General features: G+C 45.1%; 4 protein-coding genes across 7 annotated transcripts; 2 read left to right on the plus strand and 2 right to left on the minus strand.

The window, feature by feature from the left end:
• Positions 1-10,745: 10,745 nt before the first annotated feature.
• On the minus strand, positions 10,746-46,691 carry LOC119441848 (integrin beta-PS). Of its 4 annotated transcripts, none has more exons than XM_037706484.2 (21): positions 46,488-46,691; positions 45,400-45,532; positions 42,588-42,682; positions 42,244-42,348; positions 42,056-42,140; positions 41,240-41,468; positions 40,144-40,315; positions 39,318-39,401; positions 36,767-37,027; positions 36,494-36,573; positions 34,814-34,865; positions 33,851-34,006; positions 32,829-32,971; positions 29,567-29,639; positions 26,557-26,638; positions 25,856-25,965; positions 23,099-23,197; positions 21,585-21,714; positions 18,964-19,080; positions 16,061-16,227; positions 10,746-13,136 (listed from the first exon to the last, which is right to left on the minus strand). In XM_037706484.2, the coding sequence occupies exons 2-21, from the start codon at positions 45,497-45,499 to the stop codon at positions 13,068-13,070; spliced, it is 2,409 nt and encodes an 802-aa protein (XP_037562412.1). In that variant the 5' UTR covers positions 45,500-45,532; positions 46,488-46,691; the 3' UTR covers positions 10,746-13,067. The 4 variants fall into 4 exon arrangements, with proteins under 4 accessions (XP_037562412.1, XP_037562410.1, XP_049517619.1 ...); XM_037706482.2 differs by lacking the exon at positions 46,488-46,691 and adding an exon at positions 46,108-46,287; XM_049661662.1 differs by lacking the exon at positions 46,488-46,691 and adding an exon at positions 46,104-46,287.
• A 569-nt stretch (positions 46,692-47,260) lies between these two features.
• Positions 47,261-66,084, plus strand: LOC119440428 (zinc finger protein 480). The gene is made up of 8 exons (XM_037705337.2): positions 47,261-47,910; positions 48,066-48,582; positions 48,968-49,182; positions 52,063-52,407; positions 53,959-54,159; positions 55,869-56,192; positions 61,406-61,733; positions 62,322-66,084. Exons 1-8 carry the CDS (start codon positions 47,857-47,859, stop codon positions 62,507-62,509), a joined length of 2,172 nt encoding a protein of 723 aa, XP_037561265.1. The 5' UTR covers positions 47,261-47,856; the 3' UTR covers positions 62,510-66,084.
• A 360-nt stretch (positions 66,085-66,444) lies between these two features.
• On the minus strand, positions 66,445-137,540 carry LOC119441849 (ATP-dependent RNA helicase DHX8-like). Its single transcript, XM_037706485.2, is given in 26 exon segments — positions 66,445-67,154; positions 71,948-72,127; positions 75,424-75,620; positions 81,745-81,873; positions 81,965-82,045; positions 87,248-87,460; positions 88,076-88,216; positions 89,068-89,157; positions 89,159-89,250; positions 89,898-90,021; positions 93,055-93,141; positions 93,411-93,596; positions 98,629-98,823; positions 102,228-102,409; positions 103,376-103,523; positions 105,314-105,414; positions 105,510-105,594; positions 107,764-107,955; positions 109,800-109,910; positions 110,096-110,194; positions 117,934-118,156; positions 123,593-123,658; positions 126,002-126,075; positions 126,157-126,318; positions 137,025-137,110; positions 137,248-137,540. Coding segments are annotated over 26 exon segments (3,561 nt in total). The 5' UTR covers positions 137,342-137,540; the 3' UTR covers positions 66,445-66,931.
• Positions 137,541-137,635: 95 nt separating this feature from the next.
• LOC119441851 (transmembrane protein 19) lies at positions 137,636-153,057 on the plus strand. Its single transcript, XM_037706486.2, has 6 exons — positions 137,636-137,948; positions 138,093-138,203; positions 138,305-138,442; positions 138,981-139,235; positions 144,241-144,456; positions 147,638-153,057. The coding sequence occupies exons 1-6, from the start codon at positions 137,861-137,863 to the stop codon at positions 147,802-147,804; spliced, it is 975 nt and encodes a 324-aa protein (XP_037562414.1). The 5' UTR covers positions 137,636-137,860; the 3' UTR covers positions 147,805-153,057.
• Positions 153,058-207,645: the final 54,588 nt, after the last annotated feature.

A 207,645-nucleotide genomic window follows, 5' to 3' on the forward strand; every position in this document is an offset into this window, starting at 1 on the left:
ATTCTTTTTTGAATGACTGGAAATTATTGCGCAGGCCTGATCTGCCCCATGAGTTCGCTTAGGAACTGGTGCCCCAGCGCAACAACCGCAGCTATCCTGCTGCAGACTCATTCGGAACAGCCCTCACATCCATCGCTGTCTCCCTCGAGACTCCAATAAGTGTTTCTATTCCCTTATATATTTGAATGAAACTAATATCCGACAACTTCGAATAGTAAACTCTTGAATGCAATAGGAATCGAATAGCGCGGAAAGAAAGAAAGAAAGAAAGAAAGAAAGAAAGAAAGAAAGAAAGAAAGAAAGAAAGAAAGAAAGAAAGAAAGAAAGAAAGAAAGAAAGAAAGAAAGAAAGAAAGAAAGAAAATTCAGAGCCCTTCTCCTGTCGAGAAAATGGGGGTAAACAAACCTTTGCGCCGACTTGTGGCAAGACGAGGCTGTCTCAGGCGTTCCGCTTCGTTTGCCCTAAACTCAGGGTCGGCGGCTCTTCGCTGACGTTTAGCCTGAACATGGCGCTTTGGCAACTCGGGGCCCGCGGCTTTTCGCTGACGTTTCGCCTGGGCTTCGGAAGCCCTCACGCTAGAATCGGACGACAAGCTTCGCTTACCCCCATTTTCTCGACAGGGGAAGGGCTGGTGATTTTGTGTCTTTGGGTCCCACGTGTGACAAGGGTAGTTCAAGGGCACGTTACAGGTCCCCGAGCTCACTGGGGTATGTGCCATTGAGCCTGGACCCTGTGCAGGATCGGCCCACTCTTTGCGTGACACCACCACCACCACCACCACCACCACCGCCGAAACTTGTGAGCCTATAAAGCTTCGCTTAAAAGCTGCAGCTTCATCTCGAAAAAAACGCTTAGCAGAAATAGCCCTGATATCTTGTAGTTTTTGCTTGTATTCATTGCTTTGTACCACTCGAACCTCAAGGCACCATGGCAAGTGGCACACGTTATCGAGCACGCGATGCTATAATCAAGTGCTCCGGCCAAGTCCCAACGCTGCTAAAGTTGCCGTCGTTGTTTCCGCAACAAAGCGATACGCCTGAACTTCGTAAGTCGTTTCCTTTCTACATATGCACGGAAAAGACGCATTCGCTGTAACGAACCGATTGCGAAGGCTGCACTAATTAAGCGCAGCTTCTCATGTATATACCATCGGTATTTCAAAGCAATAAATTGTGAATCATTTAGATCCGCGCTCGCCATAAACATGCAATTATAGCTAAGGTGCAAAGGCCTGCCTTACAAAATGTCTTGCATTTCACCTGACGCAAGGAGAACTCTTTTTTGTGTGTGTGTTTGCGAGGCAAGAAGCCTCGTATGTCGATTCGAGGTGCAATGCTTTGAGTTTTCTTTCCCGGCGTTACGAACGCAATCTTCGCAATGCGTTTCGCTCACTAAAAGACGGGTCATGAGCCGAGGGTAGCGTGCGTCCGTCACCTCTTACTCACGTGAGCCCAAGAAAATAGGTTTGCCTGCAGCAAAATGTCGAATGCCGTGACTGATAAGAACAGTGTGGCAACAAACAATGAGATACCGAGCTTCCAGTCCGCGATAGGTGTCTTTCCTTTATTTGTTCCTTGGACAAAGTCCACGAAATCAATAAAAGGCGTTTACTTAAGGAGATTTATGTGTAGACCGCACGCCTTCGGCAGCAGTTCGTCGAAATCTGGCACTCGCACCATGTTTAAGCCCCAGACGTGTAAAGCAGTATACTAAAGCTTGGAACGGTTGTGCTGCAAAGCGTAGACCTCAACAGTAGATGGCTTGCGTTTACGACCTTGTTATAGCGCTTGTTGTTACTGCAGCTGTAGGAAATAGCGCGAAAATACAGCCGGCATGGAGAAACATATTGAAAGACCCCGCGTTTAGCCGATTCATTGGCCAGCTCACGTACAACGCTGCGTCGGTGGACATAGGCATGTCCCTTTCGTGCGCCATCGAGCACGACGGAATACTCCGGGACATCGGAGATTTCGCGAAGCGTCTTAATTTTACATCTCGCTTCTTCACCATTAGGAACGGCTTCTGCAAAACCGGAAGGTACTGCTTCGAGCCCTACGTAGTTACTGACAAGGCGGTGGTCATTTTTTGCGGCCAGCGTTGGATGGATGTGGCCAACACCTTCGTGCGCCGCTACAGCCATCACGTGGTAATCTTCTCGGACGAATTCTACGCGAGTGCGTACCGTCACCAGACCACGATATCCACGGGTTTCGAAGAAGGCGCCTACTACAACGTTAGCTTCAGCAATGACAACCACACTCTTCTCACCATGGGACAGGAGACAGAGTGCCTTTCGTGTGAAACCAGCGCCGTGCGCGCTGGCAAACCGCTCAGGATCACCACACAAGTTCCACTCCGAGGGCGCGAACTTAGGGTCTACTGCCTGCGCCCGTACATCTGCGAACATCCGACGTTCGGGCTTCTGCTTGACGCGCTCGGCCACAAGGAAGCGAACATAACCACTGTCCCGATAGATGCGGCGAGCGAGAACAAGCGCCACTTGGCCGAGGCCTTCTTCATGCACAGCGTTAGCGCACTGGTTCACAACCCAGTACCCGAGGTAAGGGATGCGGTACGCGCGCCGGAAGTAGTGGTGCCCGTCTACTACGACTCGTTCGCCTACTCAGTATTCGTTAGACGACGCCATCCGCTGCCGAAGCACGTCGTGCTTTTCCAGCCGTTCACGTGGCGGGTCTGGGCGTACCTGACAACCGTCATGGCGCTCTGCGCCGTTACTCTGAAGCTCATCTCGTGGGCGTATCTAAGGCGGCGTGGACGGCCCAACGTTAATAACGGCGGAGACGTGGCCTTCATCTTCGTACCCTTGCTGCTGCAACAGGCCTGCCGGCTTCCGGATGTCGTGAGCAAGCTCACGACCGCTAGGCTGGTTTTGGGCCTCTGGGCGCTGCTCGCGGTGGTGTTGAGCACGGCTTTCCGGGCGACCCTCACGTCTCTGCTGCGAGACGTCCCGCTGGAAGGCCGGCCGATGGAGTTCACCAACGAGCGAGACGTGCACCGCCAAGGCTACCGCTGCTGCCGGCTGACGTACGCCGGGGACAACATCGCGTTTAGCCTCGGCAACTTCACCCCCGTAAAACGCAAGCGCAGCAATTGCATATCGCCGGACGACCAAGTCCAGCACATGAACTCCACGCACGTCGTGTACCTGCTGCACTCGCCCAGCATCAAGAGCCACGAGGGGTACGTAATGCAGCTCTACCAGAACGACTACGCGCCGCTGCCGCAGACCATGTCGCCTTATTTGACTGGGCCGTCGCTCAGGTCAAATTCGCGCTACAGGGATGCTATAATGGCGACCATAGTCCAAGCATTCGAGTCCGGACTGTTTGAAAGAGAGCTGGCACTTGACCGGTACATGAAGAGCTATCAGGCCGCCCAGAATGAGCAGTCTGGAGGAACGACGGACCATACGTTGAAGTTTGGTGACCTGAATGGATGTCTGTTGATCGGTGCTTACGGATTGACATCAGCTACATTGTATTTAGTTGCAGAGGCGGCGTTGAAAATGATGGGAATATCTTAGCACATTGAGATTAACCAAAGTTAGTCGAATGTCCACGCATATCGAGGACCCAGCACACTTCGAATAAACCTCGTCAGGGACGCTTGCATATGTGGTTGTTGTTGTTGACAATAATGATGATGATAATGAATACAGCATGCGTCGCCACGCCTCGCTGGATACAACTGCAGTGAAGATTCGAACACACCAGAATCAATTTCAAGCAAGGGACGCTAGGTAGAAAATTTCTCACATATTTCTCGTGACCGAATGAGGGCAGGGGGATATAGAGTCAGTACTTGTCTGAAGTGAGAGGCATACATGCGCGTCTCCATGTACCTCAAGGCAATATATATATATATATATATATATATATATATATATATATATATATATATAAAACCAGGTGGAAGTAAAAGTGGAAGAGGAGAACGACGTTAGCCAAGCTGTCTCGGGACCGCTCTCGAAACGCGCTCATAAACCAGATTAATCTGGTTCTGCATTAAACACCTCGAGTGTAACAATATATATTGGCTTCGTAAATTGTAGCAAGCTTTCGCTTACTAATAAGTTAAAAAGCATGGTGCCACGCTCATTCACATGTATGAATATGTTTTTTGTAAAATTGTGCTTTAATTTATGCTATGGCAAGTATGCTATTCATGTTTTTGTGATTTTTCTTAGCTGTGGCCATTTTTAGAACGTCTATTAGGTTGTTTTGGGAGAAATGCTGCTTGCTACACCTGCTGTTGACTCTAAAAGAGGGCACGACCCTCGTCAAGCTGTTTTAGCTTTTATTGCGATAGCAACTATATGGACACTTCAACCGGATTTCTGCCGTCAGCGTCACCGTGAGGTTCCGTATAAAGTCCAAGGGCGATAAAATCGTCGCCGCGCGCCGTATGCGCGAGCGAAAGCGCGCGGGGGACGCGCGCTATCACGGAGAGCGAACGCACGGCGGAAAGCAAACGCGACCGGCGCGCGAATGGGAGGGAGGGAGGCGGGGCGACGCTGTGCTCCGGCACCAAAGGCGTATCTTGCAACCGGGCGCAAGGGGAACTTGCCACTCAATCTCCCACGCGAAAGCAAGAAAGCGGGAAGGCAGCGCGGGAGGGAGGGGGGGGGGGCGCAGCTTCTACTCTGCCAACAACTGCGCTCGTACTTTGCCCGGCTGTGGCGTTCGCCCGCGCCGTATCTTATCTCCACACGGCTCTGACCTTTGTATGCGCTATGCATTCGCCGCTCAGTTTCCGTTGAAGCGATAGACCGCACGAACCTTCGCGGCTGCGCTTGCTGCCAGCGTTTTGACAGTCGTTGTCTGCGGTCATTCAGTGTGATCTATTCTTGTTTGATTGTGCGCGCTGACACCACGCTTGTCAACTCAGTTAGAAAGCGAATGTGTCCAAGTTTATGCAGCCGATAAAACCACTATCCCTACTCCGAATAGCTCTCTACTAATTTGCTATCACAATTGATGCTTCGCCTTTCGGGCGAAACTGCAACATTTTTTTGTCCTATCTCTTCTCTTCACATTGAAAAGTAAATAAGCATGATTTGTTTATTAATTTATTTATTGGCAAACATGAACGTATATCACTCGATCACCACGAACACTCACTGTCACAACGCTGGCGTGGTGAAGGGCGCAAATACACGGGGGCGAATGCTTCGTGCTGCCTCTCGCTTCAGAGCGTCTGTGGAACTTGAGATCACGCGACCTCCAGCACTAGCCCGCAGAAAGAGAGCACCCATGAATCCACCAGTCATTTCGTCTCGCCCATTATTTGCACCCGCCAGAGATTAACTCCCAGATAGGGCGCGAGGGCTGTGTATGCGCTCAGCCACGCGCAGGCAAGACCGGACTAAAGAAGGAGACGCACGGTCTCCTGCCCCCCCCCCCCCCCCCCTTAGCGCGCGCTTGATCGCATCACCCCCTACGTTGGGCACGCGCGAAGACAGTGGGCATCAAGCCGTTATCTTTCTCGGCTCACCCTTGCGCGCTTACCCTCGCACCCACAGCATACGGCACGTGGGGAACCATAGGATCTTATCGTACTTGAACTTTATGCGGAACATCACGGCGACGGCGAAAATTTGCCTAGGGTGTCCCTAACGTTGCTATCGCAATAAGACTATAGTAAGCGACAGGTCAAGAACGCAGCGACACGTGTCCCTCAAAAGGAACGAACATGTATGCATGAGCCAACGAATTGCCCCGTCTGTCCAGTACCCTCTCCTTTTTATCCTTCGATCGTATCCATGTTCCCACCTTCGCTTCCTGGTACGCTTCCTCGCTACGAAATCCCTCGCACTGCTGGAGGAGCCTTCTGTGCGCCACATGTGTGCGTGTGATAGGTCTGGGAAACAAGCGGTTCATTCAGCCTTTCTGGTACATGTGCGGATAAAAGTAATCGGAACCATTAAATGAGTTGTGGCCGTACTGCGTCCCAGGGCCCTCTAGCAGCATCGGGGAGAATTCACATACCGTATCCTGCATGCGCTCAGGCTGGCGCTCATAGCCATTTCACACCTCTCGATCTGTTTTGTCACCCGTGGATCAGTGCGTCGTTCGCAGCTTTTGCGGCTGAACACTTGCTAGCGTGATGGCGCTGACAGCATAGTTGTTTCAGAGTCCGCACGCGCTAGACACACCTTCACGGCACAGGCTGGTGTAGATCTATGTGCTATCCGCGACATCACGCTAGCGAGTATTCAGCGGCAGAAACTTGCGAATGACGCTTCGATCCACGGGTAAAGAGACAGATCGAGAGGTGTGAACTGGCTACGAGCGCTGGCCTGCGCGCATGCGTGCTGTTTTCTAGCTTCCCCCGATGCTGCTAGAGGGCACTCGGGTGCACTTCGGCCACAGCTCCCGTGTTCTAATTACGTTTGTCCGCATCTGTACATACAAAAAATGGTGCGCGTACACACATTATCGTGTGTGGTAAGAAGGTAGACGCGGCGTTAGCGAGGAGGTAATTTGTGCACAATTAAAGGGCCCCTAAACCACCCAGAAGTCGAAATTTAGTTGTGGTGTTGCAGTTGTGCACGAGTCTACAACGAACACGTAGCCGCGAGAATTTTTCGAAATGGTGCCGTAATAGCGGAGTTACACGCGTTTGATGATCGAAAAACGGCCCTCGCTCGTTTCGCTCTTTCCTTCGCTTCTCTCCTCGTCGGCTGGTCTCTCCTCCTCGCCGAGTGCTGCTCGAAATGTCACGTGACATACGTCATCGCCAACGCGCTTCTCAAAACACTGCCTACTTCCGATTAAGGCACGTCCATGCCACGGTTACACTGTACCACGGTGGTCCACGCTAGCCATGCTAGCGGACGACGAACCGGCCTCCTGTCTGCCGCGCGAGAGGTGTCCAAAAGTAGATGGCAGTTCGGCCGGCGCCCCGCCCGCTGCACCATCAACGGGCCAATCGACGACCGCGAAGCTGCGCGCCTCCGCCACCGGCAACGAAAACATCGGCTGCTGCTGAGTGCACGGCTACCGACGGGAGACGACCGGCTCGGCTGTGCTCGCATCGCAGCCGACGGCGCCGCTAATATCAGCGTATTTTTATTGCGATAGCAATTATATGGACACTTCCACCGGATTTCTGCCGTCGGCGTCGCCATCGCCGTCGCCGTCGCCGTGAGGTTCCGTATAGATAAAATCTTAGCCGCGCGCCGTATGCCCGAGCGGAAGCGTGCGGGGACGCACGCTGTCACGGAGAGCGAACGCACTCAATCTTCCACGCGCAAGCTAGGAAGCGGGAAGCGAGCGCCGGAGGGAGCGGAGGGGGGGGGGGGGGGGGGGGCGCATTTCTACTCTGCCAACAACCGCGCTCGTCGCTCGCTCGCACCGTCTCTTATCTCCACACGGCTCTGACCTTTACGCGCCGTGCATTCGCCACTCAGTTACCGTTGCAGCGATAGACCGCACGTACCTTCGCCGCTGAGGCGTATGCTTGCTGCCAGCGTTTTGACAGTCGTCTGCAGTCATTCAGTGTGATCTATTCATGTTTGTTTGTGCGCGCTCACACCACAGTTAGTAATAGTCGGGCCACATTTTCCAACGCACGCTACACATGTAATACTGCCCGGATCGGCAGTGCAGCGCTACAGGTGTGTCCCTTCGCACGCGCTGCCCACGGGCAGCGCTTGTCATCAACACCACCGTTTCACACGCGCCTTCTCGTGGTCATCGAGTTTCTCTTCATGTCGGTCTACTTACGCTGCAGCACACCTGCTTACTTAATCAGCTCATGTTTACTACAATTCATATTGCTACCAAAGCCGCTCACCTTACTTCGTATGACATTGCTGTGTTGCTATCGCATTCATTGCTTCGCCCTTACGGCGAAACTGTGACATTTTTTCTTCTTTGTGTACAATTATTGCGAAGAGCGATAACAACGATAAGAAAATATTGCGGCTTGTGAGCGTCGGCAATTCATTTCGAAGCGCCGTCCACTTTAGCTTTGAAGGGAACCGGAAAAGGCCTAGTGACGATATCGGCGCCATCGAGCGATCAGCGGCGGTGAGGCTGCCGCACAAATGAGTCCCAGTCTCATCCTCTCTATGTACGGCAAGGAAATCTCGCCGCTCGCGAGCAAAACCGCTGTCGAACGGCGGCCCGCGAATGGCAAACGGCGTGCGGCGAGTTAGCGTGCAGGTAACGTGGACGTGGACTCGGCGCTTCTCGGCTACCCGATGTTGCTGCGCTGCTGGCGCGTGTTATGCGAAGCGTGCTGCTATAGACCCAGTGTTGCGCGCACGTCTGGGAAGGCCAACACTGTTTTTTTTTTTTTTTGGTTTTGTGCACGTTTTGTGGCGCGCCCGCGGCGCGTAGCGCTGCAGCGTTTGGCATCGTTGATCGTGATTGCATTCTGAACTCGATGCGCGTGTTTACTTGAAATGTTCAAGAAATATCTGAGGTGGTTTAGGGGCCCTTTAAGGTCAGTGAAAGCTTTCTCCTAATCCTAAACGACCCTCGGGACCACTCCACCTAGAAGAGAGCACCTCCTCTCTGCCGCAAGGTTTCACCCATTAAATGCAGAAATAAAGACGTTAAAAAAACGACCCGTTTGCGACCGCAGCGGTGGTGAAATGGTAGAGCGTCCGCCTCGTATGCGAGAGGTACTGGATTCGAATCCCGGTGCCGCCGGAAAGCCACCGATCTTTTTCTGATGGGGTAGAGATGTACCACGACCTGGCGCTCGGTTGTTCATAAGGGTTCTCATCTCGAAAGGGGGCCCTTTAAAGATCTGCGAGGGTCTCTGAGCGCCTCTTATCCTTACCATATCTCTGGCGAAATAGTCGAGCATCCTCCGCTGCAGTTGGAGGCAGACGAGTGCTGCCGCCGGGTACCTACCGGTAAAATAGGTACAAACGCGGCTCCCGTTACTACCCCGCTACTGGGCGTAGCAACCATCGCCAGTGTTCGCGACGCTTCTGGACGTTTTAGCGCGTGCAGGCATCCAATCGACAAACGGCCCCGATGATGGGATCTGCTTTATTATGTATGCATAACGATACTTAAGCACTGCAACGGTAATGTACTCAATCACAAATATACACAATAAATGTTTTTGATATAGTCCTGGCTCTCACCTGCGAGATGAAGATTACAGAAGCGAGTTTCTCCCCACAGACACTCGTTGTGCGAAGGAGCAAGCTGTGACGAAGCGCTTTAAAAAAAAAGAAACAACCCTAATCCTTGACTCAGGTGTCTGCTAGTGGCACTCGCACCTCGGCGTTGGTGTACCCTGGTGTATTGTTTGGGTTAACTGTGTGTTTTCCTTATGTTAATAAAGTAAAGTATGACACAGAGAATGTTGGTGAATTCTTGATGTAAACTACACTACACTAGGCCCAGCGTCCTCGGAACCGAAAACGTATCATCCAAAGGAAGCCCCAAAACCTAAGAAAACAGGCTTACTTAGTAACAAACTCGCAAAGTTTCCTGTGGCGTCGAGTGATACTGCTCCTCATAACACGCGCATTATGCGGAGCAGCGTCACTCGACATCACACGAACCGCTGCCAACACACTTTTATTGAGCAACTTTAAAATAGCTCGTCAGTTTTCGCTGTTTTTTTTTTTTTTTGTAAGTCCGTAAACAAGTTCTTTTGAAAGTTAAAAAAACGAAACGCTTGCCGATGACGGCGTCCAGTGTTGAAACCGGCAAACCAAGTTCCCTTGCCAGATGATATCCACACGCTTCTTCTGTGGGTTTTCTTCGAACTTGCAGACGATATCGATTTTTTCTTTCAAAGTCAGCACCTTGCGTTTCCTTGACATAGCCACGGAGGTCACGGCACCACGAGGCCGAGAATTCCGAAACAAAGGAACACCGTAGTGCAGCATGACAAAACGAGCGATACGACTGGCGGACGAGGGCAGGGCACTTCATTCAGCCACCGTGGCCGCATGAATATCTCGCCTGAAAAGCCAACCAAAAGCGCGAGCGAAAGCTGACGCGAGCAGACGATACTACAAGTGGTAAAATAGCGGTCGAACGAACCGCATGACGCCAGTTTCCCGCGCGTACGTCACTGAAGGGGCAGCTCTCCTTGGTCTGCTTCGCTCGTGGCTCGTTCGCCGCCGGGGCGCGCGGCAATTTAAATCGGTCCACGACCGATCGCTGCCACGGCACGAAAAACCTGCTTCGCGGCCGCTTTTGCGGCGCGCGTTTTGCCGACGCCGGCGCGCAGTGCGCGTTTTTCCGCTAGTGTCACCGGCCCTTAACATGTTGTTCGTGGCTCATTGGAATGTAATTTAATCTAGTATACTTGAATATAAAGCAACGAGCTTCAGAAATACCAGTTTGCAGTCGTATCATGCAATTTTAGGTGAAAATGCGATCGTATCAACCGTATGAAAATACAGTGGGGGTTAACCGGGAAAAGAAAGAAAAAAAAAGTATCACCCCGAAAAATGTATTACGCAGAATCGTATCAACGAGGTTCCACTGTATTATGCGCAACACTCCTTATGGTTACTGCAAGCATTCAAGAATCTCTTTCAATCAACCCTACCGGCCACAGTTGCACTTTGTTGTCAGGAGATGCACTGCCAACATCTCTTGTCCACTGAATCTAGCCCCTCTTGTTACTTGATTCTCTTTAGCCCCTTCCTTTAGCACTATTGCTTAGTGCACCCACACTCGCCCATGGCTGTGTATGTCAGTGCTGGGGCAGTTCCAGGGAACAAAGACAAGGAACACTGGTTTCACTAAAATCAATCTTTACTATGAGAAAAACAAAGTTGGTTTGCATGTGTATATAGATGAACACGTTATTCACCGAAAGCCAGAAGTACTTGCTTGCCTCTGTATCATTACGGCACGGTGCTAAAAGGCGCTTCATCAGCAAGTGTGCAATCTTACACACGGCACTGCACACAACTAAGCCCTTCTCTTTAATGGTATATTGCACATTCGCTTGGCAAAGTGCCTGCAACATCACTTGTGTGTAGATGTAGTAGTACACTAGTCACAGCTCGCACGTACAGGATAGTCCATTATGAAAGGGAACACCGAACAGTACTCGAGCAACAATATCAGCAGATGGGCAAATATGAATACTATTTGCTGACACGCTTGTCAAGTAGTTGCTATTTCAAGGAATATGTCCCAACAAACCTTCTTACTATCGGGCCACATAAGCTGTGACAACAGATGGTCTCGAATGCATATAGGATGTTCCTCTTCACATTGGTCCCCCCTGCACAGACACAAGCTCCTGCGCCGCATGTGGGAGAACATTAGCTTTTCAATAAAATCAAACAGCACTACTATGTACAACTTTGGGCTTGTTGTTCCTCAGTCGCAATGCTTGCGCATCTTGCAAGTGGCAGTAAGTGTACACAGGTAATAGTATACTCTGCGTCGGGAAATGCAGGTTTCCTCCTCCCAGAATGAACTCCTAAAATTATCTATGCTATTATTAAGCTCAGAGGACGTACTGACCATAATCAGGAAAAAAACAGTTGCAAACTGAACATTACAAGAAATTTCAAAATGCATACACTGTACTCATAAATAAAGACAAACAACTAAATTGTTTATGACAAGAAAAAAGGAAAGGGGCGGGGGTGCGTGGAGAACCAGAAACTTCTAAGAACATTAGCCTTCATTTGAAAAAATGTGACTATACATTAAACTTGTTCACACACAAACCATAAGTATCTTGCAACAAAAGTGTTACAGAGCGAACTAGAGCTTTCTTTAGGTCACTCAGAAGACATGAAAGATTAACACAAACGAGTTTGACAGAAAGACTAAAAGCAGTTTTAAACTTGTGCATAACATCAGTTTGTACTCGCAAGCAGCATCGGCAGCAAAAGTGTAAAGGGCATACTCATTTAAGGCCACTCAGTGATTAAAGCACTACTATAGCTGAACATGACACATTGAGAAATGAGCATTTCCGCAATCGTTGTAAGACAAAACTTTTGATAAGCGAGCACCTGAAGCAACGTCTGCTGGCCAAAGAAAAAAAAAATTTAAACTTGTAAGTTACGGGTCCATGTTTTTTATTGATTAGATTGTTTTTCAATTGCATTGTTTTGTTTCCCGACTTATAGAGTGGCACATGCCAGCAATGTGCCACTCCCGTCATATGACACAAAATGGCACATGACGGCATGTGTATGCCATACAGTGACATCCAAATGGACGGAAAAAAGAAAAATGAGAAGCCAGGCTTCTTTTTCCTTCAGGCAAAAGCTCTTTAGCAGCACGTCTTGCCTAGACAAACTCAACGACTTCTACAGACGTCGCTGATTAATATGGCAACGGGCTGTGCCAGAAAAAGAAGTATAATTATATTATGAGCACACATAGGCAGAGTTGACTTTAAATGTCCTATGGCACCAGCAAAACAAGCAACAAGATGCCACATGCCAACAGTCTTTCTTGCCTCTACAGTGCCAACCATACTTTGTCCGGCTTTGCATCAGAAAGGCAACGGTCATTCGCACTCTTGTGCAACTCTTTCAACTTTAGTTCTCCCAAGCAGGCAGCACCAACTGTACAAAAAAAGAAAATGCCTTTAACAGCGTAGAGTTGACAAATACATTGTGCCAACCTCCAAGGTGAGATAGCATAAACTTCACATCAATTAATTATACTTCTTTGAGGTGCAAAGCTGTCACTACGCATGAATACGACGACGACAAAGAACAAATTGTACGATTCAACGTCATATACACAAGTCTGGCTTGCAAAGCACTACCTATAAGCAGCAACTCGGGTTCGCGGCATAATGATGGCGAAGCAATAGTATCGTCCACTGATTCTCTCCCACGGTAAAATAAGGTTTCAACCTAATGTCCTAGTACATATTTCATGAACATAAATTAGAGGGGGGATTGACACAATCAACACAACATGACGAGGACAAAATGACAAGAATGACGATGATCTCCTTAACCGCAAGATAGATCGTTCAGGAAAGGAAAATAGGTGTCCGCTAGTTGTGATTTTTTGCCTGGAGATGCAGGCAATGAAGTGAGGTTGCATCACGCCTTTCCGGTGTCTGCTCGCCTCTTACTGCTTCCCACCGTACGTGGGGTTCTTGAACGTTGAAACGGCACCCTTGTAGATTGGGTTTTCACCCTGGAAAAAAGAGAATTTCATATAAATATCACTTGGATATTGCCTTACAATTTTAGTTCGCTTTAAGTTCATTCTGCACACATGAAGACAGAGAAATACAAACAGAAATTAAAATACTAAGGAATGTTCAGCTGCACTCCACACTATACTGACTTCGAAAATTCTCAATATTGGAACAGGTCTTGCAAGTTAACCTTAAGAAAAACTAACCTTAAGTAATCACTCTATATTCATCAATTCATGTAAAGGCAACACTCCTTTTCCGCAATCTTGGCACTAAAAAAATACAGCATACAAAAAGGCTAAGTTCTACGAATATTTGCGTGATCCTGTATTTCATCCTTGAAGACTTCAAAAATGGCATATAAATGTAACTGCAACAAATGAAACCCCCATCCTACACCTTTTAGCTGCGGCAAAATGAAACAGAACATCTATAATGTACGAAAGCAATGGCTAGAGGGGCCACGGTTCCCGACAGTTTAGCTCATTAATAATCACAGGAAAAAGCAGAGCTAGAAAGAAGACAATACATGAAGGACCACGCAAGCAGTATACTGCTATGCTGAAAACCTGCATGCATGCAACTTTTCACTTTCTACGTATTTACCTATATGGAACTGCATGCATGTATGCAAAAGAAGCCTTACATTCATACTACTGTGAATAGCCCTCAGCTGCTGCACATATTACGAAGTACAGTGGAATCTCGATGATACGAATCTCACGGGGTCACGAAAAATATTCGTATTAGCCGAAATTCGTATCATCGAAACACAATTAAAACTAGATAAATTAAAGAATCAGAGGTGAACTCACTCAGGCACACACACGTAAAAAGCATTTACAGTATAGACCACTTATAACGTAACTGTTTATAGTGCAGAACTGGCTACAACGCGGCCTTTTCCGACTCCCGTTTACCCTCCCATAGAACTCCATGTATACGCATACCGTTTACAGTGCAGCCGCGTGAGACGAAATACCGGTTACAATGCGGCTTCCGCGGGAAAATCTCGCCGACAAGGGTGGTAGCGAGCACGCTTCTCAACGTGGTGCGCCCACCGGCGGGAGAGGGAGATCAACGAGGGCGATGCGGAGGAGGAGCATGAGACGTGGAGCACGAGTCCAAGGGTGATAAAATCGTCGCCGCGCGCCGTATGTCTGAGTGAAAGCGCGCGCCTTCACCGAGAGCGAACGCACAGCGGAGAGCAAACGCGACTTCCGTCCTGCGAAAGGCCATGGGGGTATAGGAGGAAGGGAGGGGGGGGGGGGGGGGCGACGCTATTGCTGCACCAAATGCGTATCTTGCAACCGGGCGCGAGTGCAACTGGCGACGTTCGCCGGCGACGCAATCTCCCACGCGAAAGGCACAAAGCGGGAAGGCGCGCGGGAGGGAGGGGGGGGGGGGGGGGGCGGCTTCTACTTTGCCGACAAATGTGTACTTGTAATGTGTGCCTGTGCCGGCTGTCGATTTCTGTCGGTGTTGTCGCACGCACTGTACCTTGAAAGCGATCTCCACATGGCCCTGAACTTTGTATGCGCTGTGCTTACACCGCTCAATTTCCGTAGAAGCGATAGATCGCACGAACCTTCGCTCGCTGCGGCGACCGCGCTTCCCTACGCCTGCGTGGGGAAAAGCACTAAAGGAAAAGCACAAAAGCAACAAAAGCGTCACCGCTTCAAACTCTTGGCGCCCAGTCGCGATCTCCGCGCTGTCCGGCGCTGCGTCCGTGCCTCGCACCAAAAGAAAAAGGGAGAAAGCGCGTGACTGCGCGCTGTTCTCTTTCGCGGCCGTTGGTGGGGCGGCATTAATTCATATCAACCGACGCGGGTCGAAAATCGATTCGTAACAACCGTTCTCTAGCACGTTGCAAAGCAATGGGGCTCGGCCGGGACCACAAAAAAATTCGTATTAGCCGTGATCGTATCATCGAGATTCCACTGTACTAGTTGTTTAGGCTACATACATGAAATCGTGTGATAAGTGAGTGAGTGTCCAAAATAACTGCAGCCATCATTCCAGGTCTAGCAGAATTTTGCTACAGTTGAACCTCCTTTACAACAAAATCACATACAACATCAAAATGCCTTCGTTTTATATTTTAGAATTATATTTATAATTGTATAGTTTTTGTAAGTGTACAATTCGCAATCAGGGTCTATGCGAGAGGAACACAAGCTTCATGCCTCCAAATGGTCAGCACAGCCTGGTGATACTGATGGACTGTTGGCAGCTTGTTATGCTGATATGTTGCATATGAGCAATGCTTAAATTGCAGTCACAAGCTTTGTACCGTCATTAACAAGCAAAAGTGCAATCAATGTGATCACAAAAGATCAACATGTTGGCTTTGCCAACTGCAGGCCTGCCAAACTAAGCTAAACTGCTGGCCAAGATGTGAATGCAAGTTCAGAATGTGCCGCAAGTTGCTCTTTATAAGAGTTTGACATCTTTTGCTACTAGAATACGTACTTTGAGCTGTAAGCGAACAAGTATTGAGTTTCCTACAACCGACAGTGTCCTGTATCCTTTATTTTTGTTTTTGGTATAGCAGTAGAACACTCGTTGAAGTAAAGCATGGATAACTGAATTTTAGATTTACTTCACTATATCCAATAATTTGTTAGATCTGTGTTCAATATATTGAGGTTCAACTTACTTCGTTTCACTTGGCAACTGATATTTACAGAAAACTGGGTGCTAGGATTTGATCGTAGCATCTGATGCACAAGAGACAACCTAATCATTGTTAATAAAAGGTTCATTCTTCGTACACCTAAGTGTAACAGATAACGCTTAAGCTGGCTGGCTATCATAGGTGGCATGTTACTGAGTGTGAGATCATAAGTTGAGTGCACTGTACGCTGTCATTCAAAGGGCAGAAACAAAGCCCCAGAACAGAGCAGAAATAGGCACTCACGGTGTCCCACTTGGCCATCTGCCGCTCCTTCTCAAACTTGGCAAACTCCCTGCGGTCGTGGATGGTGGTGAACAGCTTCCAGATGAGGAGCAATGCCAGGCCGATGAGGACGATGCCAAGGATCACACCCAAGATGATGGCCCAGATGTTCACCGGTTCAGGGCACTCTGTGATGCAACCATGGAACATTGCATCCATTTCAGCAGTGGACAGCATGCACAAGCCACAATGCCCGTCTACTTGCATGCAAACAAAGACCATATTCCTGACTGATCACTTTTGGTGATGTCACTTTTGGTGCACAATGATTGGCTAAGCCACTGACAGTGTGCTCATTTCTCCAGTTAGACATCACACAGAAGTGAGAATCCCCAAAATTCGTCAACTGAGTGCGGAAAGTGCGGAAAGTTGGGCTTGTTGGTTATTCATGACTACAGGCATAGCGCAATGTAGACAGGACACACAGAAGACAAACGTGGCGCCGTGTGTGTGTATGCTCCACTGAACGGCCGTTAGTTCTTAACGCTATTAATATGCTTCATCGCATTACACAACTATGATGCGGTGAATATTACTAATGTAAATCCAGCATTATGGAGCACAGATAAGACCCTTGTTGGATGAGCTCTCAGTATGTATTCTGAGGCATTCGCATTGCTCATTTTTTCTTCACGGCATGTACTAGCCATCATATTCAATAGCTTGACAGCATCTGCCAAAATAAATTAGTGCCATTTCGTCAAGATGAATATTTCTGATGACGCAAGATGGGATTACAGTCTCATTAGAGGAAGCGCACTTGCAGGGTTACAGCACAATGCAGTGGTGAAGTGAACAGTGCTATACTTTTGAGCGGTATTTCCAAGAGGATGTTACAACGGTTCGATATACACAAGACAGTAATTTTTTGTACCCACGCTCGATATATCCAGGTTCGACTGTACCAGAAGATACAGTTATGGTTGTCTATTTTGTACCCTGTTAGGTGAAAGGGCGCATGCTTTTGCTCTCTTAGCTACCAAGCACTTATGCTACCTCTGGCAATGATGCAGCTGGTGTGTTTTGGTTTCTCGCACATTTTTATGTGAGTCAACATTCCTTTACCATATTTGACAACATGCTTAGAAAACCACTACCAAATTTTACAGACGTATTGAAAAAAATACTGCATTTTATGAACAACTTTCCTTTCTTTATTATTCTTCAATGTTCTCAGTAAGCGTATGTGAATATAGAATATCACCAAATCGAATCAAATAGTGAACGTTCGAATATTCCATTTGCGAATCGAATATCTACTATTCGATTTTTCGAACATTCGACATATTCGGTGTAGAGACCCACGGGGGGCTCGATGCTGCCCAAGCAAGCATTTCACTTCGTTTTCAGCACAAAAGGAGCGCCGAGGGTGCCGTGGAAGGGCCGCTCCTGCTGATACGGTAGCAGACTTCGTCACTGTAAGCGCTCCCCAATGTCGGCCTGAGGCGGGGATGTTATACATAGTGCCCAAATGCTGCAATTTGCAGAACAATGCCGCACCTTCCAGGGCCACCTCTGTTGATACAAGGTTCGTCCGGGTCGACAGGCCCAATCAAAATGATAACGTGACTTGGACAGAGGGAATGGCAAGAATAGCAGCGAATATTTATAAAGTACGAAAGCATGTGCGAAGATCGGGCTGATTAGCTATCAACAGGGGCACAGATCGTGTTGGATACGCGGAGACTAACTTCACACTGCTTCAACAGCAGTCAACCAAACCCATACACGTGAACTTGGGACCCACCACATGATGAACCACCCATATAAAACATACTAGCGGCAACCATTAAGCGGCAGCTTGCAGTGAACTTTTGTCACGGCTACACGGCCTTGGCCATTAGGCCGAATCTGTTGTGGTTTGGTGCTGAATTGATGCACATCTATGCGCAGCAGCCGCACGAAACTTCGAAAGATGACAAACTGCCTCACAACGCACGAACTTGCCATGACCCTGCAGATTCCAGAATCTGACAGGTGGCCAATCACGCAGAACCTAACAATGAAGCAGCACGGACGGCGCCTGCTCTTTACTGTCGACGAAGGCTACACGCGGAGCGATGATCCAGTATGTGTAGTCCTTTGGGCTGTCGCTCATATTGGCCTTACAATAACCCACCTGCCGTAAAGTTGGGACAGCCCTTCTGTATTTTGGAGAAAAATCGGAAAGCAAAACTTTCTATGCAGTAAATAAAAGATTGCCGCAAAACACAGGTCCACTATTAAACTGAGAACTTCATTAGTATTCAGCACAACAGAATGTCACGAATTCATTAGTTTCAGAGGCAAAGATCACTTGATTCTATTCAAGAGGAACACTATTGGTAAAAGAAATATTTTCCGGACCTTCATATACTAGAACTGAGCTGTAATCAGTGCTGGCAGACTAATTTGGTCTTCCATTTAATAAGAGTATACCGTACTGTATATCTTGATTTCCATGTACCTTTGTTACTGATAGCTTGCTACATTCTTGTTATGTAATGCTAGAAGACTCCTGAACATGTGCAGCATTCTACTTTTTTGCCCAAAATTTGTAAGCATTAAACTTTGTGAAAAATTTTCTGATATTCGATTTAATATTCGGCTCTTTCTTCTTGATTCGATTTGATATACGATTCGAAATCTACTATTAGGTATTCGCAAACCCCTAGTTAGTGAACGTCAAAGGTGAAAAAATTTGACACAAGCAATTTGAAAATGTAGTTCATTTTTTTCTCAAATGAACAATGTAGATTATAAGTCAAAATAGTATTTTTTAACTTTTTCTCTTTAACTGCTTAACACACAAGTTGACTGCGTTTTCAGGATGCATTGTGAAGCAGAGTCACAGATGTCACAGTATGGTCTAAACAGGGACTTACCACGCTCATTCTTTGCTCGTACAGTGTACTCGTTAGTTGGCTCCAGCTTGTAGATGAAGGTGTACTTGCAGTCGTCTTCGTCGCGGAAGATGCAGAGCTTCTCACCTTCTTCAACGACTGCACACAACGCACCAAAAGAGTTTTATGAATCTACAATTTTAAGTAATCATGTGCCAGTGAAAATACTGGTATGAAAAAGCATGAACTGGTTAAGATTTCATTTTGAAAGTCTGCCTGAGGAAACCGTACTGATGAACAGCGGAGTACAGTGAGGAAGATAACAGCTCACAAAAAAGCCGCAGTTTCGCCCGAAAGGCAAAGCATCAATTGCGATAGCAAATTAGTAGAGAGCTATACGGAGTAAGCATAGTAGTTTTATCGGCTGTGTAAACTTGGACACATTCTCTTAATAACTTAATTAACAAGCATGGTGTCAGCGTGCACAAGCAAACATGAATAGATCCTACTCGACGACCGCATACAACCGCTGTCAAAACGCTGGTGTGAGCAAGCGCAGCAGCACCAGTAAGCGAATGTTCATGCGGTCTATCGCTTCAACGGAAACTGAGTGGCGAATGCACAGCGCATAAAAAGCTATGAGCCATCTGCTGATTGCTTTCAAGATACGGTGAGGGCGACCGCCGCAGCCGGGCAAAGTACAAGTACGCAGTTGCGGGCAGACTAAAAGCCACCCCTCTCCCCTCCCTCCCCCGCTGCCTTCCCGCTTTCCTCCTTTCGCGTGCAAGACTGAGTCGCCAGTTCCCCTTGCGCCGTTGGTGCCACAGCACGTCGCCTCCCCTCCCTCCCATCACCCATGGCCTTTCGCGCGACAGTCGCGTTTGCTCTTCCGTCGTGCGTTCGCTCTCCGTGAAAGCATGCGTCCTTCACGCGCTTTCACTCGCACGTACAGCATACGGCGCGCGGCGACAATTTTATCCTCCTTGGACTTTATACGGAACACCTCATGGCGACGGCAGGAATCCGCTTGAAGTGTCCATATAATTGCTATCGCAATAAAATACATAATGCATAAGATCATGTATTTTACGGTGGCATGCATGGAAATTACTGAGGCATTTTACATCAAGCATCTTGGTCGCTGTGTAAGTGCCCATCATTTTGCAATGGCATTCCTCGATAACACTTCAGGCATTTTCTCTTACTTTCTTTACTCCGTGTATTGTAAGTATTGTATGCACTGTGTTCAAAAGGTTGGTCTTATTGGATTTCTTGGATCATGCACAAGCCATTGAAATCCTATTTAGCAAAAACTGAGGAATCGGCTTTTCTCAAGATTGTCTGAGAAATTACTTTAAGTTCATAAAGGAAGCTTTAATAAAATTAGAACCAATAGAGATAAACAGAAGTTCACCTCATATTCGAAATAATCACATAAAATTACATATATCTACAAGTTTTCAGTAGCATACAGTGGCGCACCGACAGGGGGGGGGGGGGGGGTTTAACCCCCCCCCCTGAGGCCGACTTAACCCCCCCCCCTTTTGTTTAACCTCTTTTCTTTCCTTGTGCATTTGAGTACTGCAACAAAGATGTAAGACGCGCAATCGTCTGCCCACTCGCTGAAAGCGCATTTTTTTGACGATTTCACGTGAGGAAGTTGAAATTGAGTGCTGTTTAGATGGTATTGGCAAACTGTCAACCCCCCCTGGCAGAGATCCTGCGTGCCCTACTGGTAGCATAACTTGATTTTTTTTTTTCTTTTTGTGATCTACGACTCCACTCCCCCCTTAATCCTGTTTCAGCTTGCGCCGTCTGTCATGCAAGTTAGCTGAAATGCTCAACAGAAGTGAGCATTAAATTATGGAGTTTTACGTGCCAAAACCACGATCTGATTATGAGGCATGCCGTAGTGGGGGACTCCGGAAATTCGGACCACCTGGGGTTCTTTACCGTGCACCAGGTGGTCTGAATTTCCGGAGTCCCCCAGTACAGAAGTGAGCAGAGAAGTGACCACCTGTTCATGTGCCCTTGCGATGCTCATGGCGTGCTATGTCCCCAAGCAATGACGACAGCACCAATGATAACAGAACCTGATTTTAGGCTCCTTGCCAAGTCCCGCACATGATATGAGTAGCATTAACTGGCCTAGTTGACACACTTTTCCAATCCTGTGCAAGAATTCCAGCAGCACTCTTTCACTCCTTCATGACAGCATCCATGACACATTTGAACCTACCTACCTGATGCCCAATTTTACAATCAAAACTTTATGTGCAGAGCACTGGTACCCCTTGTGTTGACACACAAGCCACTAGATGAAGGATAATGGTTGGTTGTATCCCACGTGCTGCCACTTATACTGTTGCTTATGGCACGCCCTGCCTAAAAATTGTGGGAGTACAGAGTTTTAGCAACTTGGCCATGTTGTGCTTCCACTACACGTGCCAAGTTTCACATTCTGGTGGCAGAACATTTTCATTTGCGTGCGATTGCTGTTAGTGGTTTGGCAATGCTTTACACACAACATCCTACCTTGCCATTAACAGGCTTACTTAGCACTTAAGATCACTGATAGGCCATGTATGAGACACTCTGTGCCTGTACAATGTCTTATGTTCTGCGTTTCCTTTTTTTTTCTCTCTCTCTTTTTTGCAGTGTACCTTCTATGTGCGGAGCCTGAATGGCCAGAAACTCGCACTTGGTCTTGCATTCTTCCTCGGTGTAGGGGCCCAGCTGGAAGACTTGGCACAGCACGCAGTCCTTGAATGCCTCACATTTTCCAGGGCAAGTCTATAAATTAACAGGAAGGTATATGTAAATTACTTATTTAACACAGAAATTATAGTTACACTGATAAAAATTATAAATCCCAAGTGTACATCTTGGCCATGAGGGAGACAGCAGTGGAGAAAAGATATTTTGACACCATGGAGTCTTAATGTACATCAAAATTTCTGTGCCCAATTACTTATGGCATCTCCACATCATTGGAATGTGGCTGCCACATTTCATGAATTATGACCAGCTGTGCTGAAATATCTGCCCTATTATTCTAATGGTATTTTCGGCTGGTCTCTTTTATTGTTTTACTTGAATACAGCACATGCGCACTGAACTCTGATGACAAGAAGAACCAGAAAAGTCAAATGCTCATACGATGTGTGTATAAACCTTGTGATGAAAACAGATGTTGGTGAGAAACGTTCCCCTAAGAGTTTTCATTACCCTAAAGTTTTCAAAGAAATCATCACATTGTGATTATCAAATTACCTGTCAGCATTGGCTGCCATTACTACACAACCCAAAAACAAACATGCACTCTCAACATACATACGTATGTATGTATTGTCTTGGCAACAGAAACGCATCAATTAGGATAACAATCCATTAAACCAGTGTCAAAAAACTGCACCATCATCAATGGCCTCGGAACGCAGCTTTTACATTGTGACTAGGTCCTCATAGTTCCCTGTGTTGCCACTACTGTTAACTCTTTCTGTACCACGCCCATTCAGCATCGTTAGCCCAATATCAATGTTTTGAAACGCCGCTTTCAAACCTTCCGAGGCCACTCACGGACACACTGCTACATCAAACGTGAAGGAGGATAAACTATATTTTTGTTTTCTAAGCAGTTTGCTTTTTTTTCCCGCCAGGCGATGATTTTTAAACGACGGAGCAATAACACAAAAACAAGAAATGGACAGAGCAGGCAAGACACAGAAGTGCTCTTGCACTATATTTTCGTTGTTCTGTACCAACAAGCCCAAAGTGCTCTAGTAAACTTGAGCATGCAAGCTTCGAAGCAGATTCAAGTGACTGCTTATCATAATGAAACCGCCAAAGCCACATTAGATACCGTCCTATCCCCGTGCTGCACTGAACGATGTATGAAACATTTACGCGACCGTTATCTCACAACCAGTATGACATGCAGGCTAAGAGATCCCTTCAGAGCGCTTCACAATGGAGGCACATGCCTGGAAGGAACAAGCAGACCATAATTACTGTACTTAAACCCAACTAAGTTGAATGCACAGTGCCTCTCACTCCGACTAAGCGCACAATGGCGGGTCTATGTTTCATAGGTGATTGCCATGCGAGTGCTGTCACCCGCTGAAAGGTGCAAGCATCAACCCAATTATGAGCAAAACACGAGAAGGCTGGCACTCACTGGACAATCTTCACAGAAGACTCCGCTGTAGCGCTCCTCATCCGATTCAAGGCACTTGCACTGCCCGCAGATGCACTCTCCGTAGCCGCTGCAGATTTTCTGCATTGGAAATAAAAAAGAGTCTTAAAGCACATTTACAAACATTGTGAACTTGCTGAGAAACCTCGTTTGAGTGTTCTCCAGCACTTGCAGGCTTTCCTACAGCCAGAAAGCAATAGGTAAGAACAAACAATGCATCACATGAAGACCAGAAATGTTCAAACCCTTAAAGCCAATTACAATACAGTAAAACCTCATTAATATGTACCCACTTGAAATGTACTAACGTTTAAAGTGTAGTTGTGACAAATCCCCGACCCAGTCTCCATATAGCCTAATGTACTGAATGACCACTTAAGGGTCACTAAACAGAAACATTTTTTTTTAGTTGTAGTACTAGCAAACCAAAAAAGCCACTCTTACTGTCAGAAGAGACTTGTAAACGAAAGACAGGTGGTGATGTCGCCTTGGAAGTTTCGGCACCAGCTGATCATGACATCATGAATTTCACTAGTAAATATAAACTACATTGCATTCTAAAACAGCCAAAGACTGAACTTAGCTTGTTTCAAGAACCTTTACTAAGCCACAACAGCACAAATATGAAAAAATACATTGAAATTGGCGACATCTCACTGTTGTACCACGGCTGGGGCCGCATTGTTTCAGTCACTTGCCGCAACGTGTCGGTCGTGTATAGCAACATACTGGCTGGCAGCACCACTAAATTTACGTGACTGCGCAACATAAGATGCGGGAACAATACAGAATGATGACGTATCAAAGGGGAACATAATAAATGGGAGTCAATGAGATTTAGGTCGGGACTGCAAAAACACAACAGAGAGGAACATATCAATGGGGTTCCACTCTACTAACAAGGTTCTACAGTAGACCTGAATGACACTATGCAACTGTCTAAAAATAGGGAAATATGAGGCCCATTTTGAAGCCCAGACCGCACGTACGCTTGCGGACGCGTGGTCTGGGCCTAGCGAGGAATGGTAGTTTGCATCCGCAAATACATGCGACAGCACGCACTCACTGGCCTCACTCGTTGACGCCTTAGCAGACGCCACTTCGTACTTTGTTATTGACAGTGTTTCAAAATGCTTCGATATGTATAAACATAATTGTTATATCTTTAGAGCTGTTAGATCAGCACAAAAAGTGAAGAAGAAGCACTTTCTTGCATGGTATAAATCTGCTCCACTGGGAGTTGAATGTACCGTGCCGTCGCTGTGTAGCCAGGCGCGCCGACACGAGGCAGTCCGAGCGCGCGATAACAGAGAGGAGCTGTTCACCGAGATCGCGCCGCATTTCGACGCGTACGAGCCGTGCCGCACCGTCTGCGCACGCAGGCACGCGGTGGCATGTGGGCACGCGGACGCGAGCTTGACCGCGTCCGCAAGCATTCGTGTGGTCTGGGCTTAAGAACTGCAGCACACAATTCCACAACAAACAGGAAAAACTGTTATCCACTTGGAAGTAGTACGAAGCTACAAAGGAAAGCTGTATGGCAGAAAGTTTTTCAGTTGAAGAAAACATTGTCCTGGTCCAGGGATCAAAACTGGGACTAACGCCCTCAGGAGGAAGTCACTCTACCATCTGAGCAGGCCAAGAGGCTAGCAGGTCACAGAGTGAAGCTAAATTAATCAACCACTCGAAGCACTGGGACACTGAATATGGCAAATCAATCTTGCGAAATCTGCAAGGTCGAGGAGGCTTTATGAAAGGGAAAGATTGTCATTCCCCTGACAGTAACACGAAACTACAAAGGAATCCCGCGCAGGTCTTAAACTTCGCAGTTGAAAAAAAAACTTGTCCATGTCCAGGAAACTTTTCTGCAACTGTGAAGCTTTCCAAGAAACCTGTATAGGTTTCCTTTGTATAGCTTTGTTCTACTCTCAGGTGGCTGACAATGTTTGATTATTTTTTAGGCATGTGCAAATAGTAGTGGATTTTGAGCTCGAAGTGAATTCAAAGTGAATAGTGATTTGGGATGAATATTTTCTGAACGGATATTGAATAGCTGTTGTGCAGCGAAGTGGCCTCCAAACTCGTATGCATAGGAACAAACTGCATATTCGAATTAATAATACAAAAATTTAGTTCAGTAGAACTCGTTAACTAAATGTCAAAGATACAAAGAGATTTAATATTTAATTTTTTCTTATCAGTTACATTAACAAATAGCAAAGCATGATGCAACTGCCTTTGTGCATGTAGAAAGTTAATAAAAAAGAATACGAAAGTAAAACAATGTACAAATTAAAAATTTAGACTATTGCAATGACTAGAGGAAGTGTAAACAGAAGGTAAAGCCGTACCAATGCTTTTATCCTGGTTAGACGTCCCTATTACATCTACTATTAGATGTAATAGGGACGTCTATTTTTGATATGCACATTTTGAGACTTCCCAATTCTGATCATGTTGGATATCCTAGAGCAAGTCTTTAGTAGTGGGTAGTTAAGAAAACCAATAACTCATTGATTTCTGTAATAATCAATCATTTACTCGAATAAAATTGCATTGTTTTTCAAACAAATGTACTTCTCGTAGACAGGTGTAGAGGTGAACAAGCGATTACAATTTTCCTTGATATGGAATGGTGTTTCGGCTTTCCGAGGTAACACACAATGAAAACAACTGTTCCAAGTTATGCCGCCCCTACTTCTCCTACAAATGGAGAACGCTTCAGAGTCGAGTACTAACCCCATTGGGGCCAATGCAAGTGTCATTTGTGTCTCGGCAGTTACAGTTGGGACCAGTCCAGCCTTGCAGACACTCACAACGTCCACAGATGCAGTTGCCCTGTTCTTCACCTGCACAAAAACAGTCGCACACTTAACAATATCTCCAAAAGAGCTGCAGCTCTTTGTTGCAGCAACCAAGAACCTGACCTGAAGAACCAGCCTGACCAAGGAACAGTGGCAGTGGCGCACCGACGGGGGGTGTAACCCCCCCCCCCCCCCTGTGGCTGAGTTAACCCCCCCCCATTTGTTTAACCCCTTTTCTTTCCTTGCAGCTTTGAGTACTGCAACTAAGATGTAGGATGCGCAATCGTCTGCACACTCGCAAAAAGCGAATTTTTTTGACAATTTCCCATGAAGAAATTGAAATTAGTGCTGTTTAGATGGTATTGGCAAACTAAGGCAAACTGTCAACCCAGCAGCATTGATCGACTCAATGGTCAATGCTTGTGCATTGCAAAAAAAATTGTAAGGGTGTGCATTCAATTTATTACAACCAAATATTCAGCTTAGCTTTCAAAAAGGCACATAGCATTTGCACTAGCACGGAAAATAATCGTACGATCTTTTGACCATTTCATTTCATGTTTCACGTAATTAAATTTGTCCCATCATTTGCAGATATTTTTGCGAGTGAACTAACAGAAACAAGTATAAACTTGCCTCCGCAAAGCAATCCATCGACTCGGTCGCACGAAAAGTTGTCGCACTCGCAGTACTTTCCATTCACAGTCTCTTCTCGGTTCTGCAAAGAAGAGAAACAGGCAATGCTAACATTGAGTAATCTTTTCTATATAGTCACCTATCAAGGAAATTAAAGCTTTTTCAAAAATAAAGCTTTTGCAAAAAACATGCAGGGTGATGCACAAAAGTTGTCAAGCCCAGAACCAAGTGTAACATCTCTGCTTGTGTTACATTCGCAGAACAGTTGAGGTATGAAGGTTGGTTCTCTTTTCTGGGTTCACAATTGGCAAATTGCCTTACTATTCCTTTAATACCACTACAGTCAAATATCATGCAGTGGTGACGGTGCCCAGGCAGGAACGGGCGAGGCGAAGTCGAATGATAAACTGTAACAATTTATTGGGCTAACTTGTGCCCGAAAGTAAAAGCAAACAATAACTCAGAGGCAATGATAAGAGCAGGCGCAGTCGACATCCATTGATCGAATGCCACCGTACTCGCCGGTTCGTAATTTATACATCCATCGGTGAACTTCCTCGACACAGTGCTGATGATCAAGTGCATTTTAGAAAGTGCTACAATCAACTCAGAACATACATGCAGACTGATACAATGAGTACCACAATTTTTAGCAAGGGCGAGAGCATACAGGACACATGCAGGGGTGCAACAGCTGAAATAGGATTTTTGGAGCAATTTCTGGAGCAGGAAAATTTAAATTGGGAGCAGGTTATGGAGAAAGAAGAAAACTCCACTTTGGAGCACCAAATTCTAAATTTGGAGCAGTTTATCAGGGAAGAAAGCTTACTTTTGGAACAGAAAACAAAAGGATGTGAACTTTTACAGCAACTATTCAGAATTAACCCCAGCTATGTCACACAGCTACAAACCATTAACCTTCAGCACAATCATGTTATGAGCTTCAGTGGACAAGGTCCTGCAAAAGTGACCAATAAATTCTGTGGAAACCCGAAAGTTGTCGATTCGTACCAACCTGCAAAGCAGGTTGACCCAAATGCCTAGAATATTTATAGGACCAAGCAAAGAAACAAAAGAATACAAGAAAAAAGTTGGTATAAAAACTGCAAACAAATTGTTTATTCGTGCTCCAAAGTGCTATAATAGATGAGTAGTCTCTGACTAGTCTAGAGACTCGCCATGCTTGCTTAGCGGCTATTGTGTTGGGCTGCTAAGCAGGATGTCGCGGTATCAAATGCCAGCCACAGCAGCCACATTTCAATGGGGGCAAAATGTGAAAACACCCATGTACTTAGATTTAGGTGAATGTTAAAGAATACCAGGTGGTCCAAATTATTCCAGCTATGGCATGCCTCATAAGATCGTGATTTTAGCACGTAAGGCCTCATAATTTTTTTAACTAGTCTAGAATGTGACTAGCCCAAACTATTTGCATACCAAACAGCTATTGTACCTGAGCAGCATCTGACTACACTAGATACATATAAGACAAGACCAAATTGCACTTAGGTATGACTATAAGCTAACTAGCAGCTTACAGATTACTAATGGAGACGTCATTGACATGACATCAATGCTTCATTTTTTTTCACCATTTTCCCAAGTGTTCTAAGTGTCTGCTCAAGGCTTTCATTTTTTTTTTCTTTTAAGAGCATATGGCTACTTTCTACCTTGTTCATATCTTTTGCTTCGAACCCGAGTTGATAATTTCCTCAGCACTAGAGAGCAATGTCTTGCTGGCCGGCACTTGGTCCTCTAAAGCTCTTTTCTGCTTCAAGAGTGGGCTGCTGCGAGGCAGGCCCTTCTGTTGCCTTCCGCTTACTTGTGCTCTTTTCAGCACTCATATTCTGTGTATACATAGCGCACCAAGACACTCCACAAAAGGTCAAGGCTGAGAGGCATCTTAGTTGCATCCCCATCATAGCGCTGAAGGAAAGTCTTAACATGGTGCATTCCATTAATGCTAACAACGCTCAGCGAGCTCCTTCCATCTAGAAAGTGCTTATTTTCACCGAAGCCCTGTTCTAAGTCAGCATTGCCATGAGGCAGAGAAAGAAGCGCTTTTATGAGCTTAGAAAGCAGGGGATATGTCTAGCCCATTAAAATGGATCCGCATACTACATACTTTTGGATATAACCGCCTATTCTACTCACTTAGTTTGGTCTGCCTATATTATCAATGCAACTGATTCCACTCCTAACGGACTATTGGCTATAACAGATAAATTTTTGGCCAAATTTTGCATAGATGGTGTAAATGCAACATTCTTTGCCGCAGCAATGCGTGCGCACGGCAGTGCATTGCACGCAATTATTTTTAGCTGCTTGCAAAATTTGCGAAAATGCTCTTTTCCTCAAGGAACTAATACACTAGTGGCATGATTCAAGCTGTGGTGTGGTGCCCAACATCCCGCCGGTGGAGAGTTTTCGTGTCAACCATGCAAGCAGACCACCGCCGCCCACCGCTGTTGAGTTAGTGCTGAGCAAGTGCCGAAGGTGCCACCAGGCCTAACTACTGTAGTTTCGAAAGCAAAGCCATTGCATACGGCACTCAAAAACAACCACCAACGATCTCAAAATATGCCAGTTTGAGAATGCTTTAATCCTCAACGCATCAATTGGAAAAAAAAAAATTAAATTGTCCGGGGAGCCTACCAAGTTACCGAAACGACCACGAGAGCACCAAGACGTAGGCGGCTGTTTTATGACCTACATGACACACGTGTCACGACCTATCATTTATGTTCTTCATATACTCGTCATACTATGCCAATTTTGGTACATATCAGGTTAACAAAATGACCATGAGAGCACCAAGACATAGGCGGCTGTAGACCCCTGCACCTGCGTTATCTGCTAGTGCAGTGCTGCGCAAAAACAGAAAAGCACTGCCAAAGTGATACTGCCAAAGCGCACGATTAATACATGAAATAAATGCATGTGGCAACATGTTACGAGGTTGTTTACAAGTTCTCATGTAAAAGTTCACACACAGTCAAAGTGAACGTACCTCTCTCGGATGGCATTCGCAAACACCACAGCGGCAATCTCCCCTTCCAGAACACGGCTTGGTGTCATTAGGACTGCAAAGAGGGGAGTCTCGCATGTGACCACTCACCGTAATCACATCACCACAAATAAAAATAAGGCAGAAATGACTGTCTTTGGCTACAAAATGTAGCCTGCTACAATCGACTTCCGTTAACTTGACCCTGACGGGACCGACAAAATTGATTAAATTATCCGGCGGCTTGAATTAAACAAGATGGTGAAAAAAGGCCAAAACACACCGCTGATTCAATGCGCAGCAGTTGCCCGATTCTATAACCCCCCCCCCTCCCCCCCCAAATCAAATGTGCACCCACTTCTCATGTGTCCAAAGTAGAAAACTAATGTACAAATGACATTAGAGCGCTTAAACAAAGTAGAAATCTAACGCGCACCAGATTTTTTATAAAGAAATATTGTCGCCCAATGGCGGTTGGTTTTCTAAAGTCAGCTTCGACACCCAGTTTCATAAAGTTGGCTTCGCAGCAATACACCTGCGTTACATGGTAAAGCATACGAACGATGCGAACATGTTTTTTTTTTTTGTTTTTTTTTTGTCCGATTGCACTGTGCAGTCAATTTCGGCCCAATTTTCTTCTTTATTTTCTTTCTTTTTTTTAAAGGAAGGCACGTGTTGGAATCTGGAAAATACCGGGTAAATCAGACATTGTGAGCTACAGTTATTGCTTGAAAATCTTTATAGGGCAGGCCGAAAGTGGGCGTTTTCGAAGAGCGAAGACGTGTTTAACACATTCACTGCTCCTTAAGCCCTGCCGAGACAGATGCTGCCACTGAACGGGTCGCTGTCGGGGTCACCATAGAAGTCCGACGCGTGCATGCTGACTGATCAAGTTCGAATTATCCGGCAAAGGTTGATTTTAGGATCGAAATAAAGAAAGATTGGGCGAAATGCATGGGCCCCGGCTGGGATCAAATAAACCAAAAACTCAAATCAACCGTAGTCAAATTAGCGGAAGTCTACTGTATACAGGCAAATATTCCTTACATTTGGATCTTCATGCAATAATACAGCCTCCTCAGAAAGCATTTAAACAGGCACTAAAAAGGCCAACACAGTCCAACTGGATTATAACGAACCCAGTTAAATCGGATAATCCCTTATATAGAGCAACATTTTTTAACATTGTGAAGTTGCAGTGATAATACATAGCAAAATATATGGCTACATCGAACAAAAATCATAGCCACACTTAACAGACTCAACTCCACAAAGTGCCAAATCGCTCTGATGGCTTTCACATGCAGACACGCCACTACAGCAACTGCCATGACGGCATGAAAAAAAAAAAACATCTTTTCGTTTAGCCAACTTTTATTTCATCTTCCTTTAATCATCCTTTAACCTTCAGAGGGAACTATTACGTCTAGACTAGTTCCAGACCACACAGTCTCTAACGGCATCATTTTTCTTTTTTCTCAGGGTTGAACATCTCAATAGTACCCACGTGGTAACAAAGCATTGCATGGAAAGAAGAAGGAATATCAGCCAAGGCAGACTTTCGCTATGCATGCTAAGCCATCTGTATGCAACTGGGCTTGCCATAGCTTTTTCTTTCTACACTATCTAATGAATGTGCCCACGGTCATATCCTCGATACCTCTTTTGCAACATCAACCCATCTCGATCGCTAACCCTGAACTAGTTAGTAGTCTCAACAACAGTCTTTCTCACTCTCTAAAAGTGTCAATTTATGATATTGCAGTGTGCCAAGCATGAATTAGGCAAGCTGCTTAATTCTAGGTACCTCCGACTTGTAATTTGTACTCCACCCTGCAATTGCATTGCAGGTGGACAGCACTTGATTCCCCATCACATCTGGTTATATATTTCAATTAGAAGGATAATTTCTTCTGCTACTTGCAGCAAAGTCCAGTTAGCTTGTCTTCTTAAGTTAATAATTCAGAAGCAAAGGCAGCACGACAGTCGTACCCACATATAACAAATTATCGTGTATAACGAACAGCAGTGAAATCCCCATGAAAATTTTTGTATAAAATTTTGATTTTACATATCGAATTACCTATTATATTGAGCTTTTTTGTGATCCCCTTCAGATTCGATATATCAGGGTTCGACTCTATTAGACAGATCATGAAAATGTGTACTGTCGCCGACCGATTTTCCGGACTTCGCGGGGATTGAAAATTTGTCCGAAAAACTCTTTTTTAAAAAAGAAAATATGTTAGGCTTAGCATGGCATAAAAAAAATATCTTTAACAATGCCCTGCCTCATACTACGCTTGGAGGCGATCAGACTTTCTTGGATTTGCGCAAGACTGACGTCGTCTCCGCATACAGTTGAAAAGAGCGTCACTGTGTTGGCGATCTCCGTTAAGGGAGATCGCCGTAGAGATAGAAGAAAAACGACCCCCGTTACTTCCCACGTGGCCTCCGCGATCAGCTCTGGCAGCGCACCGTTCACTCCGGCCATCCCATTCGGCGCGTAGCCCAGTGGAGAAGTGTAATCTTGCTAACTCCGTAACGGCGCGCTGCCGCAGCTGATCGCGGAGGCCACGCTTTGCACCACTTGGCTCTCGCGAATGGTGCCGATCACACATATGCGAAGCTGCACCAGTCTCCAACTGCACCATGTGCAAAATAGCAACTGAACTTTAAAAGTCGTGAGGCCTTCGCCGCTGCGAGCGCTAATCAATCACGAGATGACGAGAATGGCATCTTCCGCACTGCTTTTGTGCAAAATAGAAATAGGAGTTGCAAATTCATTTAGCAAATAAAAGCGTGTTGACATAGTAAGCATTTGTTTGTTGTTTTCCTTGTACCCTCAATAATTTGACATTCGGTTAAGTCGGACATTTTTTTTTTTCTGTCCGATGAAATCCGAATTAACGAGGTTTTACAGTACTCAAAGTAGAGTTCGCACTAATTCTAACACCTCTTGTTGTGAGAGGTTATAAGTCTCACCATGCGATATGCACTGAAAACTCATTCTTTCTCAGCATGCCTTGGTTGTGATGCTGTCTTGTCTTGGCTCAAAACAACTGCACCTAGTTTGCACCATGCGGTTTGCATGTCGCCATCAAAACAGCCTGTCCACCTCCACCATTGACTCCAAACGTACTGCGCACTACGCCTAGCATTCCTACTAAAGGGGGGGGGGGTTCCTTGGCACTTAATGAAGCTTAGCAGGTTCCCTGGCACCAAAATGCTTGAGAACCCCCAAGATAGAGTGATCCACACTCACAAGAAGCATCCTTTCTCATCCCTGATTTGATCTGTGTCCTTGGCATCGCATTCACACTCTCGGCCATAACGGTTGTTGTAGCAGTTGCAAATGCCACACTCAAAGGTGCCCTTTCCATCCGAACACTTGGGACTGTTCGGTTCCTGCGTAAGAAAACTTTATATTGTTAGTGAGTATTTCCAACATCCTCATCGGGCCAAACTGCACTAAAAATGAGCAGCACCTTGGCTAAAAAAAGTTGCAGAAAGTGTGCACAGAGGTGTCACTTTGATGAATATGGTCATGAGACCATTAAAGTTACAGGGTTTACTGAGAGAAATTAAAGTTAGCCCCAAATGTTAAAAAGAACCTCCCCTGCGAAAGTGATGCATTTAAGCTGCACAACCATCAGATCACTTCAGGGTTGTTTTTAACAGGCAATCAACTAGAAGGCATATGTCGTGTGAAAATGACATAAAATGTTTTGCTGCAGCTCAATGAAACTGTTGCAGCTTTAAGTATGAGCGCATTTTAGTCCGGGATAAATCAGTCTCTGCACATCGACGCTAGGCTACTATGCCACTTCCTCTGTTGCCAACGTCCTCCCGCTTTTTGGTTCTACAGGAGTCAAAGAGAGAGAAAGAAAAAGAAAGCTGAAGATAAAGGTCATGCTATATGTAGGGCTTACTACTTCAGGTGGGCTGTTTGAAGTGACAGAAAGAGGACAAGTAAATAAGAAAAAAATACTACAAATAAATAAAATAAAATAAAAAATTTTAAAAAGCCCGCATGACGAAAGGTCAATGTCTATTTACAAGTCCCGGCTGGCATAGGTGTAACAGTAGGGCCTTCGTCGCTCGGATGGTGTCCCCACTTCTCTCCCAAAGCCCTGGAAAATCACTAGTCTGCATTCGTCCTCATATATCAAGTGAAGATTTAGCCACACAGGGATATTGTGACACCAGTGAAACAGCACATGCTCAGTATTGCCAAGTACCTTGCCCTCGGCACATGGCAGACACAGAAAGCTTCACAGTCCTCACCTCGTTCCAAGGCTTCTCACAGTCACACTCGCAGATCATCTCCAAGTGCACGACTAGCAACTCGCTAATGCCAACAGGGTAGATCTGTATCGTTTGGTTCCACTGGCTGGGGTCCTTTGGGCACGACTTGACTTCGATCGTTGCCTCGAAAGTCACCTGGCACACCAACACAATGAGTAAGTTGGGCAAAAGCAAATGTTGTGCGTTCGCTAACTGTTCGCACAGCCGTTCCAAGCAGTTAAATAGCTCAGACACACCTATTCTCCATATCCGTTTTACTAAGTTCACAAGTACCTCAAGCTGTTCAGCTTTCAGCTGCTAAGCTACATGTTGAGCACACAAAAATGGAGTGCAGTAGTTCCTCCCCCCCCCCCCCCCCGCCCCCCCATAAAATTAACTCTGTTACGGTGAATTCTCAAACAAATTAACCAGTTCAGGGGCCTTTCTTTCATTTCCTATTGATACAATGCACTTATGATAAGCTTGCCAAATTTACTGCTTCATTTATTTATTGATCGATGGGGATAGATGCCCCAAGCAACAGCTGTAGTGGACAGCTCCAGATTAATTTAGGGCACCTAGGCTTCTTTAATGTGCACACATGTTTACTGAAATATGCACACAACCTTTCCTTCATTAACACCTCTATCAGAACATAGCAGTGACAGCCAGGAAATTAACCTGGAATCTTGCTCTCAAAAGTGAGATGCCACAGTCAATGGGTCCCTGCAACGAGCGACTGCTGTATGTAAAAGATATGACTGCTTAGTTGAGCCAAAGACATTTTTCTACCCTTTCCATACAATAAGCTAAGCAATTTACCTCTCTTACATGCAAAAATGTGCAACTGCAGTCCACATGTTCATCACGCATACAATGAAAAGCTTAGCAGTGCACTGTATCATTCCATAATCCAATTCCAACACACACAAATTAACAAATGCACAGCGATTTAGTACTCACATTGTCGCCCACTTTGAGACCTTTGCAAACGTTGGTCTTTTCTTTCTTGTCTCTAAAGGCGCACAAATGGACACTGTGTTAGCCTTTAAACACACGCTGCAGGTTATGATGCGAGTGCTTCTTTTATTTTTAACCCTTTCACAAAAGCATTTGCTGAACGAGCATGTTGCCAATCTATGGGCCTTGAAGGACGAAAATCTCTACACACGCAGTCGCTGACCAATTTTTCAAACCTACTCAATTATTTGCATGTCCCCATGACACCACCACTAACTTCATAGAACTGTGTGTGATTATCTGCATCCACACTTTGTAACACATGATGCCGATCAAGCTGCACAATAGATAAACGCACCTGCACAATTTCAAACAGATATTATTTCAATGGAGAACATAGAGAGATTCTATCAACAAATTTTTGGCATTGTAAACAAACAAAAAATTATTTTGCTGTTGATATTCTTTTTTTTTTTTTTCAGACTGCCTGATTATTTGGTCATCTTCATATCCCCCTTCGTGTCTAAAAAATTATAGTAAGTGATTGTATATGAATGGTACAATAAAACCAGTGTGCTCTGGTTTAACACAAATCAAGCCAGGGCCAGAATAACATACAGATTCCTTTCACTCGATCACATTCATTTTTTATCATTCAACGTTCACAACCGGCCAATCCTTGTGATAATTTAGGTGGAGTGCTGCTCGAACCACCAACAAAGTGTGAAAAGGAATAGCACTGAACAGAATCATTACTTTATACCGTACCAGAAGTCATCACCGCTTACTAGGACAACTGGAGAGTCTGATAACCATTCACAATAATCAAGGGCAACAAAACAAAAGGACTACTGGATATTTGCAGATGGATAATGCATTGCTGGCAGTGTGGAAAGCATGCCTACAAAATATCTAGGATTACGCGTGATCATAGTAGTATAAAAATGGTTGTGCATTTATGCTTTTTCACTCAAAAAAATTCCTATCATAAGTTCAACCACTTGCTTTGTTCATGAGGTAGGCGATGACAAATGTCTAGGTAAGACGAGGGACTCATAGATACCGTATTTATTTGAATGTAAGGCAAGCTTTTTCCCCAGAATTTTTAGCCTCAAGTTATCGCCCCCTCCCCCGCCTTATACGTGAATTTTGCCTCTAATACGCGAATTTTGCCTCTACGCGTGGCTTACGGCAGCGCAAATTTCATCTTACAGTGTGGCTTTACGGCAGCGCGCACCGTGGTGTCGTGAAGCCACACTATAAGGAGAAAATCGTGCTTCCGTGAAGCCACACCCCTAAAGACAAAATTCGCATATAACCCGCACTTCGCGTGTTGAGGCTCCCTTCCCTCCGCCTTTTTCATGGTCGCTATTTTGCATTTTGGCTGTGTTAGTAATTCAGTATTTCAGGCGATCCCCGCCGAGTCTCGATAATCTGTCGGCTACTCTGTATTGCTTATATTAGTTTTTTTCTTGGGTCCCCGCAATTGCACCCTTGCCTTATAATCATGACCGCCTTATAATCTAATAAATACGGTACATTAACCCGATTCCTTGCTGCCACTTTTATACTTTTGTACCCACATTTAAGGCGAAATGAAAAGGCAATGCACAAAAGAAAATTACACCTTTTTCTGCTTGTTGACTGCCGCACGAAACGAAACAGTCAAAGAAAAATAATTACCCGAGACAGCTGGACATGTAGCTTATCTGGATATGGCTGCTAGTGACATTGTCCTTGATTTCCACTTTGGAAGAGATTTTCTGTAGAAGAGAGAGTGGTGCAAAGTACTTCAGCGGTTTCCTTTGTATAAAAAGTACAAAATCATCACTTACTGTCAACGTCATTGTTACAACAAAACTTCATTAATTCAGAATACAGATACTCCCTACTTATAGAATAGTCCCTTCAAAAAACCCAGCTGCATGACCAGAGGGCAAGGAAGGTGTGACTCACGTCGTATTGCTCGCGCACAAGTTGGACCACGTTGGAGGAGTCGTTTTCCAAGCGGCCACTACTGCATCCCTCCAGCTGGTTGCCCAGTTTCTCGTAGACACTGATCTGGTCAGCTGTGACAGCAAAGATGATGTTCACCTTGTGCTCCTGTATCTTGGCATTGATCTGGCTGAGTGATGGGTAATCCTGGTGCACGCTTTGGGTGTACTCGCCATTCTCCAGGTGGCACTGGCCATCGTTGGGCTTCACGATGCCCCCGAGCTAAACAAAAAAACAAAGACACGACTGAAATAGCGGACGCACAGAGAACCTAGGCAGTCAGAATAATGTTAAAAAGTTCAAGCAGATCCGCAAAATCTTCAGCAGCTACACATCTTAGACATCAAACGGCTGCTGGTATCGCTCAACTTATTTCAGCTCACTTGCTGGTTTGCAGCTGCCTCGTGGGAAACCAAATTTGCATTTGGCTTCTTATGTACAGTGGAATCTCGATGATACGAATCTCACGGGGTCACGAAAAATATTCGTATTATCCGAAATTCGTATCATCGAAATGCAATTAAAGCTAGCCAAATTAATGGGGGAACTTGGGGATCATATCGCGAAAATCGCGAGAAAAATCGATTTTTTAAAACCACTCGTTTCGGCATCTGCAACGCCTAATCTACGCTGCAGGTATCAAAATGGATTGGCTGAAAACGCACTAAAAGTGCCTGAAAAACATTAATTTGTCAGTGCGCAGGGTGAGAAAACAGCTTTAAATCGCGCAAAATCACCGCAGTTCACGGAGTCATATTTCGTATTTCCCGCCACCGAGCGCCGCCATCTTGGTATCGTTCGAAAGCTCAAAGTTTCGCTGTTCCACTTCTCAATTCGTCTGTAGTCGCCATCTTGTAACAAACACACAAACGCAAAAGAAGTGCGGGTCTGCGGTAGGTATTAGGTAATCACATGGGCCCTCCGGTGAAAGCGGGCTTCCGATTGGCTGCCATGCTGAAAGGCGTCTCTCCATTGGTTGCTGCTGTGACAGGGGCAAGATGGCAACCGCAGTTGTCAGCTTCGTAAGCCACGCCGGCGTGTTCACTTGACACGCAGAATTCGGATTACTGAGAGCTCCCAGGTTGATGATGGATCGTCGCTCGTTTAGAAAGAAATTTTGGACGAAGCACGCCTTCGGAATACGGAAGCGCAAGCCTCCTACGGCAAGAAAAATATGGCGATTAGCGGGAGAAGCGGAGGAGCACCCGACTGAACGTGCCGCGCTACCTTGCACCATGGATTGCGTGCTGCGCTATCTTGCACCATACGACTCTGGCAGCGAAACAATCGCCCTGTGCCATCGGCACCGATAACGCAGTCGACGGAAGACGCGCCAACGGAGGCTCCCACGCCTCGGCGTACGGCCGCACGCATCAGCCGAGATCGTATCTCAGTAGACATAGCTCGCTGCGACTAGGCAAAATGGTGCAAACACAAAGAACGCGGCCCGCAGCACAGCAGCCGCTCCGTCCGGCCGATGGCACGCGGAAAAGGAGGAAAAGCACAAAAGCAACAAAAGCGCCACCGCTTCAAACTCTTCGCGCCCAGTCGCGGCCTCCGCCCCAAAAGAGAAAGGGAGAAAGCACGTGACTGCGCGCTGTTCTCTTTCGCGGCCGTCGGTAGGGCGGCGTTTATTCGTATCAACCGACACGGGTCGAAAATCGATTCGTAACAACCGTTCTCTAGCACGTTGCAAAGTAATGGGGCTCAGCCGGGACCGCAGAAAAATTCGTATCATCCGGAAATTTGTATTAGCCATGATCGTACCATCAAGACTACACTGTAAATGGATAGAGACAGCCTTCAAAAACCTGACTGATCTAATACCGTTGAAGTGGAGTGAAATGAACATGAATGAAACAAAGCCCTAACATGGTCCAAACGAGTCAATTCATAGGACAACAAAATTATACGGATGTGCAACCTGTTTCCGAAAGCCAGTTTCTGATGTATGAAAACTCTAGAATACAAAAGACTGCTTGTTTTCATTTATGTGAATTATTTGCATGTCAACCAGCCTGACAGTATAGTACACTGTTCAGTCCCCTAAATGTGCTCAAAACGAGCATTCCTAGCTAATTAGGATCACATGATGTGGCATGAGTATAGATGCAGATAAGTAAACCAAAAAAAAATTACTCCTCACATACCTGTCCATGCGAGAACACTGCTCTTCTTTATATACTTTTTTTTTAACAAAGAGTCGCACACAAACGAGCCCTAAGCAATCGCTAAATTAAGTGCAATGCAAAGTTAATCTTTTTTTTCATCAACTGCTTTTTCTTCAGCCCAGCTTCCAGCTTTTCTACGAACTTTATGCACAAATGATACCAAAGAAGTTAAATACTTACTGCTGAAGCCTCTAAAAAAAAGAAAAGAAAAATAAAGAAGGCCAGGCACATGTTATGGCTGTACTAAGTGAACATATAGCAAACAACTAGGAAAAAACACTTCTTGCTTGACGGTCTTCTTCACTCATAAGCGAGTACAGGCAAGAAGTTCCATGACTCACCTTCCCGTCACCCGCGTAATGGAAGCCGCTGTCTGTGGAGAAGAGAAGAAGCCTGCGAGCTTTTTCCCTCCAGCCAATTTCCTCCTGCAACGCAAGTAGAAACAAGAAGCATGTGTGACTTTGGACGACAAAAATCCTACACAACTGAAACAAAAAAACTACTCTCACTCTTCTCACTGCACCCCTGAGTAACTATCTCAGAAAAATTTGTGAGAAATGAGTTCTTAAGATGAGAAAGGAGAATATACGTCTGCAGAATTATCCAAGTATAAAATGTTGCAAGCTAATAGCATTTGCTCCCACTTCTTCAGGCACAATGTCACAGCTGCGTACCATCATAGAGTTTCCTATAAAAATTATTACAGAGAACTCTGGCACTGCTATCTTTCAGGTAGCATGGGAAATGGTGGTTAGTACATGGATTTGTCTAATCTTCAGTATAATTTTTCTGTGGCATCAAGCATTCTTGTGACGTTATTTATTACGCTTTAATATCTTTATAAATTTCCGAGCACTGATGGTATACTTAGAACACAGCGAGGCAATTACCCTATGCACACATGCATAATCGCTGCAAATGGTTGCATTTATAAATGCAACCATTTGCATTTATAAAGTCACAAAGCCAACTGAGTCCAAAAGGACAAAGTTTAGCCAAATCCATCCACTAACCGTCATTCCATTGCTCGCTGAACTGCCTGCCCCCTGCCATGCTTGCCGCATCCGTAGACAAAGCGCCAAGAGTTCCCTCCAGTAATTTTTTGGAGGAACCTCTATGCAAGCCCTGACAAAAGCATACATGCCAAAACCATGTCGGAAAGCTCACACGGCAGACGACGGCTTGCATTATGGCGTCGAACCCGCCTTCAGGAGCGTCGAGATTCCCAGAGACCTTGGCGTCGTTCACCTGCGTCTTGAAGAGGCCAGTCTGGGTGTCCAGTTGCATGTGGTTCTTGAAGCCATAGGGTGCCACACATCCATCACAAGGACTCTGCAGCCTGTGGGAAGTGGGCACGGTCAATACGCGATAATCCTCAAGTATGTGTGCCTTCTTGTTTGAATTATTTGAAGTGCAAACTATGTGGAAATAAATAAACAAGTACAAAAAATGTGTCACATTTTTTTCCCCACAATCCCATGAAATCTTTGCATATGAGGTTTGTCCCTCAGACTTTGTCGGACATTATAAAGAGTTGTCTACAGTTGCCTGCCTTGTCAGCCTATAATACTTCACAAGACGAAATGTTGAGTAAGAGCCACGTCTTTCTTATTTCGCACATGATAACTACTCTTCATCACACTTCCAACTGCAAAGGACATTAATTAGTGGCAGTGTGGTGGTTGTTTGGCTGCCAAATGTCTACTTGCAGTCTGGGCGTCAACCACTGTGTAGATATCCCACAATATTCAGACAGGAAGGTGCACTAATGAAAGATTGCAAGAGCACTGCGCAGCACTTGACACACAGACTGCTGTGGAACACTTGGCTGATCATTGTCACGGACGCCAATGCTGTCCATCATTCAGCGAGACACGCGTTTTGCGCACTTTTGTTGACCAAGACAAAAGAAAAATCTTGACCTTCACAATGAACAATGAAAGAAACGTGTGAGGGCACCTTCAGTGGTATCCATCTAAGGAAGTATTAGTTTATCCCAACCGAGGCTTGGCCCGTGTACAGAACATAGTGTGACTGTGCTGTGTCGACAGAAGTTGCCTCCTTCTCTCCCCCATTATTTTTTCTCACCCCCACCCCGTTTCTTGGCCTTCTCCCACACCAGTGTGACATGTCGCAATAAATAATCAGTTGAAGTTCAGCACTCGTCCGGTTTATGCGTGTTCCTTGCCCAGTCTCATGTTGCCAGTATGCATGAAAGTTTGTTCAATAAATATGTGAAATGAAACAATCCAAGCCAACTCACTTTTCAGGAACTGTGTTCACGTAGGGCATGACCACTTTGTCGACAAACGAGCCAAAGCCAAGACGGAAGTTTGTAGTTATCTTGCCCATCTCTTCAGCCAGTGTGTCACCCAGTTGTGCTAATTTTTCCTTGTCATCCTTCATTGAGTTGGACAGGTCCATGAGGTAGTAAAGGTCAACAGGATAATCCTCTGCTTGCTTGAATTCCACATGCAGTGGGAATGGAGACTCTGCAAATTAAGTTTAAAAAATACTAAATGGGGACATTAAATACTAAAAGTATCCCGAATGGACTCAAATATCTGCGAATTCAGCCAGCCTTGACACATTCTGAGCTCTGAAAGAAAAGTACATGCATAAAAATGTTCCTGAGATGGATATATGTATATCTATGATTGCCATTGGAAAGGTGTTTCAATATCTGTGCCAACTTTCATTAACACCTGACAAAACTAAAGTCTGAATCGAAATCTGCATTGCTTAGCAAACCACGATGATGAGACTTTTGCACACAAACTAGGGGACAGAGACAGGGGCGAGACAACCATAAGCGCAACCTTTCAAGTGAACTTCATTAGCAAAAAGGGCGAAATTTTATACACAGAGGATGTATGAAGTGCATCCGGTTGGTATAAAAAAAATGAACACAAATGACAAAAAAACCAAGGCTATGTATGAAACGGTGTATAAGTGAGCATCATTCAGGAAGAACATAAGACATGTGAACAATCATAAATCCAGTGCTTAACAGCACAACACTCAAGTCCCCCTCCTAGTAGAATAAGAGTTTAAAAAATATGAAACAAATAGTACTTACTTGGTTTTAATCTGAGCCTTATTTCCTGTGGTTTGATCTGAATGGCTTCACCTTCTCTTACCCCCTTGTTGCTCAGCTCATTGTCCTATTCACAGCAAAAATGGAAGGAAAAAGTGTGTTACTAGTATAATGAGTGTCACGGAATCTGCATGTACATATTCAGGGTAGTTTTGTAAAGCTATACTTGCCACAAGTTTTGTCATAGTGTTCTTGGGATGAAAGTAGTCATAGGGGCAATACTGAGCCAGGTTGATGAGGGTGTCACACCTGGGCTTCCCATCACTTGTGTAACCCTGAAAAACGTCAGTCAGTGACAGGTTAGTGATATAAAACTGGCTACACTGCAGCTCGAGCAGATTAAGGTGCAAGTACAATGACATGCAGGACATGTCATGTCAACACATGGGCAATGACATTTTTCAGGCTCAATGACGAAAACTTGTATTCTCAACATTGTGCTGCCGAATCAGCATACCAGACCTACTTCAAGCAAAGCATCTGAAAGAAAACTGTATGTTTGAAAAACACTCACTTCTTTTGTGCACCAACCACAGTCGGAGTCAAATGTGATACAATCAGAGCATGTTTCCCTTCCACTGCATGGATTACTGGTCAGTTTCTCGGGGCCTACAAAGAGAATGATACATTAGCTGGTTTCACTGACAATAGATAAGATAAATTTTTTCCCCCTGACATGTTTCATTAACCCTTTGGTGGACAGTGGGACATAAAACGGTCTTACTTCTCAGGGCAAGTTCACTGCACTATAGTGGTAAAATATCACAACTATGATTCAATTTTTTTGTGTAGCTGGGTTTACTACAACTTGTTACAACATTGTTAATTTTTTTTTATTACATATTCATCAACAAGGCAGAAAGATTGCACCAGCAACTGTTTTTGTCTTCCTTTTCTGCAATGTTCTATTACTGGATATGTTTAATTCTAGGCCAACTCCTAAAATTAAAAGGCCAGAATAATAATAAAAAACATTTCATATATGTAAGATTAATGAAAAAAGGCATTCAAGTGTTGTTGAAAAGTACATGCACTTTATAAAAGTTTCCAATGCTCGTAAGTTCGTACAATATTACCTTTTCATGACCTTCATCGACATCACTGGTACGCTTGCTTACAAAGTATCCGTTGGGATAGTGTCCCAACTATCACACATCAAGATTTAAAAATATGCGAATGCAATGTAGCTGGACAGAACCAAGGTAATGTTGTTTGCCATTGCTTGGAGATACTCAGATTATTTTTTGCATTCCGCCTAATTACATAATTAGTCTGAATTAATTAATCAACTTTTCAAATATCATCGTTACATGAAAAGTGTCAATGAGAAAATTGTCGAGCAAAATGAAAAACTCCGGATGCAGCTTTCTGTTGCTTGAAATGTGCGGCATAAAAATGCTTTTGCAAGCATGTAAGAATCCCACAAAATTTCCGTGCGACTAGCCGCTCGAGCCACTTCCTAGAGCCAAACTCAAAACAAAAGGTATAAGGTAGGGTAAGAGGACATTGTAAAAAAATTCCTGAAGTAGACTGATAAATTCGGAGATACTTTTTTTTCTTTCATTCTTGCAGAGTAAAATGTGTGCTTTACAAAAAGATAGCAAATTTGAAAGTAATAAAAGGAATTCAAACTTAATTTGCCATCTTGCAAAGTATCAATTATTAATCCAGTAAATTATTCCTTGTAGTTGACTTGTAGTGACCCACAGTGCACATTGTCTTCACTTTCATATGGCATGTTCCAAAATGCTGCACTTTCGGAATACTCGCATTATCAACTACGCCGGAATTTCATCTCATGCCGCCACAATCCACTTTGAAACCAGACTAAGAAGCGAAGTGAACATGTCAAAAGGCATGCCAAAGTAGGCAGGCATCTGAACTTGTTCCTAGGGACACCTCAAACGTTTGCAACCTTCCTCACCTTCACCTGTACGACATTCGTTGTTACGCACATTATCACATCTTTGCGTTCTGATAAAATAAGCAGCATCTTTTTCCACCTTGTGGTATTGACCTTTCTGTGGTCAACGGTGTGTGGTAGATATGACCAAATCGCATCCTCAAATATAAGCCGACCCCTAAAATTCCTACATTTCTTAAAAAAAAAAAAAAAGGTACCAGCTTATATTTGAGTAAACAAATTTCTTTTGCCTTTCTTTAAGCCACCACGTCAAGAAATCACGACTCTTTTGAGCAAAATTTCCTTCTCTCACTAAAGCAAAGACAAAAGAAAAGCCCAAGTGCATTTCCCCCCATATTCGTTCATTCAAAAACCACGCAGATGCGGCACAATGTTGGAAGTTGAATGGCACAAGGCTTGTTAAATGGCACAAGGCTTGTTTCAGTTAGCAAGGTAGCAGCGGTAGCGAATGATACGCGCTTGGCCTCATCGCCTGTAGCTGTTAGCCCTCTCAGTCCCGCAGACAAAGGCGATGCATGATATGCTTGTTCGGGGAACAGGTAAGACGAGAGGTGTTTGTTTGCATACAGAAGTATGACACCATATCTAAATACTCCTTGCGTCACAGCGGCTCAAGAACGGGGTTGCCAAAATATGAGAAATGTAAGAAAATCAAGGAAACTGTTTGAATATCACAGGCTATTTCATTAAGAGCTTTGTGTGTCTTAGGGATACCTGTGAGCCAATGTACACCACATGTGCAGGGTTCATGTTGTGATTATGTGGAACACAGGTGTGCTCACTAGCACTTTGTTGGTCAGCACTCGGGGCTATATAAGTTGTCTATTCGGCAAGAAAGTTATGTGCTTAGACCAAACACTGGGACGATAGGTAAAAAAAAAAAAAAAGCTTCGCCTTAATATACCTGAAAACAAGCATTTATGATAGCTGCACGCTTAATCATATGACATTGACGAGCTTAAGCATCTTAATTCTATGCACGCACGCCCTGACAATGACATATATGCGAGAAATGCATAGCCTCTGTGGCTTTTAAGAGGCATCTATTGCGATACTGGGTAGGATTGAAACACAAAGCTGGTACAAAGGATGCTCATCATGATTTTATAGTGTACACAGCCTGCACTTCTCTTATCGTTTTACAGGCCGCCATGAGAAGGCAGAAGTGGGCAATCACAAAACCATTAATGCCCTCCTTTTGATGAAAATGGCATAGGTGGATGGTCGAACATACAGGTCCCACGTCTTCCTTTCATACGAAATGCCTGTCACATTTTACATTTAACACATTCGTAATGATTTAGATAAGAAAGCGATCTGTTCTCTTGTGTTCATCAAAGGGTTAACTGAGCAATCATCGTCGCTGATTATACAGACGTCAAACAAGGCCCACCGGGATTACCTTTCTTGAAAGTGTCTTTAGTCTTTACTTGGCAGTGTGCAACAGAAGCGAAGAAAAACAGGACGTAGCACAGGTGCTTGACGGCGGGGTAGGAGATCATGTTCACAACTGTTGTTTAACAGAAAAAATAAACCTGAAATTGTAAAGAAAATAAAAGCACATCAACGCCGTGATAACGCAGGCATTATCCAAAGAGATCTTCCCCAAAAAGAGTGAGAAAAAGCACCGATACGACGCAGAAGGGGTTTCCTGCTGCATGCTTGCATGCCCCCGCCCTTCACCGGATTCGGACTACAAGAAACGAACTGTGGAAGGGTAGATAGCAGTTTCCGTGCCGATCGAGCCCGCAAGATGAGGCTACATGGTCGCACTCAAGTCCCGCGAGCCAAACGCCCATCAATCTTTATTACGAATCCGAGCAAACTGCTACTTAAGTCCAGATGGCCTGCAGATGTGCCCTGCCCATTGTTTGTGTACGCTATCGTCCGTTACTCAACAAAGTTACGAACTACGTAAACTTGTCGTAAACCGAAGTGACAGAGAGCACTACAGCTTTAAATCTTAAGTGTACGCTGTCAACGTGGTTATAGACTCTGACAATATAGTTTGAACGCACTATAAGCGATGTTCTCGAAACACACGCCAAAGAATGCCGAGAAACCGAACTTTCAGGACCGCCGGAGAACGGAGAAAATAAAGCGTACTTACAACTTAACGAAGAGTAAATTAACGATTTGTAATCCTTCTTCTGTATATCACGTCATTGAGAAGAGCCGCACTACACCACTACAATCACAGAGGGAATACACGACAACGACCAAACCTCCTAACGCAAGGTACTGGAACAGCCCCGGTTGCCTATGTAAGGAAGGAGACTGGGAGACTCATGGGGGGCAGTGACGTCACTCGGGAAGTGTTGCTCACGGCGACCGGCGACGGCAGCGTCGTTGGCGCCTGCCTGAATGTGTTGCATCTGCCGAAGTAATCTGACACTTGCCTCATATAAATCCAAAGTTCACTCTGCCCCAATTGCAACCATGACAGAGGGAACCCAAATGCGTGAGAAGAGCACGAGAAAAATCGCTCACAAGATTCAGATGTCGCAGCCGCAGTTCTCGTGCTCGGAATGGGGGGCACGCGCGCGCGCCCAATGTTGAGACGCCCACGTTTCGCCCTCCTCACGGATGCGCCCCGTTTCTTTGAGGCGAGGCGGTTGTCGTCGAGGTTCTAAAAACGGGTTCGCGCCACCTTCTTTTAATTTTGTGCTAAACCTCGAAGACGGGTTGTCGTTTCAGTGGAAGCGGAAGTCGCTAGCATGTTTTCTAGCTTATTTGTTTGTAATCGACCCTAAGTAAAAGTAAAACTTCAAATGCATGCTGCAGCCCCTTGTTTCGCCAACCGGCAAGCTTAGCGCGAAATCTGCGTGGTTGCAACGTTCGACCGATCATGGCGTAGTTTAAGTCAAATAATTAATCGATTCTGCGTGAATCTCCTCCTTTAACAGCAACAAGGAACTACACGTAGAACTGGTATCGAAAAAGAAGCGTAGAATTAAAAAAACTCTTCGAAGGACTCTCGATCCCTGATAAGTGTATCGTAGCGTAGGGCACCCCCGCGTACAACACCACAACCCTTCGCAACAAGCTCCCCTACACTCAAATAACGTTCTGTCCTTTCCCGAGTTCTCTGTTCTTTATTCTATGATACGCCGCCGAGACGGTGATACCACAGCAGTGTGCACAAATAATGCATAAGAGATTCGTGAATCTTGCGTGAGAAAAGCATAACATGGGGCCGCATTCTGAAACGTTTCAGAATACGGCCCCTGCTGTGACAGAGCGGGCACATAACGCATCTATCTTTGATCTGCTGTCAAGTTTCCCATGTTGTTTCCTCAAAACATGGCTCGTAAGCTGTCTAGTCTAGGCTGTCCATGCGAAAGTGGTCACGTGTCGGTGGTTTGCCCATTGGTTTGCCGAAGGCGCCCAAGGTACAGCGTACTCCCAAGGGCTTTGCCGAGCGTCGGCTGCTGCAGCCGCTGCAAGAAAAGCTGTATTTGTGGCCGCGCTGCTGAGCCAGTTGCGCGCATCCGTTACCGAATTACTAGCGTTATTAAGCATCGGGAATTTGACTCTGGTTTAAGGGATGCAGACTCGTGATGCAGTCACCGAAGTATATTGTGAGCGCTTGCCAACTACAAAGTGTGTTGTGATGTGATCCTTGGTGCGCTAGTGCATTTTTATTTCTCGTAAGCGACGATTGGTGCCGTGTGTTCTCAACGCAGGCAGGAAAATGACACAAGCACATTTCCAGAGGATTATTTCGTCTTCCGTGCCCACTATAAATTGCTTCGATTTGAAGCACGTACACCGTGAGATGTTTCAAAAGGACCTTTACCCAGAAGTGAATTTAGTCTAGAAAGTATCCCGAGTGCTACTACTATGCAAGAAACGAACCATGCCTGCGGTCGAAGTTCGAGAAGAAAAAGAAAAATGCAACAGGCTGTTGGAGGTAACTGCGTGCTGGGTTTTCGCTGTTGTGACTAATCGCGTAGCGTGATGAAAAGCCCGTTCGTCATCCTGACCTGGGCGCGCGAGTCATATACGCTAAATCACTGAGAAATCCCCCCCCCCCCCCCCCCCTCCCTTCTTTGCTTGTTTATTCAGGTCTTCGACGATGTGCACGCTTTCCTATCCGATCAAGTCATTCGCTCAATCCCGGAGAGCATCGAGGTGTTTTTTCGGGACAATGGAGTCCCGGGAAAACTTAGCGAAGACGTTTCGGACGCCTGCTTGCGGTACATGATCCACGGTTCGTTCGTCGACATCCTCGCGGCACGCAAGATACTTCAGAAACACCTGCTGCAACAAGACGCAGTCGACCTGCCAGTGCAGCAAGTCGCCGAAGCCGATGAAGTTGTCCTCTCAGAAGCGTTTCAGGACCACTACGTTGATGTGGCGTCACACGAGGTCATTGGCGCCAATGTCATTGAAGACTGCCCCGAACTGGCCGCAGAGGAAGATGCCTTCTGTTCACCCAGTGAAACAACACTTCTTGTCAATGTTGTTGCCGAAAGTGGCACGTGTAGTGAATTTTGTTCATCCGACCTTCAGCACACATTTGACCAAATCGGGGCCGTTGCGAGTGAGGTTGGACGATGCCTCCTTGGAAAAGGAGCCGCAGGTAACTTTATGACGTGTCAGTAAGCAGTAGGGTTTCCCCTTGGGCTTGTTGGTTTTCCATTAAGAACGTGTAGCATTGCACATAAAAAATCTGGAAAAAAGAAGGAACATGGTTTACACAAATAAAGTGCTTCGTGTTTGTAAACCGTGTTCCTTCTTTTGTCAATATTTTTAATGTGCAATGCTACATGGTAAGCACATTCGTAAGCAGTCGTGCCCACTTGTGACAACAACAAATCCTCTGTTATTAGAATTAAGACAGCGCAACTGATGGAATTTGCGCGTGGCAATGGCAAGTGTCTCATAAGTAAGGTCCATTCGTTCTGTCTGCACTTAATAATGAACTGGGGTGCATGAGGTGCTGCCTTTTGCGTTTAATTTGCCAGTTAAAAATGGCAGCATCTGCACTTCACCATTCTTTTCACAGTGCAGGCTTCGTGGACGACGATTTCACACCATTCCCTGCAGGGCAGAACGTGCCGAATTCATTCGGCACGAACAAGAATCGGCACAGAGCAGTTGTGAACTAGTTCACGAAATGCTGGGCAAATCGGATGGTCGTCATGCTTTCGAGCTGGAGGCCCCCAGCAGTGCCCGCAATGTTGGTGCATTAGAGATACTCCCAAGACTTACCAAGTTCACATTTGCAGACTAATGAATCATTCTGAGCAAACACACTATACATTTTCACAGGGGTAATAAAGACAAGTCATCACTTGTGCAGCCGCATAATTTCCAGTTTCTAGCTTTTTTTCTCATATTTATCGCCGTCAAATATGTTACTCTTGGCTGATGTTTGTGGCAGAATGCTTGACTGCAGGGTGAACTCTGCACCGTGTCTGTCGATCACTTACTGCAAAATGCAATCTAACTGAGACCTTCATGAAAGTTGCTGTCATAGACTCCTTGGTGCTGGGTGCAATACGTTGATATTTGTAAAAAAAATAATTTGGTGGCGATTTAACTGCACATGCGAGAGAAATGCGTTAGCATTTCAGTAACCTCTTTAAGGTCCCGTATCCGCAATTTAAACTGCGTTCACCACATTGCAAAGTTGTTCAGGAGCTCACTCCGGCACACATTCTACATCTTCGATGAGCAAAGTGCACTGACGGTGGTTCAGAGCAGACCAACATCAGTTGCACTATATATACACACACACACACAAACAGACACACTCTCTCCTAAGCTCTCCCAATCCCCTCTCTGCTTCTAACATGACCACACGCATTAAAGAATGTTTGTGGGCATAAATTTAACTGCTGTGTGACTGACAGTGCATGCGCACACCAACTACAGCTACCTATCTTTTGTGTTCATTTTTGGTCAACACAGCAAATGGCACCGACTAAACGAGGTACAAGCAGGATACAACCGATGGCTCTTGTCTGTAGTGTTTTCTATGTTGAGCAAGAACCAAGAAGCCCAACTTCGTACCCTCATTAATCTTTGGCTTGGTTTTAGATGTTATATAATTTGGGCCGTGAAATCATTAGCTCATATTTGGGGAGAAATCAAACATTATTCAGGAGCTGTTGCAGAACTCGAATTTATTAGTTTTTTTTTTCTTTCTTTCTTCTTCTTCTGGGGTCGCCATGCGTTTAGCAAGCAACAATAGAGCTTTGTCTGCTAGTATGTTAAATGTGCAGCCTTGCGTATAAAAATTTAGGCATGTCTTGGTGGCACCCCTGAAATAAGTGCACTTTGCAGTCACCTATATGTATGTCTGATCTCAGGAAGTCTTGGTGGCACCCCTGAATTAAGTGCACTTTGCAGTCACCTATATGTATGTCAGGTCTCAGGAAGTCGGTAAGAATTATATTCATTCAACAATTTGTTGACCAGACCTTGGTGACCTGGTTTCAGCAGCCGCTATACAAACTGTAAGCTTAATTTCCTGTTTACAGCAGGCATTGCATGCTCTTGTAGGGAGCCATGTGTTCAAACAAAACAGAGATCTTCAAGACATTCACATTGTTGTGGAGAACAATTTTCAATTCTTTTTTTTTTCTTCTTTTTTTTTGCAGTTTGATCAAGGTAGTATGTTCATCATTCCAGTATGCTGTCTACTAAGATCACATTCCTCACTATACTCTTGATTTGCATATTTGAGCACTTTTTTTGTACAGTTCACCTATTTGATTACTGTTTTCTGGAAGGCAGCTTCATAGTGAGGAGTTGTGAATTGGACCTAGGTGTTTTAAAACCTACTCGGCTGATAGAAAGCTGACAGAAATTGCCTTTACCAAAAAATGAAAGGCCCTACTTTATCATGTCCCCAAAGCTGTTGTTTCGCAGCTGATTCTGTGTATTCAATATTTCGTCCCCTAAAAAATCTACAAGTCACAGTTTCTAGGTCTGTGTTAAGAGCAGACCTAGAAAGTGTAGAAACTGTAGATCTTGTATTGCTGATTTGCATTTTCTAATTAAAATTTTCTTTTTAATTTCTTTTTTTTTTTACTTATTGAAAATGCTTGGATAAAACTAACAAATCTTGCGTAGTGGTCAAGTTCATTTTGAGCGGCCTTGACTTGCTGCAAATGGGTTAGGTATAATGTACACATGCACTACCTCTGTGAACTCATGCAAGCACACACTGTTGTAGTTGCCTAACATATATAATAAGGAGAGTAAGCTCTAACTCCTTTCTTAAATTGTTATTGATAAAGATGTAACTAATTGAAAAATATTTCTGGTGCATTGAGCTTACCATGAAGGGACAGTAAAATTTTGCTTTCCTTTGCCACTGCATAGAACATACTTTATTGCTTTTATTTATACCAAGCAGTGCTCATCTTAGCGTTCATGCAATTAAACTAAGAATATTTATTGTAACTTAACGTAGTAAAACCTCACTATGGTTGAGTTATTGTTTTGTAAATGCTCTCTATGTGTGCACAGACTTCATGAGATGTGCCGCTCACCCACAGTGGTAACTTGGCACTCGCATTGCACTGCTGAGCTCGATGCCATGGGTTCAATCCAGGCTGCGGCGGCCACGTTTCGACGAGGGTGAAATGGAAAAAAGCTTGTGTATTTAGAATTAGGTGCATGTTAAAGAATTCCAGGTGGTCAGAATTAATCCAGAGTCCCCCACGACGATGTGCCTTATAGTAATCGTATTGTGGTTTAGGCAGGTGTTCCCAGATTTTAATTGCAAGTTTTGAGTCATTCTGCTCCTTAAGCATAAGATTGTGGGCCCGATATCTGGCTCTGGACATTTCGACAACAATGAAGTGTAAAAAAATGATATGGTACTCATGCTTGATTGCACTAAAAGGGATCATACTTGGCCAAAATGAGTCTCGAGCTCTACTGTAACCTTTGTGATAGGCCATGCATAACTTGTACACATGTGGTTATTACGACATGCTTCCGTGTGTCGATGACCAAACTGAATGGACTGGTGACCTCAAAGGGTAGAGCAGTTCACGTCAATAACCTGATTGCTTTTCTGCACCTCCTGACCCCTTTTACACAGCAGGCTAGCTGTGACCCAATTGCAATGCCGAATCCAGTTGTCATTGAGATCCACTGCTCAAAACTGGAGGACGCCATGCTGAATCTGCCTTTGGACCTTCCCTCGTCCCAAGAAAATGTGGTGGAGCAGTTCATGGAAAACCCGACAGGTGTGACCGACACTTGTATGACAGAGCAGACCGTAGAGGATAATGAAGACAATGTGCCCTCTGAGCAAGTGACAGAAGTTCAGAAGCAGAAGCGAAACTATGAAGAAGTCACACCATTCAAGTACTTCTGTGAGCTCTGCTCATTCAAGACAAAGCGCAACAGCCACTACCTGAAACATATCAAGATACATGAAAAGGTGTTGTAGCGAATGTGACTTTTATCTTCTTTCTATCATAAGCTAGCTCGGCGAATCATTGTCGCAATTGACTGGGTATGTTCAAATAGCAATATTCTAACTGAATTCTGAATACAAATCGTGTAGAAAAATGGCCTTTAAATATAGAATGAAATACCAAATATTTTGCTGTTTCCAACTGCATACAGAGATTGTGAGGAGTCCCATTAGGTAAAAAAAGGCTTTATTTAAAATATCTCGTATATATAATGGCATTAACAACTGGATGTTCAGTTGGCTGAGCAGACTGTAAATGAAGATTAACCGAACGGTAATCTGCTGCGCCGTAACGATGACAGTAGTGAGACAAAAGAACATTACATCACCAGACACACAAAAAATGTTGTTTGTTGAAGCTGCTAAGCATAATACTCAGCACTGCACATTGGTTTAAAGGGATGCAGACATGACGAGATTGGCCAAATAAAAATAGCTTTGCCCAAATCAAGACAACTCGTTGGCTGCCTAAAGGTGAGGCATTCTTATTGAATCATTGGAAATTATTTTGCAGAATCTAGTTGATCCAGACATTCACTCAGGAACTTTGCTTTGTAGCAACCGCAACTATCGTGCAGTGAAATCATTCATAACAGTCGCTGCTTGCTTCAGTCTTTTTCTCTGTAGATTCCGATAAGTGTTGCTATTTCTTTTATTGAAAAAGAAACAAATAAACCGATTTTTGAATCGAACAGAAAATATTGTTTGATTCATAATGTAAACTGTCGTTGAAAAGAAAAGTGTACAACCAGTGCATTTTACCGGTGCTAACATACGGGGCAGAAACTTAGAGGTTAACAAAGAAGCTCGAGAACAAGTTAAGGACTGCATACAGAGCGATGGAACGAACCATGTTAAGCCTAATGTTAAGAGACGGGAAGAGAGCGGTGTGGATCAAAGAGCAAACGGTGATAGCCAATATTCTAATTGACATTAAGAGAAAAAAATGGAGCTGGGCAGGCCATGTAATGCGTAGCATGGATAACCGGTGGATTATTAGAGTTAGAGAATGGATACCGAGAGAAGGGAAGCGCAGTCGAGGACGGCAGAAAACTAGGTGGGGTGATGAGGTTATAAAATTTGCAGGTGCAAGTTGCAATCAGCTAGTGCAAGACAGGGGTAATTGGAAATCGCAGGGAGAGGCCTTCGTCCTGCAGTGGACATAAATATAGGCTGCTGCTGATGATGATAACTTTTTAAATATTCGCATAGCCCTACAGTTGACTTACACCAGAGTCCTTTAATACTTTCTTTTTTAAAAGACTCCGCTTATGTCTTGAAATCTTAGGTCAAGACCTAACCATCTACCTAGTAGCATTGGGATTATAATTTGATTAACAAAGCTTTAGAACAGCTGCATTTGCTAACCCGGCCAGGCATGCTAACTTTGTACTTTGGTTTATTTTTTCAGGATTAATGCCAATCGCTCTTTGCTGAGCAGCTCTTTTTCTGTGTTTAGAGGCTGTAGGCTGTGCTAAGTGGTATTAATGATGCATGGTTTTGTCTTGGTGGCAGGTGACCACACTGCACAGCTGCGACAAGTGTTCCTTCACTACAATGCGTCTAGGCCACTTGAGGAGACATGCATCCACGCACAGCAACCACCTTCATCGCTGCACCCATTGCAGCTACACAACTGATGACCAAAAGTTGCTGCTGCGGCATAACCGCATGCGCCATTACCGGACTAAGCGCTCCCGAGGGGCACCAGCCAAGGTATGGAGCAACAGTTGCATTCTCTCTACTTTCTGCTTAGTTTCAGCCTCAGTAGCATGTGTGATCTAGGTCTTTTCGTAGTTAAAGAGAACATTTGAGAAATAGCACTATAGTGCAGTAGTACTATTCCGGACAATATATACAGGGTTTCCTACTTAAAGGGTAACCCTGTTAAGTTATGGACAATAGGGCAGGCTGGTATGAAATTATTTATCAAAACACAGTTGAGCCTTATGCTCCATTTTGCAGAAGGTGCCATCAAGCACACAAATAGACATCAGTATCTGGATCTTGTATGTCATATTTCGTATAGCAAATTCTCCAGTGCAGATTCTCCAGAACCCATTGTTTTCACAGAGAGCATTCTGCTCCATGAAATGGTCATGCATGTCAAAGGGTTTTACTTCCTAAGTCAATTACTTGTGCCAGATGGCTGTTTATTCATATGAGCAGATGGTAGCATGTCGCAGCCTGGTGTCTTCTCCACTCCACATCTGCAGTGTTGCTTTCTCTCTCCCTCTGTGTGTATGCTTGCACGCACTGTAATTTTTGTCACAGTGAGACAGAAAAGATTGGGGCCACCTTCAAGTGAGACATGCAGCACCAAAAGAGAGAACTGCAGGACTTATGGCCATACCGTGCAGGTTAGGTGTACAATAGTGTCGCTTTGTAATGGTTGATGTTAGCATTTGACTGACTATAAGCACCTCAGGCATGGTGCCAGTGTTGTCTTGTTTTAATTAGCCACACGTGTTGTTTTGTTATGTCTTGTTTAATTATGGGGGGTAGAACACGGAACTTTTGTTAACGGGGTTTAGCCGGTTTTATTAAGCACTGGGGTACAAGAATAGTTGTGCCTACATGGTGGTAGGAATGTAGAGTGTGTAGGTATGAGGGTGTCAAGAAGCCGGAAGGCTAGGTGCAATTTGATATTTCGTTTGCTTGAAGTTCACAAAGGAGAAGCAGGGTTACGCAGATGCAGGATTCAGAAGGAGCACTCTGCCAGCACACGAGATGGTGGCGCCATCTCTCGATACTTCTTGCAACACCTGTTGCAATCAAAGTTTTCAATTAGAGCGCCTGGTATACATGACTCTTCAAGCTACACCTCTGGCCGGTTTCCAATCAAATTTTGCACAGAGATAGCGTTTTGCAGTGGGTTCAGTTTAATATCACGTTTGTGAGCATTACTTGCCTGTTTTGTTGACAATAAAGCTGAAATGCACATTGTCTGTTAACCTAGCCAGCCACTAAATGAAATGTCAGTTTACTTGCAAGAGAATGGCGGCGCTGCTATAGTGAAACACAGCTTTCATTATAATGATGACAAATGGCACCACTATGCTGTTGCAGTGAAATCAGTATTTCTTGAGTGGCGTCCTAGAAGACGACGTGCGCTTTGGCTTTGTTGTGAATGAAACGGAAAAGTAATGCTTGCATTCATGCTATGAAACTGAACCCACTGCAAAATGCTACCTCTGTGCGATATATGGGCAGAAATGAGACAGCAGTTCAGCTAGAAGAGTCATGTACACCTGGCCCTAACTATTTATGCAACACTCAGGACATGCTTGCTTGCCACTCACATCATCTTGCTAGCCCACCCTTCGTCTGCTACTGCATTGCATTTCAAAGTGAGTGGTCCTAGGCATTTAGGAGAAAAACATGCATTTTTGACTTTGTAATGTGACCTCTGTGTTGCATTGCAGCCCATGGAATGCCCCCATTGCAACTACCGTACCACGCGGCCACTGCTACTTGCCAGGCACCGTCAGCGCCATGCAGGAGACAGTGGGACACTTCAGAGCAGTGCGCCCTTGCACCAGTGCACCCAGTGTGGCTATCAGACACATCGCAAGGAGCACCTGGTGCGACACCGAGCCAATGTTCATGGAGGAGCGCGCCCATTCCTTTGCCACCGCTGTGGCAAAGCCTTCAAGCGGGCTGATGCCTTGCGCCAGCACCATCTGACACACGCTGGCCCCAATGAGGGTGCCCCTCCAGCCTCTTTTCCGTGCCCACAATGCCACAAGGTGGGTGCTGTCCGCATCTAGTGCTTAATGCCAAATGTAACTGTGTTGTTGAAAGTAAGGCTTATTAAATCACAACTCCTCAGCTATCAGTAATCTGCTTGGAGCGTACTGAAAGATAAAATACTTGCACTAATTTCGGAGCACATACCATCAACATTTCTAACTGCCAAACGTCGGAAAGATAAACCATGGATCACCTCCGAAATCCGACAACTCCTTAGAAGAACACGCTGTCTTTTTCAGAACCTCAGAAAAAGCAAAATGCCAGTTCCTTCTGAAAAATTATTTTCTGTCCAGCAAATTTGTAAAGCGAAAATTAGTGAAGCGAAGCGTCACTTTTTCAGTACTTTAGATGCAAAGATTCTAAACAATGACAAAATCATATGGAAGCTTGCCAAAAAAACCAGGAAAGAGAAAATTGGTATACAATGCATCACGTCTGACAATGGCACGATAACAAATGATGAATTGATAGCCACTGCTTTCAACGACTATTTCAGGTCCGCCTTTTCTGCTAATTTCGCAATGAACAATATTACGTTACCGGCATGCGCCTCAGTTCTTCAGGAAATGCTCGATATCACTTTATCAATTCATGGTATTTTTCAAATCCTTACCAGCCTAGACACAAACAAAGCGACAGCTCCTGACGGCATACCCAATCGCGTGCTGAAAGAATGTGCTAGCTCTCTTAGTAATCTTCTTTTCACAATGTATATGACGTCACTATCTGAAGGAATCATGCCGGACGAATGGAAATTTGCTCATGTGGTTCCTGTCCATAAGAAAGGACCAAAAAATAACTTGGAATAATACCGCCCAATTTCTCTCCTATGTGGCGCTTCGAAAATTATGGAACACATCGTATACAGTAACCTAATAAGGCACCTGAATTCGCAAAACTTCTTTTATGCAGGTTTTCGCGCCGGATTTTCTTGTGACACACAGTTAACGGAATTTTCTTTTGACATAACAACTGCATTAGATCAAGGTACTAGCGTTGACTGCTTGTTTTTAGATTTTAAAAAAGCATTTGATCGGGTACGACATGATTGTATAATACACAAACTTCAGCATTTAAACATTCCCGCTGACCTAATGAACTGGTTAAAAAACTACTTCGTAAATCGCAGACAGATAACAGTGGTAAATGGATGTTGCTCATCACCTGTTCCAGTCACGTCCGGAGTACCGCAGGGGTCTGTTCTGGGCCCGTTATTATTTCTTATTTTTATTAACGATATTGGTAAAAACATCCAGTCCAACCTACGATTGTACGCAGATGACTGCGTTGTTTACCGCTCGATAAACAATCCAAGTGACATCAAAATTCTTCAACAGGACCTTAATAAAATTTCGAACTGGTGTGCTACTTGGTGCATGACCCTAAATGAATCAAAATGCAACTACGTGTGCTTTTCTAGGAAAAAAACTGACGTTTGCCATTCTTACAGAGTGAACAACTCAACCATTCCGAGCGTAACAGGGGCCAAGTACCTCAGCGTTCACTTCTCAAGCGATCTTACTTGGCAGGATCACATTGCTGAGATTGCCGCTAAAGGGAATAACACACTAATGTTTTTGGCTCGAAATTTTCACCCCTGTCCTCTTGCAACTAAGAAGTTATTATACACGACATACGTGAGGCCTATTCTTGAGTATGCGTGCACGATATGGGACCCTTATCAGGACACCCTTAAATACATTCTAGAGCGCGTACAAAGCCGAGCGGCACGCTTTATCACTGGGAACTATCGCAGATCTAGTAGCGTCACAGAAATGAAAATACGCCTAGAGGTTTCGACGCTAGCCGAACGCCGGCGTTGCTTGCGTCTCAAATTTTTTCATAAGATTTTTCACAACAATACTGGCATTAATAAATCAAAATACATGCTTAACCCACATTACATATCCCATCGCCGTGAACACACATTAAAAGTAAGGCCAATAAAGTCGAGAACGAACTTGTTAAAATATTCTTTTTTCCCCAAAACCATCAATGAATGGAACGCTCTGCCTGAGGACACCGTTTCTAAAACATCAAATTCAGACTTTTACAGTGAACTGCTTGCCATGTGATCAGTTCGTGTGTTTTGATGTTATTCTTTTTCTCGCGTTTGCTGGCCTACTATATATATTTATGAGAGTGTATATGTGCGTATGTGTGTTTATATATGTATATGTGCACATGTATGTGTATACATGTACATATAGTCCTTTTCTTTCTTTTTTCTTTTTTTGATTTGGAGATAGTTATGCTGCCTGTACTGTATTATTCGTCACCGTGTTCTTTTTGTTATGTAACCTTAATTACTACTGTTTTGCATTTGTATTATTTCCCCCCCACTGTAATGCTCTCTGAGCGAATGTGGGAATGTATAATAAATAAATAAATAAATAAATAAATGCAAGTCCTTGGTACAGTAACAGCAAGGCCTGCAGCACGTTATCGTGCTACTAATGCAGAAGTGTACGTATTTGGAGTGGTTCGTTCATGACTTCAAGCAGGAAAGCATTGCAAAGAACAGGACATGAGGAATTTGTCCGCCACTTTCTCACGTCATGTCCATCGCACTGTTTTCCTGCCAGACTCTGATGTGGCATTATGTGTGTTCTGGCAAAGCTGTGGTGATCTTGTTATTAATCAACCTGTACAAATCTTATGGCAACACTTCACCTGTGCACCAGCTTTGGCCGTTATCTCAATTCCATCTGGAATGCCACAGTCGACTTCATGAGTGGACCAACGAAATTGACAAAATTACCTGGTTGGTTGAATTAAACAAGATGCAGAAAAAAAGCATCAAGACACATGGCTAATTCATTGGCAGTATTTGCCTGATTCAAACACCCCCCTTAATCAAATGCGCACCCGCTTTCCATGTGTCCAAATTTGCAAACTGATGTAAAGATAACATTACAGCAAAAAGAAAAGTGGGGCACTAGTCTAATATTTCTTGCACAACGTTAGCTTCGCCGTAATACATCCGTGTTGTGCGGTAAAACACAAACACCGCAAAGGTGGTTTTGATTCCGTATCCGATTGCACCGCGCAAGCAATTTTCAACCTAATTTTCTTGGAAAGAAATATGTGCATTGGAATCGGGTAAACACCGTAATCAGACATTGTGAGTTACGGTTATTGCTTGAAAATTTACCTAAGGCAGGCCAAAAATAGGCGTTTTCGATGGGAGATGATGAGTGTTCCAACGCATTCACCGTCCTCTAAGCTCTGCCAAGACAGATGCTGTCACTAAAGGGGTTGCTGGGGACACCATATCGGTTCAGGCCCGTGCTGAGCAGTCAGGTATGAATGATCTGTCGAAGGACAATTTTAGGATGAAAATAACGCAAGATTGGGCCCATAGAAACGAATGAGCACTGGCCTGGACCTTCAGTCTCAATCAAATTAACTGAAAAATGGAATTAACTGGAGTCGAATTACTGGAAGTTTACTGTATACTGTGTTAAGCTGGGGAAGGGCCCATAATAGTAGCCATTGTAAAAAGAATCTGCAGTGTATTGCTGCTGCATGCGACTGCTGTGGATAAGGGAAAAGGCTGGGTTTTTTGTAGGGTCATCATGGGGTTTGGAACAATAAAGAAAGAAAATCAGTGGGTGGTACGTGAAGAAAAGCGATACAGTTAAACCTCGATATAACGCAGTCGGTAAAATCATTGATTTGCTTCGTTATATCGAAATTTCATTGTGTTGAAATTTTACCTTTTATGCAAGTAAGTACAGTTGGCGATCAATTTTTTTTGCATGGAAGGGGCCACAAAATTTTCATAATGATCGGGCAATCGAAAAAGCGAATTCGAATGAGAGAAAAATTAATTTTGACGAATCTAAGGGTTGGTGATGAAAGATACAATTTCATGCCGTGTCGACGAAATCTCCACATTGGTGATATGAATTAAGTGAAGCCAGCCACATCCACTACACCTCCGCGGCTGAATTGTCCCATGGGACGACGCTATCATGAAAAGTGCCGGCGGAGGGGGGCGAATGCTTCTTCTGCCTCTCGTTTCAATGCGTCTCCAAAACTCGAGATTATGCAACCTCCAGCAGTAAATGAGCAGGAAGACGGTGCACATGATGCCACGCCATTTTGGCACACCCACTCTTTGCACGTGTGGAAGAAAACCTTGAAAACAGGGCACGGGCTGCGTATGCGTTCAGCCACGCTGACAGTTTTGCGCCGCCACAGTCGCGCTAGAAAAGGCGACACGTGCATTTGCAAGCAGTCGCTTGCAATTCAACCAATTGACTATCTGCGTTTGTTGAAGTTTGTATTTATTATCTCGGTATTCCATCGCGGCGGCAGTGAAATCTCATTATATTGAAATAGTGTATAAACATACATTATATTGAGGTTCTAAATACATAGTGTTCTATGGAAGAGAAGTTATAACAAGTTAAATACTCCATTATATTGAGAATTTCGTTATATTAAAGTTCGTTATATCGAGGTTTAACTGTATATCCCAGGCTGCTCTGGCATGTGGCAGAGGTGGGTGTTGTGTGAACAGGAAGGTTACTGAAAGAATGAGGTCATAAGAGGAAGGACATTAATGAGAATTACTATCCATCTTTGTTTCTTGTTCAGTGGAGGGGGTTTGTGCATTTTATGTTGTGCTATCGCATCCCGCAACACCGGCAAAGCTTTTTCTGCATAGTGAGAGTGGCGACAGCAGCATCACGTCAACCTTAATTGTTTCATTGCGGCAGATTAGGCCACATGGGCATTAACCATTACAAAATTTTTGCCATTCTTTTCCTTGAAAGGACTTCACCGTCTTCGTCTTTTGTTTCCATTGCCACTGCCTTCACAGCCTAACACCATTTTATGCTGAATTTTATTTTGTTTACTGTTGAATGTTAGAGCTGCCCGATTTGTCTGCTGTCCTAGACATTCCCCTTCTGTTGCCTCACTGCTGCGTGACTATAGGACATGGAACAAGATAAACAGGAGTGGTGACTGTCTGCACCGTATATTTTTTTTCTTGTGTTTCATTTCGTCCAATAACAGTGGATTTTGATTAGATATTGGACTGACAGTCCAATACACTACTGTCATCACCTCTTTATGTATTAGCTCAGAAGCGCCCCTTTCCTAATCACCATCATCTATATGCCCAGAAATGAAATTGCCATATCCACAGTTTCATAGTTGCACTGGTTGATTTTGTGATGAAACTACCATTTCCCAGGTGTTCCGGACTCACTCGCACCTCTCTGAGCACCAGGCGATCCACTCGACGGCACGGCCATTTTTGTGTGAGATATGCGGCTCAGCTTTCAAGACACGATCAGTGCAACGCAAGCACGTTCAGTCGGTTCACAACAATCCACGGGCATTCTGCTGCAGCTGCTGCACCAAGAAGTTCAACACTCAATATGCACTAAAACGGCACCAGAAGCTTCACCAGCCATCTCAGCAGCAACAGCGGCACCAGCAGCCAGCACAGCCACATCTACTTGCACCCCCACCACTGCCACCATCGGAAGAACAGATTCATGCTCCAACAACACTTCAGGGTAAATGCATGGCTACATCTCCTCACTTATAACTTAAAATAAGTTAACTTTCTTTCATTCGATACAGCCTTGGAGAAGCAAATTGCTTAACTCCCACTTGAATTATGATCCCGAGAAACTGTCTAAGACGTGCAGAGGTCTCACATAAGCTTCAGATAGGCATATTTTATATTTTGAATTATCGATATATAGGCATATTTTATATTTTGAATTACCTATATATCCAACTCTTTCGCGATCCCCCTCGATTTCAATATATCCGGCATTGACTATAGTACATTTTATAGCTTTCTTTCTTTTTATTAATTTCATCATCATGGGCAGTCTCACTGCTTCGGGGTGTTCTACTTTTTTTCATTCTGCATTGAGTAATAATAAAAATAATAATAACTTTATTTTATTGCATAAAACAGAGTGCAGGGTCACCAAAGCCACTGGGAGGCTTGTATGGTGAAGCTCGGCAGTGTTAGAGCAGTTTACAGGTTACAAAGAAACAGGTTAAAAGATGTAACACTACGTCTAATAAAACAGGCTATGATTGCCATTGATTCATGTCTTTTTTTTTTTTCTTTTTCTTTAACATGCCAGACGTTCTTGGAAGCACGGCTCCTGCCATGTCTGGACCAGTGGCCGAGGTGCCTGGCCTGGAGCATGTCATAACGGCCGTGCCCATTCAAGACACCTGCGACGTCATTGGACAGATCTCAACAGCCATGCTGCAGCCTGCAGAGACGGCAACCCTGCTGTACCTGACAAACCCTCTGCCACCATTCTGAGCACAAAGAAGAGATTCCCAAATGGAATGATCGTTGCAAAAAAAAATGTGGCGTGCTTCGTGAATCTCAAAGCAGCTATGTATAATAGACAGTGAACAGTGGCTACACCACAGGCTGCAGTGATGACAGATTGGTGATTGAAATTGACATGCATGTTGTGATTTATGCGTGGGCTTGAAGTGACACTGTATTAGGTGGATGTCTGTGAAACTTCACTTTACTTTCTGAAATGATTTCAATTATCAAAAAACTCGGTGCATAAGGCAAAGAAATTCTGCCTTGCGGTGTACGTGTGGATGCGCTCCTCATTGAAAGGTAGGTCTTCATTATCGCCTTCTCATGTATAATTGTTGCTTGTACTCTGACATGAACCACAATGAGTGCCCCATGAGCCATTGTTGCTTCTAGCACATTGATGTTCCCATGGCCAGTTTTCATAGGAGTAGTCCTAGGTTCGATATCTGTTGCAGTGCCTTCTTTTCTTTGAGCTCTTGTATTTTACTCTCATTGCAACATGATTATTTCTTGTTGCAACAAGGACACAGCTGGATAGCTTTGGCATGTACTGTGGCATTAAACAGCTGTCTGTTGTAAAAAAATAAATGTAGGTGTCACTTTGTAACTTTCAAGGTTGCTTGAATTGCTGCTTTTTGTAAAATTTCATTTGATGTGCTTGACATATAAAGCATTGGCCATTTGTTCTTGCATAGAAGGATCGCGAGGGGCAGCGCGAGGGTGACGCATGGGCGCGATTCACAAGAGCTGCCGCAGACAGACCTCGGCCAATGCCTCGGCTCATGCAGCACTTAAATTTGTTTGCATACAGACGACAAGCACTACCCATCGTCACCGCAAAGACCGTCTTGCGTGGCACTATGCTTTTCCTCTCATTGTTTAAATTTTGCTATACCCTCCTCCTCCGCTTTCCTCCTCACTATCGCTGTCTCATCTCCCGCAGCGCTCCGCATTCGCTTTAATCCTTCATTCGCTCGGTTACGAGGGCCAACGTCGACGCTTGCCGCAGGAGCGGCGGAAGAGCTGCGCTCTAAAAAGGACAATGTAGATCAAGTTTTCCAGGTGAATTTTCGCCGTCAGCGTAGCCGTTACACACGCCATGATATTAGGCAGTTTAAGCATAGAGAAAGAAATTGTTTAATCCCGATATGGCTAGGAGATGCTACATTGTTCAAATTCCAAAGTTGCTCTGATCAGGTTTTATGGTATTGATTGAATTATTCCTCAGAATTTGTGTTTTACAATTGCAGCGCGCAATAAACAGTCATGAAAATTTCATTCACAGCGTATGCCTTTTATCTTGAATGTTCTCATACATTTTTATTTTAAATCTTCTCATGCAATAAAAAATGGCTCACAATCTGTAAGGCATCATGCAGTGCTCTTTAGGCCAGCACTGTGGTTAGGTGGCTACAATATAACTGGTAAATTCACATGGCACCGGCCCGATGCTATTACAGGCCCAACACGTAGTGCTAAAGCTTCCAAGGGTGCCATAAATTTTGTCGCTTCGACTATTTGTGCCGACAAAAATTGGCACATTAAAATTCTCTGAATACGTCTGATGAGGTTAGCCGATTGAATGCTTTGAAAAAAGAAGAAAATTGTACCAAATTTACCGGAACGTTTTTCCGCTGAATTTGTACAGCTTTTTTTTCTGAATAAAACGGCACCATTATTTCAATTAAATGGGGTTCTTGTACTTCACTAATTGCGTAAAAAATATAGCTCGAAGATGGCTTCACCGCACAGTGTCTTGCAAAAAAGCGTTTGTCAGGGCTTGATAAACTATGAAAGAAGAGATACAAAGAAAAAATAACCTAAACGGAGCAAAAACACGTACATGAATAGTGGTTACTTTTCCACAGCTCCTAATACAGTTATTAGGCTTTCCTGGTATGGTACATTTCTAAGCAAGGCGCGGCACAGAGGCCAACTCCGCACTCACAGGCAGCCGCTAGGTCCTCCGGTCCATCCAGAGAATCGTCGTCGTCAGAATCCGCAGAAGAGAACACATCACTTTCTGTATCCGTACAAAACTCTAGAGAGCTATCGCCTGACGAGCAGTCGTCGAAGAACTTCCTTTTACACGCGCTTTCATTGCCTCGTTTCGAGGAGGCAGCCACGTTTCATGCGGCGGGATCAGAGGCGGCAATACTACAGTGCCTAGAAGTATATTCTAGGCACTGTAGCAGTACAATGAAAGCCGAGACACAAATGGCACAACATGGACAAGTGTGGCCATCTAGCGTCAAGAAACACAACTATGACGAGTATATTCGTCATCGGTCATTTTGTTACAAAATCTCATGACGACTATATATACTCGTCAATGGGAGGGAAAGGGTGAATGCAATAGATGCTCAAGGTGCATTCACGTTGCCGCCTTTGTCGTGCTGCCCCTCTGACGGCGCGTGGGTGGATCTCCATCACCATTAGTGGACCCCCAGATCGGAGTGCATTTGACTGCAAAAATGGCGAGGAAAACCAGATGCATGCACCGTCCAACACTATGCTAAATCGCCTTGGTGGCAAAGTAACGACATGAGCGTTGTGCTAACTGCTGGTGTGAGCGTTGTGCGAACGCACACCGTAAACACACTAGCATTCCTGATGAGCTGCTTTGTGTGTGTGTATGCCCTGGTCTCGGCAATAAACAAGCTAGCGTTATGTGGTATTTCAATGGGCGCTAACGCCGACGGTTTCCTCCCAATCTCATCTCGTGCACTGTTGAGGTGCAATGGCCACGGAGTCCTTGGCGGCGCTCATCACGCCAACGATATGAGACGCCAGGGTGCCGTTCGTTCTACAACTTTCTTTTTAGAGCGCAGCTCAGCTCCCGTTCCTGCGGCGAGCGTCGACGGCGGCGTAACTGGCGTAACCGAGCAAACATGCACAGCGAAAGATGAAAGCGAATGCGGAGCGCAGCGGGGGGTGAAAGACACGACAAGGAAAGCGGAGAGGGGGTATGGCGAAAGGGTGAGGAGAAAAGCGGAGTGCCGGCGGCGAGCAGGTATGCGGCCAGGGCGGAAACAAAGCGCTGGCGTGAGCTTCGGACCCACTGCGCATGCGCTGTGCTTCTACCCAGCAGAAGTTACCTTGCATGCAGCGTTGTGCCAACATATCACACCTGCATATAGTTGGGACACCGCCCAAGGAGTTCAAGTGCAACGCTAAACCTTGCTATCGCTGTCAATGCTTTACCCAATGGCCAATTTTTTATTGTGATAGCAATTATATAGACACTTAAAGCGGATGCAACGCTTATTAAAAATGGCTCTGTAATAATGGAGAGAAAAGATAGCAATTAAATTGACCGTTAGTTGTACACACGGCTAAAAGAAATACCCTTAGGAATGCCAGTCTGGAAATGTGATGTGGTACCAAATGGTGTGGAATGCAGTGCAGTTATGAACAACAGCCTCAATGAGCTAGAAAATCATTAAAGAGTCAATGCAATTACACCTACATCTCCCTCAGGCATGCAACAATGAGCAATATCATGGTGAAAACTCCGGTTTCTGTGTGAAATATGGCTTTGACTCCATGTCTATATGTCTATTTGAACAGCATATTATACCTATTACACTGGTAAGTCAAATAAGGGCCTTTGATAGAAATGTGGAATAAAAAAAAAAGCTTCTGGTAGTATACTGCACCTTGCTTCTACTTATGCAAAAAAAACCCCAAAAACAAATTCGTTTTCAGCAATTTGTTTACTTTAATCTTCATGTTTATTTCAATCTGAGTGAACACGAACGTGACCACTAGAACATGAGTGAATGTCACCAGTACCAGAAAAGGGGTCAGGTTTTCACCTTTCAAGTCATATTTACACATTTTTACATTTTGTAACATAAAGACAACACTTATGAGACAGACTAATATTTACAATGTTTTTTACATGGTCAACTAACATTTGGGAAGAAGCATACCAGAGCGATGTGCTGTACTCGTTCCGAGCTTCTATATCAGCAGTTGCAAAAGACAACCCCTGCATGTTCAGGCAGCATTTGTGTTGATCAGTCCGTCAGATGTAAGCACATGGCAAAATAAAAATTTTGAATTTTGTTTTGTGTGTGTCATTTTTGAGGGAAGTTTCTCTGGAAAGCTCTTGGGAGTCAAACGGGTCAAACTACACAAGAACACATGAAACCATAGTGAAAAATAGTCACTCCTAGAAGAGAATGGACAAGGTGTTGAGAATACAGCAACATATAACATCCCAGCAAACATACGATCAAATTGCTTTTAGTTTCTTCTTCTTAATAAAAGCATGATAAAACAAAGTACGGACCATATTTACACGACACATAGTCTATGGTTTCAATACACAACACAGATGAGAACGAAGTCGGAGCTGTTCTTCGCGCAGACCTGCGAAGTCTGCTGACGAGCGACGAATGTTCAGTTGCGTCTGCGGCGTACACGGGATATTCTCCATGCGTTGGGCTCCTCGTACTTGTTGTAGAGAGGCTCGAGGCGCAACTGCTTCTTGTGTTTGCTCAGCTTGGTTGGGTCGGCAAACTTGAAGAAGGAAGACGCAAACTCGACTAGCCACTTGGGATCAATGGTGGTCACTTCTCGCATGTACTCCTTAGTTGTCAACACCAGCTCGTAGTACACAACCCTGGCAAGAAGAAACAAAAAACAGGTGCCCAAGTCAGCTTTATCAAGAGGAAAAATAACATTTGTGGGCACATTCAAGGAACACCAAAGTGAAGTAAATATCACAAATCAACTCTTTTCTAAAAGAATAATTGCATCACTTTTACGAAAAACAGAACCCCAATAAGTTAGACAATGATGCAAGAATAAATGAAACTTCACTTCCTAAAGCATGCTCCCATATTGAGGGAACACTCAAATTTTGGATTTGAAAGACCACAGTGACTCCACGTCCTATATGTCAAACATAAAGGTGTTCTATGAGGCTGATTACAATCAACTCTGCTTGGTACACATATTTGCATTTCAGGTTCAAACTTGCAAGTGAGGAGTGATCAGTGCTTGAAAAGCAATTCAACGGCTCCCTTTAATGCTGCTCATTGGCGAGTACTATACTGCTTAAATGACAGCTGAACCTCAATATAAGGAATTATCAGATATAACAAAGTAAATATAAAATTTGTTTTGCCATGCTTTATTTCACTGGAGCACTCTACTCCTATAACAAAATAAAAAATGTGATATCCAACTTGATATCGGTTATATCAAAGCAAATTTATTTTTGTAGGTGCCTCAAAATATATATTCTGGAAAGCAAAATGTGAAATACAGTCGGTGACCGAATTTTCAGATGCCCAATTTTTTTAACTTGTGTGATCATTCGGACTTCCCTGAGGCACCGCCACCTACCCCAGCACTGGAATAAACCTCGTAATTACGATACATGATATAACGAAATAATGGATATACTAATGAAATAAGTGAAATTCTCCTTGAAATCTCCATAGAGATCAATGTACGAGAGCAAGTCACATGAAAGTGAGCCAACCCACCTCGTGCAATAATGGTTAGGTCCATTATTATCTGCGAGGCATGCATTTAGCACACAGGCATCTCTCATTTACAAAAGTGACATGCAGGTGTGAGGATAAATGTTCTTTAATGGTCTCCTACACTGGGTTGAACATGGTTGCGTGACATAATGGACGCTCCAAAAGTTGAACAGCGTGGTGTCGCAAGGTTTTTGACAGCTGAAGGTGTTTCCCAAAAAGAAACTAGTTGCAGTATGGCTGCCGTATATGGTGAAAATTGCATTTCATTGGCCACTGTGAAGCGTTGGAGCAGACGGTTCAAAGAAGGACATGAAAGTTGCAAACACGATCCACGACCGGGCCAAAACCACCGTGCATCACGCCCAACACAATTGCAAAGGTTGATGAGCTGATTAGACAAAACGGAGGATAAGCATCGATGAACTGGCAGAGGGTGTGAACATCAGTCACGGTTTGGTTCACACCATAATTCATGACCATCTTGGTTATCGGCTCTTGTGTGCGCAATGGATGCCCAAGATTTGAAACACCGCCAGAAGACAGAGAGGTTTGGCGCTGCCTCGACTCATCTGATCCAGTATCACAATGGGGTGACGACTTCTTGTCTGCAATTGTGACTGGGGACGAATCATGGTGCCACTACTACGAGCCTAAAACACGACGGCAAAGCTTACAGTGGAAACATTTGAATTAACCACCCCCAAAGAATACAAAGGCCGTCATTTCCGCCGGTGTGTTAAGTTTTTTTTTCGATCGTCAGGGGCTATTACTGATCGAATTTGCTAAACCTGGAGAGACTGTCAATCGTTTCCGATATTGTGAAACGCTGGATCGGTTGTGTGTCGCAATCAATAACAAACGACATGGAAAATTAACGAATGGGGTCATCTTGCTCCATGACAATGCCCGTCCCCACATCGCTGATGTGGTTAACACAAAACTGGCAAAGTTCAAGTGGCAAACACTGCAACATCCACCATACAGCCCAGACCTGACGCCTTGCGACTTCCATGTTTTCGGGAAATTGAAAAAACAGCTCAAGGAAATAAATTCGTGTCGGACGACGACGTGAAAGAGTCAGTTACAGACATTTTGAAGCAGCAAGGAGTTTTATGAGACAGAAATCACGCGACATGCTAGTCAGTCTGACAAATGTCTAAATGCTCATGGAGACTACTTTTAAATAAAGTACCCCGTTTGTCATATATTCACATTGGCTCACTTTGATTTGACTCGCCCTCATACTATTTAAAACCTTGTTTTAAAGAAGTGAAGTTGTTCTGCCAATGGATATAACGAACTAGATTTGTCTACGAAACCAAAAAAATACCAGACCCTTTGGCAGTGCCAAAGACCGGTACATTCATTTCTCTCTATTACTGTGGCACACCATGCAGGCTGGTGCAGCTAGGCGTGGCCTCCGAGATCGCATCGGCACCGGTGCAACCTTGGAGGCCATAAGTGGGTCAAGCCAAGCCGATATGGTGAGGTTCGTTACCTTCCTCATTCACACAGTAGAGCCAAATGAGAGCAGTGGATCAGCCTGGTTCGGATGCATAGTTAGCACAGAGTTTTGTGTGCCACGTGCTGCTCTACCACTATGGACTTTGTTCGTGTCGCAGCGTGCAAGCTGCTTTCTTTGACCGCGTCGCAATTTTGCCAGTTGCACGATGCTATGGTCGAGCCAAGTGAAAAGCACAAATGAAAGACCATAACATTGTAACAGAAGGCAACTATTGTAACGACAGTCGTATCAGGTGCTATGAAGGCATGCGTTTAGCATGGATCCATGTGCACGACATGCAGTCCCCTCCATCTCAGAAAAGACTGCCGGCAGTGAAACTCAGTAATAGCATCAAGAAAGTACACATACTGGACATACTTGCGCATCTTTGGAAAGCAGCCTGGCTGGTTGGACTGCAGACGGCAAGCTAACGTGCTCACCCTGTATGATAACACCTATCGCACAGTTGCACATTCACGGTAGTGCAGAGCGCACGCATGTACCGAATTTTTGCTCATATCACCCCCATCAAAAATGTAAAATTGAACAGTAGTCAGAGTGTGCATTATGCGAATTTCGCTTTGAGATGTGGCTTCACAACTGCGTGAGTGGTGCTGAAATCAAGTAACACCTCAAGGAAAAGTTCTCCAAGTTTTGTTATCTCCTAGAGAACACAATCTTTGCATGTTGAAGCTCCCTATCCCCTCTTTCATGGTCGTCTCGTCCATTCTCCTCCTCTTTTCGAACCGCCATTTTGCGTTATCACTGTGTTAGCAGTTGCAAAATAGTGCAAGCGGTGCTGCCGAACCTGGACTCGTATCATGAGAGCTGTGCTCAATGGCAGTCTTTTACAGCGTCGCCGAAGAGGTGCGGAATAGAGGCGCTGGCTGAAGATACGACGTGGAAGAGTCATGCATCCGTGAGACTGTTTTTATAAAAATTTGAGTGTTGTTGTGTGCAGTTATTTCTGTGGATTACATACGCATATTTTTAAAATTTTCTTTCCAGGGTGTTGTAATTGGCCATGTGGGTTATACGAGAATGTGGGTTGTATGTCAAAAATACAGAATTTATTCTTGCTCCCTTGCCTTGTTTTGGCAAGGCAAGATGCCAACGGGCCACCAAAATCTTCAGGAGACTTTCTGCTCCCTTGTCAGAGGCACTCTGCTTGTGTTTCTCTTGCATAAACGTGACAGTGTTAAGGGCCCTGTGTCACAGAAAATCCGATGTCGGCATCGGCAGAGTTGTCCGTGAGCGAAAATTTCCGTATATTGTTGGGTATTTGTATATGCCACGCCTTGCTCTATGACATGCAGTATATACAAGTTATATTGCCATACCGTTCTATCACTAAAGTTGCTCATACCTTGTCTTACATTCTCGACAGTTATTCCTCAGAATTTTGAGAATGACAGCCCACAAACAAATGTCATGAAACAAAACACTGACAGCACATGCCTTTTATGTTAAATCTTCTCAGACTGAAATATTAAAAATGCGAAACAATAACAGAAACCTGAAAAATGATGTAACTTTATTGGCACGGCTGTGCACGACCTCCTGGATCGGCACATGCAAGAGGCCGCGTTTCTACCAGAAAGCTCGCTTTAGCGCATAGTGTTTGACGCAAGCGTTTCCCGGTAAACATTACAGTTACATAAGCTACAGTTTCCGGGAAGCGTGAGAAGCAGTCAGGAAACTTTGAATGCTATTGTGTTTCGATCTTAAAGGTGAAGCTTAAGCGTCCTCCAAGCTTTTTTTTCCCCCGCTGGTATCTGTGTGTATGCTTATGACGAATATATGATATAATGAAGGTATTTTCATGGCCGATGCGACCTCGTTATAACGAAGGTTAACTGTATTAACAGTGAAGGCTTCGCAAAGCTGGCAGAGTAGTTTGTCACCACTTCGCTGGCTTTGCTGGCAGGCACCACCTGGTGCCTCGCTTTCAGGCTATTCAGGGTCATACCACATACCAACAAAAATACTAAAGTGCCTGCTAAGGGGGGGGAGCAGACTTAGGCGGTTCCTCTGGCTCTAAATTTATTTTCAACGGCAGCAGCAAGCTCTCGGAGTGGAAACTGTCATCTTTGCAAGAACATCTTTGCAATGCACACATCATCCTTGTCCACTAAAGTATTGCTTAATGTGACCTCAAAAATACATGCACCGATTCAGTCTCTCCCCTTCTATATGTCAAGCATAAAAGTGTTCCAAGAGGCCAACTGCTGTTGGCCTGCTGACAGCATGATAATAATAATAATGACGGCGTAAGATGGATGGATCAACGGATACAGCAAATTTCGTTTCAGGCTTTTAATTACTGTTTCAGTAAAAACCCTAAAACATAAAAAAAAAAAAAAAAAATTGTCAACCAGCTGCACTCTGACTGAAGGTAGACAAAATGACGCATCTCACCACTCTGGCTGGCGGTTGAAGAGAGCACTGGATGGATGGATGTAGACAACTTGGCCATCCACAAGTGTCCGGTATCCCTCCTGGGGGTCTTTCTTGGCTGCATTCCGGAAGAAGCCACTGCACACTGCCTTCTGCACGCGTGCTGTGTTCTTGCCACAGGAAACTACGTCTAGCTTGTGCCTGTGTACAGGATGGTGCAAAAAAAGGCAGTGATGTGAATAATAGCTCATACCTTCTTATTGGTTAAAGTAGCGACATTTAGCATGATGCAACAGTACAACCTAGGAATTACTACATTAATGCCAAAGTTTGATGCCACACAGAAGCACCAATAAGAGCAAAAATCATGCACTGTAATACAGATTATGTACTGGAACACAGATTCTGTATGAAGTTTGGGACCACAAGATTATGCATATTCAATTAATTACATACAGTAGAACCCCGCTGTTACGTTCCCGGGTGCTACGTTTTTCCTGGCTGTTACGTCATTTTCAGCCAGTCTTGGTATAGCTCCCATAGGACCCAATGCATTGGGAATCCCGCTGTTGCGTCGCAACTGTGGGACCATTCCCACATCATGCGTTGTGAACTGCCGCCCCGCACCGGCCCGAGCAGCCATGTTGACTTTTCATGTTGCTTGGCTTGGTGGCTTGACGATAGGATTGGCTGCCCAAAGTGCCAGGGGCAACACCTATGACGTATTTTTGGTTTCCACTAGCAAAAGCATGGCCTTTGAGATCCGTATTTGCTATCTAAAGATGGTGTGCATGACGCGTTGGGGCCCTAAAAGTGGTTTTGGTGCATAGCTGTGCCATATAAAGTCCAAGGGCGATAATGGTGTCGCTGTGCGCCGTATGCTGTATGTGCGAGTGAAGGCGTGCGTGCTTCAGCCAACGATTGCGGCTTAATCTCGCATGTGCGAAGCAGAAATGCAGGGCGGAAGTGCGTTTCTGTCGCCCGCGAGGCACAGGAGGGGAGGGGGGGTTACTCCAGCGCCATACCCTGACAGCGATCTGCAACGTCGAAAAAGTGCACGCACGCACGGCGTTGTACTCTGGCATCAAGCTGCGTACTGCACCACCGTGCATGGTCGCGTGGGCCGTATCTTGAAAGCGATCTGCGTTGAGGGCAGAGTCTAGGCAGTGTAGGTGCGTCGGCGGCTCATAGCTTTGTGTGTGCTGCGTGTTCTCGGCGTTCAGTTTGTGTTGAAGCGATACACAACAGCACGAAGGTCACATCGCTCGCTGCTGCTGCGGCGCTTCCTCATGCCAACGTTTCGATAGCGAGTGTCCGTGCTCATCGAGTGTGATGTGTTCATGTTTGCCTGTGCGCGCTGACACCGTGCTTGTTAATATAGTTAATAAGCAAACGTTTACATGTTTATACGGTCGATAAAACTACTATCCTTACTTTGTATAGCTGTCTACTAATTTGATATCGCAATCGATGCTTCGGGGCTTTCGGGTGAAACTGTGACTTTTTAACAGTGAAGCTATTTAAGCCAGCCGTAATTTGTGGTTCGTATCAAGAAACTATCATTATCAGCAATGAAGAAAGAACTAAAAGGGAATAAACTTTCTTGCCGAGGCAGGATTTCAACCCGCGTACCCACGGTCCCAAGGCGAGCGTCGTCACCACTAGGCTATACAGCAACGCTTGCAGAACATGCATTTATGTGAAACATATGATTGCGTTCGAGCGTCGTCGTCTTCGTCCACAGCTCGCGTGCAAACATGTTCGTGCCAATGCTCTGCGAGGTGAAGAAGAGGTTTTGCGCGCTATGCTCGGGAGAGAGATAAAGAAAATGAGAGTGAGCGAGAGAGACGCATTCACGGAGCGGGTCTGCTGGAACGCGTTGTCGATATTGGAACGCAGTTTCGGCATTGGAACGCAGTGTCGGCATTGGAACGCGGTGTCGGTGTTGCAAGCTGTGCTATGCAATGCGCAGTGACGGCCGTAAGTCCGAGAGAGAGAGAGACACGCATTCACGGAGCGGGTCTGCTGGAACGCGTTGTCGGCATTGGAGCACGGTGTCAGTGTTGCAAGCTGCGCTATGCAATGCTCAGTGATCCTACTGCATGCATGAAGAGGATGCCGGTGTGCGGATGCTACAAAGTTTGACGAAGTACGACTGTGAAGATCTTGCTTACCGTAAGTCCATCTTGCGAGGCCAGGAAAGATCTCGTGACGGTGGTGTTGCGCATGCGCCAACATGCTATGTAAGCCGGTGTGCAGGCTGACGCTCGATTAGATGTAGCCACCTAGCAACTACCAAGTTCAACCTAGCTACACAAGTATAGGCCTAGCTACAACCAAGTTTAAACCTCGACATAGCCAAGTTCAACTTAGCTACAACTAAGAGACGCAATCAATCGGCCAGCTTCGCTGTGTCTTGAGCTTTGCGCAGCCTAGTGCAAGCTTTCGCCTTTTAGGGGCGAAGCTCCTTAGGGTGTGGGTCTGTCCCTCCTCTGTAGTAGTAGTAGTAGTAGTAGTAGTAGTAGTAGTAGTAGTAGTAGTAGTAGTAGTAGTAGTAGTAGTAGTAGTAGTAGTCGTCGTCGTCGTAGTAGGTAGCCACGTCTACTTTTATGAAAAAAAAAAAAATTCCGAAAGTTGAGTCCGTAGCGCGGAATCGAACCAGGGACCCCTCGCTTCCGAACGCGCGGCGCTAACCACTACGCCACGAAGCGCACATGGACACACGCACCACGATGACAATAAATACCCAACATTAACGAAAGACTGCGCGTTTCTAACGCGTTTGTGCTAGCGCGTTACGGCCCGTGTAAGAAGCTGGTGTAAGACGCTGTGGCCTCTCCGCCTTACCCCCGTATTCATAAACGCTCCTCGACTTGAACTTGACTTACCACCGCCTTGGGCAGCGCGTTCGAAACGCGTTGAAGGCGGTGGCAAGTCAAGTTCAAGTCGAGGAGCGTTTATGAATACGGGGGTTATACTCTCTCAGCAGTCATGTGATGGCGTCGGCAAACGCGGTGCACGTTCCGGCATGTGTAAACGGCTGCGTAAGACGCTGTGGCCTCTCCCCCTTACTAGAGAGTATTGCACGTTTCTAACACGTTTGTGCTAGCGTCCCCTTAAGTGGGAGATTGTGCAATTATAATGAAGGGCGCTGTTATGAAATAGGAATGACGTCACATATGGCGCGTGTCATTGGTGGCAGTCAATCGTTCGATTTAGTGCGGCGAGACTGGGCGAATTACACGTAAAGATTCACGGTTTACCGATGATTCCCTCCGGAGCTTCGCCCACTCATCATCATTCACCCCGTGGATATGCGGTGATTTTTTTGTTTCAAACGTAGGAATACAAGTAAAATTGTGTGCAGTTCACCACTACTCTCATTTCTCAATTTTTCCCGTTTCTCGTCTGAAACTTTAAAACTTTAAAATAGCATGGAAACAAAATTATAAACAAAAGTAGCAATTCAAAGAGGTGCACAAAAGGGTGTCCCATACCTGTCCATGATTCCAAGCAGCTGTTTGCGTACGTCCTGTGCCCGCTTGAGAGTCCGAATTTGAACAAAGTTTTCGTAGCACCATGCGTTGGAGAACTTGTTGTTCTTCCAAGAGTTGTAAACGGCCAGCAGTGTCAGGTGGTCACCTTCTGCCTGGTTGAACTTTGCCTTCTTCTGGTCAGCCAGTGCTTGCTTGTCCTGCACGTACACAGTGTTGTGCCATTATGTCTTAGTCACTTATTAAATATGGTACCCTATGATGTCACTGAGTTTTCCTTTCAACCCATCTACTAGCTATGTCAAGCAGCCCTGTAGGAGCACTGCATTAGCTGTTCCAAATTATCCTCTACAAAACACTGTCACAGATGTAATAGCTACACATATGTACTACACATTGCAATGATAGTACTCATTCAGGTACACACGCATAAATTTCAGGGATAAGTTTCACACAGTAAGAATAATTTATTAATAAACAATGAGGGACAGAATATATCTATATTACAAAGTGTTGAAGGCGACTATTATTCCAATCTAATAGATTTCATAGAAATTATACAGGCAGTGTATGCTTTGAAACATACAGCATCATATCTCAATGCGCAAGTATGCCCATTGTGCAGCTGCATGCCGATACCATCCTGCGAGAAGCTACACCTCAATTAACCCTGATCAACACAGGTCTTAACCCACGACTTTGTTTGAGCCATTTTGTTGACAGTTCTGTAAGAGCTCTAGCACACTGCAAGGTGCAGTACTACACGAATGACTGTATTGCTTCCACCAAAACCGTATTTCGTCATGATGCGCAAGTTACTACTACGCCGAATGACTGCATATGTTGAGTCCTGGTTATTTCCAAACCCGAACTTGCAAATGAAATGGTACAAAAAAAATATATATATATGGGGTTTTACGTGCCAAAACCACGATCTGATTATGAGGCATGCTGTAGTGGGGGACTCCGGAAATTTGAACCACCTGGGGTTCTTTAACGTGCACCTAAATCTAAGTACACGGGTGTTTTCGCATTTCGCCCCTATCGAAATGCGGCCACCGTGGCCGGGATTCGATCCCGCGCCCTCGTGCTCAGCAGCCCAACACCATAGCCACTGAGCAACCACGGCGGGTGAAATGGTACAAAACTGATACCAGTCTGAAGATCACTGCCTTCAACTCTGTATAAGAAAGCATGCAGAAAGGTTTGTCTAACACAAAAGCAAAAGCCTGCTGACCACATCAAAACTTTCTAGTTTCAGCATGACATATGAATATCAATTAAAAAGTGTGAGAATGTAGGAGGAGGGATGAGAAGGCACCAGTGTGGTCTAACTGTGCAGAAAAATTTGTAATGTCCATACTTAAAAAGTTCTAAAGAAATTTTTGTGTAAAGTTTACACAAATATATCTAATAGAAGATGCATTAGCTACTGTGACATTTTTGAAACCTTACTTTCAAAGCCAGAGTGGTGGCTTGTGCTCTGGCTTTGAAAGTAGGCTTTAGAAAATTTGGCAGCATAATACCATATTTTAGTGCGTATAACCTGCACCAAAAATTTTTTAAACAGTAAAGTTGGGTTGCAGGTGTGGGGTTTCGGGCGCTCGCAGTGGTTTTGCGACGCCGTTCCATTGCGGTGCCTTACCGAGAGCTCCATGTCCCTCGCCTCTCTGCCTGGACGGGGTGGCAGCGGGTCATAAAACACTGTCACTCGGCTGTCATCCCGCCCACGGCAAGGTCAACGGGCTTCCCCCATTGGCCGACTTTTGGCGGGATTCGGGCCCTGCTTGCGTGCGCTCTGGGTAAGCGGGCGCGGGATGGGGCTCGGGGAGACCTCATCCAGGCGTCGGAAGGTGCGTACGTGTTTCTCTCTGCCGGCGGCGGCCTCCTTTGTCCGCCGCCGGCCGATGGTTACTTCGGCTCGTCGGGGTCCCGGCCTCGGCGGGCGTGGGCACTCTTCCGTCGTCTCGATGTCCTGAGGCAGCGCCTTGCGATCGTGCCCCCGTCTGTTCTTCTGTTTCTTTCTGTTTCCATTTTCCTTTGCGGTGGGGTGCGCGATGGCAGGCGCTGGCTGAAGGATAGGCGGCCTCCCTCTCTGCTGGGTTCTTTGTTTTCTCCGTCGCGGTGCGCAGTTAGCGGCCACCGACGACCATTTGGCTATGTTTTGTGTTGTTATTAGACTTAGATTCGGATGTGTTGTTTACACTTATGCTGTATTGAACCCCAGCTTAATAAATGTTGTCTGTTCCTTCTCGAGAGCTTCGCCTAGGGTCTCCCTTGCTGCGCGCGCTGGCTTGCCTTCCCCTAGCTGCATGGGACCGGCGGGCGCGAGCGCGCGTAGCGGCGCGTCGGCACACGGAGCGGGCGCGGACGCAGCGCCCTACATGTACGCATCGCGGCACGGAGTGCTCGAACCCGCGGTGGTCGTCCGGTGCGCGCGATATCGGAGCGTGCGCGCCGTGAGTGTAGCGTAGAGATGAGACCACACAGGTTATATACAAACTTCGCCTTCAGATGTGGCTTAAGGCAAAGTTCTCAGCCATTCAAAATTTCATTATATCCTAGGGAACCCCACCCCCTCCCCACCCCTGTGTGTTGAAACTTCCTTCTCCCCTCCTTCATGGTCATCCATTCACCTCCTCTTTATGGGTCGCCATTTTCCGTTCAGTAGTTAGGAAATAGCGCACACGGCATCAGCAAAATACAACTCGGATTACGATGAGCTGCGCTTAATGGCTGTCTTGAGCAGCAGAAGCTGAAGGTAAAGCTATATTCACACGACAGAGCAAATTACAATTTGAGCTTGCGGATTGCATATCAAGTGATCATGTGTCAGCCATTCCTGCGGCACTCCCTTGGTCTGCACGAAGCACTTGGCAATATGGCGGTGAGCCAAATCTCCGTTGGGATTTCCGGCTTGGTCACCTTTGCTCCATCGCCACTTCATTGCCATTACCCATGTGAGGGCTGCCCCATCCACGCTGTCATCCACTGTCGTGTGAATGCTAATTGCAAAGCGGTCCGACTCATGTCACATGACGGATTCGTCTGCGATCACGTCCGTTGCGTGAATCCAGCTGATGAAGAGAGGAACAGAGCTGCTGCCTGAAGATACGACATGGACGAGTCGAGCATCCGCAAATGAAGACTGTTTTGCAAAGATTTGAGCCGTTGTATGCAGTTAGTGCAGCGGGCTATACGCACATATTTTTTTTGTTTTCCCGGGATGTTGTAATTGGGGGTTATACGCGATGGAGGTTATACACGGAGAAATACGATACTACATCGTCTACATTCAAGGGGCCGTGCCACACACCTCATTGCCGGCTTCATTATAACCTGTTACTGTATACAGAACAGTGATGTAGTTAAAGCATCACAATGTTTTTTTCTTTCTTTTATAACAGCCACACCACTGCAGCAGTAGATTTTAAACCTTGATTTTGCCCATCCATAAAAGCTAGCTTTAACCTATTTATTCTCTAGATTTAAAGTGACAATTTGGCCATCGAAAACAGGAGTACTATTTGAATTTCCAAAAACAATTCCTTTTCCAGGCAAATATGACATTTTGGTGGTAAAAAAAGAATGTCACCAGAGCTGTTTCAACAAGAGGACTTGTCTTCATCAGCACTAAAACAAAATTGAAATGTTGGCTCCAGAGAAATTTCTTGTTGAAACAAAGTTAATCACTTCAAGCCTCCATTTTCCTGTGAGCTTCTCTCTTTGGATTTCGGTAATTCTGGACTTTACGACTGTTCTCTATAAATACATGACTCTTCACTTGAAAGTAATTTGCAAGTAATGAGTTACGTTATGCAGTAATTAGCATACTGCTCAAATGCTTCTCAAAATGGAATAAATACAACTCTAATCAGTTTTTTTTTTAGCCTGGTACTCAGTACAGTGGTGGAATAGCCATCTGATCTTTGGGTACAGATCTTGGTGCAGGCAAAAGGCTGATTTGGCGCAGCGACAAACACTTTTACGGCAGTGTCAAACATACATTTATACAACACATGGTCTTAACATTAACTGAAATAGTCGACAAATATATCAGTGCCAGATTTAAATACACCTGGGTGGTATTCGAGGTAAAAATTACAATGCTTGTTTCATTATTTTTAATAGAATGCTTTTTCCTGTGTGGGTGGAGGGCTGGCATAGGTGAGCACGGTAATGTGACCAAGAGGGCATTGGGGGCTCCTTCCTGCTCCTATTCAAGGGGATACCCTGCTCTTTGGAGTCCGAAAATTGGCCCAAATATCTTTATGCATTCCATTGCTCCAGATTGGTGTAGAGCATTAATTCTTGCTTGATTGGATCCCTTTATCATCCTTGATTGATTTAGCATCTCCTATAACGATCATAAACAGGTTGTGGAATATTTTCCCTCGTTTTCTCAAAACAGCATTTCTGGCGGTGCCACTGTTTTGGAGTGATGATATCCCTGGTTCTACTCATCCTATCACAATAATTACTTGTATGTCAGAAAGGCAGACAAATAGAGATTGCAGTGGGCGTATAATATAGACAAATATTATGACAGAAATATTAATAAAGTAATAATTTGTCCAGCATGTTACTATGGACCCATACATTAAACAGTTTGACATGCTGTAACTTTGGTTCAAATCAGTCTAGAGCATTCATTCTTCTATCACTGTATACTCCGATTAATCAAGACCATTTTTTATATGTCGATACATATTACACCATATATAGTTTCGTAAATAACCCACCTTCAAGCAAGTTATGAATTATTTAAATTTCTAGGAATATACTTACTATGCAAGAAAACTGAATGTATTATATCTTAAATGAGCACATGGAAATACATAAACTATGCAAGTTTCGTCAAAATCTACTGAGACAAAAAAAAAAAAAAAAAAAAAAGCTTGTAGATGCAGGGTCTCCCCTTAAGCCGAATGGGGAAAGGAGGGTGTGCACTGTTCTGCTTGCTCCAGTTCGGTCTCGGCTTGCCATGAGTCTTTCTTGGTCATTTTTACAGCTTGCGACATTATGGTAGCTAGTGACGCATCGAACCTTCACCTTTGGCTCGGGCTTGTCCAAAATGTGGTGCATGAGAGTGACAGATTTTGTTCAAAATAACCATTGCATGGTTTTTGGAGATTAAGTTCACGCGAGTTTTCCTCATTCAGATACATAGGGCTTTGCCGGGACCAACAGGGCAGTTCAAATTATCCGTCAATTCAAATTAAGAGATTGCGAATATTGGGATTTCATTATACCTTTAAAGTGGCACCATCAACAACTAACACTGCAACCGAACACTATCTGAATTTGCTTTTTGATGCAAGAACCTCCTTGAGTGAGCTTTGCACCATAGTGGAGTACAAGAAATACAGAACTGCACCACAAACTAAACAGCACAGGCGAGACTGTACAGCAGCAGAACATTGGAACGTCCACCAGAGAAAAATGCAACAAAAGAGTGAAAACAGCAAATGGAGGGTCAATGGCATCAGCTATATCTGTGGCTATGGCTGCCCGGTTCACACCAACGTGATGATGATAGCGCACTTTAGGTTTTGCTTTGAAGTTTTACTTTCGAAGCAGCTCTTGTGCTTTTTTGACACAGGCTTAGTGCAATTTTCTACTAAAATGCCATTTTGGAGCAGGATGACCAAACGACTGCGCTGGCACAATTTGGCGCAATTGCCGCAGGTGTTCCACCACTGTCAGTAACATCACTTCGCAACATTTTTCGAGTAACTTGTATACGTCTGCATTTTATTCACTCACTGAATCCATGGAGGCAAAACAGTGGTCACTGACATCCGTGAAGATGTTCTGCAAATTAGGTTTCTTCCAGCATTGCAAAAAAAAAAAAAAAAAAAAAAGGTGATAAATGTCTACATCCATGGGTTTTTGTAAAGACAATGCAACTGCTCTCTAAGTACTTAATGTTCAAATGCTGCCATGCTTATAACTTTCTTCGATTAGAATATTGATTTAGGCCAGTTGGTCCATTACAAAAAAAATTCTAATTATGCAAAGCGAAGAAGGGCACCGAAGGGAGCAACACAAATCAGGAGGACTGGCGCAGACTTCGAACTTTCAGCTTAGCAGTTTCCAAGATGGAGACCTTTGAACTTGACTGCAGCTCTTCACTCTCCTGACAGTGTCACCGCCTAAATGTGCAAGCCATCTCCAGCAATAATCCCCCCTGCTCACCATACAGTTACAGAAAATTTATATGTAAACTGCACAGTGCTACAGCAGAGCAGTCAAAACTATTTTACAACAAAAGCCAACGTAATGCATGTAACAAAAATGGCAGCAGTTCAGTTTCTCACATACCTTTGGCCTGTAGAACACATTCTGCACTGAAAGCATGGAGACCACTGTAAGGATCTCCTCACTGCAGCCCAGGTGAACAGACATGATCAACATCTTGGCCAAGTTGGGGCTCAAGGGGAACTCAGCCATCTAGGTAAACAGAAATTGCACAAGGAGATTAGAGGCAAGATACCCACATTACTAAATTGTTGAAAAACACACAATCTCAAGTACTGCATACCCTTCGCCCCAGACGTGTGAGGAGTCCCTCATTGTCCAATGCACTGAGGGAATGCAGCTGCTCCAATGCCATGATGAGGGTCTAGAAAAAGCAAACAACATGCGAAGATGTAAACATTGTATGCATACCATTAAATAAAGAAACAACAGGTTTTCCGAACTGGTTCAACAGATCACACAAGCATAAAAAGAAAACCTGTGCAAAAAACACACATCAAATATTTATTTATCTGGGCCCATCTAACATCTAGGCAATCATCCCACAATATGCACTTTAGGTTGTTCAGCAGTTTGTATTGAATTATAGTCTCTGATGAAAATTTTGGGCCCTAAAAATACACAAAAGGTCTTCAAAAAAAAAAAAAAAATGTAGGAGGGTCTACACATTACTCTACTTTTTAAAAGCTGAAAAGCTCAATGCCACAATTTTCCTTGTGGTGAATTCCAATGTTGAAAACAGCGCAACTTTTTATGCTCTTTTTGGAGCAACTGTGTTCTAATGACAGAGTGCCGGCGTGAGTTGCGTGTTCCAATGAGAGACTGAGATAAGATTCCGAGCTGCTCAAACCGGTGGAGTGGACCAGACCAGACCGCTTGTAAACGCATTGGCGTCTACGTAGGAGTGACGGCATTCTTGGCACAGTGCCAAGCAGGCTATCTTATCACAGTGCAGAAACGCTGCTGCCCATCAATGCATTCAGTGCTAGCCTCACAAAATATCATGAAAATGAAAGCACAGTTGAAACTCGTTATAACGAAGGCGGACCTGCCACGAAAATACCTTTGATAGGTATATCCGATATTCGTTATAAGCCTATATATTTGCTACACACTAATATTGACAAAAAATTTATAATTCACTTCGTTATATCCACTGTTCGTTATATCGAGATTTGACTATATTTGAAAGTGATTGTTCAAGAATACGGCCTGTTTGTTCATGCGTTGCTGCATGCACATAAGCTTGTTTTTGGCCTGGACAGTTCGTGGCCACGATTGTCTAGCAATGCCTTTTAGGCTATTTTTTATTCCCGCTTCTTGCGCTTCGTCAGTGGTCAGAGTGCCACTACTCATGCAATATCAATGGGATCAGCTGGCCACGAACGGAACGGTGTATGGCTGCTCATGAATGGAGTGGCACAGAATTGAGCGGAAGACATCACCACAAAAAACAAGGATATCTGCATTAACAGTGTCCAAATACATAGAGTCAAACCTACATATAATGAAGTTGTGCTTGCAGTAAGAAACTTTGCTAAATCGTAAATTTAATTAATTCAAGGTTTTAAAGTTTCTGCGGTAAAAATAACTTCACAAATTCCTAGAATATTCCAGGCGGATAATATCCTGTCAGTAAACACTTACCAACAAATCATAAGAAGGTCGGGCTATAATAGCATGGTTATGAGCACCAGCGTCTGCGGTGCAGATTGCGCCAAGAGCAATGCATCGGTGTGGCTCATGCCATCTGAGATTTGCGTGTGTTGCATCACGCGGCGCCATAAATCTTGGACATGGCATGGCTGACTGCGCTTAGTTCCCGCAGCGATCATCAGATGATGGCAACAAATTAAAAACAAAAGTGTAAAAAGATAAGGATATTCCTCTTGAGAAAAACGTAAATGTTGCAGTTTGGCCAGAGAGGTGCAGAGCATTGATGGCGATCGCAAGAAGACAACTACATGAAGTAATGTTTGTAGATTTATCAGTGTCACCCGCGCTCAGGCAAACTTAAACTGATCTCACTCATTGACCACGAACACTTGCTGTCACAATGTGAGTGAACGCTTCACACCGCGTCTTGGAAACTTGAGATTATGCGATCCCCAACACCCAATGCGCAGGAATCCAATGTGCATCAAGGTACCAATCACCTTGGCTCTCCCTGTGCACATTGCAGATTACCTCCAGGATATGGCACGTGGCCCATGTATGGACAGCCATGGACAGCCATGCTAGGGGGAGAGGGCAAAAAGGTACGCATCTCCTGCCCCCCCTCCCCGCCGCTCTAGCACATGCTTGGTAAATAACCTTTGCCTCAACCAACATTTTTACAGTTTTTTGCTAGATTTACCAGCTATATAGGCTCCAAGTATATGCTTGAAGTAGCCGAAAACTTCGTTAAACTGAAACACTGTCACAAAATTACTTCATTAAATCGCGAAAAAACAAAACATGGTTTTCCATACATCGAAGATCGGGAGATGAAAACAGTTTGTTACATCGTCAATTTCGTTAAATCAAGGTTTGTTATATTGAGGATGGACTTTAACTGGTCGGCGAATGTACCCTGGAAAACATGAATGAGGAACATATCGGTGGGGTTCTACTTATCATGTGGCAGTGCTGTGACAAGGTCCAAATAATTGACTGTTTCAGAAACTGAAAAACTAGCTGGGTAGTTATTGCAGCTGAACCTCGTTATAACAAAGCCACATCCAACACTAAAATACCTTCGTTATAACCAATATTCGTTGTAAGCTTTGTTGTATATTCGTTGCATAACCAATATTCGTTACGGTGAGGAAAGAAGACAATGTCGTCGTCAGTACAATTGGCAGACCAGAAAGGCTCACAGGAAGCTTTGACGGCAAAAGTCTCAACGCAGCGAACTTCTGAAGCAGATTGTAGCCAGGGTGATATCTTTAGGCAGAATTTGCTTTGTGAGCCCGAAATTCACCACAGGGAGATACGTGCGATTGTCAGTGAGCTTCAGTATTGTATGCAGGACAGTAACATGGCTGAGAACGATGGCAGTTATAGGAGCGAAGATGTAATCACCATTGGGAACTGGCGTAAAAGGCGAAATTTCGATGTATGTCAAGGCCTGTGGTGGAACGTCAACAAAAACAGTTGGTCTTAGGTGAATTTCGTGTGGTGGCGGAGGATCATCCAGCAGAGGCAGGTCAAGACGCACAGTACTTGAGGAACAATCGATGAGCACTGAATGGGAAGAGAGGAAGTCTAGACCTAGTATGAGGTCATGGGGGCATTGGTCAAGCACAGTGAAAAGGACGACAGTATGGCGGCCAGCAATGCTCACACGTGCAGTACACAGTCCGACCATGGCCACCGTGCTGCCTTCGGCGATTCGTACGACCGGAGTAACAACAGGCGTAACAATTTTCCTTAAATGGCGGTGAAGGCGGCTGGTCATAATCGATGCGCTCCGGTATCTATGAGTGCTGTGACGGTGTGCCATCAACTTGGACGTCAAGAAAGTTATGTCTCGTAAACAGCGTCAAAGGAAGATTTTGCGGTGAATCCAACATTGCAGCACGACCTCGAGGTGCCGCATTGCCTAGTTTTTCGGCTGGGATGGTCCTGGGTAGGTCGGCAAGGGCGAGCGGTGAAGCTGGGGCGGACGGGGCAGGTGACGTTGAGGTGAGGGCGAGCGAGGATAGCGGCGAGTAGAGGGAGTGGCGTCGGAATCATAGTAGAAGTGACGGGGTGAAGAACTGCGGGGCGAACTTGAATTCCAGAAAGTGTTTCGAGGAGGGGACGGCCAACATCTACGGCAGTGACGGGAAACGTGACCGATTCAGCCGCAGCAAAAACAGATCGGCCTGTCATCAGGTCGATCTATGCCAGTCCAATGGATTCCAGGCACTGTAGGGATAACGGGCACTGTAGGGTGGACTGCAATAGGACCGAGGCATAGGAGCAGGGCTGGTGTCAGGACGACTTAAGGAGCAGGCACTGGGGAGGCCCATATTAGCGATTTTCTGGCGAACCACGGACTGGATCAGCAATATCGTCTCACCAGTGTTGTCCCAAGACGTCTGTTGAGGTGAGGCAGGAAACGCTGCTTTGAGTTCGCGACGCACAATGCGGGTCACGTTTTCACTTGGTGGTGGCAAGCTAGCTTGGTCAGTTGGGTTGGTACAAAAGGTCGCTGCAGTATTTGGAAGCCGTGTAAAATGATTGTGTATACGGCGGCTCTTCGCCTGCTCGAAAAGGTGGCATTCCTTCATGATGGCGTCGACAATCGATAGGTTTCTAAAGACCAGAAGGCTGAATGCGTCATCCGAGATGCCTTTGATAATGTGCCCAACCTTGTCCATCTCTGGCATGGATGTGTGGATTTTATGACAGAGGGCGAGGACGTCCTGAACGTAGGAGACATACGACTCGGTAGCAGTTTGGGCACGCGTCGCGATTTGTTGCTTGGATGCTATCTGTGGACCGGTTTGGATTGTTAAAAACGTTGGACAGGTTCTCTTTAAACAACTCCCAGCTGGTTAGCTCTTCCTCGTGTGTGTAATACCACGTGCGCGGTGTTCCGTTGAGGTAGAACACGACATTGGCCAGCATTATGGTCGGATCCCACCTGCTCACCTTGCCGACGCGCTCATACATTTTCAACGATTCGTGTACGTCAACACTAACGTGGCCGGTGAACTTGCTGGGGTCTTGTGGCTGAGGTAGAGCAACGTACTGGGTATGCGTAGTCAGCGATGCAGCTGCAGTACGCGGTTGCCTTCCGCTGGATGCATGTTCCCAGGTTGGGTGAGACGTCCGCTGCAGAGCTCCATGGTGAAGACGCATACCCCTCACCTCCACCAAAATGTCACGGGTATAAAAATAAAAATATTTACACGATGTATTTACAAGAGATACATAAGCAGCAGCTGAGAATCCAGAGAGGCTGTTGCCACTTCGTCGTCCTCTCCGTCGTCGTCATTGTCTCCTTTCCTCACTGTAACACTGTATTCTGTATATGCTGATATTTTCAAGGAACATTGTAGATTTACTTTGTTATACGATCAAGATACGACTGTACATTAAATTGTTACAGAGTAGCGCTAAAGTCACTGAGCCAAAGTAAGTCACTGCCATACAGGTGCACAAGAACACAAGTTATAGCAATCATGACACCTAAATGCCATGATCGCTACAGGCAACAGCCGGCATGAGACCCTTTCATAAGAGTGGTGGAGTGGGCCTGTGTCATCATCTGTGGTTTAATGTTGCCATGGCAACCCACATGCTGCTACAAGTGCTGCGAGTGTTGAACTGAGCAGAAAAATTGCAATAAAGGTAGAGAGGCGAGGTAGACAGGACAGATGCTCAGACAAAGCGTCTGTCCTGTTCGCCATGCCTCTCATCTTGTCTTGCAATTTTTCCGCTCAGCACAATGTTCACAATGCATTACCAACTACGTAGTCGAACAGTCAACCTTGCTATGCTACAAGTACATGTGCTTGCCACATTAGGATTGTGGAAAGGGCAACAACACTTCTGTTTGTGTATAAGCAGCAGTCCATCAAAAGTGCAGCCTTACCTCAGTGGGAGGAGCGTCCATGAAGTCAAAGGAGAGGAGGTCATTGATGCCCATAGCCTTTAGCTGGAGCACAGTGGAGGCCAGGTTTGTTCGCTGGATCTCTGGCACGGGTGTCGTTAGCATCTCGTCTCGGTAGGCTCGCTCTGTGTACAGACGGTACGTCTTGCCTGGCCCTGTGCGGCCAGCCCGACCAGCCCGCTGCTTGGCCTGGGCCTGTAGGGCATTGACAGAAGATGAATGGAACAAGATTTTTAGTCATATGGGCACTTATAGTAGTTGGCTGAAAACATCCAAACATGTGTCTGGTTCTTAGTTATTGTGGAAAGAACAATGGTTGTGACAATCTAGTTGCTTCATTATGGCATGAATAATTAAGAGTCCCAAAAAATAGTAAACCTGGAGCTTGAGGTTTTGTACCAATACCGGCCCACTATTGATGGGTTAACACAGGAACAGGTCCAATGGTCACCGATGTATACGGCCCACGCCTGTTACAATGGATCCACATACAACACCCTTTCGGATAGAATAGGCTATTCTTCTCACTCAGTTTGGTCTGCCTGTATTATCAACATAACCAATTCCACTTTCAACGAACCTTGCTATAACAGACTATTGGCTACAAGAGACAAAAATTCACACTACACCTTGTTTACTGCTGCACATCTACTCCGAAACGGCAAAATACCTTCAATTCAATTAGTGTTTTGATGTCACATGATAATACATACATTTATCGAGACCTGATGCCAGCCTAAGTAACATGATTTTCTGTATTACTGACAGTCGAAACAAGAATTTACTGCCGTGTTTATGAGAACTTCATACCTGTGAGATCGGTGTGACAACCAGGGAATCCATGCCGGTTTTTGGGTTGTAGACATTTTGCTTGACGAAGCCTGGATCCACAACATAGTAGATTCCGTCAATAGTCAGTGATGTCTCAGCAATGTTGGTAGCAATCACGACCTGAAGACGAAAGAAATTAATGCAAACCAAGGAAGTCACATTTCCGCACCAAACTGCAACGCAGTGATAGGGACACCTAGCCAATATTATGTGCAGCAGGACTTGCAGTGTTTGGCCCAGCATCTTTCGCACACATCTCTCTACATGAAGTCAACTGCTGTATCTGCCTCAGGAAAACCATGACTTCATATTTACCTTTAGTGCCCCTTTAATCTGTGACAAATGAGCACAGCTTGTCACGAACAATTCGATGTTGATATATTTCACCAATGGGAGTAATATTCATCTAGAGCACGAGAACAGTTACAAGTGGATGCCATATTTTCATGTATACTATAACTCCCTTGTGCCCATAACCCACAACTCCAACAATGCAAAGCTCTGAAAATAATTCCATTTTGTATGTTCAAGTCATCGCTTTGCTCGCCACTACTCTCTAATATGAAACTGTGGTGCAGCTTCACGGCAAAGTGTCGAGCACTGCCATGAAGACGCATCACATGGCAGAACTTGTGGTGCCTACACATGGAAATTTCAATATTTTTGGTGTGGCTTAATACAGGAAAAATACCCTATGTTGCTACAATTCACCAAACGAGTGGGTCTCATTCACGGTGCAAAAGTTAACACAATCACAATAGATAACAATATCAGCAACATTCTACAACATATTACATGGGCAGACTGTAGGTATGCAAAATCCTGATGATATCACAGGCTACTTACCACAGCAAAGGCTTTCACTGAAGTTATCAGCTCTTTTCATATTCAAACAACATAAACAAGAAACAAGATCCACGGTACAAAGTTTAATCTGTGCCAAACAAAACTCTCAAATGAAAGAGGATCACCTTTCTGGAGCCGGGAGTAGCAGGTTCAAATATCCTGGTTTGCATTTCACTCGGCAATGCAGAGTACACGGGCAGAATAATAAGTTCAGGGAACGTCGGGGCCAAGGGACTTCATCCGTTCATACAGGATCTCACAGGCAGTGTCGATTTCTTCTTGACCCGTGAGAAAGAGCAAAATGTCACCTGGTGGAAAGAAAATGAGGAAATGAGAGATCAGGGAGTAACATTCTGGGAAAAACATTCATATCTGAAACCACTGCTTTAGTTCATTTACAATTCCTTGTTCTTGGGTAGTATAAACTACTATCACCAATGTACTGCAGTAGGCTGATACAAATGCAACGAATTAGAGCAATATCAGTCCAATATCAGTCCCAAATTGGCCGAAGTGGCAATATAAACATTAATGTAATGTATGCATGAGTACTGATGGTACTGTACTCATTAAATTTTACTTCTGTAGCACATTGGTTTCTACCTAATATGTGGAAGTCCAGGTGATAGATTTAGTATAAATACAACTAAGGTCTACCATTATATGTACCACTTGACAGTGATATCCCCACTTCAGTTCTGCATTTTCTTGCTTTTGATACCAATGATATAACAAGTGCACTGTCGTAGACTGATTCCTGCATCCCTATAATTTCAAATTATGGTGATGACCACAAGCTATTATAATGGATTGGAATGCAGCTTTTACATTTACAAGCTTTAAGCATACTGAGAGGTGTTCGCTTGTATCTGTAGCCAAATAATCCTACAGACAGATTTAACCTTTAATTCTGAACGTGACAGGTATGCTAAGCATGCAAATTTTAGACACTAACCAGGAGGTTCTGTCAGATGGATCTGCATCACTGTGATAAGTGAGGCATCCAGGTAGTCCGTCTCTGGCTCCTTTGTGTAGAGAATTTCGACAGGAAAGGTCCTTCCCGGAATGGTGAAAATGGGCTGTTCCAAAAGGATGTGGATCAAGTCATGATATGAAGAACTCAATTATTCTTCTGTCATATGCTGTAATTCGTAGGGCTTGTTTTTTTTATCTTTTTAAAAATATATGATGCTTAGGAGATGTTGGCACCTTTAATTGGTGCAGGCTACTCCTTTCAACTAGACTGCGCAAATATTAAAGGCGACAGACATGAAAAAAAAATACTAAGAATGAACTCGTAAATCACACAAAATGAACTCTTATAAATAAGCGAATTCACTCTTAAGCCTTTATAGAAGAGCGCTTCCTACAGGCAACATACCAGAAACAAATTATTCTCCTGCCGAGTTTTGGTATTGAGCACAGTTTCCCGCTAAATGTCTTCAGCCAACACTGAACAGGCAGCAAGCACCATTTGTTGGTTTAGAGCAAGAACAAAGGATGAGGAAGAAGTTTGGAATGCGCTTGACATTTTTTTAAAGCACGGTCAGAAGAGACCGACCGATGTAACATCTCTGGCTGCAGTGGTGTCAGACACATGGTGTAAAGCAAATAAAATGTACACCTTCGGTTCATACAGTACAATCTTGCTAATTCGAACTTCAAGGGGACTAGAAATTAACTTGAATAAAACGGAGTTCGAACAAAGGAGTGCTCCCCTTTAACTTTTTCGTTACCGCGCCTATAGAAATCAATCAGTGTGGTAACGTTATCAAGTGCACGCTGGGGGCTCCTTCCTGCTTTCAGATGGAAAAGAAGTGTGCACGCCACTCTGCTTGCTTCGGTTCGGTCTCAGCACAGGGAAGTCCACATGTCCACATTCTCCTGTGCCTAAATAATGCATTGGGGGAGGAATTGCACAAGAAAGCATTGCATACCCCCCCCCCCCCAACAGTTGCAGTGGTGGTTTTCAACAGCTTCGCTGGACATCCACTTCAGCAGGGCCGGGATGGCGAGTCAATTTTTTATGGTACACGACATTACGGCAGCTAGCGACCCATCGAACCTTTGCCTTTGGCTCAGGTTTGTACGGACAGCGGTCCATGGGAGTGAGAAATTTAGTTCGAAATAACTGTTGCACAGTTTTCAGAGTTTGAATTTGCGGGAGTTTTTCTCTATGCCGGGACTAAGAGAACAGTTCAAATTATCCATCAGTTCGAATGAAGAGATTTAGCATTACTGGGATTTCACTGTATACGATTAAAGCTGTCTGTACAAATTTCAAACGAAACCATATGTGGCTAGGAGTGAAGCCCACTTCCAATTTTCTGCCTGGTGTTCCTTCCGTATTGCTTGAAAAGATTGAGCAAGATATTTTTTTTTTGTTCAATGTGCTTATTCTCAATGTGTTTTGCACATTTAGATAAAAAAAGAAAAAAAAATTTCTGGTATTTATATGTCTCGTCTGTAAAGAATTAAAGACACGTCCCACAAACTAGAAAAAAAAATAAGGTAAAGAAACAGCCAATTCTATTAGCACTTTTGGCCCATTTTAGTGAGCAACCAAATCAACCAGTACCAATGCTATTAATACTTTAACCTGAAATTTCAATCTTGGACAGCACTAGATATCATACCATTGACTTGGCAATACGAGCTAAATTACAATTATACGTGTTGAGAAAGCATTCAACTACAATCTGTGCACAAAAATTGTGCACAGATTCCCCTGCATAGTTTCCAGCTTAAAAGTGCACTTCCCGTTATATACTGAACTCCAAAAAAACATAATGCAGAATTTTTACAGTGCACAGGGTCCTCTGGCGATACAGTTACACAATCCTTCCTTCTCCTCACACCGCAAAAACTTTCCAAAAAGTTTCACATTCAGCCTTTCTTAAAATTTAGGTCAAGTCTACAAGAACCAAATCAGACTGTTTGCAGGAGCAACATGAGCAATAATTTTCATAGTTGTTTATAGATATTTTATGCTTGCACTGCTGACCAAATGGTGTTTTTGTCACCATTAACCGAAAGTAGCGTTAAGGCAATACCGCTTCCTGTACCAGTCTCCTGCGCTCCTGTTGTGCGTCCTGTGTTTACACATTACAGTGCTACTTTACCCCACAGACAGCAAAAAGCAAGAAGCTCATTGAAAACCATCTTTTGAAAAAGAAAAATGATTGTGCTAAACATCGCCTCGATGCCCCATTATATTGTGTGGGCTTTCGCCTTCCACTGATACCATGGCTTGAACCGAACAGGTGTTCTGTTATCTACGAGGTTTTGCCCACGCCTTCTCAGGTGAGCAGTCCAATTCTGCTGGTTTCGACTGGTGTGGTCGTTAGTAACATTCCCTCAGCCACAACAACAGGACTCTATCAGATATGCAAGTACATGTCAATGGAATCTTGCATTAGTGCGAATTTTTTTTTTCAACGAAATATGAACTTTTCAAATAAGCTTGCAATCTCTCCCGAATTATACAAATCCACGGGTTACAGTGAAGACGGTAAAATGTGGGTACATCAAAAGTTTACATGTGCGCTCAAAAAACAGTGGAAGCCTAATCTGTAAAAGCTAGGCAATAGCCTTGAGCAAAGCTCTGTCCGTCCACTTAAGCATGGGGAAGAATGATGACCCAGGAGTGTCTGTTTGTTCGCGCTCCTTTACAATGAATGCTGATTCGAACAAGAACCAATGACAACTGATTATATAAAACTTTTAAAAAATAAAAAGAAATTTCAGATGCCAGGATAAGAAAGTGTTCAAGTCAAACTTTAATTCTTTTCCGCAACTGTCTTGCAGGTGACTGCATGATCATTTTTGCCAGTACACGCAATTCAGCACAGAGCATGGACAGTTTATTTCAAGATTGAAGCAAGCCTGCAGATTTCTGACAAAGCTTGTTGCACTGTTAAAGCCGATCACCACACGCATGTACCCACTTTCAGAAGTCATTTCAAGTAAAAATGACGCATGCTGGACAAAACAAAATTCAAGCTAGAACTCGTTTATTCTTCAAGCCTACTGCAAACAGGCAAGCAACAACTTGGTGTTCAATAAATAACATCTACCAATACAACTGAGAAAAATGTAGAAGTGTCACGTACCGCTTCAAAAAAATATTGTGAAAACTTCACGGCATCCAGAGTTGCCGATGTAACGATCAGCTTTAACTGCGGCCTCTTCTTGACTGCCTGCAATGAGCAAAGAAAAGAAAACAACATATTAAGCAGCTGCACTTCGCAAATAATGGTGGGTTCTGATCACCATACTAGTGCCATGCGAGTTTCATTTACTCTCACCATGCGACTTTGTTGCATTGCTAGCGGCACGCAAAAACGTGCTAGCAATATCAGCTAACGCATGATTCTTGGAACACAACACAAGCTTCCAAAAGGACAAGCTCATCTTACTGGAACAGAGCGATGACAACACACCGAAGAAACAGATAAACAGCACGTACATTCTTTAGGAGGCCAAACAAGACGTCGGTGTGTATGGTCCTCTCGTGGGCCTCGTCCAACATGATGATGGAGTAGGAAAGTAAATCCAGGTCGATCAGGCATTCTCGCAGCAACATACCGTCTGTCATGTACTTGATTTGTGTCTCTGGGCTGGTGCAGTCTTCAAACCGAATTGTGTACCCAACCTGAAATAGGTAAGAGGGAACCAGGTAAGAACAGGGTTTCTTGTTGGCTAGTCAAGTACATATTGAGGGCAATAAAGAAAGAAGACAATCAATAAACAAGACGTATACAAGGTAAGCGCCGACACAAACAGCACTGAACTACCGATGTCCTTACGAATAGAGTAAAGCCATACTGATGCATTGCCTTTATTTTTTCCTGGTTGCAACCAAGTGGCAGCCTGATCCAGTAAAACAATTGCTAATCTCTGATGTAATGCATTTGAATGAACAAGCATCTTCCATGTAATTCACAACCTAAATGAGCAATCTGTCTTTTACAAATCATGCCAGCTATTGAAGTGTTCCATGTATATAGGCCACATTCTACAAATTTCATGGTGGTAAATGATGGCAGCACCATGCCAGTGAATAATTTCCAGTATACTAATACAGTGCAAGGAAATTATAATACCAGAACATTCAGCATGTACAGCAGAACCTCGTTCATACATTATGGAAAAAAGCACAGGAAAAAGCGTACTAACTGGGAGACCGTACCATCCGAAGTCACAAAATTTTGGCGGACTCAAGTGTAAAGCTGACATGTGCATAATGTGAAGCGTTGCGCGAATCATTGCAGTACGAGACACTTACGCGCGTCAATCTGGTGGGGACACGAGCAATTTGAAACGTGGCGGCCGCCTTTGCGGCTTCGACAAACTTATGTTTGTGCTCCTCAAATTAGGCCTGTGTCAGCAGCTTCTTTGGGCAAAGCATTTTTGGTGGAAAATTTTGACATGCCCACTCGGCGAGAATCACTACGACACGAGACGCCGATGCGCTTAGAGCTAGTGGAGCTCCAATGATGCGGTACGCGATTTGTCATTTTAATACTGCGATGGGAAATCGAAGCAAAATTGAGATGGTGGGCAACACCGCCACAGAGTGAAACATGACACTGGCTTTGAGCCGCCTGCAGCAGGGAACAGCGCCGAGTTGGTCATTCAGGGTGGGACTGCTCAAAGTCATTTCGGAGCAATTTTTGGAGCAAGGAAAATTGCGTTATGAAGCAGTTTGGAGGAGACAAAATTGCGCATTTTGGAGCAGCTTGGAGCAGAATAAATTACATTTTGGAGCAATATGGAGCAAATAAAATTTCATTTTAAAGCAGTTTGGAGCAGGCCAATTTGAATTTTGATGGAATAATAGAATATGAAATATGATAGCGCACTTAGGAATCACAACCAAATACAGAATAAACCAACACGAAGCATGTAGTAGAAGCATGCTTTGTAGCTATGCATACTAGAATATGGAAGAGTGGGTTGAGTGAAGCGGTGGCACAGCGCATGCTTTCCTGTAAAGCGAGAACGTTGGTGGCATTACGATCTAACTATTTATTCCCGGGCCAGCGCTGATGATGATAGTGGAAAATGCTCTCAAATTATGCGTTTCAATCGACGCGATGACAATTTCTGGGCCCTCATATGTCACCGCAGACCCAGAGAGCCGCAATCAACCCTTGTCTGGTATAACGTAAAGCTATTCCGATCTGTTTTTATTGTGATAGCAATTACAGTAGAACCCCGCTGTTACGTTCCCGGGTGCTGCATTTTCCGGCTGTTACGTCGTTTTCGGTCGGTCCCGGCCCAGCTCCCATAGAACCCAATGCATTGGTAACCCCGCTGTTGTGTCGCAACTGTGGGACAGTTCGTGCATCAAACGTTGCGAACTGCCACCCCAGGCCGGGCCCAAGCGGCCATTTTGACTTTTGATGTCACTTGGCTTGATGGCTAGACGATGGCATTGGCCGCCCAAAGTGCCGGGGGGGACACCAATAACATATTTTCAGTTTCCGCCAGCAAAAGCATGGCCCTTGAGATCCGTATTCGCTATCTAAAGATGGTGGCCATGATGTGGTGTGGCCCTAAAATTGGTTTTGGTACATAGATGTTCCGTATAAAGTTCAAGGGCAATAACGCCATTGCCGCGCGCCGTATGTGCAAGTGAAAGCGTGCGAGGGGAGCCAACGACCGCGTCTAAATCTCACGCGTGAGGGAAAGAAAAGCAGGGAGGAAGCGCGCCTTTCGTTGCGCTCGAGGCACCGGCGAGGGAGCGAGGGGGGAGGGATAGCGGGCGGTGTTGTACTCTGGTGTTAACTGCATACTTCGCGGCGGCGCGTGGTCACGCGGGCCGTATCTCGAAAGCTTTCTGCGTTGGGGGAGAGTCTCGGCTGTGTAGGTGCGTCGGCGGCTCGTAGCTTTGTGTGTGCTGTGTGTTCTCGGCGCTCAGTTTGCGTTGAAGCGATAGAAAACAGCACGAAGGTCACTTCACTTGCTTCTGCAGCGACGCTTCCTCACGCCAGCGTCTGACAGCGCGTGTCTGCGCTCATCGAGTGCGATGTGTTCACGTTTGATGTGTGTGATGAGTGTGATGTGTTCCTATCGGTGCTGACACCATGCTTGTAGTTAATAAGCGAATGTTTACAAGTTTATACGTATGATAAAACTACTATCCTTACTTTGTATAGCTGTCTACTAATTTGCTATCGCAATTGATGCTTCAGCTTTCAAGCAAAACTACGACTTTTTTTCACACATAAGAATTAAAATAATATTGTGTGCAGTTCAACACTACTCCCATTTCTCAAGTTTTCCTGTTTCTCGGCTCTTGCGTTTCCAGGCTCTTACATTTTTTTAATTTTTAAATACAGTCCCGTGAAAAACGTATCAGCGGGGTTCTACTGTATATGGACGTTTCTGCCATCGCCATTGCCGTGATGTTCTGCATAAAGTCCAGGGGTGATAACAGCAGCGCCGCGCGCTTTATTCTGTACGTGCGAGTGAACGCGTGCGACGGTGAGCCGATGATGGTGGCTTAATCTCGCGCGTGCAAGGGAGGAAAGAGGGGAAGAAACGAACCACCTTCCTTTGCGCGCAAAGCAGCGGGGCAGGGAAGGAGGGGGGGGGTTTCTACACCAGCGGCTGATGCGTATGGCACACCCGCGCGGGCCCTATCTTGAAAGTGATCTGCGATGGGGACAGAGCGCAAGTGCTGATAGCTTCATGTGCGGTGTGTTTTCGCCGCTCAGTTCACATTGAAGCGAGAGGCAGCACGAACGTCGATTTGCTCACTGCTACTGCTGCACTTCCTCACTCCAGCGCTTTGACAGCGAGTTTCCTCACTGAGCAAGACGTGTTCATGTTTGCTTGTAAGCACGTGGCACCATGCTAGTTAATTCAGTTAGTAAGCGAATGTTTACAAGTTTATACGGCCGATAAAAGTACTATCCTTACTTCGTATAGCTGTCTACTAATTTGCTATCGCAATCGATGCTTCCCCACTTGGGCGAAACTGCGACGTTTTATTAGAAAATTTTCCATTAGGTTTTCGGGATAGGTAATAATGGCTCAGGCCTCGCCCATATGGGCATAAAAACAGATTGGAATAGTTCGATGCTATACTGGCCTTGGGGACAGAGACGCCCACCCGCTGAACGTGCTGCAGTACGTTCCTCCCAAATATCTAGTTTGCTCGCATGCCCTCAGCCTACTTTTCGTTGTTTTCAGCCTCAGCTAAGGATCGCTGTGCTGCTCAGCCCACTCAACCGTATTCTAGTACATTTCTGCCCAGGCCGTTCCGACAACAGCCGGGAGTGGCCGCGTGCATGCGGGCCACTTGCTGGAAGCGCCAAAAAATCCAGTGTTATAAGTACGAAAATTATGAGAAACTGTACGGGAGGTGCCGTCGCGCAGTGTGTGCAATGTGCGCAATGTGAACAGCTGCACTTTTTTTCAGAGAACGAATGCGCTCGCTGTTCGCGGCCACAGCCGGAGCACACATGCCGCAGTCGTTCTGGCACAGCGTGTCAAAATTTCGGTCAATTTTTTGTGTTTGGAGCAGTTTGATGCAGGAACTTGTGTTTGTATCAAAATGGTGCAATTGGCGCAGGAGTCCCACCCCTGTCATTATCGCCTATTACTGAGTACAGTCGCTGACTCATAATTTGGACTGAATGGGGACTGCCAAAACATCCAAACTATCGGGAGTCTGAAATTCCGGATTCGCACAAGAATAAGTGACCTTATTCCACAAGTGGCCAAAAAAGGTGTGCCATATTCTAAGATCGTAAATTTCGGCAATAACTTCAATTTTGCATGACTAGTGCAAGATGCATCGGTGTCTGCGAGCGATGGCATTCTTGGCCCAGTGCCAAGCGTGCTATCTTTCACAAGACTAGCACAAGACACGTCAGCGTCTGTGAGTGACATCATTCTTGGCACAGTGCCATGCATGCTATCTTATAACTGTGCAGAAATGCTGCCACCCACCCGTTCGCATGTCCGGTGCTAGTTACGTGTTGTGAAAATGAAAGTATCTTTTGAAAGCTTGGGTCGTATTCATCAATATGACCCAGGCTTGTCAATGTGTGTTGCTGTATGCACATACGCTTGCCCTTTGCCCAGACATTCAGAGGCCATGATTTGCTTGCAATGCCTTTTATGCTATTCTTTTCATGCTTTTCTCAATTCTTCAGTGATCAGAGCGATGCCCATTGAACGAGATCCTATCAATGAGGTTCTACTGCATTTAAGGCCTGAAGGGGCACAGAGCACATGAACATACAATGCTGCGTGTCTTGCATGATGCCTCTCTATGAACACAGAAAAAGAATAGCAACTCTGAAGCTATCGTCCCAGTCCCCGTTCGCTGAAAGTGATATGTGGGTGAAAAGAGGGCACTGTAGGCCAAAGACAAACTCATTTTATGAGAAAAACTGTTACAGCTATCTCCTTATATACACCACACTTGGTATGACAGCAGACGGCGATTTCTAACAGCAGCACTGCTATGTAAAGCTTATGGTGAGACACCTGTCTACCTACATGCCTGGCCTACAATATGGAAGACACTAGAAAGTGAACAGCAAAAGTACAGTTTACTTGTAATAACTCCTACAAGGGTAATTGAAAATTAGGGTTAGTTCAAACAAATCTCAGGTTCTCGGTTGCGTATGCTTTCTTATGCTCAAGATAAGGAAACTACAGCTCACCTCCTGTCCCAGCCGGCAGCCGAATTCTTCAGCCACTCTCTTGGCCACCGACATGGCAGCCACACGCCTCGGCTGAGTGCAGCCAATCTTTCCCCTCGTTGTGAAGCCTGCTTCTGCCAAATACTGGGTGATCTGTGTGGTCTTCCCCGAGCCAGTTTCACCAATGACAATCAGGATCTGGTTATCCATCACGGCCTGTAAGTGACAGCAGAGCATGAACATGAATCAGCATGCAGAGAGGGCACCTTGTCTGTCGCACAACACAATTTACTTTGCCTGCTTTCCCCTGGTTTTAATGAATGCTGGATTTTTTTAAAAGCATAAAACAATTACATGTGTAACAAGCCATGGCCTACAAGCAAATGGTCAATAATTAAAGGCAAGCGCCTTCTTTCCCGCTGACACAGTACCAACAGACGATGTTGTAGACGATCATATGACAGCAATGGCGTGATTTCTATGTCGTCCATTCACCGCGAGCCTACGACATGGCGATTGTTAGGTTCTACATAGGTAGCAGACAAGAGCAAGTGAGAGAAACAAAGATTGTGACCTCATCAGCGAATGCACGTCAAACAATTGTACGTACCAATGGCTATTTCATGTGGTGTACGTTAAAACAATGATGGCATTTGTACTTCTGCGATGAAATGTTAGAGCTTGATTAACTTTGGCGATCAGAAGTCTGTACAATGTCGTACAGTTTCTACGTAGTGCAAGCTGCTATGAGGAAAGTACTGAGCCAAATTGCCCAGTCCCGGACATAGTGCAGTCTAACATGGCACCTCAAGGCGTGAGCTGTCGCAAGGAAGGAAGATGACATAGTGGCCCGGGATGCACACGCCCAGCGTTTCAAGAAGCTGGCTGGCTTTGGAACGAGAGAAGCATGCATGCAAATTGTGGCTAAATGGTTAGAGCAGCTGGCTATTGTGTTCAATGGCTGAAGTTCGATTCCCACAACAGCACACATTATTTCATTTTTCTTAAAGCGAGGTAACACAGAAGCCTATCTTCCACGAAGTGCCAAGACTAAGGCAAAGAATGCTTCACATGAAAAAAAAAGTTTTACTATGCATGACAACTCACAAATAACATAGAGTTTGAAAGCTTTTAAGCAGTTGTACCAGCAGAAGACAGCCACTGGGTGAGGTGCTTCTGTGATCAGAGATTTAGTGTAGTGCCAACTACAGCATGACACTATACTTGGCAGATTATACAGTCGACTTTCGTTATCGATCCTGACGGGGCTGACGAAACTGGTCGAATTAAACAAAAGGCAGAAAAAACGTTGTAACATTCTGTTGATTCACTAGGCAGTATGTTAATGTTAATTAATGTCAATGTTAACTTAATGTTAGCTGCACTGCAATACAACCATGTTATGTGGTGGAGCATGCTAAGTGGGGAAAGGTGCCACTGTTACGGGACATGGCATGTGTTCCTTAATTGACACACTGACAGTACGAGCACCGAGACGCCTAATAAGTCTGCTGGCAGGCCGTCAGAGTTTTAGACAAACTCCCACTCTTTTGTTGGCTTTAAATGTCTCCTAGACATCCATATTTTTTTCATCTTACCACCTTCTTTTTCACTATAGCTTTCCCAAAACACAGATGGTTTTTCTCTGCTTATCGGTGCACGGCGCGTGCGCACGTGTATAATTAAGGAATGCGTCCTAGGCCCCGTTAACGATCTCATTTATGAGACACGCATGGCGGGCAAAACGAGGTCTCAAATCGCCACAGCAACGTCAGTAGCAGCTCTGAATAGCTGCCGGTATGCTTATTAGGCGTCTAGGGACTTGTATAGTGATCAAAGACGGCGCGGCGCGGCGCGTGCACATATGTATAATTAAGGAACGCGTACTATGTCCCGTGACAGTGACCCCTTTCCATTCTTAATACGCTTCACTGCATAAAATGGCTGTATTGTGGCGAAGCTGATCAGTCAAGTTTGGATTATTTGGCGAAGGCCAATTTTGAGATCGAAATAATGGAGGTTTGGGCCCATAGAAATGTATGGGCGCCGGCTGGGACCATACTCTGCTCGGTCGGGATCGAATTGGCGCGGCGCGGTGCGTGCACATATGTATAATTAAGGAACGCGTACATGTCCCGTGACAGTGACCCCTTTCCATTCTTAATACGCTTCACTGCATAAAATGGCTGTATTGTGGCGAAGCTGATCAGTCAAGTTTGGATTATTTGGCGAAGGCCAATTTTGAGATCGAAATAATGGAGGTTTGGGCCCATAGAAATGTATGGGCGCCGGCTTGGACCATACTCTGCTCGGTCGGGATCGAATTGGCGCGGCGCGGTGCGTGCACATATGTATAATTAAGGAACGCGTACATGTCCCGTGACAGTGACCCCTTTCCATTCTTAATACGCTTCACTGCATAAAATGGCTGTATTGTGGCGAAGCTGATCAGTCAAGTTTGGATTATTTGGCGAAGGCCAATTTTGAGATCAAAATAATGGAGGTTTGGGCCCATAGAAATGTATGGGCGCTGGCTGGGACCATACTCTGCTCGGTCAGGATCGAATTAACCAAAAATCGAATTAACTAGAGTCGAAATAACAGAAGTCAGCTGTAGTAAACACAAAACCTGTGTTATTAGAGTTCTAGAGCATCCGGTATTCTGGTAAACAGAAGCGTACTGGGCATTTTACTGGATGAGTGGAGGCGCACACGTGAACAGCTTGCACAGTGAATGCAGAGCTCAATTAGACAAACACAGAGCTACTATTACAGTAATCAAGTGTGTTCGACCTCGCGGCTGGTGTAAATTTTCGGGAGCGGCGTAATCGTGGCGCAGGAGCCCTGGCTTCCTGTGTTGACTTTATCGTTTTGAATAAGTTATTATTGCTATAGCAATTATATGGACACTCTAGGTGAATTTCTGCTGTCATCGTTATCGTGAGGTTCCGTATCAAGTCCAAGGTCGATAACACCATCGTCACGCACCCTACGCTGCATGTGCGAGTGAAAGTGTGCGAGGAGAGCTGACGAGCGTGGCCCAATCTCGTTCGTGCAAAAGGGAAGAACGCGGGCAGGAAGTGTGTCGTCTGTCGCCGCGCACGAGGCATCGAGGGGAGGGGAGGAGGGGCAGCATTTTACTCCAACTGCAAGTGTAAGTGGTAGGTGTGTGCGGTCAAATCTTCAGAGCGATCTACGTTGGGGGCACAGCCTACAGATGTGCCGGCGGCTCGTAGCTTTGTGCGTGCAGTGTGTTCTCGGCACTCTGTTTGCGTTGAAGCGATAGACAACTGCCTAAAGGTCACTTCAGTCTCTGCTGCTGCCGCATTTCCTCATGCCAGCGTTTTGACAGAAAGTGTCCGGGGTCATCGAGTGTGATGTGTTCATGTTTGCTATGCGCACTGACACTATGATTGTTAATTTAGATAGCAAGTCGATACAGCCGATAAAAGTGCTATCCTTACTTCGTATGGCTCTCTGCTAATTTGCTATCGCAATCGATGCTTCGCCTTTTGGGCGAAACTGCAATTTTTTTCTGTCTCTCTCTTGCGAAGTGATTTGTTGCCATAAAATAATTCCATCCCTGAAGGTAAGTCGATGGTGAGTGACCGAAGGCTGACCTTGACCAGTTCATCCTTGAGTTTGTAGATGGGCAGTGACTGCCTCTGCTCCAGGATGGTCAGCTGCGTCTTCTTGCCGTAGGAGGCCTTCGCACCACCGGTCACATGCTTCTTCCACTCTGGCAGCTCTTGGGTCACCAGACCAATGCCCCGCATATTGGCGGCCAGTGTCCGTCCATCCGCTGTGATCAGGAATAGTAAGTCAAAGCACCTCAGTAAGTCTGCACATTGCACAGCTGAGAAAGAGCAAGACGCCTTTCCTTTCCTAACTTTAGGATGTAGGCTTTCTTGTTTTTTTATTAAAACAAAAAAACAAAAAAGAGACAGCAATGCAATCAAAGCAAAGCCTTCGACGTGTCGGAATGGGAGCCGGATCTGACTGGTGTCGTCATGGTAGCGCCGAATTGGATGCCCGGCATGCATGCATCGCAAAACGCCTTGGATCTGGCTCTCGTTCTGGCTCCTATTTCAGTCTGTTGGATGCCGTATCAGACACTGAATTGCACTGTGCATCCCTTACTTTTGTCGCACACCGGGCGTCCGATCCGTCACTACGACACGGCAAAATGTTTCAGATCCTGCTATCATTCCGGCGCGTTGGACGCCGAATCGTACCACGTGTCTCCTATTTTTGTCGCATGACAGGCGTCCGATGCGGCGCTACAGCACAGCAAAATGCCTCGGATCTGGCTCGTCAGAAGCTGTATCGAATGCCGAATCGTACCGTGTGTCTGCTACTGTTTAGAGGTTGCCGCAGAACAAAAATCGCTCAAAATTGTACCCTGTATAATAAACGCACCCCACAACCTTACACAAATTTTTGGGGTGCATTCATTATGTGAGTAAATATGGTATTTAAGGGGGGGCTGTCCTTGCAGCGTACAGCACTGCAGTATTCAACAGGCATTGTCTCAGCCATGTGTTCTAGTTGCTGTGCTTGTTCATTTAAAACTGTTCAGACCTGTTTAGGACCCCTTGATGAACCCAAAGAAGGCACAATAAAGCTCTCACTCACATGCTAGCCCAGAAACATTAAATGTTTGCCTGAATACCACATTTGTTGCACAAATGCTGTGACGTTCCTTCCTCTCATTAGTCTGCTTTAAAGTGACAGAAAATCGGTTTCCTCTAGGCAAGGTGACACTAACCATCAGGCATGGGATCAATCCAGTGCTTGTTTAGGCCTGCAGGAATAGAGTCCATTTCTGCTTCCCTTAGTTGTTGTTTTTGCTCTCGGCGCTCCTTGGCAAGTGCAGACTGCATCATGGCTGCTTGAGCCAGTGAACCATCAGGGTTCTGGGGAAAGAGAGAGAAAAAAGGCAATTACAGAGACCACCTCATTGAGGTAAAATGGGCCAATACAGTGAATAGCTGTAGAAGACACAGCACTAGGGATGGGTGAATAGTGAATTTGAGGTTGGAAGCGAATTTGAAGCGAATAGTGATTTGGTCAAATAATTTCGAATCGAATAGTTCGAATGGTGTATATCACATATTACAGTAAAACCTAGTTCATTCTAAGTTCACGGGACCGAAAAAAAAAATGTCCGAATTAACCGAATGCCGAATAATCAGGGTATCCAGAAAACAATAAGCAAATGCTTACTACATCAGCACGATTTTATTAGTTTAAAGGATGAGCAAATCTTTTTGCTATTTTGCACAAAAGCAGTGTGAAAGCTGCAATTCTCATCATCTCGTAACTGATTGGCTCTCGCAGCGGCGATCGAGGCCTCGCGACTTCTTTCGCAGCACGGCCGCAGGGCGCGCCATCATTTGCGACATGCTTTGAACTACCGCGAGCACATCCCGATTATTTTTTCGCCAGTAAGCTGACCGCCAACAGATCGCACGTCCATCGCGATGTAGCAGGTGCTCTTCATCCTCGACAGCTCTGCACCGAGTCAAACCGAAACAACTGTTTGTCGCAACCGCGGCCGCTATCGTCGCGATTATGAACGGTGACTTTGCGGTGCTTAAGGCACGCGGCCGACGCACGCACCGAGTCGGAACGAAACTACCGTTCGTTGCATTAACTGCAGACGAAATCGCGGTCGCTATCTATGCGATCATGGATGGCCACTATGCAGCTTTTTAGACATGCGGCCGACGTGCGTATCGAGTCAAAACGAAACTACATTTTGCCGCAACTGCTGCGGAAAAAACTGCGGCAGCTATCGACGCGATCATGGATGGCGCGGCGGTTATGCGCGGCGGTTATGCGCGGCGGTAAATGCAATAAAGGCACAAATAGGCATGAAGCGTTCCGGTGTTGCTGTCATTCACGTACGATTTCCGCTGATGACTATGGCGATGCGGACTCCGCCGCTTCGTTTCGGTTGAAAGCTAGCACCGTTTCTGCTCTTTTGCATCGCACATTTCCAGCTCTTTAATGCAAAAACGTATAGCCTTCGAGATTTATGGTTCATGTAGGGCAGCAATGACGTGAAGCATAGCCTCCGAGATGTGCACCTGCTATCCGTGGCTTCTGGCTGACTATTCGGGAGCGCCGAATAATTCGAAAATATCGAATACCTGAATTCGAATCGAAGCGAATAACGAATATAGAATTATTCGATCAAATATACGACAATACCGAATATTCGCCCATCCCTACACAGCCCCACTCCCAAGTTTTCCTTTCTGTTTGCTTCATTTCGTATTTATACAGTTTGTACTATACTGTGCCTAAACTGTGTAGCACACGTTCCTTAAGCATAGAATGTAATGAATCTTGGGAGACTACATAGCTTGTCCTATGAGGACCTCGTGTGGGAAATTGCCCTTTATGTATGCACAGCAATTACTCTGCAGATGCATTGTGCATGGCCAGCGTTGGTAACACAGTCACGTCCTAAACTGGTGTGCCACTGAGCGCCACTTAACATAATACAAAGGGAGACAGGTGAGCGAGGTTCGTGGCTGCCGTACAATACGTCCCACCTGGCAAACTGCTAGCTTTAGCAACATGATCCCCGTCCTTACGCCCGGAGGTCTGCCGACTTTAGCAGCCAATGGGTCAAGTGACAGCAAAAAGTTCTATAAAGGAAGGAAAGAGATTCCTGTTTAAATCAGACAGTACTGACCTTTACAATCCTAACAGGGCTCAGATCTTGCAGGTTCGATCTACCATGGCCTCTCAGAAAAGGCGGTTCCTCTTCAACCAATTCAATCTCCAAGTCTTCCTCTGCGTGAACAAGCCATCAAAATATTGCATTAATTGACGTCCACGCATTGACAGAAGCTCCGAGTTGCAGGAAGGAGTGGCATTCCATGACATACCATCATCGTCTTCCTTGGGCAACAAGCCAGTCGTCTCGTCAAAGTCGGGGAGCTCAGATTTGTCAATACAATTTGCAGACAGCATCTGAAAAGGCAAAAGGCAAGAAGGTAAGCTGCTGTTTTAGGACAGGAATTTTCTTAGAAACTGCATTACACATACATAGTTAAATGAGCAAAAGCTTTCCTTTATCCGGTGACAGCACACTGCTGATCAGCCGTGTTGTCTTTTAACTCTTATGTATGACCAAATAAATTCATAAAAATCGATCTTTACTTCCCTAATGCCACTACAATTTCCAAGCTTTTCCTTTGTTCTTCGCGAGGGTCAGACAATTTAATTGCCATTTATAATTGTTGGCGATGAATTGAAAAAGCATTGCCACACTTCTTTAATACAACGCAACAACCTCTTCGAAGTAGTACCACCGTGCCGACATGAAGGTGTTCATGTTTTGGTGTGATAGACTCAGTGTGTACTATCACCTTAAAAACCTTGCTATAAATTATTACGAAGAAATATTAAAGGGACACTAAAGGCAAATATTTATTAAGCCAACCTTTAGCATGAATTAGGTTTCCAAATCATCCCTTTTACTGACCACCGACTTCTTGAGTGGAATCAATGCATAAATGTGGGACACGATAGGTGCACCCGCCGCGGTAGCTTAATGGTTATGGCATTGCACTGCTGAGCTCGAGGTCACGAGTTCTGTCCCAGCTGCGACGATGTGGGTGAAATGCAAAAATGCTTGTGTACTTTGATTTAAGTGCCCATTAAAGAACCCCAGTTGGTTAACATTAATTCGGAGTCCCCAGCTATGGCGTGCATTATAATCAGATCGTGTTAATGATATGTAAAAACCAAGAATTTAATCATTTTAATCATGATAGGTGCAGGCACCGTGAAAATACAGTAGAAACTCACAATGTGATGTATCTAATTTATAATTGGGTAAATCATATTAAACTGCATATAACTTTAAAAAAGTTTAATTATGTAGCATTTTGACAAGAAAAAAGAGGCAATTTGGTCAATTTTACTGCATTTTCCCAGAAAGCTACAATCGAACCCAGTTATAACGATACCGGTTTTAACAATCTATCAGTTATAACAATAAGCAGCTGATGCACCATCCACTTTTGTAGGTGTTCTATGGAAAAGTTGTAAGGTCTAAGTAAACCGCTTACTACAATGCTTGCATGCCGCATTATCGGTTAAACAATTAAATCTGGCTACTGGGGATGTGCACCGGAAGGGAAAAAAATGCAAAAGCCTCGAAAAAAAAAAATGAAAAAAAAAATGCAAGCGCTTTGTCACAACCGCCTTTGTGCCGTGCCTCCCCCATTCTTGCAAGGCTTGCTTTCATTGCATTGCCCGAAAGAAAAAAAAAAAAAAAAGGGCAGGTCCCTTTGTCACACTCGCCTTTGTACCCTGTGCACCATTCCACACCCCTTCCCCCGCCTGGCAACTTCGCCACATCGTATCGCTGCCCTCACCCAGCCATCTCTCACCACCCTTTCACCATCTCCCCGACAATGGAGTTGTGGAAGAGAGAGCGAAGAGGGGCGACTAAGGCGTGCCGTGCGCAGTGCAAAGGTGAGGATGCATAGCACAACGATGAGGGTGGTGAAGCACTTTGCATTATTTCTTTCTTTTTAAGAATTTTGTGTTCTTTTTCACTTCAGCACACACACCTACTGGACAGATTTATCATTTTTATAGCTGATAATGTGCTGCTGGGAGCATTGCAATAACCAGTTTATTTTGCCATAGAACGCACACAGAATTTCAGCGTTATTGTTATGGTATGGCACAATATATTGATAGAGCCAGTACAGCTTAAGTGGATTCGACTGTACTATTATTTCTAAAATCGGAAGTCTGCTGGTTCCATGCTGATCTGCCATAGAAAACGGGTCACTTAATCAATCTTAGACTCTATTTCCCTAAGAAATTCAAGGGTTTTCAAGGGAAAAAAAGAATGCCAGGATTATAAGAGCTTAGAAAAGCTCTTATAGTAAATTATTTAGGGCTTTCTGAAGCTTGCCAGTATTTTTTCTGGGATTTTGAGGTCTAGAACCGCAAGGTCGAAAATGTTACACCAGTACTTCTTTTAACTTTCTTACAGCAGAACGCTTCCTGGACGGTGCTTTGCAAGTTCTAGCCCATATCCAAAATTTTTGATGGGGCCTGGTGAGGCACCTTTTAATTGCCAGTGTAAAACGGACATCATCAAGCAGTCTTTGTACCAACCTGTTTAATCTCCCACTTCTCAGGTGAGGAGATCCTTTGAACACGCCGGCGGTTGTCAACGTCGTCGTCATCAGGGCGTGTAAGAAGTGGCAATGAGCAGGGCCGATCTGGGTTGCGGGCCGACTCGGTGCCATCTGTGTCACCTGCTCGCCGCACGGGATTGAGATCCTCCCCAGTGTCCTGGTCTACGTCCTACAAACAGAGAAAGGCAGTGATTCACATTTTCTGCCAAACATTACTCAGCAAGTCTGCAGCAGCCTGAGTCCTCGACTATTCGATAGGCTATACTACTACTTAGCCATGACAGCTTGACTTTTCTATTTCTGAGCATGCATGAAAATCTCAGTAAGATGATGCTATTAATTTTAATCGCCCTAATGGGAAATAATGTCATGGAAGTGACAGACACAGGAAAGCAGGCAGGCAGGATAGTAAGTGGCAATTAAGTTCAAAGATGGAAGCTCTTTGTTGTGAAAACCTTGTGACTGCAATCAGAAACAACTACTTGGTTGCAATAGTAGCAAATACAGAAAGCATGGTCAGCGGTCATCAGATTGAATGAGTTGGTGAACAATCGCCCCACATAGCATAGGGCAGTGCCGTGCAGTCTAAAACAACCGGGAGTCACTGCAGAAACTGTACAATGCACCAAGTGCAGTTTTTTTTTTGTGCGAGAATGAGGGCACCATCGTTATTACACTCATGACACAAAAGCATACTGATGCCACATGTGTGTTTTGCACAGAAATGAAAGCATGATAACACAGATAACATGCACAAGTTCACAAGAAGCAAGAAAAAGCATTGCAAAGAACTTGCAGCAACATTGGTTCATGAATCAAGCTGATGTAAGTTTCCATAAAAATGGGAGACCTTAAGGGGCCCTGAAACACTTTTTATTGAAGTCGAGAAATGCATTTCATGTTAAAGTGGACAATTTCAGAAATACTTTGCAGCAATAATTACTTCAATGCGTTTAGCAGAAGCGGAGTCATTGGCAATCTAAGATCGCCTTTGATCCCCTTCATGGTGACCCCGCTCCTCCTCCAATACCTTGCACTGTGAAGGCTACGGCAGAGCAGGGCTGTGCCCACAACGCTCCACCTACTGAATGTCACCGTCGCGCATGGTTCAAATTTGATGTTCGTGTGCATGCCACTACTTGCAATTTTGGCATCTACGACATGTCAAATTCGAAGGCTATTCCTCAACTTACAGTTAAGTTCACAGTGCCTCCACAGGTGTCTCATTTCTTTGCTGTGCTACAGTGTACGAGATAGCTACACACAGCTGTGATTTCTAGCACCGAGAGGCTTGAGTAGCACATTTCCTTTCGTGCTTATCTCTACGACAATCACACAATTTCTGAGGGTCGAACGAAATGTCTTGATGTTTGCCCGTGCGAGTACGTCGGCAGTGCACACATCGACTTAAAGGCGTGGCTATAGTCCGGCCACAGCCAGTCTGGAGTGCATGTCTCCCATTTTGGCCGTGATCCGGCATAACGCGGACGTTGGGAACTACAGTCAACTGCACGCGCGGCCTTTAACAACCGCCATTTGCATCACCTGGAGCTCTCGGTCTGCTAATGCTGCCACTCTCTTCTCACAGAGTGTTTGACTAAGAGGTGACTTTGACCTCTGCTTGTGATCCCCATGTGCCAAGCAGAAGCGCAAAATTTGGCTGCGGTGTTCACAGCAGTGTATGCTATCCGCGGAATGTGTTTTTTCACCAAGCCCTAGGGGTGGTTCAGGGCAACTTTAAGGCATGTCTTCTATAGCAACTGCAGAATGAAATTGCACCCTAAGTGAGCAAGATAGCGAATTCCAATAATTGAATGAGAAACTAAATTTGCATGTTTAGCAACCAGAAATAAAGAATGTCAACATTATGGTAGAACAGTTGATCATATTGACTCTACATGACTGCAGAGGCCACTGGTGGCCATTTCTGCTACCAGATGGCTTCATCCAGTTCAAAATTATTATGAATTCCATAAGTTCTAAATTCCAACCATGAAAAGAGCATAGATTTACCTTCATGGAGAGACTGGTTTTCTGGCCGGTAAAAGACAACACCTTGACTTTAACACGCTGCCCTCTGGTGACCACATCCCCGACATTGGTGATACGACCTTCTCTCCTCAGCTGCACAAGAACACACAGACACAAGAGATGCATTGTTAGAGGGAATGGGTAACCAACTCTATGCACTATCATCTCCACAAGCCAAATGCCTCATCAGAAGGCTTGCAGAAAACAGATGCACCTTACCTCATAACAATGAGCACAATCACTAGTACAGGTTATTACTGGTATAATGAATAACATACCTGGGATATGTGAACAAGACCTTCCCACCGCTTAGGCAGCCCTTCTAGCTGAACAAAGCATCCAAACTGCATGATGTTGGTCACTTTCCCATTGTAAATCTGAAAAAACAAGAAACAGCACTTGTACCAGAAGTATTGAGTAATAATAAAAATTGCTACTTTGAAACTATCTGAAGAATAAGGAGCCCTAAAAGTGAAGAGTTCCTCTTGGAAACAATGGAAACAATTAGAACAAGGAATTAATTTTCATTAGTTGCAGACACACAACAGTGACATCTTGATGGAAAATTTTTAACATGGGAAGAAGACAAAAGCTGTGCCTTAATGCACGGCATTTGCCAAGCCAACCTTGAAATGCCCAGCTAACAATCAGTTGTTTTCACATTGCTCAAGAGCTTTGGACAGTGAGGCACGATCTTACCCTCGCCCTACAAAGATGTCTTGTGCCAGTTCCATAGGTACTACACTGACACAGCCATGACTCAGCAACGCTCAAGCTCCTTGTGGGCCCATTCCTTCTGATAAATGAACTACCTGCTCTCATTGACAAACACACAAAGTAGCAGTATATGACCTCATAATGATACCACTAATGAAACTAATGAAACAATGCAGCAGAAGATTGAAGAATGCTGTAAAACTAAATTTTCTAACTCTGTCGTGGCAGAATTGCATAATTAGAGGCATTAACACAAGAGCAAAATGGTTGGCAAATGCCTAAGAGAGTGCGGAGACAAATGTTCAGAAAAATCCCAATCAAAGAGTCTGACCCCCCCTTGATTTCTTCTATGCTTTGCGAACAGCTTTTACTTATTATAAGCCTTTACTTAAGTCTTCAGTGTCCTACTTGCCTTACTGTCACTGTGGAATGTTGAAATTCTAGTGGTGTACAAAAGGCATACATTGGTACGTGTTGGTGATTCATCAGGGGAGGCCACAACTCCCAGCTGTATCTATAGCTTTGCATGCCTTCATCACCGAATATTCGCACTACACACCTTCTCACTGTTCAAATTGTGAAGTCAGAATGTGCACTTTTAAGACTGCTGACAACAGTTGCAGAATGCACATGCTTCCACTCATACTGTTCTGAAGCAAGTGCTCAGATGGGGTCACAACTGTCTAGTGTGGATTATGGCCGCACCCAAGAAGCCCTCGTTGGAAACATCTATAAACAGCTAGCTGAAAAGCCTGGCAAAGCTACTAGTAGATACTAGTATACAACTTTCTAAAGTACTTGACCAGAAATGTAGGAATTAAGCGCATGGATACACCATGTGGTTGCCTACCCTTGAACTGATGAGCACACATAGCCTTGACAAAAAGACCCTGTCTTTCCTAGTCACCCTCTTTTTTTTTTTTTTTGTGTTGTATGCTGGGTCAATAATGAAGCCCACCAGAAAGAAATGACAGCCCAAGCACTCCATACAGGTGATTAACCAGTGAAGCTGGAACATGCAGCCCCAGTGTTTATCACTGGATTAATCCTGACGGTACAGTAAAGCCTTCCTCAATTATTGGTTACATCTTTGTGTTCCTTAATGAGGTTATACACACGTTCGGCTGCGACGGAGAAAACGAGGTCACTGACAGTATGCCAGCAGTCCGCCGTTGTCGCATTGCCGCTTGCAATTCTTCCAAATTAAATTTCTTCAAAATTAAATCTGTCCGTCACAGAAGACAACGAATGGCTCATACCCCCGTAAACGCGGCCCTCCCATTACGATGACAGAAGTGAAATTCCACGCTGGAATGATGAGCGGCAACGCAGCCAGCTCTGGAAGACAACGAAAACGACGAACGCGGGAGCAGTGGCATGAGTGCGCTCGCGAGGTTGCGTCGAGGTGCGCCAACAGGCCAGCTGTGGAAGACGACGATGCCCGAGCTATTGGTGATGATGACAGTTTCTAGGTACAGGTGAAAGACGGACGACTCGCCTAACCATATACAGTTTCACTGTAATAACTCTTTCAGTCAAACCAGTGGTCCATTTGCACTAAAACTCAATGCAGAAGTGGCATTTTGTGATGCATGTTATTTAATACCAAGTGATCCAGGACCTGCCTGTTGCATTAGGGAACAACGCAGAACTAAATGTCTTGGCAGTTCTGCACAAAAAGACAGAGAGAGAGCGGGAATTTCTCAGTGAATGAATAATTACATTATCTGCCATAGGAAGGTGAAATGACTACCGCAGAGATAACGAAACACAAAGCAGTTAGAACACAGATGATGATTTATTGGCATCCCCTTTGAAACGGTGCGGTGACAAATAGTCACCCAGCCTGCTTGTGTTAATCAGGTTATGCTATACATGCTTTTCATTCTAGCATTTTTGTATACATCTCTTTATTTAATCTTATTTCTGTTCCTCAAAACTTCTCTAACAATCGAGAAAAAGGAACACTTGTGCCACCAACTCCAGGTGGCGCAAGTGTTCCCTCTACTGTGATAATCTACACCTAAAAAATAACTGCAATATTTCATGTCTGTTTCAATTTCATACACCAATAACACAACATATTGGCCAGAAGAGACATTTGTTTATATCTAACTCCCTTACTAATACAACATGCTGTACAAGGAGACTAGGTACTATGAGGCTGATCTGTGGTACTTCATCCCCCCGCCTGCGTGTACATGTTTGAGAACAAACCAGAGAGCAGCGACCAATAAAGTTGAGAATAGTAGTGAAATGGGTGACTTGGTGTTGGTTCACTTTAGAAAAGGCATATAGAATGAAAGACAAGGCAAAGACGGATGACACAGCGCACGTTCCCTGTGTTACTTTTGTACAGTTTTTTTTTTTTTTCGATGTGCTTTTTATTGCCACACTCTAGACGAATTTCTGCCATTGTTCTCGCCTTGACGTTTCGCATAATCTACACGTACAACAAGATTGCGGACTCGCGCCATATGCTGCAGGTGCAAGGGAAAGCATGAGAGGGTGTGGATGACAGCTTGATGTGCACCATCTTCTCCTGCATGCAAGAAGGACCGGGGAGCGCGTGCTAGGAGGGTGGAGGAAATGGGGGGGGGGGGGGGGGGCGCAGGTTAGCACACATATCCTCTCCTAAACCAGCGTGCAACTGCGTGCTAATTTGGAGGTAAACTGTGGTGGGTACAAAGGTTAGGTTAGATGAGTGGCTGATGGCTTCGTGTGCGATGTGTTCTTGTGCACTTAGTTGACGCTGAAGCAAGAACCTGCAAGAAGGGGAATTCGCTCCCCGCTACTGCCACTCTTCATCATGCCAGCGTTGTGACAGTGAGTGTTTGTGGTCATCGAGTGAGATCTGTTCATGTTTGCCCATGTGCACATGACCATGTTAACTTACTTAGTAAGTGAACGTGTACAGCAATTTATACTGCCAATAAAACTATGAGCCTCGCTTCGTGTAGTTGTCTAATAATTTGCTATCCTTATCGATGCTTCATTTTTCAGGTGAAACTACAACTTATTTATTTAATAACCCAGTCACACGGGGACATTCGATCACAATCGGGCCCGATCGGGATAGAGCTTAGAAAGCGCAATTGGCTCCTTTACACAGCTTAACGGGGGATGTGGCTTTGAAAATCAACTTCCTTATTTCTTCATGGATTTTGATGAAAATTGGCACACATGTTTATGTCTCCCTGATGCTTCCATAAAAGTTTCAGAGTGATACCTTGAGAACATTTTATTGGGCAGAATTTTTCTCCCTTGAACATTCTGGAACTTTCTGGAGGGCCTGGGGAGCTTAAAAAATGCGATGGAAGGCTCGTTGAGTATTGACTGCATAGCTAAATGCATGCTGAAAGTCATGACAGTCTTGCTTTTTTTTTTTTTTTTCGCTACACAAATTTTTTTGAGTTGCAATTTTTATGTTACCTTCGCATTAAGCGCACTTTCGGAGTGAACGAATTGCCATGTCACAAATTTACAAAAAGCCAAGATAAAGAAGGGAGACTGTCACAACCTGCACTGTAGCCCAAGGAATGTGGCAAAAAAAAAAAGAAAAACTGTCAAAATAGGCTAAACGGTAACAAAGAAATCAGCTCCAGAAACCGGGCAGAAAGGCAAAAAAAAAAAAAAGTCTTGAGAAAACGGCTATCAATGTTTCCCCTTCTCTTCAGTTCTTTAAAAGGCTCCAAATTTGTAGTCTTTGGTGTGTTTTGTGACGTGGGGCTTCTTGGTCATGTGGCCTCTGGTTTGGTGTGCCTTAATTCCCTCCCTCCCCCCTCCCCCTTTTTTTGTAGGGCATTCTTTGCTGCTCTACAAAGAGCATGGTGCCTGGGTTTCAAACCAAGTGAGATGCAGAACTCTGTATGGACATGAATATAGTTCCAGTGTTGTTGATAGCAGTCTCCAGAGCAATCAGTGAGGCATGTTTTCTTTTGGTAGAATCGACCATGTTACTGAATAAAGGCTCTCAGCAGCCTTCCGAGTCATCTTCCATTGACAATGGCCTGGAGCTTAGGAACAGAGAGCCACTGATAGATAGGCAGCAATGCTGCTGCTAGGTGCTTTGCTGCTTGTACTTTTGTATGATATGCCTCACTTCTGCAGCCAGGTGTCTCTGTGCCTAGTGAAATGAGCTCATGATAAGGTTCTCTTTATGAAGGGGTGGCAAATTAGGTAGTGTTACGAGATATCGTGACAATATGATAATGGAGTCGGTGCGCGATGTGCTTGGTCGCGGGTCCGACGTGCCGTTGCGCGAAATGCCTAGCTGTGGTTACGAGAAGTCGACGCTCAATGAGCTTAGTCGCGCAGTCCGAGGTGCCGATGCGCGAAATGCCTAGCCGCGGGTCTGAGGAATCGACGCTCGATGAGTCGCGCAGTCCAAGGTGCCAATGCCCGAAGTGCCTAGCCACGGGTTGAGGAGTCGACGCTCAATGTGCTTTAGTTGCACAGTCAGAGGCGCCGATTCGCGAAATGCTTAGGCGAGGGTCCGAAAAGTCTGCGCGCGATGTGCTTGATCGCCGAGTCGGAGACGCCTGTGCGCGAAATGCCTAGCCGCGTCTCCAAGAATTCCGTGCGGAAAGTCCGCATCACCGAAGCTCGGAATGCTTAGCCGCGGGTCTGAGATGTCCACAAACGGAAGAATCGGTCACGGTACTGTGATGTCCGCGTACTGCCCATTTTGACACTCGTCAAGATTAAGGAGACTGTTCAAAGCTCGCGAGGTGCAAAGACCACAAAGAGCCGAGCAGACGACGCCACCACGGAGCGGAGCGAGCACCGGACCAATGGCGAACCGCGATGGAGTCACATGGCGGGCGCGGCCAATCGGAGACTCCGGAACGACCTTCAATCATTTACTTTTTCTGCGGTTGTTTCTGTATGGAGGCAATAGCTGAAGCGGCAAATTTGAAGACGAAGAAATGCGCTTTCCAACGACACCAAGATGTAGCGCTCGGTTGGCCGTTCCGGAGATATTATGGCTCGAAAAACGCTGTTCTTTAGTGATTTCCGCGCAATTTTTCGCCAACTTGGTTGATACAACAAATTTTTTGGGCACTTCTACGTGGTTTTCAGTGATGATATTTTGGAATTAGATAGAAAAATAGTTACAGAAACAGAAAATAGGATTTTCAAAGAATCAATTTTTTGGCCATTTTTCACGATGTGAAAGCCGCAAAGGAAAGCCCCTTAAAGAGAAACTGAACAGGTTTCCAAAAAAATAGAGTTATAAGCACCATTTGATACTTTTGAACACCCTGAACACGAAAATCGACAAGAAATTTGACATGGCGCGGCCAAAAATGCGCTATTAGCAGGAAAACTCCGAGCTGCGACTGGGCGGCGCGCGGCGAATCCGGCTCGCATTGATGATTGGTGGAGCGCACCGTGACGTCAATCCATGGGTCCACGAGAGCCCGCCGCAACGTGACAGCTTCTCACCAGGTACTGCGACTACCTTCCAGATGATTTCGCACAGTTCAGTTGCTGTTGTAGATAATTTTGATCACTTAGGGGTGATTGGCGTGACACCATATGCGTTTGAACCAGTGGCCCGACAACGAGAAACACCTATGCCAAGCGCGAGCGCCAGCGCGGAAGTTGGAATGGCCGGAGCTCGCCGGATCCGAGGACCTAATTGCGACATTTACCCGCGTTGACAGTATCGCCTGGTACGCATTCGTAAGTTTTTCTGAAGCTGTACCATGTTATATAGCCTTAGAAGTCAGAGTGCGATTGTATTATTTCATACCGGGCGTCCTTACAACAGAATACGGAAAGAGAGACTCGTTTTGTACACAGTGCATTCTACTGTTGCTGGTTTGCAAGTAATAAAGTGCGACTGCCGAATTGCCCTGAAGGTACACATCGCATGGAAATTATTGTATTTGCAATATAATTTAATTCAGTGTAGATATTAGGTCCAATGATGCATTCTGCTGTGCTGTGACCGCAACAAACAATGCGTGCAATCATTGCGTTATTCGATCTTACAGCGAATGCGGAGACGCACTGTCAGCACAATGTATTTTGCAGTTACCAAGTTACTAAGATAACAATACAAGGTGCAGACGTGCCAGAAAAATATACGCCACACGGAAGTGAATTTTTCTTAATTTTGCAGTAGAGCTGTGCTGTTTTGTGACCCACGGTGCTAGAAGCAGCGTTCGACGCCACGATGGCGTGCTTGGGCTGCTTGCAATGTCGTGCGGGAATTTGACGAAAAACAAAAAAGTGTGCCATGCACGTTATTATGCATATCTATGCGGTTTACTGTAGTTCTATTTTATGCTTTCTGGCCCTCGATTCCCGGTTGTGTTGAAACGATCAGAGGTAAAAGCCCACTCCTGTCGTTTCACGCTTTTGAACAATCCGCCGCTTTCCTTAAAGCAAGTGATGTAAGCACTCAGGCGTATGGGCACTAGGTATCCGAGTGCGGCCGGATGCCTGGCATGATACTGAAACTTTATTTTAGGTGTCTTTTCTACCTCACGTATATTTCTGTTGCGACAGGTGTTCCTGCATGCACTGCAGTGCAATGGAAATAGAAGAAGAATGTTTGTGCTGCCACGAAGTAAACGAAATTCTTGCAAGACAGAAAAAAACAAAAACAAAGTATCACAGAAGGCTGCTCTCGGTGGCGACGATTCATTCCGTTTATGAGCGAAGATCGATGGCACCACGCCTGGCCTTAGTCCAGCAGACTTCACTAGAATTCCCATTGCAGGCATCAGCGATAAACTCTGATGGTAATCACTGTCCCAAAAATGTTTTGAACAGAGAAGAGTGGTTCTTGAAGGTTTGAAATTACTTCGTTTCACCGCTACGATCCACTGAGCAGCTTGTTTTTTCTGCCGTGGGAAATTGTGAAAGATGACGTCGTCTCGGCCGCCAGTGCTTGTACAGCCGTAAGCAGCGCAAAAGGACGGCATGGTGACACTGTATGCTTCTTAGACGGAGTTCTCCTTGCGGTAACAGTCCTTTGAAGCGTTAGCCGGAAACGCAGGGTGGAGATCTTGATCATTTGTGATAAAGGCCATGGATACAACACGACTGACGCGCAAAACGTGCACACACTTTCCGCGCGGGCGCCTGGGACCCCTATATTGACGTCATTTCCGCTAGCTTTCCCCTTCCGCCGCCGCCGCGGGCTGACTCCATGAGCCGCGGTGGCGCCGCTACTTGTACGATGGAAAAACAAAACTTCGTACCGGGGATTTCAAGTGTCTGCGTTTCAGAAAAACTTCACTTTTTAGAAATCTAAAACCTGTTCAGTTTCCCTTTAAGCAAAGGAGGCAATCAAAATTGAGCAATTTGAACCACATTGGGCTTGATCGCAACCGAAAGTGCCCTGCTAGACTGGGGTATAAAATGAAAAATGAGCACAACGAACCTGTCCCACAACGGGATCAGGAGACACAGGCACTGTGCTCTTCTCCTTGCGGCTAGACCCGCGGTGTCGATCCTTCGACCGAGACCTCCTGCGGTCCCGGCTGCGACTGCGTGACTTGTGCCTTGAAAATCGTTTTGAGTAGGGGCTCTTGGAGCGGGATCGAGACCGGTGTCTTGACGACCGTGCAACTGGACTTCGAGACCGTGACCTGTGTCTTCGAGACCTGCATGACAGTTTGTCAAAGAACTATTACGTAATGATCATAATAATTTGGGTATTGTATGCCGCCACAGCTGTTCAAATAAAAATGTGCCAAACACTGATTGACCAAAATTAAGAAGACCAGTTTAGTGGTTTAACTCTTTCCATACCGCACCCATTGGGCATAGTTAGCCCTCTATCGATGTTTTGAAACGCCGCTTTCGAGACCTTCCGCGCCACTCATGGACATACTGCGCTATCGGACGTGAAGGAGGAGAACTATATGTTAGTTTTCGAAGCAGTTCCCTTTTTTCCCGCGAGGTGGTGATTTTTAAACGCACTCCAAAGTTTTGCGACCGTCAAAGGAGAACGAAAAAATGGCCGCCTGCTATCGATGGTTTGAAACGCCGCTTTCGAGACCTTCCGCGCCGCTCACGGACACACTGTGCCATCAGCCGTGAAAGAGAAGAAATATATTTTTGTTTTCTAAGCAGTTCGCTTTTTTTCCTGCTAGGCTTTAAACATGATTTTTAAATGCACTCCGAAATTTTGCAATCGTCAAAGCAGAATGCAAAATGTCCGGCTCCGGAAACGGCGCGCGCGCTTCGAGAGATGGCAGATATCGCGATTCCGCTGCCTCTGTGGCTGATATTATTGATACATCGAATAGCAGCGAGTCAGGGGATGCTGACTTTTCGTCGGACTTTGAGTCTGAAAGCGACGACAACGCAAACCAGCCTGGAACATTGGCAGCCGGAGCCCGGCACGCTTAACTGTAGTACTTGCAGTTAAATTTTTCTAGCGGAATTTTGATTTTTTCAGAGATAGTGCTTATTAGACGGTAATACATTTTGCATATCTCATAATTTTCGTTACATTTTTGTCTTAGTAGATACAAGCGTGTCTTTGCAAACTTCGTTCAATTTTATCGCACAATCTTGATCTTTTTTATGACTTACATCTCGTTAATAAAACTTTTATGTGTGAAAGGTACATTCATTTTGCCTTCCGTTTATGTATTACATTAAATATTGAGTGCAGTAGTTCCTTCAGAAAAAAACAACCGCCGTAACATACGAAAAACACCTATTTTCCCCATGGTAGGGAAAGAGTTAAAACATTGCGACTTTGCAGCGACCCGAAGGACGCACCAACGCATCGGTGAAACTTTGATGTGAGACAGGCAATAATGGGATGCACAGGAAATCAGCAAAGTGCACTGGGAGACCTTGTAAAGGAGTGAAAGTAATAATGAAATTTTCCTTGTGAGCACATTATGAGCTGAGACTTTACACAGTAACAACAGAATCCCTCTACAGAAATGTTTAACTGCGAGAGTAATCAGAGCAGTGTGCACTTATAGACAGCGATGTAGAAGAGGTCACGTGAGCAGCATGCGTCGCGAAGGTAACATAGTGTCTAGGAGGTGCAATGTGTCACATGACCCTCCTAGATAGGAAAGAATTAAGGGTTTGCAGGTAGGTGGAGACTCGAAGTGATCAACTTGGTAGGCAAACACCAAGCCCCAGTAGCTCATGGCTGCAGCATTGTGCTGCTGAGCATGATGTCATGGGTTTGATTACTGGCCACTGCAGCCACATTTCAATGGAGGCAGAATGCAAAAACGCTAGTGTACCATGCTTAGTGTTCATGTTAAGGTACACCAGGTGGTAAAACTTAATCCGGAGCCCTCCACTACGGCATCCCTCAAACCACCGGGCAGTTTTGGGATGTTAAGCCACATAATGTAATTCAATTTTTAGTGGGAGAACAATGGAAGTGCTCTCGTCAAAACATTGATTTCAACCTGATGCCTCCCTTGTTCACCCACTGCTGATTACTTCTTTGGCAGGAAAGTGTGCAGTATCACTTGTTTTCGACCTATTCGATACTGCATGCGTCTTTATTTTTCGGAATGCCTAAACGACTATAAACGAAGACCATTAGCAGTGGCTTGACCACAATGACCTGGAATCTTGCTGATATTTTTTTATGTGTGCTAAAAATAACACAGTGAACTGCTGACACACTAATGACGATGTTGGATGCTGTCAACGCTACATAGAATGTGAGAAAAGCCTCTTTGGTCATTCAACCCTAAGTTGTTCTTTATGCTTGTGCAGCTTGTTAAGGCACTCCTTAACTCTATCCTTACCATCGATCACCGGTGACCGAAGTTTTTCAGTGCCTATCCTTTTCATGATCTTCAAAACCTCACAATATAGAACGTGGACGCTCACTGTGTTAAGAAGTGAGGATGGAAGGTTACTTGGTTGTATGGGTTAAAAAAAATCGCTGGGCGCCTGGACTCGTAGCGCCATCTTGGTGATTGTATACAAAGTAGAGTTTCCGTTTCTTCGCGGTTCACATTGTTACCGCGCGGCGAGGATTTTTAAAGGGCGCGCGAGATCAAAGGTCGAGCGGCATGATGTCGTCAACATCCGGTGCCGCGCGCGCTCATAAGAAAGCAGTTTCGCTTGATTCCAACGATCCTAGAAGCGATCTTTTGGACTTTTCGAGCAGCGATGACTCCGACATCGATGTCACGTCATCGGAGTTTAGTTCGGATGAGAAAACTTCAGCAGATCAGCCGGGAACATCAGCTGTTACACGCCGGCAAGTTTCGTTTTCGCCTCCCGTTTTGTTTATTGGTATCTACAGCCGGTTCGGTTGCCCTGTTGGTGTCCAAACTATTTTCTTTATTTATGGTATGTCCCCTTCATTTGGACAAGACATGCTGCCACCAGTTTCGGCCCTAGAGAGATCCGGGCATTGACCTCGGGATGACGCTCCGTAGGGGTCCAAAGCGGCTGGCGAGAGCTGTCGATTTTTTAGCCTGTCCTTTACGGCGAAGGTCGTTCATACTACTTGTATAAACATCAACAAATATGCACGGACACATATCCTTGACAAACCGACGTAGAGAATTTTTTTCTCTGAAGATATAAGTCGATTATTAGGAAAGTTTGCCGTGAAATTCATTATTTGTGTTTGGTAATTTTTATTACGTATATTGTAATTACTGTTTCTTTTCCGAAATGTACTTTTGAAATGTGCATTTAGTACTCGTGTTTTTGTATATAATATTAGGCTGTAAATTAATCCTTTTCTTGAAAAAAAAAAAAATCGAAAGTAGGACTAATCAAGAACTTGAATGTTTCACTATGCGTCATGTATTTTTCTTAACTCAAAGAGTACTTTATCTATGGATATAATTCTTTAAAGAAATGTTGCCAAGGGATATATAAACAATTTGTATATTTTGGAATTCCTCAAAAAAATATTTTGCCAGAGATGTTACTTCTTACTGCAATTTTTTCTTAAAATTTTTGTTTTTTTTTGTTTAAGAATTTTTTATGCAAATAAATCTTCGTGTATATTTTTAAAATAAATATTATTTGAAAGCACATTCATTTAGCTTCACTTTTATATACTGCATGACACTGTAAACTTATTGGCTGTTGCACAAAAGATTCCCAACTCAAACATACAAAAAACAGCCAATTTCCCCGTGGTAAGGAAAGAGTTAAAGCATCCCTGAAGCGGTTTGGACAAATTTTGTAGATGTGTAGGGTACAGCTGCAGTAAAACATGCGCACCACAACTGAACTGAAGTGTCTCATTTTAAGAGAGCTATGGACGATTACGAGTTACCCTCCCCCCTAGCAATGCTCTTTCTTTCTCCCTTCAATGGCTTTACGTCATGATGTAACGTCATGTTGCCTACTTCTGGTGCTTTGGAGCTAGCACGCGAAGCCTCTCTAACCTCTCCACAAGCCATCTGGCCATTAATCCCTAGCAAGAGCTACCCAAACAGCATGCGTTACGAGCATTCTCTCGCGGCGCCGAGCATGTCCGGTATTCCGGTAAACGTAGGCGAGCTGGGTGTTTTGATGCATGGGTGGAGGCGTAAACTAAAGCCCCTCCAGACTACAACCACAGTGATGAAAGGGCTTTAGCGTAAATGTGAGCGGCCTGAGCAGCCTGCACAGTACCAGCCACCTGGTGGTGCAGAGCTTAACCAGTCAAACACAGAGTTAATATTGCTGTAACCAAGTGTAACACATTTTAATTAATTAAAAAGACAATGTGTTCATGATTACACTGCTGCCAAAAATTTACATAAACTTTTCTGCAAAGGTGGCTGTTTTTAGGGGGGTGCGGATTACTCAAGGGTGCGACTTGTACAGCCCCCGCATTTTTAACTATATCGCGCGACAACACTATAATATGATCGTACGTCATCCTAAAGGGAACATCGCATTAGATGACTCTTGCACAGGAGAGTGTTTAGTGCACTTCAGAGTACTTCTGCCGGTCTCGCTGAATATCGCCGCTTAAAGGCGCTAAAGTGACGCGTGAGAGACGCTCGTGCGATAAAGTTAAAAATGCGGGAGGCTGTACACCAGAAAATACAGTAATCAATATAAACATGTACAAAGCCCCTAGCCTAGGCTTTCCTTTATTTAAGCACAGTAATAGTTGTGTTTTCAGTGTTCTTGAATTATATTATTGATAAGGGTTACATTAAATCTGAGTTATAAGCTTATAGCCTAATTATGTTTTAATTACTGTATTTGCACGATTCTAGAGCGCACCTTTTTGAATAAAAAGTGCACTGAGATTTGCATGCGCGTTACAATCGTAACTAATTCTACTCAAAATCAAAAACGATTCTTATTAAAAAAGAAAAGAAAGCTCAATGCAAGGTAGCTAGCCACACTGCCATTGAACGGACAGTGTTTTTTTATGCCTTAGTTTACAGTCACCATTTTCCAATTAACTGTACGTGTGGCATTTCTATTGCATTAGTTGGAACTGAAGTTATCTTTCCATGCTTGTTTGAGAGTGAAACGGAGATATTGTTGGACACTGATAGCAACTAGCTGCTAAGATACAGATGTGTGCGTGTGCCTTTGTATGTTCCATAAAGCTGTTTCAACACGGTAACTGTTGACTCAGGTTTGTTACTTGATGTGCGCGGTAGAATTGGCACCAAGTTTATTTTTGGGGATATTTGGCTGGTAATAAAACTTCGCGTTACAATCTAGGGTGCGGTAGAATTGTGCAAATACGGTAGGTTGTAACCCAACATATTTAGGTCATTACTGTGCGGGACAAAAGAAACTGTACAAGCTAAAGCTGGCCGCAATTAAGAAACAGAAATCTGTGTGCATTGTGTAAACCAGCTATACTTGATGCATTTTGTTCTTTTTGAAACTCTGTCTGCTCACGGTTTTGTCAACCACTTTTTGATCATAGAAGTACTGTGCAGAGAGGCACAAAGTGTGAATACATCAAAATGTGATTTGTATAAAATTGACTCAAATAAACATACACAACATTGCCCCAATCAAAGTTTGGTAATTGTTTGAATTGACAAGAAGGGTAAGACATCCAGAGTTTCCATAACGACAAGCATGTCTTGATAAATCTGCAACAGCTGAGACTGGCTTACCTGCTTGATTTTTCACTGGTTCGCTCAGCATCTCTGCTCCGTTTTTCGCTATCAGCATCAGTTTTCCTGAAATCGAGTGCAACATGAGAAAAATTCAACAATTGCATTTTTCATAACACTGCAGCCATATGATGCATTTTTCATGAAAGCTTTGTGTTAGCTAAACCACTAATGTAGGGCGCTAATTAGCGAAGTATCACTCAAAAGGCAGTTGCAATCAGGGTCTGTAACTGAACCCGAACCGGAATTCTAGCTGAAACTGAGCCCGAACCAATATTCTTCATAGAACATGCCTGAACCTGACGCGAGCCAGAACCAAAAAAATAACAATAATGTTTACCAGTTGGACACGAAACGGTTCAAGCATATAAGGTGCTCCATATATGGGTGCTCAATACATAACTGATTCTTCAAAACACTTTTTTCTTCAGTCGGCACACCCCACTAGCAGATTGTTACGACTCGCGAGTTGTGCGCGAGAATGGGAATACAGACCTAGGTAGAGACGCTCGCACTTCTAAACTTGGCCATGCCAATTCTGTCCCAAGGCTGAAACTTTGTTTCAGGTGCTCCACCGAATCGGCGTTTCTGTTGAAGCTCCTAATTCGGCCATCATACTTCAGCTTGCTACTACTATTACTAGATAAACCATAAAATGCACACGCCAGGATACACGAAGAGCAAAAATGAGGGTGTTCTTAAGAAGAGAAAATATGAAAATGAGTGAGTTCATCACTACGGCTTCTTGTAGCAATAACACTGCGGTCGTTAATATGAATGCCATCACCATCTCAGTGCATGGAAACAACGGCACTTAACAGCACGGAAAATGTGCTTTCGTTGTGTGCCATGGTTCATCGAACATTTGGCGCCTCCAAGCAGCTAACAATGCTCTTTTCAAATCTTTCTCGGTGCACAATGTGCATGATATAGACTTTTTTTTTTTGGTCCACGCTTACTCAGCGCAAGGCTCAGCGCCACGTGTAGTTGCGTAAGAAAGAATGTCGCGGTATTTAGCACAAACTGTCCTTGCTTATCGTTCAGCAACATATATGTTCACACCTGCTTTTATTTAGAGGAAAAAAAAAAAAAACTGAAAAGTGAGCGAGATGTCAATTGCTCGCTTCTTTATTACAGACTAGAAGCTTGGAGTTGTAGTTTGTGTAATGAAGTGTGAATTTTACCGACTGCAATAAATTGTTGTGTAATACAATGTTAAAGTGTGCTCTCTCCGACACCACAGATCATACACCACAGTTTGCTCACCACCAGTCATGTAGCAATTATTTGAAGCAAAGAAAACGTTACTGACTTGACTTTTTTGAAACTTTTCATTTCAATTTTTTTTTTAATTGTGAGTATTCAATATTCGATTTAATATTCCATGGTCATTTTTATCGAATATTGGTACTCAATTCAATTGGAAAATTTCACTCTTTGAACGCCCCTATAAATTTCTACTGCGGCCATCGGCCAGGGAGCCCATTCCTTCCTGACAAAACCTGCGCATTCGCCACGTGGACAAGTCAATAGCACTGTGCAGCACGTTGCCACCACAGGGTAAAAATGAAATTTACTGTGCCGAACCAGTCCGTGAATTGGGTCAGTGTTGCGAAATGGTTCGAGAACCATTATAAAATTGTATTTCTCCGAACCGCAATGAAATCGAAATGCGTTGAACACGAACTGAACCGTTTCTTTTTTCAGTTCGATACCCTGGCTGCCATCAGCCTGGGGAGACTAACTTGTGGGCACATCACCACACAGCTCAGTAAAGTTCCCCCAATGTACACAGGGTCATAGGAGATGGCACAACAAATGGCACATTTAGCCAATGATCTCAAACAGCACAATTCTTTAAATTCAAAACAGCTAAAAACACATTCGACGTGGATGTTCCCCATGAGCACTATTCAGAACAACCATTACGTGCTTGTCACACAAGTGCCCATTTTTTATGCCAACTGAAAAATGCATGTATTAAAGGACTCTTCTACAGCCGGCCAATTGTTACCTGCAGTTTATAGCTCAAAGCAACAACAAGAGTTGCACATACAGTTGATGACAAGCGTACCTCATAATCATAATGTGGTAATTTTTTTGTTTAGAATTGATGATAGTATTAGTAGAGCTGCACATAGAGCTGACAAACATAATTCTTTTAATCCGAAAAAAAAAAGGAACAAGTTATACAAGAAAGATGGTTATCTTGCAAAATTGTTATATAACTGGCTTGATGAATGTATAGAGAATAGAGGCCACCTCAATGAGCACCACCCCTCAATGAAGAGCAGTACAAGACTGAGTTTTAGCTAAAGCTCTAAGACCAGTGAAAGAAATATTGAAGGCCTCTCACAACACGCAACAAATGTGGCGTGTTAAGAATTCTGCAGTACATGACAAGCATACCTGGCAGTGGGAGCCAATGCCTCAAGCTGTGCGAATGCATCTGATGCCACTTTGACATCTTCATCGAGCAATTTCTGAAAGAGGCAACATTTAATGCATCACATATGTTGGTGGGCACTCCAGAGAGCTACATTAAAAGAGAGAGCTGAACTTACCCCAACATTGGGGTCATTTGGGAGAGCTAAAAATGGAAATCGTTCACGTTTCAAGTCCAATTCAGTCTTCGGCTTTTCCTCAAAACCTTCTTTAGATGTGGTCGCCCCCTTTTTTGGCCTCATGTGCTGGATGATTCGTAGGAGGTTTGCTATGAACGAATCCTATAAAAAAAAAAAAACACACACACAATTGCACTGACAGCAGCACTGGATAAGATGCCGTAATGACTATGTACAGCACAAAAGACCATGCAAATGACATAGGCCATCACAATCAGCTTTATTTCTACTGCTGCCACCATCCCCAATAAGTTGCTGAGTTGGACAGTGACGTCACTGTCTAGGAAGCTTGGCCACGTGGGCCCACAAAGCTGTGACGCACGCACTGCTACATAGTCTGCTTTCGTACACACATTCTGTACAAGCGCAGGCAAATGAAACCGCGCCCACAGTTGTCATGGCTAGCTGCGGCAGCGCCGATTCCGACTCTAGGTCTGTGTCCAATACGGCTCACTGCACTCTAGACTCGAGGCTTTCTAGGCTTGCCCGGTGCTGTGGGTAACCACTCATTGTACGCCACTCTAATGTGGTACGCCACTCAAACTTTCGTTACGCTTTCAACACAGTGACTTTGGTGTCAGTCGCGCTGGCGATGGGTCTCGATTGCGAGAACGAGCATTTAGGCACTCTTTGGAAGCGAATTAAAATATATTTTATATGTTTGCTGTGTCCAACACTTCATGTTGAGTGTCCTTGCGTATAGACGAAGCCTACAGCAGGCTCTTTATAGCCTCAAAATTTGGTGTCTCAACCCCTTTAAGTCAGCTATACAGTGCACTTACAAGCTATGACCTGCCATTTGACTGTTTAAATGGAAAATACAACTCCACTTATATAGTTCTGCTCACTACAGAGAACCAAGCTTACTACACGTGACCGCCTGCATACACACTATAATGTAGGAGTCTGATAAACTGGGCTGGTTGGTACATTATTAGGACAGGAACAAACAGAGCTTAAGAGGGGAAAGTGAGAGCACAACAGACAAGGTGCTGTCCGTCATGCTCTCACCGTCCCATCTTAAACGCTGTTTGTTCCCATCCTAACGCAATAATGTGCTAAAGAAAATTAAAAAAAACTGTTCCTTCTTCAGAAGGACGACCTGTTGGGCTAGTTGGTCTAACATAGTTACTTTCAGATATGGCGCAAATAAGTACACATACACACGAAGATGGCACGACAGACACGAACGAGCGCTGTTGTGTCTGGCGGTCCCTCGGGACAAAGGAGGCCGGCGCCGACTCAGACGCGCCAACCTGGCGCCCTTTCTCGCGGCCGAGAATTGTCACCTGGGACTGAGGGATTAGCAGTTGGTCTCCGGGCTACCTCATGCGTGGCTAAACGGCAGCGTCGCCCCTTGGTGCGGTCCCGTGAATTACCAGCGCCGCCCGAACCACGACGACGCTACGCCGACTGCTGCCTTTCGAGACAGCCACCGCCCTACCTGGTTCCGCGAACTGACCACTATGGAGAGGCGAATCTTGAAAGGGGCCCGCGTCTGGCAATCCCGGGGGAACGACATCAACGTTCGGTTCCCAAGGTGTCAACCGCTGCCTGTGTTCGGGGGCGACCTAACAAGATTGGAGGCGGAGCCCGGCGGGAAACGACGACACATCACGTGCGGGATATGGCCACCTGATCCAAGATGCTGATTGGCTAAAAGAACTACAGTGTGTTCCCTCGTCGAGTGAAAGAGGGAAACGAAAGGGATAAAACAGGGGACTTGAGTGTTGTGAGGCTGACGCTTGAGGCTTGACCATGTAGAGCACGCTTGACGATGTAGAGCACGCTCGACCATGGAGAACGCTCGGAGATGTAAACGCTACCACATGCAAAGATGTTAGCACGTAGACGGCTCCAATATCATGGAGCCCATCTTGTAATATACCATGTACAGTGTATATAAAACAGTTTTCTAATCTCCCTGGATATCTCCTCCTCTTGGCACCTGGCACGGCACCATACATGGAACCTTCGTGGACCCACGGACAATCACCATTCGCAACAGTGGCTGGCAGCTTATGGGATCGGCCTGCGTTGGCTACATCGGTGTGGTGAGTGCTACGTGTTTGCTTCTCTTTTCGCCAGACTCATTAGCGCAGGTGACTAAGTCGTTAATGGTGTTTGATGTTGTTAGTGATTTTGTCTCACAGACCAAGAATACAGTGTCTCGTGGGCTGAATTACTAGTGGGAAGAAACACAGGGTGCACTGTAAATACGGATAAGTTTGAAATCCAGGAACTCCTCAAAAGTTGTGAGCCGATGGGCATTTTGGTTGTCCCTGCGGTAGGCAAAAGTCAACAATTGGAGCTTTTACAGAATGAGGAAGTGAGTGGGGAGAAGGCCGGAGAGGCCAGGAAAATTGTTTCGTAAGCGAAGAGAGGAAATTCTGCAATCTCCCAATGTGGTCAGCGATAAGGACGGGCTTAGTGCCTGAGTTTGCGCTTCATGTCGCCAGAACTCTCTAGTACAAGTAGGTAGTTGCTAGGAGAGTAACTGTGTGTTTTCTGGCGGGCACCATTTTGGGAAATTCACCTTCTTTAAATAGCGAATTTTAGGAAGGGTGAATTTTGAAGGCAAACAAGATCGCTATGGAGAAATTCAGAGTGCAGGACCTCCTTCTAATTTGCGAGGAGTTAGGCATTTCGGTCGACTCCGCAAAAACGAAAGAAGCGGTTCTCGACGTCATGAAGGTAGAAGAGGTGACGGTCGAGGAAGCTGATGAGGCTTGGGAGACAATTCAGGAAAGAAACCAAAAGGCAGAGGAGTGCAAGAGGCGCGAGCTTGAAGCTGTTGAGAAGCGCGAGAGGCGCGAGCGTGAAGAAGCAGAAAGGCGCAAGCACGATGCCGAAATTCGCGAGAGGCGCGAGCAAGAGGCAGCGCAACGGCACGCTCTTAGGATGAAAGAGCTCGAACGGGAAAATCAGATGCTCAGATGGCGGACAGCGCGACGCCAGCTCCACACTTTCGAGACAGACGAGGGTATTGTTAATTTCCTCGCCGGTTTTGAACGAGTGTGTGAGAAAGAGGGTGTCAGCCGGGACTTGTGGGCCGAGCGATTAGGAGCACTTCTCCCGTTTAGTGTCGCCGCGTGTTTTATGCATTGTTTGTCCGAGGAGAAAGCGCGCGACTACGACAGGGCTAAGAGGGCTTTGTTCAGGCGCTTTGGTGTAGCATGGCAGGCCGACTTCGAAGGCCCAAAAGACAGTGAAAAAGCCGAGCCTGTCGAAGGTAACATTAGCACTGAGATGACTAGTGTAGAAAGCTCTGAAAAAGGTGTGATGCAAGTGGCACACACACAAAGCGAAGAGAGCGGCGGATTTCCCGCACCAGAAACGGAAGGCCCTTTAGGCCAAGTGTGTACGGCGGCGGCAATTTCGGCCAGCCTGCCAGACAAGGTCACGCATTGCTTCTCGAATCGGTCGGAGCAAATGCTGAGGGAACCGGGAAAATCCATCTCCAGCAAGGGAGCTTTCAGGGCAAAAGCACGTGAGGAGACTCAGAGACTGATAGGCTTATTCCCTATTGAGCAGCGGTCACAGGACCATGGAACGATTCCAGAGGCAGCTGTAAGCAGTGATGAGTTAGACGTGTTAGTAGCCGGAAGCGAGGTGAATGCGGTCACCGAAGAGAGCGGTGGTTTTCTCGCCCTAGAACTCGTGGCCGATTGCGAAGGCCAAGATGGCAGTGACAGCGCTGAGAGGGCTGTGGTGCCCGTCGTTAACGGAAATAGTGACAAGCGCGAAGAAACACTTGTTTCGCCGTTTAGCGAGGCTGTTTTGGAAGCAAGGGCCGACTTCGAAGGCCAGCGAGAAGTTTTGCATGCTATCGACGGCAGTAATGGAGCTAGGCCAGTTGAAGATAGACTTGATGACGAGCTAACATGCTCAAAGATCAAATCTGGTTATGCTCTATTAGAACGGCAGTCGCACTGTGAAACCCAAAAGGGTAACGAAATTTCAAGTGCGTGTGCCGATGCCGCAGGCTCTGCGAAGCATGCCAAACGGAAAAGGCGTAAGCGCAGGACGAGAAAGGCGAACGCGGTCGAGGCGCTTAGAGTCAAACTTGCGAAGCGCCAAGGCGACATTAGTAGATGCGCTAAGGTCACGATCCAGCCAGAGACGGCGAAAAAGCGACGGAGGGTAAACCCCAAGCTTAGGCGTTTGCTAAGATCGGGGATCGGCGTGACACACGTCGCGAAACGGAGAGTTTCCCGAAGACTCAGGCGTAGTGCCCGTCGCCTGACCGCAACGCGTAAAGTGCACTGTAGACAGAGGGATGGTAACTGTCGCCTAACCGCCACGCGTACAGCGCATTGTAAGCATAGGGACAAAGGGAAGCGTCCTGCAGTAGGCTGTTACAATGGCCGATCACTGGCGGGGGAAAAGAAGAGGGTCTGCCTCGCAGATAATGGGACAGTGCGCGCACGGGTCGGTCAATGCATCCCCCTCCCAGCACTTGGAAGCGGCTGTCCTAAAGTCGCCGCTACAAGGTGTGTCAGGCAAATCAGCGGCTTTTGCCTTCTTCGCGACAGCACCTTGCGAAATCCCCGGAATGCGCGACCCCCTCGAGTGCGTTTGAAAGAAAGGGGTGCGTTTGCGGCCCGAAAATAGAGAAAACAGGAAGACGGGTAGGATTTTTTCTTCTTTTGTATTCTGTCTGCCCGAGATTAGTTGAGTTTTGATAGTTTGGCAGGCGTAAAGAATGCCGCAGTTTTCTGGTATGTTGTTAACCTTTTCGGCTCAGGTTAGACCCACGATTTAAAGGGGAGTGTGTACGCGGCGACAGATAAAGAATTGAATTGCAAACCAGGTGTCAGCCATAGACTTAGTGTCAAGGTTGCAATAATTTAGAAGGTCACGCGCAGGTTGCGCAAGTTGATGACCTGCGCTTTTGCGCGAGTTAATGACGCGCCGTGTTTTGTTTGGGATTTTCTTTCAGGGCACGTTTTGTAGTTTGCGTTCATTGTCTTTCATTTCTTTGGGAATATGTTGTGAGCGACTTTTATGTCTTGGGAACCGTTGGTTAAGATAGGGCCATCTGCTCAGATCGAGCTTAGCATTAAAGCAGCACAATTTCGAAGTGCGATAGGGCAAATGCAGAATAAGTCAGGCCTTGTGAGCCAATTTGGGCACGTGGTAGATGGTTTTCCTATTTGTTGATTCGGCATTTTCAGCATTATGTAATGATTATGTAGCTCTTTTGTGCTAAGTGTTACAGAATGTGAATTAGTGAAGGCCAGTTCTCCCTTCGCCTTCCTGATATGTGGAAGCTCTAATTCATAATTACTTAGCTTCATTACATTAACCCAGATGGTGTCTGTTTCCGAAGACACATCATCGGAAGTTTTTTGGTACTTGTCCGGATCAACGAGCACCTTGTGTTTCAGGGTTTTCTTTAGATAGGGGGCAGTCAGATTTTTGGAATTGGTAAAGTCTGGCGATGAGAGTGGCTTGCAGTGGCGCTTGCAGCATTGTGTGTGGCTGACAAAGGTCGCTCCTTGGAGCTTGGAGCTTGTCATTTCTGCAGCCCAGTCTGAGCCCACCTATGAAGAGGCCTTTGGCGGGAAGATCATCATTCCTGGAAGCAGCGGCCCCATGGCTTTGAGCGAAGCAGGCATCAAACCGGCCGAGCTGCATGAAACAACTCGACCTCCCGATGCATCATCTGGCGGCGGGGGTGCTGTTGTGTCTGGCGGTCCCTCGGGACAAAGGAGGCCGGCGCCGACTCAGACGCGCCAACCTGGCGCCCTTTCTCGCGGCCGAGAATTGTCACCTGGGACTGAGGGATTAGCAGTTGGTCTCCGGGCTACCTCATGCGTGGCTAAACGGCAGCGTCGCCCCTTGGTGCGGTCCCGTGAATTACCAGCGCCGCCCGAACCACGACGACGCTACGCCGACTGCTGCCTTTCGAGACAGCCACCGCCCTACCTGGTTCCGCGAACTGACCACTATGGAGAGGCGAATCTTGAAAGGGGCCCGCGTCTGGCAATCCCGGGGGAACGACATCAACGTTCGGTTCCCAAGGTGTCAACCGCTGCCTGTGTTCGGGGGCGACCTAACAAGATTGGAGGCGGAGCCCGGCGGGAAACGACGACACATCACGTGCGGGATATGGCCACCTGATCCAAGATGCTGATTGGCTAAAAGAACTACAGTGTGTTCCCTCGTCGAGTGAAAGAGGGAAACGAAAGGGATAAAACAGGGGACTTGAGTGTGGAGAGGCTTGACGCTTGAGGCTTGACGATGTAGAGCACGCTCGACCATGCAGAAAGCTCGGAGAGGTAAACGCTACTACATGCAATGATGTTAGCACGTAGACGGCTCCAATATCATGGAGCCCATCCTGTAATATACCATGTACAGTGTATATAAAACAGTTTTCTAATCTCCCTGGATATCTCCTCCTCTTGGCACCTGGCACGGCATCATACATGGAACCTTCGTGGACACCACGGACAATCACCATTCGCAACAGCGCTTAGCTGGCTCGTCCGCGTCTGTCGTGCCATCTTTGTGTGTATGTGTACTTATTTGCGCTATCATAAGCGTAGTTACCAAGGGGGCAAGGCCCCCCCTCCCCCAGTCAAAAATGGAGGGGGGGGGGCATAGTATACCATTTGCCCCTCCCCCCCCCCCCTACACACACACACACCACACACACTTTTCAAAGCGGGCACTTTCGGCTGCATGCTGGAAAGTCCAACAAAACTTCAGCTGAAGCTAATTTTTTTTTCTTAATAGAGTGACCACGTAAGTAACGCTTTCCTTTACTACGTATCCCCTGCTTGGGCATCGAGAATTGTCTTTTGTGCCTCCTCGAGTTGCACTGTAGCGGATGAAGTGTGGATTTCGCCATACATGCTCGCATTGCAGAGAAGGCCTGGCGCTGGGCAGTTCCCGTCCTAACAAATGTCAGCTTGCGTTACTTGCATCATGCCCAGTGTTTCGGGACCGCTATATCTGTATTTTAAAACACAATCAGCTTACTATATTTAACCTGCGGGCAAGGGGGAGGTCAGAATAAAGCATTATAATCAGCCGCGCCCAACGACTGGTGTGCTTTACGGCATGAAATCGTTGGATTATCAAATGCTGGAACTATTTAATGTGTATCCAGAGACGGCCTACATAGCATTGCAGCCCCAGAATCTTATCACTATCAAAAAATCTAATCAAACCTCTTACAGGTATAACTGTCGAATTTCACTGGGTAATCACGACTTATCGTAGATAGGTTCGTGAAAATGACCTTGGTCGAAGGTGCAGAGCCATTTCAATACCAATAGAACACTGACTTGAATTTTTTTCTACAGGCTTGTGTCACTTCTCACCTTGTTGATTTCATTTTCAGGCTGTTTCTAATTAAGAGCTACACTATTACTTGTATCCCGGCAGGAACAAGAACAGCAGATGTTTTATATTTTGAAAAAAATGAGAGCCACTTTTTGGTGGCATGTATCGAAAATTTGCACTGTGTTGGTTGTTTCTGTGCACCGAAAACAGTTACTGAATAGTCTCTTTCTCCCAATTTTTATGCATTATACACGGCATTTAGTTGTTTTCCCTCGGTATCCTCAATGAACTATGCAGCGCGCAGTGTTTTAATCTATTAGAAGTACGAAGAAATGTTATTCATATCAAAGAAAGCCAACAAACATAGACACCAAGGACAACATAGGGGAAATTACTCGTACTTACTAATTGAATTAAAGAAATGTTAAATTAATGGAAGTGAAAGTGGATGAAAAAACAACTTGCCACAGGTGGGGAACGATCCCACGTCTTTGCATTATGCGTGCGATGCTCTTACCATTGAGCTACCGCAGCAACATTGATGCCTTCAGGTAGTATGTGTGGGTTTATTGACCAGTTGCCATCACCCAAAAAGATCACGTACTCGTGACGCCTGCGGCAGAAAGGATGTTAAACATCCACCGCTATGGTTTGTGAGTAATGGCGCTGGCTAACACTCCCAGGGTTAGTTCTAGTTGTAAAACATACATACCCCAGAAAGTGGATGGGAAAACGGCTCCGCAATAGCTCAATAGTAAGAGCATCGCACGCATAATGCGAAGAGATCATTCCCCACCTGCGGCAAGTTGCTTTTTCATTAACTTTCATTAATTTATCATTTCTTTAATTCAATTAGTAAGTACAAGTAATTTCCCCTATGTTGTCCTTGGTGTCTATGTTTGTTGGCTTCCCTTGATATGATTAACAAAATCAGGCCCCTCGGTTCCCTTTCTTCTCGAAAAAATGTTACGAGTGACGATTGATAAACGTTTATTCTGCGTAGGTTCATTACGGCTTTTGTAGAAAGTTATTCATTGAAGCATTCCAGGGAGTCATACAGTCACTAATTAAAATGTTTCCCAGACTCCTAATACAACAGTATGAGACGATTTAAATTGCGTGAAAATAGAGATAACTTTAAGTGCAATGCGTTACGAAACATTCACTTTCCTGCCTCTATAATGCAAGTGTTGCAGATCATTACTAAACCCTCGTTTTTCCTTGTGTTTTCGTGCATCATAAGAGATTCGTAGTTCGTTTCTCTGGTGTTCTCTGTGAGCTAAACATGGCACCTTGTTTATATCTGGGGATATAAATTAGGGGCACGGTATGGGTAATGTGTAGGCAATGTTACAAATGGGTGGGTTAAATGCGCATTTTCAAGCAGAATGCGTATGCAAGTGGTCCACTGCATTATTAGTCTGTTTTACGAGCTGTGTAAAACTTAGACGGCTACACTGGCATAATTACAACTACAACTGAGGTCAAATTTTGCAAATATAACAGGAACAATATGCCAAGTTTATTTGCGGTGGTAAATGCGTGTTGATCAAATACCAGTTTAAAAACATTTTAACCAATTGTTCAAATGTATCACGCTGCTGCTAGGTTTCCCAATGTCCCAAGAGAACGCTGCGTTTCAGATATTCTGTACTTTGAAGGAATAGGGACATTTTAAGTGCAATGTGTCGCGTAGTCTTAACGTTTCTGGCTTATTTAGAAGTGTTAGCAATAATTATTGAAACCTCATGTTTTATTTCTTTTTACTTTGACATGCGTGATATACTAGGTTCGCCTGGTTATGTTTAGTGACTGTAAGGACAAGTTAATAGGTGTTGTGTCGGTGAAGTTCAGAGCAGATGGGTAATTGCGGCTTTCACAATAAATTACGTATTTAAGCACTCTAGAGTGTTATGAGCGTGTCTAACGAGCGGGGAACAATTAAGCCCGCTACCCTAGCTGGCAAACTGCAATAGCTACCAAGACCAAATTTAGCGAAAATTGGTGGTATTCATGAAAACTCTCTGTGCGAAGTTAAATGCGGTTGGATCAAACACAGCCTCTATAAAAAAATTCTTATTCAAGTGTTAGAGCGTGTGACATGACAGCTATCAGCTATGCTTTCTAGTGTCCTGACATAGCTGTAGGTTACAGCAGGTTTATATTTTGTGGAAAGGGCGATGTGTAACTGCAATGTGCGACAAACTTTTTTCGTTCCTGATCCAGTTAGAAGTGTTGGAAATAATTATTGAGCCATCGTTTTTCTGTCCCTATTTTGAGGTGTCATAACACGATGTCCTCGGTGAACTAAACAGGGCATTTTGTTTATATTTGGCGAAAATAAATGGCGCATTATGGACAATATGTAGGTAAACTTGAAAGACAAGGTACTAATTATGACATTTGCAGTAAATTATGCATGCAAGCAATCTGGAGCTTTATGAATTTGTTTTACGAACAAAGAATTTATCGTGTTGCTCTGGGAGAACTGTGAACTTAATCGATATCAAATCTAGGCAGAAATTGAGTAATAAGGGCTGGGAGGGGGGCAGGGAAGGAGGACACCATGGTAAATGTTATGGCAAAGTAATATGCGTGTTGATGAATTACTGGCTTTTTAAAAATTCCCAACTAAAAGTTCTCCAAAGCATTATATGCGGGCAACTTTTTAATGTACGTGATATAATAACAAGAAACTGAAAGTTTTCTTGCAACTGCTCGAAAGAAACAGGTTTGCTGGAAATCAGGTTGTAATTTTCCAAGGTCGCACACATCTGCTGTCATTTTTTTCTAGTGAATAGTGGAATTTAAGTTGATTGTACTTGTTGCGTAGAACTTCGACAATACTATTACCTAAACTAGTGATGCATTTAGGCTGTAGACCTGACCACCAAGTACAATTGTTTGTTTAATTATTAATACTGTTTGTAGCAAATGTACATTTTTTATATTCGCTGTACTGCTGCTACATGACGGGATCTGAGACCTCTGTGAGAAACTCATTGCCTTTTGTTCCTGCATCATCTTGAAATGTAATAGAGTTGCAATAAATAAATGCAAATTCAAATAATCTCTCGGGCTGTCATGGTTCACCATGTGCGACTGATAAATAGGGCTATGTCTGTTAAATATAAACATAACTGACAGACGCATTTCTAGGCTACTTCAGTTATGGTAACACTAATTCGCAATATATATATAAAGAGAGAGAGGGGTTAGACTTTTTGCGGTTTGCCCCCCCTTACTCGAGAAATAGTTGGTACGCCACTGTGCGCTATATCTGAAAGTAACCGTTCCGTCTACTCGCATAAATAGAAAGTCATTGCAAATTAATCAGGCAACATGCAGTCATAATGGTTACATCATGTAGTCAATCTTCAGTGTGTAGCAGACATTTACAATGCATCACGTCACGATAATTTCGTCTACAAAACGTACTTCACACGCCGCTTCCGAAGCTGACAGCGCATTCGGAAAACGATGTAAACAGTAATCAGAAAGTAAGCACTCACTGAAAACTCCGCTTCGTTTTCTTGCAGAGCCTTCTTGAACGACTCGAACGTGTTGTTTTTGTCTGCCAGGTCGATGATGAACTCGGCTGCACGAAAATAACGGCCCTGACTTTCAGCATCGTTCACTACACTGAGAAAAGCGAATGCGAACAAAAAGAAAACTCTGTTCTTATTACGACGGGCATAAACACACAAATTTGGCAGGTGTACCGCAATCGCTCACCCATATCCTTATCGTTGATTCCTAAATGGTTGTCCAATTCCGTACAGATTTTTGACACGAGAGACAAATACTCGAGTTTGGCAAGTTCGTTCATCTTGGCTAGAAGGCACGACGTGCTGACTCAGTGACTCTCTAGCACAATGAGATTGACTGGTTGACACCTAGATGCCTCTAACGTGCGCAACAGTCCTGAGTCGATGCTTTTCAGCTCGATCTCACCATTTATATTAGCTTAACAAGTTTTAGGTCATCGACGCACAAAACAACCTGCACCACTGAGCGCGTCCATCTTGTTTGAGCTGAATAGGTGGCGCTGTCAGTGCCGTGGCCGTGACGCGTCAAGGCTGTTTCCGGTTCCGCTTTATAACCCTGCAGCTGCCGCCGCTGTTTTTCGCATGCCGCTCTGCTTGTAGGCTCGTTTGACGGGTGTTTCGTGTATGTGTGTGCGGTGTGTGTGTCTGCGAGCGCACGGCAAATCTGCGGCACCGAGCAGCGACTGTGTTTGGTTTCACGGCTGTCAGCGCTAGCAGTCGTGCTCGGAACACTGCGATGAAATTAACGACACTTTTACGAAAAGTAGTGTAACATCTGAGCCTTTTCTTTTTTCCATAACATGCTTTTAGTTATCCTGCTCGCTGTGACATTACCTCTATCACTGGCCATTTGGTCCTTGTCAGTAGTTTCATCTTGGTACACAGAAAGTAAGTGGCGTTGCTCGCTCTTGAAAATTATTTGATGCGTATTGTGGGTGTTGTGGATATATTGTAGTTCATTTGAAGTTAATTCATCCAATATAGTTTGATTGCATTGTGACGTGCGCTCATCCATGTGTGTTATGGTTTCAGGTGTAGCGCCGCCCACTCCTCTCCGGTTCTTTTTTTCCGCGTTTATCCCCATTTTAATATCGGCTTGGGGATACAAGAGGAAAAGTCTCGACCTTTCAGGAGCTCTATGTGGTTAGTATTGCTGTGGTGTCATAGATTTGCTGCTCAGAATTTCGTTTAGTTCGCATTGCGGGTTGTCCCTTATTGGCGGCGTGTTTTTCTTTCGCTTTCAGGTGTGGTGGTCGGTTTCGTATTGACGTTAAGCAGCTACCTTTTCCTAGCGAGCCTCTTCGCCTTCTTTATCACATCCTCTCGAGCAACAAAGTTTAGGTCCGAGCTGAAAAGAAAGTTTGAACCAGACCATAGAGAAGGTGAGTATAGTCTTACAGGTTGCTTCGGTGAATATATGTGTTAAGTTTTGTACACTGCCAAGAGGATTTCTTTTTTCTATTTGTTCCTGGTCCATTTGCTGTTACTAATTTCACGGAGTTCAATTTATTCGCTTTATCTTTTGGTTTCACCGGATCAGCGTTTTCTGTGAGTTAACTCGCTGCTGCCTATGATTCATGCTGTACTTCATGTTTCGGCATTCTGGAATGTCCGTAGGGCGCAACCACTTTCTCTCAATAAATTTGGAGTTGTGTATTAAATTGTCAACACCAAGATTATTGCATTGTTTTTGTTCCAGAAGCATATCAGAAACTAGAACCTCATCATGCAGGCTCAGCTTTGACCCTAGGCAATTTGTTTCCATACAGGCGATATGTCTACACCAAAAACTGGCTCCTTCCTTTAAGCACATTAAACATATTGTGGCATGCCATTCCTCATTCAAAGTAGTAACCCTTGCCCGGCTGTCCACATTGTATTTGTGCAACTGTATGGGTTCTTATTGTACATTCTTGACAGGAGGGCAGCGCAACTGGGTCCAGGTGCTTTGCAATGGTGGTATCGCGACTGAGTTTGCGCTGCTGTATGTGCTGGAGTGTGGGATGGGCGAAAGGCTGGCCGATCCAAGCAATGCCTGGCAGTGCACCATCCTCTCGCTGGCCGTGCTCAGCGCCTTAGCTGAGAGCTGTGGAGACACGTGGGCATCGGAATTTGGTAGTGTGCTCTCCAGGGGAGATCCTTTCCTCATCACGTCATTCCAGAGAGTGCCCAGAGGTGAGCACAAAACAGAGCTTTGAATGAATGTTTACATGTGCTGGGAATTTTATCATTAGTTCGTTAAGCGGACCGCTGAACACTGTTGAGCCAAAGAAGGTGCTACCTATATTTATTCAGCTATCCTTCTGGCTGTATACTGTGTGTGTAGTGCTGGAAGATGCCATGCTTTAAAAATGTTAATAGAGGGATCTCAAGCAAAAGGCATTTCTGTGTGTTCAGACTATTACTCTATATGCCCCCGGTGCTACTTTGACTGATTAATCTGCCCTTTGCAAATTGTTCTAAGGGACTGATGCTGCCTCAGTTCTTTCCTTGTATGTCTTGTGCTCTTCCTCAGTTTCATGTTTTCCCCACCACCCTTTTCTTTTCTGAAGGTACAGCCTTCCATATTTCTATAACAAGCTGATTGATCAGCTATAGCTCCAGGATTAGTTTGCTAAAAGCAAGGGTAAGAACAAAAATATCACAAGGACACAAAAGATACATCAGAAACACAGACACAGTGCCTCATTGTGGCAAGTCAGTTTGTACTGTGCTGAATGTTTCTATGCCGAAAGGTTTGCCTTGTTTTTCACATGGCAAACCACAGAGACCATGTCACAATCCAAGGTCATAGTCTGTGAGGCTAAATACGTGCATGTCACATATTGATCACCTAAACCTGTTGAAATAGTTGTTCGACAGACGTGAGCAAGCATACTTTTCGTCAGTATTATTTTCGTGTCTTAAAGTTGGTTTTGAGTTCACTGGCACTACGGGGTACATATCTCTCATGATCCCAAAAATACTTTGCACTGTAGTCGTGCTTTGATTCAGTGAATTTCTTTTGCACAGGAGTGTTGCTAAAAGTGGATGATTATCGCAGCAAAGCTCCTGCAGTGGATGTTTGGTGCATAGCTTGACACACTGTCACACTAAATGACATACAATTAATTGTGGTCTAGTTGCTGCCCTGATGAAGTTCCCTTGTCGAAACGTTGGGTGCAACGACATTCCTTGTTCGACCACAGTTGATCACTTCAAGCTTTCTTCTTCCTGTCAACCTCTTTTGTTTTGAATGTCGTACAAGGCATGCATCATGCATTTGAGCTTTTTAATAGTTCGGAAAAAAAACATCTTTTGAGAAATATCTGTTGAAAGCTGTCAAGGAATGGACTGTTAGGCTGTTGTAGTTGCATGCCATACTGGCGTGCCTTCGATTTTGGTCTTGCCCTCCTTGGCTTTCAGTATGCCCATACAACACTGTATGCACATGGTAGCCTGAAGCTTTTTGTATGTTTTATGCTATAACAAGAAAAAAAGTGAACTATAAAGCAGCAATTTTAAGAAGGCTGCTTTTGTAAATGGCAGTAAATAGTTGTCTGCATAAGGTGTAAAAATGAACACAATTGTATTACAGAAGCTTTCTTGTTTACATGAAAAGAGTGCGTTTTAGAGTTGGGCCAGAACCCTGCAAGTATGCTATTACTATTTTTGACACGCTTTTATCTTAACCATAACATATGTCAACCATAGCCTATATCGCACATTTTGTGCAGTGGCATCCCTATGCATCCATGTTCTTTCTGTATTTTACTGCTATTTACAGTGCAGCACGAATTTTAAAGATTGAGTTTGATTGTACTTTTGCAAGCTTGCGTAGACCTTGAACACAGTCTGGGCATTCTTTGCCCAAATATACCCTTGCACCATTAAATGTTGTCATTCATAATCAGCATGTGTGCTGCAAATGCTGTGTAATTTTATTGCCTTGGCAATAATTACTAGGACATTTCAGTTTATTTGGCTATAGTGCAGACATGTACCCACTATCAGAATCTCTTGTACTTGCAAGTGAGGATTTTATTGTCAGTTGAAACATAATTGCAGTACAGGAGCCATTCGTGTTATTGCGAATGAAACTCTCTGGTGGGAACTTTGTGCACAGGTAAATGACTGATTTGGTAATCGGCACCTTTGTTGGCGGCAACCCGAGATAACTGTAGCCAAAGATAGAAGACCTTCAATGGACTGCAAGTGGAGTGCAAATAGCGGATCGCTTAGATAAGATGGCTGCTTATAATGCCACTTGTATAGGCTTTTGCCTAGATCAAGTTCATGGAACATGCACGTTTCTGGCTGTTTGCATGTGCTCTCAAGTGTGTCTAGAAGATTTATGCTATTCTGAGACAGTTGTTGGCTCTTTGCAGTGTCAGTCTGGAAGGTTGAGGCTTTTCTTAGAGGCTGTCTGGTCGTTTGCAGTCTGCTTCCAGCAATTTCGTCCAGCCTTGGCAAGCTTGTGTATTATCAAGCTACTGTTGTAATTTGCAGGCATTTTACTTTTTTTTTTTGCTAAGGGGATAGGTGAAAGCACATGCAGCCTTAGATGTCGTGAAACAAGGAAAAGTAACGCTTCTGCTGACGCTCAAGGAAAAGTTGAATGGCCTGCTCCTGTCCTTCCTTGCTCATTCTTTTTCTGCTGTAGGAGTAAGCATCTTTTATTTACTTACTTTACCGCTCAGCTATGTTATAAGAGGGTGCTGTGCATATTTGGTTTATTTATATACATGATTGCCACACCTGAATTAACATTATTGCAGGAGAGATGTATACAAGCAGCATGCTTGTAAACGAACATGCACAGGGCAGGCAGAGTAATTGAACAAGTACATTGACACTTTACTTTTTTTTTTTTTTTTGGTGTTCGCTGCATTGAAGAACAAAGAACAATGTTTCATAAAGTAACTTTTGAAAACTAGGTCAAGGCTGTTAACTTTGTCAGCCAAGAAAGTTTGCACCAGTAGAGTTTCCTATTTTTTTATTATTTTTTTGCTTGCATGGAATGTAATGTCAGCGCCATTGCATCAACGTCATGTCATGCTCAGTAGTTTCTAAATAAATAGTTATATAAAGAAATAATGCACATAAATCTTGCGCAGATATTTCTTTTTAGAAGAAACTTGCGTCAGGAACGCCTGCCTAAGTACATTGGAACAGAGAAGTTGTTCTGCTCTGCATCCACTATCCCAATTTTGATGAGGCTTATTGCATTTCAAAGAAAAATCTGGTAAATGTTGACAGCAGGTTATTTGTTAAATTAACAAATAACCTGCTAACAAATAAATTAACAAATAAATTAACTGTTGACAGTCAACAGTTAAAGACCGTTAAATTATGTTTTTCTGAAATTGAGTAAAGAAAAAATTTGTAAATATTTTACAGCACTCTGAATTATATCAATAATTTTGTAGGACTTTTGCAGAACCTACATAAATAATGTGGCCATTACATCAGCTGTAAACTAACATCACATTATATTTGTACGCACTCTTTAGTTGAGTAAACAAATGTAGATGTGAAACAGATTAAACAGATTGTGAACTACATTAGTTAAAGTGTCCTAATTTTCTTCGTGTAGTTGCATGGTATTTTTGCTTTGCAGTCTAGAACGAGCTAAATAAGCAACAGCACATTGCTTTTTGTGAAAAGTTTTTACATCAGAAAGTGCCTGTAAAGATGACTATTTTGCCGTTGTATAGGACATAACTCAAGAAGTGTAGCAGCAAGACAAAAACTAATCACATATTCGAAATCTTCTTGAAGAACTTTTTATTTGGCTTGATTTTCATACCTGTAGTACAAACAATAAAGAAATTTCTTTCGAGTAGCATCATCTATTTCATTGAAATACCCATGGCTTGTTTTGGGCTGCATGCAGCCTTTTTTGGACGCATGACCCTCAGCAGTACATTTAAGGTATTGCAACACATCAGGTGTTAGACACAAATGTTGGAAAAACTCGAAGGATGGCCAGATAAGTGCTTACACACTTGAAGTAAAACTGCCCACAACAAACACCCGAGATTCAAAGCAGCAATGTGCAAACTGGAGCCGGGCACGCTAAGCATTGCTTTATCGCACGTTATTCACACTTGGTGATCTGTGCAAGGTATTGGGAGCCACAGAGGCTCTGAAAGTAGTGGTTTCTATCCTAGCATACACCCTTGCAATTTTTTTAACCAGAATGAGTGAGCACAGACTGTACGGCATGTGAGCACCTTATAACGATAAACGGCGACACTAAAAGCACCACCCTCTAGTGCTAGCATCATCTGCTATGCTGTTCGCACCAGGAGGACACATGCCCTGCCAGGGTTAGCTGTGCAGTCCTTTCGTGCAAGAAGCTCGTGTGAGACCAGATGTTAATGTTTCACTTGCATGCGCTTTCCATTTTGTCTTTGTATTACCGAAAACCACCCATGTGCCAGGGCATGGAGATAAAAAAAAATAGGGGAAATTTATGAACATGTGCGAGGTATTGCCACAAAAAAAAAAGTAGCAGAAGCGATGATTGCGAATACTTGTAGCTGCATGACCTAGCTATTTGTGGCAGAGCGCGATGGGGCCTTGTGCATAACAAAGGCAGGACATATGCACTCCTGAAGCGAACAGCGTAGTACACTGCATTCGAATTGGAGAATGCTTTGCGTATTTGTGCATACTATCACCAATCTCGCCGTTGTAAGGCACAGACATGTCGTACGGTAAATGCTTGCGTGTTCTGGTTAAAATATTGCAAGGGTGTACATTGCAAGCCATGACAGGCAGTACTGTAGCGGATGAGAGCGACATTGTGTGCATTGCAAAGAAATTGTTCTTCAGAAAATGGCAACATGCACTGTGACAGCCTGCTGCTGTTGCAATACGTAAATGAGTCCAGTGCCCGAAGAATTGCTGAAGTCTGCAGATTCTTTTTCTGTAATCGGTACGAAACTGATTTCTGGCAGGTGAACTTGCTGGGGCCGGTGTGCATTCTGCATAAAACAGTGGGTGTTTTTAGTTCATGGTACTATACAATAATCACCCTTTATCTTGCTTTAACTTCCTTTTCCATGTCTCTTAGTTTCCACACCACCTTAGTACAGGATAGCAGGCCAGTCATAAGAACCTTTGCACTTTCCATTTTCTTTTCCTTTGTTTCTCTGGTACTTAAACCCTATTGAGTATCATTTTGACCATGCAGGAACTAACGGGGGCGTTTCCCTGGAGGGCCTGTTGTTCAGCGGCTTGGGTGGGGCCTTCATAGGCCTGATTTACTACATTGCTATGGCTCTGTTTGTGGGTCCGAGCAGCCTACAGGCAGCCTCGGCCCAGTGCCTAGTCATTCTGGTTGGCACCCTGGCGGGCTTCCTCGGATCCCTGCTGGACTCTTTCCTCGGGGCCACTCTGCAGTTCTCAGGTGGGGCGGAACACCAGCCTTTTGTAGACATGAAGCATAGCCATTCCGAAGAGCTGTTCTGCGAACATTTTCAGTTTCTGCTTCAGGTACAAACCATCAATCAGATGCTTGTTTTTGGTGTTGTGGTCATTGCTCTTGTTAGCTCAAAAATCTAACGGAAACGTGCAGCACCTGTAGGCTTTTGAATGTCTAACCATAATCCTGTTCCTGGTGTTTTTATTGCATTATTAAAATTGAACCTTATTTTCTGATAATACTCATTTGTGAAACCTTGCACGAGTGCATCAGCTGTTTTGCTAGGTATTTAAGTCCAAAATTTCGTATTGGGACAGTAGCTGCCTTTAGGGATGCAACTGCAGTGGAGGGTAACAAATGAGCACTGAAGCAATGTGCTTATGGTGTGGGTGGGGGGGGGGGGGGAGCTGTTGGAAAATATGCTTAGACTTCTGTGTCTGTCTCTGAGCAGCTCACTGTCATTTGCAGTACCAGTGCCTCTTGGTAAATCTCATCTCTCATTCAATCGCATATGACCAATAGCATGGTGGATGGCTGCTGTGCAATCAAGACTTCTGGACAAATATGCACTGCCATCGAGGGAGTAGTGCTTCACTGACATGTGGCAATTGTCAGGGTAGAAGGTGGTGCATGTTGTTGTGCACCCAGTTAAGTGCATTGTTTACTCCCCTGTCCTTAGGACTGCGGCATCGATGGAAGATATACACCTCTGAAAGAAAAAAGGCAGCAGTATGCTGCAGGCAGCATGGCGGCGTGAGAGCAACTATACTGCCAGGCCATCAAGTGCATGACTGCTTGCAAGATAGGAGTAAATAGAGATCGCTGGGAGGTACCTTCATCCTGCAGTAAACACAAATAGGCTGATGATGATGGACCCATTCTTGGCCACTCGTCCAGAATGGGTATGTGCCACTGTGATAGAGGGCATATAGAATGCTTAAGGAAACCATGGTGGAACTTATTTTTGAGCATCGTGCATGAGAAGGACTATCCACTGGGACAAATCAGCGGCACAGAGAGTTCTCGTTGGCCACTGCACTCTGCGAACACAACGTGCAACACCTGAAGCTGTTATTGACGGGAGCTAAACCATCAAAATGAGCGAATGGCAGGTAGTCAGGCGAGGAGCACCTACACTCAGCTGCAATGAACACCAGCATGCACCTCGGGCACCCAGTGCATGTTGCTCATTGCCTGATGACAGTGCTGTGTGTGCCTAGTCATACATTACAAAAGGTTTAAACATCTCCGATGATGTGCTGTAGGATGTCATGCATAACTAGTGGCCATCCCTGGACGAGAGTCCTAACAGTTTGCATGCGGTTTTCATCTCCTATGACAAATGAACGTATTGACTGTATAAAGTACGTTACTGCAGTCAATTGCATTGAAGAAGTTTCTCAATTTTATTCACCTCAAAGCCTCGGGTCGACCTGTATTCTGCATCTACCGATATTCCAGCTTTTACAGTATGTTGTATGTAGGTACATTGTAATGGGTGTGGACTGCACCTGCAAAATGTTTTGCATAACATTGATTCTCACGGTGCGTGTGATCTGCATAAATTTTTCCCCATGAAAAATTAGGCTGCATCGCTGGTTATCCTTAGTGGTGGTTCATCATTGGTGCTGGAGTCCAGGTGCATGTTCTCATTGATGTCCTGGCCGTACGACCGCTTGCTGGCTGTTTTCTGGCTTACGTTCATTACCGACACCATTACCACATATTGCTGCTGTCACACGAAAACTGTTGTATAAACTCCCCTGCACAGCTTCGCTGTAAAAGATCCATTCTCGAAGTTGAGCGTGAAATTTGTGGCTAGATAGATGATTTTGCACTGGCAACACAACACGCATGAGCTGTGCCCCTGCCACTGCTGCTCAGTCATTGGGATAAAGCGTCTGTGTCCAAGGCAATGGGGAGGATGGCATAGCAGTGGTTCTCGGCCCCCTGTGAACCGGTGGAAGTGATGGGGGAGGTCAAAGGGTTATTTCCTTTTCGACTAAACAATTGGCAATAAACGTTTTGACATGTGTGTTTTTATTTTTCTTCCTGTGCTGCCGCAGTTCCAGGAGCAGGTCCCGGAACTGGGAATGAGTCAAGGCTAAAAAAACAAAACAAAAAAAGAAAGTGCACCCTCGCTGGCTTCAAACCCGTACCTTTTGCTACTAAGAAGCTGGCTTTCCTGCAGAGTTCAAATGTATCGTGCCCAAGTATGCTCTACAGGCGAAATTTCGCCAGCAGCACGAAATTATCATAAAATTCAGCACAATATCACCCCAATACTCTTAGATAGAAAAAAATGCTAAGAACAGTGTTTGCTCACGTACAACAAGCAATATATTCAATTTAATTCGAATATTCGTATCCAACCGAATGTTAGAACAATTTCAAATATCTATTTTTTGAATCGAATTCGAAGATGAAAAATATATTCGATAATATTCGAATATTCAGACTTTTCAAATATTCACACACACCTATTTTGTGGGCTGGGGTTTCGCGGACCCCCATTTGAGAGCCATTGGCATAGGACAATGCGGCCCAGTGCCTGCAGCAAGACTGTGCTGTTTCTGTTCAGAGAGGAGGAAAAGGCGAAAAGGTGGTGTTAGTGATACTTTAGTTTTATTCTCTAGGGACATTACTCCAGGTGCACAAAAATCATTCCCCCCCGCCTAAGGCATTTCGCATAGTCCATGTATTACTTTCATGTTAAACCCAGTCAACCAACCACTCAATCAGTTTGTTTGTGGCATCATATGATAGGTTCCAAAGAAATATGGATGTTTCATGGAGAAGAAAGCATGAATGACACTGATACGCAGATGTGGGTGCTGTCGGAGCGGTAAAGCTAGGCTAGCTAGAAACCACTGCAGAAGGGAAAAGAATGCCACTAGAAGTGACTTTATGATGACCACAGTTGGCTCGTGTGTTACAGCACAGTTCCTGAAAATGATACTTATCTGCAAGCTGTTGAGCTGCTTCACAACCTCAAGCTGAAGTTGTGACAAATTGTGCAAAGTGAATGTTCACTTTGAAAAAAAGCTCATACGATTGGGATACATGCAGACTCCCATTGTAGATTTCTTCATTCCACACAGTTTGCTGGATGTCTTCCAGGGCAAGTGACTTGTTGCTCACATCGCACATTCACATATTTTTGCAGGTGTGCACACCAAGACAGGCCGGATAGTCGAACGTCCTGGACACAACGTGAAGCGCATCTGTGGTGCCAACATCCTTGACAATCACTCGGTCAACCTTTTGTCCAATCTGGTCACAGCTTTCACAGTACCCTTGATTTCAGTGAAGTTGTATTCATTCCTTCGCTGATCTGCATTTCTCAGACTCCTTTTGATGCTGCTCTGCTGATTAATGAGCCAAGCAGAATCTTTTGGGTGTTGTCTCATTAATGGTGATAAAGATTGCTTGTTTTGTGTGTGCAGGATATTTATTTTTATTTTGCCTGCTCATGCCGCATGGTGTGGTGCGGTGCACAAAAATGGCACAGGCAGTAGGATATGACTTTTCGTTGGTGTCAGCTTAGTCAGTCCTAAGCACATCTTCTGCTTAACGTCCTTTGAATTGTTTGGGGGAAATAGTGGAATCGAGGCGACGAATTCTTGCGTTCAAACAACCCACTGTACTGGAAGTTTTGACAAAAATATCAATATCAAACAAATGTGGTAGCCTGTCATTTGTTTGTGTAATCATGAAGTGTTTTGTTTTATTCTACCTGCCTCATTGCTTTAATAGGTTTTTTTTTCCTCTTTCAGAGAAAAAAGTAGATGCCACGTACCTACTAGCAAGTTTCGTGAAATTTAACAAACCTTGTGAGCTGCGTGCCTACTTTTCACCGTAGAGGTCATACCATATTGTGGTTTTGTTGTTGTGCCAGGCTGATCTAAATTCAGAAGGTGTGGCTGTAGTGCATTATCTGACCAAGAAGCCATAGCTTTGTGAATTCTAAATAATCCAAAGGTTGAGTTGCATGGTTTCAGTAGTAAAGAAATTTAATTGCCGTTAAAGCAGTGCAGTTGCCAGCCGATAATTTGTACTCGACGGGAGCCGCTGAAAAGTAAGAAAAATAGGGAGTTTGAAATATCGGATTTGCCGAAAAAAATTTCAGGGGTGATTTAGTGGTAAATGCGAGAGCGATGTGTTAGGCATGACGTTGCACCTCTTTGAGGTCCCAGATCCGTGATCTAAAGCGCATTCACCACATTGCAAAGTGTTGTTCAGGAGCTCAGTCGACAAAAGTCCTGCCTCTCTGTGGAGTGAAGTGCAACTGACAGTGGTTTGGAGCACACCACCGTTAGTTGCACCATATATATATAATATATATATATATATATATATGTGCACACACACACACGCATATGCACTCTTCTAAGCTCTTCCAATCCCATCTCTACCATGTGACCGGCTTCACACACACACACACACACTTTTTTCTGCTGAGACACTCCCAATGCAAACACTAAAATTGGCTTTATTTCACAAAGGGCCAAATTAAGAAGCTTGTCAACATGTTGCTACGTGCACATGCGCTTGCATGTGGCCTAGTCAGTCTGTATTTCGACCATTATCATGCTATTGCTACTGATAGACGAAAGTACCATCAATGGACGCAACAAATCTCCATTCTCTGGTACCGTAACTGTAGTCGACTATGCTGTGATAGCTTAATAATTGTGGTTTTATTCGCTACATGCACTTACCTCACTTAATTGCCACCATCATCGGCGCAGACATTGAGGGCGACGTTTGCAGCCTCTTTAAGCAGCTTGATGATAATGACCGACAAAAATTCCCAATAGCAATCAAAGAAGTCACCCAGGACCTTGTCGCTATTCCAGGACAAGCCGCAAATCCAGCCTTAGAACCTAGCAGCATAGCTTGGCTTGTCCCATGCTTTGGCTATGGCCAGGGACTACTGGTTTGACTAGGTTTTGCTAATATTTGTTTCGAGAAGGTCCAGGCAACAAGGCCAACACTCATGTCGGCCAACATTATGTCAGCAGTGTGTATCAAAGTAGAAATCTAGCTCTTGGCCAGATTAGCATGCGGTTGAGCAGGCCAAGTCCGAATTATTGAATGGAATGCTGTAAGGTAACTGAAAAAGTGGTTGTCATTATGCATTAAATCTAAGGGGACTGGGGCAGTGCAGCAAAGCTATCTGAATAATCAAGTACGTCCAAATTATCATTGTCTGTATCATCGGTTGGCAACTGTATTCTGATGTTCAATGTTCCCAGTTGATCAGGAAGGTTCGGTTTGCCAGCTGACTTAAACCAAGAGATTTGGCAAAACTGGCAAGCAACAATATTGGAGCAGGCAAGTTAGTTTGAGTAATTTTCTGTGTGATATTTTTTATTTTCCATGTTTCAACTTGAAAAGTTGCTTTTTCTTGTGTTCATACAGATGGTTGTGTAGAGACTTCAGTTACGTGTTTTAGACAGCCTTATTTATGCGTACACATGCAAAAGTAAATAGAAACTCCTATTTGTCTTTTGATCTTTACTTATGCTCCATCCAGTAACATTATTGTTGCTAACATTTTTACAGGCGTCTACCATCGGCCTCTACCATCATATAGACAAATGATATATGAATGGGACAATTTAAACACAAAAGAAGGCTAAGATTTCATTTATGTAATAAAGTTGTTGCATTGTTATAACGAAAATTGATGTGGCAATTTGCCCATACACAGAATAGTATAGTGTATGTCAAAGTTTTCATTAGGCTTGCTTATACAGTCGAATCTTGTGACAAAAAACATGGATAGTAATGAATTCGTGAATACACCAAACTCTTGTTGAAATTTTACAAGATTCGCACATATATAAGACTTTCTAAGGAATTGGTATGTGCACATTTTAAATTATACCAAACTATTCAGTTCTGCAACTGGCTCAATATGGGCACATAAGGCAGGCTTTGCCACTGCACACCGATAGTTGGCAGTGGCACTGCAGGCACGAGTGACTCATTCTCTCAAGCATCTACAAAATTTTCGTGTCTAATGTGCTGAGAGTGCTACTCAGCATAACAGTGTAAATACTCGATGGCGTGGTCAGTGTCGTAGCATGACCTCCTAGATCTGGTGGCATGCTCAGGTGGGCCGAAAATGTCGGAGGCTGTGCCCACCCTTTCCCCCAATCTCTGAAGTCATGCCTGTAAGTGTTACTGGTTCCACGATGCGAGGGGCGCATCATTGCACATGGTTCAGCGTCCGGCATGGCAGGAAACACTAAAAAGCGGAAAGCTCTGACATATGTGGGGCAGTTGCACTAATCTTAAATAATTTTACCTCCTAATTTTATACTATAACGAGAGAAAGGGGAAAAAGGAAAGATTACTCAGGCTGTGTCTGGTTGGCTACCCTGCACTTGGTGAAGGTGAAAGGGCAAAGATAGATTGAAAAAAAAAGAAAGATGGAGACAATAAAGTGGCAGTTGATATGAGCACTCTCAGAGAAATATTCGCTGACAGTCGCAGGCGTTCATACAGTTCAGTTGCCTTCAAAAGGTGCAATAGGGCTTTAAGGGCCTTGTGCACAAAAGAGTGCTTATGCTTAGGCCATAATCCACTCTCCGAGGAATAGATCCTGGAACCGTCATCCAAATGCCTGGGACTAGCTTGTAGAGCACATTGTTGAGCGTTGAAGGCTGGGAATTGGCACCGAAGGTGCTCTATTGTCTTGTAGCACCCACAAGAATTGCATGCAGTGCTGTAGGCCATTCAGATGAGGAATGAATAAGCATTCGTAAGTGCGATGCCCAACGAGATGAGACACAATAAAGTTGTTTCGTGATGGGAGAGTCTGGTGGTATGCGAAGACGCAAGTAAGGGTCGATCGTGTGAATACAAGTGGGAGTTGGTGAAACCCGGTGAATTCCATTGTCAAAGTGTGATGTGTGGTGGGCAAGGGATTTAAGTTGCTGCGCAGCATTTATTCTCAAGGTGGTATAGGCACACGCAGATCTTGTTGACGAGCCGAGCACGCAGCTTTTGCGCTGTTGTTGCCACCAATTCCGAAGTGGCTCAGCAGTCATCGAAATAGAATGTCAGGTCTGTGTTCTGCTATACCGAACTAGGTTGGAATCTAATGTGGTTCAAGTGTGTGTGCCTGCATCAGGTATATTGTTCCATTTTTTTACTGGGCCTTTTAATTTTTCTTTTAAGTTCTTTTGTCCACATCAATGTACGTGCAGTTAAGCGAAGTGATAGGGTGTGCATTGATAGCAGTTGGCGTCATTGTGGTGACAGTACTAAATGGGGATAGGTTGATGGGGCAAAGAGTAGAGGGTCTGGAGGGGCTTAATTTTTTTTTATTGCTTTACAACATTGTGTGCATTACTCACATGTACACAAATAAGAACCACATTTGTAAAGTTCCCAACGTTAGACTTGTCTCTCAACAATAGCATGACAGCCTCTACCCTTTTTAGTGCTTTCTTTTGCATTTTATATTACAATGCCACAGTTAAAGCAAGCCACGGTGGCTGATTGAATGGTTGGGACAAGTGAGCTACTGTTTCAATTTTCTTTTACACTGCTGTGCCGCTCATAGGTCAGGTGTAATAACCGTGTTGTCTTACTTCTAGCCTGAATACGAGAACAAAACCAAAGGATCAGAACTGCTTCCCTGTTTTCCGCAAGTTAACTTGCTGCGATTAGGAGGCTATGCACACACAGCAATATCAAGAGAAGCTTCTATTTATGTTTATCTGTGTCCCCAGTCAGTACATTTTCTCAGAAGAATGTTTCTTTTTTTTTTCTTTATTACATACTAAGTGGTGCCTTGAATAGTTAAGCAAGAACAACTTTTGCAAGCAAGTGCAGCTCGCAGTGAGCCACCACTTTCCCCTCTTCAGGTGCATGCAAGAATGGCAGCAGGAAATGAGGTGCTGGTGGGCCAACGCAGAAAGTTGGCAACAGGAGTCTCTTTAAGTGAGGAAGAGGAAAGCGTGTGAATTTGGGAATTCAAGCGCGAGATGCTAAGGCCAGCCATTGGTAGCGTAGGAGAGAAGTGCTAATCAAATTGAGCTAAAATTTTAGATAAAGAAATGGTGCTTCGTGATATAGTACAAAGAGCAGATGACACATTAGAGCACTTGTGTGCATTGTCTGCTTTTCTTCCCATAAAAAGGGCCTATTTACTTCGTTGCCAAAATTGATGTTTGTTGAAGATACAAGTGCCGACGAACCAGGCACATCGACTGTGCGGTGTAGCGAGGTGAAATCATTGAGCCTAGCATGGGCACCTGATTGCACAGTGCTTGACGTGTTTAATTCCCACTTTGACTCTGGCTTGTAACTGGGTAGCTGAGCACTGCAAAAGTGGTCTCTTTAATTTGCCGAGGACACCACTGTACAAAGAGAAGCAAAATGACTATAATGCTATCATTTGGCGAGCAAGCGCACTTAAAAATGTGCTTACCTTTGCATACAGGTGCCTATATTTGAGATGTCATTGCAAATCTTGTGCCATGAATATATTGCTCAGTCGTTCCTGGTGGATCACGCCCAGTGCATGTGTGACTTTAAAATACCTGCCACAGAAGCTGGAAAAGAAAATCTTTTTACTGCTATCGTATAAGCTTTTTCAGAGGTTGTAGCCATATCTTTCTTTTGTTTTGCGGAGGAAAAAAAGTGCTGCGTCACTTCTGTAATATTATTGACCTAAAGCATGTGCTTTAATTCTGCTGTCAATCTCAAGTTCATAGCTTATACCCACACATGAACATATACATCCTGCCCGCACATCGTCCTTATTGCTGCACGTTTACTTGTGGCAAGGAAGCAGTTCAGATCCTTTCTTTTTTGTTGTTCAGACACATTCATTTTATGATCACATTTTGCCTGTCTTATCTAACATAACATTGTCGGAAGACTGACACCTGTTATGCCAGTGCTCATCTTTGCTGGAGTTAGTGTAGTGTCAAGCTTGGGTTTATCTGTGGCCGTTTTTCAGTTGTGATCCCGTAAATTTCAACCAGACAAATGTATAGTCATAATTATGAAAAAAAGAATTATGAAGACACTAATGATTTGCTGCGATTACATTTTTTTTTCTTTCCCCATTTGGATTTTGGATGTATTCTAGCCTCAGTGCTGGCTTGCACGGAAATGTCTTCAATGTCTACTAGTGCACTTGAAAAACAAAAGCAACTATAAGAAAAGGCTACATGCTCCTTGTCACAGTAGCGATTAACTTGCTGTGTGATGAGCCTGTCACATACTTTTACATGGCATAATCAGCTGCAAAACGGTCAAGTATGAGAAACGTTCGTGACTTGCAGTATTCACTCATGCAGCTCAGTCACTCATTTCTTCATGAACAAGAAGCTGAACATGCGCTGCTTCCAGTGGCGTTGTTTGCTTGAATGACAATCACAAATGACAACGATATTATGGAAAAGGTTGTTTATCTACTGCATGTTTAGGCATAGATGTATCCCCATTTGTCATTTGTCATCAGCCTTCGCATTTCTGTCTTATCTAACATAGTAGCATTGGAATACTGACACCTGTTATGATGCTGCTTATCTTTGTTGGAGTTCAACGGAATTCCAGCGCAGTGGTCAAGCTTGTTACGTATGTGTGGCCGTTGTTGAGTTGTGAACCTGGGGCGCTATAATGTAAAATGATTCCAAACTGTTTTGATTCCAATTTCTGCAATCAGCCTCCACGATTGGTAAAAATATTTTCAGGCCACTCCCAACTTTGCCTGTCTGTCACGCGACGCCACGAAAACCGCGATAGCTCCCCATCTGATATAACGTGTACACACTGATTATGCATGATTAAACCGCACAAAAGAAAAATAATCATTCCTGATTCAACGCATTTTCACCATTAGCCCTCTGCTATTGGTCCAATGTTTTCTGGTTACGCCCACTTCACCTGTCTGTCACGCGACCTCACAAAACCGCAAAAACTCACCATGTCAAAGTGACGTGTACGCGAAAAAAATGCATTAATATGCCGAACAAAACTGAAAATTTTTCGGAATAGCCACAGACTGCCCCATTCTGAAAGGAATAGAAGATGGCTGCCCGCCGATCGCTCAGGCCCTGGCTACTCGCACCTGCCAGTGAGCATGTATTTATTTGCTCATGATAAACCTTTTTGCGTGCCAGAAAAACGTTATCGAGCCCTTTCGGCATGCATACGACATCGCTCTGCCAACTCTTCCTTGCTGAGGAACCGTTTTAGCGGCATTCTTATCCTTCTGTTGCACGCCGCCGCGATTTTCGACCAACCACCGCAAGCTAAGTAAGGCGAAGCGGACCAATACGAGAAGCCGGCACCACCCTCTTCATGCGGTTATCTATTTTCACTGTGCTGGCTCAGCCCCATCGAAACCCTCTCCACTAGAGTGCGCTCCTCGCCTCTTGTCAGCCAATTAGATAAGAAAAACCACTGAGTGTAGACAATGTTGTTGGTTTTGAAAGTGAACAAAGGTGACCTCCTATAAACGAGGAGATTGTTCGATTGGGTTGTTTAGACAACGCTGCGGGTCACAGCCCGATGCTTGCGTCGGTGGTTACGTAAATTTGACGTCAGGAGTTTGGAATCAAAACAGTTTGGAATCATTTTATGTTATAGCACCCCTGTATCAGTATAAGTTTCAAACAGAACGCAGTGACTGGCTAACTGTCAATTCTGGCAATTCCACTGGACTATTGCTAACAGTTTTCGTACTATTGGTTGCAGGCAACTTTATTATTTCAATGTTTTGTCGCTGTCATGATTTCTGGTTTGAGGCTGTATGGCCTGCTATTGATGGAGAAAACTGTATTCACACTGTCTTTCTGTTTGAAGTGTTTCATGGTTACCAATGGTGTTGTAGAATGTGTATAATATATTGTCGAACAACTTGAATCCAAGTTGTTGACAAGCCACATGGGAGCGTGCTCTACATTTCTTGCCTTCAATTTACAGACTTGTTCCGCGTAATTGTTGCACACGCCGGTTTTGTGTCACTTGAGTGGTGCTTTTAGCAATATATATATATATATGATAGTGCAATACTTTTCCCAGTGTAAATGCCTTCCAGCACCAGTGCATGGAAAGAAAAAGGGGGGGACGGCATTCGCTGAAAAAGATTCTTTTGCCTTTTACATGTACAACAGCATACTGAGACAATCAACTAGTTACTTATTCCCTTTATTGAATAACAAGTGCAGCTGCAAATTTAATGTTTTTCGGTCTGCACTTGTGCTCACGTACATGAACAAAGAGTGACATGCCAAAACTGACTGCCGCATTGGGGGCAGAAAATTGATGTAGAGCCGAGGAGACCAGTTTACTAGGTGCATCTGTTATTTTTCAACGAAATGCTGAAATTGTACAGAACATCGTCTTTTTTAAACAGTGAACATCTGTCTTTGCTGGACTTGGCACCGATCCTGTCAGCTTTCTATCTCTCCCTCAAAAGCCGTTCCTTTAGCACCTTTACTCCTCACTGAACCCACCCTCTGACCCCCTTTACCCCTCACCAGGTCATACCAAAGTGCACACAAGGCAGTCAAACTTGCAGTCACGTGAAATAATCAGGTGTGACACCTGTTTGCTGTCTGCACGGTAGAGCTACTGAAAGTGAAGCAAATTTCTTCAGATTTTCCCCCTCTCTGATTGTATAATTTTTGTACATTCATTTTGATAATACATGTTGCACCTGCCTAATATTTCGTTAGTATGATCATTGACTATGCATGGCCAAGTAGAGGAGCTTCTTTTTCTTATCTGCATTTGAGCTTCACATTCCTACCAGCTTAAAGTCATTGCCTTAACACAGCCCTGTGTGCGGAAACCTTGGGTTTTAAATTGCTGCACCTTAAAACATATGGACGTGCTCTGATGGTGCCCTGTCTGTGGCACATTAGCATGTCCTGGCTCATTCGCGTCCGATATGTGAGCAGCACCCCGTAAACTGGTCTCTTGTTACGCCTCTGCAAATGCTGCGTTTCTAGCTGTGCATTATTCGTAGAAAACCTGTGTACCTCTGTGTTAGCTGAAGCAGCAAATCACCAGTTTCTTGTGTGAATTTGTGCAGAAACATTAGCCGTAATTGTTCAGCATAGAATGTTGAAATACCTCGCAGAATACTAATGGTGATATGTACGAGTAAGTCTCAATAGCATACTGTTTCCTGTTTTTCAGCATGGCAATAAGCACAATAGTTTATGCAGCACTCAAAAATAACCTGCACGGGCTGAATTCAAAAAGCATTCAGCCCACGCAAAAAGCTTTAAACCATGCTTTTGGTGGCACCCGGCAAGGGCTGGAAATCTGGGTAGGTTGGTAATTATTTAGTAGTTATGTGCATAATGGTCAGACCATTATGCACGTGACTACATGAGGAGCAAAAGTATAGAGAACTGCTGCATCAGCAAGAACTTAAAATTTCTTCTAGCCTGATTGTGCAGTGTGAAATTTTCTTATTCATTAAATTGGGGAATATGTACATGTAGGCTGTACCACTTCATTTTAGCGTGCATGCCTAGGCTGTGAATTTAAAAAAAATGTTGTACTACATCCTGTGGTCTCTAAACTATTGCTCGTGACTGTACAGGTCTTGCTGATCTGGCTCTTTGAGGAAAGCTTGCTTGGGACCACAATGTTCACATTAGGCTGGTTAACCAAGCAAGCAAAAATGTATCTATGAAGGATATTCGTTACAGGCATACGTTCCCACCCTAGTCCTTTTATATGTTGTGACATTCATGAGTGAAGCATTGGATGAAAGCAAAAAAAGAAACCATTGGAAAATGATTTCGGAATGTCATCCCAGGCCATGCTGAGTTTCCTCTTGTGTTTGTGTATGTCCGTCAGGCACAGAACATTCCCCGGTAGCTTGTTGCAGGCAGTCACAAAGAAGTGTGCTTCACATTTCACAGAAGGTATACATTGCTGAATCAACTAGCGTCGGTGCACTGTAAGTGCACTGGTGCACCATTTTGCACTTAGGTGTTGACCTTCTTGCACTGAGATATTGACCTTTTGCTCATTCATGTCTGTTACTGTTAGCATGCTAGCGTGATACTGTCAATGTTTGCCAGTTCTAGCAGCAGTACACGTTGGAAACGAAAATGAACCCATCGAATGTCTCTACGAGCCATGACAATCACTGATGTATTTGTACTCGATGCAGTGCAAATATTTTGATATGGCCATATTTGTGTGGATGCCTCTATACACACATGTGTACACATTGTGGCTTAGTGTTGTTGACTAGAGTAGCATCAGCAAGAGTATGTCTGGTTCTAGCAGTAGTTATTGGCACTAGCACACTCACACTTCAGAAAGTAGAGTACTATATTTATAGTGCCCAAGGGGGAGTGTTGACCTTGCAAGTCACCTGTTAACATAATAAATTCTTGATTGCATATCTTTGAGGGAAAACACCCAAGAAATTCTTCGTATTTGGTGAATCTGAAGAAGGGGAACCGAGAGGCCCAGTTTTTGTTAGTCAGTCATATGATGCCAACAGGCAATGAAACCAGGGAAATCGTAGGGTAAATTACTTGTTTTCATCGATATATCCTCCTCGGACACGAAGCCCGCTCAGGGGTATAATAACTTTTTAAGCCGGTTCTTATTACCGACTGTTATATTAGGAACGTGAAAATGCCATTTTTCGTTTGAATACCCTGCTTAGATTCTGGAGGCAGCATCTCCATGTAAATGCAGAAAGTAACCGTTTATGATTCTTGTCATAAAAGCCATTCTTAATGGCCATTACACATAGATGAAGATCTAACATTGCGTGGTATGTTGGTTTGTTGATGTTGCATTCTCAATCTTGTTTTAACTCGCAGTAATCGAGAGGTACTTGATGGTTAGTTGCCTTTTGTCGTTTGTGATGACAAAACGGCCTAGACTGAATTGGCGTGAATGTTCACTAAAGCTTAAAGCAGTAATGCCCCTAAACCACTTTCACACAGTTCTGCATGCTTCAGACTTAAAATCGGGGTTGGATATTTTACGTAATTGCAGCAGAGCTAATCCTGAAAAGGAGTAAAAGCTTTGTAACCAATTGGGTACTATGGGACTGAAGAGTATTTACAAGTGATAAAGTAAAGGGAAATGAAAGTAGATGAAAACTTGGTGCGGGTAGAACTGCGTTTTTTCACCTCCCACAAGTTGAATGAATTGTACAAATTTAGGTTGAGACAAGTGCCTGAGAGTTAGTGTCTTTAACTGATGTGGAACCAACTGTCTCTTGCACTCTGTATGCTGGCTTGCAAATAGCATTGTGAAATGTTTATTGCACACAATCAATATTGGATGTTTTACTGTACTGGAGGACCCTTAAAACATTGGAGATATGCTTGTAAATGCATGCTCACAGAGCCAATCAATTTGTTCTGCAATGCTGAATCTTTACTCATGTTGCAAAATAACCTTGTGATGGGAATAAATAAATGTATGTCTCTGTGTTACTTATCTGTCTGATTTGTCAGCAGAGATAATGATGGTGTGATGCAGTGAACTGTTCTGTGCGACTTGCATTATTTTTTATCATACACATGTGCTTTGCATTGTACTGCTTGGGTACACGCAAGCAATGTGATTCTCGAGAAGTCATTTTGATCATTGTTCAAAGACAGTTACATGACACAAAGAGGGAGCTTTTTGTTTGCCATATGTACCTTGGTGCATACGGGTGATCTCGTATGACCTGAGTGAGAAAAGAAATTAACATGTAGCAGTGTTACCATGTTAAGTGCTGAGAGTAATCCTACGCTAGGGCTCTTTCGCTTAACAATTCAGGCTAGTGTTTTTAATTGCGGTAGCAATTACTGACAATACCAGGCGAATTTTCGTTGTCACGGTGATGTTCCGTACAAAGTCTGTGCGATGAGTTAATATCGCGCCCCAAACGCTGTTTGCTGTGGGTGCGAGGGGAAGCGTGGGAGTGGGAGCCAAGAAGGATGGTGGCTGAGCGCGTGGTCAAATGCATGCTAAGGGCTGGGGGGAGAGGAGGGAGGGTTGGGGCAGGTGAGCAGCACGTCTCCTCCTCTAGCCCGCCGTACGCCACCATCTTGAAGGTAATCTCCGGCGGGGCCAAAGACTGAGGGAGCCGAAATGGCTTGTAGGTGCATGTGCGCTAAAGCCCCTCAATACAAGTGCACTGTTTTCGTGTGCACCTAGTGTTGGAGGTCGCGTAATCTGTAGTACGGTGCATGACCGCCACCAGCTCGGTATTAATTTCTTTGGACTTGTGTCCCTTAAAGGGCAACTCCGGTTTTGGCACGGAGAGCCCCAGAATTTACTTTTAATTTAACCATCAAACAAAAGCACACCACGAGAGCGCATGAACACACTCGCGAGAGCACTCAAACAAGTGCGAGAGTGCACGCACATTCAAGACGAGCGCCGAAGCACAAACACATTGCAGATAGGCTTGTGCACGAGAGTACACGCACGCATACACATAGATAAACACGCACCCTCAACACGATCGCCAAAATGCGCACACTTGCGAGAACAATAGGGAAAGCGCGAGAGTGCATACACACAAACACGCGTGCACGCACAACACCAGTGCCAAAGCACAAACTCTCACGAGATCAAAATCAAATCGAATGAAATTTTATTTCACATCCAATACATGATGTAGGCGGCACAGACAAAAAAGTCACAGTTTCGCCCTAAGGGCGAAGCAATGAATGCGATAGCAACACAGCAATGTCATACGAAGTAAGGTGAGCGGCTTTGGTAGCAACAACACGCAGAACTGTTGTCGACGCCATCGGCGTTTTGCCCGCGTTAGCTCAAAATGCGTGCGGCGTTGGTGACTGTTGCTGGAGCCTCTGATATAAATAGGCACTTGGTGCTGCAGCTAAACGTCGCCTCCCTTCCCTCCCCCTCCCCCACGGCCTCTCGCGCGTCTGAAGAAGGCGCGTTTGCTCTACATATATGGTGATTGTAAGGGAGAAAAGAGACGCCTACTTCTGCAGCCCTTAAGCGAGCACGGAGCAGAACGCGCGTTTGTTCTCCGCCGTGCGTTCACTCCCCGTGAAAGACGCGCCCCTCGCGCCCTTTCACTCGCACATACAGCGTTCGGCGCGCGGCGACGATTTCATCTCCAAATGACGTCATACGGAACCTCACGGCGACGGCGACGCCGACAGCAGAAATCTGCTTTTGAGTGTCCATATAATTGCTATCGCAATAAAAGCCAAAACCAATTCAGCTTGACAGGGGTCTGCACCCCTTTCAAAATTGTGTAAAAGTAAAGAAAACGAATTAGCAACAGCAATCAGACATTGTTAGATAGCATTGTACAGTGGCAGGAAAGGAATCTAAATATACGCAATGAAAAAAGTGTGGTTCAAGCAATGTAATACAGGGAAAATCATCATTGTTGCAGAACTGTAAGGAATGAAGTAAGTAATCGGAAACCAAGTGAATTTAACAAGCATGCTAATGCGTGGGAGAGTAGCTGTGTTCCATAATTTCTGCGTGCGTGGGGTATGAACCAAGTCTCGTTATGACGAGTGTAGCATTTTTTAATGTTCTTGCGTAAGCTCGATAGGTGCTGAATAAAGTGACGTACTTTCTGTAAGGTACCGTCGCAAGAGCAATTCATTGAATAGCAAGTTTACAGGACAAACTTGAAGTTTCCTAAAAAGGGGTTCAGTGTGTGCGTCATAAGCCGAGTTGATAATAGCACGCACAGCTTTTTTCTGTAGTAGAGAAATTTTAGTAATGTTTGACCCTGTTGTGTTTCCCCAGACAAGGTGACAGTATTTTAGGTGTGAAAAAAAGAGAGAGAGTTATGCACTAATAATTTGACAGAAGTGGGCAGCAAAGAGCGTACCTTTGCAAGGGCACCCACGACGCCTGCAAGTTTACCGCTGAGCAAATCTACATGTTTATTCCAGGTTAAATGTTCATCAAAAATGAGGCCAAGGCACTTAACTGAGGAGGTTACATCCACAGTTGAGTTTCCAATGAATATACGGTCAGTAATATTAGCCCTACAATTTTTAGGTTGAAATAGAATGGCTTTCGTTTTGTTCGTGTTAATGGTTAATGCATTTAGTTGACACCATGTATTAAGCTTATTTAATGCTGAATTTGCGCAAGTCACCAGTTCACTACAGCTAGCAGACCTAAATAATAAGGTTGTATCGTCGGCATAAATAATATATTTAGCTGCTGAAGTAATGTTTGTTATGTCGTTAATATAAAGATTAAATAATAGCGGCCCAAGAATGCTCCCCTGAGGCACCTCACTTGTTACTAATTTAAGATCTGATGTATGATTTCCTATTACAACCACTTGACATCGGTACTCCAGATAGCTCTTTATTATACTTAAAAATACGCCTCTAAAGCCATAGGTTTCGAGTTTTCCTATTAGTGTTTCATGGTTAATACGATCGAAGGCCTTGGAGAAGTCTATGAACACCCCTAGTGTTAATACTTTTGCTCATATGCGTGTAAGTATAAATTCTTTTTGGGTTAAGAGTGCCTGTTTCGTTGAATGTCCTTTCGTGAAGCCAAATTGATCGTAAGGATGTGATGTTTTTCACAAAACGAAAGCATTCTAACGTTAATCAATTTTTCAATGCATTTAGAAAAGACCGGTAGGAACAATACAGGTCTGTAATTGGATAATAGGTTCTTATCACCACCTTTAAAAATAACTAACTTTCACTACTTCCAGTGCTTTCGGAAATGTACCACTTAAAAATGTGAGGTTAAAAACATGCTCTAGTACCGGGGAGATAATATCCATGACATATTTAGCAGTGCGAATTTGCAAGCCATCAACATCAGTGCTTCTACTGATCCGAAAAGTTATGAATGCATTATATATCTCCTGAGCACTGGTAGGTGTTAGAAATGTACTGACAGGATTATTAGATCTAAGATGGTCTAAGCTAGCAGGATGATGAGGGCTTTTTATAGGAGAAGTGAAGTAATCGTTAAACGAATTTGCTAATGAAGAACCTGACATTGGTGTGCCATTCAGATTTATTTCATGAGACTGCTGCGCATTCCGGTTTGCTCTCCCTAGCACGCCATTTAGCCTTTGCCAGACGATGTCGTTATGTTTCATTATCTGTGGATTGAATACATTGTGCATATAATTCTTTTTAGCCTCTCTGAGCGTATGCGTTAATTTGTTTCTGAAAGATTTAAAATTCTTGAAGTCATTTGCGTCTCTCGTTTGCAAAAATTTTCTATACAGTCTATCTTTTTGTTTTATTTGGGATAGAAGGCTCTTTGTGATCCAAGGTTTCCGTACTTTTCTGTTGCATGTTGTCATTTTATTCGGAAAATGTTTGCTGTAAGTGGATTTAAACACATGTAAAAAGGAGTTATAGGCTAAACCAGGATCAATCTCATTGTATATTTCCGACCAGCCTATGTTCAGTACAACGCTTCGAAATTGTTCTAGTGAAATCGGATTGATATCTTGAAATGAGATTGGCTCTTCTTTATCGGATAAGTGACATGGTTTATGTAGGTCAGTGATAAGAAAGACTGGGAGGTGATCACTGATGTGTACACCAATTACGCCCGAAAGCAAACTGGAAGTGGAGCTGTTTGTGATGAAGAGGTCGAGTAACGTCTCGGTGTTGTTTTGGACACGAGTGGGCTCATTAATAGTGTTTGTGCAAGTATTTGACTGTAGCACCATTAGGAAATCGCGCTGTGTCGGTGATGCGTGTAGTAAGTTTATGTTCATATCACCACCTATAACTAGCTTTGATCCAGTTTCGTTTGCCCAGCTAGTAAATTTATCCAGGAATGCAAGGAATGCCGCTATATTACCATTTGGGGGACAATATAAAACAGAGAAAACGTTGTCACCATTTGATACCGTTAGGATTTCAATATCGTCAGTCATTTCAGAGTAGTCAGCAACGATATTCAGTTTCAACGAATTCTTGGCCATGAGTAATACACTGCCCCCTTTTTTCACTGCTCGGTTTAAGAAATGTGCGGTGTAACCAGCAACCTTAAGTACTTCGTAATCATTTTGGTACCAGGTTTCAGAAATCGTATGTGAAGCTAAAACGTGAAAATAAAGCATGCAAGTCATCTTCTTTGTTCCGCGCAGACTGTGCGTTTAGATGAATAAAAGTTAAGCTAGACTTCATTGTTTTGTGTGACGTGCATACATCTATCGGAGTTAGGAATTTCCCCGCCATATCTGCCAGATCAGGCAAGCACGTATGCACAGACATACACAGAGAGGCGTGCGTGCATGCAGGAATGGATTCATAGAGGTCACAGCGTTGAATTGACACAGACAAGAAAGACAACAGGACGTGCGTTAACCAAATAGACTTACGTTTGTTCATAATTCTGAGGACCAGGGCATCGCCATGCATAGCGAACATATTTGTGAACGCAGGCCGAGCTTAAGAAATATAGCCCTAAAGAGCTCTTTGCCATTGGTGATCCGGCTGCCTTCACTAATATAGTTGAGCGCCTCAACAACGAACGCCCGTACAACGACATGATGTGTATAACGAATAATGTCCCGATTCTATTGAGCTATGCGGTGCACGATCTTTACAACAAAGTTACCTGGTATATAACGGCTGATTTCGGATGCCCCAAGAACCTCGTTATAAAGGCGTTCGACTGTAGTATGTTCAGCATTAGGATTGGCTGGAATTTTTCTCTTTCGAACAATTCTGCGGGAAGAGCTTTATTGGGAGTGTAGGCCCACACTTTGTTTTAATTGCTCGAATTATTTGAAATAGAATGACGTGACTTATTAAGTAACACAGATACACAGGTGTGTTCGCGTTCGAAGATACATTCGTCTATCAAAATTATACGAAAGGGTATGCGACACGGCCGTACGTGGCTCGTGGATGTGGGTTCGTGGTGCCCATCAACACCGCACGCTTGGGCTTGATCACATTGGGAAGCAAAATAATACAAGTTGACACTCACTTCAGCATACGCTAAAGAGGATGAAGGTGCACGAGACATTCATTAAATTACTCGACATTCTCATTCGCATGTGTTGTTACTTCCTATTGTTTTCTCCCGCCAAAGGTCATAGGTTCGAGTGCCTTTATTCTACCCTAATTAACTGACCCTTAATTCGCCCTAGTAACCAAAGGTAGGTCGTAGGTTCGACTCCCCACCAAAGGTCGTGGGTTCGAGTGCCTTAACTCTATCCTAATTAACTCTGCCTGAAATAACTTAACACCAAAGGTCCTTGGTTCGACTCCCATCAACTTTGGTGCCATTGCAATTTTGGGTCCCGAGTGCCGAAATGAGCCCTTGCTTAATTAATTGTGCCTTAATTAACTTCGCCCTAATTAACGCCAGAGGTCGTTAGTACGGCTCCCACCAAAGGTCGTGGGTTCGAGGGCCTTATTATTTAACTAAATTTTAATTCACTGTGACTTGATTCGCCTTAACACCAAAGGTCGTGGGTATTGGTGCCACTTTTTGGTGGCACACAATTTCGGTGCCATGCACACAATTTTGTCGCCATAACACCGGACATAGGATTTTTAGACCCATGAGTCACCTAAGGCTCTCGTCTTAATAACAAAGAAAGAGACGTTGGTCGAGTGCTTGCCTGTCTTGCGTCCTTGCTCGTCCTCATCAATTTGTGCTCGTTTCTTAGTTCCGTATTGATGACGGACAGTAAGTGTGTATCTGCATATTTTTGGCTTTCGTATTTAGTGTCCCGCAGTCTCGATGTGTTGCGGGAACACTGGAGCATGTGTGTTGAATGCATCACGCTTAATCACGGAGTATACGTAGAGATGTGCATAATGTGCGATATTGTAATGTGTGAAAGAGAGATGGGGAGAACGTGCGTGACTCGCTGAAGCACAGAACCTTTATCTCTTAAGACGACATGCAGCTACGTGGTTGCCAAGGTGCAATGCTGAACAACTGCGCAGTTCGGCAGACATATATGTGCAGAAACCCAAGCACCACGGCTTGGCCTTGAGAGAGCGTTATTGGAACGAGGCAGCTTCTGATAGACTCCAAGACTCCTCGCTTGTTTGCTGCTTGTTTCTCTCTCCCTTTTATTTTCTAGCTCGGCGCTCACCCATACCACGCTCTGCCACAATGTAACCACAAGTCGTCTTCCCGCGTTGAGTCTATCAGCTCCGAGCGGGATCTTTACTTGAGGCCGCTCTCGGCGTTTAATTAAAACGCGCTTGTTTTTACGCTTGCTCTGCTAGCCTTACTCGTCAGTCTGATACTCGATGTCACTCGAGTCGGTTCGCAGAAGAAATTTCAGATGCGCAGAACTATATATCTGTCGCCTTCACGTCTTCATTTACTCTTTATCATCACGATTACGACGCTACTTTTGCTACGTTTTATCGCGTCTGTACTTCCCACTGAGACGTACGTCGTGTTTCTACCCAACCGAATGGCTTTACTAAGATGGTACGTGCTCAAATGAAGTGAACATCGCCAAACCACAAGCGACAGAAGGAAAAAAAAAAAAAAAAGCGCAATAAGGGCGCTGACTTGCACGTGAATTGGCTTTTAGAAAATCGGAACACTTTCTCAGCTTTACCAAACCATGAGTTGTGCGGGTTGGAGTACTATATGTCGAGTTTTTTTTTTTCTTTTATTTCTTTTTTTTTTCTTTTTTTTTTTTTTGCGACGACTGCCGAAAATTGTTGCTGATAGCACAATTCTATTTCTTGAACGGAGTACTCGAAGAGGCAGACATAACCTGCACGTGAAATCGAAATGCGTAATTGATTAATTAATGAAATTTTACTAATATAAAGTTAAAAGCACTTACTGTATACTGCACATATTGCAATTTACTCATTGTAACGGGTTAGATATAAGGCATATCCACTTGGAACGACTTCTGAGCTTTGTTGGCGACGTATATTGGAGGGATCTAAATCAATATTTACCCTAACTCTAGTTCTTTAACGTGCACCTATAATTGAGAGCTTCCGCTTCCGGCTCCCATATGAACGCGGATTGGAGTCGATCGCGCAACGTCGTGCTCAGCAGCAGAGCGCCGTAACTACGAAGTCACTGGCAAATGTAGCGTGAAATTACGCCGGAAGCCTTCGCAGCTGCGGTTTTACTGGACGCACGACGCAAGAAACCTTTCGTAATGCACCAAAGCGATCCAGAGGCAGAAACCCGCTGTGGAGACCCAGTGCTAAGCACGAGGTCGCGGGATCGAATCGCGGCCGATGCGCTGCAGCCACTCCGCTCGTCTGCTGCCTTGCACCGGGGCACGATATGTCGCAGCTTTACATGTCGCCGATCACTACGTTTGCAGCCCGCAACGCAACAAGGGCGAACCATGGTGCTCGCGAAAAGAAAGAACAAGACCAACACTGACCGCGCAGCTCTGGTCAACACGGAGCACGTTTTAACACAAGCAGACGACACTAGCTGTGGGCCGGAAGTGCTTTTAGTGTAGTGATACATGTCCTTGTGCGTTCTCTTTCCGTTACTTTCATTTTATAGAAACAAATTAACTAACATCTAAACTATTACGAACAACATTTGTTCACCATAATGTTGGAAAAATTATCGATGACGCGCCCTGCTCAGCCAATCGGATAGCTCGCTCTACTGACGTGATATGGTCAAATCGCGTCACTTGGTCACAAAACTCAGCCGATTGGCGTGCTGCGATCGGTAGCGATGTACCTTTTTAAAACCTTTCAATAAATTACACGCTTTACGTGGAGCGCTTAGATGCGTCAATTAATGATCAGAAGGACCTACTCTAACGACTCAGTACGTTTGTACAAAATCGTCAAATTCGTTTCAGGGTCCCTTTAAGGCCTGTTTTCAGGTCAATGGCGGTACGGAGAGCATCAGCTGTTAAGTTTCTGTAAAGCTGCTAGCTACAACGGTTACATTCCGTACTATAACAAACGAAAATGTGATATACGGTAGAGCGCGATTAACTATGTTGAATGGGACTAAAACATTCGGTTTTCGGGAACCTTTTTTCCTTCATATCCTGTGTCGTCGGCGTCCCGTGTTACATGTCGCTTTCTACGCCAACTGAAAGCAAGCTTTTCCTCACTATTACCAACGTTGTGGTGAAGCATCATGCTGCCACGAATTCTGGCATTCCTTTTTTTTTTTCGTAGTAGCTGAAAAAAAAAAAAAAGAAAGAAAGAAGGCGCTGAATGTTCGTACCAGCTGCCGTAAGTAACAGTTTGATAAGCTTGGTGCGATCGTTTTTTTTTTTTTTTTTTTTGCAATCTTCGCGCATCGTAGTGCGTCGTAACGTACTTCCGCGTTGTCGAGGCGCCTGTATGGACCTCGATGTTCGGACTAGAGCACTGTACAGGCCCAGGCTTACCCGAAAGTCCGGGCCCGGCTTGCGGGTGGAGCCGGGCAAGGGCCAGTTCACTGATGAGCCTAGGTCGGACATTTGAGAACACGGGGGCGCTCTGCATAGACCTAAAGCATTCTGTGCGAAGCTCAAGTGACTAGTTTGAAAAGCTGGGTCTTAATTATCGTAGCAAAGAAAATAAAAAAAACGTTTTAATTTACTTTCTGTTTTTCTAAAAAAGACAATTAATTATGTTTGTTGCTACAAAAACAAACTTCGTTCTCGAGGAAAAAAAAAAAAAAAAACGCTTCAAGCCGCTCTTGATACAGTGTGACTGTTACCGCTTTTATAATTTGCACTTTTTCATCGCTCTCGATACGATTGTCTTATAATTGCGTCATATTACCGATTTTTTACTTATTGCACCACATTGCCGATTGATTTCCGGTCACTGAAGTACACATAGAGGGCTTCCATATTAACATTATTCGCTATCTTCTTCGTGGGCCTTAAATTTATACACGGGAAAGGCTTCGCAGTGGGCTCGGCAGGGTTTGCGAGGCAGCGAATTTCTCGCTTTCGTTATTTTCGAGCCACGAGTTACTATCCGCATTTTAAATTTTAGCTTCCACTGCCACCTAATATAATTTCAAGCTTTTGCTGTAAGAACGAATTTACAAGAGCCAATTTATTGCTTCAGCAATTAGGACACTGAACGGGTGCTCGCGCCGCCGCCGTGCTGTCACGGTATCGACGCGCGCGGGTGGCTCGCGCGTGGAGGGTAAAGACTGTTTTAAGAAGGGGTATATCGACACGCGGAGTGCGTTTAGCTACTGAAGGCGTCGAAGCCAAGTGACGCCAAGTCGCCTTCGCGTAGGGCATACGAGACCGGGCTAGATGTTATCCCGCGCTGTGTAACAAGATCGACCACCCTCACCCTCCGCTCATTCGACTCTGCTTTAGTCGGGGCAGCGTTCTGGATTTCCACTGCTGGCACAAGCGTTGCGCGCACACGCATTAGCGCTTCTCCTAAACAGTTGTGCGCTTGTCACACCTTTGTGTGACAAGCACCACAGCACCTCACCTGAGCCGCACCAAACCTCAGCGGAAAAGACAGAAACCGTCAAGCTAAATCTACAGCGGTGCCAAATGCCGACAGTTTTCCTTCGGTCTCACCTCGCGCGCCATCGAGGTGCTAGGTTGCCGGCGTTCCTCATCGCGCCAGCGTTGTGACGCGCCTTAATGTGTCTGCTAGAGCGCTGTTCTTGCTGCGCGGCAGCAGAGTTCTCGCACGCTGCGCGGCGCCACGTCGCCTCCGCTAGAACATCGTGCGAGGAACTGGAGCTCAACGCTAAACACTGTTATCGATGTCAATGGTACGCCTTCGGACGTAACTTCCACTTTCTTTTCTTTTTATGAGTGTCTATAATCCTTCGGGTTTACAACACAACGTGTACACAAAGAGGTCTAAAATAAAATGCCTTGCCACAAATGTTTAGCCCTGCTAGGTATTACTTCTGTCGCCCTTTTAATATTATCTGTACACGTTCTCTGTTGGGAAAAAATGTCGCAGTTCCGCCCGAAAGGCGAAGCATCGATTGCGACAGCGAATTAGTAGACAGCTATGCGAAGCAAGGATATTACTTTTATCGGCCGTATAGACTTGCAAGCAGCACCGGCAACACACAGCACTGTTGTCGACGCCGTCGGCGTTTCGCCCGCGTTCGCACAAAATGCGTGCGGCGTTGGTGACTATGGCCGGAGCCTCTGATATAAATAGGCACTTGGTGCCGCAGCTGAACGTCGCCTCCCTTCCCTGCCCCCCCCCCCCCCCCCCTGCGCCCCCCGCCTTTTCTCCCCTTCCACCACCCGTGAGGCTAGCGACTCCTTTGACTTAGGGAGCCTATGTAGGCTCCCTACTTTGACTTGTTAAAGGGTGCTCTCTTCCTTCAACAAAAGACACAAAATTTTCTGGAAGCTTCTCAATTCTGAGACTCTCTCTTTCAGTGCTTATTCTGCGTCGAGAGCGCTGCCTCTTTTTGGCTGGTTCAACGTATCTTCCATTCTTAAGTGGTTCTTAAGGAGGGGAAGGCTCGCACTCTATTCTGCAGCCCTTGCAGGAGCACGTCTCAGCGCCACCACTTTAGGATGCCTCTCGTTATCTCCCCTTTTCCTTGCCCCTATCCAAACGCATGAAAAGCAAGAAGATAACAAAGGCCGGCGTAAGCCTGTTCCAAGAAAAGCACGATTTAAATCATTAACCTATCGCTCGCGAAGCTTGAAATGTGCGTTTTCTTCTGGTTCGGCGCAAACCGCCTTGGTTCCGCCACACGGAATGACCGTAGTGAAAAGTGTAAAGGGAAACATGGCCCACGGTCGTGTTGCTGAAGGGTTGCGATCTAGAAGCTATATATATATATATATATATATATATATATATATATATATATATATATAGAGAGAGAGAGAGAGAGAGAGAGAGAGAGAGACAGAGAGAGGTGAACTACACGATGCGACATGAGCCCACAGACGACGCCTCCACACATCAGATATACTTCCGGAGCCCCTGTTTGCAACCATTCGCTTACTAAATTAACGAGCACGGTGTCACGCGTGCACAGGTAAACATGAACAGATCTCGCTCGATGACCACGGAAACTCGCTGTCAAAACGCTGCAGTCAGGAAGCGCGGCAGCAGCAGCGAGCGAATTGACCTTCGTGCTGCCTCTCGCTTCAACGCGAACTAAACGTCGAAAGCACGAAGTTTACGAAGCTACCGGTACTGGGCGTACTTTGTACACATCGCAGATCGCTTTGAAGATGAGGCCCACGCAGGCGCGCACTTTGTCCACGTCGCAGATCGCTGTCAAGATACGGCGCCAGCGTGGCAGCGCCGTAAGCAGCATTCGCCTAAGCAGAACGTACCCTCCGCCCCCCCACCCCCCATCCTTGGCCTCTCCCCGTGCCTCGCGCGCGACAGAAGACGGAGCGCGTCCGACCCGCCTTTCTCCCTCGCGCGCGCGAGATTGAGCCGCGATCGTCGGCTGACCGTCGCAAGCTTTCACTCGCACTTACAGAGTACGGCGTGCGGCGACGATGCTATCGTGTTTGGACTCAATACGGAACATCACGGCGACGGCAACGCCAGAAATGCGCTTGTAGCGTCCATATAATTTCTATCGCAAAAAACACTCTTTATTGCGATAGCAATTATAATGTTACGTGCAGCTGATGCCCAAGGCTATTTACAATTTATTTACGCGGAAGCCAACGGAGGCCAAGATGGCGACGCTATATCAAGCGGGATCACGTCGTCTTCCTCCTTTTCAGTGCAGCCACATTGTGGCGGCTGTTCCGTATCATCACCCCGGCGGTAGAAGCACCGTCCCGGTGCTTAACTCTTTCCGTACCGCGCCCATTGGGCATCGTTAGCGCCCTATTGATGGCATAGAGTTTCTCGCATAGTGAAACTATATGATTGATGATTTGAAACGCCGCTTTCGAGACCTGCGCCGCTCACTAGAGAGCGTTGCATGTAGGCTCCCTACCATAGAGTTTCTAAATAAAAAAGTTATAGTAATATGAAACTCTATGCTCCCTACCGATGGATGGATGGATGGATGGATGGATGGATGGATGAGGCTAAACCCTTTAAACCGGGCGGTGGCATACGCCACCTAGCCATGAATATTAACATATTTTGTACTTTGTGGTGGGTGAAATTTCACCCCTGCCTTGATTTTATCCACCAATCAGATAACCTCTGTTTGGTTATTTCTACCCGCTTAAAGTCTATTTTGCCTTCACTGTCCCTAAACCCCAATGCTTTGAAAAAATCAGCCCCGTTGCTTTGCACTGTAGGGTTAAGCCCTTTACAGAAAAGTATGAGGTGTTCAGCCGTTTCCTCTTCTCCACACGCACAGCACAACGTGTCTATACCTTGGTACTTGACTCGGTACATCTTAGTCCGCAATACTCCCGTCCTGGCTTCAAACAACAAAGAGCTTCCCCTAGAATTATCGTAGATATTTTCTTTCGCAATTTCATGCTTGAAAGTTCGGTATGTTCCCAGTGCTGATTTCGTCTGCATCCCTGTTTTCCACAGACCCCTCTCTGTTTCCTTAACCTTTTTCTTAACCGCTGTTTCCTGGTTTGCACCCCTCCTGCAGTCCAAATATTTGATTGACAGTTTTCTGGTCAGCTTCCTCCATTTTGTATCAACATTCCTCATGTACAAATAACTGAAAACTCTCCTTGCCCACCGCTTTTCTGCCATTTCTCTCAATCGCTCCTCAAATTCTATCTTGCTGCTGGCTTCCCTGCCCTCGAATGACGTCCATCCCATGTCACCCTGTACCCCCTGATTTGGTGTATTTCCGTGTGCTCCCAGAGCCAGCCTACCTACCCCTCGCTGCTTAACTTCCAACCTTGCTCGAACCTCTGATCTCATGCACAGGACCGCATTGCCGAAAGTCAAACTAGGGACCATCACCCCTTTTCAAATCCCTCTCACCACTTCGTACCTATTGTAATTCCACAGTGCCCTATTTTTCATCACAGCTGCATTTCTGCTACCTTTAGCCGTCACATATTTTTCATGTTCCGTTAGGTACTCAGCCCCATTGTTTATCCACACTCCAAGATATTTGTACTTATCCACCACCTCCAGCGTAACCTCCTGTATCCTATGCTCGCTGCCCTGATTATCATTAAAAGTCATGACTGCCGATTTTTCTTTACTAAACTTCAAACCTAAGCTATCTCCCTCTTTACCACAGATGTCCATTAATCTCTGCAAGTCTTCCTTGCTGTCAGCCATAAGTACAATGTCATCCGCATACATCAGTCCTGGTAATGACTGTTTAATCCATTCTCCTTGCTTGAAATAGGAAAGGTTGAAGCCAAGTCCGCTCCTCTCTAATTTTTTCTCTAATCCTTGTAGATACAGCATGAACAACAGAGGTGACAGAGGGCACCCCTGCCTAAGCCCCTGCTGTAGCTCTATAGGCCCAGATACTTGTTTTCCCATTTTATAAGCACCTTGTTACTTTTATAGATATCTTTTAAAAGATTTCTTACTCCATCTTCCACATCTAGAGTGCCCAGTATGTCCCACAAATCCTTTTGGATTACACTGTCATAGGCTCCCTTGATATCCAGAAATGCAAGCCATAGGGACCTCACATACACACATACGCTCACATACACACTGCGCCATCGGACGTGAAAGAGGCGAAACTATATTTTTGTTTTCTGAGCAGTTCGCTTTTTTCCCGCCAGGCGGTTACGTTTAAACGCGCTCCGAAGTTTCGCGATCGTCAAAACTGGTTCAAAGCGAAGTAAGTTTCGCGATCGTCAAAAGTTGGTTCTGTATTCTATATGGCAGAACACATAAGTGTACGGCTGCGAAAACGGCGCGCAGCGCTTCGGGAGATCGCAGATATCGCGATTCCTCTGCCTCTGTGGCTGATCTTATCGATGCATCGAATAGCAGCGAGTCAGAGGACGCTGACTTTTCGTCAGTCTTTGAGTCTGAAAGCGACGACGACGCAAACCAGCCCGGAACATCGGCGGCCGCAGCCCGGCACACCCAACTGTAATGCTTTCAGTTAAATTTTTGTAGCGGAATACCTGTTCAATGAAAAATGTTTATTTTTTTTCGGAGATAATGCCTAATAGACGGCAATACATTTTGTATATCTCATAATTTTCGTAACATTTTTTTCTTAGTAGATACAAGCGTGTCTTTACAAACTTTGTTCAATGTTATCGCACAATCTTGATTTTAACAGTTTATATATTTTTTTATGACACACATCTCGTTAATAAAACTTTTATGCGTGAAAAGTGCATTCACTTTGTTTTCTATTTATGTATTACATTAAATATTGAGTGCTGTAGTTCCTTCAGAAAAAAAAAAAAAAAACATCTGCCGTAATATACCAAAACCACCTATTTTCCCCTCGGTAAGGAAAGACTTAAGCTACACATCCGCGGTGAAAGGTGTGTGATATAGCTTTAGTCTCGCTACGTGAACGATGTCACTTGCAGCTGGCGACGACGCTGAGGGATCGGCGGGGATGATTTCAAATGTGACATAGGTCACTTGTCGCACCACACAATATTCACCATTGTAACGCGACAGCAGCTTTTCGGAGAGGCCTACACGGCGGATGGGTGACCAGAGAAGCACAGAAAAGTGCACGTCGCGATGGTGGCAATCATAGCGGGTTCTCTGATGCTCCTGTGAGGCCTCGAGACGGATGTGGGCGAGCTGCCGCGCGTGGCCGGCGCGTGCGATCGCGTCGCGGGCGTATTCAGTGGCTTAACCTGCGGGAGAGGGCAGCAAGGTGTCGAGGGGCAACGCGGTTTCTCGGCCGTGTAGGAGATAGAATGGTGAATAGCCGGCGGTGTCGTGAAGCGATGAATTATACGTGAACGTCACATATGGTAAGCGAAGATCCAAGTCGTGGTGGTCGGCCACAACGTGCTTCGAAACCATGGCCGGTATTTTGTAGCGTTGCGTTATGCTTTATTCTATACTGGTCTTATCATCCACCGCTCACGGCCGGCTGCTCCCGTTGATAACGTACCGATAGCGGACCGTAGTAACGATAGCGGACCGTCGCTCTGACCACTGACCAAGCGCGAAAAGCGCGAAAATGCATTAATTAGCATCGGAAAAGCATCGCTACAAAATACCGGCCCATGTCGGTGATGGTCCGGTTGAGGCGCTCCGTGAGGCCGTTGGTCTGTGGGATCTAGGACGTGCTAAATTTGTGCTTTGTCGAGCAGGAGCGGAGGATATCCTCGACGATTGCCGAGAGAACGCCACGGCCATGGTATGTGAGTAATTGGAGCGGAGCACCGTGCACTAAAATGATGTCGTAGAGTAGAAAGTCAGTGACGTCAGTAGACGGCGGAAGGGAGAAGCATGCTCGAGACGGCGGCACTCCCGACAAGTTGCGCTACTGACATCGCTGACTTTCAGCGGGGTCGTGTCAGGGGTGTCGCAGGTGTCGCCGTTGCGACCGCTGCGAAGCTCCATGGAGGGTACGGGGAACGTCCACCTCCACCAAATACTGTTACGTGCAGCTGATGCCCAAGGCTATTTACAATTTATTTACACGGAATCAAACGGAGGCCAAGATGGCGACGCTATATCAAGCGGGAACACGTCGTCTTTCTCCTCTTCAGTGCAGCCACATTGTGGCGGCTGTTCCTTATCAATATGGACACTCCAAGCGCATTTTTGCCGTCGCAGTCGCCGCCGCCGTGAGCTTCCGTATAGAGTCCAACGGCGATAAAATCGTCGCCGCGTGCCGTACGCTGTGTGCGAGTGAAAGCGTGCGAGTGGGAGCCGGCAACCGCAGCTTAATCTCGGGCACGCGAGAGAGGAAGGCTGCCGGAAGCGCGCTGTCTTCGTTCACGCGCGAGGCACGGGGAGGAGGTGACGCAGACAGTGCGTTCTGCTCCCGCGGCTGCTGCTCACGGAGCTGCCGCGCGGGCGCCGTATCTTGAAGGCGATCTGCGATGGGGACAAAGTGCATGCGCCGAGTGCCAGTAGCTTCGTATGCGCTGTGCTTTCAACGTTTAGTTCGCGTTGAAGCGAGAGACATCGCGAAGGTCAATTTCCTCGCTGCCGCTGGCGCGCCTTCTCACTCCAGCGTTTTGACGAGTTTCCGCGCTCATCGAGCGAGATGCGTTCATGTTTACCTGTGCGCGTGTGACACCGTGCTTGTTTATTTAGTTAGTAAGCGAATTTTTACAACTTTATACGGCCGGTCAAACTACTATCCTTACTTCGTATAGCTGTCTACTAATTTGCTATTGAAATCGATGCTTCGCCTTTCGGGCGAAACTGCGACTTTTTTTTTCGCAATGATTCATTGGCACAGCCTGCAGTTTTATTGTAATATCTTTGAATGCACCACCTATGCAATGACAGCTTTGAGGCACGTAGACTTAGTTCGTGCTTTGGGCCGGGCCCAGGCCTGGTCATGCTGGCAGGGACCCGGGCTTGACCTGGAGCTACGGGCCCGTGCCGGAGCCGGGCTTTATACCGCGGGCCAGATCTGGCCTGAAATATGCGGCCCCTACAGGGCTCTAGTCCGGACACTGCGCGCCCGCACGTGGCTAGTATTCAGTAAAATAATTACTGAATACTCGCCTTCTAATTTTTATGCGATATACAATGACATGCCTGCAGTTGCTTTTCCCCCGTCTCCTCAGTGAACTATATGCGATGCACGGTGTTTATATTTCGTTGAAGTAGAAAACTTGTTGCGAGTGACGAGTGCTGAATGTTTAATTTATCTAGCTTAATTACAGCCTTTTTAGAAAGTTACTTACTCAAGCGTTCCAAAGTGTCGATACTGACGTTACTCGCAATGTTTCCGAAACTTTTAGTAGTGCATAAGATACCGACTTTAAGTTCGCTGAAAGTAGAGGAACTTTTAAGTGTAATGTGTGGCGAAACTTTCCCGTTGCTGGCTTAAATAGAAGCGTTTCAAAAATTTTTACCCCCCTCCATTTTCAGGTGTCCTAGGAGGTTCTTAGTTGCTTTCGCCGGAGTCGTCGGGGAACTAGACAATCCACCTTGCTTATATTTGGCGGAAATAAGGGGAAAATTATGGGTAATGAGTAGGCAAAGTTCAAAGTGTGGAGGTCAATTATGGCCTTTGCAATAAATTACGTATGCAATATGGCTTTGGAGCGAACGAGCGGCGCAATATTTAGCCGGCTGGCCTGGCATAACTACAACTGCCACCGAGGTCAAATTTAGCGAATATGGGGGAAACGCTATGAAAAATCTTTGTCCAAAGTTAAATGCGGTTGCATTAAAAACAGCTTTTGAAAAAAGAAATGTTAATCAATGCTAGAAAGTGTCATACAGCCGCTATCAGCTATGCCTTCACAATGTCCCGATATAACTGTAGGCTTACTACACCAAGTTTATATTTCGTGGAAAGGGAGGGGGTCATGGTAAGTGCTATGTGTGGCAAAATTTTCACCTTTTGGGCTTATTTAGAGACGTTGCTAATAACTGATGAATCCTCGTTTTTCCCCCCTATTTTCGTGCGTGATAAGATGTTCGTTTGGTGTTTGATGGATGATGGGCGCTTGGTACGTAATGGGTGATGTGTAGGCGAAGTTCAAAGTGGGTGGGTTAATTGGGGCCTTGGCAATAAATTACGTATGCAAGGCGCTCTGGCGAGTTAAAATGAACCCGTTGCCCTGGAAACGCTGCATTTCTTTCGCATAAATCGCTTAAGTATGCTGAACAAAAGGCCGCTGTGGACATCTGAATTTTTTATCGACTCGTCCACAAATTCACACTCTGACCCAAATTTCAAAGCAGTGATAGTGATTGCAAATCCTATGGAGATAGTTTGTGCAACACCAGAGGTTTCATTCACTCCCTGATTTTATTGCCTTTTAAATATGGCACGTAACCACGAGGAGACTTTGGTCAAGGTTTCCATCGCTGCCCGCTGATTCTCTCTCATTATTTTTCTTGGTTCCATTTCGTGCTCCAACAGTGTTTGGTCTTCTTCTCCCTCTTTACATTTTCACACATTGCAGGCAACGACAACATTATTCATACGGTTTGAGTCAGGCTGTCTCAGCCAACCGCAATTTCATGCGAAGCCTCGGCACACGGGGACTCGACTCCATGATCATTTATGGTGAATCTTAGCAACACCAAGTTCGAGCGCACCTAAAGCGTTACAAGCATCTAGCGACGCTGCTTTACTACTATTACTAGTACTGGTGCTGCTGCTTCAACTATAAGAACTGCAACAGTGCATTCGTAGCACGAGATACTTAGCCTTTAAAAATGTCAGCCCTTATGCTGTGCTGCGAAACGGCAGTGATTGTGCGCATGTGTTGCCCCCCCCCCCCTCTCTCTCTCTCTCTGTTTCCGTTTTATCTTTCTATACGTCCGCCACCCCCACACACAAGTGTAGGGTAGCAAACTGGACTTTTGTTCTGGTTAACTTCCCTGGCTTTCTTTAATCTCTTTCACTACTACTACTTCTACTACTACTACTACTACTACTACTACTACTACTACTACTACTACTACTACTACTACTACTACTACTACTACTACTACTACTACTACTTCTACTACTACTACTACTACTAGTACTACTACTACTACTACTACTACTACTGCTATCTCTTCCACTAACCCTCCTTGCCTTCCCATCTCATTTCTCTGTCTCACTATTAGTACTACTACTATAGGTATAGTACTACTGCTACTGCGTCCTAATAGTGATGATGCTCCACCTCCTCTTCCTTCTACCACAACTCCTACTGCAAGTACTGCTACTACTAGTACTGCTACTGCATCTACTCGGAATAAACGTGTACACCAACACAAAATGTCAAGAAGGAAGAACGGGGCGGAGTCTTCTGGCAGCTACCACCATGGGAAGGGGCACAACGGCTGCCTGCTCTTCCAAGGAAGCTCGCCACGAAACGATGTAGAAATGCGTAATAGCCGAGTCATTCTCCGTGGCCGTATGCATTTACTTTCGCTTTTCTCCACGGCCGGTTCTCAACGTCTCGCCGAAAATCGCGCGACATACACGGGGGAGCGCGCGTCTCATTCGGTCACCGGTTCAGTGACTGACGCGCGGCACGTGGCTTTTACGCAGAACTGGGCCAAGACGGCCGCTATACGCCAACCACGAGAGGCCGGAAATCTCAAAAACGGCAGAGTGTTAGATTTGTTCGGCGACGCGAGATGAGTCGCGTATTCTCGCAGAGAGCCCATTTATTATTAGGCCTAGGCGATGGCGTGGGTGGTCTTTTCATCCGTGCGCTCTTCTTGACCGAGGATGCGATTCCTTCCTACTAAATATTTTTTCTCTCACTCAAAGCCTCTTGTCGTTCGCACACTGACTTCATCATTCTGTTTCGCCCTTTCGATTGTATTTACGACATTTTTTTTTCTTATCTAAGCCCCTCCGGAACGAAGAGTCAGAACGCATTCTTGGCTCTTCAACGAAGCGTACATTAACAAATGCCACCGGCTTCCGACAAGCCAGACGCGAACAGAACGCTGCAAATACATCCTCGGTTGTACTTCTCCACACCACAAGACGCACTTGCCCTTTCCCACGAAGAGCGAATTTTACGGTTCTCGTTTTCTTCATTACTATTCTTGCGGCGTCACTCTCGTTTCTCGCTTGCGCCCTCACTTTTCCCATATTGTTTTTTCTCACCCCCTCCGCTGATGATGTTGGTATCGTCGTTCCTGTAACGTTTTCTTTTCTTTACATCGTCCCTCTTCCCCACGCGCTTCCTTCAAATCGGTTGAACTTCTTCGTCACGTACGCACGCTTCTTTACTTTCCATTACCCTAATTTCATCTTTTACGCTTTCGAACCGACTGAAACAAGCCCATGCGCCTCTTCGAAAAATAACTCCGCCGTCCGGCTGCTCTATGCTGTCGTGTTACTCGTCGTGTCGACAATCGATGGCTGTCTGGAGAGTAAAATCACTTTTTTTTTACGCTTTTAACGGGAGCAACCCTGAAAAAAAAAAGAAGAAAAAAGAAAAACCCGGAAAGAAATGGGGCGAAACAAGGATCCACACCATCTTTATTTTCTTCCCTTCTCTCTCATTTGCTGCTCCTTGCCACGACGCGAAATAAGTAAACGATTGCAAAAGTAACACAAGAAGGCGACTAAAGCACGCGTCTTTCATCTCCGCTCTTCGAAGCCACGCGATATATATAGTCTGCTCCGACAAATCGAAACACAAAAGCACTTTCCGATTGGCCGAGGGGGACGCATGCCAGCGATTGCGATCTGCGAACTGTAACTTTTTGTATCGACATGGGCGGAATAAATCTTCGCTCAGTTCGACTGGTGCGCCAACACGAAGAGCGAACCAAAGCAGCGCGAAATTTACGAAGAAAGTTCATCACCTCCGCTTACACGGCTCTCGCTTTTGTGTGTAACGATCGAGCTTTCTTTGCTCTCCCTTCGACAGCGCGTCTCGCAAGAAAGCGCATGATGTTAGACGCGAAAATAAAATAAAAAGCGAAAGTGTCAGCGCGCGCGGGCGCACGCGTGTGTGTTTGTGTGCGTGCGTGCGTGTGTAAGCGTGAGTTCGCTTACTATACGACTCTTGTCCGCCAGAAACGCTGCGAGGGAAGTCCTAACGCATAAACGAATTCACTTGTACCTATACTACAACCACCTCTTTCACGAATCTCAAAAAGCAAGTGACGTAGTACATGTTTGCGTTGAAACAACAAAACCTCGCATGCAGCGTCGGTGCATGAAATCGCGGCAAAATCTCGTCCCGTTCCGAATGCAATCGCTAGAGATGCAGCACAGTTATCACACTGTGTGGATTAGAGTCTTTTGTGCGGAATATCCTTGACGTCGTCGCGTTACAAGCCGTGCATCAGTAACGCGTACTGCTTCATAGTGCGTCCCCCCCCCCCCCCCCTCCCCTTTAGCAATGTAACGCATGTTCTCGCATAATTCACTGCGCCGCCACAAAAAAAAAAAAAAAAAAAAAAGTAAATTTCACCGCAATACCCGACATCTACATTCGTACCGCGAACGCTTCACTTTTCCTCTCTCTCCACTACCAGCCTATTTGCAGGCATTTTCCAATATTCTCTGTCAGTGATGGGAGCACTTGCGTTATGTTAACGCAAAGTAGTAAATAAACTGATGGGCGACGAATTATGTTGCGTCTAACCATGAAATCGCTTCGCAGCAAGGCGTGGTAAGGCAGTTTCCGTAACAAACGTCAGAACTCCCCTTATTTGTCAGATGGGTGGTATAAGCAAATGGCATCACTTTGGCTGAGCAACCTATTACATTGTGAGAAATAGCCTGAGTGATGGAAGTTGCATTATTTTTTATTTCTTCATTCCACGTTGCCTCTATAAAGTACCATACCGTAATGCTGTATAGATTAGCGAACAATGCTGCACGTTTATATATAGGATTATTGATGAATGCGTAAAGACAGTAAAAAGACAGTGATTTACAAAATGGCGCTTGGCGGTAAATTAAATTTACCGCGAACTACATAGGTAACTGCGGCAACGTTATTTGAAGTTATCGACCAGGCTAAAAAGAGGGGCGGGCCGAATTTCCTTTGTTCAGTGTCTATAAATGCGAGCAGAGAATGTGTCGCGCTTGCCGGTGCTTCAGTAAACGAGCGTATAATGCGTTTCTCGTGGAAATAGCCAACATAAACGAAAACAAAAGACATGTAACCCCTTCACACGTGAGCGATGGAGAGAAAAGTGGCAGCCATAGTACAAGATGTTGGCAATGCTGGAGTGTCGGTGAAGTCTCTTGATTGTATGCGAAGAGCGCGAGGGGAGGAGGGGGGGGGGGGGGTGATTCTGATAACTCACGCCATATGTAACGCAAGAATAGAAAACTGGGGGAGTTGGTTTATTTCATAATGTAACAGTGCAAAGAAGAGACACAGACATTCACGCATTTGTCTGCTCTTTGCACTGCTATATCATGTCTGTCATCATGTCTGTCTTAGCACTGCAGAAAAGAGACGCAGGCATTCATGACTGTGTCTGTTCTTTGCACGGCTACACCATGTATGTCATCATACCTGTCATATCATCGCTGAAAAGAGAGACTGACATTCATGTCTGTGTCTATTCCTTGCACTGCTACATCATGTCTGTCATCACGTGTCTGTCAGCGCTTGTGTCGTCTCGTCTATTCCTGTCTTTGGATGTTCTTTGCGCTGCTACGTCATGCCTGTATGCTAGTTTGTGCTCTTAAGTGTTCGAAACGTCAGCGTACTTAGCATTTTCTTTCGCCCCTTAGCTATTCGGTAAAGTGAAAAAAATTGTCCGAAATTAATTAACCTTAAAACACCCGTATAAAAGATTTGTGAAGCAGTGACTGGTTATTTTTAAATATCTTTGTATTTATTCTCTGGTAGACCATACGAATCATGATTTGTATGGTGCCGGCCGAGTGAGCTGCCGGGTCCCCGGTGTAGTCCATTAGCGACTGCCAGAGCTTGGCGGCAGCCGCTGGGGCAGTGGAGTGCTTCAGACAGCGTAGAAGCGTCGCTTCACTGCTTTCACCTAGGTGTCGCCTACACTAATCACTCTTTTAAAAAATTCACCCTTCAAGCTCCGCGGCGTGTTCGTGCGGTTCGGTGGCAGAGGACGTAGTTCCAGTGTTGTTGGAATGCTCCCTTTACGCCCAACATTGGCGGCAGGTGAACGCTAAAATCATACGGCGCTGGACACCCCACCCATTACTTGGACCGTGATAAGTCAATAGCCTTGAAAGGACAGCGTCCATTGCCGTGAAAGATTTCTTTGTCAGTACTGACCCGTGCTCAAACTATTAGGGACGATTTTATTGCGATTAATATTCTTAGGATACATCGCGCACTTTCTGGTTTGTGTCTATAGATCTGACCTCTTTCACGCCAACTTGGGTCACTGCATAGTCCGTGGTCTAATGAGAAGAGAGGAGTTTTCACCTTGAACTCTGGTGAAAACCGTCATTCAAGACCGTTTACTGTCGCCTAAACACAGTGTATAGCGGGACGTGTTGTTTCATCAATTAATTTCTGGGGTTTACGTGCCAGTATCACGATCTGAGTGTCAGGCACGCCGTATAGTGGAGGGCTCCGGGATTAAGTTCGACCACCTGGGCTTCTTTAACGTGCACCTAATGGGGGAGGGGGGGGGGGGGTGCACGAGCGTTCTTTGCATTGCGCCCCCATTAGAATGCAACTCCGTGGCCGGGGTCGTACCCGCAACCTCGAGCCCAGCATCGAAACACCATAGCCACTAGGCTCCCGCGACGGGTGACCTATTGCTTATGAAAATTGTTGCGTGCATCGAACACGCGCCAACCTAACACGTGACAACCGTCATCTGAAGGTTGATGGGGGGCGATTATGAAACCGTGTGAACAAACACAAAAGCAATCTAACTCGCTCATGCGCGTTAGAATCAGCCCGCAGACCAGCGCTTGTACCTATTATAAGAGCGGCAAGAAACAACCGTCGATTACGCAATGTACCTGCGTCCATCTTATGAGAGTCCTACTAAGTACTTAGACTGTTGGGATGCTTTACCACCGGAGCTCTTGTCTAAATACAGGCAACGGAGAAAACGTTCTTCTCGGCTTTCGGTTCTCAAATTTGATGAGGCTTCTTGAATCTAAAAATAAAAAAGCTAACATCAATCGATTGAAGAGAGCTATTTTTAAAGCGACGCTTTCTTCACGAACCTTCCTAGACTTTCCTGACCGTGGCTGCTGGCTGGGTAATGCTGTCCTGCCGAATATATTTGTGGATACATATACAAAGGTATATGAAGGTACCCACGATGTATACCGGGGTCAATTTCTGCTTTGATATGAATTGAATTGAATTCTGGGGTTTTACGAGTCAAAAGTACGATTTGGTTATGAGGCACGCCGTAGTGGGGACTCCGGATTAATTTTGACCACCAGGAGATCTTTAAGGTGCCCACAATGCACAAGACACGGGTGTTTTTGCATTTCGACCCCAATGGGAAGGCGGCCGCCGCGGCCGGGATTCGATCCCACGACCTCGGGCGTAGCAGCGCAACAACATAGCCGCTAAGCCACCGCGGCGGGTGGTTTGATCTTGTCAGTGAGTGTGATTAAAGCGAAGTTGGTAGAATACCCCGGACGAAGAGAAAGCTGTCTTTGTGTTAATAGTTTGCACTTATTCAAATAGTTACAAAGGCGCTGTTTAATTAGTTTTTCACCCACTTTACTAAAATACGGTATGATATATATATATATATACTGGGTGTTTCGGCGAACACTTTCAAAAAATTTTAAAGGCTGTCTGTGGGAGATAACACAATTCTAGTTCATAAGCTGGTCTACTCGAAGAGGCGGACATTACTCGCACAAAAAATTGAAACGCATAATCGACTAATTAACAAACATTCACTAATTACGTTTTTAACTAACTTATGGCCCATATTGCAATTTACAAATTCTAGCCGTGGAGTTCGCAACGCGGATCCACTTGGAACGAATTCTCAGGATGACACCAGTTTCGAGATATTACGAATTCCCGAACTTTGCTGAGAAGTGCGCGGGCGTTCCAGTTACTTTCTTAGCAAAACGTCGTTTTATGCATTGAAGCACGAAAGTAACCGGAACGCCAATGTATTTATCCGCAAAGTTCGGGAAATAATATTGTTACGAAGGTATGGGTTTATTTACAGGTGAGGATAGATGAAAGCAAATGAAGCGAGCAGCCGAAGGCGAAGACCAGTCCGGTATGATCCACCGCCCAGTTCACGCGCGGGCTCTCCACATCACCTGATTGTCTTCTTCTAACCTCCGCATGTTGCCGCGACATTTTCCCCGGGGGCCAACGAAGCTCGCCGAGCGAGTTAAATGGGTCGGTGATGACACTGCTTGAGGCGAGCCACATGAACGACTTGTGTCATGCGCGAGCGCCGATTATTTGCAATCACTTAGGCGACAAGGTAGCTTACGTCACTTAAACGAGCGAGAATGACGAAGGGTCCAGAGTAGGTGGCGATAAACTTGCGGTACAGTCCTTTTTTTTGCGAACTGGTGTCCACAGCCAAACATAGTCACCGGGCGAAAAGCTCACGGGAATATGCCGGGCATCGTAGAGGCTCTTGTTGTGGCCTTGTGAGGACAGTGTCCTCAGACGTGCGAGTCGCCGTGCTTCTTCTGCACGACACAAAGTCTGAGCGATGGACATGTCCTCATGATGCTAGAAGGGCAGGAGAGTGTCCAGAAAGCTCCGTGGACTGCGTACGTAAAGAAAAAAGAACGGTGCATATCCAGTAACCTAATGTTTGGCACTATTGTACGCGTACGTAACTAAATGCAAGATGACGTCCCAGTTTTTGTGGTCAGCGTCGACATACATTGACAGCATGTTGGTAAGGGTGCGATTCGTCCGCTCAGTGGGACCATTAGTTTGCGGGTGATAAAAAGAGGAATGCCGATCTTCTTCTTTCTGGGGTTTTACGTGCCAACCAAGAAGCCGCAGAAGTCCTTCAACAACGTCGGCCGTAAATTGCCGTCCACGATCACTGATGACAACCCGTGGAGCGCCGTGACGTAAGATGGCGCGGTGCAGCAGGAAGGAAGACACATCAGCTGCTGTGGCAGATGTAAATGCCGCTGTTTCCGTGTAACGAGTTACGTAATCATCCACGCACACTATAATCCACCGGTGGCCAGATGATGTCTTCGGGAGTGGTCTGAGCAAGTCGATTCCAATTTTTTCAAAAGGCGACGTCGGTGGCGTGACAGGTTGCAAATAACCTGCAGGGCCAGTCGTCGTTTACTTGTGGCGCTGAGAAACAGTACAGCTGGCGACATACTGCTTCGTTGTTTTTCAGAGTTTCGGCCAGTAAAACCTCTGGCGGAGCCGCTGTAGTGTGCGTGCGAAGCCAAGGTGGCCGGACGTGATGCCATCGTGCATCGAACAAAGAACCGCAGGGCGCAGGTTTTCTGGTACTACTAAGAGCAATGGAGGGCCGCCAGTTGAGTAATTCTTCTTGTGCAGCAAGCTATTAGAAATAGTAAAAGGCTGCCCTGGTGAATCATGCTCGGATTCTAATAAATGTTTCAAGGCAGGGTCACGATGTTGCTCGCTCTTGAAGCGACAGAGGTCTGGGAAGTCGGACGAAATAGAAACTAAATAGTCGTCGAAGTCATTGTCCTCTGCGTTCGCGTATACGGTGACGCGGGAGGCGCGAGAGGCAATTGGCATCCGTGTGGCATCGTCCGCTCTTGTAGGTAATTGAAAAGCTGGACTTGAAGGCGCAACGTCCAACGTCCAACGGGCCAATCGGCAGGGCGGGTCGCGGATCCCAGCAAGCCAGCATAGCGAATAATGGTCAGTCACTATGATGAACTTGCGGCCGTGCAAGTACGGCCGAGACTTCTGAATGGCGAAGACAACTGTTAGGCACTCCAGCTCGGTGATGTTGTAGTTCTTCTCCGCTTAGGTAAGTGTCCGACTGGCATAAGCGACGACAGGCTGCTGACCGTTGCAGATCTGAACGAACACAGTACCAACACCACTAGCACGGCCACTGCCACTAGCATCAGTATGCAGTTCAATGAACGCAGCGTATCGAAGTGCATCAGGACCGGTCCGGAAGTCAGTAAAAACTTCAGTTGTTGATATTCAGCCTCACAGGAATCCGTCCACAAGTAGGGTGTGTCCTTGTGAAGAAGGGACGTCAGAGAAAAAGCAAGCTGTGCGAAATTCTTGATAAATCGGCGGAAATATGAGCAAAGGCCAAAGAAACTGCGGAGGTCTTTCACCGTCTTTGGATGCTGAAAGTTACGAGCCGCCGCAATCTTTTGTGGGTCTGGTTGTATTCCCTGTCTGCCGACCAGAAAGCCTATTACAAGAGCTTCACGCTCACCCAAGTGACACTTTTTGGAATTTAAAATAAGGCCAGCTCGCCGTATGCAGTCAAGCACGATCCAGAAACGGTGATTATGCTCTTGAAATGTCTTGCCATAAATAATGTCTTGCCCCCGGTGAAAATGTCGTCATGTGATGGGACTGTCAAACTTGCAACGGTGGTGACATTGTCTAAGCGCCGAAATTTTGGTAAAATTCTCCGCATTTTAAGGGCTTCAAACGTCCGACAGTGCTGCCTTAGGTCGTAAGGGGTTCTGAGGTCTTCTTTTGTTATTAGAAAATTGTAAACATCTTCCGCGTTTCCTTTCAGGAGATTCCCCACTTTATCTTCATCAGACATTGTCGCACTCACTATTCCGCATAATTTCAAAACAGCCTCAATATAAGTTGTGCATGTCTCGCCAGGTAATTGAGCCCTGCGTGAAAGCAGCTGCTCAGCTTTTTTCTTTTTAGACGTCGAGTCACCAAAGCATTTCTTAAATTCGCCGACGAAGTCGTCCCAGGTTGTCAATATGCTCCATGGACAAACCAGAGAAGTGCGGTCCCGGCGAGAAAAAAATACCACGTTCTCGAGCTGCTTCGTAGTACTCCAGCGGTTGTGGCGACTGACCCTTTGGTAGTGCTTCAACCAGTCCTCCACGTCTTCACCCGGCTTCCCCGAAAAGGTGCTTAGATGTCGCTCCGGTGTCCCGTAGCCAGCCTGGCCTGTGCGATAGCTTGGGGCTCACCGCCGATGGGGTTGTTGGTGCCTTCTCGCGAATCTTCCACGTCCGCTGTCTGTGGTGGCAAGCCAGCCAAGCGTCTGCTCCGTCGCAATTTCGGTAGAGCTAGGTGGTCGTCCTGGGCGATGTACCCAGCACCTCCACCAAATTGTTACGAAGGTGTGGGTTTATTTATAGGTGAGGATAGATGAAAGCAAATGAAGGGAGCAGCCAAAGGCGAAGACCAGTCCGGTACGATCCACCTCCCAGTTCACGCGCGTCCTCCACACCAGCTCTTTGTCTTCTTCAAACCTCCGCGCGTTGCCCCGACAATATCTGGAAACTGGTGACATCCTGATAATTCGTTCCAAGTGGATCCACCTTGCGAACTCCACGGCTAGAATTTGCAAATTGCAATATGGGCCATAGGGTAATTAGTTAAAAATATAATTAGTGAATTTTTAATTAGTCGATGATGCATTTCATTTTTTTGTGGAAGTAATGTCCGCCGCTTCGAGTAGACCAGCTCTTGAACTGAATTGTGCTGTCTGCTACAGGCAACCTTTAAAACATTTTGAAAGTGTTCGCTGAAACACCCGGTATATATGGGCCTGTAGTTTGCTAGTAGAGTAACGTCTCCTTTTTTTAAACGCAGGAATCATTTTAGTTTTTTTCTACGTCACTAGGGAAAACAGCCGTATTGAACATTAAATTGACAACGTGACCAAATGCTTCACATGCGCTGTCAACAATTTCGTTGTCCTGATAAGAGCACATGGTGTGTTAACTATGACTAGCATTTTTTAAGATTAATAATCGTGGCACCAACTTCACTGGGTGTTGTTGGGAAAGGATAAAACGATTTGTGGTGCCAAGCGCGATGCGTGAGTGTCATCCGTGCTGGAAATATCAGGTAGAAAAAAGTTGCTATATCTTTAAGATTTGTGAGTAAGCAGACTTTTGTCGAATTTTCGTTATTTTGCTCCTGGTAGGATTCTTCTTCAGAGACGTATTTAGTATCTGCCATTGCTCTCGGGAATCATTTGGGCGGTGATATGGCCGATTTTCACATTTACAATAGCGGTTTTATTTCTTACGCATGCTGTCCAACAATCCTGGAATAAGCCAAGGGTTTGAAGGGATGCAAGATGCTTGCGTAACTTAACAACTGTTGCCGCTGATGTTACATAAGATTTAATTATACAAGAAAAAACTCATTACAAGCAGTTTCAACATCATTTAACGACGTAGCGCGAGATCAATCTGAACTTCCGACTATCAATCTGTTTTTTCTTCTTTTTGTCAGACGTGGCTTTGGTGCACACTGTTACAAAGTTGAAATCAAAATCCCGGAAATGGATCACAATTGGAAAGTGGTCGGTGATGTTGATTCTTACAATAAAAGCCTCAAAATGATCAAGCAGATTTGTTAATACATGATTGCGATGAGACTATACCAGAGTCTTTAGTGGCGCATCTAATGGGAAGTTGCAACAACGAATCAATACCGTACCCATGACAGATGTTAGTGTATTCTTTGTTGTAAGCAGAGCTCTCATCCCGCAGAGGAATCGTTTGAGTGGCTATATCCGATTTTTACATTTAAAATACAGGTTTTATTTCTTACGCATGCTCTCAAACAATCCTGGAATAAACCAAGGGTTTGAAGGGGATGCAAACTGCTTACATCACTTAACAACTGTTGTCGCTGATGTTATAAAAGCTTTAATTATACAAGTAAAAATTCGTTATGAGAAGCTTCAGCATTGTTTAACGATGCAGCGTGCGGCCAATCTGAACTTGCGGCTAACCCTATGATTTTTTTTTTTTTTTTTGTCAAACATGCCTCTGGTGTACACAGTTTCAAAGGCCGAATTAAGATGGCGAGAACGGAGGACAGTTGGAAAGTGGTCGGTGATGTTGATTCTTACGATAAAAGCCTCAGATCGATCAAGCAAATTTGTTAATACATGATCGATGAGACTATACCAGAGTTGTTAGTGGGGTGTCTAATGGGAAGTTGCAACAATGAAACAATACCGTACCCATGACAGATGTTAGTGCATTATTTTTTGTAAGCAGAGTTCTTAACCAAGCGATTGATGTTCATATCTCCCATTATAACTATGTTCTTGTTTTCATTCAAAATAGCCTGTAATATTCTGTCTAGAGCGCAGCAAAATGTGCTCACAGTAGAGCTGGGTGATCGGTATAGACGCAGCCAAATACAGTGCACTTTTCACCGATATCGAAAGATTGGTCACTAGCTTCAATGCATACTGCTTCTCAATCAGGTATGCTCTGCCCACCGCGGTGGCTCAGTGGCTAAGGTGTTGCGCTGCTGAGCACGAGGTCGCGGGACCGAATCGCGGCCGCGGCGGCCGCATTTCGATGGAGGCGAAATGCAAAAACACCCATGTGCTTGCGTTGTAGTGCACGTTAAAAAACCTCAGGTAAAGCCCCAGAAAGAAGAAGAAGTGGAATCAGGCATGCTCAAGTTTAGGTCAAGTCTACGTCTGTACTCTATATCACTTAACCATGCCTCTGTAACACACGTCCTGGACGACGTTTGCAACAGACGCAACGCCTCGCGCGGAATCAATTTGTGTGTTTTATAAGTAGCCACCTTTCAATAAGCAGCTTTTGACTTTATGGGAACTACGGAATGCTACCCAACTGTTATGGAGGAAAAAATGCTTCATGTAGACCTGTTGCAAAACTTATATTTGGGCACACTGGTTGTATGGCAATAAATAATTAAATATATGGGGTTTTACGTACCAAAACCACGATCTGATTATGAGGAATGCGGCTGTGGGGGACTCCGAAATAATTTTCACCACGTGGGCTTCTTTAACGTGCACCTAATGTACGGTACACGGGCGTTATTCGTTTTTGGCCCTCGTCAAAACGCGGCCGCTGTAGCCCAAGATGCCATTCCGTGCCCTCGCGCTTAGCAGTGCGAAGCAATATCCACAACTGAACCTCCACGGCGGGTATTCGATGCATTCAGGTATATTCGAAAGAACACGTGTTGTCAATAAAATGGAATGCCCACGCTCACTCAGAACACTGTCGGTCCTTTAAGTGCGCGCGGTGCTTTTCAAAAAAAAAAAAAAAAAAAAAAAAAAAAAAAAGAAAAAAGGCGTGTGGGATAAGTGGTCCAAATTTGAAAAAAAATGCGTGTAGAAATAGTGGATCCAAATTTAGAGGACGCTATCGGCCAGGTGTACAAAAGAACACAAAGTGGGTAAACGAACGCAAAATGCGTACAGTGCTTGAGCTTTGAAAAAAAAAAAAAAAAAAAAACCGCACACGCACACACACACACGTACACACACGCACACACGCGCGCACGTATCCAACGGATTGCGAAATTATGCAATCAATTCACATTTATTAGCCGAGTGAACAGTGTTTGAGCCAACCTTCGATTGCGTTAATAGAAAAAGATATGTCATGTTTAAGGTGTCCTTATTGTGGGGTTGATTTCGGCATGGTTGGGTTGTACCATGGACCCCCCTTTTCTTTTCTTTTTTGGTGCTGTTGCAAGATACATGTCTACACGTGTCATGTATGCTTTTCTCGTGTGTTCGTACGTCGTTTGCTTACAAATGCCGTGGTTGCGCCAAAATAAATGTTCTTCAGTCGCCACAGCGCTGCGTCCTTGTATTTTATCGCACAGTGTCCTCCTTTCTCTCGTGCCTGTCTCAGAATGGATACACTCTGACTCACCCAATGTCGTCGTTATCTCCCTCTCTCGCTATTAGCAATCACTTTCTTCCAAGACTATTGGACTTCGCCGTACATTTGAAAAAAAAAAAATCACCGCCCAGGCACTCCGTACACATGGTTAACCAGCGAAGTTGAAACGTGCGGCCCCGGTGTTTATCACTGGGTTAATCCCGACGTTACATTAAAGTCTTTCTCATTTATTGGTTACGTCATTGTGTTTCTTAATGAGGTTACACACACGTTCGGCTGCGACGGAGAAAACGACGTCACTGACGGTATGCCCTTAGACCTCCGTTGTCGCATTGCCGCTTGCGATTCTTCAAAATCATATTGCTTGAAATTTGAATCTGTCGGTCACGTAAGACAAGGAATGGCTCATACCCCCTTAAGCAATGGCTCATACTCCCGTAAACGCGGCCTCGCCATTACGACGACAGAACAGAAGTGAAGTTATACTCTGGAATGATGAGCGGCAACGGAGCCAGCTGCGGAAGAAGACGACGACGACGAACGCGGGAGCAGTGGCACGAGTACAGTGGCTAGAATGAGAGCAACCCGAGAAGCGCCAACGAGCCTGCTGTGGAAGAAGACGACGACGCTCGAGCCATTGCTGATGATGATAGTTTCTGTGTACAGGCGACGGACGGACGAATCGGCTAGCCATATACAGCTTCCCTGTAAAAAACTTGGAGTACGCTTAAGCTTCGCCTTTAAGAGTGGAACGCGATAGCGTTATTGGACGCAGTTGACGCCGACAACGACACGTATTTTCTGCGACATGGGGGCCCGATCAAAATTTAGACAGGCTCGGTTTTCAACACTCCCCTCAATTTTGCCTAGAATCCAAGTACAGCGAAGCACATCAGAATTGGAGGACGCTGAAGCTTCGCCTTGAATAGTGGAACGCGATAGCATTCAACGATTCCTGGTTGCTTATCAGGCTCTTTTTCTCGTATATTCAAATTACAATCCGACGCTATCACGTCTGTAGGTTGTGGTTAAGTCGTACTTAACGATTTTTCTGATGAATTTTACTTTGAGAAATTCAATTCTTGTTCACTAACGCCTTGCGCCACGCGAAGGGCCCCGCCCGGTCGGGGTGGTTCGCGATGATGTTATTCAGCATTATTATTTCCGCCAGACGCCAATACTTACGCCGACACCGACGCCGGACTTTCTGCGACACGGGCCCTTAACGCTATCGCGTTAATATTGCACCCGCCGTCAAAAAACACCGCAAATCCACGGGGTGAATGATGATGAGTGGGCGAAGATCCGGAGTGAATCATCGGTAAACCGTGAATCTTCCGTGTAATTCACCCAGTCTCGCCGCACTAAATCGAACGATTGACTTCCACCAATGACACGCGCCATATGTGACGTCATTCCTATTTTATAACAGCGCCCTTCATTATAATTGACCATCTCCCGCTTAAGGGGACGCTAGCACAAACGCGTTAGAAACGTGCAGTACTCTAAGAGGAAGAGGCCACAGCGTCTTACGCAGCCGTTTACACATGCCGGAACGTGCACCGCGTTTGCCGACGCCATCAGCGTTTATGAATACGGGGGTAAGGCGGAGAGGCCACAGCGTCTTACACCAGCTTCTTACACGGGCCGTAACGCGCTAGCACAAACGCGTTAGAAACGCGCAGTCTTTCGTTAATGTTGGGTATTTATTGCCATCGTGGTGCGTGTGTCCATGTGGGCTTCGTGGCGTAGTGCACTCTGCGTTCGGCTTTCGAGGAGGACGGACGTATGATGGCTCGCTCCGTGCGAGGTGCTTCGGCGGCCACTGCTGGCCGCGGTGACAGTTTTTCTTCTGCACCCTCGGATTACAGGATTCTGCTCCCGATATTGCCTTCGGGAGAGAGCATGCAGCAGTGTGTGGTTTTTTTTTGCACGGTGATCTGGCAAAAAGACCATATCGCCTGGAAGATTTTCGAGGGCCATTGGAAGAAGCGGGATTCATCAAGAACATCACCGGTATAGGAGCCTTCCAGATGAACCACATCTGGCTGGTCAAGCTGCGCAGCAAGGCCGACAAGGATGCTATGGTGAAAACGGGTTGACTTCAGGTCAAAGGCGGCTTCTGCGCTGTCATTGACCCCATCCAGCAAGACGTCACCGTGAAAGTCCACTGGGTCGACTTTGCTGTCCAAAATGAGAGCGTTCGGCAAGCGTTGAGCAACTTTGGTGACGTCCTTGAAGTTTCGAACGACAACTGGTCCGTCGCTGGCTTTGAACATGCGACGTCCACGACGAGGGTGGTGCGAATGAGACTTAAGCAAGGCGTTGAGCTTGACGACCTGCCGCATCTTTTCAAGTTTGGAACTGGCACCGTCCTTCTTGTGGCCCCGGGTCGGTCACCGCTATGTTTGAGGTGCCGCAGGCAAGGACACATACGACGGGACTGTCAGACGCCATGCTGTGGAGTGTGCCGGGTGTTTGGACATGAAAGCCAAGATTGTGCAAGAAGTTACGCTAGAGTAACTAAAACGGTTATCCCAACAGACGACGTCCAAGAGAACATAATGGATGCGGAGGAAGCCGAGAAGTCTGCCCCAAACAGCAACACCAAGAAACACGAAAACAAGGACAAAGAGAGGGACGCCAAGAAAGCAGGAGGGACAATGCCTGACAGCCAGGACTTGACGAAGACAACTGAGGAGCGTGCGCAAACAGGCTGCACGCAGGAGGCACCGCTCTTAAGTCAAGCAAGTGAAGAGGAAGCCATGAGCGATTGTACCGAGACAACTACCGAAGAAGAGAAAGCAGACGCTACGGCGGCGACCACGGCGCGCGGGAAGCGTCTCAGAACAGGCATTCCGAAGTTGACGGAGGACGGCACCGAACGCAAGTTTAAACGCCTGGAGCGTCAGTGGCAGCGCGTTGCTGGCGCAAAGGGTAAAAAATATGTCCTCGAAGTCCGGTCGGCGTCATCGTCACCGGTGCGGGGTCAGAGACGCGATAAGTAACACGCCAGTGTTCCCACTGCAGGGTAGAGCCACGGTAAGCGTTGTACTTTTGGTTCGCGCTTATAATCAGCATGATTAGTACACCTTCACCATTACGCGTCAGTACGCTCAATGTACGGGGTTTGGGGGCTAGTAGCAGGTAATATCAGGTCAAACACACGATGCAAGAAACAGACTTTGACCTGCTTGCGGTCCAGGAGAGGAGGTGTCCCACAGATTGGCAACACAATTTTCTTCACGGCACAATGTATGCGTGAGCCATGTGGTGGGAACATCAGCCGGGTGTATCTTGTTTGTTAAAACTTATATTGACATTGTTGTGGAAACGGTTACAAGCTACTTGCAAGGACGTTTTTGTTTTGTGTGATCTTACTTACGGGGAGGCAAAATTGGACGTTATCCTTTTACTCGGGCTGCACACAGTTGGCGTAGTCTGTTAGCATATATATATATATATATATATATATATATATATATATATACACACACACACACTGTGATGTCAAAGGCCGATATGTGCGTGAATATTTTGTGGAAATAGTTGTGAAAGGCGTGATGTGTACAAAACGACTGACTGTGATGAAGATATTAATGTGGGATGCTTTAGCACATATAAAACGAGTGTGATCTGCGAAATTCCTATTCAGGCTTGTGGCCAAGTTGGAAATAAGGAAAAAAAAAAAAAAGCTTCGTGGCGTAGTGGTTAGGGCCGCGCGTTCGGAAGCGAGGGGTCCCTGGTTCGATTCCGCTACGGACAGAACTTTCGGAATTTTTTTTTCTCTCATAAAAGTAGACGTGGCTACCTACTACGACGACGACGACTACTACTACGACGACTACTACTACATACTACAGAGGAGGGACAGACCCACACCCTAAGGAGCTTCGCCCCTAAAACCTGCTCTCTCTTTGCCCGACAGTAAAGCCGAGCCGATGCAGCTGCACTCGTTACGCGGGCGATATACACCGGCCACTATGCTGTTAAATCATATAATAAAGGACTAAATTATGGGATTTTACGTGCCGAAATCACCATATGATTATGAGGCACGCCGTAGTGGGGGACTTCGGATTAATTTGGACTACCTGGGGTTCTCCAACGTGCGCCTAAATCTAAGTACATGGTTGTTTTCTGCATTTCGCCATCGAAATGCGGCCGCCGTGGCCGGGATTCGATCCCGTGACTTCGCGCTTAGCAGCCCAACACCATAACCACCGAACAACCACGGCGGGTTAAATCAAAGGATTCACCTGAGTCGAGGCCAACTACTTCATTCGTTGTCAAGAAGAGAGAGCGAGCAAGGAGAGGAAAGGCAGGGATCTCAACCAGACGAGCGTCCGGTTTGCTACCCTTCACCGGGGGGGGGTAAGGGAAAGGGGGAATAGAAAGAGGAAAAGAGTGAGAGAGTGAGTACTGAGTGCACGTGGGATGATGCGCAGGGACACTATAAGCGGTCTCTTAAACCGGTGCACTTCAAGAAATGTACTAGTGCACTAATCGCTTTTTGTGCTAATGAAGGATGTCACGGTCCGAGTATCTTTGTCTCAGAGAACGGTCTCGAGTCCAGTCGGTTTAAAGTTGTCCTGAGAGAGAGGCGTTGTACGTCGTAGCGAGGACAGGTGCTCGATGGTTTCCTCGCACCTACAAGAGTCGCACATCGGGATCTTGGCCATTCCCATACGACAGGAGTAAGCGTTCGTGAACGCAACTCCCAGCCACAAGCGGAACAGCAAGGTTGTTTCGCCGCGGGAAAGGCTAGATGGCAGTTGTAGCAGTAGCGACTTATGCAATCGTCAATTGAAGGCACTCCATAAAGCTTGTGACTTCTTGCGTGGACGCAGACGAAGTTTTCTGGCAGTGTCCGTTCTCGCCAAAGGTATTTGACGCGTCTGGGTGTCTTCGTGGGCAGACCGGGTAGCCCTGTCAGCACAGTCGTTGCCGACGATGCCACAGTGAACAGGAATCCACTGGAAGGTTATGTTGTGCCCTGTTTCCAGGGCATGCTGGTGCACTTCCCTGATGTTGGATATCTGCTCGTATGTTCTGTGATGTAAGGCAGACTTGATATTCTGAAGAGCTGCCTTCGAGTGACAAAATATGACCCATTTCTGTGCCGGCTCTTCGGTGACGTAGGTCATAGAGGCATGGAGGGCCGCAAGTTGTGCCGACGTAGATGTAGTCATGGGTGACAATTTGAATTTAAATGTAACCTGCTTAGCTGGAACGACGAATGCGGCAGTTGAGCTGGTAGGTGAGGTCGAACCGTCGGTATATTTGTGTATGTATGCGGTCATGATATGCCTGGTGCAGTAATAGGACTCATAGAGAGAGAGAGAGACGAGAAGAGAAAGGTAGGGAGGTTAACCAAGGGCGTGCACGGTTGGCTATCCTACGCTTGGGAAGGGGGTAAGGGGAAGAATAGATAAGAAGAAGCGAGACGAAAAATAATAAACAGTCAGTCATTCACAGAGTCACTCGCAGTGAAATGTCTACTGTCACAAGCGTTCATACAGTCCAACCGCCTTCAAGAAGTGCAGAAAGGCATTTGTGGTCTTTCGCATGCGAGCATGCATAGGCCATGGTCCCAGGATCTTTTCCTGCTATTAGCTCGAAATTCTGAAGCAGCAATCAGTCCAACAGAGAGTCTCTTGCGTTCCCACTGGGACACGTCCCCGAAAGTCTTAAAAGAGAGGCCTTCCCCATGCTTGCCTGCAAGTATTGCGCCCTGAAGGGTCCAAGTGTCATAGTTCGCAAGAAAGCCTAGCACGCGCTTCAAGTTTTCTTGCGACGTCCCGGTTCCTTGAACGCTTATACATCACCTTGCCCCACTCACTAAGCGCGCCCCCACCTGAAGTATACACTCCCTTATCGTTGGCGAGTTTCTTGAACCTTGGCGGTATAACTGTGCTTATAATTCTGGGCAATGCTGAGCTTCTACGGCAGTTCAACGGTGAGACGTCATCTGCTTTTCCAAACGCAATGGAAAACTGTTCAAGACGCCGAAGCACAAGGAACTTAATATTAAACTTCTACTGCGTTTTTTTTTCATTTTTTTTTTCAGAGACGATGCCACTATACAGAGGAGCACATGGCTCGCTACGTGTGACCGGTATGATCGCAGTGCCGCTTTTAGCGTGAAACGATTTAAAATTTTTCTCGAGCCAACCCTATGACAAGTACATACTTGATTGGTACTTGATGAGCTCGATGATACTTGATGGCGTCTGGAAAATCAATTTTTGCAAGCGAGCGCGCACACGAACACACACGCACGCACGCGAGCACGCTGGCACACACTAAGTGACTTTCTTTTCCTACTTGATTCTCATTTTTGTCTGCGGAACTTCGGCGCGTTATTTATTTAGCGGTTCGATGGCGGACACCCCAAATGAAGTAACAACAGACACTACGTACGTGCAGTCGTAAAGTAACGTGATGCAAACTGCCCCATTCTGCTTTATCGTTCCACGGAAGGGGTAGGCGAACATCGAGGGAGACAAAACAAGAGACATCACTTGCGCAGGAAACATTCGAAAGGGTCGTCTGGTGCGCTCTTAAAAGGGGTCGGGGGGTGGGTTCTCGCGACAGAATGGCGTACGTACATACATCGGGCGCGGAGTTAGCGCGGTGCTGCCGTGTTGCGCGATTCGATGGTGAAGAAACTTATCCTTTCCTCATTTATCGCGGCGGATAGCGCAATATTCCGCGCGGCCACAGGGGCGAGGTCCGGCTTTACGAGACCGGCCACTTAGGCAAGTGAGCAGATTTCGAGGCAGTGATTTTGAGGATTTCGCAATTATCTCCATTTGCTGTCGCTTGTGCGCGGGCCACTTAAAGTGTTTTTGGGGATGAAAAAGGCAAAAACAGAAAAGAGGCGGCAACGCTAATAAGGACATAGAGTAACGCGCCGATGGAGCCAGTCGGCTGTTTATCTTTATGTGGACAAAGAACTCGACAGAGTTGCTTCGACTTGTACTTTCTGGATCATGAAGATTCGGACGGGGGCATACGTATACGTTATTTTTTTTTATTGACCTGCGATAAGGACAAATAAATCAAAGCGTTGGTTGTAGGAGATACACCCGCTTTTTCAAAGCCACTCGCTCGCTCTTGTGGAGACAATGAAGCGAAAAAAAAGAAAAAGAAAAGGAATGAAAGAGCTCGTTGGAGCTGTGGTCGAGGCTGATTTCAGAATCTCGAATTTTTTTCTTTTTTTTTTAGCCAAAACCCCTCCCAATTACACAATAGTTATACGACTGCATTTACTATCTTAAACTGACATGTGCTTGAAATTATTGCGGACGCAGCGACTCCGACGACTTAGTTATCCCTGTGTGGTTTGATTTTGTGTGGTTTATTACGATCGTAATAAATAAATAAATAAATAAATAAATAAATAAATAAATAAATAAATAAATAAATAAATAAATAAATAAATAAATAAAGGAAGGAAGGAAGAACGTGGTACGAGTCGCCAGCAGACGCCACTATACCAAGATCGCGTCCGCGACTGTCACCACAATTTCTCGTTATCGGCATCGGTCTTTCTGATCACTGTGATTATCACCATGATTATAATCGCCACCACCCGGCGCTCATAACGATTGTATGGTCGGAGTGAATAAACTTGATTGTTCGAAATGACCAGTCAGCCCAGATCAAGATTGAGCCACCTTTATGGGCTGTGTGGTCAGCGCCCGTTTATTTCATGGTGCGAATTCACAGCGAGGAAACGAGGCAAGGAGCGTAAACGAGGGCTCGCATAGTTAACGTTCGCACCGAGGGCGCAGAGTTATCAGTCCATCCATTTATGTTTGGAGTTGCATTTAAGGCGATTAGTATTCTTAGTGTACTGTACGCATTTTCCAGGGTCTGTCTGTCCGTCCGTCCGTCCGTCCGTCCGTCCGTTCTTCAAAAATGACGCTAAGGCTTCTAGCTACGCGTGAAAGCTCTATAGTTGATGACCCCAATTTTAAGTTGTCGGTGATATTCAGTCTTTTGTTCTGAGGGCGAAATAATACCGCCTTTGTCTTTGCTTCACTTAAGTTCAATGAATCGGCAACACTCCATGTGTGGATTTTTCTTAGTACTGCGTTGCCTTTTTCTACGAGTTTTGAAGAGTCATGGCCTGTATTAAAAATACTTGTGTCGTCGGCGTAAATGATAAAGTTAGCGTTAACACAAATATTTACGATGACATTCACGTATAAATTGAAGAGTAAAGGCCCAAGATACTGCCTTGAGGCACACCAGCAGTAACTGACTTGAATTCGGATACAAAGTCGTTGACAGTGACTTGCTGCCGACGGTGATGAAAGTAACAAGGGATAAGTTTTAGGAAAATACCCCTAAAGCGATAATGTTGCAATTTCTCAAACAAGGAATGGTGATTAATTGAGTCAAATGCTTTTGAGTAGTCAATGAAAATACCTAGTGTACATAGATGATCTTGAAATGACTGCAAGATCAATTTCTTTTGCCTCAGAAGAGCCGTTTCAGTTGAACAACCTTTCCGGAATCCATACTGGCAAGGCGTAATAATGTTATGTTTCGTCGAAAAACTGGACATGCGTTTATATATCAATTTTTCAATGCATTTTGAGAATACTGGAATTATTGAAATAGGCCTATAGTTAGAGAAATTATTGATATCACCACCCTTGTATATCACGGTTACTTTCGACATCTGAAGTTGTTTAGGGAAAATACCAACAGAAAACGTTAGCTTAATTACATGCTTTAGAATTGGCGCGATAGTATCGATAACATATTTTACAGGTTGTATCTGCAAGTCATCAACGTCGGTACGCATACTGTTCCTCAGTGACATGACAGAACTTCATGCACGGTAATGGGAAACAAGAATGAACTTTCCTGTATTGGTGTTAAGTGCTGGATGCATTTGGGATCGTGCTTACTTTTTACTAATGATGTGAAATAGTCGTTGAAAGAGTTCACTAATCGTGTATCTGTTAATGCGTCGCCTTTAATGTTAATTGATAAAGTAGATTTTTCTTGGGGGTCACCGTGGAGCACGTTGTTCAATCGCTTCCGCACAAGGTGTGGCCTTTTAAGTACCTCGGGAGAGCAAAAGATTACTGAGGTAGGTCTTTTTTTGCTCCACGGAGCTGTTTGCTGAATTTATTCCGGGAACGCTTAAAGGCAAGCAGGTGTGTTAGAGCTTTTTCTTTCATAAAAATTTGGTACAGTTTTTTTTTTCTTTCATACTCTTTATGTGTCCCCACGTGACCCATGATTTACGAGCTTTCCGAGCTCGCTTTCGTAATTTACGTGGAAAACATTGGTCGTACACCACCTTAAAAACCTTTATGAACTCAATATAGGCTTCCTCTGGTTCAACAGTTTCTAATACTTTCCTCCAGTCAGTGAGACGCAAATGAGAGCGAATGCGTTCCAGAGTGTAAGAATTTATCTGCCTGTAAGTTTTGGTAGACGGGTGCTGTAACGTGTTGGAGGGCTTCACATATTCCGATAGAAGATAAATGGGTAAGTGATCGCTCACGTGAGAACTGATAACACCGGCACTGAGATGCTCGGAGGGAATATTGGCAATCAAGACGTCTAGCAGTGTCGAAGAAGTTGGTTGTACTCGTATCGGTAGACGTATTGCGTTAATGTAATTGTTCGCATCAAAGATTCTACAAAACTGTTGATTATTTGATGATTGTTGCAAGCAGTCAATGTTTATATCACCTCAGTTGCTGTGCTGAGGGAACCCGGTTCGAAACCAACCGTGGGCTCAACTTGGGTCACTGAATATGTGGCACTGTGTATCTTTGTGTCGCTCTTCAAAGAAACTCTTTGACGCCGGCACGGCTCACTGTGGATGCGGGACTGGCTATGTGGCATGGGTGTGTATACCGTTCTTGAATGAGTCTCGTTCACGCTGACTTGGAGCACTATGTATGCGCCACTTGGTCTGGGCTGCTCTTCAGTGAACCTCTTTGATACTAAGTTGAGTCACTAGGGATGTGCTAGTAGGTGTGTGCCCCTGTCCAATGAATGTGCCTCTCTATAATGACAAAAAAAAAGTGATCCTCTCAATTTCTCCGATCCCAGGCGGAATCGAACACGTGCCGTGCGCGGACTTTGCGGTGGCGCCAATAGATGGCGCAGCGTCTGCAGTGGGAAACATCGTGCAGTGTGCGGCAATCGAGGGAACAATTCTCAACGTTCGCACGCACCGGCGTGCCGTGAATCTCGTCGAGGAGGCCACACATGGACTTTTCAGCAGCGTCTCCAAGAAAAAAAAAAGTGAGAGAGAGAGAGAGAGAGAGGGGGGGGGGGCCCGGCTGCCTCATTATGCGTTTTCATCTCCCTTCTTTTGGCGCTGAGCCGTGCTCCCTCAAGGGCTGCAGAAGATAGCGCCAACCTTTCCCTTTCCCTCAAGAACCACTTATCATTATCATCATCGCACGCGCTGGCGCGCCGTGTATTTCGGAGGCCACGCTATATGGCTCAGAGCGTTCTTAGGGAAGCAAGAAAGAGGAGTCTCGCTGCAGCACAGGGCTCATACATAAGGCGTTTCGACGGTGGGAATACGCTGTGTCGCTATATTACTTCAACGCTATAAGCGCATTACCTTCGGTAGTCATCGTGAGATGGACCCAATTTGTCTACTATATATAGCTTGGGCCACTAGGTATGTTAAAGAGGTATATATATATATATATATATATATATATATATATATATATATATATATATATATATACACGACCAAACAAGGTGAAGTTCCCAGTGAGCTTTATCCAGAGAACTGCGTGCTGCTGTTGTGTGTGCTGGCTGTTGTCTTGCCGAGCACACAACATGGGTCACGTGGTATGTGGCGGAATAGACAACTTGCCGCTGGCTGCTGTCTGGCCTAGTAGAGAAGTTGGGCCACTGGACATGGTGCCGCTGGGCATGTGCCCAAACGGACAGCATCGGCAGCGCGTATGTGATATTGGTGTTCCCCCATTCGTATCTAATCCCCCAGAATGGATGTGATATAAGATGGTAGTGTCCCATCCGCAACAGACACCGATGCGCACTCACTTTTTATTGAATTTTTTATTGGAGCGCCAAGTGCAACGCCCACAGTGTCGATGAGGCTATATGTAGAACACCTCCTGTGCTACTGCCCGTCCTTTGAAAATGAAAGACTTGACCTCCGCACAGCTCTAAGCCAGCTGGACGGAAGACCTTTCTCATTGAGCAAGATCTCGGGACCATGTACTCGCACATCATAGCTGCAAAAGCCACAAAAGCGCTGCTGCGCGATTTGTAAAGGCTACCGGATGGAGTGCCCATCTGTGATATAGAGCCGAGAACTGTCACTACGTCGGCGACATCAACACTGGACTTTCTCTTCTTAACTTTTTCTACCCTTTTCCTTTCCCCCAGTGCAGGGTAGCCAACCGGGCTTAGTCCTAGTTATCCTCCCAGTTAATTTCTCCTTCTCTTCCCTCCTCCTCCGCGTCAAGCGTGGCCGCTTGATGGATAGCTATTACAATGAAGTTGCAGCCAGGGTACTATGCATAGCAGGGGCTACGGAGTTTCAACTGGGTTGCAGTGATTACAAGATATACTGTGTCGTGGTATCATTAGGCAATGCGGCTGGCAGCGAGATTGCCACTTCGCGTGTCTGGCGATAGGCCCATAAGGTTTCGTGGTTCACGTATGGCATGGGGATATGGAATGTGAATATAATAATCATTATAATAATCATCGTAACATAAGCATATCCCTCACCAATCATACATCCATCGCAGGATAGATCGCTAAGCGAATTAACGTCTCCAATTATTTACGAAGTACGAATGTCCCGCCAATCTTTATTGACAAATATTGCTGGGGAGGGGACGCACACAGCGCGGTCCTCTTCTATTCCTGTCCCGTGTTGATTCGTTATCAATTAAAAATTATCAACCAACAAGCCCCAATTCTGACATTATCACTGTTAATAATCTCCGTGTTCCAAAGCGGAAAATGCGGATCGCCCATGTCCACAGAACCTTTCGTTCGTGTAGTCAGCCTTCGCTAATGTCAAGTCCAGTATCAGGATTTTCTAGAATATTCCACCTACGAACAATTCGAGCGTTAGAGTTTTTTGTTAACATAGGCCCTGGTGGCCGTATTCACAAATATTTACATTTGTAAGCAATGCTCGCCAATGGGTGGCTGTCTTCTCTAACAATATGCCCAGCGTAAGGATTGGCTGAAGTCTTATCTTACGAATGATTATAGTGTAAGAGTGTTTCTGTGAATACGCGCCCTGATTCCGCGAGGATGTTCTGGTCGCGAAAGTAAAGACGCTCTAAACGTGCCCTGTGGCCGCGCTTCTTCGAGTGGCTGCCACTGCAAAAGAGCTTCGACCGAAGCGTTGATAGCAAAGATACCACAAAGCCGGCGCCCAGCTAACCCCCGAGCTGCTTTGCGACGTTAAGCCTCGTGTATCAACGAACTAATAAGCGTGCTATTAAGAAAAATAGCATTAGGTGCATTACAGACAGTCCTGTCCATGGAGGCCTTACGTGTGACTCCCGTATTCGAGGGCAGTGTCGCTTGTCGAAGTTCTATCAACCCGAAGCCAGCCGACAGTAGAGAGTGAACTGTATTGATCTCATTACAATCTGTGGAGAAGCTGGCGGCAAGATTGTTCGCAACATTCCAACTCGATGAATGAATGAATGAATGAATGAATGAATGAATGAATGAATGAATGAATGAATCAGTCAATCAATCAATTGCGTGGTGGCTTGTATCAACTTGTACACGGCCCCGGAAGCAAGTACTTTGGCGATAGAGACAATTTGAATAAGCACATACATGCGCTACGAGGCGACACGCCATCAAAACTAACTAACTAACTAACTAACTAACTAACTAACTAACTAACTAACTAACTAACTAACTAACTAACTAACTAACTAAATAAATAAATAAATAAATAAATAAATAAATAAATAAATAAATAAATAAATAAATAAATAAACTGAATGAGTAAGTGCATCAAATTGTATATGGTCCCGGAAACGAGTTCCTCAAGACGGAGTCAATTGGCATATACCGCGTACGCGCGTTATAAAGGGCATTGCACCGTCGGAACGTCAGTCACGTGAGTTATAAAGCCCACGCATGTTGTAGAAATTTCTCCAGCCCTCTGTTTTTCACTTCTTGGAATTAGCATTCTGCGAAGGTTACGCCCGATAGATAAAAAAAAAAAGTTAAGCCCCATTGCGCGGTTTCCCATAGCTTGCATGCTATTTTCTTTTTAGTTTTTTTTTTTTACCTCTACTACCTCCTCCATCCACGCCTTGCAGCTTGAGCGCGAGTGTTCGGAAACACCCTGATGGATAGATAGATAAGTGGTTCTTGAGGGAAAGGGAAAGGTTGGCGCTATCTTCTGCAGCCCTTGAGGGAGCACGGCTCAGCGCCAACGGGGAGGGGTAAGTGGGAGCGAAAGAAGGGATACCCTGATGGAAAGACACGCAGTCCGCTTAGAGAGAGAGAGAGAGAGAGAAAGAGGAGGTTGTCGATGAGGAGTCATGCGTCTCTATTGGTGTTATGCGTCTCTATTGGTGTAACGTTTACTACAGCAGTACCCACTCGGTCGGCGTGTGTAAGACTGACATTATAGGTAAAGCATATACGGAGAAAAAAAAATATATCCCCGGGTTCTCTCCTTCTTTGTTTCTTTCTTTCCTTTCTTTCTTTTTTTTTTAACCCGTAGGTTAGTTTTCATCGAAAGTGGCGCGGCTCGCCACGTCACAGCGCTCGCCTTACGCAACGCGCAGTTTCCACGAAGCGCAAATATTTGCCCGAGTTCAACTGCCACGCGCTGACGTGCGGGAGGCACGTGTCGAGGGTATACGGACACGAAACACGCGTTCCGCACTATAAGCGCGGAGCCTCCTACGAATCCGTTGCCGCGAACGCCCGCAACGGACGCGAGCGCGCATATTCAGCTTCCTTTTATACTGCGTTATACGACTCACGAGAGCGTCGGCATGGGTGGGAAGCGCGCGGAAAGGGAAAACCTGCGCGATGGAATAAGAAAAAAAAAATATATGACGTCGGAATGACGCGCAAGTGACGCAGATTTGCGCTTACAAGCATGAATGAGCATGCTGGGTGTTGCAGAAGTATGTTCTTTATAACAATAACGTATGATGGTTATAACGAACAAGCTTATGGACTCCTATGAGCTGCGTGAGTACAGGTTCGCTATATAGTGAACATACTCCCGCTGCCCCTAAAAGTATTCACGGGTATTTCGGTCTCCGTTCTTGAGACAGAAGTTGGTCGATGTTGCCATCAAAGGTCTAATTTTTCATACGTGTAAGAGTTTGGCATCGTAGAGGCCCGCCCACGTCACTGCAAGACGATATTAACTAATTCCGCAAACCTTATAAAGTGAAACACTTATTTAGTCGCAAGGTAGGCAATAAGCGCGGGAAAAAAAAGTTGTCGCAGTTTCACCTGAAAGGCGAAGCATCAATTGCGATAGCAAATTTGTAGAGAGCTATACTGAGTAATGATAGTAACTTTATCAGCTGTATAAACTTGGACATGCAGCAGCACCGGCAACACACAGAACTGTTGTCTGCTTTGGAGTGTCCATATAATTGCTATCGCAATAAAAAATGTCACAGTTTCGCCCTAAGGGCGAAGCAATGAATGCGATAGCAACACAGCAATGTCATACGAAGTAAGGTGAGCGGCTTTGGTAGCAACAACACGCAGAACTGTTGTCGACGCCATCGGCGTTTTGCCCGCGTTCGCTCAAAATGCGTGCGGCGTTGGTGACTGTTGCCGGAGCCTCTGATATAAATAGGCACTGCGTGCCGCAGCTAAACGTCGCCTCCCTTCCCTCCCCCTCCCCCACGGCCTCTCGCTCGTTGGAAGAAGGCGCGTTTGCTCTACATACATGGTGATTGTGAAGGAGAACAGAGACGCCTACTTCTGCAGCCCTTAAGCGAGCACGGCGCAGAACGCGCGTTTGTTCTCCGCCGTGCGTTCACTCCCCGTGAAAGACGCGCCCCTCGCGCCCTTTCACTCGCACATACAGCGTTCGGCGCGCGGCGACGTTGGCGCTGAGCCGTGCTCCCTCAAGGGCTGCAGAAGATAGCGCCAACCTTTCCCTTTCCCTCAAGAACCACTTACCCCCCCCGACGATTTCTTCTCCAAATGACGTCATACGGAACCTCACGGCGACGGCGACGGCGACGGCAACGGCGACGGCAACGGCGACGGCGACGCCGACGGCAGAAATCTGCTTTTGAGTGTCCATATAATTGCTATCGCAATAAAAGAATGCTGGCTCTCCCGTAATCGAGAGTAGATGTAAGCATGAAATGACTACCGTATGGTGTCTTTTTCTGCCTGTGGTGCCGCCGCCTTCAACTGCTTTTCTTCTTCCCACAGTGCAGCGTGCCCAGCGTCTGTCGCTACTTTTTCTGTCGCGGGCCGCTCACGACTCACGGAACGCTGGCGTTCGAAAGAGCACAGCAACCTCTCTATCTGCATATTGAAGGGAAATGACACATAAATGACACATATTGTGAACAAACATTAGGAAGAAATCGGAAGCAGTACTTTTTGTAACTTGTTTGAGAAGTATCAAGCGTATGTGATGCGGTCCTGTACAGAGGGTTGGGGGCCAGAGACCGCATTTTCTTAACTTTTGACTGGTTGCCCGGATGATCTCGTTTTGTCCTCGCAACAATGCGTGGGTGTTCTCGTTTGAGTGCCCGGATAACGGATTTGCCTTTTGGCCCAAGGACACTTGAAGGTCGCCGAAAACGGGAGCTAAAAGAATTTCATGCTTCAAAAAATAAAGCCAAGTGCGTGAAAATGTATGAGATAAAAGGGCATTAGGATGCAATTTTATTCATCCTTTTCTCCCCATGCACAGGTCGTCCTAGCTGTAGCTTGAAAGAATCTAAGCTTGGGCTTCATGTTACTCCCTGTGTAGCTTTATTATCACTTGAAATACACGGAGACAGTTTACAAAACATACAGACAATGTGGTTTCTATGAATGCCACACAAACTTTTATTTACTTCTGATGGCTGCTTGGGAGAGTGTGCGCTTCACTTGAACGACCTAATCTGGGCGATTACGTTTTCTCTATGCCTGTATGCTTCGGGAAGGGCACATTAGGCGTTGAGAAATCTGTACCGAGACACACGTACGCGTTCCTGGACCACTCGTGCTCTTCCAGCCTGCCACTCATCGTTGTCCACACTATGGCTGTATATGCAGGGTGTCCCAGCTAACTTTAGCCAAGCTGTTCGACGAAAAAGAAGATAAAAAAAAGACAGGGTGGGAGATGCGATTGTAAGACCTACGGTGTTCAGTCGTGAGACGACTCCGAACACCCTAGTTCTTAAAATTGTGACTTGCATCGTGTTTTTTTTTTTTTGTTCACTATTTTTTTTGCTTTTTTGCGTTGAACAGCTTGGCTTAAGTTAGCTGGGACACCCCGTATATACTACGCTTCCTCGATGGGGTGTATACTCTAGTAAGCCCGTGTTCACAGCCTACTGCAGTCGAGTAGAGTTCCCACTCGTCTTCACGTCCTTAATCTTCTATCGTCTGTCCTTACCCTCCTAATAGTTATAGTTCCCGTTCGCCGACGAAAAGGAAAGAGAGAGGGATATATATATATATATATATATATATATATATATATAAAGTGAAAGCATATACTTAGGAGAAAGATAATGTGCAACACAGACAAGAACGAGAGGGCAGAGACACGGACTAGCGCACGGAATCTCGTCGATCCTTATCTGCTTTGCGCATGATCTTCTTCCTAAACGTAATGAACCAACTAGCCCAGCAACGCGTTTCGTTGAGTTTTATCGCGATAGCAATTATATGGACACTCCAAAGCAGATTTCTGCCGTCGGCGTTGCCGTCGCCGTCGCCGTCGCCGTGAGGTTCCGTATGACGTCAATGGAGATGAAATCATCGCCGTGATGATAAGTGGTTCTTGAG

This window comes from Dermacentor silvarum, chromosome 2, assembly GCF_013339745.2.
Source record: "Dermacentor silvarum isolate Dsil-2018 chromosome 2, BIME_Dsil_1.4, whole genome shotgun sequence".
Lineage (NCBI taxonomy): Eukaryota > Metazoa > Arthropoda > Arachnida > Ixodida > Ixodidae > Dermacentor > Dermacentor silvarum.

What these genes read in the sequence shown, in the direction of transcription:
- LOC119441848 (XM_037706484.2), bottom strand. Translation starts at nt 45,499, where the DNA reads ATGATCTCCTACCCCGCCGTCAAGCACCTGTGCTACGTCCTGTTTTTC. An exon ending in GCGAATGCCATCCGAGAGAG is followed by an intron (nt 26,639 to 29,566) that starts GTACGTTCACTT and finishes TCTTCTTTGCAG; the next exon opens with AACCGAGAAGAGACTGTGAA. An exon ending in ACGAGCAAAGAATGAGCGTG is followed by an intron (nt 16,228 to 18,963) that starts GTAAGTCCCTGT and finishes GTTGCATCACAG; the next exon opens with AGTGCCCTGAACCGGTGAAC.
- LOC119440428 (XM_037705337.2), top strand. Translation starts at nt 47,857, where the DNA reads ATGCCTGCGGTCGAAGTTCGAGAAGAAAAAGAAAAATGCAACAGGCTG. An exon ending in CCCCCAGCAGTGCCCGCAAT is followed by an intron (nt 49,183 to 52,062) that starts GTTGGTGCATTA and finishes CCTTTTACACAG; the next exon opens with CAGGCTAGCTGTGACCCAAT. An exon ending in TGCTCCAACAACACTTCAGG is followed by an intron (nt 61,734 to 62,321) that starts GTAAATGCATGG and finishes TTAACATGCCAG; the next exon opens with ACGTTCTTGGAAGCACGGCT.
- LOC119441851 (XM_037706486.2), top strand. Translation starts at nt 137,861, where the DNA reads ATGCTTTTAGTTATCCTGCTCGCTGTGACATTACCTCTATCACTGGCC. An exon ending in TGAACCAGACCATAGAGAAG is followed by an intron (nt 138,443 to 138,980) that starts GTGAGTATAGTC and finishes CATTCTTGACAG; the next exon opens with GAGGGCAGCGCAACTGGGTC. An exon ending in ATTCCAGAGAGTGCCCAGAG is followed by an intron (nt 139,236 to 144,240) that starts GTGAGCACAAAA and finishes TTGACCATGCAG; the next exon opens with GAACTAACGGGGGCGTTTCC.